The 287,194-nt window shown below is 52.1% G+C and overlaps 2 protein-coding genes across 4 annotated transcripts; both read right to left on the bottom strand.

Moving 5' to 3' along the window:
- Positions 1-28,052: 28,052 nt before the first annotated feature.
- ZFPM1 (zinc finger protein, FOG family member 1) lies at positions 28,053-144,241 on the bottom strand. The gene is made up of 10 exons (XM_054049083.1): positions 143,887-144,241; positions 102,629-102,760; positions 95,552-95,647; positions 49,675-49,808; positions 36,994-37,096; positions 35,216-35,425; positions 34,426-34,650; positions 33,467-33,562; positions 32,860-33,009; positions 28,053-31,974 (listed from the first exon to the last, which is right to left on the bottom strand). The coding sequence occupies exons 2-10, from the start codon at positions 102,744-102,746 to the stop codon at positions 29,552-29,554; spliced, it is 3,555 nt and encodes a 1,184-aa protein (XP_053905058.1). The 5' UTR covers positions 102,747-102,760; positions 143,887-144,241; the 3' UTR covers positions 28,053-29,551.
- Positions 144,242-175,291: 31,050 nt separating this feature from the next.
- Positions 175,292-280,140, bottom strand: ZNF469 (zinc finger protein 469). Of its 3 annotated transcripts, XM_054049439.1 has the most exons (3): positions 280,058-280,123; positions 204,288-204,358; positions 175,292-190,167 (listed from the first exon to the last, which is right to left on the bottom strand). In XM_054049439.1, the coding sequence occupies exon 3, from the start codon at positions 189,953-189,955 to the stop codon at positions 176,813-176,815; it is 13,143 nt and encodes a 4,380-aa protein (XP_053905414.1). In that variant the 5' UTR covers positions 189,956-190,167; positions 204,288-204,358; positions 280,058-280,123; the 3' UTR covers positions 175,292-176,812. The 3 variants fall into 3 exon arrangements, with proteins under 3 accessions (XP_053905414.1, XP_053905416.1, XP_053905415.1); XM_054049441.1 differs by lacking the exon at positions 204,288-204,358 and having other exon boundaries at positions 280,058-280,140; XM_054049440.1 differs by lacking the exon at positions 280,058-280,123 and having other exon boundaries at positions 204,288-204,446.
- Positions 280,141-287,194: the final 7,054 nt, after the last annotated feature.

Below are 287,194 nucleotides of genomic sequence, written 5' to 3' on the forward strand. Positions count from 1 at the left end.
ACTCTCTAATAGCACTCAGCAGCTTTAACCTAGCTCTATGCCCTTGTAGTGCAAGTCTTCCTTGCACTAGGTGTGACAGGGGCCTCCCTGCTCTGAGGCGGTAGCTAAACCATGTCTAACTGGGTTGGCAATGGCAGAAGCCAGTTGTGGGTTGATTTCTCTCTAGTTGGGTGGCCTGCTGTGCCCCAGTGGGGTGGGTCACCTAGAGAACGAATGACTCCGGTGTTAGCACTAGAGGCTCAAACACTTAAGATGCCTCAGGTGCTCTTCTGCAGGGTGTTGCTACAGGGCTGAATTATGACTTGGGCTGAAGCCGCCATGAGGAATGTGGAGGTGACCAACAGAGCTCTGCCTCTAGTAGGACCCTGAACTTTGCCCTGTGCCCCCATGGGTGAGGGGCGCTTCTAGTGGGAGTGGATCTAGAGTGGCTTAAAATACTTCCTTCTGCTGCATTGCTGTACCAGGCAGCATCAAGGGGCAGTTGGCTGCTTCCAGAGCTTTAAGTCCCCAGAGGTTACCCTAACTCTGGCATAACTGTTCTACTCAACCTTAATTCCACTGGTTTATGGGCTGGGGAGAGCCTGGAAATTCCATAATGAACAAACACCAGGAGAACATTACCAGGGGTCACTTCTGATCTCTTGATTAGAGGAAGACTCCCCCTCTTCTTTGTCTCTCCTCCCCCACCTTTTCAACTCCCATCATGCCTTATGGCTGGAGTTGTGGGTGCCTCATCCTACTCAGGAAAGGCACAAAGCAGCCACAGCCTAGAGGTCTAGTAAACAGGCTTGCGGTGCTCTTCTGTTTTGCCAAATTGGGGTGGAAACGGACTCTGAACACACCTGCTTATTACTCATTGTATAAGCAAAGGCTGGTCTCTCTCCCTTCCCCCCCCCCCCCACAATCAGAATAGATTTGATGCAATGGGGGGCAGCTTTCAAAAATATTCCAGCTTGATAATCCTTTGCTATTGTCCTAGGTGAAAGTTTGTCAGAGAATGGTCCTCACCCATTGTTCTAGGGAAGCCATCTCTCCCCTCCGCTTCCCCCTACCCACAGAGGAGGTCACTGAGCACCAACGTGCCATGGACAAGGACAGGAAATACCCTTTCCAAAAAGTTTCCCACAGTGAGGCAGCAGCAGTCCTATTGCCAAGGGACTGGGGCAACCATTTTGGAAGAAAACTTTCAATGCACTATCTGAGCACACAGGATCCCCTTCCTCAGTGCTTGCAGCAGGGGAGAAATTAGTGGGCTAGGGGCTTCTCTGAAGAACAGGGGAGAGAGTGAGAACTGACCACTACTTCTAACATGGCAGATGGAGTCTACACAAGATTTCAGTGAGGTTTTAACCTGAAGTGAAGCTGGGTGCTGAGATCACTGGGGCACAATGTCTTGCAGCATCTTAAATCTCTTTAAAGGGTCCTTTTAACTTAAACCAATTAACAGATTTACCTACACAATCTCATTCTGGATGTTTTATGTTAGGGGAAGATATTCTGTATGGCTCATACAACACCCTGAATCCCTGCTTCACATGGGAAACTTAATAGTTAACAAAAGTAAGTCAGGAAAGGGACCCTACCAAAAGGCCAGCCTTGTGTCCTCCATTCATTCCCCTCTAGTATTGCCAGCCCACCCCGGCTTTCAAGCCAACTAGAGAATTATCCCATAGTCCAGGACAGGTGGGTTGGTAGCAGTAGCTGCCCCTTGAAGGTCTCTAGGGCATTCCTTTGGCCATGTGTGTGGCAGGAACCATGGAGTTTCAGGCTGGAAGATGTGGCTGAAAGCCTGCCCATGGGGGAGCAATCACAGGTGGAGCTGAGCAATCACCTAAGGGATAAACCAGTCCCTGAGAGCACTTGTAGTGGAAGTGCCCAGGGCCATGCTCATCCCCTCTAGGAGCAAAAGTACCATCCTAGTACTGAGCTGACCCCTCCCCAGCGAGCTAACACATCAGACAACTTGCAGCAGACTTCTCACAGTCAAGCTGGAGAAGAAAAACAACCCAGAGTACAGGATCTGTGAGGAAATCTGCTCATTAAGAGAGGTTTTTTTTAAAACCAGCTTTAAATTTGGCTGCTGCCCATTCTTCTGTCTGCTCTACTCATGAATCCTAATTATTCACTCCGTGCTATTCAACCCTGATGCCAAGTGTCTGGATTCCAGGCATAATTGGCAATTCTGTCACTGAGCCAGGCAGAATGGGGCCTTTCTAGCCCGGCTGTAGCTATGTTGGCAAGAGGAAGGGGAGCGAGAGGGGAATAAATTGGCAGGTTACTCAGAGCAGCAGCAAATAGTTAATTACCTGTGTGTCATGTTCATAACTCTGGTCCCAACCCCCCAAGGTGGTGCCCGGGGGCTAACGGGGGAGCCCTTTGCACATTTGGGCCTGTTGTTGCATTTTAAACTCCACAGGCCAGACTCTCCGCCATCTCCCTAGGGGCTAGCCCCACTGCTCCGGCCAACAGCCGAAGGCTGGCTGGTGCTGGCAGCCTGGCCCACAGTCTGTCTGACACCACTTTCCAAGTGTGTGAGAGAGAGAGACAGTAAATTGCTGCTCAATAGGAAAATACTTATGCACATGGGCCCCACCTTCTCCTCAGTCACATGCCTCCTGTTGAACTGTTTGCATGGGGTAGCACAGAGGGGACGCAATCAGGGCTCCATGATGCTAGGCGCTGTACAGCCTTAGTCCTCCCAGCGGCGAATTCCTTCTACTTACCAAAGATCAAGGGTGGGTTTTGCTGTTTAAACTCGTGCCATTCGTCTCCTGCAGCGTCTCTGTTTGACTGTAGACTTGGGCACAGGGGCTGAGGGGCCATGTGATTTGTCTAGCGCCAGGCACCTTAGTTTCACAAGCCAATGCAATGGCTCCTCCCCCACGACTGGCTTGGGGACATTACTCTACTCCTCACGTACAGTGCTGCACTGAGAGCGACAGGAACGGCTCCTTTTTAATGTCAGCCACTGCTGCCTGCGGAGAGGAAGAGATTTGTCCTACCTATGCTCTCCCCTCCCCAAGGGCCTCAGCCAGGCCTGGAACTGGCCTGCAGCAACCGGAGAGAAGGGGCATGGTGCTCTGGCACTAATGCCCAGAGCTCGGTTCTCTGCAGGTGGACGTGAACAGAGACAATGCTGTGACGCCCGGATGGACTGGCACAAGCCAGAGCCTGGGGCTTTTCCTCACACCCCCTGGGCACGACTCCCTGGGGCTGAGAGGGTGGTGCGCACAGCCAGACCCCTTGGGCCCTCTACAAATAGCTGGCCAAGAGGGGGCACTTGAGAGAGCACTATAGCCACCTCCTCCAGCGTGGAGCAGCCGGTCAGCTCTTTCTCTCCATCTGCCTAGAGCAATGCCTAGAGCAACATGATTGCTTCTGGCTGCCCATTGCAATAAAGTTCACGCAGTCACTTGTTGGCGCTTAGCGGGCTAGGGCTAGAAATGCCCATCAATCAAGTTTTATCTCATCCTCTCTGCCTGCACCTGGTTAGTAGCACCCTGGCTGCAGCATCGGGGAGAGGACTTTATAACTAGGCTGGTCAAGCCCCTGGGAATAAATAAATCACAGTTCCCAACCCAGGCTAATCAAGGCCCAAAGCAGCGACCTGGCCTTCTGCCGAGACAGCCCCGGCCAGGTGCTTGGGCTAGAATTAAAATGGAAATCAAACCCCGAGAGTTCAGGTGCCAAGCCGAGCCGAGGGGAGGAAGCCAGACACAGACCGTGCAAGCTGCCCCTCAAGCCGAATTGCAGGGGATGAAGCACCACTCCAGGACGAGCACAATCAGTTCTGGCAGCTCAGACAACAGGGACTGATTGCCCCCGTGCCCAACGTCTCTGGGGCAATGAGCCAAGTCGGCTTTGCACCTGAGGATCTTGTTTCCTGTGTACTGCACCTTTCAACTGCTAAAATCCCGGCTGGCTGCAGCCTACCGGCAGCTGCAGCACGTAACTATTACAGAGGGGGGGCAGCTACCTGGTGGGACTTCACTTTTGCTCTTAGCTGCTGGGTGTCGCTCAGACTGAAAGGACACGGCTGCTCCTTGCGAACACCACATCGCCCCTGCCAAGCTTCGGAAAAGCATGAGTCAGGCCCCAAAAGCTTCTTCTTTTTTTTTTTTTTTTAAAAAGCATTTTGGATTCTTTTCCTTTTCTTTCTGGCTTCTGAGCCTTCAGGGTGCCTGGGGGTTACATGTTTTGAAGCTTTTCTTAAATGAAAGCTGAGATTTTCAGATATAGTCACATGACTCCAGGAGCTGGGGTTTTAGGAAAAACACCAACGATCACAAAACACAGTTGGCACCACTATGTACCACCTATAGAATGCCAGGCGGGTACACCTTCTCCACTACACACACAGCAGTGTGGGTCCAGCCTCACACTTAGGATTGAAACAGTGGGCTGCTCAATAACTAAATAAATAACCCCCTGCATCCTTTCTATATTTACTGCAATCATTGGTAATACCTTAGTGAATAGAATCATAGAGACATCGGGCTGGAAGGGCCTTGAGAAGTTATCTAGTCCAGCCCCCTCGGCTGAGGCAGGACCAAGTAAACCTAGACCACCCTTGACAGCAGTTTGTTGAACCTGTTCTTAACTATCCCCAGGGACAGGGATTCCACTGCCTCCCTGGGAGGCTTATCCAGATCTTAACTCCCCTTAGCGGTAGCAAGTTTTCCCTAATATCCAACCTAAATCCCCCTTGCTGCAGACTAAGCCCATCACATCTTGCCCTACCTTCAGTGGACAGGGAGAACAACTGATCTCTGTCCTCAAACAGCTCTTAAGAGATTTGAAGACTTATCAGGTCCTTTCTTGGTCTTCTTTTGTCAAGACTAAACATACCCAGTTTTTCAACACCTTTTATTGTGTTTGTTCCGCTCCTCTGGAGTCTCTCCAATTGGTCCACATATTTCTTAAAGCGTGGCACCCAGAACCAGATACAGGACTTCAGCTGAGGCCTCACCAGTGCGGAGCAGAGCAGGACAATTCCGTCCTGTGTCTTACATACAACACGCCTGGTAATACATCCCAGAACATTAGCCTTTTTTGCAACCACATCACACTGATGACTCATATCTGATTTGTGATCCACGCTAACCCACAGATTCTTTTCAGCAATACTATCGCCTGGCCAGTCATTCCCCATCCTGTAGGGGTGGACTTGATTTTAACTTCCTTAGTGCCGTACTTTGCACTTACCTGGATGATAATAAATAGAATATCCCTGCCATAGCATTCTAAAGGCTGGTTTAAAAATTCAATATACAATTGAACATGCTGTAAATTCTACAGGATTTTTCTGATGGAAGTCACCCACAGCCTAAACAGGCCAGACCAGACACTCCTATCCTACCATGAAAAAAATCATCTGCGACCCAGGTTCCTCCCAGGACAGCTGAAAGGAGTTAGCCAGGAAGCATGGGATGAGAACAGCATAGCTGACGTAGTCAAAGCTCAGTGCAAACATTAACTAGTTAATCCTAATTAATCATCCCAGCAACGCGATGTGTTGCCCCAGTAAATCAATGAGCCACAATACAAGTGAATGGCGCTGGCTTAATCTCCTGCCACCTGGACAACGGCTGATGGTCACAGAGCTGGTGGCAGGCGGCGATAACGGCTGAGCAGGCTGTGGGCTTAGGGAAACCCTTGTTCTCGCTGGAGAAGAGGCGTATCTAGAAATGACAGGCCAGCAGCCGCGGGCACATGTGCAGTGCAAATCCTTCCCTGCGACAGACAGACAGGCCGGCCGTTCGGTGAGGATTTGGACAGCTGCTGTGATCCTGCTCCTGGTTGATGTTGTGTCACCTCCCCCCCCACCCCCCCAAGGGAGCAGCGTCCTTCTGCTGCTCTTTTTGCTGTGACGTGTGGGTTGGGGAGGCCACGTCGTGCTCGATAAAAGAGAGCTCAGTTATTGCTGTAGGCAACGGTCACAGCAACTGCAGGTTTTATGAAGCACCGAATTTCCTCCCCCCCTCTGGGACGGGAAGAGATGTGTGGATTTGAATGGTTTCCCAGCCCTGGTCAAGCGGAGTCCAACATGGGCAGGCTGCATTACTGCTCCCCATCTCTTTCTGCTAAGGACATGAGACCAGCCAGACTGGGTCAGACCAAAGGTCCAGCCAGCCCAGAATCCTGTCTTCTGACAGTGGCCAACGCCAGGTGCCTCAGAGGGAATGAACAGAACAGGGCAATTATCACGTTATCCATCCTCTGATGTCCGGTTCCAGCTTCTGACAGTCAGAGGTTTAGGGACACCCAGAGCATGGGGCTCTGCTCAATCATTTCCCCTCTTCCATGTGCCATGATCCTCATCCTTAGGGGGTTGGACGTTTCTCCTCCTGGCCATGCAATCTCCCAAGCTGTTGAGGAGCTAGACAGGGCTTTAGGTAAGACACACGTGCACGTAGACTGTGGTTTTAAAATACTTTCTCTCTAACGGCTTTATTCTTCTAGTAAAAACAAGTGACACTTTGCTTTAAAAGCAGACTGGCTGGCCATTGTATTCCCCACTGGTCCCAGACCTCCAAAGGGGAGAACCCAGGCAGGAGTCAAACCCAGTTGGAGCAGCTGGGGAAGGTTGATACACAGGGTGCTGTAGTCCAGGGCCCAGCCGATGAGTGGGAGAGTCACAGCATGTCCCCCCAGGCGGAGGGAAGACCTGAGCCCTGACACTCAAGGGACATCTATAAAAGGCCGGCGGCATGGGCTGCAGCTGGCCCAGGGCAGCCGAGCTGGGCTCGTGGGTTCAGGCTGCGCCCTGCGGAGCTAAAAGTAGCTGTTTGGGCCCAGCTTTGTTCTTGCTGTGTAGACGTACCCAGCAGGCACGGAGGTGCCCGGTAACCGTGACACCAGCTAGCTAGGAAGATAAAACAACTGGTCCTGGATTTCACAGGCCAGTTTAACAGCCTACCTCCAGTGACTACAGCGCTGTCTCCAGGCTCCTCCTCAACCCAGGAACTTCCAAGAGTCCAGGAACAGGGTTTGCCTCTCCCCAGCCTAGGACCCTGCTGCCCCTGACTGGCTGCTTTTCAGACGCTCTGCCAATTAACCTGCTGTGATAGGGCACCCGATCAGCAGGGAAGAGGCAGGCAAGCAAGTTAGTCTTCATTAAGGGGTGTGTGGGGGGGTGTCTGTTGCTGTATGGGCTATTTGGGAACAGGCCCTGACTGTCTCCAAATGATTATAGAAGGGTCCCTGTAATTTTTGCCACTTCTTTCTAATTGGCGTCAGAATCTAAAGAAGGTATTAAAGGAGCAATGGGAAAATAATGGAGGACTGCACAACCCTGTGGCGCAGCCCCTGCTGCGATCCACGGTGCATCGAGGAGAGAGACCGATATGTCTTTAGAAGTAATCCAGACAATGGGCCAGCCTAGCTATCTGGCGGTAAGCACACAGCCCTGCCGCAGTGTCATGCAGCCACACCCGGAATAGCGCGTTCAGCTCCATACAGCTCCTTGCCGGAAAGATACCGGGCTCGGCTCCCCATGTGTCAGTGACAGAAATGATCGGGCGCTGATCTGGAAGTTTGGCTACACAGAGCTTGGCAGAGGCGCGGTCTATCCTGGGGAAATGCATCGTGTCAGCAATGGGTTGGTTAGCTTGTTAGCCATCACTTAGCACCCAATGTAGACAAAGTCCCCGTGGGTTAACCAGGACCAGCTAGCAGGTTTTTAAACAGGAGTTGAGCTGTCAACAGTAGGTACAAAGTCCCAGTGCAAGGCACAGTCGTATTGGTTAAAACGTGTTGGCTAACAAGCTTTAAAACTCCAGCCGATTTTCCGAGGCTAGACATGGCCCAGGAGTGACAGCTGAGCAGCACATCAAGAATTAGAACCTGAAGAATAGGACTTGGGGCAGATGTACACGACAGAATGACTTTGGTAGAACTCCGTCGCTCAGGGGTGTGAAAAACCCACATCCCCGAGTGACAGCTGTACCGACCCAACCCCGTCTGCAGACACAGCTTCTCCTGCCGCCACACCTACCGCCTCTGGCGGGGGTGGAGGAACTATCCCAACAGCAGCGCTCTCCTGTCGGCATCGAGCATCTTCGCTGACGCGCTACAGCAGTGCAGCCCACGTCTGTAAAGATCCACGTCCGCATTGCATCCAGCCCCCTCTCTAGGAAGAGTCATCCCAAAGGGATTCCCCCTCCCATGAGAAGTGAGAATAAAAGCATGCCAACTTCGGCTGGGACAGACGGGGATCGCCTTGGTCAGCGTGGGGTCTGGAATCCATCACGCTGACGAGCGTCTGCAGCGGCTACTTTAGGAGCTAACTGAAGCCAGTATGCTGCCGGGGCTGTAAGAGAACAGCTTTGCTGCTTCACAACTTTCACTATCTCTTTTTATTTTATTGATGCTTCCCGTGAGTATTTGGGGGGGAGGGGGAGAGAGGGGATGGGGGTGTACGCAGGGCCGGCGCTTCCACTAGGTGACCCTAGGCGGTCGCTTAGGGCAGCAGGATTTGGAGGGCGGCATTTTACCGTCCTCGGTGGCAATTCGGTGGCGGGGGTCCTTCCGCTCTGCGTCTTCGGGGCGCTTTGGCGGCGGGTCCTTCACTCGCTCTGGGACCCGCCGCCGAAGCGCCCTGAAGACGCGGAGCAGAAGGACCCCCCGCCGCCGAATGCTCTGAGGAGGAGCGCTGCCGCCTAGGGCGGCAAAAACCCTGGCACCGCCCCTGGGTGTACGGCAAGTGAAGGGTTTCTTCTGGGAAGACAGGGCTTGGTTGCAGTAAGCTGGGGTGTAAGCCTACCCCTCACCAGTCCGCCGCACGCTAGTGGTCCGTGTGGACCCTGCTGTCATGCACTAAAAGTTCCCTACTGCACCTTGAGCTACCCCGCTTTGAAACAGGAATCGCAACATCCTGGAATGTCATCAACAGGTGTCTTGGCATCTCAACCCCTCTTCTGTATGGCTAACTGGGAGGAGGATCCCAGTGAGTCCCCAGCCAAATGGGCCCAGTATGGAGAAGGCTGAGAACTACTGCTCCAGTGGGATGAGGTGGCACCCGGAGATGCCCCTTGCAAAAGCATGACGCAGATGACGCACTACAGCTCAAATGGTGGCAAACTCCACTAACTTCCTTAAATGCAGGTTCTTATTTCTTCGGGAGCGACTATCAGCCTGGTGCAATCGGAGCCCAGAGAACTCTCAGGCAAAGAAACTGACATTTCCCTCACTTGCGGCAAAGAGACCAAACCGAATGAAAGCCCTGGAGAGCTGGCACTGTCAGAAGCAATAGCTCCTCTGCTAAGGTTAATAACGGTGCCAACCTAGCCAAACAAATCAAGCAGAATTGCATTTGCTTTCAACGGGTCTCTGATTAAATGTGCACATGGCCTGGTACAAAAAGTCGTTTGAAAACGCCGTCAGCCTTCACCTTCCTCGTTGGCAGGTTTAAAAACACAGCCGCAGTCGCGCATGACACGGACCTCTCCAGTGAAGACAAAAGCAAGCTACGTTTCTGTTCTGCCAAGGCCATCCAGCGGCACTGTGGAGGGGGAGGGAGAAGTGGGTAAGTGAGCGCTGAACTTTCTGGAGGTTTAGCTGACAAAGCAATCACGCTCTCAAGATGAGTTTCTCTCAAATTCTCCGGCACCTGGAAACTGACAAGAGCGATTTCCATAGCAGAACCTAGTGACGATTCCATCATCAAACCCATCTGCCATCCCCCTGCAGGCGCCTTGATTCATCCCAGCCATGGGATGGGGAACATTCACAGGCCGGGCTTTCCTCTTTGCAACTACAGCACATCCAGCCTCGTGTGAAGTGGATTCGAAAGGCCTGGGACTGCTGTAAGCAGCTGGTCTTGTATGGATCAGGCGAGCTTGTTTGGTGATAGCTGTTGGCTAGAGTTTGTTTCTTGAACCTTAATGACACTTTAAAGCCCCTGCAGTTTGGAGACTGTGCTGCTTCTACATTTGCCATTGTCCTGCCTTTCCCCAGGGAGCAAAGATCATTTGCTAAACCAGGATCTTTATTTGGTACAATAAACTCAGGTGAAGCAGCAAGAGCAGATGAACTTTTTTTTTAAAAAACCATGGGCTCTATTTTTGCACACGTCTGTGTAAACAGGCACACACACGCTTTTCTGCACCAACCACCATTTGCCCCCAAACCCACAGAACTGGCCCATGTAGCCAGATTTTGATAACGCTTTGCAGCTAAATACCTGCATACTTAACTGACATGTGCAATCACAGTACTTGCGCACCCAAACAACCAGTAACACATCTCATTGGCTAGTGGCCTATGCAAAAGAAGCATGCAAACACACTTGAATGTTTGCAGGCACAAATTTGCACCCAGCTATAAAAATCAAGATTACTCGCTTTATTTGCCAACCTCATGAAAATACCATTTGAGTGTCATGAGCTGGGCGTGCTCAGAACTGCACACGTCTATGGATAGGCGTGCAATTGCAATGTAGAATAGGAGACTGGGTTGGGAGCCTTTGTTAATGTGCCCTGACAGACTGAAGACCCTGTTATGCATTTATCCCGAATAAGAAGAAGAACCCGAATGAAAGCAGGGAAACAAAATGAGTGAACATGACAGTGAGACTGAATTGTCTCTAAGTAGAATGCTTTTTAAGCTTTCCCACGAGGCATCAGTGGGTGTCGAAGATTTTGCATTTGGAGGCTGCACAGCAGAAACCATCAGTAAATGAAAAATGGAGCTAGTCGCTACGGCGTGAAGCTTCCCCACCGATCTGAATACCCGGGGCGCGGATGTGTGGGAGGAAGGCTTGCAAAGTGGAGAACAAGGAGAGAGAGAGAGAGAGAGAGAGACAGGGCACGGCTGGGTTGGGAATCAAATGGATAAAAAACGATTCCAGATATAGACACAGAAGAAGGGGCACACGGAGGGGTTGGGGGGGGGGAGGGTTGCATTTCTTGATGCTTGCAGTGCTACAGACAAGTAATTATAATCAAGTTTGGGAGTTGTGAAATAATCCCCTCTTCCCCTTCGTTACACCCCCTTTTATAAGGGAAAGGTAACAAACCCTCCATATACGTCTCCATCTATCTTCAATGTCCCAAACCAAAGCATTGATCCTCATTCTCCGTCCCACTCTTTCTCCAGGGGCTTGGCTTCCACGGGCTGCCTTAGTGGGAGCTAGCTGTGGTGGAGAGAGGGGAAAGTTGCCAGAAGAGAGGCTGCCTTTGCTGGTCATGGCTTCAGCAAACACATGCTTCTTGCAGCCTGATCTACAGGAAGGAAATGGATTGAATATATTTAGATTTCATAGAGTTTAGGGCGAGAAGGGACCAACTGGTGTGACCTGCTCTATAGAGCAGGCCATCCCATCTCACCCAGTTACCGCTTTATTGAGTCCAATGACTTCAGCTAGGCTAAAGCATTTCCGTCCTCAGCAGACAAAACTGTTCTGTGCCACAGGCAAAGAACAGGAGGGACCTCTGGAAACCCCTGCCATTGATTGATTGGGTGAGACATGCCTACATGATCCCAGCAGCCAATCCACACTCCATGCTGCTGAGAAACGTGAACCCCCCCACCCACATGATCCCTGCTAACCTAACCTGGGGGAAAATTCCTTCCTGACCCCCACTCTGATGATCAGCTAGCATGCCAGCAAGACATATCACTAGCTTTTTAGAAAGAAGATTTTCTGTTCCACCCCAAGACTGGTTCACCCCATTCAGTGTCCTGTCTACAGCTGTGTAGAATCTCAGATGCATCAGAGGAAGGTGAAAAAAAAAAAAGCGTCCTAGAATACATCAGGCCAATTGGACACCGGGGGTGGGGAGGAACCTACCTGACCCCCAGCAAGCTACAGGCTGAAGCCCTGAAGCATGAGATTTGATTACAGTCATTGTCTTAATGCAGAGTGTTACGAAGCATACTGAGAGCATTGCAGGCAATCCTGTTCTCCCCATGGCTCAGGAAGGAAAATCCATTTGATCTCCTGTAGCAGATGGATGCTCTAAGGAAGCTGTTGCCATACAAACAGAAATTCTCAATTAAAAGACGTTTTTGCTCAGCCTCTGGCCCTGCAAAATAAGAGCCAGGCCGCAGTTCAGAGAAACGGAGTGGCTCAAACTTTGCTCTAAATTGAGAATTTGGGGGTACAGAGCTCTCCGTGAGGATGGTCCCTCAGCTTTAGAATTCACTCCCCGTGGACTTAATTGGCCCAGACATATTGGCTTTCAGGGCATGCTGCAAAAATCCATCTCTTGGAGCAGCCTCCGGGAGCCAGGGGGATTTTGACTGGCTTGGTCTTGATTTGCTGCTTGGTGGCTGCACACGCTGGAGGTGCAGAGGGGACGGTGCTGTTCTTTTAGCTTTGTAACGGTTTTTATGTGATGGCAAAGGTGCCCGGGCCCTGGGATCTTTTGTGGTTGTTTCTCTAAATCTAACGGATACAAATGCATGCAGAAATGAAGCCCAGTGAAATTACATGCAGTCCCTCCCTCTCCTACCGCTGGGCGCCGGCCCTTCGGCACGGACGTTAGGACGGGATGATGCTCAGAGCAGGACTTATGTGTTCAACGAGCTTCTTAGCAGCCGGGCCTTGAGCACAAAGACACAGGACCCTCTGCGTGCCCCACTCCACCTGCTCATCACCCCGGCGGAGCCCTGGGGTCTGACAGTCGCACCAAGTGAGGACTTCACCAGAGCGGCTGCCTCTCCTGCCTTAGGCTCAGCATCACCACGTCAGGAGTCGCTCATGTCAAGCACACAAGGCTATCCCGACCCACCCCTGCACCTGCGCATTTTTAGGTGAAGTACAGCAATCAAGAGAGGGAGTGGATAATAAGGCACAGCGTGGACCAGCTCTGCTAATGCATCTGAATTGGCCTGCAGCACCCCCTTTGCTATGACAAGCCTGCGGTTCTTCCTACAGTGCCTCCAATGCCTCTCAGTCCTCACTGGCTGGTTCCCCTGCCACACACTGCCGCTCAGGTGGGTTTAGACGTGTTCCCAACGTGCCGCAGCTCCCGCCTTAACTAGCTGCCGAGCGACAGACCTTGGCCTGGGCCAGATTCAGATTGCAAATCTCACCTCCCCCTGTCTTCACGGTGTCTGGATACAGGGTTTGGGGTTGAGCCCATCTCTAGTGTCAGTATGCTTTCAAGCTCTTGGGGTATCCAGGAGGGGTGGGCCGGTCTAGTGGCGAGGGCAGGGGACAAGGGTCAGGAGAGCTGGGTTCTGTAGTTCCAAGTCTATCACTGAGTGAGTCACTCAGCCTCTCTGGGCCTCAGTTTCCCTATCCATATGTCAGGCACTCAGTCTCAGCTGGAAGATGTTGTGAGACCTCAGATTATTTGTGGTGGAGGGGAGGGGGGCGAGGATGATTTAAAGGAAGCTTAGGCTCCAGCAGCAGGAGTTCAAAATGCCTTCCAGACATTCTCATCAGCAGCCCTATAAGTTAGGTATTTAGGCAGGTCAGCATTAATATGACTGTTTTACAGATGGGGAAACTGAGGCACAGAGAGGCTACACCCACACAAGGAGACAGTGGCAGAGGCAGGTCTAGCACCCAGGTCTCCCACCTCCCATTAGGCCATGCTGCTGCCTCCCATAATGAGGGCAGGGCAGGTGCTTAACAGGTCAAGCCCTTTCCTCTCAAGGGTTTTATCACACTGTGGTGTCAAGCCCCTTTACTCTCATCCGGTACAAAGCAGCAGCGGTGAGCTTGCTTCCTGCAGTGTTCAGACCAGACAAAGCCAGGCAAACGGCCATGGGGCTGGGGTGGGATGGGAGGACCACCGCATGATTTCTATAAGCCTGCCCAGCCCATCTTACAGACCAGGGAAGGGGAGAAGCACCCCGCGAACATCACTCGGACATAATCCCTCTCTCCTCCTCCATTTTGGGTAGAGGGGCTTGAAATGGTAACAGCTGAGCTCCCCCCAGCTTCTGATCTTTGGAAGAGGCTCCCCGGGACAGACCCCACATCACCCTGGACACCACTTCAGAGATGAACCAGAAACCTCCCCCGTCCACCTGGGCGGCACAGAGTAACTGACTTACCTCTCCTGGCCACTCCCACGGAGCTCCTCTCCCTCTGGCTTTGGCACAGCGACTCCCAGGCCAGCATGTCCCTTGAGTGGAGCTCCAGCATCGGGAAGAGGCAAACACTGCTTACCCCTAAGAGCCAGACAGGCTGGTGCATTTGTCCCTTCAGCTTCCAGAGCCAGGGCGTGCAATGACAGGCAGCGACTTTTTTGTTCCCTGGGATTAAACGCTTTGTTCCCAGGCTCCCTAGGGGCCAGGAGAAGAGACATTTCAGAAGCCCAAGGAGAATTCAGCCCGGTTGGCAGGCTTGTCGGGGCTAACTGATTGCATGTGTGTAGCAGGGCAGCAATCAGGGGAACCAAGCCCCGGGGACAAGCCAGATTTGCTTAGATGCTGGCCAGCTGAGGGTATGTTGCTTTCCTTGTTTCATAGCTGCCTGTTAAATAAACTCTGCCCTTAGGGGGCGCTGTGAATCGTGGTCCCTGGACACCGTTACTCACAAGCCCCAGGGCGGCTACTCCAAACAGCACGCTGTCAAGAGCGCGTCTGCTGGAACGACACCTGCCCCCCTGGGGCCCTAGAGACATGGGGAACAGCCGCTCAGCACCACGCAGGATGGAGCGTATTTCTGGGACGGGCCCTTGTGGCAGGCCAGGCAACCAGGAGCGTTTTAATAGCGGCTATTCCAGGTGAGGCCGAACCAGCCGGAGCTGCGCCAAGTGATCGCAGCCGCTGCTTGACCCTTGCTCCAGTGCACTTCTGCTGCCATTCCCTGCCTCCCCCGGAGCTGTCGTGAGTCACAACGGGCTGCGTGCTTCTCCGGCTCAATGCACATGGCAGGGAAGAAGGGAAGAGAAAAGCCGCCCTGGGCACTAGAAAGGTGTCGCCCTGGGAGGCCAGCCCAGGGCTAGCTGGGGGTGCAGCCTCCTCTCGGGACTAAGATCTGGAGGGGCCCACACACACTCTGTCAGCCAGACCTGAGCAGCGATTCCCTGGTTCGGGGGCAGCCTAGAACCACTTTGCTCGCACTGGGGAGCAGCTGCTCACTCACTCAGCCCTGCTAGCGTCACGGGCCAGGAACTGCTCCCCATCCGGCACTCAGCACGCTGCACCTTCCGTCGGCCAGCCTGGGGGGCCGTGCGGCACGTAGCCGGCAGGGGCACACTGCAGCGGAAAGGGAGCGAAGGCCTCGCAACCCAGTCACCGAGTGCCCTCCCCCCACGGAAGGGGCAAGGAGCTGTAGGGCAGCCATATCTGGGCAGGTGCCTCTCATGGCAAGGTCTGGATTCAGGGCAGAGCCTCTCCAACGTGCGGTTGCAGAGGGGGGGGAAGCCTTGGAGCTGGGGGGCCGAGCTTTGGCCCCGGTATTGAGCAGATGCAGGGCTGTGGGCATGGGATCAGACGGGGCCTGGCTTTGCCCTAGACACAAGGCTCAGGGAAGCAGGTGGAAGGGTTCATGGAGTGTTAAGTCTCAGGGCGGCTCCTGCACCCAGCTCCTCGGCTCACACCGCTCAAGGGGGCTACAGGGCAGGGGGCAGTGTCAGTGGCCTGTCCGCCCCTTTATAGCCAGCTCCCTAGCTAGGGGCCCTTCCTCTTTGCAGCTCAGGCCCCGTCTGCAGAAGAAGCAGGTTCTTTGGCCGTCTCCCAGAGAAGGGTTTGAGCCCCGTCCTTGTTCTGCTGCTGTACCCCTGCCTGCTCTGCGAGGCCGGGGAAGGGGAATGTGCAATTGGATTTGCCAGGCTAAATCAGAGCCCAGCTGTAAAACCACTCGGGGAGCGGCAGCCCGGGGCCTGGCTACCGGCCAGCGGCACTCAGCGCAGCTCTCCCTGAAACGAGTGTCATTCCGGAGCTGTTCATTAGCCAGGCAATTAATGTGCAATCAGAGCATCCCGGAGACGGCTGGCGCGTCCCCAACAATGTCACTGAAAATAATTGAGGTCAGCAGGGCTCCCGCTGCCTCCCATTGTTCACTGGAAAGGAAGGGCCTGGCGGGCTTCTCACCACCCAGGGGGCTGTTGCAGCCCGGGGAGCGGCTGTGCGTGGACGCCCGCCTGGGAACAGGGCGACCGGCTAAGGCCGGCTCGAGGAGGCATGCTTGCCTGCAGCCGAACGGCTGGGGGTCGCTCTGGGTAGTGCTTGCTCCAAGAGGCTCTGTGCACATGAACAAATAAAATAACAAACAGTGGACGTGCTGCTGTTTGTAAAAGGAACCAGCCTGTCAGATTCCAGAGTGAGAAGGAGAACTGGCTGAGGGGTTTTTAGTTAAACAGCTTCCGGAAATGACTCGAAAACTAGACCCCCCATTATAGTTCTACAGGGTGGTCCAACCCCACTGGAAGGATCCTCTTACTGCAAGGAGGGTCACCCTCTTTTCAGCTCACGCCCCGCACCGTGGGCAAAACGTCCTCCTTCAGCCGACCCCTTCCCACAAGCCTTGGTGGGTGCAAAGGACAGTGGGATTTGGGTCACAGGACCAGGTTTCAGCCATTCTGTGGATTGTGAATCAAAACAGATCAGGCGGGGTGAGGGGCTGGTGCAGTTTGCTTGGGAGGGGAGACTTGTGCTGCCGTGGTGTGGGGGGCTGGAGAGTGCTTTGAAAACTGGGGAGAATGGAGATCATTCTCAATTGAGGTCAGTAGGTTTCAGAGTAATCGCTATAGCCCCCTGCTGGGCTCATCGTTCTTGAATTCAAAAGGCCTTTTCCAAAAGGGCGAGGAGCTTTGTGAGTCTCCCATGGATCCCCGTAGGCAAAACTTTGCCTTGAAGGAAGCTAGAGCAGGACAGACTCTGACGGGTGTGTCCAATCCCACAGTGGCTGTCCCTGAACTTTGACCCGGCTGCATTTCCCTTGTCCTGGTCCAATTCAGAAGGAACCCCCAGCTCGGGAACAAGGCCAGCTCTGATTAGCTGACTGGCCCACCCCAGGGGGAGGTAGCAGGGGAAGTGAAAAGCAAGATGAAATATATCCGGTCATCTTTGGAGTACTTGTCCAGAGCCAGTGAAATATTAGCTTAGAGACCAGAGAGCATTTAAGGGGTTACTTTCATCGCCTGCGGGGCTCGCTGTCTCTGCTGAGCCTTTTAAAAATACCCTCTTGTTCCTGCAGCCGGTGGATAACAGTTAGGGAAGAGAAGAGGCTAATGGGAGAGAGGGGTGAGGAGGGGGCCAAGTCCCTCATTTGGTTTGCCAGGTGGACACTTGTTATAACCGAAGGGCCGGATCTTCACCCAGACCCTGCTTGGTCTCTACGGTTTGCGCCCTCTTTTGCACCCACAGCCGACTGCACCCAAGAAGGGGACATTTGACTCGTACCATGGAGCCCGCTGCGTGATGTATGTGCTTAGCCGGCTCTGTGGGCCTGTGACAGGCGGGTGGGGGGCAGTCAGTGCCATGTGCTAGGGTAGTTGCACAAAGGGGGGGGTTGGTAAGTTAGCCACAGCTCCTCATTCTGGGCACTGTTACTGGTTCCTACCCACGGTGCCTGCACAGAGCTTCCATTCATGCCGTGGGGAGCCGGACTGGGGAAGGGGCACAAGCCTCCATTACTGGGCCCAGCTATATTTGTGCTTCCTTGGTCCTGGGTTCCCAGCCCAGACTTAGCTTCAGCCTCCAGCACCCCACTGTGCAGTACCAGCCAGCCAGCCTGCTACGTTGCTCCATAAACAGAGAGCAGCCCCAGAGCCCCACTCCGCCAGATTTGTAGCTTAAAGACAGCTTTAAGAAAGAACAAAGGTCAAGTCCCCATGAGAGCGCACGGTGTGGCTCTCCCCTCTGTTGCAGGCCGAGAACTCAATGGCTGTGACCTCTGCCCACAGGCAGCAGCAGAGGCTCATGTTTTCCGCTCCGGCCGGCCCAGATTCAATCCCCAGTGGTGGCCAAGAGGGCGGCCATCACGTGGCGAGGAGCACGTGTTCCTGGGATCTGCTCTTTCCTCAGTGGCTCCCCTGGCTGAGTTGCTCACGAAGGGACGGCCTGGCACCCCGGCAGAGGGGGGCCTGGCGTCGATGCGGCAGGCGCACTACGGGCTGAGCCGTGCGAAGTGTCTGGCGTGCGAGGCTGTTCCCGTGAGCTGCCTGGGCCCGGCTGACAGAGAAGCTGTGGAGCTGATGGTATTTTGCCGGCCTGCCAAAGTTCTCTCCTCTCGTTTAGCTGCTGCCAGCTGGTGGGTGGCTCACCAGTCGCGCGTGCGAGCGGATTTAGCACAAACCCGGCTCCCAGCCCATCTGCTGCCCGCACCGCGGCTATTTTGAAACCGTAGGTTACGGATGAGTCTTGCGCACCTTCCCCCGCGTCTGACGGGGAGGCCGAGATGGGCAAGACGCACGTACACGTGCGAGAGCTTTCCCGCCTCTCTTCTCTTCCGGTGCTTATACTGTGCCCATCCCCGCGGTATCTGAGCCCCTTACAGGCGCTGTCCGGGCCAGAGCAAACCCCTCGGGATAACCTGTCTGCGGCCCAGTGCTGCAGGTTAAGTGGCGGATTAGGCAGTGCCACGAATGAGCGGAGCGTCTGTAGTGACACCGGCTGGGATCAGCTGACCCGGGCGACCCGCCGCTCCTCCAGCTGCAGGGCCTGGGCAGCTCAACACCCAAGTGACTTAGGAGCTGGAGTCCCACTGAAAGTGGGCTCTGAAGTGCCTCGCTCCCTTTTGAAATGGTTCCCCCCAGTGCCCGGGTCAGAGCTCTTAGGGACCAGCAGGAGGGATGGGTGGAGCAATCCAAGCCCCACAGAGCTCTGCCGTGGTTTCTCGTTATGCCACCCACTGCCCTGTCTGCTCCGCCAGTGAAGCCAGCCTTGATGTCCTGTTCTCTGCTTCCCACGCAACCGTCTCTGCACCTTTTTCCACTTGAAGACTCATGGAAGTGAGGGGCACACAGCCTTCCCAGGAGCCCAGCTCGGGGGTCTGTGCCCGCGGACCACCAGGCAGCTCTGCCCAAGCATCCCAGCACCCACCGATACTCCCGGCCTGCCCCTCTCGGTGCTTCTGCCCCCCATCTCTGCCAATGCACCTCTGCACCATTGGCTGTCTGAGCCCTAGGCCAACCCGTTCCCTGCTCCCCGCCCCTGCCCCCTTCCATGCTCCCAGGGTTTGCTGGCTCTTGGTGGGAGCTGTGACTGCCAAGCAAAGAGGGGCTAGTCGGGGGAGGAAAGGGGATGCCCGGATCTCCGGGAAGTCCCGACTCATCGCATCTGGATTACGAGAATCAAACAATAGCAATCAGCCAAAGCCCAGACCCGGCCGCGTTGGCGGGAGGGGACCCAGAGCAGGGCAAAGGGAAAGCCGCTGTGCCCAGGCTGGCAGCCCGCGTGCAGCGAAGGCGGGGAAGTGGCAATTGCAGGCTCAGATCACTACTTGCGCTTGGGGGAATTCACGTGGGATAGTTCCCTGCCGAGGCACTGAGCTGCGGGGGAGGAATGTGGGAGGAGGGAGAACGAAGCGGGCAGGGAGCACCGAGGGCAGCAGTGGGGCTGAAAGATGTTGGATTTATTTGGTTATTGATTTGTTTACGGGAGCCCAAGTAACCGTGTCGGCCAACGACACGGAGCCCCACTGTGGCTCACCTGCCTCTGCTCCACCAGAGCTTTCCTCCACCTCCAAGCAGCCTTCTTCCCCCGGCCAGCCCTCCTGAGCACCCACCTTTCCCATCACAGCGCGGCTTCTCCACCTGGCTGGGCTCCACCCCGGCCCTCGGCCCCCCCGGGCCTCCCCCAGTCCTGCTCTGCCTTCACAATGACGTCCTGCACCGCCTTCTCCACCTGGCTGCACAGCGCCGCGGCCAGCTCGACCCGCTCAGCCACCGCCATCTCCTGTGCAGCCTTTGCTAGGATACCCCGCAGAGCCACTTCCACCTGGGCATGCACGGCCCTCGTCAGCTGGCTTAGTACGGGGAGCCTCTGTGCCCGCTTAGCCCTCTCCAGATCCTGCATGGCCAGCATGAGGATATCGTGCACAGCCGCAGCCACTTGCTCATACACCTGCTTCAGGACGGGCTCGGCCACCGCCTGGGCTTGGGCCGGCTCGTGTACGGGGTTCTTTCCCTGGGCCTGCAAAGCCTTCAGCTGGGCTTCTGCAGTGCTGGCTTGGAGCTGCGCAAACTGGGCCTGGAGCCGGGCCATGTGCACGAGGATCTGCGGAAGATGGAAGAGGGTCTGCGTGGTGTTCGCTGGGGCCTGCGGAAACCTGGCGGGGGCCCACACCGCGGCCGTCACCTGGGTGTCAGTCAGCACCTCTTCCCACGCTGCCTGCACCTCGTCCCAGTCAGCCCTCACCTCTTCCCAACCAGCCTTCAGCTCGGCTTGTCGCTGCACCTCGGCCTGAATATGGTCCAGGCGATCGCCGAGGCTCTGGTCCCTGGGGGCTCTGATCTGGCCTAAGGGAACCTTTCTCCACCCCTAGCAAAGAATAGAATGAAAATGGAGGGGTGAGGCTCCTTAACTCCGTCCCTCTCCTCAAGCACCCTTTCCTTCCTCTGGCTTAGCAGCATCTGTTCGAGTCTGGGGGCACCCCCCCCGCGCCCTCTCCGGGAGAAGACGGAGAATGGCCCACCCAGGGTTTTATTGCCCGTGCCTGGGAATTACGCAGAGGGGGTTGGTCTGCATTGGGCAGGTCACTGTGTTATGCACCCGCGGAGGGGCGCACAGTGCAGACAAGAGCAAGTGGGGGGTCAGTGCTGCTGGCAGGAGGGTGGACATGCCGACAATGCTGAACGCTAGGCCTTGTCCATGCTCACAGGTGAGCCTCTGCCAGCAAACGTGGCCCAACACTCCCTTGGAACACAAGAGAGACTCACGTGGCAGCAAGCCCGGAAGGGGAAGGGGGGTCCGTCCGTCCCAGGTCTGAGAGCCAGGCAGAGAGGAAACTCCAGGGCTCTTCAAAAATTCCAGACTCAGCGCATCTGGTTTTAAAAAGCAACTAAACTGGCATTAAAAAAAGAGCCTCGGCTCAGCCCTGGCCCCTGGCGGTAGCCATGGTGGCGAGAGGTGCCCCAGAGTGGGGCAAGGGGAAAGCTGCTGCGCCCAGGACGGCAGCCCCCCCCCGCCTCTCCCCCAGCAAAGTTAGGGCCAGGAGACACTGCAGGGCAGCGAGAGCCGGGTTTTTACAAAACAGGGCTTGTGAAGCTTGAAATGAGAGTTGCTCCTTGAGCTCAGCGAGTGCAGTGCTGAGAGGAGGAGAAAGGAGGCGAGAGTCGATTAACAAGCACTAGACTAGTCAGTCGGTGGCGATGCCTGTCTGAACAGCTTGTTTATTTGTAAGGAGTCCAAGCGGCAGGTCATATCTCCCGGTCGCTGCTAGCCCTTCCCGTGCACCTGGCTGCGCCTTGTCTAATAGCGTCTAGCATTACAACGCTCCCACCGCCCCTTCTTTTCCTTCCTGGGCAGCCAGCCCAGCTTTCTGGTCTTCCAGCCAATCTTCTTGGTCCTCTGGGCCCAGGGAGGCTTTGCCTCCCGACCAGCCATCCCCCGAACCTCCAGCTGCTCCTGTGGGGCCTGCAGCTGGTCCCACAGAGGGTCTTCCACAGGCGTGGCCTGGTCGTGCTACGGCTCGCCTGCGTCGTAGTGCACGGGCCTCACCCCATTGCCCCGGAGCTTGTGTGTGGATTTGGCCACTTGGCTGGGCCCAAGGCCACCCTGGTTTTGCTTCTCCCTCGCCATATCCCACGCGGCCTTCACTCCCGGGTCCTGTGCGGGACTCACCTCGCTCAGGACAGCCACCAGCTCGGCCTGCGCGGCTGCCAACTCAACCTGAGCCTGCTCGTGGCTGGCTTTCAGCCTGGCCCTGGCCTTGTGGATCTGGCCCTGAACGCAGCCCAGCCTCGCCGCGATGCTCTGCTCCATGGGGGCGCGGATCCACCCCTAGGAAACAGAACAGAGACTGTGGGGGGAGGCCCCTGGATCATCCACTCTGCCCCACTGGTACATGGCCCATCTCCCCTTGCCTGCCCCTGAACGCTGAGGGATAGGTCAAACCCACCAGCTCTCTAAAGGGGGGAGGGATAGCTCAGTGGTTTGAGCATTGGCCTGCTAAACCCAGGGTTGTGAGTTCAATCCTTGAGGGGGCCACTTGGGAACCTGGGGCAAAATCAGTACTTGGTCCTGCTAGTGAAGGCAGGGAGCTGGACTCGATGACCTTTCAAGGTCCCTTCCAGTTCTAGGAGATGGGATATCTCCATTATTCTAAAGGCCTAGGAGCCCTGGGGTAAGCGTTCATAGGCTGATGAGATGGAGCTGCCTTCAGGCCTACAGGAAAACCTTTCCCTGGCTGTCGGGTTGGAATCTAGACAGGCAGGTCCCCGCTGGGAAGGAGCAGACGCTGGCAGCAGGAGATTCCCTGCCCAGGCAGGGTGGGGACAGGGAAGCCCAGTGCTGGCGGCAGGGCGTTCCAAGTCCCTACGCACCATCGTGGGCAAAGGTTAGCACCTGGTGGGAGTGCGTGCGGGGACTGCTGCGAGCGAGGGTTTGGGGAGGGTGGTGTGGCCAGCCTGCAAGAAGCTGGTGGGTTGGGGGTCAGAGGACCTGCTGTACACAAGCCTTCCTCCTCCACAGAAGGGTCCCAGTAGGACCAGGAGGCACCCCAGTTGCTTTGCAGCTGTTCCTGGTTTCGGGTGCAGGCGAAGACAGTGCATTTGCCCCTCGGTGACTGGATGATGCGTTTTATGTGGGTTCTGGGGCAGACGCTCCCTGGGCAGGAAGACTGGCACCTGGTTGCATTTCACCAGCCGCTGCCCTTCGAGCCAGCTGGGCTTTGGGCTCCTGTGTCGGCATCTCCCTGGGGCAGCGCGGACGGGACTGAGCAGCCCCTAAACCGGCCGCCCCCAATACTAACCAGGCGCGACTAGCCAGAGCCACGCCTCCCTCGGGGGTCCTGCTCCCCGCTGCTTCGCTCCCCTCCCCCATCCAGGCTGGAGGGGAGTTTGTGGCTTTGGCGTCTGTCTGGGGAAATGGCAGCAGCTGGGTCTTACCAGCACATGTCCCCCGTCCTGGGGGCAGCGACGGCAGCTAGTTGTGGGGCAATCCAGTCCCTATAACATCCGTCCTTCCCCAGTCTCTGGGAGCAGCTTCCTTCCCCTCCCAGTCCAGCCAGTGGCTCCCAACTGCCCACTCTTCTAGAACCAGGTCCCTGTGACATCAGCGCCAGGCTGCCTAGGGGCCTCGTAACCCCGGCCAACAGGGGTGAAGGGTCCCACGGGCACAGCGCTGGGCTGCGTCCGCCCAGCGCTCTCCTAGTGGTTAGAGTGGGGGACCGGCTCAGGACACCTGGGTTCTACTCCAGCTCCATCACTGACCCGCGTGGGCATATTCCCCTCTCTGCCCTCAGCTCATCCGCCTGCTAAATGGAGCCCACGAAGCACCCTAACAGGATGCGGGGGGCAGCCCATGTTTGGCGTTGGGAAAGTGGTGGTATTCAGGTATTGCCCGTAAGGCTGCAGTGGATGCAATTACCCTGCGCTTCCCTGCGGTGCACTGGCACAGACCGCGGGTGCCACCTGGGCCGCTGAGCCCTCAGCGTGCACGTAGGTTGATTCCGCAGCGACGCTGCCTCCAATTCACTGCTGCCGCGGCTCAGTAATCCAATAAGTCAGGGCCCTTCGGCAAACTCCCCTTTCTCTGCCCAGGGCTAATCAGCAGTTTGCTCCAGCCCTCGCTCTCCAGCTCAGCTTCTCTCCGCCTAACCTCGCCCCCTTCCCTTCCCTGTCCCCGCGCCCTTCCCTTTCCTCGCCATTTCGCCAGCCTCTCCCCCCAAACCCCCCCCCCCAAACTCATGGCACTACTGCCCATCGCATGGTTCACGTTGCTGGTGTGAGATCCCCCTTGCCCCCCCTGGGGGCTGGATCGGCCTCTCGTGAAGGCAGGGGCTGTCTAATGCACGGCACAAACAGGGTCTCACACGGCGGGGTGCTTGCATGGCTGTAGGCATAACATTTTCTTCAATCAACGCAACTAGATGGCCGGGGCGCTCACCAGCTCTTGTCCACTTACCTTGGCTGCCACGCTGGCCCCGTCCCTGTTCCGCCCTCGGCTGCGCTGCCTGCGATCAGGTGCTGTCTGGGTGGGCGAGTCGCAGCGCGGGGGGTTTTGCTGGTTGTGTTTGTCTCACCTGCCTGAGTGGGCATCGCGCTGCTAGCCCAGGCTGCTAGCCCTGCTCCGAGTGCCGTGGGCCCAGCTCACAAGCAGATCGTGCTCAGTCTCCAACCCACTGGGACGCCTGCCCCTCCTCCCTGCCCTGGGGGTACAATGGCAGCAGGTGGGGGCAGGGCGCTCTTGAAAGCCGGGTGAGGGCCACCCCCGCCCCTGCCCCGTTGTGTGACCCTGGTGTGGCGCTGGCAGCTCCGCTGGGATGGGAGCTGCCCGCACAGCCCTGCTAGCATACCCGAGCCCTCGCCCCAGGCAGCCTGGCCGGCCCTGCTGCCCTGGGCCCGAACTGGGCTCCTGGCCCACCTAGCCACAGACAGGAGGTGTCGCCACTTCCTGCCCGGGTCTGGCGATGGCCTTTCTGGTTGAGAGTGCGATTAAGTCAAATTACTTGTTTCCCCTCTGTCAAAGGCCCAAGCGTACCCCCCTTCCCCCCCCCGGGGGTTATCACAGTGTAAGGGAGAGGGCTTTAGCACCATGCCCGTCACTCGGCTGTGGTACCCACACCACGGAGCGGAACAATATGGCGGCAGGTTTAGCTTTTGGCCCTGTACCGGGAGGGGTGTGTGTCCTGGTCTGGTTTTGGGCCCATCTGCTGCCTCAGTTCCCCCCCAGTCAATTCACTGGCTCCCCTCCCACCGTGGCCCTCCAGATCTCAGCATTGTTAGGGCACAGAGCCTTTCGGCAAAGGTCTTGGCACTAGTACTGAGTAGGGTGACCAATGTCCCAATTTTATAGGGACAGTCCTGATTTTTGGGTCTTTTTCTTAAATAGGCCCAAATCCCGCCTCCCCCGTCCCCATTTTTCACATTTGCTGTCTGGTCACCGTAGTACTGAGTCCGAAAGGCCGGTCTTCTCCCTGGCTCTCACTGGGCACAGCCCTCCCCCCGATGGCTGTCCTCATTTAATGGCCTCTTCACCCCTTCTCCTGGGCTTGGCTTTCAGCCCTTCTAGGCCTCAACCAGGCCCTTCCCCAGTGACGGGGTAGCTGTCCCACTTCACAAGGGCGCAGCTGTGGGGGAACCTGCACCCATCTTCTCCTACCTGTGTCTAGCCCTGGGACCGGCTGGCCCGTGACCCAACCAGCTCCGGTTTTCCTTCCTAGGGGCCTGGCCATGCTGCTGGCTGGTTCCTGGCTGGTTCCCCACTCTTTAACAGAGCCCCCATGCCCACATCTAGTCACCCTCCCCGTGGCTGCCAACAGGCCTGGCTCCTGATCTCCTGTGCCCTCAGCCATGACCCTGGTACTCAGTCCCTCCACCTGGGGCTGTGGCTAACCCTGGTACAGGTGAGGCTAAGCCCCCCACCCCCTTAAAGGGGCAGCGCGCCCTGTGAGAGCCCCTAACCAGCAGCACCTCCTGGGAGCAGGTGCCGTTCACGCAGCACACCTGGGGCAGGCTGCGGCGGTGGGCAGAAGCAAGTCCATGCAGAGTGGGCTGCCCCAGAGCAGGGAAGGACAGACACGGGATCATGCCGTGGAACTTTGCACCTCCGTGTGGGGCTGAGCCCCTCTTATCTCCCCTGCCTCTGACCCGCTCCTTGATTAGTGCTCCATTACCATCCAAATGCAAACCCCTCTCTGGAGGCCCCGGGGGCGGATGGGCACAAACCCAGAGCCCCTGCACAAGTTGCCCCGCAGGGGAGCAGAATTCCTCTCCCTCACCTGCCGCCTTTGCCACGCAGCCCTCCCTCCCTTTGCCTGTGTGCTGTGAAGGGAGGTGCATGGCGGTGCCCTGCTCTTTACCACAAGAGCCTATTCAGAGAGCGAGTGAGCGAGCGCTGGCTAATCAGCCCATGGTGATTCACCGTGTGTCACAGCTGCTCTCCAGAGGCCTGTTGCAATGGCCCTCGTGAGCAGGCCCACACAGTGGGCTGAGGACGCGGCTGGATCCCTTGGGTTAGATGGTCAAGAGCGCACAACTCCCACTTCAGCACCTGCCAGGCGGAGGTCAGCTGGAAAACCGGCCCTGAGTTGTATGCCGAGATCCCAGCCCACGCCTCCCTCTAGCGGTCCCAGGTCTGCAGCACCCTGAGGCTAATCCAGTGGTTCAACTTTTTGTAATGGCAACCCCTTTCACACCGCCAGGCCCTGAGCGCGACCTCCCATGTAACACCGTGACCCCTGAGGGGGGCAATCCCCCCTTTGAGGGCCCCTCTCATCCCTCAGCCCTCACTACAGCTGCAGGGCAAGCGTCACCTCTTCACAGCCCTGGCAGAGGGCTGCACTGATGCAGTAGCCCCAGCTGGATTCAAACCTGCGCCCCCGGGGTTCCGAGACCACTGCTCTAACCCCTGAGCTATGGCACCAAATCCCCTCAGCACAGGGAGCAGGTTGGTTAAGGCTGAGGGGCCAGGATCGTCCTCCCTGCTTTGGAGCTGAGCGGATGTGCTAGGTTTGCACGACCCCAGTCTCCATCCATCGGCTCCGTTCAGCTCCCTTGCACCGGCCCATTCCCCGTCCCTCCCCAGCATCCCCGTCCCCGCAGCCTCACCAGCTAGAAGAGCCGCCCGTTTCTCTCTCAGCCACCTCAGCTCCACGCTGGAGACAGCCCAGGGTCTCCAGGGCCGACCCCACCTCCTGGCAGGGGACAGCATCTCAAGAGGCAATGGGCTGTGGGGGTGGCCAGCTGTCCCTTCCCTGGGCTGCTTATGGTGCCCTCCCATAGTGGGCCTGAGCCCTGCCAGAGGCACCATCCTGCAGGGCCTGCCTGGGTGGGATAAGAAAACGCGCCCCAGCTACAAACACGCCAGCATGCCCCAAGCCCCCCATTGGCATGACTTCACCGCCACCCCGTGGCCAGAAGCATGAACTGCTACTGGGCACGATGGCTTGAGCGGGCACATCCCAGGCCACGGTAAGAGCAGAGACCGCTGGTGGAAGGGGCATTCTAGCCAGGGCGGCTTCTGGCCCAGTCCTGGCAGGCTGTGCAGGGACGTGAGCTGGTTTGGAAGGGGTGACGTCCAGCCCAGCAATCCCTCGCCCAATCAAACCCGCCCTGAGGGCGGAGAGAGCTGCAAAAGGGATCCCAGGCCCCAAAAAGCTGTAGCTGCAAAAATGAAAACCGTGCGTTCTCGCTGGCGATGCTGCTAACCCCTAGAGTCGGCTGGAGGAGGAGGGGAGATCCCAGCTGGACTCAGACGGTGCTTTGCCCGCCCGGCTTTGGGGCTCTGCCGGCACATTTGGAGGATTCTAAGGTCCTCCCCATTTAGCACCTGGCCCAGCCACGCTACCCTGGTCAGTTTCATCCTGCCTGTTTCCGGTCAGTATCACTGTCTGGTTCCCCCAGCCCTTCCTCATCCAGGGCCTTTGGAGTTCCAGCACTAGAGGGCAGTGCCTACAATTGCCCCTGCCAGCAGCTCTACTGTTACTGCTAAACCGGCAGAAGGATCCCAGCAGCTGTGATCAAATGCCTTTCGAAGGGATCTAAACCATCTGGCCTCCTCCTTTAACTGTGGGAAGGCTGGGGTTGGGGGTGCTTTCTGCCCTTGCAGCCCCTTCCCTCCCCAGCTGCAGCCACTCACTGGGGCTTTGAAGCTCCCCCCTCCTCCATCCTGGCAGAGTCTTGGGCCAAGTGCTGTGGGTAACCAGCACCTCTTACCCTAAGGTCACATGGCTGAAGAGTTAGTGGCACGTGACCAACGCTCCACACCTATAGCCATGCAAAGAGCTGGCATGTTAGACAGCCCCCGTCTGGGTTTGAGGGCAGCCTTGCTCCAGGTATGGAGACCACCCGGGGCACTTCTACAGGCCTGTGTGACAGCTGCCCACTTGGCCAACACACCGGGGGCTACCCCAGCTAAAAACATAAGAGCCAGGCCCTGCCCAGACCTCTGTCGCTGTGGATCAGGCACCAAAGGATTCCGGCAACGCACACGACCCAGGAGCATGCTGTGCGAGCCGCTCTGGACACACACAGGGACACAGGTTCATTAGACATATTTATTTATGTACACGCTTATACACACATGTGTAGGCTTCATTCTCATCTTCAGTGCTGTCTTGTTTCTTGTTCCAGTCCCCGTCGGCTCAGGCTCAATGGGGGATGAGAGAGGGGCACACACGACGCAGGGAGCTCTGGAGAAAAGACCCAGAGGGTGGCTCCAAAGAAGAATGGGGCCTGGGCCTCGGGGTCTGTGAGCCGCCAGCCTTGGATGCCCTTGCCCGGCCCCCAGAAAGGAGAATCCAGGCCCCACTGCTTTGGCCATGCTGTGCAGGGGGCCCCTTACAGAAGGGAGGGAGTCTGCAGACAGATGGGGAGGGGCCAAGGGGATATTTGCCCAGACTCCTGTTCTCTCCTGCTAGCTCTGAGAAACCAACCTAGCGCTCTCCCCAGCCTGCCCTCGCCCCACCAAGAGCCATCAATACCTCCAGCCCCAGCCTAGAGCTCCGTGCTGCCCGGGCACAGCTTCCACCAACTCCACGGGGGCCCCATGGGCAGCAGGATTCCACCGTGAAAGGGGGCGTGCCCTAGAACTGCCCCCGCGCCCAGGGGCACAGCCCGGGTACCGAGGCTGTACATGGACTGGGTGAGCATTCAGGTGGCTGTGGAAGAAGTTGGCACCCGGGGATGCCCAGTGATGTGCTAAAGGTGCCAGCGCAAAGCTCTCAGCCAGCAGCCAAGGGATTGGCAAAGGGGAGAATGAGGCTGGTGCTCCCCTAAAGGATTTCTGGGCCCAAGGGACATAAGCTGGCGTAGGGTTTTCTGCTCAAACCCCCTCGGCCTGTGCTGCCAACACCCCCCTGCTATTCCAACAGGCTGTTTACGAGCCGGCCTGGCCCAGCGGGTCTCAGTGCAGGGCTGGGAGTCAGGGGAGCTGGGCTGTCTACCAACTTCCTGCATGACCTGGGGAGAGAATCTGTGCCTCAGTTTCCCCATCTCCAAACCAAAGTGCCAAACCGCCTGTTGGATGCGGATTGTGAGAGGCTGGAGCGAGGCCTGGGAGCGGGAAGGAGAGAACTGAATTTCTGCAAAATTGCCCCCAATCCTAGAAAATCGCATCGACCAGCGCTGGGGAGCAGGGAGGCAGCCCACGCTGCAGACCCAGCACCGGGTCAGAACGAGACCCCTGCTGTGGGCGGGTGTGTCGGGGAGAAGGTGGGCGAGGGGGGGCTGCCTTTAGACATATACAACCCGGAGCTCAAAAATACTGTCCCAGGAAACACTCCCTCCCCTCCAGCTTGTGTAACATACGGGGGCTGCGTGTAGCCGCGGGCATGGGTCCAGCGCAGGCTGGGTGTGTCCCTCTCTCGGCCTCAGTGGACACTTTCAGAAGAGCCGCCCCCCCTCCCCGCCTCCCCATTCCAGCCTCCTGCAGGGCCCTGGCTCTGGGCGAGTCCTGCTTTAGAATCCATCGCCGGGCCGGAGCCAGCGGCCGCGGGGCATGAGCGGTGGGTGAGGGCCGCCGAGCTGGGTGGGGGCCGGGCTCACTTGATGTGCTCGGCGGCATGGGAGGAGCAGTAATACTTCTTGTGGGCGATGAAGGTGGACAGGCTGCTGAACTTGATGTTGCAGAGGCGACAGTATCTGTGGTTGCCGTTGGGGACGGGGCTGGGCAGGGCCTTGCTGGGCGCGGTCTGCACGCTCTTGTCCGTGTAGCCAGGCGGGGTGGCGGGCATGAGGCCAGGCTCTCTCAGAGCCTCGGGCACCGGTGATATGTTCAAAGGGGCGGCGGGCGAGACGGGCAGGCTGGGCCGGGGGGAGCCTGCAGGCAGGGGGCTGCCGTTGGAGGCCGAGGGAGCGGCGGGCTCCTTGCCGTTTAAGCTGTCCTTGCGGAGCCTGGCGAGGGGCTGGGGTGGGGAGGCCACGGGCAGGGGCGGCAGGCTGCTCTCCGGAGTCCTGGCGGCAGCTTGGAGCACGGCCTCTGGCAGTCCGGGGCCTGCCCCCGGCTTGGCTCCCAAGAGCCCGTGGGCGTTACGGAAGTGCTCAATCAGGTCTCCCTTGACGGCCCCATTGAGTGGGCAGTAGGGGCAGACGGCCAGCGGGACCTTGGCCCCCGGGAGGTGGAGGGCTTTAGCGCTGGCGTAGCGCTGCAGGGAGTCCACGCCGGAGGCACAGGGGTATGTGGCTGGCAGGGCCAGGGGTTTGGCCACCAGGGCCCCAGGGCTCACCGACAGCACCGCCTTCTCCACCTTGACCCGCACGCCATCGGGCTCCTCGCCCGGCGCATCCGGGTTCTCAGGGGCACCACTGCCCCGGGCTTTCGAGGGGGGTGGCACGGGCCCCTTGATCTTGTGCAGCTGCTCCAGGGTGCCAGCCTGGAGGGGCACGGCGGGGCAGTAGTACTTCTTGTGGGCCAGGTAGCTGTCTAGGCTGTTGAAGCTGACGCGGCAGGCTGTGCACTCGTGGTAGTCCGCCAGGGGCAGCAGTGATGCGGGCAGCACCTCGCCCTGCAGCCGGGGCTTCTTGCTCAAGTCAATGGGGCCGTCGGCATCGGGGCTGGAGCTGGGGGAGGGGGCAGCGCCGTGGACCTTGGCCACAGAAATGAGAGCGGACAGCATGGGAGGGACCTCGGGCCGGGTGCCCCCTGGCAGTGGGTCCATGGCGCTGGCCAGGCCCCCTGCCAGCTGCTCTGCCAGGTGGTGGGCCGGTCCCAGGGCAGGGCTGGCGGTGGTGTGGATTTCGTAGAGCTTGCGGCGCTTGCGGGTGCGGACGGGCTGGTGCAGGAAGGGCACCTTGGGGGCGTTGGGCCGGCGCAGGGGCGGGTCGTGGCGCGAGGCGCAGTAGAAGCGCTTGTGCACCATGTAGGTCTCGTGGCGGCTGAAGCGGATGTTGCACGCCTCGCACACCGTCTTGCTGGGGTCGTCGTCCGTGTCGTCCACCGAACTGCTGGGGCTCTGGCTGTCCTCGCTGGCCCGGCTGGCCCCATCCGCCTCGGGGGAGCCTGCCTTGGCGCTACCATCCTCCACCTTGATCTCCGGCTTGGCCTCCGCGGCAGGGGCAGGCGGGCTGGCGTCCCTCTCAGCCTCCCCTTCCTGCGAGGGCGGCCCCTGGCCTTCGACGGCAGCGGGTGGCTGGGGTGACAGCAGAGCCCCGGGCGTGGCTGGGCCCTTGAGGGGGGCGGGCGGGGCTTTGGCCTTGCGGGCGCCGGGCGGGCTGTCCTCGGCCAGGTGGCGGCTGGAGCAGTACAGGCGCTTGTGCACGTAGTAGTTGTTGATGTTATTGAAGGTGATCTCGCACTCAAAGCAGGTGGCGCCCTTGGGCACCGGGGTGCTGGGGTAGAGGGCCGGGGGCACCGTGCCGTGGCCTTGCTTGAGCCGGCTGTGCACCAGTTCGGACATCTTGGCCAGGATCTCGGAGGCCTGGGGTACGACCGTGGCCTCGTGGCCGAACATGTACTGGGGGAGGAAGATGGTGCCGCCGGCTGTGCCCACCCCCGGCTCGCTGGGCACCGGGCTAGACCCCGGCGTGGGGCTGACGATCTCCGACTTCACCTTCACCGAGTGCAGGCTGCGTGGGGACGAGGCCCTAGAGGAGGCTTCCGGCTCCGACGTGGGACTGGCAGCCGGCTCTGCCGGGGAGATGCCTTTGGCCGCCTCAGCCTCCCCTCCGGGGCTGTCCTTGGGCTCCTCCTTGATCCTGAGGGGTGGTGCCGCCTCACCCGAGGAAGATGAGGCTGAGGGGCAGCCTTCTGGGTGCGGGGGCCTGGCCTCACCATTCTCCATCTCGTCCGCTGGGGTGCTGGCAGGGGACTCCGGCTGTGCTAGGGCCGGTGTGGGCTCTGCCCCTCCAAGGACAGCAGGCAGTGGGCCATGCAGTACCACGTGCTGCCGGAGGCTGGCCAGGCTGTCGGCCACGGAGCCGCAGAGGCTGCACTTCAGGATGGGGGTCCCACTCGGCTGGCTCGGACCTGTCAGCGGGGAGGGAATGGGAGGGATCAGTGTGTGACCCCAGCCCCCACAGGTCCCAGGGCCTGGCCAGGCAGAACAGGCCCCGTGCCCCACCCAAGCCCCCTCAGCGGGCAGGAACCACAGGTCCAGCCCACGCGGCAGCGTTTCTTACAGCCGGGAGATTCTCCTCCCTTCCACCCTGCTGGATCCCATCTGGAGCGAGAGCAGAGCCGGGGGCCTGGAGCGGACAGCTCTGCCTGGCAAGGGGCACAAGCAGGGGGCCTACAGGACGCGCCTCTCTGGATGGCAAACGTCTGCCCTGCCCCAAGGCCAACTCTGCCCCAGGGCGCCAGAGTTCCCATGGACGTGGGGGCGGGGTAGGGGCAAATGCCCCCTGTGCCAGCAGTAGGTTACTGGAGCCCTGCGAGCCCGGCAGCAGAGACCCCAGGCCCAGCTCTCTTGTGCCCTGGAAGCCTCTGTAGAGAATCACTAAGGAAGGGTAGGGGCCATTTCTCAGGGCCCCTGGTGCGGATCATTGGCTTCGCTCGTCATTGTCAATTTCAGAGGGGTTCTACACAAACAACCCCCACCATCTGGGGTGATCACAGATCATTTTGATCCCTTTGTTCCCACTGGCACAGGGCAAACGAGGCAATTTCAGCCTGGGAACCCCTACCACAGCCAGAAGCTCCAGTGGCTCTGGGTACAGGTGACACAGGCAGACGAGTCAGGGCAGGGCTGGGGAACAGACTGGCTATGGGCCAGGCAGTTTAATATCGGCAACGACGCTCGTCAACGCCTCTGGGCTCCCCATCCCTGGCGGACTAAGGCCAGCTCTGCCTCCCTTGGGCACGCCATGCCAGGCGCCCGGCACAAGAGGGGCGACACAGCTGGAGGGGACTCACCTGGTGTCAGCGGCTTGGCAGCTGGCAGCCCGGGCCCAGGGGAGTACACCTCGCCCTTGGAGCCTGGCTGGCAGATCATGTGGTTGGTTACCAAGTGGCTGTACAGGATGTCCCGAGTGGTGGAGATGAAGCCGCAGCTGTGGCAGACGCCTGCAGTCACAGGAACGACGATAGTGAGAGGAGGAGCTGTGAAGGGATCGCGCGGGGGTCTGCCCGTGCTGCAGCTAGGGGGCGTGATGGCGGTGCGCCTGCTAGCTTGGGGTGAGCTAGCTCGGGTCCCAGTAGCAGTGAAGGCACAGCCGTCTAAGCCAGCCGCGTCAGCACATACCCAGGCTCCCAGCCGTGGCTCCGACATCCCCCTAACACTCAGCACGGCGAGAGGTCCGGGGCAGGGGAATTGCACTGTTCGTATTTCCAGCTGGGGAGAATCCTGGTCTAACCGGGAGACACCCTGATCCCACTAAGCTGGGCTCCCCCACCTCCTTCTCCCTCCCCAGCCCATTGTTAAGCAGAGCCTCTGCGTGCAGCTCCCTGCTGCATGGCGAGGGGGCCGTGGCGAGCCAGCCACAGGGGACACAGTGACCCAGAGCCCAGCCGAGGGACCCACCGTTCAGAGTGTCCGTGTGCACCTTCAGGTGACGCTCACAGTTGGCTTTCGTGGTGAAGGCGGAGAGGCAGATCAGGCACACGAACGGCCTCTCTCCTGAAAGGCAGAGGGACGGGCGTGAGAACAGGTGCTGCTCCCTGTCCCCATCAGAGCCTGCGCGCTCAGGCCCCCGGGATGCCCGGCAGCGAGAATCCAGTGCAGTGCAGCCCCCCTCGGCCAGAGAGAGCATGGGAGCGGGGGTCCTGTGGGCACGCGGGTCTCCAGGCTTTGAGGGGGATGACTGGAAGGTCCCAGTCTTAAAGATGGACACACGGCAGTGCAGTGGTGGGGCACCTCCAGAGAGATGATTGACAGCTCCCCAGGGGGCAGCCCCACCCTGCCCCTGGCGGATGTGATGGGCTTGCTGCTCGTTTGGCTCCATGTGCCAAGGGAAGCTGTGCCTGGGGGCGCGGAGGGGTCACGGGCCGGCTGGCCTCACCCCGACCAGAGGCTGCAGTCACAATGCCAGGGGGAGGAGGACAATTCTGGCTTGCAGAGAATTTCCAAATCTCAGCATAATCCTCTGTGACTGGGGATGACCGGTCTCCGCCCAGCTCCACGAGGCTCTGGGACGCTTGGCATGCAACACCAGAATGGCACCTCTTCCCCTCACCCCTCACGCCCGGCCAGGGCTGGGAACGGCTAGAGCCACCGCCAGCCACAGGCCTGGGAGGATGTGTGACAGCACAGGCTGTGATGGGTTGACATGAGTCTCTCTCTCTCCCTGCTAGGGAACAAAGCAGGAGGCAGCACAGGAGGATTCATGGCCCGCAGACCTGCGCTTTGATCCTGCCCACAACGATCTGGAGGCTAAAGTCTTTCCCTAGCATCACAGCCCCCCGCCCTCGAGCCAGCCAGTCCCCCAGCCTGGACTGAAGCTCCACACCCTCGAGCCCTGTGCCACCCAGGGGCGCCCTTACCGCTGTGACTGCGCATGTGAATCTCCAGGGAGCTGGCGCTGGGGCAGCTCTTCTTGCACTGCGGGAAGGGGCAGACGCGCTCATTGGGGTAAGTCTCCTTGGGCTTCTCGTCCACCGAGGGCGAGCTGGAGTTCTGGCGGCTGGCGCAGTAGTACATGAGGTGGGCCTGCAGGTTCCGCTCGCTCCGGTACCAGATGCCGCAGTCCTTGCAGGGGAAGACATCCTCTGCCAGGGGAAACCGTGTTAGACAAACAAGGGGAGCAGGACGGGGTGATCACAAGTTCCCTCCCTCAAGCCCAGGGCAGATCCTGGCCAGGGTGGGCCCAGCAGGGTCATGGAGCATCCTGTCTAGGGAACGGCCAAGCGTCTCCCCGGGACACGCTCCTTCTGATGGGAGTTAGTGGAAAGGGTTAAATAAATGTTACTTCACACGAGCAACACTTCTCTATCCTCCCTCCGCCTCAGAGCCCTGCCCAGACCCTATTCAACCCCTGACCCGGGAGCTAGGTGCCACCCAGTTTTAGAGATTGGGAAACTGAGGCCCAGTTAGGGGAAGCGTCGCCCGGGGCAGAGCTAGGAACAGCACCCAGAGCAGCCCCTGATCATGGCATGAAGCTGGGAGATAATCCGTTGCCCTGGATTGCTGGAGGGCAGGGTCCAGCCTGATCCCTCCACAGCCCCTCTCCAGCGGTGGTGAATTCTGTGATGCAGGCGGGTGTCTGCCGGGAGCCAGGCGGAGGACGGCCGGATCGTTTCCTGCAGGGTTGCCCGGTGGCCGCTGCTGACTTACTGTTAACGACAGCTGTGGCCAGAATGGCGGCCATGCCCGCCTGCTGGGGCAGAAGCTGTATGTCCGCATGCAGCATGGCTGGGTAGGTGGAGTCCCCGGGCTCTGATTTCACAGTGTGGTTCGGGATGCCCTGCGGCTCGGCCATCACGAAGGCACTCAGCAGCTCCTTTTCCACAATGGCCTGGGTGGTTTTGCACCAGATCAATTCACCTAGAAGGCAAAGCTTCGGTTACAGGAGCCCTGAGCATCATCTCCCCGCCCCAGTGCCCTCTGCCTCAGTGCCGGGAGGGGACGGGCAAAGAGAAAACCTCTCCATCTAGGGACAGATCAATGGTGCAATGACCTTGAAAGCCTGGCCAATGTAGCACACAATGGATGCCCCAGAGGAAAGGGTAAATCCAGCACATGTAGCACCTCACCGTGCAGCACTATGCAAGGGAAGGACACTTCTTCCTGACCCCAACTGATGATCTACTTATGCCCTGAAGCATGAGGATGGATGCCCCCAACAAGCTTCTTTTAGCAAGTGTGCCTGCAGGGGCTGCCTGAGTCCAACAGAGTGGGGACCCCTCAAAGCTGCTCCGGCTCTGTGCGCTCAGAGCTGCAATGCCAGCGAGCCCATGAAGCAGGAACTGGGGGCTGCAAAGCCTTCTGGATAATGACATGCAAATGAAAAATGCCAGATTGTTTTAAAGGTGCAAAACAGCTGCCTCCCCAGCATATAGCACAGACTCTGGAAAAACAGTTCTACGCTCTCATCCCGTCCGCCCAAGACAAATTGCCGAGCATTGAGAGGTGAGCTTACAGACGCCAAGGGTTTCGGCTGCCTTTGTACAGTAGCTCGTAATACCCACAATTGCCTGGAGGTGGCAGTGTCAGCACGTGTGGAGGCTATGCTGATTTTAGTGGCCTATTCACACTTTAGACTGGACCTCTCCCTGCCCAGCCTCTAATGGACTGATGGCCCGGGCTAGAGCCTGCAAACCAGGGGTGGCATTAACGCCAGGGAGCCACCAGGCGGGGCTCTCTCCAGGGGAACAGTTGCTTGCCGCCAGGAGGCCGGGGAACAGTTGCCCCAGGACTTCTAGCTGTGGAGTGGAGAATACAGAGGGTGCGGGAGACTGAGGTAGGGCAGAGGGGAGAGATGGGACGGTGACTAGATGGGAGCTAATAGCTCTGTCCCCTCCCATCCCAGCAGCCTTCCCTCCCAGCCGTGCTCAGCCCACTTTTCACCGAGCTCCCTGGCTCTATAAGAGGACAGCGGCCATGTGGCTGGCACGACACACCCACGTCCTAGGCAGAAGTGAGCCGTGCTCTCTGCCCACGCTGGATGCCGCATTGGGGCCGCTCACAGCCCAGGCTGGGCCTTTGGGGACACAGCCTAGTGAGCCGGGCTGCGTTAGCACGGATCAATAGTTCCGATCACAGCCCGCTTTCTGCCCCTGATGCTCTCCTGCAGCGAGCCGGAACCTGCAGGCACAGAGCGTGGACTGGAGCAGGGAACCAGCCAGTGAAACTGACCAGAACCAGAGCGTGAAACTGACGGGGGCTCATTTGCCTGCCTGAGCCAAGCGACGGGCAGGACGTGATGAGCCATAGCCGCAATTACTTTCTGCTTGGCTTAAGAGCCTGGCCGGAAGGAGTGTGTTTGTGGGGGGAATAAATCTGATTTTCAGGGTGACGCTGGCCCTTTAAACGTGAAAGGTCCCCAGCGGACAGGATGTGGTAGGTGTGAGAAGAGGCCAGGTGGCTTTCTACACAGCGAGTATAATACCAACCCTTCCTGTAGATCACCGAGTTGGCGTCGGCTTCTCCGGACACCAGCGGCAGCCTGGACAGCCAGCAGCGCTCGTCCCCCAGCATCAGCATCACAGGCGGACTCTGCCAACAGTGGAAACACAGATGAGAAGACATGAATGAATGCAGGGCTGTCGCTGACCCATCCCAGCATGGGACAAAAAAAGCCCTGAGCCAGCTACCTCTGTGGGGTACCCACTCGCCTGTGTCCCAGTGGTAAGAGCCCAGCCGTGGAGGTCCTGGGGGTGGGGGACACACGGAAGGAGGGGGGGGTCCTAGGAGTTGAGCTCCTCCTGGACATAGGTCTCACGTTGAGATTGGCAGGATCTGGGGACTGCAGGGCTGTATAAGTCCCACCCCCATTCTGTACGTGGACGCTGCTGTCACACATCCTCCTGGGGTGCCGAGGCGTGCGAAGAGGCCCTCATGGGCTCTACGGGGATTGATGTGGGGGAGAAAGAGCTGCTGGCCAGGCCAGCATAGGGAGCTGGAGAGCTCTGCGGGCATTACTGGAACACCCCGCCAGGGATGCAGAGCAGCAGGACAAGGCCACGCCTTGGGGGTGGGTGAAGAGGAGACAGGCTGGGGGAAGAGACGGTCGGGAGGGGGCACTGACTTGCCTAGCCGACCCACTCAAAATTGGACTCGTTTGCATCAAACATTTCAACGTCTCCGTGGGTATTTACGGTAGGGTATGTGCATGCTTGGATACATGCACACACAAGACACCCCTGCGTCCCTTGCTGCAGAACTCGGCCCTAGGATGAGCTGTCACATGCACGCTACCCCCCCCCGAGCTCATCTTGTCTGGCGGCCGAATCGCACTGACTCCCGAGAGTCACTCCTGACCCAGACCCCTCTGTTCCCAGACCTTCGGGACCCCCTCCCCGCCCTGCCCCGAGTAGCTGGGTGCGAAGCCATTCTGGGTACGGAAGATGCAGCCAGGCACCAGCCCAGGTCACCACTCAGCAACAGTGCAGCATTTGCATCGGCCGTCGCTGCAGCATCAAACAGGGACAGATGTGCGGGGTCTGAGAGCCCACGGGGTCCTCTCCTGTCACACCAGTCTCAGGGCACTGGATCAGGACAGCCCCAGCACCGAAGGGTGGAGCCCCCACCCCGACTCCCCCACCTGCACCCTCGTTCCGCTCAGAGGGAGGTGGGCTCCTCTCGGCCCCCCCCTCTCCGCAGTCCTGGAACAGCTCCCAGCAGCGCCCTCCCCACAGAGCGGCTGGGGAACCCCTCCCCTTTGAGCGACCTCGGCGCCGTTCCCCAGAGCCAGCCCTGCTGACTGTCCCGCGAGGTGAGCCCGGGGCATCGAAACGCTTCACCTATGTCTGTGCATGACCAAGCTGCTGCACATGGATCCAGCTCAGCCCCTCCCCCGGGCCCATTGCCATTACAGGCATCAGCAATACTGCAGCGTGCGTCCAGGCCGCTGGCTAGCCGCCCCTCCGGCACCACGCGCTGCTGGCATGCTCTGCACTCGTGCTGACAAGATGTTATTTCCTCTCCTGCTTAACTCGGGGTCTAACAATCCCGCGTGCCCCCTGCGCAGGAAACACTCGTATCACCCCTGGCCTCGGCGGAGCGCCAGTGACGGGGGCAGGGAGGAAGAGAAGGGGGGGGCGGAGAAGGGAGGGACTGTCTTTGCTTGTCCTGGTGTTAGCAGGATGCCAGAAGGCATCTGCCAGCAGGGTGGGCAGCACAGAGCACTCCACATGCCTGCGGAGACAGCGCCGGGCCCCGGGTTCACATGCCACGCACTGCTGCGGCCTCGGGAATCCCACGGGGGCAAGAAAACGTTTGCACAGGCCACGTGGTGGCAATAGCAGACCATGAAGCACCGGGGCCCGATGCTGCCCCCCACTGCCGTGACAGGGGGCAGCCGTCTGCCTTGTAGAACCCGCCCCCTGCCATCACGGGCATGGGGGAGACGTGGTTGGGTCACGCTGACCCTTCGCTGACTAAACACGCCCAAGACACCGCCTCTGTGCACAGGAAAATGCCCAACAGGACACGCGGGACCCCCCAACCCACCAGAGCCCCACCATGCCCTTCTGAAAGGCGGAGAGACGGGCCTCGCCTCCACTGGGCCCTGCCGGCCGATAACCAATGGTTCTGCTGGGGGGTCGGGGAGAGGAGTCCTGAGTGAGGGGCCTGGCTGATCACATCTGCCATGGCCAGACCGCGAGGAGAGATAGTGCCTCTCCAAGGGCTGGCGCCCACGCCATGGAGGGTTTGCACAAGGGGAGCCTGCGTTTTCCAGCTGCCCCTATGGGCCCCGCCAGACAATCTGAAGAGCGCAGAGGGAGGCTGGCCTCAAAGCCAACCCCCCAAAACAGCTCAGCTAAGACTCTAGCTCTTGGGGAAATGGCCAAGCTGGGAGACCACTGAGCACCGTCCTCACGCGCCCCTTCATCACAGCCCCATGAGCTGCTGTCACTGGGGACAGGCCGTGTGCCCTTGGGGGGAGCAGCAGAGCCAGGCCAGCACTTCACAGGGTGCCGGGTGCCTGCAGAACACATGTCTCCATCTGTGTAGCTTAACAAAGAGACGGTGAAAGGGTGACTTGATCACGGGACCTACACGGGGAACAAATATTTAACCTAGCCGAGAAAGGGCTAACGCGATCCAGTGGCTGGGAGTTGAAGCCAGACCAATTCAGACTGGAAATGTACGTTTTTAGTAGTGAGAGTAATTTACCAAGGGTTGCAGTGGATTCTCCATCACTGGCAGTTTTTCAATTGAGATGGGATGTTTCCCTAAAAGCTCTGCTCTGGGAATTATTTGGGGGCTGTTCTCTGGCCTGGGCTATACAGGAGATCAGAGATGAGCACAATGGTTCCTTCTGGCTTTGGAATCTAGGAGTTTATGGACTGACTGAAGGCAGCAGGCTCCAGCCCACAGCGTCGTGCTGCTATAGGTGATGCTTTCGGAGCAGGGACTGTGTTTGTACAGCGCCCGGCACACTGGGGGTCTGCTCCAGGATTGGGGCTCCCAGCCGTTACAATAATACAAAAATGAACAACTATCCCGGCAGTTTTCCGAGGAGCCCCCTCCCACCCATGACGGTGGGGTTAAAGCAGGGTCAAGCATGGACAGAGGGACACAGGGAAGTCCCATCTCCCGTGATCCAAAAGTTTCCAGTCCAGTTTTATTCACCCCACCAGTTACACACCAGCTTCTCCCAGGGGACCGGTTCGTGGCATCGGCCCGGACCAGCTTGGCTGGCTCCCAAGCTGTGCCACCGGCGGCGTGAGCACCCAGACAATGCACAAGGGGGAAAGCACCAAAACACACCACAGGAGTCGTGTCCTTTGGGGAAGGGTGTGGGGCTTACAAAGAGAAGGGGAGCTCGTCTGGAAGGGCCTCGGGGAAAGGAAGAGGCCCCAGCAGCCGGGATGCACCCCTCTGGCAAAGCGTCAGGGCTACGGCAGCATCTGCCTCCCACTCCCCGCTCGTGTCTGGCTTCAGACCAGCTCTGCCTTCGTGCGTCTCTAATGAATATTAATGAGCAGAGGAGGGAAAAAAAATAAATCTGCCTGATCCTTCGATGGCTGCTGCGGTAACGATATGAAATCTAATTATTCGTCCCAATATTTCTAAACCCTCACACTCCGACTGACAGGCTTGGGCGGTTTAGGCCTTATCGCCGCACGGAGCAGAGTGCTCCTAGCGTGATAAACACACACACACACACACACACACACACACACACCGACCCGTACACACAGTTTTTGCTGATGGTGCAGAAAGGATCCTAATTTTTTGTATATATTTAATAATAATAAAAAAAAAAGATGTCATGCCCGGCGCAATCCAAGGTCAGAGGCGGGGGTGGGGCTGTGGAAATGAGGGGGGTTCACCCCTCCCCCCCCGGTATTGGGCAATGGAATATGCTCATCTGTCCCAGACCAGCGATCCCAGTTAGCTGCAAATACTCCCACTGGTTTTTCCTGCCCCCTCCCCCAAACTAGAGGCAATCCCCATCATTGGTGCCCAGGAGGAAGCGAGTCCGGCCTGCCCCTGGGGGAGCCACCTGCCTGTCCCCGTGCTGGGCAGGTGTTTGGAAGGGTTAAATATTCGCCCCAGATACAGGAGTTCTGGCTGCATCTGCGGGGGAGGAGGAATTGTCTCCTGGGCAGAAAAAGATTGGCGTTGTGCCTAGCAGAGTCGCTCTGGGAGGAGGAGGAGCGCGTGCGCTGGTGTCCCATGAGCTGCAGTCTGCGATTGTCCCGGGCGGGTGGGGGGTTGTTGACAGCCCCCGAGTGCCCCAACCCGCCACTGCTGGGACGTAGGGTCCTTGGAGTTACTGCTCTGTATGGAGCCTCCCAGCATCCAACCTGCTCCTGCCTCACAAGCCTCCCTCCATTGCCCAGCGCCTGTGAGCTCCGCCATGGCCCAGGCCACCCGAGCAAACCCCTCTACTGCCACACCAGCCCAATGACCGTCCGACCCCAAACAGGTCCTCACGGCCCGGCCCAGAGACCCTCTGATCCCAACCGGCCCCTGCGACTCGGCCCAGAGACCCCAAACCAGCCCCCATCACCCAGCCCAGAGACCCTCTATCCCAACCGGCCCCTGCGACTCGGCCCAGAGACCCCAAACCAGCCCCCATCACCCAGCCCAGAGACCCTCTGATCCGGGCCGGCCCAGTGACCCCAAACCAGCCTCCCAAACCTGGCCCACAGACCCCAAACCAGCCCCTGCAGCCCGGCCCAGAGACCCCAAACCAGCCCTCATGGCTCAGTCCAATGATCCTCCGACCCCACACCGGCTCCCGCAGCCCAACCCAGCGACTCTCTGATCTCAAACGGGCCCCCGCGACCCAGCCCAGTGACCCTCTGACCTCACATTGGCCCCCACAGCCTGGCTCAGCAACCCTCCAATCCCAAACCGGCCCCCATGGCCCAGCCCAGGAACCCTCTGATCCAAACCAGCGACCATCCAACCCCAAACCGGCCCCCGTGGCCCAGCTCTGCGACCCTTCAACCGCAAACTGACCCCTGAAGCCCAGCCCAGCAACCCCAGACTGGCCTCCATGACCCAGCCCAGCCCAGCCCCCCTCCTACCGCAAATCGGCCTCCATGGCCTGGGCCACCCTCCTACCCCAAATTGGCTCTGTGACCCTCTGACCCAAACCGTCCCCCGTGGCCCAGCCTAGCGACCCCAAACTGACCCCCGTGGCCCAGCCCAGCGACCCCGAACCATCCCCCACGGCCCGGCCCAGTGACCCTCCCACCCCGGCTCCCAAGTAACCCTACAACAACACACCGTTCCCCACGGTCCCACATAAAGTGACCCCCCCCCCGCCCAGTGCTGCCGAGGGAGCAAGCAACAGCCATGCGCATACACAACGGAGGGGAACCGGCTAGTTCAAGGAGCAGCCCCTGCCTGTGAGAAATCCCCCCGCCCCCACATTTACACGGGTTTGGTCTAAATGGCTCGTCCCTCTCCTGCACCCCCATCTCCCCAAATTCAGCAGGGCTCAGCCCAGGCCCAGTCTCCCTTTGTGTCCTGGCACAATGCTGGGGAAGGATCGGGGAGGAGCGAAGCCGCCCGTCCCCTCTGCCTGATGAGCGCTGGCCGCCTGGCATGGCTCCCCCTTCACATGCCCCGCGTCTAGGCTGACTAGGTAGCAAGGGTGAATAATCAGGACGGGGGTGGGGGGTAATAGGAGCCCATATAAGAAAAAAGCCCCAAATATCGGGACTATCCCTATAAAATCGGGACAACTGGTCACCCTACCCCCATCACAGGGCCATGCTGTGCCTCGGTCCCCCCCCAGCTGCCCGGTGGCTCTCACAACCCTCCTTGTTTTTCTCTTAACAATGAGGTCAGTGTCTCGATTCTGAACCGGCCCCGATAACCATCAGAAACCCTATCTGCGCAGCATCCGCTCGCTCGCAGAGCTTTATCTGGGGCAGCGCCGACCCCTCGCTCCGCCACTCAGACACCAGCAGGCACGCCGGGGGGGCAGGGAGAGGAGTTAGCCATTAACTTTGGGCCGGGGCTGTGCAGGGCTTTGGGGCAGGGAGACACCTGGGTGGGGGAAGGAGAGGAGAAGAAGGATGCAGGCAAGGCAAGCCCAGGCCCTGTTACAGCAAGCAGCCTGGTAAGCCCCTGGAGCTGGGCCGGGCAGCTCTGTGGTTCACAGACACCGGTCCAGGCTGGCTCTGACAGCACTGCAGAGAATGGGCAACGAATAGACAACACCCTTATGCGCACCCCTTAGCACAATAGGGCCAGCAACATTGCCTGGGCGGGGAGCAGAGCCCAGGCTTGGGTCCAACCCCCTGCCAGACTCAGACGGCTGGATGGCATCTTGCCTGAATGGCGGTGGCCCATGAGCCGGCCCTGCAGGGCTCATAAGCAGAGTGGGACTCCTGGATTCCTTGTGTCCCAGGCAGAGGAGTAACTCCAGCAGTGGAGACATGCCAGGGCTTTTATCTATGGGGGTAGTGGGCCACCCCTCCCTAGCCAGGTTCCTCTCCAGGGGGGCTGCGGGCCAGGCTGGTTACATGGCAATGACAAGGTGCAGGACTTTGCTTTGTCCTGCTAAGGGAGAGGGGAGCCCTGCCCAGTTAGCGCCTGAGGGGAGGCAGTGTCGCCTAGTGGCTCTAGCACTGGCCTGGGACTCCGGAGAACTGGGTTCTAATCCCAGCACTGCCACCGTCCGATTCTGGACAAGTCACTGCCCCATTCTGTGCCTCAGTTTCCCCCATTTTACAGCTGACGCCGGCCTCCTTTTTACGGCGGCTGGAGATCGACAGACAAGAAGCGCTGTGTCCGCAGCACAGCTCACGGTTAGTATTATTAGGTGGAAAGTTGGGCTGGCCCAGGCTGCACTTCGCATGGCTTGAGCGGACGGCCATGGCCAGCGACAGTGACAGTGGAGATGGCTTGTGGTGCATCTACAACAGCAAGGTGACGGGAGCAGGGAGTCCCTCTGAAGAGCACTTGCTGTTTGGATGTCACTGTAAACATTGGGGGCACCCATGTTTACCCCAGCAGCCAGTGCAGCCTGCCCCAGAAACTTGGCTGGCCCGGAGTTCCCAAAGCAGCTCGGAACTATGCTCCAGCCAAGCGTGACGTCCCCCCAGCAGCCTCCCCGCAGGTCGGGCCCAACAATCAGAGCGAGACAGACAAGCCAGGCCCGGAGCATGCGCCCCGCGGCTTGTCCCCGGGCAGGATGGCAGCCTGTAACCAGACGCTCCGGGGAGGCCGTGCCTTGTTCTTCCTCCCCCCTCCTCAAAAACAACAAAGGAAAATCGACTGAAGGGCGATAGTCACTATCAGGGATGGAGCTGCGATTCCTTCCTCAGTTCTCTGGGCAGAGATAGGAAGGGAGGCGAGCGGCAGAGAAAAGCAGGGCTGGAAATCATCAACGCGGCTCGATAAGGGAGCTGCTGAAATGGGAGCAAAAATATTTAGACAATAAATGAAGTATCCGAAAAGCCGCGCGTATCTTTAAGGAATCAATCATCCTGTACCGGGTGTCTGGACATACGGCGCCAAAGGAGAGATAGCTGCTGAAATGGAGAGATAAGGGTTAATCAAGGATTTAATTCGGCAAAGATAAACAGGGCCGGAGCTAAAAAAAAAAGAGAGAGAGAGAGAAAGACACAGCCAAGACTCTTTGTCCCAATATTTCTTGCAAGAACCTTAAAGTTCTGGACGATCCCACCGCCCCCTCCCAGCTTCTGAAGATACGGTGGGGCCTGGCCAAGCCCCCGCAGCGTCGGGCCAAGGCTGGGAGGGAAATCCATGGAGGGCACAGCTGTCGCCTCAGCCCGTCCTGCTGGAGAGGGTGCTGTCTCTGTAAGCTGGGAATCCGCCTCCCCGCGGAGGAGTCGCTGAGCTCCCAGCGAGCCAGCCTGGGCCGTGAGACACAGACGGCACTGCCAGGGCGAGTCAAGCGTCGGGACGGCTTACTGGGCAGGTTTCACCCGGGCTCCCAATCCCGCAGCAAGGACATCTGTTTCCAGCAGCATGTCTGGGTCAGAGGAGGCTGGGGTGGGGGAAAGCCAAGCCATTCCTGCTAGCTTATCCACCGCTCTGCACCCCACTTCCAAGCTGGCTTTTCCCCGGTCCTCCCAGTCCATGGAGAAAGGCAGATACTTCTTAGGCTGGCAGCCCCCAGAGCCCGTAAGCTCCTGGCAGACGGCGGGCACCATGCAGATAAAATAATGAGTGGGCTGAATGCAGCCCACTTGGGACAGGGGCCTGGAGGCACTGGCTTTATGCCAGGTCTGCCAGTCTGCTCCCACTTTGTACCACCGCCCTTCCCCGGCCTAATGGCCAGAGCTGCAGATGCATCTTCCAGAGAGGAGAGTGGAACACGGTCCCCTTGGAGTCACCAGGGCTGCCCCCTGACTGGTTGATGCAGCCATCTGTGACTCCCTGGGATGTTCCTATCCACCCCCCAGCGGCAGTTCTGTGCTGCTCCTCACCCCACGCCCAGTGCAGCGCTCGGCTCTTCCTGGGTTCCCAGCATCACCCCCCCACCACAGCAGAAAGGCACCTTGGGTACCACGCGAGCCGGGCAGGTGGCGGGCAGAGTCTGGCCAGGCACACGAGGACCCACTGGGACCACGACAGCCACAGGCCCCCAACTCACACTGGTAACTCACAGCCAGGGAGCCTGGCTTGGTTCATTAAAGCAGGTGACTGCTACAAACAGTCTCTAGCCCTCCCCCGCGTCTCACCCCCGTGTGTGTTTATGATACCGTACAGCACTCATTGCACTGTCCATCCACGAAGCGCCGTGATTTCCAAACACTCTACATAAAGCCTCGGACATCGCACTCCGATGTGGGCAGGTCAAGGGCGTCATCTCAATATTAGTCCTGGGGAAACTGAGGTAGAGAAGTGACATAACCGAGGTCACCCTCTGAGTCAGTGGCAGGGTCAGGATTAGAATTTGCAACCCACAGGCACAAAGCTGTTCTGCATCCCTGCACCCTCTCAGGTAGGACACCAAGCCTGAGCCAAAAGGTCCGCGTCCCTTCAGCCCCCTGGGAACTGAGACCCCACGACTGCCCTCCTGGAAGGCATCACTGTTGTGCGTCTGGCTCTTTTATTTTCCAGTGGCAACTGGGTTCCAAACTCTGTGTTCGTGCTAGTTCTGTGCAGAAACCCGGCTTGCAGTTTAGATCGATCTTTGTATAGCGCCCGTGATCTTTGTTAGGCCATCCCTCTCTCCAGGAACCTTTCGACACCGGCTCCTTCGGTTCCCTCAGACCAGAGGAGAAGCCCTGCATGGTCAGAGACATGCCCCATGACAACGGACACACAACAACAGTAGGTGGATGTGCAACTTCAGCTGGCAGTTACGCACGCATTCGCTTGAAAATATGGACCATGACGTTCCATAGACGAGACAAGAAGAGTACGTTACCAAAGCATCGCAAGTTCTACAGTCATACATGCGCCTCCTACCCTCCCCCGGGCCAGAACAGGGCGAACTATTAGCAGTGAACAATCTCTTTGTTGACTTTGGCCGTTGATTTTGTGTGTGAATTGCCTGGCTCAGCTCCCAGGAGTTTGGGTGCACTGGCAGCTACTGGACAAATGTCCAATGGAAAAACCACATTGTCCACAAACTTCACTGCGAGGATCCAGCAGTCGCTGTTTGAACCGGGAACAGTTCGGCCTGGCCACAGGTCACACGGCACTGGTTCAGTTCCCAGATTGGATGCACGTAACTCCGAGTACCTGGCAATTGTGTATTTGCAGGGCTGGGGCGGCCGAGGCTCCCAAGTGTGCAGAGAGACCTGACGCGGTGAACGGGACGTGTGCCGCTGAGAGTCCAGCTGCGGGGACGCACTGTGGCACCCTCACTGGGAGCTGGGTGGCGATCACCGAGCCCTTTGGGAATTCCGGGTGGCTTGCCCTGTACTGCAGCCCTGCCTGGGGCATTTTAATAGAGCAGGAGGGGAAAACCTCCCACGGGAAGCTCCCACCCACCGGTCCCCTGGCTCCCTTTTGGGACACACCAATGCCGGGTACGTTCCTTGGTGTGTCTCTCTGGCTGGTCCCTGCGTCTGTGGCAGTCCGGTGCAAGGACTCAGCGCACATCCTGCCAGCCACCCCCCCCCGGCTGCTCTCGGAGAGCGAGAACACAAGCGGCTGAGACAGCCACAGCACGGCCCTTGAAAAGGTGAATGAGCATTGGGGAGCCATTTCTGCACCATTCCCCCGGGTCTAGTCCGCTGTAGGTTCCTGGGGCCAGGGATCTGTAGGTTTGCCAGTCTACGAAGCGCCAAGGGAGCCTGTAGAATCTGGACCCGTGCTGAAGAACGGGAGGCAACAATGGACTGTGCTTGTCGGCAGGAGCCGGCGAATCCCAGGCGTGCTGCTCTGATCCTGGGGCCATTCCTTCCTCGATGTCCCCGAGATCGTACAGGAAGCCCGTGGCATATTCTGCAAGTGCGGACAGAGCTTCCAAGCAGACTAATAAAAGCTTGTGCAGTGCCTGGAAGATCTATCATCCTATGGAACTGGCCAGGCTGAGCACAACGTCACGCGTCTGATCAAGAGTACTACAGAGCAAAGGGCAGAGAGAAGAAATTCTAGTGGGGAGGGGGACATGCTCCCCCCCAGTACATCTGTGCTGAGGGTTAGTGAACTGGGGAGTGGGGGCGCACAGCGAGAGACAACAGGGCGGAACAAGCTTGGCTTGGGTCTCTGCACCACGGACAGCGGTGGATTCAGAAATTAAGCCCAGCAGGTAGGAAGCTCCAGCTAGGATTTCAAAAGAGATCACAGGTCTGTTCATCAGCGCACTTCTAAAGCCTGGTGCTGCGGTGACATAGCCCTGCCAGGGTCTGCGTTAATGAGATGAACGGAACAGGAGAGATGGCAGCTCGTGTCCCGCGCGTGAACGGCCACATTCCGGCACCAAGGAACTGGGCTTTGTGTTATAATTACACCAAGGTGTTTGGAAGGGACTGGGGGAAAAGGGAGTCAGGCATGCACAAGCCTGGGAGACAGCCAGTGCGGTGGGAAAAGCAAACCTTAAGCCTTGTGCCAAACTGCAGCTTGGGGACAGAACCAGGATGACTTTGTCGTAACGGTTTATCAGCAAGAATAAATGCAGCCCATCCATCATCTTGACCAGACCTGTGCAGTGGGCCCGGCCTTTTCTCAAGGGGGGCTGTGTGCGTGAGAAGTTAACTCACGGAGGGACAGAGCAATTCTCAAGAGCCTGCCAAAGTGAGCGACGAGTAATCTCATCGCCACGGCCAGCCACAGCTCGCACCAAACCTCGCAAGAAAGGCTTCCAAAGAGGTGACCGATGCCTCGCAAGAAGACATTTTCCAGGCACCAGCTGTGACCACAGAAGACTAAAGCGTATGTCAGCCGCGGTGCTTCTCCAGGGGACGGGTGCGCGCGTGTGAGGGAGGGAGATACCAGTTGAGACAGTCACTGAGGAACAGCGCATCCACAGTGCACAGATTGTGGTAGGGAGAGAAATTCCTGCCAGAGTCTAGATCTGGAGCCAACTAACTCTTCCCTTCCGACCCCCCCCCCCTTTGGAAGAGATTTACATCCCATTTCCACCACCATTTTAAACAAGCAAACAGGAGAGAATTCGCTGGCACCCTTTAACTGACAGTGTATGGAGAGTTAAAATGGCCTCTCCCTAGAGAGGGTCTAGCGGACTACATGCTGAATGGGGAGCTCTTGGACAGAGCTGGCTTTTCCTAGATTTCTTGGCGGGGAAAAGGGTTTGATTAAAAAAAATAAATCAAAACAATGATTGATAGTTCCCATTGGCTGAAACCCGGGGTTACAGCACGTGAGATTGACGATAGCCATGCAGAAACTGTCCATGGCAAAGACAATGGTTCATGGGATTTTTTGTTTGGGGAAGGGGGGAAAAAGCCCTTTTTTAAATGAAAAGAAGGTTGGTTTGAAAACTTGGGGTCAGTGCTGCCCCCTGCAGGCCAAGCCCAACTCTGGCGGCTCTTGGTGCCCCAGCTGCCCCACTCTTGGGGTTGTGAGGAGCCCTCCAGGGGTCTCTGTGGACAGGCAGAGGGATCCCACACCCTGACCAGCCAGTCTCCGCTGGGGCCTGTTTGTAGCTGCTCTCCGCACTGTTCTTGCCTAGGAGCTTCAACCTCCTGAACGAGACATTCCAGGCTGCATCTCTATGGCTAGGACCATTCCAGGAGCCACCACTGTTACCTGGACAGAACCCCTGGAGATACCAGAGCCAGCCAGGAGCACGACAATGCCTGCGTTCCTCCAGCTCGTTCCATGGTGCAGCCTTGTCAGTCTTAAGTGCTGGTAACCAGGGCATTTGCTGATATGTAAATAAGGCAACATACTTGCAAATATGTAAATCAGGGCCACAAGTCATTTGCATAAAATCTCTGCACCGTCAGCCTTAACACGGACGGACATCTCGCATGCATTTTATGAAGGAATAAAAAACGGACAGCGACAGCACTGGACAAAGTACCATCATCCCTGAGCTGGTCTGGAGACGCCACACCAAGGAAACCCCAGAGTGCTGCTGTAGGGCCGCGAGGGGTGGTTCTCCCATGGAGGGGACAGACCTAGTCCTTCTTGGTGGGGACAGAGGCACTGGCAGACCTCGCCCAGACCAGCTGCATGGGGCCCAAACAATGGGAGCACAGAGTGGTTCTTACCGTCTCGCTCTGCCCTGGAGAAGCCGGCTCGCTGTGGATATTCCCTGGGTACGGCCCCCAGGACAACCCCTCCGGCAGGCTCCGCCTAGCACGCACTCTGCTCTCCCCCTCCAGTGCGACCAGCTCCAGCTCATCTGGGGAGAGAGAGGACAAGAGGAGGGTGAGAGAGGGGCCTGGATTCACCCTGCTGCCCCACAGCATTCAAAGGGCATGGCAGTAACCCGTCAAAGCCAAGCCCAACCGAAGAGCACTGCTCGCCTTCCAGACTACAAATGGTCCCCGTTAAACAGGAACAAAGTCAGAGCTTTGCTCGGCGATTTAAATACACGTAAGTAACCGACTTCTCATGGGACCTGCAGCCCATCGGGAAGCAGGTGAGCATTGGAGCCTGTTTGCAGGAGATTTCCAGGTAGTTTGGTGGAGTCGAGAGATTCTCAGTGAAGAGAAGGATCAACTTCTGGGTGCTTTGCTGCATGGAATCAGCAGCCCTTCCTGTTGATCAGGCACTGCGTTCTCTTTCAATCTGAGCGACATGTCAATTCCCTCTGGAAATGTCTAGGGACTAACTAGGTGTGGCTGAGGGAGGGAATGTGTGTAACATGGATACGCAGCTGCCTAAAAGAGAAATGCACAAAACCCAACAGTGCTTGCGTTCTGCATAGCTGGGGCAGATGGGGACAGAAATATCTTCTGGGTCCAAGGCAAGCCACCCTTTGCAATTCAGAAGCTGGAGTGGAGGAGACTGGGTTGGTCACAGGGGAGAAGAGGGAGAGCTCGCACACGCATGGGGAGGGTGGAGCCAATAAGCTGGAGAACCGGGCTGAAATCAAGGGAATCAAGCGATGGCTGAATGCACACAGGAAGGCACAACGAGATGGGTGGGGTGGGCAGCACTGTAGGATAGGAGCTGGGGGCGTCGTGGTGGGCAACATCTGAAGGTGAGTCGATGCAGAGGTCAAGACTCTTAAGAAGTAGTTTCGGGTGCTGCTGCCGGGGCACAAAGCATCAGTCCAGGTCAAGTCCAAAAGGCCTCGTCTACAGTGCGACTTTTGAGCAAGTTGGCTCTAGCCAGGTGCAGACGGGAGATTGGCATTTCTAACCACTGTGGTGTGCAAACGTGAGCAGGACGTTACCTGGTGGTAAGGACACCTGAGGCCAGTCTACGGCAGTGCCCCCGTCTTTGCTGGCACAATAACGGCAGAGCTGCAATAATTCTCAGTCTAGTACCAGCCCCAGGCAAACAGTGCGATCTAGCAAGGCCTCTTCCCCGGTGCTGGAGCAGGGAGGGTCCTGCCACTTCCCCTGTTCCCATGTAAAGCCATCCTGAAACACAGAAACCTAAACACACCACTGCTCCAGCCAATGATCGGCAGGAACCATCTTTCCACTCAAGGCAACAGCAGGGAATTGCTTCAAATTCAGGAGGCAGCCCAGGCTCTAGGAAGGGATTGTGTGTGTAAATGCAGGGACTCACGCTCACGTGCGGGGGATCAGACTGATCAGTACATATTTGGGGTTGGGGTCCTGCAGGGGTCAGTCCTGGGTCCGGTACTATTCAGTATTGTCATTCATGACTTCGATAACAGAGTGGAGAGTATGCTTATAAAATCTTCAGCTAACACCAAGCTGGGAGGGGTTGCTAGCACTTTGGAGGACAGGATTAGAATCAAAATGACCTGGACAAATAAGAGAATTGGTCTGAAATCAACCAGCTGAAAGGCAATATAGAAAAGTGCAAAGTACTTCACTTAGGAAGGAAAAAATCAAACACACCAACAAAATGGGGGCTAACTGGCCAGGCGGGAGTACTGCTGGAAAGGATCTGGGGGTCACAGCGAATCACAAATTGAATACAAGTTGTGACGAAGCGGTTCTGGTGGGACCCAACTGAGAGTGCCAACTCAGGACAAATTGCTTAAACAGGGCAGTTACAGCCCAAGGCTGGGGTTTTTCCACCTCTAAGGCAAACCAAACCAGCCAGACTAAGAGGACTTTGGTCTCACCCCACTGGCTAACCACAAGTCTCACAAGCAATTTCCTTAGACACTCCAGTTTCCCAGTATCACCACCAGTGCCACTCGTTATGGGGACAAATGGTATGAAACCAATACCCCAATAAAAGAAAAATAGGTTCTCCTGATCCCAAAGGACCAAGCCCCAGACCCAGGTCAATATACAAATCAGATCTTACCCACAAATCACGCTGTTGCCAATCCCTTAGAATCTAAAATCTAAAGGTTTATTGATAAAAGAAAAAAGATAGAGAAGAGAGTTAGAATTGGTTAAATGGAATCAATTACATCCAGCAATGGCAAAGTTCTTGGTTCAGGCTTGTAGCAGCGATAGAATAAACTGCAGGTTCAAATCAAGTCTCTGGAACATCCCCAGCTGGGGTGGGTCATCAGTCCTTTGTTCAGAGCTTCAGCTTGTAGCAAACTTCCTCCAGAGGTATGAAGCAGGATTGAAGACAAAATGGAGATGAGGCATCAGCCTTATATAGTCTTTTCCAGGTGTAAGAACACCTCTTTGTTCTTACTGTGGAAAATTACAGCAAAATGGAGTCTGGAGTCACATGGGCCAGTCCCTGCATACTTTGCTGAGTCTGAAGGCATATTTGCCTTCTCTCAATGGGTCCATTGTATAGCTGATGGTCCTTAATGGGCCATCAAGCAGGCTAGGCAGAGCTAATCCCAGCTTGTTTGGGATGTCACCCAGAAGCATAGCATAAGTTTGCCATACAGACAGTATAGAGCCAATATTCATAACTTCAACTACAAAACTGATACACACATATAGACAGCATAATCATAACCAGCCAACCATAACCTTGTCTTAGACACCCCATCTGACCCCCTTTATACAAGGTTTGGGTGCCACTACAGGACCTTGGTTGCAACAATGATCTATATGGTCCCAGTTTATGTCAATAACGTCACACAGGTCAACAAGGTGATGCTGTTGCGAAAAAAGGCTACTATCATTCTGGGGTGTATTAACAGTAGGGTTACCATATTTCAGCGAGCAAAAAAGAGGACGGGAGAAGCCCCGCCCTAGCCCCGCCCCTGCCCCTCCCACTTCCCGCCCCCCCTGACCTCCCAACCCTCCCCCCGTTCCTTGTCCCCTGACTACCCCCTCCTGGGACCCCTGCCCCTAACTGCCCCCCAGGACTATCTAAGCCTCCCTGCCTCTTGTCCCCTGACTGCCCCAACCTTTATCCACACCCCCACCCCCAGACAGACCCCTGGGACTCCCACGCCCCATCCAACCACTCCCCACCCCCTGACAGCCCCCCCCCCCAGAACTCCCAACCCATCTAAACCCCTCTGCTCCCTGTCCCGACTGCTCCGATCCCTCTCCCCACTCCTGCCCCCTGACAGCTCCCCCCCAGAACTCCCAACCCATCTAAACCCCTCTGCTCCCTGTCCCCTGACTGCTCCGATCCCTCTCCCCACTCCTGCCCCCTGACAGCTCCCCCCCAGAACTCCCAGCCCCCTACCCCCCCGCTCCTTGTCCCCTGACTGCCCCCTCCTGGGACCCCTGCTCCTAACTGCCCTCCAGAACCCCACCCCCTACCTAAGACTCCCTGTTCCTTGTCCCCTAACTGCCCCCTCCTAAGACCCCCCCCCCCCAACTGCCCACCAGGACCCTACCCCCTACCTGTACCCTGACTGCCCAAAACTTTCTCCACTCCCCCCAAAAAGCCCCCCCCCGTTTCTTGACTGCCCCCTCCAGAACCTCCCTGCCCCTTCTCCTGCCCCCCTTACCCTGCTGCTCAGAACAGGGTGTTGGGCTCTGTGCGAGCCGGACACGTGGCTGAGCTCCCCAGCACAACAAAACCCGGTCCCTGGCCCTGCACAACAAAACCCGGTCCCTGGCCCGGACCGGGTTGCAGGAGAGAGCTGCCCTTGTATCAGCACAAAGTGCTCTCGCTCCCGTTTTGCTACGCTGCATGGCAGTAACCGCTCCCAGTTGCAAAAGGGGAGGGCTGCACTTTGTGCTGAGACACTTGCTCAGAATGCAGGGCGGAGCTCCTCTCCAGCTGCTCCGGAGTCCAGCCCGGGACTTCCCTGCAGCCCTCCCAGCCGCTCCGGGGGAGGGGGGAAATCCCGGACATTGTGAGTGCTTTACAAATTCCCCCCGGACGCTATTTTTAGCACAAAAAGGAGGACATGTCCGGGTAAATCCGGACGAATGGTAACCCTAATTAACAGGCATGTTGTATGTAAGACATGGGAGGTATGGTCCTGCTGTATTTGGCACTGGTGAGGCCTCAGCTGGAGTTCTGTGTCCAGTTCTGGGTGCCACACTTGAGCAAAGATGTGGACAAATTGGAGAGAGTCCAGAGGAGAGCAACAAAAATAATAAAAGGTTTAGAAACCCTGAGCACCTATGAGGAAAGGTTAAAAAAACTGGGCATGTTTAGTCTTGCGAAAAGAAGACTGAGTGGGGACCTGATAGTCTCCAAATACATTAAGAGCTGTTACGCAGTGGACAGGGATCAATTGTTCTCCGTGTCCACTGAAGGCAGGGCAAGAAGTCATGGGCTTAATTTGCAGCAAGGGAGATTTAGGTTACGGATCAGGAAAACCTTTCTAACTCTAAGGGTAGTTCAGCTCTGGACCAGGCTTTCAAGGGAGGGTGTGGAATCCCCATCGTTGCAAGTTTTTAAGAACCAGTTGGACAGACACCTGCCAGGGATGGTCTAAGTTTACTTGGTCCTGCCTCAACGCATGGGGCTGGATTTGATGACCTCTCTAGGCCCCTTCCAGCCCTGACATTTCTGTGATTCTATGAAATCATTTTCACCTGGTGCACGTTTCCAGACAGCTTGGATTTGCTTTGCTTTACGCCTTCCTCTGGACCTCTGAGCAGGGATCTCCGAGCTGGGATCTCCTGCTCGGGTCAGGAAAGTGTCCTACAGGTTCGCAGTGGGACTCAGTCTCTCCTATCGGCCTGTTTTTCCACGGCATCTTTCAAATCTAACTCCACATAGCACATTGATTTGCACTAGTTGATGCCTCTCACCATGAAAGAGGCTGTGCCCAGGTGCTCATGTCTGCATCCATGGCAGAGCATGGAGTGAAAAGCCTCGTCCATCATGCACCCTGGCATTCCATCACAAGGGAGGCAGTAGGAGCTATTTCACTTCCGAGAACCCTAAGTCGAGGCAGCTTCAGGGCTTAATGGCCTTGATGATCTGATAAGCTTCTAGGTTTAATGGGTTAGATAACATGTAAATACACTATGAAGGCTGCTCTAAAATGTTTTAACTGCGCCTTTGTCTTTCCAAGTGCAGATAAGATGGCAGCGAACCAACACTCAAATGTGTGCTAAATGGAGGCCCCATCACCCCACTCAGCAGGGTTAAAGTGAAGACGACAGCTATTGAGTCCCCAGAAAACCTGCACCAAGAGAGAGAGAGAGATTCATAGAGTCCAAGGCCAGAAGGGACCATTGTGATCATCTAGTCTGAATTCCTGCATAGCGCAGGCCACAGAACCTCCCCCAAATAATTCCCAGAGCCGAGCTTTTTGAGAAACAGCCCATCTGGTTTTAAAAAATGGCCAGTGATGGAGAATCCACCACAACCCTCGGTAAGTTGTTCCAATGACTAGTTACTTTCACTGTTAAACATTTACACCTTATTTCCAGTCTGAATTGGTCTGGCTTCTACTTCCAACAGTTGGATCCTGTTAGACCTTTCTCTGCTAGATTGAAGAGCCCGTTATCAAGTATGTGTTCCCTGCGTAGGTACTTATAGACTATCAAGTCACCCCTTCACCTTCTCTTTGTTCAGCTAACTCCTGTAATCATTCTCGGGGCTCTTCTCTGAACCCCTCTTCAATTTAGCAACGTCCTTCTTGAATTGTGACCACCAGAACTGGACACAGTGTTCCAGCAGCAGTTGCACCACTGCCCAATAGAGCGGTGAAATAATCTCTCTGCTCCTACTCCAGATTCCCCTGTTTATACATTCAAGGATCGCATTAGCTCTTTTGGCCACAGCGTCACACATTCAGCAGATTATTCACTATGATTTCCAACTCTTTTTTGGAGTCACTGTTTCCCAGGATAAAGTCCCCCATCCCATAAGCATGGCCGACATCCTTTGTTCCTAGAGGTAGACATTGACATTTAGCCGTATTAAAATGCCTATTGTTTGCCTGAGCCCAGCTTAGCAAGCAATCCAAATCGCTCTTCATCAGTGGCCTGTCCTCTTCGTTATTTACCACGCCAATTTTTGCATCATCTGCAAACTTTATCAGTGACGATTTTTTGTTTCTTCCAGGTCATTGATAAAAATGTTAAGTAGCCAAGCACTGATCCCTGCAGGACTCCACTCGCAACACACCCGTTCAAGATATTTCCTTGTTTAGAATGACACATTGAGACCTATCAGTTAGCCAGTTTTTAATCCATTTAATCTATGCCATGTTCGTTTCAGATCGTTCCAGTTTTTTAAATCAAAATGTCGTGGGTACCAAGTCAAACGCCTTACAGAACTGTAAGTATATTACGTCACCACTATTATCTTTATCAATCATACTTGTAATCTCTTAAAAAAAAGATATCCAGTTGGACAGGATCGATTTTCCCAAAACCCATGTTGATTGGCATTAATTCCTTTAATTCTTTATGAATTGAGTCCCAGATCAGCTGCTCCATTATCTTGCCTGGATCAATGTCAGGCTAACAGGCCTATAATTACCCAGGTCATCCAGTTTACTCTTAAAATATTGGCACAACTTTTGTTTTCTTCAGAAACGTCCCCGGTGTCCCAAGGCTTATTGAAAAGCCTGCTGTACATGTAGGCTGCCCTCTTGTGAAGCTGACCTGGCTGTGGCCTGGCCTGGCCTGTCCATGATATGGGCTGGTGACTGTCAATGAAATCAAATCGCTCATTTCGCTCGGAAGACCCATGCAGATTATCCAGGAGGTGGTGGAGGAAAGGCAGAGATTCCAGTCTCTGAGCACTTACTGTGTCAGGAGAGGTACAGAACAGTTCTGCTGTATCGTCCATGGGATCAGGACAGCCTGGATAAGATACCCAACATTGAGCTCCCACCAAAGAGGATAGAACAATAAGGTCATCTTCATGGGAGGGTAGCATCACAGCGTGCACAATGCAGAGACACTCGTATTCCTTGCTGCTCCCAGGAATCTTCCCACAATTCATAATTTATTTAGACTGATCCTGGCCCCCTCTTCATGGCTGGGCCCTCAGCTGGGTTTGAAACCTCTGATCTTCAGAGATGAAAATCTAAGCCTTTATTGTTTGAGCTAAGGGAGCAACTCTATTCACTGCTAGCGGCAATATATTCTTAACCTCTTAAAATGAGCCAGCCTCAGAGGCAGGCAAAGGCCCACGCTTTCCTAAAATTCGCTTTACACTCACTAAAGAGGTACTTTCCAATTGCAATAAACCGGAGGAAAAAAATAAATAAACAGAGACTCCATAGACCACGTTGGCCAGATTTTCCTGGTTAGGGGTACGCAATTATACCCACATTTATGCACACCTAATTTGCATATGCACATAGAGCACTAACACACACACACTCAGAGCCACTTACAACCCCACATCAGGTGTTTGTATGCCCAGCTCCCACAACCTGGCCCTGGATCGGTCTAATGCAGAGTTGAATGTTGAAACATTCTGGACCGAGATTTGTCCGTGCTCCCTCTCAGCTATTAAAAGACACTCAATGTTGGCAAGGTCTCCCCTACCTGCCAGCTCCTTTTCCTGCCTGGCTCTGCCTCTCCAGTCTATCATGTCTTTCGATGGCATCATTCGCCCCACTGGAAATTCAGCCCAGCCGTGGGATCCGGCAGGCCAAGGGGAGGAGGCGGTGCTTGCCTGAAGGCAAGTTGCTTTAGAATTAGAAACACCGTGAGGCACAAATATTGTGCCGGCTGGAGAGCTCCGAGCCTGATGAGGGGTTTATTACCCAGCGGGTCTCTCTGCACTCAGGGTGTTGGCAGCTCAATGTCTGTATCCTCAGTGCTAGGGTTATTTCAGGAGAATTACGGCACCACGGGGCATCATCCACGAGAGAATGCCTGGCTAGGAGGGGCTGATTAATCTGAGCTGGTCCTCGGTCCACCCCAGACTCAGCTGCCTCCTTCTAGATCTTATCTCCATGATCTACGAACCTTGCAGAAGAGCAGAGGTGCTGCTTCCGCCTGGGGACTGCCCAAGCTCTAACCGTTGTGATGTCCGAGAGCCTCGCACACAGCGCCGCTGGGAGGGCGGAATCACCGTCCCCGCTGTATGGGAAGGTGTTTCAGCACCTCCCCCGGTGCAGTGTTTTTGGGATCACGCTCCTCCAGGCCTCATGGGCAGCAGCAGCCACCAGGCAGCTCCAAGGCCAACACAGATGTGTGTCCTTTCAACACGGTTGCTTGGTGAGGTCCCCGGCGCCTGGTGCCTAAGCCGGCCCTTTGGCTTGTGGGCTGGGGCTCCCATGGATCGTATCAGTCCAAAGCTGCCTTCCCGGCCGGCCACTGGAGCCTGTGATGAGAAAACCGCCCCCAGTTCTATTTCGGAGCCCCCGTCCACATGGGGCTACCTCCCCCAATCACCCCACCCCTGCTCCCCTCCGCTCTGACCGCTGACGAGGAGTGAGCTTTAGCAGAGGGAAGCCCCTCTTCAGACCTGTTATAGCTGGGTGTGGCTTTGCTTTCTGGGGGTGGGGTTAAATATAGCCTCCAGCACGGGGGTGACTGGCTGATTGGCTGGGGGATCAGAAGCATCTTTCTGGTAGCTGTCAGAGAACCTTCCAGGTCTGCTCTCTCCACTTTTCTCCCCGAGGGTGGCTCTGATCCGAGAGGTGTCTCTCCCTCCGAAGCGTGGGATCAGCCCAGAAGGTGCGAGCCGAACCCCCTCTACCCGCAAGCTGTTGGCAGAAGAGGTGACGTCCGGAGAAGCCAGCCCCTCTCGTTTCCGCCATAGTTCAGTGCAGGATGGTCCACTGCTCAAGCTCACACAGCGCGGGGGGCAGTGGCGGCTATAGGACCCAGGAGTCCTGACTCTGTTCTGTGCATGACTAGCTAATGCTTCTCTCAGACATTATCCTCCTAGAGGCCAAAGGGACTCAGGCTACATTTGTATCTTAGGGTTTATCCTGATTTAGGAAATTAACACGGTGATGGTGCTGGCCGTCCAACATCCCATCAGCATGTCCCTGCTCACTGGGCCTCCTTAGGTACCATTACAAACCAGCTTCGCTCTGGGACGAGAGGATTAGGGGAGACAGAATAAAGCCACATCTCTCTGGCAAGAAGAGGCAGAAGGACAAGGGGAGAGAGCAGAGGAAACAGATCCCCTGGCCTCTCCTCTCCTGGGAGCTACCCGCCACACGGGATCCCTTGCTGTTAACGAGCCTTTGAAGAGCTCAATTGGATTTGCTGCTTTGACACAAACCCTGCTTTATTTCCCGGCTCTTGAAGGTGAGAGGGGCAGAGGCGGCAGCCACCCGCCCATCTAATCCCTGGCTCCCAGAGGAGCGTGAAGGACTCTGAAGGGCAGGTGCTGTGTACAGCGGGGCTACTCCCCACCCCATACCCCTCTCCCCCGGGGGATACTAGAAAAGGGAACAAAACCCAGCAGGAACAAGGAGGGAAAAGCAGCCGAATCCACGGTCCCTTCCAATCAGAGATGGGCCAAGGAGGGAAGGACTCCGAATCCATTCGGATCAGGCTCAGGTTCCAGCCAGAATCAGAGCTAGGAGTTGACAGGGCTGAAATCCCTGCGCTGGACCCCAAACGGTGGAAATCTTGTGGGGTGAGGGGAATCTGATGGTCTCACAAGACTTCTGCCATCTGGAAACACAGCGAACCCGGTCTGACAGAGCCAGGACACTTCCCTTTGCTGATCCAACCCTGGCCAGAAACCAGGGGACGGACTCACATCCAGAGCCACAAATGTGAACATGCCCCCCCTTGAAGAAAAGATCGGGGGGGGGGGCAGAATGGGGCTCCAGTCACACAGCACTGGCTCAGGCCCATCAGGGCAGATCTACAAGTTTACCAGCTCTAGAGTGACCAGACAGCAAATGTAAAAAATCGAGACAGGGGGCGTGGGGGGGGGGGGGTAAATAGGAGCCTATATAAGAAAAAGACCCAAAAATTGGGACTGTCCCCATAAAATCAGGACATCTGGTCACCCTATCACCAGCAAAGGAAAATACACAGGGTGAAGGCGGCAGTATCCCTGCCTACGACGCGGTCCTCAAGGCAGAGCTCCTGCTCCTCACGCCGTATCCTCGATTCACTTGGGATGAACCACCAGCCGCGCTCTGGGCACACCAGGAAGAGCCCCTCTTACATCAATGGACCGAGCCTGGGTGCCAAGGTCCGACCAGTGAAGAGATTCTGTCCCTGTCAAACCCGCACAGGGGTCTGCAGCATAGACACCCCCCAGGCCTGGCGATGGAAGAGCACCGCCCACAGCCTGGCAGTTAGGGCATTTGCAAGGGATGTGGGAGAGACCCAGGCTCAAATCGCTGCTCTGCCTGATTCAGCGGCACGATCCGTTTCAAGCTGTTCTGCTTTGTATCAATAATTCAACTTTCACTGGGCCAGAGAGCACAAGACTACTGGGTGGTTCTGGGGTCTCTCTCGTCTGGACCGGGACCTGAGAAACCTTCCCACCAGAAGTTTGGTCTCAGCAGAGACCTTCCCGGGAAACGTTTCAGTTTTGATGGCTCAGTATTTTCAGCCCCGTGGGTGGCCGGGGAAGGGTTGTCGACAAATTCCTGACCAGTTTGACTTCTGGCTACCACTGTAGAGAGGGCAAAATGCAGCCAGAACTGGAGGGGAGAAGGGGTCATGCTGAGATAACTGAAAAGCCAAGGGTGAGGAATAAAGGGATGATGGGGCTGGGAGGGGGTTAGACACCCTATCAGCTCCCAAATGAAACCTACTGCAAGGACACTGCCTAGAGAAACGGGCAGAACAGGGTCTGTTTGGGGATTACTCTATGGCCATCTTCCCTAGGGTCTCTTTGGCCTGGATCTCCTCCATTAAACCTTATGGACTCTGATCAGAAAACAGCAGCCAAGCACGTGTCTCCTTCCTCCAATCAGTCCCATCCCCTTTCTCCCCCACCCCCTCTCTGAGAGCGTCCAAGCCCACCCTGCCGGCCTCCCTGCCCCAGCCCCACACATCCACACTTCCCTTTGGTGGCAAGATCTGCATTTCTCAGCGGCACCTGGGCACAGCGCGATGCTGGAGCAGCTTCTGTTACTGCGCATTGGAGCCACAGAGCCGGGCTCAGAGTTCCCATTTCCTAGCGTACAACGTGAAACACCCCTCGCGCACGCAGGGCACTTGCCCACGACACCGGGAATTCTCTGAGCCAGCTTCAAGCCTTGGGAGAAGAGATCATTGCAGAGACATGCACCATTTGAGCTCCGGGGCAGGGTGCTGAACAGAGGCCCCAGCCCAAGAGGGGCCCAGGCCCTGCTGCTGGGCTCCAGAAGCGCTGGCTGTGCTGCAGAGAGCTTAGCTCTGGGAAAGGGACAGCTTCCCGGGGCAACAAGAGCGCAACCTTGCCTGGCTCTGGAGGGGCAGAGGCCCAGCCCTCCTGGGCCAGTGAGAAGGGGGAGCTCTGCCGCTCAGAGAGCAAGTGGGCAACCTGGAGGTCCCTCCAAACTAGGCACCGCCCGAGACGGGAGCTGGAAAGCACGGCACTGAGGCGACGGGGAACATACACCAAGCCGCCCGGCAGATTTAGCTCATCTCTTCCACTGAAGGCATCACCAAGGGCTGAGCCCAGCGGCGGGAATCTGGACTTTCCGCCTCCTTCAGCCCTTGGACTTTGTTACCCAAACAACAACTCACATTTGTATGGCATCTTCCCCCTGAAATGATCCCCAACGTGCCACAGAAGCTAGCCCCCCGCAGTACAGCCAGCTCTGGGGTGGGCAGCAGCACCCAGCGGGTACACAGCACCCGGCACTGCCGTGAATCTCTACTTGTACAGAAAGGGCTGGCGTGCCCGCTGAGCCCTGCCTTTCCCAGGCTTGTAGGAACTTGTCTGAAAGACAGAGTACACTGGGCCTTGAAGGGTTAATAGCCTAAATCCAAACCCCTGGGCCGGGCCTGAAGCTGTTAAAAATCCCAGCAAGTGGAGCTGCTGTATACAGGGTCAGGACGTCCAGTATCTCCCTTTGCTACTGACAGGACCGTGAGCCCATCACCGCCCCAGGGCCCAGCCAGAAAGTGGCAGCCCTGCTCATTAAAGATACCCCCAGGCTTAAACTCGGGAGTCTTTAACTCAGGCCATGCTCCTGTCCCCGAGCTCCAGAGAGAGTCGTTGGGCTCCCAGCAGGAGCGACGGAACAACACGCTGTGGAGGGAGGCTGGAGAGGGGCCCCCGCTGAGGAGCTCTGGGGCACAGGGATCTGGCTCCCGGTACGGCCCCGATGGCTTGGCCCAAGGAGCAGACAGGAATCCCTGCAGCGATAAGGTGGCGCTGTATTTTTCAGGCCGGGGTGTGGGGAGCTGGTTCCTTGTGTACGTTTCTCATTCGAGCAGCTTCCTCCTGTAGGAAACCTCAGGGGAAATCGGTGACACCCTAGACAGCTTAGACGGGCCCGGGGGTTACGCAGCGTCCCTGGCCAGTTTGGAAAAGGAGCGGATTTGGTGCCCAACGGCCACCTCCCCTCCTTGGTCCCCACCCCACCAGCCTCTCTGCTCCTTTCCCCCCACCCTGTCCCCACGTCTCGCGGGCTAATCAGTTGCGTTTGGGTCAGGAGACCATGTCTCCGAGATAAGAGCGCCGGTCTGACACTTTCCATGTCAGAGCACTCCATCTTCTGTGTATCAATCCCCAGCAGAGAAAACACACAGCCACTGATAAAAGGCAACCGTTCCAGACACAAGGGACAAAAATAGTGCAGGCTGCACCAGCCGGCCGCGCGCCTTCTGCCCGTGCCAATGGCAACTGGGGATGCAGGGGGGCGAGCGGATGACCCTGCACTCAGCCCGCCAATTAGCAGGCAAGTGGGCAGGTCAGAGCTGCTGATGGCCGCAGCCATGTGGTATGGGATGAGCGCAGCAATGCTGGAGTTCCTGCCACAGCCAGGTCAATATTTCCTTCTACCAGGGACCATTATCCCCAACTGCCCACGGCCTGTGGGTCCCACATGTCCTGCTCTTTCCCTGCAGGGTGGTGGTCGAGTGTCACAGAGCGATTGCCGTGCGGGCGTATGGACGAGACCAGCGAAGTGCTCTAGGCCACTGACCGCCAACGCAGAGCTGCGCATTAAGAGCCACGTTTTGGCGCTCTTTGCCTGCACTTCCGTTTGCACCGGCAAGGCGCATTCCCAGCCTGGGCAGCGGGGGGTGTAACTCCGCCGCTAACTCATGCGCCGGGTTCACGCGTCCAGGACAAAGGGTGGCTGAAATTCACAGCAAGCCCCAGCAGCAAAACCGAAATGACGACGACGACGCTGAGGAATGAAAACTCTGCACCTGCATTGCCACCCAAGTGTCTCCAAGGGCTTCTCTTCACTGCACTTCTAGCTTGAGCAATAACTCAAGGGCTGCCCCTCGCCTAGCTCAGGTCAAGCCGTGCTTTAAGCTTGCCCACAGCGAGCCGAGGTGGAGTGAAATCCAGGCCTCCTTGCTCCCTGCTGACGGAGCCGAAAGGGCAGGGCGCAATGGGCCGGCATCGGAAGGGCAAGAGCAAGGCACAGCGGTCCAGACCCTGCAGCAGCTCACCGGAGCGTCTCGATCACTTTAGGGGGGGGGGGGGTGGAAATGCAGGAGGCGTGAGAAGGGTGGGGGGCAGCATGAAGAGACTATGACAGATTTGGGAGCAGCTTTAAACAAAGTTTGCCCGCCCTCTCCCAGGAGTCCGAGGCCAACCAGCTCCCAGCCTCTATCTACAAGCCATGTGTCAAGTAGGCCTGCTTAACGGCACCTGCAAAGATGCTCAGCTCCCGCGCTCCCACGCGACGCGCAGAGGCCTGCAGAAGACCTGCTCAGGAAGGTTAATTACAGATTAAAGTCACCTGTAAGATTTTTAGCTGGAGGTAGCTACAGAGAAGAACCATATAAGTCAGAGATGGAACGAGCCGCTAGAGTCTCCACACTATGCCCCCGCCAGGCCAGGCCTGCTTCCTACTACGCGTGCCCTGAGTGGTTTGTCTTCTCTGTTTATTTGTATTATGGTAGTGCCCCAAGAGAAAGCGGGGCCCCGGCACGCTGGGTCCTATGGACATGGTAAGAGACAGTCCCTGCCCCAAAGAGCTTCCAATCCAAACAGACAGGAGGTGGGAAGAGAAACAGAGGCAAAATGATTTGCCCAAGGTCACTGCCGGAGCCAGGATGAGAACCCAACTCTCCAGACCCACAGCTCAGCTCCTGCTCCACTCGGTCGCAGAGTCTAGTTTACGAGTGGTCTAAGGAATGGGGCTTCCATCGCCTCCCTTGTGGAAAATCTTAGCAGAGACAAGCACCTGCAGTTTTCACAGTGAGGAAGGACTGGAAAAGTGGTGACTTGGAAAACCCGTCCTCAAGTCTTTGCTCTCCCGCGTGACTCTAGGGCAGGGTCACTTCATCCCTCAGTTTCCCATCTGTCCAAGGGGGATAACAGCACTGCCTCCCCTTGGCTGCGGTGAGAATAAATCCATGAAATGTTGTGAGGCTCAGATACCACGGTGATGGGCGCCGGATGAGTACAAAAGATAGCAGCCAGGCCTTTTCTTGGCAGTGAAGACAAAGCCCCAGACACATCCCAGAGCCCCTAGCCTCACCCCAATCCGCCACTCAATAATTCCTCCCCACCCTGCTAATATTTGAAGAATGGTCTTGGCCTCTCCCCCATCTTAGCCATCTTGGAGCCAAGCTATACAGATTGCACTTAAGTCCCTCCCTCCAGCTACAAGATCATTTTTATCGCACTTCTCTGAGCTCTGGCCAGTCTGTCAGAATCCTCGTGGTAGCGCAGCAGCTGGAAACAAATGAAATATTCCAGGTGCGGTCACGCCGGAGCAGCACACGAGGGATTAGTGCCTGCAAAGTTGTTAGCAGCTCTGATCGCTTTGTTCTAGTCCCTAGTTATTGCAAATTCAGGGTTGGATCAACTGGAGGAATCTCAGGGTGTAGCCACAGAGTTCTGGGGATTTGAAGCAGAACTGTGCCACAACGTGTCCCTCGCCAACAAAAGCCCTGGCAGTGCCAGGAACCCAGCGCAACAGTGCCCAGCCTGCCCCCGCTTCTTCCACTGTGACCTGCTGGTATGAGTCATAAGACATAAGAACAGCCAGACTGGGTCAGACCAAAGGTCCATCCAGCCCAGTATCCCATCTTCCGACAGTGGCCAGTGCCAGGTGTCCTAGAGGGAGTGAACCTAACAGGTAATCATCAAGTGATCTCTCTCCTGCTGTCCATCACCACCCTCTGACAGAGGCTAGGGACACCATTCCTTACCCCTCCTGGTTAATAGCCATTAATGGACTTAACCTCCATGAATTCATCCAGTTCAGCCATCACCGGGAGGGATCCATTCTAGGTGTGAGTATAGGAAGGAGTGTGTGTGTCTATAGGACGATTCTAGGGTGTTTGCCCGGCGTTGAGCCGGATTCAGGTGCATTTCGCTTTGTCTTCAGGCAGTTGGGTGCGTGGGTTTGAGAAGCGACGCGGCGGGTAACTGCTCTGCAGTCACTTAGCAACCTGGGCTTGTTTTAGTGACAAAGGTTTTTGGCCGATAATGTTGCATTTTCCAAACACGAGCTCACGTCTCCTCACAGCCTCCTGTACCAACCCCCAGGTCAGAGATGGGGAAACTGAGGCACGGAAAGATCACACAGTCAAGGGCAGGGAACTCCCCAGGCCTGCACTCAGACCACACCCTCCTCTAGTGTTTCGGAATGGCTGGGATCCCCACTCCTTCTGGGCTACGTCAGATGCACATGCACATGTCTGGCCCCTGCAACGAGCCATTTCCCCACGGCTCTTGTTCACACCACACAGCTTTCGCAGCTGCCTGCTATGCAAACAGCACCAGAGGAAGTATCCCTAGAACGCAGGCAAACAATGCTGTATTACGTTATTTCCAGAACAGGCTGCAACTGGGATTCCAGTTCTTCCCCTCCAGCACGGCAGGGGAACACACAAGACCTTTCAGATTCTGCGTATTTATATTCTTAGGCCTTAAAAAGCAATCTGCTAATGAATTCCCTCCTGCAATCCGGAGACAGAGGGAACTTGACACTGCATCCCTTCTGGGGCTGGGGCACGCGTCTCCTCTCAGGGAAGCTGCTCCCCTAATCCAACCCCAGAGCCAATGAACTAGCAGAAGTGAAACCAAGAGGGGCACGATGCCACTTGTTCTTTAGTGACAGGCACCAGTCAAGGCTGGGAAATGGAAAATTAGGTCCCTCATGAAGGGGACATCTCAGTTGCTGGCCTGGTAAGGCACGAGGGGATGGAAATGAACGAGAGTTCTGCTCAGCTCCGTCACGTCACAATACTACAAGCTGCACTTGAAGTGGCATTGGAAAGCCAGATTCTGCCCAGAGGAGGGGAAGACGGGTGGATGGGGCTGCCGTCAGCCTAACACTAGAGAGCCTTCAAAAAAAGAGGGAAGTGGGTTTGTAGCTAACTACACTTCAGGTGTGTAAAACAAAGAAACCACGATCAAGGTGTAACCCACCCGCCCACCCTCCCCTCTGCGTTCAGAGGGCATCATGGCCGCTTTGGCGTAATCGCCAAATAACCAGGCATGCAGTTCTGGGGGTGCAAAGTCCATTAGCCGATCTGAGTGCCGGCCGTGCAGCAAAGGCCCTGTGGGAAGCTTGCCCTGCACTGTATGCACAACTCAGCAAACCCAGGCTGCTTGGGGTCGAGCTGGCGAAGAGCTGATCAGGCGTTAGGAATTCCTGAGTGCTAAACCCCAGCTCTGGCATCAGCTTGCCCAAGTTTCTTGACCTACCTGCTCATCTGTGAAATGGGACAACAGCCTACTGCAGAGGCGCTGGGAGAACTAACTAGCCTGGCTGTAGAAAGGTCTAGGTGCTATTCCAGTGATGGGTGCAGCATGTGTCCACACACACGCACAGCCTGGGTAGCCGAATGTGGCTTTGATCCTACCAGATCAGAATACAGGTCCCATGGCTCTGACATCCAGCCCTCAGGTTTCAGTGCAGTATCCTCTCATCTCACCTACCTTGAGTGTTCACAGGGACTACTCATGTGAGCAACCACTCACCAGCGTGGGCAAGGGATGCACAACCTGGCCGCGTGCGTGCGGCCTTAGAGCTCTCCTGCACAGAATCTCCCCGCCCCCCGCAGTGACACATGGGGAGTGCACGTTGCCTTATGATTAGCGCTGCGAGTCTGTCACGGAAGTCATGGATTCCGTGACTTTCCATGACCGCCGTGACATTCCGCAGCTGCAGCAGGTGGCCCCAGGGGCAGCTGCATCATCAGCCCTGGGCCTGAGCAGCTGTCCTGGGGGCGGCCTGGGGCGGCCGGCTCCTGGGACCGCCTGAGCAGCAGCCGGTAGGGCTGGCCCCAGGGACCCCCCAGAGCAGCGGCACCCCAGGGCAGCTAAGATTTAGTCAGGGGTTTTATAGTAAAAGTCATGGACCGGTCACGGGCTGTGAATTTTTGTTTATTGCCTGTGACCTGTCCTTGCCTTTTACTAACAATACCCGCGACTAAACCTTAGCCTTACTTATGATCATTTATGCAATATCCTGACTCCCTGGGACTATAGGGGGTGGTTGCATGTGTTCTCTACTGGGGGGCTGCTAACAGGTGTCAGGGGGTCCCAGATAGATCCCGGGTAGATGGGAGGGAGACCGTCACCATGGAAGGCTTTACTGCTCAGAGACACCTGCAGCATCGCCTGCCAGAGAACAAAGCCAGGAGAGGTTTCAGGAAATGTGCGAAGTGCAGAGAACAGAGAGTGGAAGGGATTCCACGGTCACATGGCGAGCGCCATGCCATCCCTCAGGTTAATACAGGCTCTGGCACATCTGTGCCCCCACCGAACACACACGCACCCCGGCAGCTGAAAACAAATCAAGTCAGGGACAATCGTGCATATCATTAAGAGCCGGGCCTTGCTTGCTAATAGCCAAAACAATCTCTCCGATTATCGCAAGGGACAAAGTCCATTCTGTCTCCCTGTGTGTGTGTGTGTCTCTCTCTCTCTGCCCGTAATCTCAGGATCTGTGGCGCTGGCTCTCAGTTTCACCACCCTGCAGGTTAATACAATTCCCACTTATCTTATCTCCCCATCAGTTTCCTGGCAAAGCCGGTATCCGATTGGCTCCCGCCAGCCAGCTGGTCTGGAAGTTATCGGAATAATTCCTATCTCCGGGATCATTAACCAAATCGGGCTGTTTGCGTTGGATAAAAAATAAAATACAAAAGGCTGGTTGGTGGGAGGGAGGGGGGGAGAAAGAAAAAAAAATGGACGTAGTCAGCAAGGTTTGGCCTCGTTGGATTTCACCTGCCGAAGCAGTCCCCAGGAGGAGTGGGAGGGGGAGCAGGGAGAGCTGGAAATCCCATGTGCCCTCACTTCTTCGACAAAACAGTCTCTCTGTGGCTCACAACCCTTCTGGGAGGCCAGGGAGTCCCCTGGAGGAAAAGGGACATTGTAATAGGCCAGTTACAGGTGGGGACCCTGAAAGGGCAATTGACTAAGGCGGGTATGAGCTCAGCCGGGCACGTGTCACGCAAGGCCAGGGGAAGATAGCTCAGAGACAGCCCCGCGGCACGCCCGGCAGCAGTGCTGCCCGGGTTGTTCCAGGCTCTCCTGGGGGGGGGGGGGGGATTGGGTCTGCATCACTGGGAAGCAGTGTTATCGCAACGCGCCCTGGCTCACTCACCATGAACCGAAAGGGAAACGGGACCCTGGCTTAGGCAATGCACAGGGGCATGAAACCGGCGAAGCATCTCCCTTCGCTGTTATCTCACTGGAGATCATCCCATTCCTCCCAAGGGACATCACATCCTCTCCCTCCCTCCCTCGGAAGGGTCAGCTATTAGCAGCTGCTGAGGTACAATGCCAGGCTTCAGAAGGTGACCTGGGCCAGCGCAGCCAGTGTATGACAGGGGACACGTCCCCTGCTTCTGTAACGTAGCCGGCTCCCCATTGGGATGCTGCAGCCACAGCAACCCCACAGCGCCTTTCCTTCCAGCGCGCTCCGCCCCGAGGACAGGCCGGATTAGCAGACTGACTCCGCGCCGGCACCACTGCCGCGTGCCCATGACCCCCCGGGCTCTCTATGCGTCCGGCTCGCTCCAACTAGACAACCGACCACGCCGGCTCCAGCCACAGCCCACCTCGGATGAGATAACGGAGCCGAGAGTCGCTGTGCACTCAGCCGGGGGAGGTGATTACGGCCTTTGGCACTCAGTGCTGCCTGCGTTTCCTTTAGCGCCAGGCAGGAAGCGAGGATGTGCCATTTCACAGCCACTCACACATTCAGCTCCGGCTATAAACATCTGGCAGGGGCTTCCCGGCTCTTCCAGCCGGCATACCAAACAGCTCACGCAGACCTCAGCCCGCCAGCGACCGGGGCGTTAAACATTAACCTGGCAAAGGGGCAGCAGCACAAACAGGAAACTCGTTCTGCTGACTGGCACCAGCAAGGACACCAGAGAGCTCTGGCCCTCAGGGAACCATGCCCAGGACACGGACGGAGGGAACAGGCCTCTTGCTAAAAAGCCTTTTGCGGTAGCAATGGGGTTCTTTGTTAGCCCAGACCCCTACCTGCCGCAGCGGGAACGCGAGAGGCAGCACAGATGCAGCGGACGCAGAGCGGTCACCGCATGGAGTATTGAAACGCATGCTGCAGCACTGCCCCAGGGCACCACCACAAGTGCGCACACTTGAGATTGTGGGTCTGACCCCAGGCTGGATAAACTGTTAACGCTGAGGCGCATGTAGCTCTCAACTCTGCTGTAATACGGCCCAGTGAACACGGGATCACAACGCCTAGGGACCTCCTCTACTGGGATGGCCTCGGGGCCCCTGCCACTGCCTCTCCCCAAAGGCTAGGGCTTGGGAGATTGTTCCTTAGCATCTGGGGCTAGCGGGAGTCCCTCCCATCTCTGATCCCGCCAGGGCAGCAACAGAAAAAGGCTTCTGAAAAGCAGGCCCTGTGGCCAGTCCCTCCCTCCTTTGCCTTTGCCCTCGCTGCAGATACCTATGACTCAGGAAGGGCTCTCGCCCCTCCCAGCCTGCCTGCTGCAGCAGGGGAAGTCTGTCACCCTGCCCTCTGACATAACAGCCCATCGCCTTCCAGCAGCGGAGATGGGTGGGGAGGATCAGAACCCCATCACGGTCTCCGCCACCTCACCCCCGGAGCCATGCTGCTGCCCAGGGGACCATCGCTGTGGGCGAACAGTGGGAAAGGGGAAATATCGGCAAGCAGCAAGGAGGAGGGTTGGCATATCCAGCATCCTTTCATCGGTTGCGCCTTCCCTGCTTAGACGAGGCAGCAGCGCGAGTTCCCGCGGGAAGGGGGTGGGAGTGGGGATCTGTGGAGTCAAACTAAGCTTAAAATCAACATTTTCAAGGCTCCAAACGCCTCATCCAACACCCCCCCCCTACAGAGCACAGGGCAGCCCATTGGAGCAGTCCCTTGCAACTCCTGCCACTGCAGGCCTTGCTGCCCTGTTCACCCCCTAAACCAGGCCGCAGGGTGCAGGAGAATGGGCAGGCCCTGACTCGGGGACAGCAGAAAGCAAAATGCCGAACAGGGAGCAGACACTGGGGCGTTGGGATTGCAGGGGAGTTCTGGTATCTCCAGGGCTTTTACTGTAACTTGCTAGCCAAGCTAGTAAACAGCCTCTACGGGGACTATATGGTGCATCAGCCAGGACAGAGACCAATACCCCTTCCGCGAAAATTCAGTGTGATGGCTCTCCTGAGTCTTGTGCAGCGAGAAGCCACCTGCTAATGCCACAGTGGAGCCCTGCTTTATTACCGTCTCGAAGGGCAGAGCTCCCCCTACAGTCTCAACACCGCCACTCCTTGTAGCACCCAGGCTTTTATCCGGGGGGGTCTCCCATGACAGCCCGGCTTTTCACAGCTTGTGAGATCGCCCCACGCCATAGCCCACAGCGGCACGGCTGCAGTCAGAGAGTATAGGGGACGAACCGAGGTTTCCTCTGGCCGGGCGTGTTGCCTGGATGGTGTGTATTTGGGTGGGCGGGGGTTGGGAGGGAATTCAATTCAAAAGTGACCTGAATAAAACCAAACCCTGAGAATTCGGCTCTCGGAAAAACCCAGCACGTGTCAGTGACGGACACACACACTAGTTCAGGGGCAATCCTCCCAGGGTTTTTAGCATTGATTAATCGGCAGCTTGAAAATCTTTATCGCTTTTCTCCGTTGTATACCGCGGGGGTGCTTCTCCCCCATATTACTTTAACAGGGGTAATGATGGGGCCATTCAGGCTCCTGGCTGACAGTCAGAGACAGGGAGGTTTTTTTTAAAATGTAACCATGTCCCTGGTTGGACTTTTCTTTTTTATTCTTAGGGGACGCAAACCTCTTGTCTCACCCCAAGCAGGCTGCAACGTTAAAGTCTCAGAGCGTTTGGGGCTGGAGGTGGACAAAGGAGTGGGGATTCCAGCACACGACAAGCCACTGAGACACATGGCATCTAACGGCAACTCTGCCAATGACACCGCGGTACAATCAGTTCCACAGCTCCCTGCCTCAGTTTCCCCACCGGGAGCACTATATTTACCCACCTATGTGACGTGCTTTGCACTGATCTTTTCAGCCAAAGATTTCAAAGGATTAGCCCTCCTGCGTGGAAGATGGAGAGCAAAAATGAATCCCATCATCACGACGCTGTAATTTTTCGGCGGATAAATTCATTTTAAAGAATGCAATTGCCACCCAAAGCCATCTCTTCTAGACATACTCATAAAACCAGTGCCCTAGTGGAATTGAGCCAGGATCGGCTAAGGAAAGATACAAACACAAGAAACTGTGTAAACCCCCACGTAGGAATTCAGTTCATTGCCAGACTGCTCACCTGCAAGCGTTCAGAACTCCAACACTGTCCCAGACACAACCACTGTTAATTACAAACACAATTACGGCTTAAAGAAGCAAGATTTCACCTGCCTTCAAATAACTAGACCCCAATCTTCCGGCCTGCAAATATCAATAATACATTGTTTATGTAGGGCCTAGACAAATGTTGCTCTGTTTTACACGTAGGTAGCTCCTTTCATCAGAAGATTTCAACAATCTTTTCAACCATTCATCCATTAAGCCGCGCTATTCCCCTGTGAACAGGGGAAGGATAGAACGTCTTCGATACCAAAGTGACGCAATTGCCGAGTCTGGAATTTAACCAGAGCTCTGCCTCCTAGTCAAATCCAGGGCTCTCACGCTTAAAACGTACACCTTGCAGTACTCTAGCGCTGCTTCTGGTATGTCCAATACCAAAAAAACATTATCCCAGTGCTATCCACGATGCTGTGCACAAAGAAGCGAATCAAAGGGGCTGGGTAGGTTTAAACTCCATAAGGAACACAGGGGCTGGGCTGTGGGGAATACCAACAGTTATCCAAATGGAAAACTTACCAGGGGAAAGGGCCTTTTCAGTTTCCAGCATTCGAAAAAGGATCTTACAACCAAGGGGAGAGGGAAAAACTAAAACCAAGTGTAAATCTTGGTTGATGTGCCAAGCACGTGCAATTAATAGTCTCCAGTGTGGGAATCCGTAGGGCTGTAAAACGCAGGAAGCAGAAGTGAGAACGTTTGATTATTATTTATCATTTGTATTGTGGTTGCACATAGGAATGCCCTCGGGGACCTACTGTCCCAGGTGTTGTACGAACCCAGAACGAAGACCGTGTTTGCCCCAAACAGCTGAAGTTAGGTTTTGCAAGATTGGATTTGCACAAAAAGTACGAATGAAAATACTTTCATGGCTTAAAAAAACCCAAAACACAATCAAGGTAACCTGCTAACGTTCCCCTGCAGCGTGAGAGTGCGCTGGGAGGAGGCAGAAACATGAGAAAGTGAAACTGACCAAACAAAAAAGCGTTAACTGTCCAGCCTAGATTTACAGGGCCAAGCACCAATGGGGAAACACGAATGAGATTTGAAAATTCTTTCCAGTTCAAGTGTTAGCAACACGGGAGAGGGGGGTGGATAGCTGACATATCAGCGTGGATCACGGCAGCATTGCCGGAGCTGGAGTCAGTCTGTTTATTTCCCATTCCGAATAGCACTGTGGATAGAGGAGCATTTCTGGACGTTCACACACAGTCAAATCCCAAAGGCAGGGGAAGGGCAGGGGGGAGGGTCCACTCCAGACCCAAAAGGCTGCGGGGAGGCGACAGACTATAACCCCCATGTAGCAGATCGCTGCTTTTAGCACTAGCGGGACCCCTTCATGTGCAGTTTTCCCCTTCCCCAACCTTTCAATGCCCCATCTGTGCAAAATCCAAATGCTGGGAAATCCCACCTTGCTGGGGGGCGGAAGAGGAGAGAGATTTTTCCTCCACACGACCCCCACTTTACCCCAACACCCTTTTCTCGACACCTTAATAAAACATGGAATAATGAAAAAAATCTGCCCGTCCGCAGTAGGTTTTATTTGAAGACTTTAGAGTGTTTGGAGCTTCTCGGCGAGCATCTGGATAAATGCTGCTATCAGGGGCACCTCAGCCTCTGTGCTTCCTGCCCTAATCCACTGAGGTTGGCAGGGTGAGGCAGTTACATGCTTCTAAGTCACTTTGAGGATTTAATGCAGTATACACACGCTTATTACCAACAACCCTCCGCTGTTCAAAAGACCGAGTTCTCCTTTTGGCAGGAAATGCCAACATTTCAAAATTATTTTTGGGGGGGGAAGGGAGAGGGGGGGCAATATCGGAATGAAAAGTCAAACTCTGAAAAGCTTCCCGGGGATGGCCACTTATTTTGAAAGTTCTGAACGGACATTTCAGCATTAAACGTTCCATTCCGAGTCTCCCGCCGAGACGATTCCACACCGTCCGCGGAAGTGACGGTTTCACGAGGAAAAGTTCAAACGGTGACAATTTGCTGATGGGGACGTTTTTGGGGTCAGAAAATGTCAGCCTGCTCTACCTAGAGCCTGGGAGCTGGGCACAGGGTTTGGTGCCTTGCCCCATGGTTACAAATGGAGCTGCTAGCATGGCCAGAAAGAGTGCCCAGGGCTTCTGCCCCCTGGCCCCATGCTTAACCATTAGGCCATACTCTCCTACCCAGTGTATGGGAAGTTCTTTCCTTCTCTGTGTGAGTCCAGCGAGGAGAGACTCTTGCATTTGCAGTGTGCGCACCTTGCCCACTCACCAAGCTAATCCTCACCACACCCAGAGTTCCAAAGGTACCACAACCGGGACTTGGTTTTCCAGACAATTCCGCTCCCCTGTAGGTACCTAGGCCCTTTTGAAATCCTCGCCCCACACGACTTAGGAGCACATGTCCCAGTGGCTTTCAATGGGACTTGTGCCCCATAGATCTCAGTGGGAGCTGCGGGGCTCTTGGGAAAATCTAGGGCCCGGGGTCTCCAAGCGGTGGGTGCTTTTGTCACGAACGACGTCACACTGGGACAGGCCGATAACAGGAAAACACAAGCCAATCGCAGCCAGCTGGTCCCTTAGTCCATTCCCAGCGGCAACTGATGAGCCGTTTGAACCCTGGCAACCCGGCACGTTCCCGCTCTTCGAGAGGCGGCATCCGCACGCACCAGGGAATCGCTACAATTCTCGCAGCTCCGTACGCCACCGCAGCCCCGGCTCAGCCTGGGGAACTCTCCTGTTCCCCACCGCTACCCCCATGCCCCTCGTTTCCAGCCTGGAGCTCCCCACTCCGTACCCCCCTGCACGTAGCTGCACCGCTGATGGCAGCGGTCAGGAGGACCCCAGTTCTCAAGGCCTAGCTCCCCCAGCCTTCTGGCAGGCCTCCGGGCGAGACCCACGCCAGAGCCCGGGACTTCGAGCAGCCGCTCCCGGGAGACGGAAGGAGTAAATCCCGACAACTCTACTAGCGAGGCGATGGCGCTGGGCCGATAAGATGGAGGGGAGCGATTGGGAGAGTCTTAAGCTACATACAAGCAGCATCTTCGCTCTTCACCTTCACTCACAAAAGGAAATCACTCCAAAGGGGCTAAGGAGATTATCCCAGCTTTGCCGTCCTGGGTGCTCAAGTAATCAGGGCGGCCTTGGGAACACAAAGGAGTGAGCAGGGCTTCAATTAGAGCGGGCGACAGGGGCGGGGGGTGTTCGAGGCAGGGGCAGGCTGCTGTTCTACCACATTTCCAGGGGACCCCAAATCCCTCTGCTGTCCCCCCTCCCCTCTATGGCCCATTGTTGTGCTGGATGGGGGTGCCTGGGGGAGCATGAAGAGGAGGAGTCCGTAGGGAACTGGCAGCAGAAGGGGGGGTGGGACGGTGGCAAAGACCCTTGGGCACGTCTCAGATCCACAGGCCTATGACAGCATTGCCTGCTGCGCTGCTGGCTTTGCCCATCACCTGAAACCCTTTGGAATGCACCCCCCAGCATCCACCCCCCTCCACCGTGGAAGGAGGGCTGCGGGGTGCCGGAGAGGGGGGCGAACAACCACGCTCCCAAAAGCCGCCAGCAGAGGGCCCTGAAGCCTCCCAGTTTGCTCCCCGTGGGCTCTCCAAGCCCACTCCCGCAGGTGGCCCCCCAGCCATGCCAGCTGGTTAGATTGGGGCTGGGGCAGATCCGGGTTCAGGAAGGCACAGGGACACAGAGGACAGAGCACAGCGAAGGGGAGCTAGGAGGCTGGGCCATTGCACTGAGAAGGGAGCGCGAATGGAGAGAATGAGGGCGGGGGGCTGACCCTGGCTGACCCGTGAAAGATGCCCCCAAGACCCTCTCTCAGCCCCCAGGCCATGTTGGAGCACAGCGTTCCACCACCGGATAGTGGGCAGGGCCAGACTGGCACCTCCCACCCATGGGTCTTGACACACCACTGTGGGGGTCTGTCTCTGAGCTCCGTGACCCCCCCAGCACTGCTCCCCTCTTCAGGCTCTGCGCCTCTCTGCCCCCCCTCGCAGACCATATTGCCTGGCAGGAAAATATCCCTTTAATGCTGGATATGGGCACTGCTGTATCCTCTACAGGGGAAGAGAAAACCTTACGGGAGAAAGCATCCCATCCCCTCCCCGCCACCCACTCCCATCTCTAGGGGCTTCCCAGCCCCCCTTTTCAAGATAAGCCCCCCTCTCCTCCTCCAGCCAGGAGCCAATATAGCCACAGCCCCTCCCCCCGCGAGCCGGGTTTGGGGGATTTCTCCTCGCTATCACTTCCCAGCATCACTTGGGAGTTATTGATTTTTTGACACAGTACAACAGCAAATCTTTATCTCGCCGAACCCTGACCCCGCTTAATGGAGGAGCTCTTACCTACCCTGAATAGCAAAATGGGCCAATCTGCCCGGCCTGGCTCCCAGCCCCTCGCCGGTGTCGATCCTGCGCAGAGCCTGCCCCTCACATCGCACCGGCTCTACCAGCAGGGAAGCAAGGAGGGAAGAGAGGCAGCGGGTGTGATTTTACGCAGGTGTAGTCTGCATATCCCCGCTACCAGATCAGAGGGCCTGTCAGTTACTCCACGGCTACCGACCTGGGCTGAGCGCCTCCTACCCCCCATGCAGCATGGGGGGAAGTCCACACTAGGCAAGCTGGGGACCCCCGGTATTTTATAGCATGGGCAGGGTAACATTTCAGTGCCCAGGGTCATAGGCTCCAGCTCTGCAGAGGAGATCAATAGCTCCAACCAGACCGGTAGCCTGCCTGTGTCCCACCACAGATATTCCCAAGTACTGCACGGCATTGGTACAGCTCCAGCCCCGAAGCACCAGGGCTTGGTCATTTTATCTCTGGTTTTGTCACCCCCAAGGATGCAGCCACTGATGTGGAGCCTTCTTGGTGCTAGGAAAAACTGTCCTCACAGGGGGAACGTGTGGCAGCTCGGAACCAGGCGAGGCTGCCCTAGACATCAAGCGTGGCTTAGAAAAGTTTCCCTGTCTATGCAATGGGCATGCCCAGGGCTAGGACCAGCGTAACCAACCCACGCACACAAGGGCCTCGCGGGGGCCACTGAAGATGCTGCTCCTATCCAGAGTCCAAGCCCATCCTCTAGGCTTTACAAAGCTATGGGCTTACATGCCTGGCCTGTGGAACTCCCCACCACAGCGTGTTCTGTGTCAGCAGAGATCCCCAACACAGAGTGTGGCAGAGCGGATCCAGTTTCTCTTCCCTTTGTTCATGAAAGGGTTTGACTCCACCTCGGCCTCCCGCCTCAGGCACCCCAGCAGGTGTGTGGGCATGAATCAGGCGCAGAGCGCCCAGCTGTGCCAGGGGCTCCCGGAGCAGGCGTGGGGAGCTCAGCCCAACACCTGCTCCAGGGACCCAGCACGGTGATTGCCCTGTCAACACAGGACACCGACAGCTGGCAGACGCCGGAAGATCCCGGAGAACCAGCGGCGGCTCAAAGGAGAGAAACGGCCCTGATGGCTGCCTTCATCTCCCGTTGGGGTTTGCAAGGCTCTACGCCCGTCCCAGAGAGTCGGGGTGAGTATTCAGCCCTGCGCTCGGCTGCCTTTGCATGGGGGCGGGAGGAGGGGAAGGAATCGACTCCAAGATCCAGCAGGATTTCTCCATCTCTGCTCCCACTAGCTCCCGTGCAAGCTGCCCCTCACCCCCATCCTGTAGCACATGACCTTGGCTGGCTCCACCCAGTCTTGGCACCCATTGCCCTGGCTGGCACTCAGCTGACAGGTGTGCTCCTTAGCACCCATGCCAGGTCTTCCCTGCCCAAGCAGGATGTGCACCGATAAGCACCCAGCCGACTCCTCCTCCGAGGGAGATTTGCACAGAAGGTGTCTCTGCTGTTGCGGCAGCGGCTGCTGCTGGCTGTCGGGGAAGTGTCCACCGCGCACACTGGCACCTCAGTTTCTTAGGCTGGGTCTACACGGCAAAGTTCGGTCGGCGTAACTCCGCCGCTCAGGGCTGTGACAAACGCCCCGCCCCGGGTGATGTCGTTAAGCCAGCCGCAGCCCCGGTGTAGACAGAACTAGGTCGCTGGAAGAATTCCTCTCGGCGAGGTGGATTTCCACAGCGGCAGAAGAACCCCTCCTGTCGCTGCCGTGAGCGTCCCCGCTCTCGCGTGCCGCTGCAGCGTTCCTAGTGTAGACGGACCCCAAGAGCTGGAGCTGCCATCACCTAGACCCGGCTCTCCCCTCCGGTCCCACAGCCCTCCCCGTCCCCGGGGGGAAATGAACGCTGGCGGAAAGCGCGGGGCTCGCGTCGGAGAAGATAAAACGGTAGCTCCAAAGAGAAGAAAAGAGCCCACCCTTTTATTGCAGACAATAACCATAACCCTGGCGGGAGATACCATCGCAGTTCATTTCAGGCCTGAATGTATGCCCTTCCAGCCAGGATATGATCAGACCCTTCCCTTTGTCCCACCTCTCGCGCTGCGATGGTATCGGGGGTGGCTGGCCAGGGCCAGCTGAATGGGAAATGCTTTAAGAAAAAAAAAATTAGAAATAAATTAGAAAAATCCTTCCGAGGAAAGAAGGAAACTTTAAGGCTCCCAGAATCTGCCGGCCTCCCCCAGACCCCATTGCACGGCTGGCTGCACCAGAGAGACAGAACCGTGGAGGGAGCAGAAGATCTAGCCATGGGAAGGGGTCTCTCTCAGCCGTTCTGGGGAGTGGGTGGGGGGAGGGTGACACCCCCCCACACTCTGGGGCTGGGACACCCCCCCCCAGCCCCTCCCCAACTTCTGATCAGAGCCAGCCCAACTCCATCAGAAGCCTTGAACGGCAGCGTGACGGCTCCCAGGCGCCCTGCTGAAGCACCTGCCCCTCTCCTCCCCCCACGCCTCCGTATTTGGGTTGAAGTAAAAGAACATTCGACCCACTCCATTCTAGGCAGAGCTGGGATGATGGGGGAGAAATATGGAATATGCAGCGAGGCTGGGGGTCAGGGCAGGAATATGCAGTGAGGCTGGGGGTCAGGGCTGACGGGGGGCATCTCCCTGCTGCAGCCCAGCAGCCAGTGCTCCAGAGACAAGGAAGGATTCCAGGCCTGGGAGAGCCTGCTGCCACCATGAATCCGTGGGCCCCACTGGCTATGGTGCCGGGCCCACTAGACCCTAAAGGCCAATGATGGGACACTAGCTGGGGAGGGCTCTGAGTTACTGCAGAGAATTCTTTCCCCGGGTGGGTCTCGCCCACATGCTTAGGGTCCAACTGATCACCATATCTGGGGTCAGATTGGCAGAGACCCTATGGGGTTTTCTCCTTCCTCTGCAGTATGGGGCACGGGTCACTTGCAGGTTTGAACTAGTGTCAATGGTGGATTCTCTGTCACTTGCAGTCTTGAAACCATGACTTGAAGCCTTCAGTGACTCAGCCAGAGGTCAGGGGGCTATTACAGGAGTGGGCAGGGGAGGTTCTGCAGCCTGCGAGGTGCAGGAGGTCATGGTCCCTGCTGGCCTTAGAGTCTCTGAGTCTGACTCCCTGGGCAGCGGAGTCCCCTCAGCCCCTGGGGCCCGGGTCCAGCGGAGGACAGACGAGGGGGGGTGAAGGCACCTGGGGGGTCAGGACACAAGGGACTGCGGCAGCGCGTGCTGTGGAGGAGACAGGGGCCTCCAGCTCAGACTCCCCGGGGCGCCCCATAACCCTCCCTCCCTGCCAGCTTCACCTGCACCCACTGCACAGCCCCAGGCCTTCGCTGCAGTCCCCTTGCCCCTACCCAGCTCCGGCGGCTCTGAGCAGGGTGGGGGCAGGTGCACGCAGCTCTCAGAGCTCAGGCCAGAGCGTCCTCTTCCTCCCCACTGGCACTAGCTGCCCCCTCCTCCCTCGTCTTGTAGTCTCAGCAGCAGCCCCAGAAGCACGTGGGCCACCAGATGCTGGCCGATCTCCCCTTGGCCACCAGGGCAGCTCCTGCCGGGCAGGGCTTGGGGCACGCGGGCAGGGAGGAGAGCTGGCGCCGCTCTCCAGGGGCTCGATGGAGCCCTGCAGCTGACCTCTCCCCTCCCCCCCAGCACAACACTCCAGAGAGCTGCCGTAATGCACCCATCACCAGCCCCTGCACATTGGCACCGAATCCCCCCAGCCCCTCGCACCCGCGTGCAATAGTGTCTCGGCATCGCAAGGACTGCAGAACCAGGAGAGGGGGGAAGCAACCCAATCAGGCCACGTTTGGGCCCAGCCGCTCCTCTGTCATGCCAGCCGGGAAAGGGGCTCTGCTGTTTCGCCACCCAGCTCCGGTCGGGGCCAAGGGGGGCTGCCTCCCCCCCCCCGACCGCTGCAGTTCAGATTTTCAAAAATGGGGCAGGGGGGGAAGGCAGGCCTCCCTGTTTAAAAAGTGTGTGTGCGGGGAGGGCAACAGCCCTTTGGCCTCCCCTGGTCTCCGGCACCTGGGATCTTGGCAGCAGCTGGGATGACATCCCCATTGGTACGTGGTGAAAACCTGGTCTGGGCACTCCCAGCTGGCCCCACAATGCCACTACAGACTTTCATGGGGGCAGGGAAGGTAATTCCAGCTGTTCTGCCCCCCCCCCCCCCCCCCCCCGACAGGGAGGGTGCTGGCAAGCTGCTGGGCTTAGATGGGGCAGTGACCCCATATGCAGGGTAATGGGAGATGAGAGCTTCCCTGTTTGGCATAGACAGGCAGGGAACTGGCCAGTGAAGGTCAGCAGTTGCCCTCCCCATCCCATGCTATTCCAGGGGAGGGGTAGCAGAAAGATATCCAGCATCAAGCGTTATCAAAGAGGCAGTGCAGTCCAGTAAGTAACACACCACAACTGGGAGTCAGGACACCTGGGTTCTATTCCTGGCTCTGCTATTGACCCAAACGTTGGGTGACGTTTGGCAAGCCAAATGATTGCTTTGTGCCTCAGTTTCCCCTCCAGCGATCTATCGGTCTCGTCTATTTAGACTGGAAGCACTCTGGGGCTGGGACTCCCTCTCCCACCATTTGTCTGTGCAGCGCCAGGCACCATGGGACCTTGACCTCAGTCTGCCACCAGAACAAACACCAGACACACAAGCAGCCAGGGGAATCTAAGGAGGGGAAGCCCCGAGCGAGTCCTCTCAGCACCCTGCCCTTATCTCACGTCTCTCCCCCAGGATCATCCTGCATTTTGCTACAGGAAGCGCTGTCCCTGGTTTTCACACGGGAATGCGAGGCGGAGGTCTATTGGTTCATCCCCCAGACCCATACAGTGACCCCTGCCCCAGTTCTAACCACTAAGAGCTCCCGCGTCATCTCGGTCATTCCCCTACAGCACCTCCAAAGTGCCCCACAAACCCAGACAGCAGGGAAGAACCATCTCACCCACCATTGCTTTGCAGCCACCTCTGGGCTGGAACGTGGCAGCTGCTTCACAGAGAACAGCCACACTTCACAACAGTTCAGGGCTGGACGCTGCCAAGGGGGAAGTTTAGCAGCTCTGGCTCAGATCATAGAAGGTGAATGTAACGACCAGGGCTGGGATTGAGTCAGGTTAATAGGGCTAAACACCGATGCACCTTGGGGGTCTTTCATGATCCCCCAGGGGCTGGGAACTCAGGTGAAGGAGCGCACCTCCAGCTGCACAGCGCCCCCTAGTGCTGGACTAGGATCAGACACATAAGTGCCCCCTACTGAGCACAGAGCCAGAGCAAGCCGAGTTATCAGCCGTGCGGGGGACACACCAGGGCGCCAGAGGCCGCGGGCGGAGGGCTGCATGTGGCCCATGTGCTTGTTGGATCCAGGCGAGTTCCAGATGATCAGGTGCTGCCTCCCCCCGCGCCCAAAGCCAGTTAATCTAAAACAAATAGAACGAGTTGGTGTTAAACTCAGCTCAAAGCGATAAAGGAAAATAGCTGGAATAATTTTTCCCACCCACACATACCAAAGGGAAGGGAAAACACACATACACACACACACACACACACACTCACACTCTAATCGGGAGGATCTCTCCCGGCCCTGTCCGTCAGCACAGGCCGTCCCGCCTCCCCGGGCCCTGCTTGGCCCGATAATAAACCTTGAGGTTTGCACACAGACTCCAGGCTGAGAGAGATTATACAGACAGGAGTCACAGTGCAGATAAACACAACTGAACAAGAGAGTGGAGAAAAAGGGGTGGGGGGGAAGAGTTTGCAGTTTTAATTAGTGACAAGTGACCCCACCCTCCACACACAGCGAGGGACCAGGGTGCTTATAGGAAACTGGGAAGCTTCATTGGGCGGGAGGGGTCAGAGCTTCCCACGTTTAGGGGTTCTATAAATGGGAACATGGCTATCCCCCCCCCCCTCCCCTCAAACCACACACAATTCCACTGCTCTGTGCTGACGGCAGTGGGGTTCAGTGGTTAGAGCAGGGGGCTGTCAGGCAGGACTCTTGGGTTCCATTCCTAGCAACGGTTCCCACCTGCTCCCTGATGCTGACCAAGTCACCACCTGTTGATTCATTTTATTTACCGGCCCTGCAATGGGAGGATATTATGCCCTGGTTGGTGGGGTGAGGCTCGGACGTGTCTGGCAAGGGCTTGGCGATGCTGTGATAAAGAGGTGACGTAGCAGGGCTGAGGGATTGGTATTGCGTGGGGCTGGGCTCAGGGCTGCAGGAATGAATCCAGTGAGGGGGTGGACGAGACTCAGTCCGCAGCGATAGGAAAGGGAAGGCAGCAGGAGAGGTCAGGACACTACAGGGGCAGGGGGCTTTACGGTTCAAGTGCTCCAGCAAGACTGCTCAGGATCACGGACTCTAGGCCGGTCACTGCCCACAGCAGCTACCCGCCAGCCAAGGGCTGCCCTTCGCAGAGCGAGCTGGGCGCCTCCCCTGCTTGTGCCCCTCCCTCAGCCCCATGGCGCTAGCCTTGTCCCAGCCTCAGATGGGATGTCGACACAGCACAAGCTGGGCCCAGGCTAGCCTCCCCGGGCTAGTAGCTGCCATTCAGACCTGTGGTTTGAGAGCCCCTAGGCTACACGGAGTCAAACCCCCTTCTTCTGGGAGCAGCCGGCATCCCCTGCCACTGGACCCCACCAGCTTTGGGGCTGCTTGGAGACGTCAGAATATCCTAGGCCAGGGGGGATTTCTAGTGCGCCCCCCCCCCCACGAGGAGGGGCAGATACCACCATGCTCCACGCCACCTGAGTCTGTGGGCAGATGGCAAGAGACGCGGGCTTCCGGCGGGCACAGAAATGGGATGGCTCTCAAGACTAGCTCCCCACCCAGCCAAGAAGCTGGCACTGCGAAGGACAGACCCTCCTCTAATCATCCGGATAGGATTGGCCTGGGTCACTGGGAGCCTTTCAAAGAGATGAAGGAAACTTCTCTGATTCAGTGAGGGTGGGGGGCAGCCCGCTCTGGTCCATGCTGATCTAAAGACCCGAGCTTGGCAAGCGGAGTACCGCAGCGTGGTAGGGGCTTGCTTCCACGTGAGATGTAAAACTAAGCCACAAATAACTACCTACCATTGTGACAGTTTTCACAGACCCTGCTTTCCCACCCCAACCCCACTCTGTCTGCTGGCGCGTCCAGTGTGATACGATCTTCTCCTTCACTTCCTGCCCTGCGCTGCTCCATGGCGTCGCTGTGCACTTTCAAATTGCTCCCGCATTCCACCCCAGAAGTGGCTACATTTCCAACCTTCTGCCTGAAGGTTCTCACACGGACCTGCTAATTCCAGGTCAACCAAATAAATTCTGGCACCCGGAAACGAGCTGCCCCGGCTGGCTCCCAGCTGATGGACTCTCAAGGCAGCTGCACTGGGGAATGTGCCACTCCAACTCTCTATAAACGAACAGTGAACAATCTTTACTGCGCACCCGGGGACAGAGGCAAATAAAACCAAATAAACAAACCAGCGTTAAAAGGCCCAAAGGCTGCAGATATACCTAAATCTCTGATGGGGACCAACCTGAAAGACAAGAGCCCATAAAGTGCAGAGTTACAGCTTGGCGGGGGAGGAGAGGTTGAGGTTTTCAATTACTTCTCCCTTTTTACAGGGCTGATTGGTATTTGTGGGGGCCAAGCGGCTGCCGTGATGAAGGGGCCAGAGACTGGGCGCATGTGAACGAGCAGGTAGCTTGATCTAGCTGCAAAGCGCGCCCATTATTCAGTGGAAGGATGGCATATCGATCAGCCCTGCATCGGAGACGTTCCCGTAATAGCCTCGAATGAATCGCTCCCGTGCCGGGCTCAGAGTCACCGCAGCAGCAGGCGGCCGCGAGGACATGCCAGGCAGTGCAGAGAAAGGGGGTGTGCCAGGGCTTTCATAGGAGAGACCTCAGGCTTATGGCAACTGGCTCCCCCTTCTTCTCCCACCCCCCTGCCTGCTCCACGTGGGCCCCGACCAGATGCCGATCTCCACCCTCATCCCACTCTCCAGCCACCTCTCAAGCCAGAAGATGCTCTGCTGGGGGCTGGACCAGGAAGATTCCCTCCTAGCTGCTGCCCAGCCCCTCTGCAGCTGAGAGGGCAGAAGGAGCCTGTCCCGGCCTCTCCTCCCAGCCATGCCTGGGGAAGGAGCAAAGGAGACAGGGAAGAGCGCACAAAACTCAGGAAGCCAGTGAAGATGGCAGAACATTAATCAATATGGTTCCACTTCCCAGAGGCCTCTCCCTCTGCTGTCCAGCTGTTGGAGAGACGTCAAACTAGAGTCTGGGCTAAGGGACGATCCCACTCAACACCTGGGAGACAGTGAGCTGGGACATTAGCACGCTTAGATGTCCCTCCCCTATTTCTCATCTGCACGGCTGGACAAACTTCCCCAGTGCCCTCCCCCCCCCCCCCCCACCAAGAGGGGCCAGATTGCCTTTCAGATTACTCACCACCCAGCTGAAAGAGCTTGCCATGGGGGACAGGGGGGCTAAGGAGCAAACAGAGGCCTGCCTTGGGAGGAACTAAATTCCCCCTCCCTTAAAGGAACACTACCAAACTATTTAAGACTCAGATTTAGAGCATTTAAAAAAAAAAAAGGGGGGGGGAGAAGGTTTGTAAACCCCGCCCCTAAATAAACAGTGCGTTTGAGATTTTAAAAGTGGAACTGAAAATAATGTGGGGCTAGTGGAGGGGAGAGGGTGTGGGGGGCAGGGAACGTCATCCCCATCACACTAGGGCACAAGCAGCGAGGAGCTTAGTTTCACTGTCCAAGCCGAGCGCCCTGCAAACATTTTGAAAAAGAAAACGTTTGCAAGCACAAGTTAAACGTGGAAGGATTTTGAGCGAGTAAGGGGCGGGGTTTCAAAAGTGAACGCATTTGCATGTGCAAATAGCAGCTCCCGGGACCGGGTAGACAGGGCGAGTACCCAAGGTGGGCAAAGAGCCCATTAGGTAGCTCTCTTGCCATTTGGACATGCAGTTACCCAGGCTGCATGTGCATCTCTGGGAACTCCACGCACACACTTCCATGGCACGGCTGTGTGCAATGCTTTGCCTGTGCAGTTTAATCAGTGTGGTCTAAAGCAATTTCAGTAACTCCAGCAGGAATCTGGGGTTTCCCAGTGTGACTTATGGCAACAGCATCCTTTTAGCCAAGCGCCAGTGCAGTGAGGGATCGTACGCGGCCATCTCTCCGCTCTGCCGGCTAATTCTAGAGCCCTTGCAATCACCGAGACACTCACCGTCCCTAAATCACTATTATGGCTTGGCAGTCTTTAGTTCAGTCGATACCGACCAGACCTGAATGGGCCATTGCAGAGCCATTGCTACCGTAAATCTACCATCCTCCAACACTGAGCTAGCCTGGCTTACAGAAGATTGCCAATGAAGAGCTTAGCCTGGTGATGCATGAGGGGAAGAACTGATTAGTTCTCCCCAACCTTGATGCCTGAAGCAGATGCTCGGATTGTTTTCCCCCAGATGCACCAGCAATTCCCAGACAAGTTACTTAGCTAAGAACTCCCATGCTGCGGCTGTGCAGAAGCACGCCGGCTACAGAAAGAGGCTATCGGAACGGTTTGGAGAGACCAGAATCCCAGCCAAACGTCGGAGAACCAAATCGACAGCCAAATAAATTCATAGCTACAGTTCCATAAACAACCTTAACTCTCACCCACTTCCCCCGCGAAAGGTACCTGGAGGTTTGGTTCTAGAAGCAACCTCACAGTGGAGTTTCTGAATCCTTGCAGGAAGGGAATTGGGTAATTCGTCTCTTGTGGTACCCAGTCTACATCAAAAGGCGAAGGGGAAGGTCATCTGGGGCTATTACAACTGCTGTACACAGGGTGGAGGAGGCAGAGGGCGTTACAGAGTCAGAGTAAGGCTGTTTGTGGCAACTTAAAAACCACAAATGCCTTGCAATTACTAGCAATTTGCCAGGGAGGCTTTTCGTTGCAATCAAGGATGTGAATTTACACCTATCTTGAAGGGTTTGGTCTAGGAATTGCCTTCGTTTTTTAGACTAAAGTAACTGATATCATTGGTTACCCGCGCTCTGTGGCAGAACAATGCTATTTCTGACAAGGATCTAATTCAGATTAGATTACAACCCAGCTTAACCAGATGTTAGGGGGAGGGGACGAGACTCAGTGAAAAAACTCCCCCACAGTAAGTGGCAGCTCCAGCCCCAAAGAGAGAAGAGATTGGAAGACAAAAGATGACAGGTGGCGATGAAAAGACTAGACGCCGGGAGAGGACTGGGTAACAAAAGCTGGGTGTGTTAGCGATGAGTACCTGTGTGCACTATTCTTAGCCAACCACAAACAGTCAAAGATTTAAGGAAGCTGGATGCAGTGAGAATGGAGGTCTAAAACCAGCTACACCGCTGATGATGGAGTCACCAATGGTGCTCCATAATATTATAGTACGTGCTCACGGACCCAGAAAAGGGATGAAATGCTCACAGTCTGGCCTATCCTGGGGTCTGATCATTAGTGCACCGGATCTAGGTTAGATAAATGTCTATCAGGGATGGTCTAGAGTATTTGGTCCTGCCATGAGGGCAGGGGATGGACTCGATGACCTCTGGAGGTCCCTTCCAGTCCTAGAGTCTATGAATCTATGCATCGCCCAGAACTAGAAGGGTTTCACGTTCCGGCCAACTGGATGCAGTGCCTGGATTAGCATCTAGCTACAGCTATGGATGCATGAGGACTGCATCTCCATCCCTGAACCGCTGGCCGAGCCCCCGTGGAACCCCAACCTCTGCGTTCATGGTGAAATATACATGCACAACTCAGATAAAGCCGAAGAGAGGGGGGTTGTGTCTCCAGCACCTCAAATCTCTGAATGGTGCCTCCTTCTGGGATATTAAGGAATTAAAAAAACAGCCTCTGCAAGGGGGCAGTCTTGGGCATGGTGCCTCAGAGGACCAGGGTAGGAAGGAAGGGAAAGGAAAGGCGAGAGCATCTGATCCTTTGGAAGGGGGCTACTGAATCTGAAATCAGCATAAAACAGACCCATGCACCTTATTCTCTCCCGGGATTGGCTAGAAGCTATTTTTAACAAGGAGCGAAGTCAGACTAGAGACTAAGTCTTAGCGATCAAAGGCAGCAATTTGTGAAGGCACTTGCCCATCCTGGGTAGGAGCGACTTTCCTGCCCCCCTCCTCTTAACAGAATCCTCCCACCATGAAGGAGGAGGGTCTCTTTTTGAAATGGGCAACAAACTGGCTGGCCAGTCAGGACTTGAGTAGGTAGCACTGGGGTCAGCACAAGAGCCAGCCTACAAAACAGAAGGAAAATTAAACGGCACAGTACCTCTGTAAACGCTCCCAAGTCGAGGATTATAGATTATAGCTATCAGCTATTTGCATATCAGAATTTTAAGCAGCCAGCCACCTCCAGCGAACAAGGTCATTTCAAAGATAAAAATATTCCTTCTCCCCTGCCTTTCACATTCAGTCGGCACGTCACACAGCCCGTGCGAGAGATTATCACGGAGACATGTGAAGGGGTCCCCCCAACGCACAGGGAACTCTACAGACCAGCGCTGGGCGCTCCATCAGCCCAGGGGAAGTGGATGGATGGGAGGGGGGGTATCCAACTTGCTACTGGGTTAGAGAAATTAAACAGCGGGGGGCACACCAGAAAGGAGACTGGAGGCGCAGAATGGGAGAAATCCAAAAGGGGACACGGGAGAGGGGCACTGCCTAGACACAGAGGAATGAAGAACAAGGGAAGATCTAGGCTCATGGATGAGCCCCAAGTCCCTAGAGCCATAAGAAACTGACCATATGGAGCATGCCCATCTGAGTCCAAGGTATGGGCCCTGCATCAGCCTTCCAGCAAGAAGGAAAAAATCTCCACCCCTGCCAGCCACCGCTGAGTGTGTGTGTGTGTGTGTGTGTGTTGTGGGAGGGAAGGGGGCCTTTCCTCCCCAGCAGAAGGGAGGCCACCAAGAAACGAACCTGTCGGGTCACGTGCGGAAGGGGATAGATGGGCCTGATCCTGTGAGGTCTCAATGGGGAACTTCTATAGACTTCAGAGGCAGCTCCACCAGGTCAGGTCCCAGGCTTCCCCTCAGCTGCTCCGCTTCATAGACAAACAAAAATGGAGCCAGATGAGCAGGTGACAGAGGGGGAAGGGGAGACGCTAAAGGGACACTAGCGAGCTTAACCCCTGCAGGGCTGGAAACAGTTGTGCTAGTGCACTAGAACCAGGAAGTGAAACTGACCAGTCTGGCTTCAGGTGTGGAGCAAAGAGATAAACACCAGCAGGGGGTAGCATGCTGGGTGTTTGAAACGCTTTCAAACTAAGTGATCCAATGCATTGGAATCTCCGGGACCCTTGAACGGCTATGGGGCAAAATCCACCCTTCTGAGGCTTGGAGCACAGAGTTGCCCACTCTCGCGATTCTATCGCTATATCTTGTGATATTTAGGGTTTTACTTCTCTCCGGGAGCCAGGGCTTGAAATCCATCCCTCATGTGGGAAACGTGTACTAATCCGGCCAGCCACGTTCAGGAAAGGGGAACACAACTGGAGCAGGTGCAGAGAAGGGCTGCTAGGGTGACCAGGGGAATGGAGAGCTGATCTGATGGGAGGAGACTTTGGGTACGTCTACACTGCAAAAACACCCTGCAGCAGCGAGTCTCAGAGCCCAGGTCTACAGACTTGGGCTTGCGGGGCTCGTGCTATGGCGCTAAAAATAGCTGGATAGATGTTCCCGCTTGGGCTCTGAGATCCACCCCTCTCATCGGGTTTCAGAGCCGAAGCAGGAATACTGACCCAGCTATTTTTCATGCTCTAGTGCAGTGGTTCTCAAACTAGGGTTGCCGCTCGTTCAGGGAAAGCCCCTGGCGGGCCAGGCCTGTTTGTTTACCTGCCGCGTCTGCAGGTTCGGCCGACCACGGCTACCATCTGGCCGTGGTTCGCCGCTGCAGGCCAATGGGGGCTGTGGGAAGCAACGTGGGCCTAGGGAGGTGCTGGCCGCCCTTCCCGCAGCCCCCATTGGCCTGGAGCAGTGAACCACGACCAGTGGGAGCCGCAATTGGCCGGACCTGCGGATGCGGCAGGTAAACAAACCGGCCCAGCTCGCCAGGGGCTTTTCCTGAACGAGCAGCGGCCCTAGTTTGGGAACCACTGCACTAGTGCAAGCCTGAGTCTGTAGACCTGGGCTTGGAGACTCATTTGCTGCAGGTGTTTTTTTGTGGCCTAGACGTACGCTAAGAGAGCTTAGCTTATTTAGCCCAGCGAGACACAAAGGGGATCAGATTGTGCTCTATATATACAGCAGGGGATAAACACTAGGGAGGGGGACAACCCCGGAAGCTAAAGGACAATGTTGGCACAAGAACAAATGGGGATAAACTGGCCATGAATAAATTTAGTCAGGGGATTAGAAGGCTTCTAACCATCAGAGGAGTGAGGTTCTGGAACAGCCTCCCAAACAACCCCCCTGGCTTGATGATGGAGTTTGGTAAGTTTATGAACAGGATCGTCTGAGATAGCAGGGACTGGACTTCATGGCCCAGGAGGTCCCTTCCACTCCTATGTCTCTGGCAAGCCCAGCTTTCATTTAAAAGACAGGGCAAGTTTCCAGGTCTCATGGTTTCATAGAGAAGCTTGAAAATGTCCCTCAAGAGCACCCCAAAAGGACCAAAAATCAGAAGGGAGATCAAAGGAATCCCCCTTTTAAAAACTAAATCTTGATTTTAAAGCCCATCTCATGATTTTATGGGGATCTCTTTTAAATGCTAGGGGATGGGGATACTGATTATGTCTTCAGGAGTCTGCATATTGCCTTGGCAGTTGTAAATTCCTAATGAGGGGCAAACTTTACACAGAAATGGAGGGAGGGGGAGAGAGGGCATGCAGGTAAGTGTTCAACCTAAAGATCTGATCTGCCCTGCATGCTGGGAGTTCAGATCCCAACTCTGAAGCCAAAGTTACACACACACACACACGAGTTGAGCAGGACCATGCCCCCCTTTGGCATGTGCCAGTCAAGTAAGTGGGGGTCCAAACCTTTGCATCTCTAGCAAGACTGGCCCCCGCAGAATGGGGGTGTGGCCAGGTTGACAGGTGCCATTAGCTGCCCATGCAGATGGCGGGGCCAGCTACAAATAGGCCCTTTCCATGTAGGCTTGCAGCCCGTCTTTGCTCAAGAAGTCCTTGTTGCATGTTAGAGGGGAGAGGATGGGGCTGTCACCTGGTGGCCATGTGTGCAGGAGGCCCCGGTCTGCTAAGCCAACAGGAGTGGAAGGAAAAACACTCTCAGGCAGATGGGGCGTTCTGCCCATGCATGGAGGCAGCAAGGTCTAGCCAGCCTAAGGGGTGGAGTTGAGACACTCCCAACAAGGTCGCAGCAGGGCCAAGCCATCTCTTCTCCACATCAGTGGCCAATAACCAGGCAGTCTGCGGCACAGCACAAGCCCTTTTCCTCACTCAGGGGCCCATCTCAGCAGGATTCCATGATCCTACACAAGGGGGCCACCGCTTAAAACGTGGACGCCTCGTTAGCCAGCTGCTTGTGCCCAAAGCAAAGTGGAAGCCACTTCTGTAGGCCCTACAAAAACGTGTTGCTTTCCATCCCCCCAAGTTACACAAGCCATGAACTGGTATGTTTAAAACAATCCTGGAAATAGATCGGTTCTTCGGGGGCTTCCCAAGCAAAGCTCGGTCGCATTCAGCAATGTGGAGTCACCCAACAGCATCTCCTTTAAAGGAGTCATTCCGTTACACAGCCTCCTTCAGAATAAATTCATACGCTGGCCGCCCCCAGGACTTAGCATCGCAGGCAGTGACAGAGGAGACGCTGAGAGGCGGCTGAAAGATCAGCAAGTGGGGCATGACGGCGAGCTACCTAGCTTCTTTGCCTCCCTCCTTCAAGAGGATCCCAGAGGGGAAGTGATGCTGCTACAGCAAGTGCCCCGGTGCAGCTCACCCTGGCGAAAGAGGCAACACAGAGAGACACCTATCCCCTCTTCTGCCAAGCCCCACAATCCCCAAAGGAAGTTCCCGCGGAGCAGATTAGACGCGAGATCCAGAGAGGCACAAAGAAAGGCGTCTGGGAGCAGAGCTGCTCCCGCCCCCCCGCCACACTGCATCTTCACAGCTGCCATTGCTGACATATGGCGGATCCTGCCAGATAAAAAGAAAATTCAGGCTGCTCAAAGTTTCCCTTTTTGCCAGTTCTATTCCTGATAAGTGCAGTGCCTGCACGGAGGCTGATAGACGGCCTATCGCGGCGGTTAGCGCGAAAGGAACACCCTATCGCTCCAGCATCGCCGGACTGCCATCAACTCCCAGCCACACAGAAATTAATATCACTCCAATTACCAGAATAGAGATGGGCTGGGAGAAGGTGATAATAAAATCTCTTTTACATAAAGAATGCAAATAACTCACTCTGACGAGGGCGGGGGAGGGAGACGAAAAAGCGGCGCAACTTTCCCCGCACACCTTCAGCCGACTGAAAGCCGACACGCAGAGCCTGTTCTATTTCACTGCTGCTTCGGCCTCTCAGGCAGCTGGAGAGTGACAGAGGCAGGGATGCCGGGGCCAAGCGTGGAACGCTCAGTTTGTACGCAGCGTAATTAGGGACGCAGAACTAGACGGGATTTCCTGGGTCGTTCAGTCCAGGCAGCCCCATCACACTGTGGATCGTTCCCCTCCCAGCATACAAGTAACGAGCGCTCTAGCCGCTAACCGCAAGGGTGCGCGTGCACGCACAGCTCTGAGCCCCCAATTCTGCCAACAAGCCAGGGCACTCTGCTCAGGACTCATAAGCAACCCTACAAAAACAAACCCAAGGTGAGCGGCTCAGCACCAGCCAGCAACCTCGTCGCAAAACAGCATTCCCAGGCTGGCACTCGCGGGTAACCCTACCAGCTTGCCCGTGGCATGTTGTGGAGGAAACTTACCCAGGAGATTTGACCTCCCCGCTTCCTAAGGGGTGCGGAGCAGTGAGACGAAGTGACTTAAGGTATTATGGAAAATACTATGACAATAACCCAATTAAATGAAGTATCCAACCCCTTAAATTATCTCCCCGGCACTGCTGGGATGTGGGGGGAGCAGGAATATCTCGCTTTTTATTCCCAGGCTTGGAGGGGTCCTGATCATGCTGCTTCACCCCCCAACCTCTTGACCTGCCCCCCAGTTCATTCCACCGGGCGAGCAGCGAGCCAGAGGAGAGCTCTGACTATGGGGCTAGGAAGCGGGGAACCTGCCTGGCTGGAAAGCAGTGCTGTAAAAGGAAGAGGCAGAACTGCCTGGGCTGAAGCTGCTTATTAGCAATTAGGCTAATGAGGATGAGAGGTCGGAGAGAAAGAACACATCACGTCACCTCCCCTCCGCCTCCCTCCATGGTCACTAGGGCAAAGGGCCGGGGTGGGCGGGAGCAGATAAAGAGGAGATTGGCGAGGTGGAAGCCGCACAGATACTTCCTGCCAACGCATCCAGGAAGGGCCCGGGATATCAACTGGAGCACATTTCCCTTCCTTGATGAGTGTAAACGGGGGAAGGGGGGAGGGAGGGGACCACTGACAGTATCAGCAGCAAACAGCAGAGAGATTCATGCTGGGGAAGAGGCTGGTTAACTCTCCTGCCCCAGCCAAGGGACGGGCCCAGCGCTCTGCCAGGCCCTTCCCATCCCCAGTGGGCACAGCCCCAGAGGGAAGGCGGCAGGACTGATCCCCACTCTTGCCACAGCCCCTCCACACCCCACTCACACTCCTGGTCAGCGATTGCCCCCTGGGAGGGGATGGGCAGGGCTAGCCCTGGCATGGGGCCTGCTCAGTGTCATGGGGCCTGTCGCCAGTGGGTATTTCACCAGATGAGGCAAAGCCGCTGGCGACGGGGTCATGGGAGCTGCACATGTGCCTTGGCACTCGGCGTTTCCCATGCTGCTTCGATAGCAGAGCCGGGACAATCTCCAATCTCTCCGACAGGCCCCCACCTTAGCCAGGCAGCCCTGAGCCAGGGCCGGAGGCCATTCCTTCAGCAGCTGGTCTTTGCCATGGGTGGCACTTAGGGAAGGGAGGAAGGGCCCAATTAATGAGGCACCCGCGGGCAGAGCCACAGAGCCAAGGGATTCACGGGCCCTTCTCCCCAGAGGGCCAGGGATCCAAAGTCAAACCAATAGCAATCAAGCCTCAAGGTCACGCCTTCCCAGCATGCAACGAGGGCTGGAGCCGAGAGGGGAGGGAAACCCAGTTCTCCTTGTTTAAAAACCCAACGCTAACGTCTCTCTTTCTGCAGCGTTCCCCCCCCCCCCACACCCCACCCAGCTCCGCTAGAGAGGAGTGTGATACCACTGCCGGTGGTGCCCAGACGCATGGGGAGTACAAGGGAGACCTAAACTGACCTACAAAGAGGACAGCTCAATGGTAGGATATGAACTCACAACATGGAAACACACGGACCATCTCCTTCAATGGATGAACACCACCCCCACCCACTTTCACCTTGGTCTTTCCCCCGGCCTTGGTCCATGCAAAGACACACCTCTCGGTTGCAAGGAGGATATCCACACATACTGCACGTCTGTTAACGTTTCATGTCTATAGCGATCCTTGCCCAGATTGGGGGGGGGGGGGGGAGGGGAACCTTCCACCTAGGCACCATGGCCAAATATTACCAAGACAAGACTATAAGCTCCTTGGGAAAAGACTGTCTTCCTTTTGGTTTCTAGATACCACAGCGATAGGTCCACCAAGGGCCCAGATAGCGTGCACAGCACTGTACTGTCTGGCAGCCTTCACGCAAAGACATTCAGACTCAAAACACAGAGATGACAAGACAGGAAGACGGCGATATACGGCTCTAGACACTTCTTGGGGTTTTGATAACATCACTAACCACTCTAGCTCTCTTCTTGTGGTTGCCATGATGCTATCAAAGCCCCACTGTGACTGTGTAGGAACATAGACCAATGGCCAGAGCTGGTATTGCAAATGCAATCACGTAGCGGTCAGCGCCGGATGGTTTTTTCCAGAGGAAGGGAAAAACGTTATCCCTGGATCACCTTACCACGCGTTCAACGCTGTATATCGATAACTCCTCCTTCCTGACACCACATGCTACCTAGCTCTCCCCCGAAGAATGGAGATCCAAGCATCTTCAGCGTGATATTAGCATGCAGTTATAACCCAGGCACTACGTTAATACAAATAATAAACAATTAAAAGTTATTCAAGCCCTTTTAAAAGAAATCCAGCTGCAGTACTGGTCCCTGCTCTCCTGCAACAGTATCTGACTCTGCTCTCCTGCATCAGTGAGTTCCACAGGTTGGCTGCAGTTTACATCTAGTCCTATTAGTGGTAAATATACTGTCCTTCACCATGTCATCGAATGACCCCATATTCTTCTGTTAAGGGCCAGGGCCAGGACCTGTGTCTCCTCCAGCGCCTTCCTTTCTCCTGGCTAACTCCTGAGGTTTGTAATATTCAATCACACACAAGTCCTACCAGCCCCCGATCTCCTTTGTTACCCTGCTCTGGGCCTCTTTTAGGAGCAAGGGCACCGGTTTTGAGGCTGGAGGCAACAAAGCCTGCAAGCCACACCACAGAGGAGTTGAAGGTACAGAACAGGGGAGCGAATGCAGCTCCTGTTTCAATCCCAGGCTTCGGCCACCGTCTGCGCTTCCTTTGTTCTCTGGCCTGCGTTCTGCAGAAGAGCGGACTACATGATCACAGTGGTCCCTTCTGGCCTGGGAATTTAGGAATATGGGGGGGACAAATGTGGCATTCGGATCTGGGATTCAGAGTCCAACCCTCTCCCCTCCTTCAGATGCAGGAAGTTTGGTGGTGCTCGGATCCTGAGTCTCTGCTGCCTACAATGGCAAATACACCATTGACGCTGTATTTCTCTCAATGCCTACATTTCTTGGGCCACACGTTCAAGTAGTTTGTAACTTGCCCCACTCACTATTAAATCTGTTTGTGTCGGGGGGGTGGGAGGTGGGGTTTCCTCCCCGTGTAACATTATTCAGGTCTCTATTGACTTCAGGAGACTGCTCACCTGCTTCCCCACCCCCTCCAGCTATCACCCCAGTGTCACTGTGTGAACAGACCCCCTGAGACATTGGCGCCCATTCTTCTCAGAAGGTCACTGGCTGGCCAAGCTACTCCCAGCCGCCTCCACGGAGCCCTTTGAAAGGCAAATGGCCCGGGAAGACACTGACATTCAAGACATTCATACCTGCCTGGTCATACATGACCGGCCAACCAAGGACGAGCCCAGAGACAATGAGCAGCAAGAGAGAAAAGTCAAAGCCATCAAACCCGGAAGCCAGGATGGACGCTGCCTCCATGCCAGGTCCAGCCATGGCATTTTTCAGCTGGAAGACAGCGTAAGCCATGCTTCTCAGCGGGGACAGCACGGAAACGAAACCGTGGAGACCCACGCTGCTGAGCCCTCCCTCCTGCAGGGTGCAGGGTGTCCCAGCAGGGTTCAGGATGGGGCAGAGGACACGTTCTGGGGACGGGGAGGATTTACCTGGCCCATTCCATGGGTCCGGCTCCTGCGGGTTTTCTCCAGGCTCCTGCTTTTTGGACTCCTTCGGACTTTCCAAGGCTTCTTTGGACTCTGCTTCTGGAATGGAAGAAACGGCCTGTTACCGCGTCGCACAAGCTCAAGGGGAACGTCAGACAACGTCCCACCGTCCTTAGCCAGCCCAAAAACCCACCGGAAAAGGGCCACCACAAATGGGACACAACAGCAAGCAACGCCCTAGGATGTTCTTCACGGAGTAGAGCTCCACGGCCTGTTTGCAAGTCTTTCCCCACCCTACTCATCTCTCGTTCACTTCCCCATCAGCCCACGACACCAGCCTCCATTGCCCAGTGGCTACCTTCTCAAACAAGCCCCTCCGTTCTTTCTCCCAGGCTGCTCTCCGTGCTTGGGGAGAGCTTCCTGTAAACACTTGCAAAGCCACCTCACCCTCTCCCTTCAAATCCCTCCGCAAGCCTCGGCTCTCTGCAGCGAAGCCTACAAAAAGCTTGACAACTAACCAAGGCAGCTGGTGTGCTGAGACCACAGCCTGTCATTCTGGCCTCCTCGTGCTCCCCCATTGGTCCGTCTCCATCAGTTGCCCCTTGCCTTGTACTTCGATTGGCAGCTGCTTGGTCAGGGACTGTCTTTTTCTTCTGTGTTTGTAAGGCACCTAAGCCATGGGGCTCCCCTAGACATTAAGATACCGCCAATACTAATAAAATGCCAAGCCAGGAACCCCAATCCTTCCTGCCTACCCTGCAGGCATTCCCAGTGCAAGCGAGCAGGAGGGAGCCTTTCCATCCAGGACTCCTGGGTTCCTACCTGTGAACAAATGAACAGCAGCCACCTTGACACCCTTCTCAAGCAGGTATTAGTCCATACACAACCCCACTGTTGTGCAAGTTGATGGGGCTGGTAGTTCTTGCTGCGGGCACAGCCAACCACCTAAACAGCGGACGTGCCCCAGGTCAAGACTCAGGTGTACCGGGAGAGTCCTGCAAGGGCAGCATCCACTGACGTAGCAGCATGCGTGTGTATGGGGCAAGCGAAATGGGGCCTTACGACTAGAACACAACGGAGACCTGGACCCAGGTCAGAGGAGTACTGGCAAAGCGGTGTGGTGAGCGGGGGCCTGGGAGATAGGATTAGAGTAACAAGGGGGGTTGGGCAACTGAGGTGCACTGGCTGATCGAACGGGAAAGGACCTGGAATGGACTCGTATTATCCACGCAGGCAAGGGAACTTCACCATAGATCCAGAGAAGAGCATTGCCCACATGGGAGAAAGCGAGAAGGGCTGCGCGTGGCGATGGGGGTGAGAGCAGCAGGGTGGGAAGAGTTGGCATTTGTAGATTTAAGAGCAACTCGGGGCCGATTTTTAGAATTGTATCAGCAAAACATGCTCCGGGAATGGTGATCAGCTGCACACATGCAACCAGCAAGATACTGCCCACTAACGCAACTGTGCAATGGCACGGGGCCAACACCTGACCCTTGGTCTCCAGTCATCTGCCCCAAGCAGAGGGATATCGCACAGCATTAACCGGGTGGGAACAAGGCCTTCAGCTAATGGAGAGTGTAGCGGGGCAGTTACCCCGCTCCTGAGAGGAAAGGGAAGCAGCCACAGCTGGGGCCACGCCCCAATCAGGTGTACCTGGCCCTGTTATAAGGGCTCATGGAGGAGCTGGGTCAGACTCTCTCTCTAGCTGTGGAGAGAGGAGGACCTGGCGGCCTGGGAGCAGGGTACCGGAAACAGAGCAGTGCTGGGGAAAGTCAGGAGGAGCTGGGGAGCCTTGGATAAGGCCCAAAGCAGGTACTGGGGCTGCAGAAGTGTAGCCTGGGGATAGGCAGAGCTGGTCCAGTGATGAGTGATCATTATGGACTGCAGTCTGCCCCAGAGAACGGGGGCTAGATGACGATTGGCAGTAGCCACTGAGGCAAGGTGGGGACAGAGGGTTGGGGGTTCCCCGGGGTGGGGAAACCCAGAGTGGGGGTACTGCGGAGGGCAGAACCCTGAGGTAGAGGGGCCCGGGAGGGACACGGAGCCCTAATGCAGGCGAAACACCGGTCTGCAGAGGACACTCCGGGCCGGACAAGAGCTAATTCCCAAGATGACCAGCAGGAGGCGCTGTGCCGGTGAGTCTTCACTCTGCTACAGAGGGGGATTGGCCGATGTGCTGGTTTTTATAAATTTCAAGTCACGCCAGAGGAGCATTCGAGCACGTGACACACGCAAAGAGAGCAGAGACTGAGAGCAAACCAAGCACTGGAGCGTCTGGAGACACAAACCCCTTTCTCCTTCTCTATGGACTTGGAAGTTCTCATTAATGTTCAGAAGCCTGAGGGAACCTGTGGAAAGGAACCTCCTTGCCTTTCCATCCCACCAAGGGCCCCATGTCAGGGAGCCTGTTGAAATACAGCTCCCGGCATGGCTCTATTTGTGGCGTCTACATAGCAACTTGATAACAATTATTTTCTCCATTAACTGCTGTTAAAGATGGTGCCGATAAGCCTATCTGCATATGACAGTGCGACAGATTAGCGCCCAAAGTGCATGTTTGTCTTCACGTCCAGGGCGGATAACCACTGCAAAGCCCAAATCGATAGGCGCCATAAAGAACGCCCCTGGGTGACGTCACCGGCATTGGCGATATTAATACAGGTGATAAGCGGGATGATTAACATCAAATAAATCAATCACCGGGTATAAAAGTCCTATTATTTTTGGCTATAAATCAAAGTGCCTGGCATATTGATTTTTATCCATCTCGCTGAAAGCTTTCGCGGCCGTTATTGCTGCTCGGCGTTATCTGCACTATCACCTTTTTATCAAAGCAGCCAAATGCCAGGTGCAGCTCTCCGGCTGAGTTTCCAGCTCCCTAACCCCCCAACCTCGGGACTGCATTGAGCTCCCCAATCAGATAAAGAGCCACTCGCTTCCTCTGTCAGCCCAGCCCAGCGGGGAGCAAAGTCTGCCAGCAACAAACCACTTCTCCTCAAAAGGAGCCTCCTTCAACGCCGCCCCCCACCCCCGGACCACCTCAACAACCATCGCGCTTGGCGGATGACCCATGGCCACAGTCAGTGGGGACAGGGCGGGGCGGGAGATACAGAGGGTCATGGACAAGACTCTGGCTTGGAGGAGCTCATGTGCTCCTGCCATGCTAGCTGCCCCTTATCGGGGAAGATTATCAGGAGATTAACATTCTGCTCCCTTTGCTCAAGGCCTCCTCCCTCTGGGAGTTTTCCTTCCCTTTATCTAGGGGGCAAGTGCTCCAGTTTATTGACTGCCAAGTCAGAGGCCAGAATCTTCCAGTGGCATCGATCTCCGGAAACCTTTGCTATCGTGGCAGGTCTCGGACTTTGACGGAGGGTGGGTTCCTGCAAGGAAAGAACACCGGCACAGAGAGATTGCGGAATCTGACTGCCAGAGCCACCTGGTGGGGTCCGGCACAGGAAGGGGGGGGGTCTACGATCCACTCCGCGCACGGGAGGAGAGGGTGTTTCAGCTCCGGGCACGGGAAAGAAACTAACCCTCTCCAAAATGTGCATCAGATCTAAGACTCAGGTACCCCTCACACCGGGGCACGACTGGATTGATTATCATCACCTGGCCCTGCCCTGGCACCATTGATCTCACAGGGCACTGCAAACATTAACTGATTACACTTCGCACCCCCTCCCCAGAGCTAGGATCGCTTCGTGCCGGCACTGAAATGCAGTCGCCTCCCAGGCTGGGGTGCAGTGTGGCCGCGGATTATTGCTGCGTGCCAGCCAGGGATGCTGCATGATTGTTCGGACAGGAATTAAAAGACAAGGTAGCAAGCATCACGCCACTGGATCCATGCCTAACCGGGGCAACTTCCTCCAGTGACATCACCATGACAGCCGTGCAACGTCATGTGCACATTTCCACTGGGGAGAGAGCCAGCTATCCACGACCCTGTCCCACAATCCTTAGCGGCTGCAGGCTGGTTCCACTTTAGGGGTCATTTTGTACTTGGTAGCCAATGTCACCAGATTGCACTGGTGCATTTAATGCAATGGAGCCCTGTACCTACTAGCCAGATCCCCCACTCCTGCATCCCCCCCGCCTCCTTGGAGACGTACCCCTACGCTGGGCTCATGCGCTCTAGGGGAGGCTGTCCTCACATCACTGCACAGGGACAGTTAGAAGAGCTGAAATGCAGCCAGGAGACCAATTAGCAGTCAGCCCCATGTCAGTATCACACCTCAAGTTTCCATGCGCCTGATTCCGGCTCCCAATACCCTCCCCCATACAAGCTCAGTTTGCCTCCACCAGACTGCCAAGCAAAGGGGCCACTCAGAGCGAGACGGGTCAAGAAACAGCCCTACAGTGACCACAGGAAGAGCCCATCTCCTTCTTCCACTGGCTGCACTAGTGCAAGTTGGGGCAAAGGGGCACCGGCTGGACCAAAGCCAGAATTACTGTGCCAGGGCCCCTTCTGACGGGAGGGTGAGGTTAGGAAGCATTTCAAGGTGGAGTAGGGTTACCATTCGTCCGGATTTACCCGGACATGTCCTCCTTTTTGTGCTAAAAATAGCGTCCGGGGGGAATTTGTAAAGCACTCACAATGTCCGGGATTTCCCCCTCCCCCGGCACAGCAGAGTGAGCGGCTGGGAGGGCTGCAGGAAAGTCCCGGGCTGGACTCCGGAGCAGCTGGAGAGGAGCTCCGCCCTGCATTCTGAGCAAGTGTCTCAGCACAAAGTGCAGCCCTCCCCTTTTGCAACTGGGAGCGGTTTCTGCCATGCAGGGTAGCAAAACGGGAGCGAGAGCACTTTGTGCTGATACAAGGGCAGCTCTCCCCTGCAACCCGGTCCGGATCTCGGACCGGGTTTTGTTGTGCAGGGCCAGGGACCGGGTTTTGTTGTGCTGGGGAGCTCAGCCACGTGTCCGGCTCGCATAGAGCCCAACACCCTGTTCTGAGCAGCAGGGTAAGGGGGGCAGGAGAAGGGGCAGGGAGGTTCTGGAGGGGGCAGTCAAGAAACGGGGGGGGGCTTTTGGGGGGGAGTGGAGAAAGTTTTGGGCAGTCAGGGTACAGGTAGGGGGTAGGGTCCTGGTGGGCAGTTGGGGGGGGTCTTAGGAGGGGGCAGTTAGGGGACAAGGAACAGGGAGTCTTAGGTAGGGGGTGGGGTTCTGGAGGGCAGTTAGGAGCAGGGGTCCCAGGAGGGGGCAGTCAGGGGACAAGGAGCGGGGGGGGGGGGTAGGGGGCTGGGAGTTCTGGGGGGGAGCTGTCAGGGGGCAGGAGTGGGGAGAGGGATCGGAGCAGTCAGGGGACAGGGAGCAGAGGGGTTTAGATGGGTTGGGAGTTCTGGGGGGGGCTGTCAGGGGGCAGGAGTGCGGAGAGGGATCGGAGCAGTCAGGGGACAGGGAGCAGAGGGGTTTAGATGGGTTGGGAGTTCTGGGGGGGGGCTGTCAGGGGGCAGGAGTGCGGAGAGGGATCGGAGCAGTCAGGGGACAGGGAGCAGAGGGGTTTAGATGGGTTGGGAGTTCTGGGGGGGGGCTGTCAGGGGGCAGGAGTGGGGAGAGGGATCGGAGCAGTCAGGGGACAGGGAGCAGAGGGGTTTAGATGGGTTGGGAGTTCTGGGGGGGGCTGTCAGGGGGCAGGAGTGCGGAGAGGGATCGGAGCAGTCAGGGGACAGGGAGCAGAGGGGTTTAGATGGGTTGGGAGTTCTGGGGGGGGGCTGTCAGGGGGTGGGGAGTGGTTGGATGGGGCGTGGGAGTCCCAGGGGTCTGTCTGGGGGTGGGGGTGTGGATAAAGGTTGGGGCAGTCAGGGGACAAGAGGCAGGGAGGCTTAGATAGTCCTGGGGGGCAGTTAGGGGCAGGGGTCCCAGGAGGGGGTAGTCAGGGGACAAGGAACGGGGGGAGGGTTGGGAGGTCAGGGGGGGCGGGAAGTGGGAGGGGCAGGGGCGGGGCTCCTCCCGTCCTCTTTTTTGCTCGCTGAAATATGGTAACCCTAAGGTGGAGGCCTGGGTGCCTTTTGCCAGATCTCAGGCCCCACGGAAGTTGCTCCTCCCAGGCCAATCGCCAAACAGGGAACCGAACACACGCCACATTTGTGTGGAGTTGTGAACCCTCCAGGGACAGAGGCCCGGAGGGAGATGGTGGTCACTGAGCCCCGGGCCTAGCCAGCAGCTCCCCCGACACCAGGGAGACGTCTCCTTCTGCAGAGCTGGAGGGGAGCAGGTCAGGGATGGGCCGAGCACGGTGCTCGCATGGATTCGGATCTGCAGGTGACAGTTGTGATGGCATCATTCTGCCAGTCTTGTAACAACAGAGTGGTGCTACCCACGCCCGATGGCTGCTCCCCACCTGGGGCAGGGGGCCTTGGGGAGGACCGAGCATGGAAAAGCCCCCACGAGCAACTAAGCCAAACGTTAACCTGCTCTTTGATGCACCACAACCTCTTGCACTCCCCTGGAGCAGAGCCCACCCCAGACCCCGATAGACGGGGGAGGCGGGATCTCAGATACAGTCCCAGCGAGGGGCCAGACTGGCCGCTCTTCAGCCACAGCGGGTCCAGGAGCAGCCCACGCCGAGACCACAATGCTCCTCTTTCCCACATCATGTCTGTGGCACGTTAAAGGCCAGGGGAGCCAGCCCTCCAACAAAGGCAGCGATCCAACCACTGGAGAGCCAAGAGGAACCCAACTCCTCAAATACAGAGCTGCCAGGACCCCTGTGAGTGCCTCCACCTGGTTCACCTAACACCCCGCCCTGGTAAGCCCCCGCTCAGGGGCCCTCTGGATAATCCCAATCAACACTCACTAGCGTCTTCGAAGGGGGCCTTAGAGGCCAAGCAGTGGACAGGCCTTGGAGAAGAAGCAATCCGGGTATCGTCTCCGGAGCAGAGTTGAGGCACGCGGGCCAGGAGGCGACCTGGTGGGCTTGCACTTCTGCTGCTTGCCTTATCGCCCCCTGCTCCCCCATTAAGTAGAAGGCTACTGACGCCCTTGGGCAGGAGCTTCTCTCACCATATGCGGCTTTACACAAGAGCCCAAGCAAACAGAGCAGTAACTCCACAGCCACAAGCCACCAGCCACCAGAGCAGGACTTACCTTCACTGCCAGGAGGGCTTGAGGCATCACACTCTGCAGATCCGTTTTGGGCTGATGCTGCACCCTCTCTCTCAGCCTGGCTAGTCTCCTCTGCCAGGGCGTCGTCGCCTTCCTCCATCTCCCCAAAGGAACCTTCAAAACACAAGAGGAGTCGGACAGGTAAGTGAGGAGAAGGCAGCACCCTCGGGCCACACGTCCAGGCAGGCGCCCGGCACAAAGGCCTGGTTAGCAGTTTCCATCAGGCAGAGTCTCACCCTTTCTTCACTAGGGAGGGAAGATGGGAAGCCACCTGTTGCAAACCCTGAAGCATCCATAGTCCACAGGGGGGCATTTCACAGCACAAGGCTGATAGAGTGCCTTGTTCTCGTCAGGGCTTGGAGAGCCACCCCCCCAAGAAGTGTTTCCTCCCCAAGGTTTCCCACCTCTTCCACTTCCAGGGAAAGCAGCAGACAGACAGATACATACTAATTTCTAAGAGATATGTTCCTTTGTCCTCTCCTTCCTGCTAGGAGCAGAAGGAAGATGCTCCAGAGACACAAAGCACTCCAGATGTTAGATACTCTCTCTCTCTCTCTCACACACACACACTCACTCCTGGGCAGATGGAATGGGTCCTTCCAAAAACCTCACCTGCAAGAACACTGATTTCAAAGCCACACACTCCAATCGCAAAGAACATTGAGGGCGTCCTGATAGACTAGCAGCAGTTCCTCCCCATGAACCGGTCCATTACTATGGCGGGGGGGAAAGACACTGAGTGCTAGGGTGGATTTTTTCTGGGGGAGGAGGAGCAGGGTTTATACCAGCTCTGATTCACTCAGCTCTATGTGCAAGAGGAATTCAACAGCTGAGAAGCGCTTCCCAGGGCGGACTCCAGTGTTTCCCCCAGCACTGATCAGAGCACTGGCACGTAGGCAGAGTCTGCAAGCAGCCCCCCAGAAAGGGATCAATATGCAATGAACAATGCCCAGGGGAGGGTCGCCAGGGCACTCGCATCGTAGCACCCAGGGTGAAGGCCATTTCCTTCACTGACATAACAAAGGGACCCGGGTATGGCTCAGCCCCAGCCCCTCCAGAGCTCTTCTCCCCCCGGCCTGGCTAGCAGGCTCATCCTGTGCCAGCCCACACAAAGCCAGGCCAGTTTTATTGTCACTTCTATAAGCTCTGCCAGCCGCCGCAGACATACGTTGTTGAAGGAAATACATTAAGGCTACAAATGTCTCTGCGCCTTGTAAACGATGCTCTCCAAACATGCGACCTGCTCAGCAGAGAGCGATCTGGACAGCTCAGAGCTGGGCGGGGAGACGGGGGGTGGGGAAGAGGGGTGTCTGAAAGAAACCAGTAAGGCAGGACAAGAAGAGGGGCTGAGGCCATGACTAGATAGGAGCTGTTTTTAGTTCCTTCTAGCTTCTACTCCTAATCAAACGGCTTGTTTGAACCTATTTGCTCCTGGAGGCAGGGAGCTCAGTTATCTCGGGCAGGGGGGTGTTCTAGTTTGTACCTGGTGGGACAGAAAGGAGAGGGGTCCCTTCCCCCCCCGCCCCTCCAGAGTTAGAAGTCCCAGGGGCACCGTGGCTTCACCTGGGTGGTTTGCCCACCCATCCGGCAAGTGCTTTGGTCTCACACTGCTAACACGGGGCCCAGTGGCGAGGATGTCTCTTGCCATGTTAAGGCGTGCAGGGAACTGGGCCAAAGCCCTCTCCACTTGTTTCACAGAGATCCCAAGGAGCCACCCATGAGACGGCACGAACTCCCACAGCTGGGCACCAGCGGACCGTGACAACAGAACAGGCTTCTCTCGGCACTCACAAAGCCCTTGTTTCACAATGTCCGCAGGGATAGGAGCAACCAGACTGATTCACACGCTGGCGTCTGGGGCTCATGGGGAGAGGGACGGGGGGCAGAGGAGAGAAAGGATTATTTTGACATGCCCCTTGGGAAGTGGTGGGGGGGCAGGGGTTAAAGGAAGCTTTCCCCATCACTTTACTCTGGAGCGAGGCTGCCTTCATCTCACTGGCAAGGACACAGGCTGCATGGGGCGATACTGAAATGTTTGCAAACACATAAGAACAGCCATACTGGGTCAGACCAAAGGTCCATCTAGCCCAGTATCCTGTCTTCTGACAGTGACCAATGTCAGGTGCCCCAGAGGGAATGAACAGAACAGGTAACCATCGAGTGATCCATCCCCTGCTTCTGGAAGCTGCTACTACACATTGGGTTTTTCCATAGCATCTTCCGGAGGACCTTAAAGCCCTTTACAGACATCAGTGAATTCAGGTTTGAAACATTCCTCTGGATTATCATCATCCCATTTGACGGACAGCTAAGCCACGGCATGGCAAATCAAGGGAGAACAATGCTCAAGGTGCGAAGGACATCCTCTGCCCTCATTTTCTGTGCAATCATAAACGAAGACAGGCTGAATTCCTTGGAGCAGAGTCTAACACGGCTGGGCCATGTGTCTATGCAATGATGCCATCTTGGCAGACACAATGGGGCTTGAAGCAGAGGCCTCCAGCGCTAGGAGGGTGAGCTGCTATAGCTGGAAGCGACAAGCCAAGCTTTCTAGCTAGGGTGGTAAACTCCCATCCTCTGCTGATTGGGCACCAAGAGGGGACGCGGAACGCACACACCTCAGTGGGTCCCACGAACGCCGAGCTCACCCCAGAGCTGGAGAAGGCTTTGCCCTTGCAGCCTCCGGATCGGAGCGTGGGTTGCATCGCGTTTCTAACTTCAGTTCCACTGTGCAGCCACGTGGCTGTGCCACACAGACTAGCTCCAGCAGGACCAACCCCTCAGGGATTAGTCGGCCTCCTCTCGAAAACCACCTGGTTCGCAGCAGACACGGCCATGTCGAGCGGTTGCAACAGGCACGTCTAACTCAGGGCAAGTCAAATGCTGCTAGCGCTGGAGACAGGAATTCCAGAATAGGACTGCTGGCCAACTCATTTGCATACTGTTACCCAGAATGCTGTCTCTTCCAGCTCACGGCAGAGCTGGCCCGAGAGCCCGGGGACCACATGGAGAGGTTTGGATGTGCTAGTGCAGTGGTATTCAGCCTGGGGTCCGCAGACAAGGTTTAACATTTCCAAAGGGGTCTACACCCCTTTCCCTTTCCCTCTGGAGCACCTGGCATTGGCTACTGTCGGAAGACAGGATACTGGGCTAGATGGACCTTTGGTCTGACCCAGTCTGGCCGTTCTATGTTCTGCACCTCCATTTGGAAATTTTTAAGGGGGTTCACGAATGAAAAAAAGGTTGAAAGCCACTGCGCGATTGAAACCCCCCCACACACACCATGCAGCCGAGAGGGGGACTTCCATCATACCCAGGAGGCACTGCCTGGCAGGTCATCCATCCATTAGACCACTTGCCGACTGCAGATTTGACCAGCCAGTTACCCCACACGTCAATCAGTGCGCCGAGGCCACAGCAGTCTGTGCAGTGACCGAACCGGCCAGGTTCAAAAATAAAACTGTAGTCACTTAAAGAAGAGAAGACTGCTTCTAATGACGGAGCCGCGTAAGGGAACGCTGCTGTGGTAATGAGCTCTCCAGCGCAGAGAGAGAGATCAAACACCAAAACACAATCAAACCGATTCCCCGGGAACAGACCATCGCATCCTCCAAGCCTAACCAGGCCTGGAACCTCCGGCCTCCAAATATGGCAAGCGGCTCCCGCCAAAAAGGGGAAGGGGGATAAAACCGCACAGCGCATTTCTCCAGACCTCAGCCACTCTCTGACTCCAGGCATGTCTATTTACACCGGGAGAACAAAGGGCCCATAATCTATACAAAGCAGACAACAATAAGCGTGAATAAAGAGGCTGCCGGAGAAGGGAAGGCAATTTATTCTAATTCTGCTAATTTCAGTTCCAGCACAATTAAAAAGACTCTGATAATATTCAGAAACAATTGCCGGCTAACAAATCGTTTCTCTCGCAGTAAATGAAACATTGTTAGGCTAATTTTTTCTTTCACGGCTCTTGGGCGTCTGATAAAGTTAACCCGATTCTCTCCTCCTTCCCCTCTCCGTGGGCAGGAAAGGCCAGTCCTCGCCAGAGGAGAGCAGATGGGGGGGACGGGACACAAGCGACGTACACGCTACAAGCTAGGGGTGTGGTTCCCCTGCTCATGGACGCATCCTCCTGCTAGCTCTCTTCGAGCTACCCCGAGTACCAATAGCAGCATAGCCACCGTAACACGGGTAGGGGTAGCAGAAACACGGCTGAACTGGTCTCCAGTGGGTGCACACTCTGCATGGCTCAGCCATGCCCCCTCTGCCACTGTCCGTGCTCCCGTGCTGTTTCTACCCATTGAGCTAGTACGAGCATGCAGACACAAGCAGGGAAATCACACAGACGTAGGCTCACGCACACTTGGCCTCTATCTGTTCAGTTGTCACGGTCGTGCCAAGCGTACTCAGCATTGACCACCCAGCCACGCCCTCAGACGTCACCCAGCAGCAATTCTGGGCCCCAGCGAAGGGCAGGAATCCTGTTTAGAGAATCCTCACCCTCCTAGCTGGACTGTCACTCGGGGTTTTGACAGCTCCCATTGCAACGCGGCCCCGATCTCGACCTGGTACTCTGGGTGTTACCATAATACAAAATAATATTAATCCAGCCTGACAGAACAGGAATCTATTCAGACGGGGGCTTCCCTGAACCCCTCTTGCCAGATGGATTATTCTGGGGCCTTCCACTCCTTATTCTGAATCAGGCTCATTAATCCTGACGAGAGGCAAAAGCTGGATGACTCATTAGATTGAAAAAAGGGACCGGGCCCCTTCCACCACCAGGCCCCAGATCAGGATTAGGCATCCAGCTGCGTCACCAGGAGATGGACACCAGCATCGTAAGGGGCATCATCATCCCCACAGCTAGGCCCCTGGTTAAAGAGAGACCCCAAAGACTGACTGAGCCATGGAACATCCCCATCCAACTCCAGCGTGGCCATCTCTAGGGCCCATCTGTGGGGCAGTGTGGAGGAGGGTTGTAGTGTCGCTGCCTGTACTGTGTTTGTTCTGAGAACAAATGGATCCTGGGCTCCAGGGATGTCAATTTGGCACCTATCAGCACCAAATTCACTCTCACAAAGGAAGGGAGGGGTGGAGGGCCCCCCACCCATGTGTTGGTCTTGTTGAACTTTAGGTCCATCTCTCTCCTTCATGAGATCCTCTTCCGTGGAAAAGGTGCTTCTCACCAAGGCACCAAGCCTTTTTGGATTGATGCCAAGCATTAAATAGTTCAGATCTGGCACAACGGGACCCTGGATGACAGCAGCGGTTTTGGGAAACCCTGCACTTTAACAATGGAAGCCCCTGCTGTGTACAGCATCACGGAATGCAATGGGTGTCTCAGCAGCGCGTCCCTGTGCCGGGCCAAGACATGGCCGCATTTCAGGGAGAGTAAAGTCATTCACTCAGTAGCCAGTGCTCAGGATCCCGGGGTTCAATCCAGGGGCCTGTGCAGCCAGATAATGCATGTGCAGGCGTTCAAGGAAAACTGACTCCCAACCTCTGCTGTGCCCAGGAGAAAGTGCAGGTCCGGGCAGGGGCTGGAGCTAAAATATTTTTGTATGTCCATCAATGATGCTTTACGGTGCCTCCACCACAGCCCCACATTCTTGGCACACAAGGTCAAGCTATCGTGCCCCATCTGGCTTGCAGATACGCTGGCCAACATCCTCTCGCACCCCCACACTTGCAACTTTGCACCCCTTACTCTGGCTGCAATGTGCCAGGAGCAACAATGTTCCCAGCTGTGTGGGTTAAATGAGCTACTGGATATTTCAAAAAAAAAAAAGAGAGAGAGAGAGAGAGACGAAGCAGTGAGTGGAGCGTCATTTCTCTGGGATTGCTGGAAGCCTTGCACAGTTATCACCTCACGCAGACTCCCTCAGCTTGCCTGATCTGTCTATTCTTCATTAAGCAAATACGCTGAAATGGAAATGAAAACATAATAGCTATTTGATTTTCGGCGAGATATTTTGCATATTGGTTCAGTGCTGATAGTGGAATTTCATCAACTCCCTTTTTTCATGCTTTAAAACTGAATTACTGAGGCTGGCTTTACAGAGAGGTGATGAGCCAAAAAATGCTCCGTTCCAAGATACTCCGCTTAGACGATTAACTATTCTCCACAACCCCCCCCCCTTCTCTCTCTCTCTTTTTTTTTTTTTTTTGATAACAAGGATTTCTTTTTTAAATTACAGCGATTGTAAAAACTTGCATTAATCTGAGATGATGTGACAAAGTTAACCATGTGAAGGCCGGCCCCGGATGAGATCAGGGCCATTAATATATGGCTTGGCTGGTGGCAGAAAGAAGGGGTAGAAAATTTTTGTTTGGCAGGATGGGAAGGGGTAGTTGAAAGTTCCAGAAAACTGAATATCCTACAGAACAAGCCCATCATATCTCAGGGTGTAAGGGACAGCATACTAGGACTGGTCAGAGACAAGACTTGGGAAAAACCTATTAGCCCAATCACCTGTGTCCTCCACCCCCAAGCTATACCCCCCTCCTGTAATTTAAAGGAAATGTAACAATTGCGTGTTGTACACTGTAGCCATCTACCATCAACCTGAAACTCAATAGATCGTAGGCAGTGTAGTTTAGTACATCTCCTCTGCTGTTGTTTTACCTTCTTTCCATTCCTGGCTTTGCCTCACTATTTCACACCTTTCTTTCCTATCGCTAATCAGGGTGTATTTTTTCCCCTCCATGACAGAGAGAGAGAGAGTGTGTGTGTGTCTCTCTCTCTCTCTCTCACACACACACACACACACACACACACACACACACACACTTTCCATTGCTTTAACTTATCCCAACATTGTTCCCCTACCTGCTGCCCCCTCCTCCCATAGGGTCTGAAACTACCAGAAACCTCATAGCCACAATATTAAACTAAGACAAGAGGCTCCCCTATCCAGGGGCAATGGCCAAGTGAGAAGCCACCTGCCTCCACATAGTTATTGGAGAAGCGGGAGGGCAAAAGGGTGCCGGGATACCCATCAGGTACCTCGACCCTGCTTGGGGACGCCACCTTTGTTCCTCCATCAGTTTCTTAGCTGCTGCTGGGGTGCAGAGGTCTCACCTGCTTCACTCTCTTTTGGGTCCCCGTCCCCCTGAGGGCAGCTCTGGATCACCATTGTTCTCAGCTCTTTCCAAGGCTGCAAGTGTGAAACTGACCTGGCTTGTCAATTTCCCATGGATGGGCTCCCTAGGTAGCAGCAATGAAAACTGTGTAGTCAGGTTTTGTTCTTCAGCAGCTTAGATCTCGGATCAGCATTGGAGTGCAGTGGTGCACTCAGTTCAGGTCTGGAAGACTTGCATCAAAGCACAAGGATTAGAAACCAATACTTTTAACAAAAGCTGAGGGCTTGTCTACACGGGGAAGTTATACTGGTATAAGCCAATGTGTGAATTTATACTGGTATAATTATGAGTTCAACTCCTCATGTGGACACTTTGGTATAAAAGGCACATTTGTGTGTGTGTGTGTGGGGGGGGTAGTTTATGTATATTTGGAAAGGGCTGTATCAGTATAATTAAATCAATTTACTGGTATAATTGGCAAGAGACTTTCCCAGGTAAACAAGCCCCTAGATCCTGCAGAGCTGAACAGCCTTCTCTCACCTCAGCTTCCTACCCGCTCCCACCAAACTGTTTCTTCAAGCCCTTGTAACAGGTTTCATCCACCCCTCGTGTATGTGACTCCAAGATGTACGAAGTTGCCACCAATTCTCACCTTGCAGCGAAAGCTACTCGCACGTCAAGAGAGGCATTGGCAGGAGAATTTGATTATTCTTGAGGGCAACATTTCTCCACCCCCAGCAACCCTCCAACAAATGCTTATTTCCCCACTCACCCAAAGCAACCCCCCAAACTTTGGGAAGTACTTAGCACCTCTTCTCTTCTCAGGCACCGTCTCCCTTGCCTTCGGGAGTTGATAATTAAGATGTGCTACCCCACTCTCCACCCTTCTACAGAGAAGGGCTTTTGAGCTGATGTTCCCAAGAGTGCTGGGGTTTGAAGCCCCAGCTCATTTCCCCACTGAATTCCAGGTGCTCCACTCTCCCATCGGATTAGGAGGCGTGGGGCCATCACAATCTCTGGCTCAGATGCAGGCTCTCACTGTTGTCCTACAGATGGGACACGTGGGAAAGCTGTTAAGCCACGGCTCTTTCTTCCCCAGCCTCGACCACAGAAAGTTTGTATCTGCCACACGTGGGTCAGCACCCACCAACTCCAACCTCTACTGCTGCACCTGTGGCCTCAGTCAAGTCTCTTCTCTTTGAGCCTCGGGTTCCCAGTCTGAGAGATTGGGACAATAACCCTTGCTTCCCCGGGAGCGTGTGAGGGGCTAACTGCCAAGCCCTCTGGAGAGGAGGAGCAACGAGGGTTAGAATTCGAGTTCAGACACAAGACTCTTACGTGTCAGGGGATTGGGGCGAACCACCGTGTTACCCAGACCAGGGATTCATGGATACATTTACAAACCCAGCAACTCCGGAAGTGACTGGTGATTTGGGGTGTCACTTATCGGGGGGAGGGGCTGTCCCAATCTGACACACACTAAAGGAGCCGGTTTTCCAGAAAGCCGTACCACCCACCTTCCGAAAAAAAATATCAGTCCCCTTTTAGGTGTCACGTTGGGGCACCCCAAAAATGGAGGTGCCCAAAGTCACCGGCGGCTTCTGAAAATCTTGGCTTGTGTGTCAACACTCCTGCTACAAGCCAGTCACGGGTCTCTGCATGGGCTTTTGCAGGGAGAGTTCCATCTCTACTCCCCATTTCTTAGATACCCACCCCGCGCCCACACCCCCATTGGCTCAGCAAGGCTCCTGCCAGCAGCTGGAATGCCATGAACCGAGACTGGTGCCAGGCTCTAGCCTTCTCCCTTCTCCAGCAACAACCGCGGCGGGCTGGAGCAGCCGGATTTTGGGTTTACTTTATTTTATTTGGAGACACTGCGAGAGAGAGAGAGAAAGTGTGAGTGACAAACTAAGCTGTGTGGGCTGTCAATCATCCCTTTCAGGATCAGGACAGCCGAGATAATCTCCTGACGAGTCCTTGAAATGCCCACTTTGAGGAGGACGACAGGTTCATATTTAGCACATCAGTCTCCCCACAGAGCCTAATTACTACCTACGAAGGCCACTCGTTCATTACCAGAGGATTAGAGCAGGGGGTGGATAGGGATAGTTAGCAGCTACCAGCGCAGGAACAGAAACAGCCAGGCTCAGCTTTGAAAGGGAAAATGGCACATCCAGTGTTAGCACCAGGCATCAGCTCGCCAGCAGGGTCAAGATGCTGCCTCCTGCCTTCCCATGAATACAAAGAAGCAGGACCACTTCTACCCCCCTTACCCCGCCCAGCCCTCCTGCGTTTCAGGCTCAGTTCAAAACTGCCCTCCCGGTTTCTTAACCCTTCTGCAGACTGGCCCCACAGCTTTGTTTGCCAAATGCCAAGAGGATGCTCAAAAGAACACTTTGCAGAGCCGTGGCAAGAAGCACAAGGGAGGACGATGGCCGGTTAAAGACTCTACCAGCTGGGCTGTGGCATCCCTCCAGTCTGTGGGATTCACACCTCAGCTGTACTCCAGGTTCTGATGCTTCCATTAAAAACAAAATCAATATTTCTAGCCACCACCCCCAATCACAAAGAAATAAATCTTTAAACACATAAACCAAGCGCAATATACGTAGCAACGTCTGCCTGAGTCTGCAGACAGCAGAGCCGCTTGGAAAACGTGAACGACAACAAGAAGTTATTTGCAAACAGGTTTTTATTTTCCAGCCCTAGCAAGCGGGCTGAACAATTAAATATATGGGGAGGAAGGGTGGTCTAAGAGCAAAGGTCCTGGATTGAAGAGACCCAGGTTCAATCCCTGGTCCAGTGACAGACTTCCTGTGCTGATTGGAGGCAAGTTGCTTCATTTCATCTATAGAGTAGGGATATTTAGCACATCCATCTCCCCACAAGTCTAATTACTACCTAGGAAGGCCACTTGTTCATTACCAGAAGATTAGTGCAGGGGGTGCTTCTCCACACCTCACATGGCCATGGAAGGTAAATCCATTTAGCAAGTGTAATGTTGTGTAGCCACCCCTCCTCCCCCCCTTGCCATACTAAATCCCTAGATACCAGACTGTAGTTTGTATACACAGTACTAGACAAAATGAAGCGCTTTCCTGTGATCAGTGCTAACACCAAGAGACTGACGCAATATTCACAGTCAGGAAGCAAAGAGGGTGCGGGTCAGAAAAATTGTCATTACACAGGTAATTATTTGATCATTTCACTCCATTAAACTTCTTTCAGCATCTGAACAATAAACCTTTTCTTGATCCCTCTCATTTATCCAGCAAATTTTGAAAAAAAAGTTTGTTTCCAGGCTGCCAAGAGAGAGACCCTGGACTATCCGAAAGCAGGCATGCAGACAAGAGCGAAGCGATAAGAGGCCTTGATAACAGATAGAAAATAGCAACAGATTCAGACTTTCCCACCGGCTTGGAAATCAGGGGAGGAGGCGATTCCACGGGGCAAATGACAATCTGTTCTCCGTCCATCGCCCTCCCAGTGTGGGGGGGTGGGGGGAAGGGGAGACAACGACAAGACAAACAGGCTCATATCTTCAGCTAAAATACGTTTGATCCTCCAGGACAGTTCTGCACTGCCACAGGGTAGGGGCCCCAGTGTTGCCAAACCCTGAGCCTTTAAAAATAACAAAAATCCACACATTTATTCTTCTCCCTGCAAAAGCAGTTCGATTTTTATGAAACCAATCATGGGATTTTCAGTTTGGGGGTCTCCTTACCTGTCTTGGGACCTATATTTCCAAGCTCCTCTCTGGAGCCGCGAGGGCTAGACACACGCTGCTTTTTTTTTTTTTTTTTAAATGAAAGGACAGGTTCTCACGCAGTCAAAGGACTCCAGGGGCAGAGGCACTGAGAAAAAAAACTAACTCTCCAGGCTGGGGAGAGCTGGCGACGCCATCCCCATAGAGAGGTTTCGCTGGTTTACAAAGGGTCTGATCAGCTTAAATGTTCCCCACCAGATGCTGAATGCAAACTCGTCGGGCGTGCGCATGTGTGAGTCAGACAGTCCGCCAGGCCTGCCATGGACTTAAGGGTGATCCAGAGGTGGCTCTAAGTTAGTAGAGAAATGGGGCTGAATCCTTCCTTCCATACCACCAGTTTGCTGTGTGACCTTAGGCAAGTTATTGTCCCCCAACCTCCCTCTTTTGCCTGTTGCGGCTATTCAGACAATAAGCTCTTTGGGTTAGAGACTGTCCCTCTCCTTCTCTGTACAGCTCCTAGCACAATAGGGCCCTGATCGCATCGGGGGCCCCCAGATGCTACCAGAAGACAAATACAAATTAAGCAGTGTATTGAGTTCTGCCCGTCAGCTCGGTCCAGGACCTTAACAGCCACCTCTGCCCCCAGCCGCACACCTCCCAGCCCTTGATCCACTGGAGCTCACAGCTGGCGTTGGGTGAGCTTGCTGCTTCCTCTCCCACCTAACAGGAGGAGCAGGAGGGGATGGGATTCATGGGACGGAGGCTGGATAACGTAGCTGGCGCCTTTCCCTGTCCTCCCACCCTTGGCAATCCCTGTTTGTGTAAGGAACATGGGGGACACAGATAGCAGGAGGAGAGCGGCACCCCCGGAAGAGCTAGATAAACCCGTCTCCGGGGAGAACTCCTGCTCCTCTGAAGGCAGCCGAGGTCGTTCCCACCACAGATCTCGCACCTTGGCAAACCAGATGCTTGGGGCTCCCCAGCAAGCCCAGGGCACTCGCAGCCCTGTAGAATGCATGGGAGGGAACAGAACCAGCGGCTGGGCATAGCCCAGGCCGTCCAACAAGCCCTGGTTTTAGCGGGCTCCTAAGGACGCCAGAGGAGTTCGAGGGTCCCCTGACTGTGCACCCTAAAAGCATGCATTTGCTTTAAGGTAGTGAGGTGCCCTAGCCCAGCATCTGGGTCCCCGGTACCATGGCTGAGGAGGCAGGATGTGGAGAACAGAACGGGTCTGGTCAGACATTTGTTACTTCAATGACACCACATCGGGCTGGAATCCCGACCCCACTCAGGCAGGAATAAACTCCCTGTGAAATCAATACAGGCATTCTGCCCCTGGGGCTATGTCGACACAGCAAAACGTGTGCCCGGGCTAGCCTACCTGCGTGAGACCAAATCCAGTGACCGCAAGGGAACAATAGCCACGAAGACATCCCAGGGTCTGTGCCATCGGCACTGCGCTGCCTTCACTGCCACTGTTCCCCACACTAGCTGGATCCAAGCTCGCTCAGGTAGGCCAGCCCATGCACAGCGTTTGCTGTGTAGACAAACCCTTCGAGAACTTCTGGACCGACACCCCAACACAGTGCCGGTTTTAATAAATCCTCCCCACCCACAACAGCTACATTTGGGGACTAACCGAAGTTAACAACACCCCTCCCCCAAACTCAGGTCTCTGCCAGCTACTCCCAACAGGATGCATCGTCCCCCGGCCAGCAGTACAGCGGTGAATAGGATGCATCTCTCCAGACGGGGACCCCTAACAGCAGGAGCATTGCAAGGCTGATCCGCAGCCCCTGAAAAGCACACATAGGGAACACAAACCAAGCTGGGAAAGGCAAAGCACTGCGGCAGATTAAAAAAAAAAATTAGAGGGGGAAGATGCTAAAAAGCAGGAGCAAGGGTTGGTTTCCAAGCCTTGTAAGAACCATCAACACCTGCCACCGTCATCTCCCAAAGCCCTCACAAATCAGGGGCTCTGCCACCCCCCTACACACACACACGGCCCCCTCCCTACGTAGATCAGGCGTCCATTCCACCTGGCTGGAATTTGGAGGGATCTTTTGGGGCCAGCTCTGCACTTTCAGCAAAGGGAATATTTGAGCTGGTCCCTGTTCGTTCACCTCACCACCCCCTGGGGGACTTCCAAAGCTGCCACACAGCACGTGAGTGGAGGCGCTGAAAGCAGTTGGACAATTCAATAATGCTTGGGGGGGGGGGCGGGAACAGAATAGGTACACGGCAGGATGCGCAATTCTTCCTGGTTATTTCTTCTCCCGCGGCCTTTACCTTCCCTCTGCAGGGGACAGCACAACGTCTGGGGAGACCCTCGGCAAGCCCACCCTTAGCAAAGCTTTCCCCCAGCAGGAGAGAGGAGATGCTCCAAGCTAGCCAAGTGGCTAGGTCCTAGGTGCAAGTGCCAGGAGCGTGCACACAGAGAAGGGCTCTGCTGGGAGCCAGCCCAGATTCCTCGAGCTGGCCGTTCCTGGAAAGCGTTAACATGCAAGCAGGGCCCGGCTCGGAGGGACCTTGACCCTGAGAAGAGCAGGAGGAGTGACCGCGCTGGAATGAGAGGGCCACGCACAAGGAGCTGGGGGTGACTCCAGGTTCCCCTGCAAAGTCAGCGAGCTTGATAGAAAGCAGATAATGGCTCTTTGTCTCTGCAGCGTCCTTCAGGCTCTTATCCAGTCGCTGACCCTGAATTCATCTTCAAATTAAAGAGAAATATATAGAACGGAGACTGGAGTCGGCAGACGGATGCTTCCCACCAGGCCCGGGGAGCTTAAAGAGACTCTCCCAGATTGTAAAACATGGGCATGATGTCCACCAGCCACTTGGCAATTAGGAAGCAAGGAGACCAGTTATTATCTGGGCTTGAAAACACTCCCAACTCCCCTGTCGACTCAGCCCCAAGAGTCTCGGCCCCAATGCAGGCGAAGGTCTCACTCTAGCTACCACACTTCCCTCTACCAGTGTCTTCCTGCAGCCAAGGACAGAGTCTTCCGCACTCTCCCCAGGGCTTTCCTGCTCTGGGCCAAGCTGACCAGAGATTCAGCTAAGGGAGTGGGGACAAGCGACTAACGTTGCTCAGTAAGCTAAGCAGGGAGCTGCCTTCCCTGAATGCGGGACAGCCTTTTGCCTCCTCACCATTTGTCTCTGACCACCATACCCGGAGGGCAGGGACCAGGCGCACCTGAAATGAGAGCTTCCCCACCTGCACATGACCAACAAGTCACTGGGTGTATAACAGGTCTGGCCAATCATCCAGGCTCCTCCATTTTCCCCATCTCCTCACCGCAAGGTTCATTAGGGTCTCTCCTTTAGGAGCTGCGTGCACACACGGCAGGGGAAGGATGGCCCAGTGGCTAGGGCTCTAGCTTTGGACACCTGAGTTCAATTCCCTGCTCCGCCCCGGACTTCCTTGTGACCATGGGCGAGTCACTTAGCTTCTCTGGGCCTCAGTTCCCCCATCTGTACAATGGGGCTAATAGCACTGCCCTAGCACACAGGAACTTCAGGGTGGTTCCTGTTGTGGTGATCTGCCATCACCAGAGCCACTGACCGGACAATCACGCTCGCCATAGCCAGCATCAGATGACTTTTTACACCAGGGAGTGCCGCAGAGAGGAAGCTGTTGTTGGGAGCAAGCGAGTGGAAAGCCACAGCGCCGCAGACGGGGCAACCATTGCTCTCCACCGCTACAGGCATCTTGAAGAAGGACTTTAGCTCCCTCTCTTTGTCCTCGTTTTTACTTCCCTCCCACACCATTTTCTTAGGCCTCGTCTACACTTAAAACTGAGGTGGACATAGCTAGGGGGTTCAGGGATATCCCTGGTCAGGGCCGGCTCCAGCAAAAAAGACGATAAAGCCGCAATCGGCAGCAGCTCTACCGCGCTGCTTCATTCTTCGGCAGCGGGTCCTTCGCTGGTGCCTGTCCCTGGTGGAGGCATAGAGAGGTCCAGGGAAGAATGTTTCCACCAACCTAGCTCCCGACAGAAAAACAACCCCCTTCCGGTCCCGTAGGTTGCCACAGTCCCAGTAGTGTAGACTCAGGGCCTTAGTGAAAGCGGCGTAGAAGTTGTACAGCCATCGGGGAACGCCGCTCTTTATATTCACAAGAACAAAAAACCCCAAAGCAACTTCACCCACACCTCCGAACATTCAGGGGGAGGAATTAGGGCTACAGGAGCCAGGAGAGTCCAGAAGTGAGGGAATTTAACAAACAGCTGCACTCACCGAGCATTTGTCACAAGTGTTCTCTTTGTTAGTCTGAAGCTCGCTGTATTATCACCTGTGGGTACGTGTAATGCCCACGCCTCGTCACCGCAGTCTCTGGGCACCTCAGTCTCAAACATATTTACCCTCACACACCCCTGGGAGGCAGGGTGGTGCTATTACCCCATTGCACTGAAGGGAAACTGAGGCACGGGCAGATTAAAATGACTGCCCACAGTGACACAGAGTCTGTGGCAGAGCAGTGACTTGAACATGGGTCTCAGAAGTATCAGGCAAGGGCCCTGACCACACGGCTATTTTCCCTTTCTTATCCGATAGGGTATTAAATAGCTATCCCAACCCTCGCTCCCGACACACACACAGTTCTGGCCAAGCCAACACTGGGTCAGAAGCCTTAACTTTGGAAAAGCCGGGCCTGTGAAGCACAGATATGTCTCAGCAGTCAGACACCCCCGAAGGCCTTTCACAGCTTTGGCGGCTGCCATTCCCCAGTTTAAAGCTCCGAGTGGGGCACAAGCAAAAGCCGCCACCGTTATCAGCACCTCTTTGATCTGAGCCCCCAAATCTGCTCTTTGGAAAGGCATAGAGCCCAGTGGGATATGCCTAGCGTTCGCCAGCCACCCTGTCTGCCTCCCACCGCCTGGTTCAGCCAGACAAGAAGCCAACTCCTTAGGCAGACCTCACCCCACGAACATCCTCAGACCAAAGCCATCAAAGGGTGGGGGAGAGAGTTCGCTCACCCGCCTCAGTCGAGGCACAGGATTGCGGCCATAGTCACAAACGAGCGCGCGATGCATCGGCCGTTTTCAGACGCCTCTCTCCTCTAGAAAGGCTGGGTGACCGTGCTGATAATTGCGGATACCACAGAAGAGGATGCTGGGGAGATAATCTGCTATTATAAAAGAGGAGGGCAGCTCTTGGCCAGATGCACAGCGCAGAGAAGGGGCCCCAGAGATCGCTCCATTCCACTGCAGATCAGAAACCCTTTGACATCAGTTCCTCCTGCCCAGGATCTTGGGGGGGGGGGGGGGAGTGGAGTCAGCGAAGCTGAAAAAGGAGCATCTCCTTCCCAACACCGAGAGGCCCTTGTAACTTACTTCCCTGAGTTGTGGTTTAAGATTGATGGAATGCGAGTCTCTTCCCAGCAGTGGCTCCTAGGGGTGATGGCTGGATGTCTCTGCCAGCGCATCCCTCTCCAGCGCTAACGCCCCCGAGGAACAGAGCACAGAGCCGGACCCACACTTCAGGGGCATCCTGCCCCAGGGGCTGGCTTGGGAAGCGCTCACCAAGTCAAACGGCAGCCTGCTGGCCTTCTGACCTTTGACCGCGCCAACACCGACAGCAGCTTGAAAAGAGACAAGCCAGCCACCGAGGGGGATGCATCTGAAGGGGCCGACTGGGTCTTTTCCTACGTGGGAAACCCTGCAAAGAGGGAGCAGGCAGCCCCCCTCAGCCCAGCGTCAGGTTTAAAGAGCATCTCAGGGGCTGGGCTCCCCCCTCTTCCCAGATACGTTTTAATATCAGTCCGGTGCGAGTAGCTGATAATGTTCGGGCCCAGCCCAGCCCTGCGCTACAGTGGTACCTATCACTAATTAGGAGCCCTTCTCTATCACACTGAGATAAACTCGGCCTGACCTTTCCTGGTGGTCTCCATGGCAACACGGGTGCCCTCTCCACATTATCCGCCCCCTCCCCCAACGATTAAACCCATTAAGTCGTGGGGGTGGGGGGGAGATAATGGGGAGGGGAACAAGAGAGGAGATGCTGAGTGGAGATAAGTCAGGCAGCTCCGGCAGGCGGAGGATTGGAATCGAGTGTGATGCACAAAGCCGGCCCTGCAGGCACTTGCTAGCAGAGTCCCGCTAGTGTGCTGAGCGGCCCGTTTAGCCGACGTAGCTACGCAGCCCCCTCCTCGTCTGCTGGTTTCCTCCCTCCCGCCTCAGAGCGCCTTCTAACACACCCGCACGCCTTGCGCAGCCCAGCGGTCCTTCCACCACCTGCCTTTGCCTAAAAGCACTGCACCCACTCAGCCTTGCACCCAGCTTCATTGGCGGCACTGGGCCAGGGGTTAGGGACTTTCTGTGCCAGGGCACAGCTGTGCGTGGGGTAGGGGCCCGACCGGGTTACAAAGGGGGCGTGCTGGGGCCGTGACGGGATGCTGGTGCTCGTCTAGCAGCTCTGGGCGGCGCTCAGGAAGTGCTCCATTTCGGCAAGAGAGCAGCGACAGCCAGGCAGCTACTGGCGAGGCGTCCCCCCACCCGGGGTCTGGCCAGCAAGTCACAACCCTGAGCTAAGGGCAGGGGACGGAAAAGGGAACTGAGTCAGAGTCTCTCTGGTGAGCCTGGTTTGTACCACGTGAACACCTGCTGGATGGGAGCTTCCCATCACTACAGGCCTGGCTTTGAGCTGGCAGCCTAGAGGAGACAGGCCCCATAAATCACAGACTATCCCCAGGGCCCCCCCTCCGCAGGACGTCTCCCAGCCTGGCCAAGGAGGGCCAGCACCACGCAAAGACCCTCAGAGCCAAAGTCCCCCACCCCCGTGCGAACAGCTAGCCTCAGCAAGGTGCCAGCTCCAGCTCCGGTCTCACCTCGCCCTGGGACAGAAAATCCCCTGGGCAGGACACACTTCGGGTGGGGGAAGTGGGCCAGGCTGGCAGCAGAGGGCACAGGAGGTGTCGTGCCTCCCCATCAGCCACACTCGGAGCAGCACATGGGGGAAAGAGAGGGAACAAACCCTGCCCTCCCATTGTGAACAGCTGCTCCTCCCTGCTCGTTTTACTAGAGAGCTGGGCGCCCCGCAGAAAGTCTTCTCCCCAGAACAGAAATGGGCCCCCCCCTCACCCTCAAAAGCTTTGGGGGAGGCTGGATTTGAACTTTGCAGCCCAGGCCCCAGAAAAGAGGGGGGAGGGAAAGAGAGAAAGAGAGAGACAAGGAGAGCCAGAGCCTGAGAAAAAACAGCCCTGCTGATATCGGAGAGATTGGTTTCAGACGGAGCTGCTCCCTCTGCCAAGTCCATATCCTATCTAACCGGGGTGTAGTTACTTAACATTCATCACTGGCTGAACTCTGTAACTTTATCAGCTCCCAAGCATGGCGCCATCTGAGGGCCCGGCCATTCTCAGCTCTCAGATAGGCCAGATAAACCACTGATAGATTACAGGAGATTGTTTCACTTCAGGGGACGCGATTACTAATAGGAATAGTAAGAGAGCCCGCATCATATCAAACAGCCAACAAGGGGGAGGTGCTGGGGGTGGAGGGAGAGGAAAATAATGAGAAAGAAAATACAGGAACAATGGCAATGAAGTGACTTTACGTTTCAGATAGGGCCGATAAAGCACTGATAGATTTTAAGGGAGGAAAGATTCTAATAGAGCCATCCCCAGCCCTCAGACACATCAGATGGATAGAAACAGATTGCTTCACAAAAGGGGATGCGACTTTTAATGCAATCCTGGCTTTTCATCTGATAGAGGAGGAAGAAGAAGGAAGGAGGGAGGGGGAGAGAAACTGTAAACGGAAGGGGAAAAGTGTTTAAAATTACACCCACACTAGGCCAGACATAAAGAGGCTTTGGCTTGAGTCTGGGCTTTTATAGCACCTTCCATCCAGAGGCTCGTACAGTAACGTGGATGCCACTTTTCAGCTGGGGAAACCGAGGCAAAGGGGAAGCAATCAGCCGTGGCTAGAAATAAAACCCCATGCTCTCTATTCCATACTAATGTAAGTGTAATGTAAACCCAGCTGCTTTCACCCCTTCCTGGTTTTTAGTCACCCCAAAAGCATGAGCTCATTAAGGGCCGGTCGCAACAGCCCATCCCTACCTACCAAAGCACAGAAATACATGCTCAAAATTCAGCACGTACTTACGTTCTGCTGAAGTAACGGGCCAGAACCAGGTACTTCAAGTCAAGCACATGGTTAAGTGCTTTGCTGAAGAAGGATGAACGCAAGTATGCGCTCAGAGGCTCTGCTGAACGGGAGACAAATAGCACAAGTCTAACCCAGTGGTAAGTTTTCCCTTTTAAATCAAAGGAGATTTCAGTTCTTACAGCTCTCTTCACTCTGAAGAATCCCAGATCAAGCAAGCGATGTCCAGTATGGGGGTGTATATTTTGCAGAATCTCTTCAGCCAGCTCTGAGTCACAGTTCTTTAGCAGCGCACGCCGCCACTCGTTTAGGACAGGAAGTGAAAAACCACCACCTCCAACTGACACGTGTTAGGCAGAACGCACAGTAGTTATCCCCAGCGGGATTGACCAGGATATTGGTTCAATGGCAAAAAAGGATCTGGAACGAGCAAGAGCTCCCAGGGCCTCTGTTAGCAGCTGCGGGCAAAGATGAAGTTGGGGTATGCGTGCTGGGCCGGCATGCTGACGGACGACTGTGCCCACAGAGGGAATCATGCTTCAAATGGTTTCACATGCCCAGGGGAGTCAGATGCTCCACGTCATCTCCACAGATGGAACTTTCAAACACCCAGTGTGGCTAGCAGTGGAGAGAAGGGAGGAGACAGTCTCTGAGCCAAGCCCCACGCAACTCAAGGCCCACTTCTGTTCCCCCTGAACTGGCTCCTTTATCCATTAGCCAAGTTCCACTCCCGCTGCCTTCCCATCCGGATCTCAGAGCTGCCCCACCCATTGGCTCGCTGGGAGTTATGGAGAGCAGAGCAGTTGGGAGGACCCGTTCCCTTCCTGCCCCCAAAGTCCACAGTTTTATAGATACCTGAGCAGATTCAGATCCAAGTCTCTGCTAGGAGATTGGTGCAGCTGCTGTGCCGGCCCATTGACCATCAGCGGCTGCTTCTGCAGCCTAGGGGGAGGGAGGCAAATAACCACAATGAAGGTTCATGCAATTGCACACAGCTACATGGAGCAGAGAATGAGGCCCGGAGCGTACAGGTCTCCGGAAGGGTTCCCGTGGCATTCTAGACTTCTCCATCATTAGAACGATGCTGACTCCCCCAATCAAGCACGCCATGATGGCGAGGAAGTCTAGACAGCTGGAGACCGGAGGGGGAAAACAAAGCAACAAATGGCTCAGGCGGCATCCAGTAAGACCTGGCGCTTAGACCTTTGGACTCTAGAAAAGTTACTTTGTTGGCATCTCGGACACACCAGCTGCTGAGTGATGCTGACAAAGGCAAAGGAGGATTCTGGGACCAGCAGGGAGATGTGTGCCTGCAGACTGGGGAATCTGCCAACTTGGTCCTATTCATGGCTTAATGGGGAGCCACGCGATTTCGAGGCTTGGAGCAAAAGGTAAGGGAGTCAGGACACCTGGGTCCTACTCCCACCTCGGTGTCCCACTGGAGCAAGTCATTTAATACACCCGGTGCCTCCACTTCTCTATCAGAGAGGACGCTCGTTCGGTCCTCAACCTTGCAAGATGGGCGGTTTTCTCAGCGAGCATAAAGCACTTTGAGATGCTTGGACACAAGGTGCAGTATTCCTGTCCTACGGCTCTATCCAGCCCCAGCGGTGAGGCAGCTTCGCCCTTAGCCAGTAACATCGGACTATTACCCCCATGCACTAAACTAGGAGAAAGTGCTTCAGGGATGTACACCCTCATGCTTCAGGGCACGAGTCAGCTACTCACTGCCAGAAGCCGGGAAGAAGTTTCCCCTCTGGGAAAGTCAGTGCACAATTGTCCGTTACAGGGGATTTACACTTCCTTCTGAAGCCGGTGTAATTGCATCCTGGCTGAGAAGGGATAACAGACAAGATGGAGCATTGGCCGGCTGCGTATGGGGATTCCGACATTCCTATTGCCAGAGAGATTTTACTTTTTTCTTCCAAGCCAGAATAAGCTGGCAAATATTTGCTCACCAGATGCAGCCCTCAGGAATGCCCCCTGAGGGCTTCCGGCAGGGCAGGAAGGACCCGAGGGAGAGATCTGCTATGGGCAGGCTTGAGGAACGCTTCAGGACTTCCTTGGCAGTGCGCAGGACTGCGTTTAGCACAGGATTCTCCTGGGGGGACGGGCAGGGGGACTCGCTCTGTTAGTGGAGTGTTGGTGGGGGTGCCTGCAGGGTGGACCCAGAACGGAGTGGGGGGTAAAGGTGGAAGGGGATCTGGACAGGTCTTTATCCCCTTCCCCGTCCCCACTGGATTCAGCCTCTCCATGATCTTTCCCCCCAGTCAGGACAGGTTTGTCTGAGGCAACAGCTGCTGCGAGAGTGTAAAGAAGCCACTTTCGTTCACTTGCGGGCAAGAAAATCTGCCTGGGCGAGCAGATGCCTCTCCTCCAGTGCTACTACACCCAGGCTGCAGGAGCCCGTAGTAGGCTCCATCCTCCGCTTCCCCATCCTCAGTGGGAAAAAGCAAGCACTGCACTGGCAAAGACCAGCCCGGCCCAGCGTCTAGCAGCCTGCCTGTCTCCCAGGGTCTTCCCTACCCAATGCAGCCTAGCCGCAGGTGTGCTGGAGATGGCACAGCGTCTCCGCTCCCACTAACAGCAGCCTCCAAGCCAGGCGTCTTTGCACGGGAGGGAGGGGAGTTTCATTCCCACATGGCAGGGGAGCAGAAAGAGGGAAATGGAGACAGAGAGAGATTCTGCTCTGGATTCACACTCCATGTCTCTGGCCTTTGATGGAGTTACTCTTGATTTACATGGGGGCGGGGAGGAGGTTGGAAGGTAGGAACAAGGCCAGATGACTGTGCCCCTCCACCCCCCAGCTCAGAAAGGCTCCCATACATTCAGTGGGAGTTTCTTCCCCCCTGGGGCTGCCTGCTCCATTTGTGTGGCGGGCACCATGGCTCCTGCCCGCAGTCTCCAGCGGAGAGGAAAGGGTCTGGTTCCTTGGAAGACGGCTTCTGTGGTTTCCTCAGGTGGCAGCTCAGACCAGATGCAGGCATTTCCCCCGACACATGATGTCAGCGGCACCAGAGAGATTGTAAACACTTCCCTGCCATTACAGCAGCTGGGAAGAATTCCCCACAAAAGCAGCTGGCTGCTCATTAAAGAAGGTGATTGGGATTTTGGTTTTGATCACTGCGTTTTAGTCCCAGGGATGCCCGGCCAGTCTCTCTGCTCCCTGCCTGCAGGCTTGGCTCAAGGAGACACACAGAACTTCTAGGCGTCTGCCTGGAAGGGAGGGGAAGGGTCTGTCCCTGCAGGCTCGACAGGATCTGTTCAATCATTCCTTCCAGCCTCGCTGCCCTGCGAAGAGCTGCAGGGGTCACCAGGGGACTTCAGGTAGCTTCCCCAAGGAGGGGCAGAGAGGCTGGGGAAGTCACTTTTAAAAGATGGTCACAACTTTCAAGGTGGGGGTGGGAGGAGAAGAAAGCTCAGTACAACAGTAGCCACAAGACCTCGGACACTCTCCTTTCATCCTCCACCAGCATCTCTGCACGTTCTCCTCTGCAGCTCCTCCGGCCCTGCCGGGGCTAGCTATCTGCTTGCAAAGCTTGCTGGGAACATGCCTTGGTTCTCCCTCCCCCTAACTTCTGCAAGTTCCCCACCCCCCCACACCCGGGTGGGACCTCAGACACCGCAGCAGAGGGAGACACCACGCAGGACTGTTCTTGCTATGGCTCAGAGAAGCAGACAGGTGTTTCTTTATGATTATACAGCAGATACATACCGGTCCCGGAGTGGGGAAGGAAGCTATTTTGAAAAGGGACTTTCACACAAGGGGAGAAATTCCAGAAAAGATTTATTGCACACACACGCACACACACGCTCTAAATCTGCCCGTTGCCAGCACAAAGGGACTCCCCAGAACCCATAAGTCTAAGTTGCTAACATCACAGCTGTTCCTGCAGCAAGGTGACATCACTGCAGGATTAAGCAGTCAGGAGACACCATGCTACAAGGGGTGGGAGATCTCATTCGAAAACCCTGAAGCTCCTGCACGGAGAGCCAGGATGAGTGCCGACCGGCGATCTGCTGACACACCCAGGGGCGGCTCCAGGCACCAGCGCAGCGAGCGCGTGCCTGGGGAGGCAAGCCGCGGGGGGCGGCCTGGCGGTTGCTGTGAGGACGCTGAAGGCGCGGCACCAGCGGACCTCCCACAGGCATGCCGCCGAATCCTGAAAGCCGCTTGACTGCCGTGCTTGGGGCAGCAAAAACCATAGAGCCGCCTCTGCACACATCCTCCCTCGGAATCGGAGTGAGGGCCACTTGGTTGAGCTTATTCTGGAATTTGAGCTGTTGCTTTTCAAGAGGGGAAGCTACTTCTGCTCGCCTCTCGCTGTCTCGGACTCTGGCCAGCCCTACACATTCCCCGCCATTGCTACTAGGCTAAGGCCCAACTAATGGCCCCTTCAGCCCAAGGCTCATACCCAAGCTTTGGCAAGTCCCCACCAGGGGACACCTGTTCCAAAAACGCTTTTGCAAAGCCGCACCAGGCCGGAGGGCCGCCTTTCAGTTTGGAGCAAAGACGTCAAGGAGAAAGGCCTTGGCCAAGGAGCTCCTGCCCAACTGCCCATGACGTGCACCGCTCACGGAGGAGGAGACAGAATCCACCACCTGCTCTTGCATATGAGATAGACACCGGCCCTGCCTGGGAAGCAAGGAGAGCCACCTAGGTAACTGGTTAGTCAGTTCGAGTCCTTTACCTGGACGCAGGTCATGCATCCTTCTGGTCAAACTTTGGGGGACCAGACACTGGATGCTGATGAGTGAGGCGCATCCGAGGTGCGCTGCTAATTGTGCCTGTCACTTTCCCTTCAAAGGCAGTGGGGATTTGCTCATACAGAAGGAAAGGGGCAGGCTAGGGTGGGGTTGGAGGGGAGGACCCAGCTACACCGGCTCCTGGGGAATAAATCAAAGATTTTAAATAATGGGAAAAAAAAAAAATCAGGCCTAGAAAGAAAAGTTCTTCCCAGAGTTTCCTTAGGTACCTCTATGGGCACCTCATTGCTAGAGAGAAATACAAGCCAGTCTATAAAAATATTAGATTCTTGCGCCAGCCTGTTACCCATATGGAGATCATCAATACCAGGGGATATTGAGGTCGCAGGTTAAACTGGAGGACCGTCTGGCTAATCTAGGGACAAATTACTGTTCCAGAGATAGTTGCAGTGTTGTGGTAGCTGCATTGGACCCAGGATATTAGAGAGGCAAGGTGGGTGAGGTGATCCCTTTTATTGGGCCAACTTCAGCTGGTGAGAGAGAGAAGCTTTTAAGCTTACAGAGCTGTTCTTCAGGTCTGTGTTACAGAAATCTAAAGCTCAAGGCCTTCCAATATCTGGAGACGCTACGAGGGGTCTTTCCAGTCAGAATGGCCAAGCGATGCCCAGTGGGTTCCAGCTTCTCAGAGTCTCCCAGGATACCCAAAACCTCGGGCCAAAGAGGGGCTGGGTTCTAGACGAACGCTGGACAGCCTGAACCAGTTCCAAGCGAAGTAAGGCAGGATCCTGCAATGTACAGCAGGTACCCAAATACAGCGTTCCACATTCATCTATTGACCATGGTGGGCAACAGCCTCACTTTGAAGGCACCGATGGAGCAACACACACGGCCACGGGGTGAAGTAGTGGGAATGCAAAATGCTTCCCACCCCCCCCCAGCCACTGGGCTGTGCAGGAACCCATATCTCCATCACCTTCTCTTCCACCGTGAGTCACTGGGGAAGGGCCAGGGCCGGTGCTACCATTAAGGTGAACTAGGCGGTTGCCTAGGATGCCAAGATTTGGGGGCACCAAAAAGCGGTGCCCCCAATTTTTTTTTATTTATTTTTATTTTATTTATTTATTTTTTTTTTACAGAGTTCCTCCCCGAGTGCGCGGTCGCCGCTCCACTTCTCCTGCTTCCCAGGCCGCAAGCCTGGGAGGAGAATTAGAGCGCGGGCGGCGTGCTCGGGGAGGAGGCGGAGCAGAGGTGAGCTAGGGTGGGGAGGTGCCGCACGGCTCCCCGGACGGGGGGGTGGGAGCTGCTGCGGGGGTGCCTCAGGGCCGGGTGGGGGTGTGCTGCCGCAGAGCTCCCCACTCCAGCTCACCTCTGCTACGTCCCCTCCCCGAGCAAGCTGTCGCTGCTCCACTTCTCCCCCCTCCCAGGCTTGCAGCGCCAATCAGTTGTTTGGCACCACAAGCCTGGGAGGGGAAGAACATTAGAGCGGGGGTGGAGGAGGCGGAGGAGAGATGAGCTGGGGTGGGGAGCTGCCGCATGGCTCCTGGGCAGGGGGAGCTGCCGCCGGGGGGCGCCTCAGGGCAGGGGGGGTTGCTGCTGCGGCGGGGGGGTGCGCCTCGGGGGGGGGGGGCAGGAAGCTGCCGCAGGGCTGGGGGGGGCGCGCACGGTGGAAGTTTTGCCTAGGGCGCGAAACTTCCTTGCACCGGCCCTGGGAAGGGAGGCATTTAACCACAAGGCCTGGTCGACACACCCACTGGCACCAGTTTAACCTGATCTAGTGTAGGTTTGTGTATAGACACTTGGCTTTAGGACTGGCTCATTCAGTATTAGTTGGCTTTGGTAAATACACAGGCACAAACTAGACATGTGTGTGTCCACATAGTGGCTAGCACCTGTTTCCGTTCAGTCGGTTTATAAACAGGTTTTAGATAAGTCGGGGCAGCTGTTGCATTTTGACGAAGCCTTGGCACAGAGCATGCTAAGTAAGGCCTGGTCTATACTAACCTCCCAATTCAAACTAAGGTACGCAACTTCAGCTACGTGAATAACGTAGCTGAAGTCGACGTACCTTAGTTCGAACTTACTGCGGTCCAGACGCGGCAGGCAGGCTCCCCCGTCGACTCCGCGTACTCCTCGCGCCGAGCAGGATTACCGGAGTCGACAGCGAGCACTTCCGGGTTCGATTTATCGCGTCCAGACAAGACGTGATAAATCGAACCCAGAAGTTAGATTGCTTGCTGCCGAACCAGCACATAAGTATAGACAAGCCCTTAGAGACACACACATTGCAATGGCGTTGTCAGCTGGGACTCCAGGGTCACGACCAGCGTTTCAGGGCAATCTGTCGCTCAGTACGAGTTCCGTGGTAGCAGTTGGATAGCATTGCCTTGCTTCAGGTGAAGCTGCACACACACTGTTGCATGGACTCTCTGACCAGGTTACGTGCTTCCCGGGAGACAGTTGGCATTTTGGATCCCAGCTGATATGGCTCGAAGGGGTGGGAGGGAAGCAGGAGTTCACTGCCTGTGGATGCCAACACACTAATGGACAGGGGATACCAGGCAAAGCTTTGCTTTCAGACGTGCCCACCAGCTTGCAGGAGTCATTCTGCATTTTGCACACACCCAGGTCTCACCCGGGTGCGCTGCAGGCCCCAGTCGCTCATGTGAGGAATGTGGGACACTGGAGCTGAGTTCGGACATGGGATGCGAATAGGAAAAACGTTGCTTGTAACCCATCATTCAGGGCAACAGTGTCCAACTTGAGAACGCTGAACGTTAGGTGCCTAATTGGTCCGGTATTTGGCCACTGGTATTTGGCCTCTTTCCAGCCAACATGGCAAATCTGAGCTGGAACTGACAGTCTCAAGGTATTTCCACATTCCGGGGAAGAATGAGCTTGGGGTTACGGCAGGAGACTGGGATGTGGGGATCGGGGTTCAACTCCTGGCTCTGGCACAGACTCCCTCGGCAAGTCCCCTCCCCTGGCTGCACCTCAGTTCCCCATCTGTAAAAGGGAGATGAAACTGCCTCTCACCCTTAATCTTCTCCACTCGGATTGTTTAGCTTTTCAGGGCACAGACTGCTCATGTGATTGTACCGCACCTAGCGCCACGAGGCCTTCAACTCAGAGAGGGACCTCTAGGGGCTACTGGAAAACAAATAAAATAACCACCCAGGAATCCAACACAGACCAAACATCTTGTCTGGTTTCCACTCCATGCATCACACTCCAAAGCCAGACACACACACACACACACACCCCCCGCGGGAGTCTGGGTGCCTCTCCCACCCTGGACTAGGAGTGGGAAGCTAAGAAACAGGCCCTGGATCAGTCAGCCAGTCACTTCCAGAAAGAGCAGGGGAGCAGATGCAGCAGGAGAAGTCAACTGGGCCAAGTCAAAGTTTGGGACACCCAGGATTCCCCAGCAACTTCTTTTTTTAAAGAATTTAAAGCAACCCGGTCCCACTGAAAAACAGGAAACCAATCCTGAGCAGGGAAGCAAGAGCCCCCCCCGTTCTTTCCCTCCGGCTCAGCTAGGATGACCAGACAGCAGGTGTGAAAAATCGGGACGGGGGTGGGGGGTAAGAGGCGCCTATATAAGAAAAAGGCCCGAATATCAGGCCTGTCCCTATAAAATCGGGACACCTGGTCACCCTAGGTTCAGCCCCAAGACTGCTGGTGGCACATGCCAGGAGCAAAGCAAGAAAGGGAGATAAACAGAGGAAACAGTTTTCTGGGGAGGTGGCATTGTGATGTCACAGGTAACTCGGCCAATCAGCATGCAGCTGACAAGTTCATTTACATAGTGCTCTCTTCTCACTTACAATGTTGCAGAAACGCTCAGGGGGAAATCCCTAGACTCTTTCAAAAGGTGTTATTTCCAGCTAAGGTATCCCAGGCGTTAGCATAACAATAAAACGCTAGGCCCTGCTAGGCCAAAGGACCTCAAAGCATTTTAAAAATGTCAGGAGAGCCTTAAAAGCGCTGTGACAGAGCTATGAACAACACAAATAATTTCTGAAATGCAGCCACCTCTGGGTTGGCATGTGGCAGCTGTGGATGCTGAAGTAAACACACCTTATCTCGTAGAAAGTGCCATGGGGTAGCTGAAAGTCATGGCCTCTGCTTTAATGCTCACCCTAAGGATTGCACCTCCAGCAACACAGACCACGCTGTAAGCCCACACCGGGACAGTGCTGACCCAAAGGGAAGGTGCCCCCTAATGAGTCACTGCCACCAATTCCTACAACACCAGGGCAGGCCCACAACATTTTGCCACCTGAGGCGGGGAGCTCAAATGACACCCCCATACCCCCTCGCTTGGGCCAAAACTTTGAAAGGTCTCAATTCTGCCTTCTTCCTGTTCTACTCCTCTCATGGTACTGCTCTGCTACCCACCCCAAGAAAGGAGAACTAACAAAATGCTTTGTTCAAAAATTTTAACTAACACTTAACTTTCAAACGCCTGAACAGCAAATGTAACTTTTCTTGTCTGCATAGTAAACACTGGCATTTTTATCTGTTTGAATAGTCAAAGTGGTGCTTTCCGTGCCTTCTTGGTTGCAAAGATTTGAACTGCTTCCTGAAGGTCCACAGTCTGGGCCAGCTCATGCTCTCTGCCAGGGGTCGGCAACGTTCGGCACGCGGCTCGCCAGGGTAAGCACCCTAGCGGGCCGGGCCAATTTATTTACCTGCTGACGCGCAGGTTCGGCCGATCACGGCCCCCACTGGCCGCGGTTCGCCGTCCCGGGCCAATGGGGTGGCGGGAAGCTGCGGTCAGCACATCCCTCGCCCGCGCCGCTTCCCGCCGCCCCCATTGGCCCGGGACAGCGAACCGCGGCGAGTGGGGGACACGATCGGCCGAACCTGCTGCGTCAGCAGGTAAATAAATTGGCCCGGCCCACTAGGGTGCTTACCCTGGCGAGCCGCGTGCCGAACGTTGCCGACCCCTGCTCTATTGAGATAGTTGCAAGGCCGACCAGCCTCTCCTGTGTCATTGTGGAGTGTAGATGTGTTTTTATTAACTTCAGCTTGGAGAAGCTGCGTTCTCCACTGGCAACTCTTACAGGAAGTGTTAGAAGTATGCGCAGAACAACAAAAGCATTAGGAAAGAGGGTGGTCATCTTATTTATGCACATATATTCAGGGCTGGCTCTGGCTTTTTTCCCGCCCCAGGCAAAAAAGCCTCCCGCCGCCCCCGCCCCCCCCCCCCAGCGCGGCAGGGGAGGGTGTCGAGCCCGGCCGCGGGCCGCTCTCCCCAACCGGCCGGAATGCCAGAGGGAGGGCGGCGAGCCCGCCGCGGCTCTGCTGGCGGCCGGAGTGCCGGGAGGAGGGCGGAGGGCCTGCCGCAGCTCCGCTCTCCCTGGCGGCCAGAGCGCCAGGGGGAGGGCGGAGAGCCCAGCCGGGGCTCCGCTCTCCCCAGCAGCCAGAGCGCGGGGGGAGAGCGGCGAACCCGGCCGGGGCTCCGCGGGGAGGGCGGCGAGCCCAGTCGCGGCCCCGCTCTCGGGCCGCAGCGCCGCGCTGCCCCCCTCCAGGTGCCGCCCCAAGCACATGCTTGGTGGGCTGGTGCCTGGAGCCGGCCCTGCATATATTCCAGAACAGCCTTTGGAGTTGATCCTGCTGAAATGTATCTTGAAACGGCTTTCAGTTCATCATCTAAATCACTCACATCAATATCGCGCATGTCATCATGTGTCAACACTGTCTCTAGTGCCCTGCATTGCTGGTGTAGGTCTTCTTCAGGTATAGTGAGGAGTTTTGGAATATCATACAACATCCCAAATATACTGCTGTGTTCCTTGAGCTGCATGAAACATTCTTCAACTGACTGTATTGCACAATCTAGCACCTGGTTAAAGAATTCAACTTTGAATTGTTGTTTGGGGTCTCTTATGGGATTATCCCATGCCTCGTAATCAAAATGCTTCTTCTTCGGTGACTCTTGTATTCTTGAATGGGTGGGGAAAATAGCTTCAGTGTGAAGTTCCTCTGCCAACTTCCGTGCACTCTTCAGAACATTTTGAAATCCCTCATCTGACCGGCAAGACTGTAGGTATGACTTTGCTTTGTCCAGTTGTTCCATTGCTTCAGATATATCAAGGTCAACACCTTGGAGTCTCTTGCTTACAACATTTCTTTCAAACAGTATGTCATGCCACAACACTAAGCCACACAGAAATTTGAAGTTATGTTTGTTTCTGGTGATTCCATTTCCCTCTCCCACTGTTCTCCCATGAACAGTTCCTGTCATAGCATTATCCTCCATAATGGCATCATCTATCTTCCCAATTCGGTGTTTGATAGGCTTTATCACCTCCACTCGATTTCCCATCGTGTGGCACTCAGCGGTTTCAGTGTCAGGGAGGATGTTCCCAGATGTTGCTTCAAAATTTGCCATCAATGAGTTGATGCAGAGAAAAAATACAAAGATGCTTTGAATTACATTAAAAAATTCAGCAGCCTCACTAGAAGCTGGTGCTGCATCACTGACCACCAAGTTCAATGAATGAGAACTGGATGGGACAAAAAAAGCTCGAGGGTTTAACTCTCGGATCCGTGTCTGCACTCCCCTGTTCTTTCCTCTCGTGTTGGCACCATTATCATAGCCCTGAGCTCTCATGCAGGACCTCGCAATTCCTGTATCTTCCAGCTTTTTAAGAAGCCCATTTGTCATACCAGCTCCTGTAGTATCATCAACGTCAATACATTCTAGAAAATGCTCTCTGACAGTCACCATTGCAGGGACATTTTCACTAGGTTCTGTTGTTGTTACAAAACGCACCATTAAAGTAATTTGTGCCATATGACTGATGTCAGTTGTGCAGTCCAGAACAACAAAGAACTATCTTGCTGACTTCACATCTGCCACAATCTTCTGTTTGACTTTTGTTGCCAGTAACTGTATGATCTCATTTGGAATTGTTTTTCCAAGGTAGTGGTGTATGTACATTTCTTGGGTGGTGACTCTTCTTAGATGCTCCTGGAGTACAGTATCAAACTCAGCCATCAGCTCCACAATTTTAAGGAAGTTTCCATTGTTTGGCACATACAGCTGATCTACAGTGCTAGGTTTTGGGTAGCAAGCATTCTCACAATGGCAATGGGCATTTTCAGAACATTTTGCCACTGAAGAGACTCTAATGCAATCTTCTCTTGATGCTGATCATCTATGGTGGCCTTTAACCTTAGTCTCATCTCAAGCTCTTTCCACCTGTGGAATGCTCGCTGGTGATTTGCTGTCTTCTCATGGCATGCCAGATTTCTAGCCAGATTTTTCCAGTCCTTTGTTCCTGTAGAACCCAATGTGGCTGGAACATCAGACTGGAAGAGTTTGCAACAAAAAAACAGTTTGCAGCATTCTGGGTTTTTGAGTTCATAAGCCATGGCCTCTCCATTTTTGTCACCATTTGGGATTTCACACCAGTAATATGTTGGATGGAAACTTCTATTTCCATTGTCTTTGGGGAACATGAAGTTTTTCACTTGCTGTGGTCCATGCAGGACAAGGAAGTCCCTCAGGCTACTGCTCAAGTGGGTCCACAGTCCTGGATCATCTAGACTTAAGGAACTAAACTCAGCAGCAGCTGTTTCTTGCACCTCCACCACACTCTTCTCTGATCTACACTGTTCTTCAGGAATGTGCATGATTACATCCATTTGAGCAGGAGATACGGATGTTGCAGTAGCTGCCAGGTCACCTGCACTCAGGCATCTCCTCACCACTCTCATCCTCACTGAGGCCGGAAGGCTCAGCGTGAACATTTGTGTCTGTGTAACTCAGGAGAGCTCCTTCCTGCTTAGATAGAAAAGCTTCCTTTGCTTTCTTTCTTTTTCTGAATGCTGCCCCAGAGGGGCGTTTTCTTCTTTCACTCAGGACTGCTGTTCTGTGCCAGCTACAGTGGCTCTCAACACTCAATGGAAGGGGACAAATAAGCAGGCTGGTAGCAGGGCCTGAGTGAGGGAAGATATCAGCATCTTAAGGGCCTAACTGGCTCCTACTACTTCAGTTGACTGCCTGTTCTCAAGTGGGTTCAGGGAAGCAGCAGGAACCAGGAAGCTCCCTGAGAAGTTGGTGTGAATCAGTCCAGGCTCCTGGGGGTGCTAGAGAGGTACCCAAGAGGCTCCTCCTCCTCTCTCTCCCCACAGCTCCTGCTGCTTTCTGTTACTCCCTCTCACCTTTTCGCCTGCCTGCCTGTTATGTCTCTTGTGCCCTCCTTCCTCCAGCACAGCACTCCACCATCTCTGTGCATGTAGAGCAGAGTGAATACATATGTACCAGCAGCAGACACAATTTTCTACGCTCTGGGTCCTAGTGGCCCCCGCACAGCCTGGCACATGAGGCGGCCGCCTCAGTTCGCCTCATGGTAAGGCCAGTCCTGTAACACAACACCACCCAGGAGTTCTGGCCCAGTCTTGCTTTGCTCATGAGCTACGGAGCGCAGCACTCCTGGCTGCAGGAGTTTTGTGCACAAGCACAAAATGATTTTGCCGTTTAAGTGGCAGCAGCTTTCACCTTCCGCCTAAGCCCGTTAGCACAGCCAGAGGTAGCAATCACTGTTCAACCCCTGGGCAAACAGAGCGAAGCACATAAGAAGGCCTCTCTCTCTAGCCACTCACATCAGCCCCGATTTTATTACGTGAGGAAAGAAGGGGAGAATGACAAAAGGGGTGAGCTCTGGGGAGTACAGCACCATTGCCTGGCTGCATTTTGACTTCGTTTGCAAAATGAAAATAAAACCTACCATTAAATTAAAATTGTAACATTTTATCACCAGGTCCATGAATTATCAAGGCACTGGAGTTTGTGTGTGCAGGCTTTTTTTTTTTGTTCTTGGCATTTTGGTGGAGCGAGATAAGAGTAAAAAACAACAGAGCTGCTCAGAGAGTGAAAAAGGGAGATAGATAACGCAGATACCAGCTCCTACACAAAACAGTTCTGGTTTTATCGCTGCTTTTTATCACAGTTCCTTTAAAAAAAAAAAAGGAAGAAAAAAAGAAAACAGCCCAACCGGAATGGGGCAGCACATTAAAAATGAACTTTATACTGTTTGCTCTTTAGTTTTATATTTAGATGAAGCAAACTTAGATTTTCAGTCGATACCTTCCCAGCGCAAGAAGCTGAAAGTTTGGAAGCCAGAGGCTCCCCCTCCTCATTTGCGCCAAAAAGCAGGGGACCTAAATATAGATTAAAGAACCTAAGAGTGACTTGATTTTCAAACGGTACCGAGCATGCGCAGTGCCCTATTGGCTTTTTGAGGATTTGTACATTCTGCACGGGGGGCGCATGGGGGGGGAGACACACAATTCTATGTGCCCAATTATGGGTTTAAGAGCTTAACTTTAGGCAACCAAGTTCAAGAAAGTTTGGGTCTTTATTTTTATTATCTGTTGGCCAGGGATGACAGCGTGCCTCATCACTACTCTAAAAATGTGGCATTGTAAGTGATGAGCCGCTCCAGTCCTGCGGACTGAAACAGCACTTGCTACCATGAAGTCAACAGAACTACTTGCAGTAGCTACCATGAAATTCAACTAACAAGCTACCAGGAAGTCCAGGTAACAAGCCTTACAGTCTGTAGTAATTGCGGGCAGGGTGGGATCCCCGGAAACTTCAGGGGAAGCCGAGTGGAATATGAGTCAGATAAAATAGGACCCAGATCCAAGCCATGTGTTTTTATGCACAACAGAATTTAGCAGACTGTGTTCTGCAGAACCCAGCATCCCTTCAAGCTCACTCACCTACCTCACGCTGACTCCGTGCCCCACTTGCTGCCTTAACTCGCGCCAGAGTTGATGAGACTCAGTTACAGGCCAAAGGAAGCAGCAGCTCTAGGACATTTTGGCAGCGTGAAGAAAGGATGATCCACAAGCCTAGGACTTGGGAGGCCCAGTTTCAATTCCCTGCTCTGCTACAGACTTCTCATGGGACCTTGGGCAAGTCACTTAGTCTCTCTGTGGGGTCAGTTCCCACATACATACAATGGAGATCATAGCATTGCCCAGCCTCCTAGGGGTGCAGTGAAGATAAATACAGTAAAGATTGTAAGCCGCTCAGACCCTACAGCGATTGGTGCCAAGTAAGTACCCAAGCTGGAAGGGGAGCGTGGTTCCTGACAGTGCAGTGAATGCAGCCAACCGTGGCGGTACAAATTAAAAAGCAGGATTACCGCTCAGAAGTGTGGAAGGAACATTAGCGAGGAAAATGAAAGGTTACAATTGACAGATATCCAGACCCATTTTTGGCTCAAAATAGAGTCCAGACTTTCACCTGGGTTACCATGGGCTCTTGGCACTCAGTGTTCCAAGCACCCTGTTTGTGACCGCCGTGTGAAAGCTGGAAACAGATTGCGTGGTTAGGCATTGCAGGGCTGCTAGCTTCAGGCAGGTTGCATACAACCGTGCGTTAGTGAAGGGTAGCTCATCAGCAGCGAGCTACTGGGACTTCACTGTGAAAGTGAAGATGGAACAGGTTTGATCAGAGAGATTTTACAGACAGACATGCGCAGAAAGGGGACCTGCCACATCCATATATCCGTAAGCAGTGCTCCCTGCTGGGAAGTGAATAACCAGGGCCCTACCAAATTCACGGTCATGAAAAAAGCATCACGGAGCATGAAATCTGGTCTCCCTGCAAAATCTGGCTATTGTAGGGGGGTCGTGGGAGTGCCACACTTACTTCTCCACTGCTGCCTTCAGAGCAGCAGCCCAGACAGGAGACTGGCGTGGTATGGTATTGCCACCTTTATGGCTGCGCTGCCACCACCAACAGCTTCCTGCAGCTGGGGGAGGTTCCTGGAGATGGGAGCATGGAGCTCGGTGTACAGTAGGAGCCCTTGGCTGGGGTGCTCCCAGCCCTGCCCTCTCCGGCTCCAAGCCCAGTACTCGGGGGCTGTGTGTGTAGGGGGTGACCACGGTGCTCCCCGTGACTACGGCATCCTGGCTGATTGCTCACCTGTAAGGCTGGCCCTGCCCCCCTACCCCAAAAGTGACAACCCACCCCATCCCATGCCACCCTCACTTCTGCGCTGTTGCTGGTTGCAGAACTGCCTTCAGAGCTGGGCTCCCAGCCAGCAGTCGCTGCTCTCCGGCCGCCCAGCTCTGAAGGCAGCGCTGCCGCCAGCAGCAGTGCAAAAGTAAGGGTGGCAATCCCACAACCCGCCCATACAATAGCTTTGCAATCCCCCCTCCCCCAACTCCCATTTGGGTCAGCACCCTCGTGGTTCCAGTATCTTGAAACTTCAGATTTCAATATCTGAAACTGTGACATTTACAATTTTTAAAATCCTATAGCCGTGAAATTGACCAAAATGGACTGTGAATTTGGTATGGCCCTATTCTTAACATATACACTGCCGTGGCAGATGCCACAGTACGGTGGAGCGATGCAAACAATGCAAACCCTGACTGCATTAACAAATCAGTCAAGCTCATAAGACACTTGTTGCAGTGGCTTTTGTTGGGATCCGACTGCATCATCCTCAAGGATTGAAAGGAAAAGCTTTCCTTCAATGGGACATAGAGCACTTGAAAGGCGGGACTGCATGGTCCTGTGCTTGGACTGGAATGGGACTCAGGAAAAATGCTTTCTAATCCCACCTCTGCCCTAGATCTGCCATGTGATCCCGGGCAAATCACTTCATCTCGCTGTACCTGTTCCATCTCCTACACTTTGTCTGTTCAGATTACGGCCTGGTCAATACTACATAGTTCGGTTAAAACAAGGTAGCTTACGTGGACCTACCTATGAAAAAGCATCTACACTTAAATGTCGCTTCCACCAACGTAACTGTCCCGCTATACGGACTGAATAACTCCACCTCCACGAGTGGCGTAGAGTCACAGTCAAGGCAGTTAGGTCGATGCAGAGTCAGTAGAGATGCTGCATTGCTTACGTCGACTGTTACTGGCCATGATGCCCTACGCTAACGGTACAATCGATACAAGCGCTCCTGGTGAGGACGCACACTGCTGACACGAGGAGCGAAGTGTAGACACGCACAAGCAAAGTAACCGCTGCAGAGGCTGTGTGCGGACGTAAGTTAGCTCGACTCAATTTTGTAGTGTAGACATGGCCTAAGCCCTTTAAGGTAGGGAGGGTCTCTCACTAGGCGTCTCTCACCCAGCAAACGGGGCCCTGATCTCAGTCAGGGTCTCTAGCACTACTCTAGACAAATAAACAGGAGAGCCAGTCACTTCATAACAAAGTGGTAACAGAGGAATTGAGATCATATTAATACTTGGCATCTGTAAACCGACTTTCATATGAAAGTGTCAGAGCCTTCAGCGGCCACTAACAGACTAAGCCTCAACCCTTCCAGGAGGCCGGTATTAATTGTTAGCCGCATTGTACAAACCAGGAAACTCAGGCATCACACAGGGCGTCAGCGTCAAAAGCAGTGCTAGGATCAAGACCTCCTGACCCTGTCTCTTGGCTCTAACCACTAGACCATTCTGTGACTTGGGAATAGGCAGTGAGTTAAAAAGCCATCATTACAGGAATGGGGGTTTTTTAACCTAACTTTGCCTACTCCAGTTCAGTTCTCCACCAAGCACCTTTGCATCAGTGTTATGACCTGCAGCCACAGAACCATGAGCTGTGATTCCAACAGACCTAAGCAGAGTTGGCTTGATGCAGACCTACATGGGAGACCCGGAAGGAAAGCCCCAGCAGGAAGTACTGATGGAGATTCAGAATGGGTCACTATCTCCAGAGTCTGTGTTTTTTATACCCACGTAATGCTTCATCCGCAGACTGCAATGTGCTTTGCAAGAGGTCTGTATGGCTTATCCCCAGGGCGGCCCAGAGGGGAGGCAAGTGGGGCAATTTGCCCCAGGCCCCTACGAGAGTTTTCAGGGGCCCCCCCATGAGAGTTTTCAGCGGGTCTTCGGCGGCAGGACCTTCAGTGCCGCCGAACACACCCGGAGCGAGTGAAGGACCCACTGCCGAAGACCTGGAGTTTCTTCCGCTCCGGGTCTTCGGCGGCAATGGCTTCCGCTCTGGGTCTTCGGCGGCAGGTCCTTCACTTGCTCTGGGACCCGCCGCTGAAGTGCCCCAAAGACCTGGAGCAGAAGGACCCCCACCGCTGAAGACCCCAGGCCCCCTGAATACTCTGGGCGGCCCTGCTTATCCCTATTCACAGACGTACACTAAGCGGTTAAGGGATTTTAAGTGAAATAACAAGGTCATAGTGAAATAACAGCTTCCACTCAGGTGTCCTGTCCCTGGGTCACCAACGCCCCACCACGTGCAGTCCCCTTCTGCATCTACCGGTGGCTCTAGTTTCGGAGGACACCTAAAACACAGGCTTTCCAACTAGTTATCACTGGCGATCCCATGACAATTCCTAACCATCCCGTAGTGGTAGCCCCAATGTTCTAGACTAGTTCCAGTTCGGATATTTCACTTGGATACTGTGTTTTCCACTTCCTGTCCAGCAGCACTGCTGGGCGCATCTGAAACACGGCACATAGAGGAAGATCCTGCTGGGAAGCCCCAGAGCCAGCCATAGACAAAGACTCTCTGTGAATCCTACGCCCATTCCCTGCGGGCAAGTTCCCGCCCGCCCTTGGAAGGAGAAGGGGATGGCACAGTTTAGCAGCAAGCCGGGGGGAAGCCACAGCTCCTGACATCAGATCCCAGGATGAAAGCTAGATGGCTACAGAAGTAGGTTTGATTGCCACTGGGTAAAAGGGCAGGGATTCAGCTGGCAAATCAACGTATTCTTCTCATGAGCTTCTCCCTGCTTGACAGCTCCTCTTTCCACCCCACCCCCTGCGCAAAAAAGAAAATCTCTTTACAAAGGCAACCCCCCCCTTGATGGGGAATCTTGATGGGTCAGAGACTACATTGAAATTGGGGCGGAGGAGAGAATCAGAAAGCTTTGAAATCTTCAAAGCTCTGGCTTGACAAATCCCTGCTGGAAATGGCCTAGATTCATCAGAGTCATGCACACCCAGCAGGGGCTGGGGAATATCTCTATGACACACCCATTGCATAGGCACTATTCACGCAGTGTTGCTTACACAAGCAGGCCACCAGGGTCAGGTTACTGACCAACGGACAATGCCCTACAGTATAAAAATACAGCAGCGATGGCCTGAAACATTACCGCTGACAATGGGGCTAGCGCTGCGGTTTGGATCTTGCCGGTAGGATGTTTTGATAAGGGATAAGCCAGGCACCTCTTCCTGCACCCACGTTTATCCTAGCATGGGTCACTCCTGGGGAGGCTTTGGAACGGGGGTTGTGGTGTCAGGGCAGAGGGAATTATTTGTGCTGTCGACTGGCGTTTAGTGTGTTGCTTGGTTTTAAGCAGGTGCCATAGCTAAGGCATATTCAAGTTACAATTCGATATACAGAGTGTGTCCTGCCTGGGCTGCATGGCAAATAGTGCCTGGGATATGAATGGTTCCCCTGTTCAGTTTGAGAATGATCGGCCCCTGGCTTCCCATCTCACCCACGCGAAACTGGCACCTAGAGCTCGCCTTTCCCCTCAATCAAAGGTGCCAACTAGTATCCGCTTTACCCTCCGTTCACAGCACCAGTGTTTCAATGGCAGCGGAATCAAAACACATGCAAATCTTTGATGGGCGGGATGCATTCTAGCAGGAAAAACCCCTATTCCGGAAGGGCTGGAGCTTGCCACAGCAGAAAACGTGGGGCACAGCGAGAGAGAGAAAAAATAAAAATGGACTGAACGGTTTCCCCCCCTCCCCTCGCACTCCCTTCCCTACCTTCTTTTTGAAAAACATAATTTATCTGTGTATTATCAAGAAATCCAGACACTTTAATCAGTGAGCTATGAAGTCAGTATTTCCATTCTTATCTAGTGGAGGAGTGGAAATGGAGAGCAGATAGGCAGCTCCCAGCCGATCCGTGGTGGGGAATGTTAATGGGAGAAGAGGGAGAACTATTGGCTACCGAGCATCGGCTATCTCCACCATTATCAAGCCGTTATCAATTCAACCATCGCAGCGCAGTAATGGGGCCAGTTCAACTTTCTGCATTATCATAGGAGCTGAAACCTGCATGAGAGGCCTCAGCTGGGAGACAGAAAAGTGAGTAAGCGGCTGAACTGCACATTTTAAAAGCAAAGTGGGGGGGGAGGGGGGGGAGGGAAGAAAAAGCCAGATGAATCAATTCAAAAGCAGGAGAATTAAAGAGGAGCAGGTTGAAAGGCTACAGGCAGAACAGACCATGTCAACTGGGCAAGGAAGCCAAGCCCGGGTGAGCAAGACAGGATTGTGTGTGTTTGGTTTCTGGAAGGAGAGATCTGAAAGACTCCATCTAAAGTCCACCCTGGTCAGACAGTGAATAACTCGTGCAAGCCGGTTTGTGCGGAGGTGCCTACCCAAGTGGCAGGCCCTCGGCACGTGGCAGCGTCACACAGGCAGGAGAGCAACGGGAAGTTTCTTTCCAATGGGGCTACAGTTAGACAGCCCTCCCAGGCCCTGCCCGACATCAGAGCCCAAGATCTGCTGACCAGCCCTAGACTGTGGGGCAGGAACCCTTCGGTGTTGTGTGTTTGCACGGCATCCAACGCGATGGAGCAGGATCTGAGTTACAACCTGAAGAGTAGAAGAGAATTAGGGCGACGAGACAGCAAGTGTGAAAAATCGGGGTGGGAGTGGGGGAGTAATAGGAGCCTATATAAGAAAAAGACCCAAAAATCGGGACTGTCCCTATAAAATCAGGACATCTGGTCACCCTAAAGGGAATTGCAGCTGAAAGAGAAAGGAATAAGGCACGGAAGGATGGGAGAGGCCACCAAATGAGAGTGGCGGTTCTCACTGGCCCTTGCAGGGAGGGAAGTGGTCAGGTTGGGAACCTGGGACAGAGAGAAGTGAGACGAGGTTAAAAGAAGGACAGGACAGGTGTAATTGCAGGCGGGCCTGACTTCCTCAGAGGTTCCTATGAAAACTGACTTCTGCAAACATTTGTAAAGGGGTGGGACAGAAAGATATAGAGAGAGAGAAGTGTGAATTCATTCGAGGTGCACATGTCACCAGAGGCCTTCTTGGCTCAACGGGCGACTCAAATCGCACCCGCCACAGGAAACGCACATCCACGCCACGAGCTAGAGATTTCGCTGGGAATCCGTGCAAGCCATTTGTGACTGTACACTGATCGAAACCGCACACACAAGTGACAACACTGCATGTGCGTGCCGGGCCACCTCTCCACCCGGATTCTCGCACTGGCCCGTCAGCACCTCTCCTCCCAAGTGAAAATTTAAGGTCTCTGTGTCAGTGAAAGATGCCAGATTTACAACCCTTCTCCGTTTACCCATTAGACAAGTACAGCATGGGCAGGAGCTTCCTTCCTCCAGGCCCCAATGGCGTGTCTCAACTTTGACCTCCTCTGGGATAAGGGGTGAGTTCAACCCCTGAGACCTAGCCAATCCTAAATCCCCCGGTTGATGTTGAACTGGGTCCCCCGTTAGCAGCTTCAGCTGCGGTTGGCAGAATTACGAGAGGAACACGCTCACTGGGAACCGAACCAAGACCAAATCCACCGCACACAGGCCCACTGGCCGGCCATCAGAACCGAACATGCACGGCAAGACGCTGGCTGAAGAGAGATTTGAAGATCCAAAACCATGCAGAAAAGCCGCCTTTATGTCATTCATTAAGAACCCCCACCCCCGTCTACTGAGTGGGTTTAAGTCACACACATCACGTCCTATCCCGACTCGTTCTAGGTGGGGCCAGGCAGGAGCAAACCCGAATCACACCAATCACAGACTGGCATTTTGAGCCAAACTGCAAACCGACAAGAACCAGGAAAATAGTGACTGGATGGGGAGAGACGTAGCAGACAGGAGGGCTTGGAAGGGGAGCATGGGGAGTTTGATTAAATAGGTAGATGAGGACAGAAGAGTATCAAAGTCTGTGCAAGCCACATTCAGCAGGGTTAGCCAGCAGCGTCCTTTCTGCTGCTAGTTAAGGGCTTCCTTCAGCGAGCTGCAGGGCCCAATGCTACCACAGCCAGCAGCAGAGCTAAGGCCCTCGCACCATAAGGACTTCCGCCCGAGAACTGGGCTGTAGGGAGCGTGTCTGCCACCAGCTTCAGCTTTCGAGCTTACCACCGAAAGCAGCACCACGGCACAGGCCACACCCTTCAGCACGCTGAGTTGCACGCCGCAGCGCGTCTACGGGGGAGGGAGAGACACGCACGGAGAACCCGGTGCTACATCCCAGAGAGGCGGCCCTCTCGCTCCGCTCAACAGGACAACGGCCTGCAAACAAAATGCAGGCCTGGGTCCACAGAGAGAACGTGAGCCTGAGGGAAGGGATGCTGGAGATGCAATTTAGGAAGTGCCACATCCCAGAATAGTTTGCAGCCTCCACAAGTGTGCTGGCGCTCTCTCTCTCTCTCTCTCTCACATACACACACAAATTCTCTGTAACCGATATCTCTCAGAAGGGCAATAACCAACTACAGCCAAAGTCTCCCCCCACCCCCCACTGTCCTATGCATCTGCCTACCTTTGAGCCACACAGATCAGAGCACATTTAGGTCACTTTTCATGGGGCTGGAAGCCAGAGTAGCTAGGATATTAGGTTTTAAATCTTGGGGAGCCCTCTTATTCCACTCCCAGCGATCAGGAGTCGCTGCTGGCATGGTAGCGTACCTGCCACAAGGCGTCAAGATGATCCAGGAAGCAGCCTGCTGACAGGGGTTCTCTACAGCCACGTTCCCCGCAACTTGCAGTCTCAGCAAATCCATGGTGATAATAAACGAATAATAAATAATAATAATGTTAAATATATCTTGATGGCTGTTGCTACCCTCAACCACATCACCACTGTGGGGACAGATCTCTGAATTTCTTGCTCCAATAGCACATTCCCCTGCCACACGAGGTGAAGGAAAATCTCTATTCGCAGTACGGGGTCTAGGACCCAGCTCTTATTCCAGCCAGTCATGGGCAGTGCTACATGTACGCATTAGCCAGTTTGTTACAGCAATTTTGATTCATAACTTAACGCAATTCTCACTTTGGAGGAGGGGGCGAAGAGGGGCCTCATTTCTTTTTAATGAAAAAAAATAATTGATGGGCTGGCCATGCGAGATTAAAAAAATAATATATCAGATTAACAAATTAGAGAAACACATTTCCTTTCTACACTGTTGAATGGGAGATGTCACAGAAATATGTTGATGTGAGAGCGAGGAGATAACGAATTATTTTGGAGGAAAAAAAAGCAGTGGAAGGCTGTTATCTGAAGTGACTCACATATACACTCCTTAACCCTATTCCAGCCCAAGGTCAACAGTTACATTCCTTTCAGCATTTCATCCCTTCCAAAAAAACATGTTGCTACAGGAACAGTGAGGAGTCTTTACTGCTGCAGTGAGCCAAAGGCGGAACTTCATTACCACGGAAACACTTGAACTCAAGAGAAATATAAATCAGGAGGTCTGTCTTGTCGGTCTCCAGTGTTCAAAAATCACGAGTCAAGTACATTTGTTTTTAACATAGTGATAAACATGGGGGTCTTTTTTAATTGCCTTTTGGTGTTGGAGTCTTCGGGTAAGATCCAGGGCACATTTTCAAGCTTTCCTCCACCACCATAAGGGTGAGAAACTTTTAAGTGAAAGCTATGAGGCTTGTATGATCACAGGATTCCAGGAGCTGGGGCTTCAAGATGACACAGCAAATATCACGAGAATTGGCAACACTGGTTCTGGAGTCAAGGTCTCCCACGCAGCCCGGTTAACTAAAACACCTCAACACAGAGGAAAGCCCTGGGAAAACAGCTCCAGGAACCACAACGAATTTTACAGGCTTTTTTTTAAAAAAGGCGGCCGGGGAGGGATGGGGGGGGAGACGACAGTTTGATTTGGTTTTAAATCAAGTCAGTGAAAAAAACCCACAAAGTTTCCCTACTAATGTTGTTTCCCCATTAAATTGCTGTTCTTCACTATCTATACTGTTTGCTTCCTTTTTCAGTTCTCACCTCAGACAATTCAGACAGACTAGTCGGTTTCTAGTCAATTTCAGTTTCAAAGTCTGAGGTACTAGCCCCCGGGGATGTAATATTTGGCTCTCATACATGGTAGGAAACCTTTAAACAAACAAAGCTTCCCAAGGGCCAAGATTTTCAGAAGCAACGAGTCACTTGATGTACCCAATTTGTGATGCCTTACAGGGGCCTACATTTTCAACAGGTGGATAATCTTTATATTTCATTTTGTAGCTTAAAAAAAACCCAACACACCTACATTTTAAGCCAAATTTGTCCCAACAGTGCCTCATTCAACACATAGAAAAAGGAGCAGTCTGCTTCTTCCTGTCCGGTTTGTTAACCAATTTAGTCTCACGTTTGAGGTCCGGGAAGTTTTATCCTTCCGGACTACCTACAAGCCCCTCCCACTCCAGAAGGTTCATTTTAATCAAAAAACAAAGTTGTGATTAAATGGAGTTCTTGTTTGCAATCGGGAATCACACACACAAGCTGCTGGGGCTCTGTGAAACAGCGGCAGTCTGCCACCTGCACGGACGCAGTCTGAATCGGATCAGATTTCCTTTGTCTCTTGCTCATTTTAGTGCTTCGATTTTTGTCGAGCCCAGGTTCTGTGCACTCGGCCATCAGGCTGGGGAGCTCTGGTCCGTTCCCAGCTCCGCCAGTAACTGCCTTCATGGAATGGGGCAAGTCACTCCCTTGCTCTGCAAAATGGGGATTATAATTCCTGACCTCACCGGGGTGCTAGGAGAATTAATCCATTCATGCCTTCTCTGCAGAGAGCAGGGATAGCCTGTATCATCAAGTTACCTTCGCTGCATAGGGTGACCAGATGGCAAATGTGAAAAATCGGGACAGGGGGTGGGGGCTAATCGGTGCCTATATAAGAAATAACGGGACTGTCCCAATAAAATCAGGACATCTGGTCACCCTATCTCTGCATAATCAGGACTGCAACCTCCTGGGGGGAAATAGCACTTTTTTCCACCTCCTGGCTGATCAGCTGGCAACTTGGCTGAAGGGGGATTCTTCCACTGTGAGGGAGAGAAACCACGGCCTCGTCCAGCAATGCCAATGGGCTTTGGATCCGGGGCAACAGAACCTTGAATTTTGGCCCTCAGTGGCCCTCCAGTTCATCCAGAGGGCAGCCTGCCACGACTAAAGGGTTCTAACAACCCAGTGCGCAAGTGACTCTTGCTCCTTGCCAGTGGCTGGTGAGCACAATGACAAGGGATTTCTCTTCATCTCTCAAGGGAGAAACAATGACAAGCCACTATGACGTCTGTGGGCATTTGGTTTAAGAGGGAAAGCACCACAGGGTGTGTTTGTAGGTGCAAGGCCATAGCAGCGCTCTGTCTCCCAGCAAGCTGCTATCACTTTCGCACCACTAGGCCCCCTGCTTTAGATGCAAGACAGGTAAGTGAGAAATTCTTTTTGGGACGTGAAAGACATAGGGGGCCAGGTGAGAGAATACGAGAGGCCTCCTTCCTCCAGCCCTGGCGGTGGAAGGCTGCACAGTGAAATAGGGCAGAGAGCTAAAGTATAGTCTGAGAACCTCTCTGGTGATCATCAGGGAGATCGGACGTCAGACAAAAAAATAACGCGAGTGTGTCCTCCCCATGGGCCCTGGAAGCCATCAAATGCTAGATCCGGTGCTTTAACTCGCCACCTTTCCTGTATCATCCCTGCAGAGCTCCTGCCACGGAACCAAAAAAGGACATGTGCTTTGGTATTCCATAAGAGAGGTTCTGCCACTGGCACCGCACAGCCAAAACCCTGTCTGAAGAAATAGTCTATGCCCAACTGCACTCAGTTTCCTCCACTTTCAGTGTAACTAAGTAAACATGGGTGGGCATAATAGAGGCACATCACTGATAGAACTGTGAAGTTAAGACAGGAGGAGAGTCCAACAGCTGGTCTGCAATACTCCCCAGTCACTCTAGTGGCTTCTTAGGAAGAACTAAGCAGTTGCCAATTTTATTAATTTGTTCAAGCGGAGGAGAATATTTCCTCTTCAGACAGAGACATCCCGGACAGGCCGTACTGAGCACCACCAGTGTGGCAGCGACTGGTGCCAAGGGGAAAAAATTAGGGCTGTCGATTAATCGCAGTTAACTCATGTGATTAACGCAAAAAAATTAATCATGACTAATCGCAGTTTCAATCGCACTGTTAAACAAAAGAATACCAATTGAAATGTATTCCATATTTTTGGATGTTTTTCTACATTTTCAAATATATTGATTTCAATTAAAACACAGATGACAAAGTTTACACTGCTCACTTAATATTTTTTATTACAAATATTTGCATTGTAAAAATGATAAACAAAAGAAACAGTATTTTTCGATTCACTTCATACAAGTACTCTAGTGCCATGAAAGTGTAACTTACAAATGTAGATTTTGTGTTACATAACTGCACTAAAAAACAAAACAATGCAAAACAAGTCCACTCAGTCCTACTTCTTGTTCAGCCAATCGCTAAGACAAACTAGTTTGTTTACATTTACGGGAGATAATGCTGCCCGCTTCTCACTTTCTGGTGACATTGTAAATAAGAACAAGCATTTGCATGGGACTTTTGTAGCCAACATTGCAAGGTATTTACCTGCCAGATATGCTAAACATTCGTATGCCCCTTCATGCTTTGGCCACCATTCCAGAGGACATGCTTCCATGCTGATGACGCTCGTTAAAAATTAATGAGTCAATTAACTGAACTCCTTGGGGGAGAATTGTATGTCCCCTGCTCTGTTTTACTCACATTCTGCCAGACTTTTCATGTTATAGCAGTCTTGGATGATGACTCAGCACGTCGTTCATTTTAAGAACACTTTTGCTGCAGATTTGAAAAACACACAAAGAAGGTACCAATGTGATATTTCTAAAGATAGCTACAGCACTCGACCCAAGGTTTAAGAATCTGAAGTGCCTTCCAAAATCTGAGAGGGACAAGGTGTGGAGCATGCTTTCAGAAGTCTTAAAAGAGCAACACTCCAATGCAGAAACTACAGAACCTGAACCACCAAAAAAATCAACCTTCTGCTGGTGGCATTTAACTCCAATGATGAAAAAGAACATGCGTCGATCCGCACTGCTTTGGATCGTTATCGAGCAGAACCCATCATCAGCATGGACATGTCCTCTGGAATGGTGGTTGAAGGGCCATATGAATCTTTAGCCCATCTGGCATGTAAATATCTTGTGACGTAAACTACAACAGTTCCATGAGAATGCCTGTTCTCACTTTCAGGTGACCTTGTGAACAAGAAGCGGGCAGCATTATCTCCTGCAAATTTAAACAAACTTGTTTGTCTGAGCAATAGGCTGAACAAGAAGTAGGACTGAGTGGACTTGTGGGCTCTCAAGGTTTACATGGTTTTATTTTTGAATGCAGTTATGTAACACTAAATCTACATTTGTAAGTTACACTTTCAAGATAAAGAGATGGCACTAGAGTACTTATATGAGGTGAATTGAAAAATACTGATTCTTTTGTTTATCATTTTTACAGTGCAAATATTTGTAATAAAAATAATCTGAAGGGAGCAGTGTACACTTTGTATTTTGTGTTGTAACAAATCAATATATTTGAAGATGTGGAAAAATCCAAAAATATTTAAATAAATGCTATTCTATTATTGTTTAACAGTGCGATTAATCGTGACTAATTTTTTTAATTGCTTGACAGCCCTAGAAAAAAATCCATTCACAAAACGTGGCAGTGGAGCAACCCAGCGAGGACACTAGGGGGACATGTTCTGATGGATCAGCGTGATCTGCAGCACACGAGCTGTCGGAGATGGAAAGATACCACCTAGCTAAAGGAGTTGATAATCGAGGCAGATGAACACAAGACACTCCAAGAAACTCGGAGGGAAGTGCTTCCTGTCATCGGTGGGTTTGTTTTACAGCACCTAGAGGGTTCAAAGAGAAATCAAAGCCCTCTGGATGGTGGATACTATGCAATCTAAGGCTGGATTAGCGCCCCTCTTTTATAGATGGAGAGGGATGTGCAGGGAGACTAAAGATTTGCTCAATGTCACACAAGGAATCTGTGGCAGAACAGGGAATTTTTAATCAGACCCCACAAGTCCCAGTCCAGTAGCTTAACCACAAGGCCACCCTCCCTCGTGCCTTTTCATATCACAAACGGGCAACAGCAGCTTACCAGGGTGGCAAGTGCCTGCGGAAGAAACGAAGAGGGGATTTGAGAGAAGAGCATGCAGGGTTCTTGGTACTCTAGGATGGAGTGGGGATGCAGGCAGAGGGGACAGCATGGAGACAGGGTGAGAAAAGCATGAGGTGGAACAGTTTCATTGGCAGGAAATAGCCACCGATGGATTTCACAAGGACTATTCTTTTCTGGGGCAGATGGGTTGTAGCATTCAGGGTTCTGACAGGTGCCATCAACGGTACTGGGACCGTCTTGCTGCCATAGAAACGGCAGGGGAGTTGTGGAGTCAAGGACATGACAATCCGGTTCAGGCCTTCCTCCCCTTTAAACAGAGGTGAAAGTAAGCCAGTACGGTATGGCGTACCAGGAAGGGCTGGTACACCGTGCCAGACCCAACCGGCTTCCCCAGGCTGGCGATTTAAAGGGCCCGGGGCTCCCCGCAGCAGCTGGAGCCCAGGGCCTTTTAAATCGCCTCCCAAGTCCTGCTGCCGGAGCCCTGGGGTAGCGGCGGCCAGGCCCGGCTCCAGGCACCAGCTTAACAAGCAGGTGCTTGGGGCGGCCAAGAGAGAGGGGCGGCACCTGCGGCAATTCGGGGGCGGCAGGTCCCTCACTCCCTCTAGGAGCGAAGGACCTGCCGCCGCCGATCGCGCTTTTTTTTCTCCCCCCCCCCCCCCCCCCAATTGTCGCTGTCAATCGCGATTGTGGCTTTTCTTCTTCTTTTTTTTTTTGCTTGGGGCGGCAGAAATGCTGGAGCCGGCCCTGGCGGCGGCAGGGCTCCGGTGGTGATTTAAAGGGCCCGGGTCTCCGCTGTAGTAGCCAGAGCCCCGGGCCCTTTAAATCGCCCCTGAGCGTCGGGGCTCCCAGACGCCTCTGCAGCTGGTAGCTCCAGGGGTGATTTAAAGGACCCGGGGCCTTTAAATCTTGTTTTAAGGGCCCCACCTCTTCCAGTTGGGGCCACGCCCCTCCCGAGGACTCCGGCATACCGGTAAGTCCTTTAACTTACTTTCACCCCTGCCTTTAAACCTCTTTTTACCACCCTATCCCCAGGAGGCAACAAGGCCCAGGGGGAGATGCTGAAGGGATGATCTGCACTGAGATGCGCCAAGTTGCATGTGGAGAGAAGAGTGATTAGATGGGCGATTTTATAGTGCCCACGAGGGTGCTACAGGCCACCTTACAGAGGCAGTCTCTGCTCTGTACACGAACAGTCCAAGTTTCAGGCACAGGGGGATGAATGGTGGGCAGGAGGAACAGCAAGAGGAGCTATGGAATTCCCCGTTCAGACGCAGGCAAGACAAAGAGGTTCTGCCAAGTGCGTTGTCTTTACTAGAAGCTGGCAGGGGTGGGATTTTCCAGGTGTGCGCATCGCCTAGTGCTGCTCCCACTGGAGCCAGCAAGGGTTTTACCCCACTAGGAGCCAAGCGAGGCCAGCCCCGAGCGCTTTTGGAAAATCCCTCCCCACGTGCTATTGGCTCACTTCCTGCAGGGGCACAAAAGGGGTGGGGCCGGCCTGTAAGGAGGCGGAGACCCACCTGTGGGAGCAGTCCATGAGGCCGGCATCACTGGGAAGCAGCGGCAGCTCAGAGCAATGCAACAACAGAGGGGTTCAGATGGGTCCGAAGGGGAGGGCGAAGAGTGAAATTGAATGCTGCAGAGAAAGGGAGGCGGTGATTGCGGGGCTGACAGGCTTAGGAGAACGTTTTCATGGCTGCATTTTGGACAGACTGGAGGGGACGGGGGCGCAATCTCAAGGGAAGGCATGGATTACAGGCACAGCGTGGCAGTCTAGGGGCAACAGCAGGGCGCCTGGGTTGCATTAGCAATGGTGCCTCTAACTCGCGGTGTTCCAGGTCACACATCACACCACGGCCTACTCACCTCCCCCGGCAGCCATGAAGCACGTGGCACAAACAGAGCCTCCAGGTCCCGGGAGAAGAGGAGTTACAGGAGAGGGCAGAGTATCGCTGTTTCACAAGACCAGGGGCGTAGCACCTCCTGCACATGCCTCAGCTGGTACAGATCAGCTCCGCTCCACTGACTTCAGTGGTGCGATACCAATTCACACCAACTGAGGTCCTGGCCCAGAGTTATTTGATGGGGAGACAAAGAAAATAAGATGGGGGGGGAGGGGCTTCCGTTACGTAACGGTAATCAAAGAATTCACTGAGGACAGTTCTCATTTATGCCAGTGGCCATTTGCGTCATGTTTAGCATTTACGCTCAGTTACACATTATAAACTAAGTAACGCTACTTACATAATACCCAGCAGAGGGTCCCAGAATGCTCTGCAAGCATTCAGTAAGCGTCACAACAGCCTCCAGGGCGATTAGGTTTTATTTGCCCCGTTTGGAAAAAGGGGAAAACGAGGCACAGAGGAGAAGCAATTTACCCAAGATCATAGAGCGAACCAGCGGCAGAGTTGGGGAAAGAACCCAGATGTCCTCTGCAGTAGGACTTGCTACAAGGCTATAATGCCTTGCTAATTGGGGGCACCGGAATGGCTTCGAAGTGTAGAAGCGTCAGAGAAGCACAAGAACTGGAGGCATTAGCCACTTGCACATTACTGAACAGACAGAAAACAAACAGACAGAGTAAGAGAGGCAGGCGGGACGGATCAAAAGCCATGGGGTTAAAGCTGTGGAACTAAAAATAGACTCCAGTCTGGCTACTGTAACCATTACAAGCAGTTCGCTTCCATTTTCCAGAACTAGCTATAGTACATGTGAATGTGTTTATCGGGGAAGGCCCAATCATATAGGAGTAATCCTTACTAGTTTATGAGAAATCTTTCCTCGTGCAAGTGAAGGACTCCTGTCAGGGCTATTGAGTGTAAGAGCCCACTCCTGCTAGCTCCCAGTAATCACACGCACTTCAGCAGGGTAACTTGTCTGGGGCCACAGGGACCCTTATGAGTAAAGGCAGCCCTTATTCTCCATACGCCAATGCTCCCCCATCAAATAAAAAAAAAAAAAAAAAAAAAAACCCACCAGATCACCCCACTTTCCCCCACTAATAGAGTTCTGACCCCCGGGGCCCAATTCCACAAGCTTTACTCACTGGTCTAACTCTTATTTGTATCCCACTGAAGCCACTGGAGCTACTTGCACCGTTCCTTACTTGCGTAAGGGTCTGCAGAATCAGGCTCGTGAATTATAAAGATATCTAGGCCAAACAAATGAAACACACACACAAAACACTCAGCCCTGAACAACCTCAGTCTAAACAATGTAGAGCACACTTGCTATCTGGCACCATCTATTAGCAATTAAAGAATATCCACAAATCTATATATGATTGTGCTATATTTTTTCCTTTTAACATTTTTGCTACACGTAGCGTAGCAGCCTGGGAGATAGCGATCAAAAAAGAAAAAGTAAGTCAGCCTTCTTCAAACTCATGCAACATCTGTAACTGATAAAAGACACCAAGGAGAAATCTTCTAAATTCAACTTATTTTTTTCCACACAAGCACTCCATAAAATAAGTGTAAATGCAGGCCACCCCCATCAGATAATTAAAAAGCCAGCCTTAATCATATTTGCAATGGAACAAATTGTTGGAGCCCTTTTGCCTCCTCTTTTCAGTGTTTGTTATTGTAGCAAATCCTGCTCCAGTCTGGTTGGTAGAGATAAGAAGCCCTTATCTCACTTGGCAATCTTTATCAGTATGGAGATCAGGCCCCAGAGCTTATCAGGAATTCAGATCTACTTAGCCGAGAGCAAACCAGAAAGGGAAAAAACAGGCAGGCCCATGCAATGACTGTGAGAATTTTCACTTCAAGTTAATGTAAAAAAATATATAATAATAATAAAAAAAAAAGACACACACAGCCACATCAGCAACATGAGATCAATCTCTTTGTTTATCAGTTTCCCTCATCTAAAAAGCCAGAACTGTAACTACATGAACACGCAGCTGCCAAAAGGTTCACTCATTTTCTATATGTGCCCACACTCCCATGTTTGAAGTTAATAAATGTAACAGGCTATCTAGGTTTGAGATCAGCTCCCTGCCTCTTATCAGCCATTCACATCTAACAGCAGAACAAAAGACACACAGAAAAGAAAGAGCAAGCAGCTGCATCTGAGCTTGCCGTATTTTCCTAGGCTTTGATAAATACTGATGGCGGGGGAGGGAGAGAAATACAGCCTTCATCACTAATGGAATCTGATTAATTACCTGATCTGTTGCCACCCACCCCAAAATCTACCCGTCACGGGCACAGCAACTCACGCAGCACTCAGCAAAAGGATTCTCTATACAATTAAATATCTAATGCACAGGGCATTGTCATCAAGTATCTGAACTAGCATCAGTTCCTAGTTACAATCAACTTTTGTAATGCCTTAACTCCACATGTTATCGAAGCATAAGCCAGGCCAAGACTACCATGGGGATAACGAAAGCAGACATTGCTAGCACCTTATAGAGCAATTCTAACTAATGCTTCACAGGATGCCTGCCACTAGCCCACTTCTCCCAAAATGTTATGCTGCAAGCCAAGAAGCCGTAGGATTTTGGCCCTTCCTGTCAACTCCGGACTGGCAGGCCAAGGACGCAGTTGTTCGCATTGTAGGATTTAAGGAGCTTGTTAACTTAAAAAGCATTCAGCATTAAAAAGAAAAAGAAAACCAAACCAACAGTTGGTTAAATATAATCCAGCATCTGATCTTTGTCTTATCACTTTTGGCAATCACATGCGCTCCCCGAGATCTCCCTTCTGAGCTATCTGCATTTCACATCAAGCTGAAAAAAGCAGAACAGAGAAGCACAGAGGAAAAATAAAATAAGCAGATAAGAATCTGGGGGAGGTTTTAATGCTTCAGCTGAGCCGATGTAAGTATAGACTTGATGGAAACGGGTCTCGTTTGTACATTCTAGGAGTCTAGTTACCAGACCCCTGATTCATGCATACTTCTCCCTCCTCAGGAGAGTGCAGTACAGGCAGCAGAAAGCCATTCTCGCAGCACTAGACATCTCTAATGACTGTTTTCATGTTGACACATACAGGAAGGGTTCCAAGCTTTCAGCTTTTAATCAGTTTTGGCCATCACCATCAGCCTGAGATCAGCCTCCCACTTTATCATTTCTTCATATCTCTGAAGAAAGCAGAAGAGGAAGGAGATAGAACAGCCTTCAGTACAGCTAATGCATTCAGAACGCTGCCCATCCTGGCAAACATCACAATCCATCTTAAGATCACCTTTTACTCCTTTATTAAGCAGAGTACGTCTTGCAGAGGTGACAAGAAAGGAGCTGAGAACAAATGCACAACAGTGGTTCACCGAGACCTAACAACTCACGCAGACAAACTGGATGGAAAGTTTAAAATAAAGTCTGGCAACCGATCTATGCTGGAGGACACATTTGCATGCTATTAATATGTACCCTCCTCAGTGGAGTCTTGGCAGACCTGAAGGGCACTCACTTCCTGTCACAAACGAGTGCAGATCCCACATACTGAAATACTTATCAAGAAAAAGATCAGCATTGTTATTTCAGCAGCTGAGTGTTCAATGCAGAGATGCTGCTACTAGCTTCTATAGTCACTTCAGCTAATTAAAATGGGATGGTTACATAGGAGTCCAGCCATTTGCTTAATGCCACCAAGAAGGTGATACTTCTTGACCAGCAGCAAGGTTTGCAAAAAGAAAGCAACAGAAGTTGGATGAAACTTTTTTTAAAGTCAGACAGAAGTTGAAAGTAACTATTTTTAACTTCCATAGCTGTAAAAGTCTGGTTCAGCCTTATCAGCAGAATCACCCCAGGCAGGCAAACAGGTAGATGCAACGCAGTATTGCAATTGTTTCAAGAGAAAGATAAAGCAATATTATCACATGATGGCCAATTTTATCCCCAACATCTCTGCCTGATCACCAGTTTAGATCAGGAGAAAAGAAAAAAGTCGCTAAACCTGTCAGTGGAAAAGTTCCAGCAGTTTATAGCATTTTCCAAGAATATGCAACAATAATCTCTTTCATCTTTGCCAGATCTGAAATCAGATTCTCCTTGGTTGATCAATTTGGATCTCGGAAAGAATGATATTCCAGAGGCATTATCATCAGCCAGGGGAAACTTGGACAGAGCCAGAAATACAAAGCAATCCAATGGCAACTTTTAATCAGAACACTTTATCAGTTCTCCCAAATCTTATCGTGGCTGCAGAATGAGGTGGGATGGACAGGGGCTCCCCACAGTAAAAGGGACGGAAGGTCGGGGGGAATAACCAAGGCACATTTTGGTTACAAGGTTTGCAAAGGCATTTTTAAAAAGCAATATGCACAGCACAGTGAGCAGATCTGCGATAAGATGATCCCAGTTAAAGATCTCCCAATACTTCGCATCACATTTTTCAAAAGTCCCCCTCGATGAGGCTTTTTTAGTGCAATGGATGTGAGTCAAACACAGATAAGATCACAATTTCAGACCGTCCCGACAGAGCGATCTTATCAAGATGGGACTTGCTGAATGGAATATTTTAAAGCTTTATCTCAGCTCTGATCAGTGGCGGCTGTATCAGGCTGAAACATCTCGGTGGAAGGAGAGAGAGGGGCAGGGGAAGGAGAAAGGTGTGTGGGGGGGAGGGGAAAGGGCACTGAAAGAAAATAAATAGGTAACCCGGACACAAACTTCTGTAACCACATGCAGAAATCCTGACCAGCCTAACTGGACCACGCAGTGCCAGCAGTGTGTACACACACACACACACTGCAACTCTGCCCTGTGTGGATATTAGATTACCGGTCCCTGTGCAAACAGCCAGCCCTGCAGCACACCACCAGCACCCACGGAGGGGAGGCAAGAGGTGATGTGGGGAATGCAGGACGCCCAGAGGAGCACACGAAAATGCACCGGAGGGAAGGGGCGGGGAGGGGAGGAAAGTGACAAAGACTAGACCCGAGCGGGGTCTAGACCTGCCAGGTTCACTAGGGATCAGTCCCACCGGAGCCGCCTCTCCTAAATTCGCCTCCTGATTGTCAGGGCTGTCGCCGCTCCGCTTGTTAGAGGCTTGGGAATCTCGTGGTTTAACGACCCCCGACACAGCCCCCAGCAGCTCTGTGTGGGGCAGTCGGAGGACAGGCTCCCTTCGCCCAGGGAAGTGAATCGGGGCACGGTCCGTGTAGGAGAGTCTGGGAAACAGACCAGCGGTGGGAAGAGAGATCCACGGGCACCCGCAGCTGGTGCTGGGGGGGAGTTTGGAAACCCTTTGCAAGGGATTGGGAAGGGGGAAGGACCCAGGTGTATTGACAGCTGGTGACTGGGGGGAGGGGCGACCCAGGGTCACTAACAGCTGGTGGCTGGGCGGGAGGGGAAGGGGCGACCCAGGGGCACAAACGGGGGGGGGGGGGAAGACTCAGGCTCCCTCTCTCGGGGGGGGGGGGGCAAAGTTTGGCACTCACGTTTGATCTGCCTGGGGTTGCTCTGTTTCCTCCTGGACATTGCTCGGCGGTCAGCGTGCCCGGTCCCTCCTCCGGCTGCTCGGACGGCGGCAGGTCGATGGCCACTCGGGAGGGTGGCAGGCACCCGGCTCTCATGCCCGCCAGGCGCTCCCAGGGCTGGGGAAGGAGGGTGCGGAGCCCCGGCGCGGGGAGACGGGCCCCGGGCTCCCAGCTTGTGTCTCGGCACCGTCCCGCTGGCGGGGAGGGGGGAACCCGGGCTCCCACCGGCGGCCGCTAGGGTCCGACTCGGGTTTTTCTCAATGGAACCTGAAATGTATCAAACCCGCTGAACGTTCCATTCGGGGCGGGGCTTTCCCCGGCCGCTCGGAACGGCGGCCGCCCATAGGCCGCCGCCCTCCCGCTGGGCACGCCCACCGGATGGGGTGGACACGCTGTGGCGGGGTGGGCGGGCTCTGGGGCGAGGCGGAGGGGGAGCCCTGCAGCCGGAGCGGAGGGGATGCTCCAGTGGAGCAGAGCCGGGAGAAACGGGCGGTGGGGGGCCGAGGAGGGCGCGGGCGATCCGCTGGGCAGTCTGAACCGTGGGAGAAGAAAGCGGGCTGGGTGCCTAGGCTAGGAAGCCGCAGGTGCCCCAGGGGATGTTGGGGGGGGGCTGGGCTGGGAGTCTGGGGAGTTCCGGGGTGTTCCCCCCACATCAGTGACAGTGGAGCTTAACAGCAAGGGCGAAATAATCTGTGATGCCTGAAGTAATTGGCACCACCATCCACCAAAGAATAAATGCCCCCTTCCCCCACCCCCCGCATCTTGTTATAACCCTTGTCCTCTCTCCCTGTCCCCTTCCCTTGCTCATCATCCTCCCTCATCTAAGATGTGGATTGTCAACTCTTTGCAGTAAGTCCCATGGCCCAGATTCCATTGAAATCAATGGGCGATAGGTGGGTTCCGGGCCTATGTCTGGCGTTAGCTCCACAGCCTGGCACATCCAACCAATGCTGGTACATCGTTTTTGTCTCAGATCAGTTGTTTATCTGCCATTGTTCAGAATTCAGTTATACCATCCAAGCCTTAAGGGCTGTGAACTACTGTAGGCTTGTCTGTGCCTCTCCCACGGATTTATACTTACAGTAGCCATAGGAGGTAAGGAAGCACTATTGCTTTCATTTTACACATGGGAAACTGAGGCACAGCAAGGCAACAGGACTTGTTCAAAGTCACACACTGAGTCAGTGACAGAGGTGGGAACAGAATGCAAGAATTCTGACTCCCAGGCCTGATCAAACCACTCGAGCAAGTGAGGTTTTAGCCCGGCAAATAGGAAACCCTGTTTTATATAACTTGCTTTAGCTTTAGAAAAGGAAAGGTTAAAAAAACTTGGGTATGTTTAGTCTTGAGAAAAGAAGACTGAGGGCGGACCCTCATAAGAGATTTCAAATATATTTTACGGGCTGTGATCAATTGTTCACATGTCCACTAAGGGCAGGACAAGAAGTAATGAGCTTAATTGCAGCAAGAGAAATTTAGGTTAGATTTAGGACAAACTTTCTAACTATAAAGATAGTTACGCTCTGGAATAGGCTTCCAAGGGAAGTTGTGGAATCCCCTCATTGGAGGATTTTAAGAACAGGGGGGACAAACACTCGTTTACTTGGTCCTGCCTCAGCGCCAGGTTCTGGACTTGATGACTTCTCGAGGTCCCTTCCAGCCCGACATTTCTGTGATTCTATGAAACGATCCTCCCCAAAGCCCTAAGCATACGTACAATACAATTCAAAACCACATTTAAAAAAAATTCAGTCCAGCCACTGCCTACATCCCCTAGCCTTTTCTGATTATTCCCATATCCAGCTATTACCCTTTTCAGCTTACTGTGTCTCCCTGCAAACAACTCTAAATACACCAAGAGGTTGACAAATAAAATTCTGTTGTACAGGGAAAAAACGTCATGGTCTGCTCATTGTGTGAGCCTTGTGTTGCAACAGGATGCACAAGGGGAAAGTGACCGATTACCTCCTAAAACACACAGCAAAGTAACTGCAGGCTGAGCCCAGATGTTCATTTGTTCCCAGAGCTCAGATGCCAGTGCTGTCCGGAAATAGCTGTGAGCTGGGTTAGAGAGCATTCTGGGTAACAGGCATGCAAATGAGCACCCAGTGCATCCCATTTTCCTTTGAAATTCCTGTCCCTGGCATTGCTGCTTGCAAGCAGCCTTTGAACTGGAGTCAAATTCAGCATATTCAACAGACATGCTTCGAGGGCCTTTTGGGAGTCCTCACTTCCATCATCAGTGAGGTTGGCTCCTGGCTTTTGGGGTATATATGGGACAGCTATGCACACAATGGTAATCTTGCAAGCAGATGACAGGGTATGTGGATTCCTGGCTTTATCGGAGAAGAACTGAAAAACTGTAGTCACTGCTATCTCCAGTCCAGCATGCAAATGCTCAGCACGGCAAGACTTGCTGACATTGATCAACGCTCTTCTTTTTTTTTTTAAGGGTTTTTAATTAACATCCTGTTTCAATAATGAGTTTTAAGCACCACATGATTCCAGGAAGGAGGTCAAGCTCGCCGTGACGATGTCAGAATAAATTAAGTTAGGAATTAGGAAGAGGTCCAAGGGGCGGAGGGAGATCTTGCTGTGGAGAATGGTTCACGGCCACTGCAGTTGTCAATTCTGCTACCAAATTGGTAGGGGCCAGTCACCCTAAGCAGCCTGGGCAGCACATAGTCAGTGTTTGTCTATATTATTCTGCACAGTTCAGTTCAGTTTCTTGTCTTGCTGGTTGTAGGTTCCCATTAAACTGCAGGGTTGATAGCTCTCCTTCCAGTTCAGGCAGGTTCTGTGGTCTCGATCCCGCCACAACTTACACACAGCAGTGGGGCTACTCACGTGTGTCGAGTTGAGCACATGTGTAAATCTTTGCAAGATTGGGGCCCATGTGAGCTTCTCACACGTGGGGCTCGATTGTCCTCTGCACCAGCTCATTATCAATCAGGCGTAACGCCACCAAAGGTGGGGGCATGAGGTATAATGGCGAAAGGGAGAGGAGAATCAGGCCATCCTCTTTAGAAAATTCTATTTAGCATCTTTACTTTGTATCAGAAGGGGCTAGAATTTCTCTACAGCCGCGGTGTCAGACCTTTGGAGCACCATGGTGAAGGTAAGGAGCATACTGGAAGGACGGAAGCCCAATTGGCAGTGGCCAATTTCCATATACATTTAGATAATTTCAGAAATAAATGCACAAAGGTAATATTATTTACTGAGCACCTCGCTTGGTTGCTTACGCTTGTGTCTTCCCTGACAGACGATGAGAGAAATTGCTTGGTTGAGTACAACAGAAACAAAAACCACGCAGCTGCTGAGGTTTGTGTTCATACAGCAGTATGTGAGAGACAGAGAAAGAAAGGGGAGGTACCTTTATCAATTGGGGAAAAGTCTGGGTTCCCACAGACAATACAGCAAATGCATATAGACCATGGACCAAATTCAGTACACACTCTGGTCTAAATACAGTGTAACTCCACTTACACCAGTGCAAAGTGAACGCAGAAAGTGTGTCGCTTATCTATATTTTCCTTTTCACATAGACACGAAACTCTTCCACTTTCGGAACTGTTTTGGTTCAGTCACAACAACCTGAGAAAACACGAGCGACCTTAACCAAGGATGAGGACAAGGCTGAGGCTAATCAGATACAAAGTGCTGGCTCTGGGGCAGAACTGCAGGGATAAATGGCTTCAAGGAATCTGTGCTGTTTGGACTGTCACAGCATGGGCCTACTTCTACCAGCCGTGAGCGAAGGGAGGACCAGCTGAGGGTCGAAGGTGAGTGTTAGACTGGGTTTCCATTATACCTTCTACTGTTATTTTGGCCCGGATCCTGCAAAGACTTGTGCACATGTTTAACTTTACTACTTGGAGCAGGCCCATTGATTTCACTGTGCTCACTCATGGTAGTAAAGTTAAGCATGACTTTGCAGGATTGGGGGCTTGCTGCCTTCTCGCCCATGAGCGTATATTAATTGGAGGTTGATAGGCTAAACATTTGCCCTACTGGTCATTCTGAACCTGTTTTCAAAATCCATGCATTGTGGCTTTTCTTTCCAAAAATAACCACTTCCTTGTTACTGTTGGGGGCTTGTTCTTTGTTTTAAATCAATGGCAACCATATCGATGAGCAACCCTATAATAACAAAACAGCCACAGAGCTCTGCCGTCAGAAGCATCCCTACAAAAACAAAACACAATGTGGAGCCCAGCATGCGTGAACAATGCTGTAATTGTGAATCAATGTGCACTGCCCCGTGCTTGTGGGCGACCCTACAATAACAAACCAGTCCTAAAATCCTCAACCAATGTGAATCCATCCCAGTACTCACAAGCAACCCAACAATGACAAACCAGAGCATGTCACCTGGTACTCCCGAGAGCAACCCTGCAATACCAAACCAGTGAGCGTGCACCATGGAGGAAAACTCCCTGACATAATGAAACAGGTTTTATTCCTTAGAATTGTGCATTCCTTGCCAGGGGCCTTTTAATTGGCCCAGCTCACTTTTGGCATCACACCAAGGCCTATCAGCTCCCCAAGGCCTATGAATCTGCAGCTGTTTTGGACAAGTGCCTCTTACCAGAGCCAAAGTCCAAATCCTGGGGGTTCTGCATGACTGTGATAGACCCCCTCCAACCCCTCGTGTTCCCAAACCCTTCTGACTCCCGGCACCTAATGGGGCTCAGGCAGGGTAATCTCCGTGCCAGTCTCCGCAGCGGGCAGCCCAGTCCTGCCAATGGGCCATAGCAGCTAACGGGTTCCAATTATGTTTATCAAGGCGCAGCTGATCTTGCAGACTTTGAGGCTGAGCATTCACTAGGGACAGTAACCACAGATAATGGTTCTGACAGCAAGGCTAGCTGCACTGTGTGTGTGTGTGTGCGCGTGCGTTTTTCCCTGCTCAAGTCATGTTTGCAGAGAGATTGTTATAATGTAACAGAATAAATAGAATGTTTTCCAGAGGAGTGAATTACATGCCTGCCGTGCAGAGATAATATGCAACCAGCCCTGGTTCCCATTGTGCGGGAGGTGACATCTTTTTATGGAGCTGTGTACATTTGTATTAGTGCCAATTAATCTGTAGTGATATTATTAGCGACACAGAGCGAGCGAGCGAGAATATGTTGGTGGAGGAATGTAACTGGAAAGGCCAGCGAAGGCTGTGCCTCAGGCATGTTCAACGGGGTGCGGGGGGCGGCCAGGCGGAGAGCCCCGGGTATATTTTGGAACGCCGAACCGCACTGATTTGGATTGGACATTTAAGAGAGGCACCCAATGGGGCCATAATAACATGGTGGCACCTGGCAGGCCTCACCCATGCAGAACATGCTGAATATGCAGTGAGGTCACTGTAACAGTCTCCCCTCCCCAGCATTCTTCCAATGAGCCCCAAAGCTGCAGATCGTGTATTTTAAACCTTGCTTGCTGCACACAGGGTCATTCTCTCTCTCTCTCTCTCTCTCTCACACACACACACACACACACACACACACACACACACGTTCAATTCAGAATCGCCAAAAAACTCCACGGCCAAAGAGTGATGTAGAAAGTGCTGCCACCTTCTGGCCAGGCTATCTTCGACTCGTGTGTGAGATTCATCCAACAGCCCTGGTTTGTTCCTAAAGGCCGGACAATTCCCTGCCAAACAATTAATTGTAGTTCAGGGGCTTTTAAAATGGTTTAATCCGAATTTGCAGTGACTGCCTCAAACACCTTTTATCACCTGTGCACAAATCGGTTCCATTTACGCCTCTCCTAGGTCAAACGCAGCCCGAAGAAAGGCACGGCTGTGCGCCAGTGCCGATGCCAATGGGACGCTCTGTAGAGACAAGAGATGGTAAGTTCCTTGGACCAGAGCCGTGTCATCTTATATGTTTATAAAGTGCCCAGCATAATGGGGGCCCAATCCAGATTGGTGGCTCTGCCGTCTGCCACAACATCTTTATTTATAATAAGCGAATTCTTCCTAGGGGAAAAAACCCCCAATCCCTCTCTGGCCTTTTAACATATCCCACTTACAAACATCCACTGGGTGCTATGGGTTCTTAGACGCTGATCTATGATCATAAAAAAACAGAAAGGTTTCCGGTAAAACCAAAAAACAACGAACATGACTCTGGCCTGTATTAAAAGAGCGGTTGCAGCATCTGCATTGGTTAATGTACCGACACAAGCTAAACCAGTGACACAACGTTGTACCAGTGTAACTGCGTCCGCTCTGGAGGGTAATGCTGTTTCAACTAAGTCAGTACAAAAATGGTGCTTCGCCAAGCCCTCCGTAATACCAGCCTGCCAGCCCTAGGATTCTTCCCATGAGCCCCAAAGCTGCAGACCACGTATATCTGGAATAAACGACACTGACATCTAGGTTGGCAGCCTGTTACCCCACTGGAATTTGACCAGGAAACGGGGGTAACAGCTCAAACTTTGGGGGGAAAGTCCCAGGGGTTTCTTTAATGTTCACATTCAAAGTTCTCAGGTTATTGCCATCTGCAAAAGCTGGCGAGCCCACCAGTGCAGCGTCTCCTGACGATCTTCGGGGGCAGGAGTTCACTACTGGCTTAGAGGCCAAAGTGACACCACTTCCCGCAACACAGAGGTTTCCTTTGTCGTCTCCAGTCCAGCTACTGACCTGACCAGACCTGATGCGCGACCGGCTGAGATCACAGCCAGAGGTGGTATGGCTGAGGGGCTACAACCAACATCCACGGGGAGTGCCACAGCTTTCACGCTTTCCTCTTTATCTTACTATTTCTTCCCGAGATGCTCTGTAGCACCAATGTGCAGCAATGGGGTTCCCTGGGAGCTGCCTTCCGCTAATTGATTCCCGGAGGGATCTGCAGGCATTTCTGCCCTACAGCAGATTGTCCCTTCACTTCTAAATGCTGTGATCACCAAAGGCAACTCGCGCTCACTCTCATATTCTGCCCATCAACTTCCCTCCTTCTCTTGCAATCCTTGCAAACAACCTCCTCCTCTCCTGGTGCAACCTCAGTGACATCTCCCTGTACGTTAAATGAAGATGCATTAGCAACAATGAGGTGAGACGTGTTCCCCTAAGAGTACGAGCGTAATTAATCACTGGAACAATTTACCAAGGGTCGTGGTGGATTCTCCAGCACTGACAGTTTTTAAATCAAGATGGGATGTTTTTCTAAAAGATCTGCTCCGGGAATTTGGAGCAGTTCCATGGCCCGAGCTATACAAGCGGGGGAGGGGGAGCAGTCTCGATGATCACAGTGGTGCCTTCTGGCCTTAGAATCTATATGTGGGTATGTGATTGTGTGTGTGCACGCGCGTGTGTAGTTTGCTGTTACTAACGTTTAGCTCCACAGCCTAAGCCATACAGAATGGGCGGCTGCATGCCTTTTGTCTTGGAGGTGATTTATGACTATGATCATAGAGTCAGACTGTAGATGCTAGAGATGGAAGAGACAGGCTCATTCCGAGAGGCAGATGATGCTATTCAAGTCCAGGCACTACGTCTCTCTTGGCAGGATAGTCAGAGGTGCGGAGGGTTGATGATTTGCACTGACGCTAATGAGAGTTACGGGTGCTCACTCACATCGCTTAGGCCAGCTGTAAATGACCAGCGATGGCCAGCTCCGATTTTCTTTGTGTGTGTAGGGGGAATGGGAGATAGATTAACCATGACTAATTTGGAATGACGGCCCATTTTTAACTCTAGAATATATTTAGTCTCCTAAAAAAAACCCCAACCCCTTAGCCTTTGATGGCAGCTTCATGCCCATGGTACCTCTGGTCATACCCAACGCATCATGGAGAAGCTTAAAGCCCTAAAGCTAGAAGAGTTAGGCATGTGGCTTAGAAGCCAGGCCAGCTGAATTGTGTGTGCACTGTTGGAGCAAACAGCTGCTGTGGGAAGTACTGGATTTGCAAGGGAGCACATACAGCAAAAAATAAAACAAAATACCCTGACGGAGATTCTCACAGTTAAATCCTAGCCAGCCTGCTTGGGTGCTACTCATAGGACTTTTTATTCAAGTGTTTGCAAACATTTGGCTGTGCTGAGCAAGGTGTTATGCATGAGAACGGCCGTGGAAAGGAAACGCAGCATGAACATTTTGCACCCAAAACGTTCAGGCGGCCATTTTGACATCTCTTTGGCTCTGCGCAGTCGCTCTGTCGCCCATTCTGAACGTTCACCGATGACGTGTGAACAGGAGAAGGGCCCTCCCTGTTTGTTTTCATCCCCTGAGCTTAGGTCAAATGAATCAAACAACAGATATGCAACGTCGCCTGCCATGGGTGACCAATCGCACAGTGCGAATGAACATCGACCAGTTCACAACTGAACCAGAAGCCAGCGTTCACTTGTGTGAAATATTTGGCACAACGGTTGTGAACAGCAACAACCCCCTGTAAAGATCACAATCAGGTTGTGGACAGAAAAGCGGGCTGCATTGGTCGATTCAATTAATTGCGGTGCATAATTTGCTCAGGCATAAAACTTTTCCAGCTGCTTTCCTGAGTTCTCTGTGCAATGAACATAACATCCGACAGCATTCGTTTCCCTTTGTCTTCTAAAAAGGAAAAGAAGAGAGGGGTTCATATGCCCTGCAAGAGAGATGGATCTCAGCCCAGGGGCACTGAGAATGCTGGCTACATGCCATCCTCTGCCTCTGCGTGTACCCTCCAGTGATTAGCCCTGCACAGGGCTTGGGGCTCAGACGTTATCTACAGCCGTGAGTCCTCACCAGTGCCAGGGGAAATCCCAACTCAACTTAGCGCTGACTGGGGCAGCATCCCCACCCCTCCGCACTGCAATTCCCCCCTGAGGAGGGTTTCAGTAGCACTGGTATTTAGGGAAGATTATGGCTGCCTGGCTCCCTCGGGACTAGAGGGGCCAGGGAGGGGTTGTGGCAATGTGGAGGTACAGGGCTTCTCCAGACAGACCTGGGCTTTGCTCAGGCTTAGGAGAATCAGCCTGAATCCCTGGCCTTGTAGGGCCCGGAGAGGGTGGCACCCCCACCGACCTCCCCAGACAGGAGGATGGCAAGGGAAGGCTTCACGTGCAAATTCATAAAGTTTCCAAAGTGGGAATAACCCACAAAGAGAACAATGCAGCACAGCCCCTTCCCCCATAGTACTGGCGCGCACGGTTGCCAGCGTTCACATGGTAAATAAGCCCCCCCCGACTTTCACAATAAGCCAAAAATCAAGCTAATCCCATTTCAAAACAAGGCCAAAACAAGCCAATCCCTAAGAACCCCAACACTCTATGTGACTAGATCCCCCCGGCGTGCAGTCTGGGACTGGGGTGGGCCCGCTGTGCACCCCTGGCTCTCTCCCCCCCTTGCCCCTGCTTGCCGGGAGCTGATAAAAAAAAAAAAAGAAGGAACAAGCTACAACAAGCCACAAGCCAAAAACTAGCCAACAAGCAACTCACAAGCTAATTAAGCCAAAAACAAGCCCAATTTCTGCATTTTTCCCCGCAGGTTTGGCATGTCTGCTGGCGCGTTGTCTCACCTGGCTTTTGATTGAACCCAACTTCCAAAACAATACAGCATGCAAAATCCTGGGCTGGATGCTCCACTGGTGTAAATCAGGAGAGCACCAGTGGAGTTGGGGGGCAGACCCCCAGCGGGTCTGAATCGGCGCAGCTCCGGTTGTAGTCAATGGGCCAGATCCCCAGCAGTGTAAGAGTCAATGGAGCTCCATCAATTGACACCAGCTGAGGATCAATGAAACTCCCCTGATTGACACTAGCTGAAGATCTGCCCCTCTGCCCCTAGTTACAGATACTGTCCAGTCAGTGTCTCCTATGTCTGCTCAGATCTGAACCTCATCTGACCTCCCAATTACACCTATAGTGTCTCTTCCCACACACAGCCTCTTCCCCTGCCTTCCCCGACTCAAGTCTCTCTTCTCCCCGGGTAGCCGCTGCGCAGCGAGAGTTAATCTTTCGCTGCAAAAAGCAAACCAGCTTTTCCTTTCTCATTGGAATTACGTTGGTGGAGGCCTGCAGTCTTCCAAGTGTCAAACGCGCCAGAGCTGCTCGGTGATAATGCAGGTCTCAGCAAACTCAAGGGCTTCAGGAAGCTGAGTCTGACTGATGGACGGGGGGGTTGCTTTTTCCCAGGCGAGAGCGCTGAGCTCGGAGGCTCCCCCGCTCCCGCAGGGGTCCTGCCGCACTTCTTATTATGCACAAGCCATTTTCTGAGCTGAAATGTGAGGGGCGCTCAGGTTGCACGGCTCAGAGGAGACAAAAATGACACATTTTGCCTGCAAAAGGGAAAGTCGGAAATCAGGTATCTCCCCATCTGTGAATACTTCCTTGTCTCTTGCCCAAAAGCCAAGTCACAGAACCAAAACCTACCTGAGCATAAGCGGTTTGCTGTCCCCGGGCACGGCAGGGGTCAGAGCTATGGAAGGGAGGAGGCAGATAGATCAGGTTCCCACGCTGCTAATGCTGTCCTGAATGGCAGTTACTAGTGGTCCGGATCCAGACTCGGTGGGCACAGTTTTGCTCTTAGCTACACTTTGCAATGAAATCCTGTGCTGCAGATGACAGGTACAATTAGTACCAGATCAGTCACACACCAACACTGAGCGGACAGGACTAGAACGCCGGGCCTTTAGCTCCAAAACCCACAGGCACCTGCTACTGGCACTAAAGGAGCGCCCTGTTCCTGGGCCGTGCTGCCAGGGTCCAGGTTTTTAAAGAGTTTAAACGTTGCGGCGGTCAGCGATGCAACGCCCAACTGATTTAGGAGCCTAAATCATTTTCAGAAGCCATTTGATCCCATCCACTGTCAATGAGACGTTGGCTCCTAAGCACCTCAAACCCTTTCGAAACTGAGGGTTAGGCTCCTAAATCACTTAGGCGTTGCAACGCTGACTGCAGCAACACCTCAATGCCTTTGAAAATCGGGGCCTAGGTCACTCACCCTTGCTGTGGGGCAGTCACTGGAGGGCCATGTGACATGCCCCGTCCCTCCCCGCCCAGAGGCAGACGCCAATCTTATAGCATAGACAGCTCTTCTGCCCAGGTAGGACGGGGGCCAGTGCCGCTACATTAAGACACATGCAGTTCCACTGAAATAAGTTAAGGTCAGGTTGGCCTTAACTGACTTCTTAGAGGCCCTTTTAATTATTTTGTCCTGGGAGGTGGGTTCCCCTGTAGCAAACGCTACAAGCCAAAGGGTGTTTCTAAACCAGAACAAGAGCTGGCCGGGCTGCACACCAGCCCCTTTTCTGCAGCTCCCGGCCTGCGGCGTCTTTCCACGGCACTGATGGGCTTTTGAGAGCGCTAGGGAGGGTGGGCCCATGCGGGCGAGACTGTTGTTGACTTGCCGCTGAGCTGTCTAATGTGCCGAATCATTCCCACTCTGCTAGGGAAGAGATGCTTTGTTTAAGGCCAGAATGAGTGAGGACAGATGGCACCAAGCCAGCCGCCTCATCCCCTTGAGCGGAGCCAGTGTCACGGGGAGCTAGTGGCCAGTCTTGGTCTCGTTAAAAAGAAAAAGTGACTTGTGGGCATTTAGGAGGCCTTGACTCATCCTGTCCTTTTCCCGTCTGGTCGTAGATAGACGTCCTGCCCAGCACAATACCTACATCATCATCGGGGGCAGAGCCAACCGGGGCAGCAGCTGTCTGAAGACGACGGCTCAGGGATGGATGATATTTTTGCTCCGAAGACCCCCAGGCCTAAGAGATCTGGGAAGGAAGAACTCCTGCCTTCTGACCCCCAGTAAAAGATTTGAGGTGGGGCAGACTATGGAAGGAAGGACAAGGGTAACAGTAACAACGGCCCATGGTTATTTAGGCCAGTTACATGCAGAACCAGACTCTGCAGTCCTTAGTGAGGCTGGGTACCGCCTCACTCTGCACATTGCTCCCCAGAGAGTAAGGTACCATCTAGTAAGTCAGGGTGGCTTTAGGGAGGCTGAACAAAACGTCCCCTTGGAGACAATCAGAACGACATAGAATCATAGAATCATAGAATCTCAGGGTTGGAAGGGACCTCAAGAGGTCATCTAGTCCCACCCCCCTGCTCAAAGCAGGACCAATTCCCGACTGACCAACAGCATCAAACCCTGACGCCTCCGTGCCCTGCAGCTAAACCTGTTGCTTTCCGCCGAGCTGTTTTTGAGGCAGTCATAAAGCATCTGGAGGAGGAAGAAAAATGCAAGAGCAAACAGGAATGAAATATTCCTCTCTCCGGTGGGTTTGTAGCCCTGGTGAAATATAGTCGAGACAAAGCATAAAAGTCCCATTTCCAACTCTATAATATTTCCTGCCAAAACCAACTAAAACGTGCTGCTCTAAATTTTCTGCAAAATTCTTCTGAGGTTATTTTTCCCTTAAATTAAGCCATACTAATTATTTTCAGCCGGCTTTATCTCCACTCTGCAACACACCAGGAGGGTGCAGGCGGCAAGCATTTTAAGCCTCCATAAACAAAAGAGTAGTTTGGAAAATAATTCTATCAATTAATCAAATTAATCCTGCAGTTTTAGTTACAAGCCCCAAGTGGCAGGGATTCTAGCCTGCGGTTATGAGCTATCTCTCATTGACAGCGTTTAAATGTTATGATTGCAACAGTAATTAAAGAATATAATATGCTCACGCTTTGTGCCAGCCTCCTACCTTCAGACCTCACCGCTGTGCAGGCAGAGGTCACCTTGAGGACAAACTGATACTGACCAAGTTGTGCCAGATGCGTCCCCCTCCCTCACGGACAAGACACCAGCATCGTTTCACTTCATTACCTTCCAAGCTCTGAAATGCAGTAGCATCTTGTTGATCTGCATATCGCTAAACCTCATAAACTATGCAAAAACATTGGGGGGCTTTTTGCAAACGGTTCAGAGATTTTAAAGCCAAATCAGCTCGTGGGATTATCTAGTCTGATCTCCTGTATATCAGAAGCCAGAGAATTTTATGCCATTACCCCTGCATTGAACCCAGTAACTTGAGTTTGCCTGAAGTGTATCTTCCAGAAAGGCTCCAGTCTAGATTTTAAGCCATCCAGAATTGGAGAATCTCCCACCTCCCAGCAGACAGTGCAGTGAGTTCTCCTGTGACTCAGGTTTCATTACATTTCCACAATAGACCACGATGACATCATCAGACATTCAAACTAAAGTGCACTTGACCAAATGATATGAACAAAGGGGTTCTAAGGTGCATGGCCCTGGCTCTTTGTGTTGTTTTTGTTGACCTGCTTGTTAATTTGCCAAATTCATTCATTTGTAGTCAGTGTCTGAGTCATCAGCGAGAGCGTGCTGCACAAGCAGGGAAATACTGCCAAACTCCCCTGCGATGTCCTACTGATGAAGTTTAAAGGCCACATCTGGCCAGCTCTGCACAAGAGTACAGGTCAGGATTCCCCAGCTTGGTGTTAGTAGAAGGACCAGCCATCCCAAACCTGAGACTCAGATATGGGCCAGTTCTCCGGAACCTGGTGGTAGTATGGCCCAGCGGTCCAAAACCTAACGTTAAGTACCATAGAGAATATATCTCTAACTGCCATCTAAGTAACATTGTTATATATTGGACTGGTATGAATCATACATGATTATGTATGATCTCATGTATGATCATTCCATACATATATATGTAACTTACATACCTGATAAGCTAGCACACATGAGGCACGTTGGCCCTTTCCTATGGATTGAGCCCCCCAAGCTTGGTGGTGTTCACATGCGGGCTTTGATTTGGCCCTGACAGAGATCTGAAGCCCAGAGTCAGAGATCTGGTTTTGTTCCACATCTATTCGTTTCTGCATTTGCGGCAGTAGGTTCTCTCAACCCCCTTTCTCCTCCCAACCCCCCGTTGTGCAAACTGGCCTGGCAGCAGCTGGTTGCTCTAAGTGTCTCTGGGGAGATGTGATCATTCGCTGATCTGATCATGCACCAGTACACCTGTGACTGTTCACTGCATTATCAGTTTCAATGGGATCTGCGCATCTAAATCCAGGAGGCAGCTTTGAAAACTTCAGACTTCATGCATCATAAGCCCTATTCTTTGGGCTCTGGGGAACACACCTATATGAACAGTGTGTAAAGCCATCAACCAGACACTGTCCCACTCTTCTCAGGAACCAATGTTGCTATGAGGCTCCCTTCCCATTTTAGAAAAAATGCTGGCAACTCCCATTCGTGTTAGGGATTGGGCTGATGGGCTGAACGTTAACTGATGTGAACTACCTGTCTGGCAGCTAACATATCTCATGTTACTTGGACAGCTCCCAGTGATACCCCCAAATGGGGGAAACATCAACATGATGGCATGTCCTTGAATTCCACTCGCAGCCTGTTCCCTGGAGTTGTGGGGGTCACAGTGCTCAACACATGGGGCTCATGGCTCTGCAATATCAGGAGAGGCATGGTACAATGTCAGAGCAAGACAGCTACAAGTCAGGAGACCTGGGTAACGCTCCTTGCGCTTCCATTGACTTGCTGCGTGATCTGGGACTAGTCACTTACTTAATCCTTCTGACCTTCAGTGACCGCTGCTATTTCAGTCCAACCATGACTTGTAACCTCCTCTCCCCTCTACTGTTCACTATTGCAGTCACCCACCCAGCACTGCCAGTTCATCTCCTTCCCGACCAACAGTCCCCTCTGCCACTCCGGAACTGGCCCCCTCCTTTCTCAGCTCTGCAGGTGCCCCTCAATCTTGGCCTGCAGCCCCTTTCTGTTCCAGCCCTGGGATCAGCTACATAGCTGATTCATCTCCATACTGTCTAGGGGAGGATTTTCTAGAGAATTCATTACCAGACAAATTAAGGCTGCTCCATGAGGTCCCTACTGGACTTAAGGAATCTTCTGCTCTTTTCCTCTTCCCGGTAGAGAGGCACTGTCTGGGACAGACATGGCTCTGTCTTGTCTTTCCCTCTCCTTTATTCATTTGGCTGGGGTGGAAATGCTCAACCCATAGGCAGACTCTGCTCACCCACCAATGATTTGTCTCGCACCCCTAGCCTGAGCTTGGGGAGCTGAACGGCTCCAGAACAGGTTTGTTCTACAGGCTCATGGCTGGAGAGGTGATCCCTGCGGTGGCTGTGTCCTGACCCGCTCCAGACTTTGAAGATGAGGACAGACGGGCTGTGGCAGTGGGCTGGGTGCCGGCGGCAGCATCGGCGCGCAGGGGTGATGGGCTCACAGCATCCTGCCCCAATAAGGAGGCTGGCAGCGACATTCTGTGCAAGCGGTAACCTCTGCTTTGCTGCACCCCGCCAGCCCCAGATACAGCGAGTTACACTAACCTGGTCCAGAGGTGATGAGTTCCTGGATCATTGTGGCCATATCCCCATCCCGGAGGAAGGGCAGACATTCCCTAGCCAGCGGGAGGTGGAAGGATATTTGACCATTTAAGCTAAGTGCTGACCGAAGCAGGCCACTGGGGCTTTGCACCACTTAGACAAAGGGGTAGCAGGCATCCTCGAGGGAAGGCGAGGACAATGACCTGGCCAATTATTCCAAATTTCCCATTACACAAAGTTTCCCATGATTTTGGTCTTGCCTGGGTTGCCTTTAAACCAGCTGCTTTTTATCCAGGTAGCTTTCTCCTTTGGGCATTGTGACTTCCTTGTAATGGTGTTGGTTGCATCCATGGCAGAAGAGACACTCAGCTGGGTGAAACAGGTGCACTGCTGGAAGAAGAGTCCATGGAGAGTAGCAAGATGCCCAGTGATCTTATGTGGCTATGGAAGCAACTGGAGGCAACCATATCGCTCCATTGCATGCTGCAGATAAAGGACGTCAAGGGTGAAAAGCAGTTGCCCATCACCACATTTTGGGTCATGACAGAATGACTCAAGCCAGTGTAGTACTTCAGCTAAATCACGTCAGCCAGGCAGCAGTACACCGTGGCCGAAAGTCAAGTAGGATGAGCATTGAGTTGTGGCCTCCATCCATGGCCATGAGGAGGCTGTCTTGGAACTACGAAAGCTGACCTGGGCTGAAGCTCGATTGGGAGGCATCCAGGATGCTGGTAGCGGTCACACATTGTTGTCACACCTTTCTCAATGACTTTGCCTAGGAATGGGAGGTCTGACACTGGGCAATAGTGGGAGAGCTTTTCTGCACCTAGCATTGGCTTTAGAGGATCAGGTGTGTTTCTCAAACAGGGCCACTTCTCAGCAGGTGGGGCTGATCCTGTCTGTTAGGAGGAGAGTGGGTCTCTGCTAGCTGTCATGGCTCTGCTGCAGCTCCATTACCTCTCAGGGCTTCTAGCACTTCATTCTGGGTGACCAGGCTGAGATACGGCTGGAGGGGGGGCCAGTGCAATGATACCCGCTAGGATATAATGACTAGCGAGGGGTGAACCTCAGAAGGGTCATTTTAGTTTGAGAGAAGCACGCAGACATTTAGATGCTGCTTAGTCTAACTTACTGGGTCTGCAAAATTGGCCGGGGATGATCACGTGGTTTCACAAGATTCCAAGCGCCTACTTCCGCCAGTGCAGCTGGGTGACCTGTGGGAAAGTATTCTTGTCTTGCTGCAGGTCAGATTCTTGATCCTACTAAAAGTGCAGTGGAGTGTGAAAGTGAAAAAATAATGAGACAAAAGCTAACTGTCCTCACTTATCTGATCTAAACCGGTTTGGCCACCTGCGAAAATGACCAGGGCAGTCAAAATCCTCATGTTTCAAGGCATAAGCTATGGGTCAGGCAGAAATTCTCTTGTGCCCCTTCTGGTATTTCAGACACAGGTGCATTATGGGGGATTTTTCCTGAAGCATCTGCCATTGCTAGAAATAAGATATCAAGCTAGATGACCCATTGGTGTTCTGGTGTAGCAGTTCCTATGGACACTACATCACAGTTCTAGTTACTGAACTCAGGGATACCATGGTCATGAATGGGGGGCACATAAACCTACCTAGATACATGGGGCCACGTCACACTGTGATTTCGTGCATGTAAACGGTGGCTGTAGAGTCAGGTACAGTGAAGGTGAAGGAAGCAGAAAAAAGACTCAGGAGCATTAAAAACATAGGACAAAATAGACTTTCTTTTAATTTTAGGTCCCATAAAAACGGCAATAATGTAGGTAATCAGTTGACGATAATATAATTGCCAGCTAAAGCAAAACCCCCAGCACTAGAATAAGCCTTTATCCAATGAAAGGAAATCTTCTCAGGCTGGTAGTGGGCTCTGCCTAGAACTGAGCTTTCCCAGCAAACCTTTGCCCATGTTAACGTCCCAGGTTACACTAAATCACTGGAGCAGGCTTTTGCCTAAGGCGAGCTTCCCAACTGACCTCCATCTTTGAAATCTACAGCCACCTCTCTCGGAGCTAGGCTTCTTGCCCGGAGTGCATCACACAGGCCTCTGGTCAAGTCAAGCTCCCACGCTACACTGACTCTTTTAAAGTTGGGGCAAATTTTATAGCTCTTTAACCCAATCCCAACTAATCTCCAGCCAATCAGTAATCACCCTCAGTGACGGTCCTCTCCTCACAAGCCAGAAAGGCCTCTGTGGGTCGGCCACCTTCACAGTCTCACTGCTCGCTTCCCAGTACATCTTATCAAACCTCATCTTGAATCCTGGCAGTGATAGTGCCGTTATGGACCAGGCAGCACGGCCCAGTGGACATGCACTAAGCTGCCTGGCTCCTAGTCCCAGCTCTGGCACTGACCTATAGGATAAGACCTTGGATAAGTCTTGGCCCCTTTGTTTCCCTATATGCAGCAGGAGGAGAACTGAACTTACCATTTCTGGGTAAAGTGCTTTGAGAGGTCTGGATGACAAGCACAATAGGTGAGATAAGTGTTATTTATTTAAAAACTCCCATCCAGCAACTAGAGGAATGATGGCCTAGTAGGTAGGGGCTTGGAGCCTGAGAGATGCAGGTTCAATTCCGTGCTCCACCCTACAATGCCTTGTGTTCTTGGACAAGTCACTCATCTCTCTATGCCTTAGTTTCACCATCTTTTAAAGGGGGATAATGGCACTACCTTACCACAAAGGGGTGCTGTGAGGACAGATACTGTGGTAATGGGCCCACCTTAATAATAATAATTAATGGAGATATCCCATCTCCTAGAACTGGAAGGGACCTTGAAAGGTCATTGAGTCCAGCCCTCTGCCTTCACTAGCAGGACCAAGTACTTATTTTGCCCCAGATCCCCAAGTGGTCTCCTCAAGGATTGAGCTCACAACCCTGGGTTTAGCAGGCCAATGCTCAAACCACTGAGCTATCCCTCCCCCCTTAGATGGATAGAAGTCATCTAACCTAGCAAGTTATTATTTATTATTATTTGAGTGGTTATAAGACCACACCAGATCCTATTGTGCGTGTACCTGTACGTGCACATGTGCGCACACATACACACAGTAATAAACAGTCTCTGGCTGCAAACTCCCAGCAAAATTGGGGCGTGGGTGTGTGTATGCAGTGCGGGAAAGAAGAAGAAAGAAAAACATCTGACAAATTCCATGGAGTCTGGGAGTTTCTGTGAAAATATTGGAATATATTTGAAAAGATTAATTAGGTATGATTTTACAGTACCACCCCATATTTTCATCTCATACTTTATTTAACAATATTAAAGAGGCACTTTAATAGCACACATACGACATAATAAAAAGGCATTTCTTGCTCTCTTTTTCCTCTCTGACAAAATATCAAAATAAAAACTTTTGACATAACACATTGCACCCAAGGTAAATTATACCTACAATAGTTTTTTATACAATACAAAGGACAGTAAAGATACATATTAACAGGATAAAGCCTCTTTTTTCCCTTTTAAAACTAAAAAAAAAAATTTTTTTTGCAGGACAGACGCAAAGTACTCTATTTGTTCATATCACATCAGTGCATTACTTCACCTCCTTGACTTGGGAGTATTTCAATAGTATTTAAGTATCTTCCATGTCCTCATTTGCACCTGAGATTTCTTTCTGGTTCAAAGTTCAGTTGTATACCTGCTCGATAACATGACATAACCTTTTTAACACTATGGAGTACCAGCATACAGGATGTTATAAAAAGTTTTATTTTCCTGCTTTGATTTCTTTTACAGGTCACTGCTACTTCCTATCTGTTCCCTTTTCTTTTTAAATCAAGGAAGTCTGTATTCACATTACAAAATAAAAATAGCACCAGTAACTGCATAGTAAAAAGCTGATACCTATTTAGCTACTAAGTCAATACAGTAAGATAGTTTAGAAGTTATACCGTTATGGTCACTTGGACAGTACTATTCTGGTCTGGTAATTTGGCACAGTTTTATCCGTGAAACAAAAAAAGTTTGTCACAAATGTCAAGGTGCAGTTCGCTAGCGTTATTCTCATTTTTCATGCATTTACATAATCTACAGTGGTCAAATAATGGCATCAATGTTTGAAACACTATAATAGGCCCACGCAGCAAGCAAGCTAGTTCATTATTTTCTTGGCAACATAGAAACAAATTCTTAGGAATGGCTGTCAAAATAGGTGGCACTTGATTCTTAATTTAATTTTTTTTAATTGATCATGTCGTAGGCCAGTTCCCAATTTAATGAATTGTACAGGATTATTTGTGCAAAATCTTTAAAAAAAATTGCTTTCTACAGTGTACTGCACCTTCTGAATAAGACGTCTATGGAATGAAGTTCATCTCTTCAAGTACTTTGTACAAAGATAACACAGAAGCAGTCTCAAAAGGGTCTGAGATTTGCAAGTATCCTTATAACCTCAGCACTTCTGCAATAAAGCAATTGCTCTTGACGATTCAGTCTGCCCAAAGCGATTACAATTTCAGTTCATGAAAATCATCAGCAACATCAAAGTTCTAGCATTTGCATGATAAATCAGGTGAATTAAAGTAGATTAGTAGACACAAAGCAAACTATTTCACAGAGACTGCAGTGCAAGTTCATTTAAACTAGACAGAAAAATCACGCTACACAAACGAATTTAATGCTTTGATAATTTTTCCCTTGCAAACCCCATGAAAGCAGCTGAGGATCACCATAAGTCACTTTCATAAATTACTCTGAAGTATCTCTTCTTAAAGGAATTTTAAAGCTCGTTAATTTCTGTCCAAACAGTTGGCTTAGGAGATTGTTCTGGGATTCGGCTGTCCTGTAATTGTGAGAGTCAGCAGGTTTAGCACCTTGGACAGCTCTGTGCCTGTTTAAAGAGCTGTGTAGGGACGTGGCGGGGCCTTTGGCTAGGAGATGGTGAAAGGTTTTCCCCAGGATGTCCTTCTTATGTTTCAGGTCTCCATTGGAATGACGGTTAGTCACCTTCTTCTGATTGTAGGTGTCCAGCGCCATCTTTTTCAGCTGGTTGCCAACTCCTGACATTCTGGGCTTGGGGATCAGTTTGTTGCAGTGCATTTCCCTCTTCCCGGGGGAAAGGGCAGAAGCCTCGTTGTTAGTCCATTCGGCTCTTTTGAGCTCTCCAGCCCCGTCGCTCCTCCCAGGGCCCGGTGTTCGGGCTTTCTTCTTCTTCCCATCTCCATCAATGTTCTCCCTAGACGCTGAGCTGCCTTTGTGACTCGAAGACTTGTGCTCTTTTCGCTTCTTTGGGTGCAGCTTGCCCGGCCCGTTCAGAGCCGGCTTGTCCAAGGATTTTCCTGGATCCGAGTGGCCGTGTTTCACAGGGTTGGCCACTCCCTCAGCTTTGAGTTGACTTGAGAGTTTGTTTTGATTGCATCCTATTTCTCTGTCGCTGGCACTGGCATTGCCATCTTTGGCACAGACACCTGTCTCAGGCATGGCTTTTTCTTTTAGTGAGCAGGGTTTCTGAATCTCCTCTGTGCTGCCCAGATTACCAGTTGCAGCGGAGGCAGCTTCGCCACTCACTTGACTGCCTGCGGTTTTCTTCTGAGGGGCTGAATCTTTGGCAGCCCTGTTTAGAACAGGTGATACTGTTTTGTCCTTCAGAGGCAGAGAGGGGTAGGCGGACTCTGAATAATTGGACTTGGATGCAATTTCCCTAGGAGCATCATCTACATTTGGGCTGCTCCACAATGTTTTATGAGCGTCCTTGGCCAGTGGAGCTTCTACTTTTGGTGCAGAAATTTCTGGGATTTTCTTAGCTAGTTTGAGGCAAGGGATCTCGTCGACGGGCTCTTCTCGTGAACTGGGATTGTCCAATATCCCCACCACGTGTTCTCTTTGATTGCCCGTGGTTGGTTTTTCTTGGCCATCTGCATGCCCATGTTTCTCAGTGAGATGAGGTGGAGATAGCTTTCCATCCGTGGCCTGGTTATGAGCTAAATTAGAAAGGTCCATACGAAATTCAGAAGAGTCCAGGAAAGGAAGAGACTTCCCATCAAAGGCTCCTTTGTCTAGTTCTTCAATGGAAAGCATCGTGGTGTAACTGAGCTCTGGATCACTCACGACAGCCTGGGGCAGAGAAGGAGACAGGCAAGGGGGCGGCGGGAGGGTATTGAACTGAGATTTTTCCATTTCAGCCAGGAGGTCTTTGAAGTCACCCACGAGGTCTTCTGTTTTCACAGAGGTTTGGGGCAAACTTGCTCCAGGGTCATCACCTGTTTCAGGGCAGGACTCACTGGGAGATGGTAAAGGCACATCAGCTAGCTGTAGATCATTACTATGGTCAAGGTGCATCGGTGGGTTGTGTGGATCCAAGCTGCCATGGTGTGTGAGCTTCCTTTTCTTGCGTGGTGGCATGTCCTCCCTTGGATAATTTTCCTCTTTGATTTTCTCATTGCCATCCTTGGAGGAGATGCCAGGCCTCATGACCCCTCTGAATTTGAAAGTCTTGTTGCTTCCCGCCAGGTGCTTCTCCATGTGCCTGTCGTACTGTTCTTTCTTAGAGAAGGTGTAGTTGCACATGCTGCATATGAACGACTTTTTGATGACATGCATGACGTCCGCGCAAAGCTCACACGCATACAGCGTGGTGTGCTTGATCTCCGGCTCCTCTGCTATCCCATGCTCTTGACTCAGGTGGCTTCGAAGCTCTTTGGTTTCCGGATAGAACATTGGGCACTTGTGGCACAAGTAAATCTTCTGTAAGCTGTGCACCACTAAGTGGCGCTGGAGCTTGAAGGGCTTGGGAAATTGTTTTCCACAGTGATGGCAATCTCTGGAAGGATCCTTGCAGTCCGGATGCATGGGGACAGCTTTTTGAGTGCTTTCACCTTTTGGCATATTGTCTGGAGATGGACTGGCAGACCCTTTGGAAGAGCTGGAGGCGAAGGAAGCTGGTTTAATTCTGACACTACTTTCCAAGGCGTCTTTAGTTACCTTTGCCTCTTGGTTGGGGGGTGGCTCTTTTAGGCTCTTGTTCTCTTTGTTGGCAAGGTGTTTGCTGGCGGAATCCACCAGCTTGGATGACTTGCTTGGTTTCCGATACATGATGGTGTTCAGGAAGTGGGTGACCGCAGCGTTGTCCTCGCTGAAGCAGGTGGGCAGACCCATCGTTGATTTCTGAGCCTGACCTTTCCGAGCGAACTGCGTGGCGTGCTCTCTGAGATGCTCGTTGTACATCCAGACATCGGAAATCTCCTTCAGGCACATTCCGCAGGCCCACAGGCCAGCTTTGTTTTTTGCATGCTTCTCTTTTAAATGGTCCCTCAATTGCTCCCTTGAGCTGAATTTGCGCTGGACACACATATAGCAGGTAGGTGGAGGGGAAGGGTTATGGGTGAGTTTGTGAAAGTCCAGTTCCCCTAAGGTGAGAAACCACTGGAAACACACTTTGCATTTGTATTGTTTATCCTTAGACTTGATGTTCATATCGTTGCGATTTTTGCCTGGCTTCCCATCTTCTAGCTTATTTTTGCTGTGTTTGTTATGCTGGCTTGGCTTCTGCTTGAAACACACCAGGCTTTCATCCAAATGGCCAGGATTTTCTTTGCAAGGGCTGAAAAAGCACATGTCCTGCATCTTGAACTTTGCACTCAACATCTCAATGTCAATCGTATGAAACTCAGGTGAGCCTTGGTCCTCACTGATCTTGCTGTTGAAGGGTTCCTCTTCCAGCTCTGGGGGTTGTGGGCTAGTTTCTGCTATTGAATGTTCATTTTCAAGCTCCGTAGGGGACTTGAACAGTATTTCATCAGCAGGAAGATTTTCTGCCTCCTTTTCAAGACTTCCCCAAATGTTCAAGTTCGGAATGTTTTCCATCTGGTTGTTTTGGCAGAGGAAGGTTAACATGTTATCATCCTCCAGGTCAATGACCTCCTTCCTTTGGCTGTTTTTCTCATAATCTGGCTGCAGTGCAATATTTGTGGAAGCGTTGGAGCTGGCATCACACCCCTTTGGCTTACTGCTGTGACACATGTTTAGCATCAAGGCATCGTCAATGGAGATGGTTTCATATTCACAAGGATCGTCCCTGGTGACACAGAAAGAGCTGGTTTCACTGAGGTCTGAAGCCAGCCGGATGGGAAAGAAGTCTATGGCACGCACTGGCCCGACATTTGCATCAGTGACAGGTTTGGGTTTCTTGGTTCGTTTCCCATACACACGCGTGCACTTCCTCCGGGTGAACTGGTTGTCCCTTGGAAACAGCTGTGCAAATGTGACGTCATCATCAAATAAACCCTGCAGGTCTGGCTCAGTTGCATCACCAGTGCAGGACTCCTTTCTCTGTAGCAACTCTCCCTTTCGCCAGGGCTTTGACTCTGCCAAACAAGGGCTGTCATCAGAAGCACTTTCCAACATGCCTTTAGTGGGATCCTTGTTGGCCGTTTCAGATTCACACGTTTCTAACGACAGATCTGGTCTGGAAGGACTCAAGGGATGCCCGAAGGCACTACTATGATTCCCATGATTGCTCTCTCCCAAGGAATTCTCACGTTCTTTCACATTTGTGCCAACACCATCATCATGCTGTTCTTTGCATACCTTGCTCAACCCCTTCTCCACTTGCTTCATGAACCCACTTGCCCATTTCTCTTTGGCCTGTGCCTTTTCTCCTTGACTTGGATCTTCCATCTGCTTTTGACAGCTCACGGGGACCTTTAGTGACTCCTGTCTGTTTGTCTCCATGGAAGAGACGACCCAATCACCCACTTCATCTGCATGCTTAACTATGCAAGGTGACCGTTTTGCTGTGTGAGACTGCTGGGGCGAGCATGGCCTGTCTTGTTCCTCTGCTGAGATGCAGCTACCTGGCTCAGCCAAGTCTTCAATCACATTTGACAGACTGGAGTTGATTCTACTGGAAACAACATTGGAAGGACCATCATCAGCATTCTTCTCCAGGTCGGACAATCCATTGACTTCACTTTCATTGGGAAACATCTTTACTTTCCTTCTTGCTTTTCTACTTAGTTTCTTCTCTAAATTTCTATTTAACCCCCCAGGATCTTTGCTTTGGCTTCTTCTGCCTTTTCCCCGTTTATTTGGTTGCTTTCTAGGACCGGGTTTTTCTGTTACTGATTCATCCAATCCCCCTGTATCTGAGCTATGAGATTTTGTCTTTGTTTCTTTACTCAGAATATCTGTGTGATGACGTTCATGGCACACTTCAAGCGATATGACACTGAGGTCACTGAGCACTCTACTAACTACTTCTTGCATTTGTGCATTGGGCTCCTTCTCTTGACCTGCACATGTTTTCTTGGAGACATGTCCAACAGCGCTGGTTGGCATTTGTGTGTTATTCATTCTCTCTTTGGCAGTGGCCTTTATGCTTTTCCTAGAGACTTTCTTGGACATTTTAGATGTTTTCTCCAGCAGATTCAAACTGAACTTTGAAGTTTTGCTTGGCAGCAGTGTGCCGTCATTTTTCGTCCGATGCTTTACAGCTTTGTGTCTGGTCAATCCTGGTTTGGATCTAAAAGATGCTGAACAAATATCACAAGTGACTTGGAGGCCATTTTCTTTCTTTTCTTTCAGATGCCCATTTCTGGATGCATTTGGGATATTTTTAAACATGCCACTCTCCTCTTCTTGCTCCATGTTATTTAACATACAACTGCTGTCTTCTCCAGTACTCTCAGCTCCATGGCTTTCCGAGTCATCTCCTTTTGAATTATTTTCTCTATTATCCACATTTTTGGAGGGGTCACTAGGTCTCATCTCTGGCACCTCTGTAAACTGGTGGACCTCTTGATCAACAGGGCCAGAATCTGCTGTCCTTTCAAAGGCAGTACTTACAACAGTTGGGATCTGTTGAATGACAAAGCTATTGCACGCGGCCTCTGGCTCATTTTGATGTTTATTTCCATTATAATGGCACTTTTTAAGCTCCTTTTCTTGATTTAAGTTTACCTCTCCGTCTCTTTCTCCAACTGGCGCAAGATTAGTGGGCTGCGTTGAGTAATCTTTGGTTTCTGGTGTGGGCTGACAAGCATGGATGCCCTGCAGAGGCATTGACTGAGAATTAATAATCATGTCTGTGACGGTGCATGTCTTGCTTCCTTTATAAAGAGGGCATAACAGCTCAGCACAAGTGCTTTCTGGCAGCCCATCATGAATGTCATTTTGATCCAAAGGTGGCATGCAGGGAAGAATACAGTCATTCATTTGCAATTTCTGGGGGCTTTCGATCTCCAAACCAGAAACTGCCAGCTCACCGGGGCATTGTGGAACATGAGGTTCTGCTGGTCCTTCTTTTTCAGACTGCCCAAAATTATTTAGAACGTCTTTGGCAAGACAATGACGAATGTTTCCAATAGCATCCAAAGGTGCGGGAGCAGTGGTGTTGCATTGCGGAAGAGTGGGTTGAAAGACACGTGTGTCTTTCCATTTTCCTTGCTCTAAAGGGTTTTGCGTGGAACCGCAAACTAGATTTTTCTCTGAGTCAGAGTTGAACCTTTTTACAATAAATGAACTTGACTGAGTCTCTGTGTCAAGCACAGGGGCCGTGTATCTATCCTCTTCCGAGAGCTGCACACTGAAGTCCGAGAACTCTACCTTTTCATTATTACTGTTCTGCAAATATTGGTGGTGAGAAAAGCTAGTTTGCAAAGGCAAACTGGCCAGAGAGTCCTCTTTGGAGTGACAAGTGTCAAGGGCCTGCTTTTTCTTTCCACTGCCATCTTCAGGAAGCTGAGCATTTACGGAATAGATGTTAGTTTCATGCAATAAATTATATTCCTGGTGAAGATCTTCAGAAGGATTCAAAGAGCTAACAGGACCCAAAGACGCACTGCAAGGAAGCTGTGTCTCATGTCCCGCCTGATTATTGGCTGACCCTATGCATTTGGTTTTTATGGTGCATGACAACTGCATTTGATGACTAGCTCCCTCAGACCAAGCATTACATTCAGCAGTGCTTACTTTTAGTGTCTCTGTCAGTGCATTGCCTAATGTTTCTTTCTCAAACAAACTATGGCTTAAATAGGATTGTCTGTGGTTTTTAAATGCCAAGGTTGCTTTGTTTTTATCTTGCTCCTGCTCCGCCACAATCTGATCAGCTTTCTTTACCTGCCCTAGCAATGGGGTTACCGTTGCGCTGCTGCATGGTGAGAGGTTATTATGCTCTTGTGATACGCCATCTGCACAGATATTAATGTCACTCGGCTCGGAACATTCATCCGCTAAGTGCTGCAGCTCCGTTACATCATTGTGCGGTTTGTGGTTTGCAAATGTGGATTGCTCTGCAGTGTAGGTGTCTGTTTCGTTGCACGATTCCAGCTGTTCACCTGCCTCTGGAAAAACTCCAGCTGCTTCTGATGTGGGAGCCGTGCTCTCTGCTTCTCCTCCCGTGGGCTCGTTCCCCTCTACACATGCTTGAACACATGCTGAATTCTCGCCTTCCTCTTCCTGCTCAGACTGGATATTGGCATTTGAAGGTTGGTGGTTGGCAGAGAGCAGTATTGGGAAGCATGGCATCATCAGCTCTTCTTCATTATTCTTGACTGTCCGGGCAACAAACAGTTGGAGCTGCTGTAATGGGTTCGCTGTAGTTTCTTGGGAGGCTAGCACCTTTTCTGTACCACAATCAGTCTCTTTGGACACACTCAGTATATCGAATAATAATGCTTTCCGGTTGCTAGCCTTGTCAAAGGGCCCTGGGGTTTGGTAGACTGCAGGATCCTTACTTTCTTCAGCCTCTTCCAATAAAACAGGTCCATTGTCATCACCTTCAAAGTGCACTGAGCTTTTTAGCACTTTGGGTGACTCGGCTTTGTCTAAAGGTCTTTCTTCTGAGTCCAGGTCATTTGTGGCATGAGAAGACAAAGCGAGATCCAAGGTGGGGACCCGATCTTCCTGAAACCCAAATTCAGATTTCAGATTTGGAACGTGGCTGCTGAAAGATTCCAGCTCTGGAGGCTCATCAAAGGTTTTATCCATTTTCCCTGGCTCGGAAAACCCGTCAGCTCCGTGTTTACTTGGCAGGGATGGAAAAATATCGTGTTTCTTTAGTTCAGCTGCCTCTAGAGTTTTAGGGAACAAGGTATCAGTAACCATGGCAGGGCTTTTTATCATATGGCCTGTGTAGATTGGAGCCTCTAATTTGTCTGGCATGCATGAATCAGGGATAACCTGGGAAGGTTCATTCTCCATCTCTCTGGAGTCACTTTCCTTGGAAGTTTCTGCATCCTTCAGAGCTTCCGGGAACTTATCGCAGGCCTCTTTGGAACAGAAATGATCTACAGAGATTGAATCTTCAGCAGCTGGTGTACACATGCTTGATTCTAAAGAATTAAACGCTGCTGGGCAGGGCCAAGAATCCTGGTGGTTCTTATAGTTGCCATCTATGTTGGGAACTGTAGGCTTCTCATTCACTAAACTTTGGCCCACACAGACTTTTGTGGAAAGAAGGTTTGTATTCCCCAGGGCATCTGTAAAGAACAAACCCTTTTCATTCCCTGTCTCTTGATCCATGTGTATAGGTGAAAACTGGTCAGTTGCTTTTCTCAGCTGTGTGCCGATGTGTTGCTCAGATTTCTGATGGACGTCGGATGCCTCATTATTTAATTTGCTGGTTTGCAGCTGACTTTCCAGTTCCGTAACTAATCGCTTGATCTCCAGTTCATCATCTGATATATTGTTCATAAAAGCTACATTATAATCTCCAATCCTGTCTGACAAAGGTAAAGACATTTGATTGTGCGTTATGGCTCCTGCATCTGGGAATTTCTTAGCTAATGGCTTTTCCATCGAAAGGGTATGAAACTGACCAATGTCTTCCGACAAAATTGGAGACACTTCCTCCATTAGACCCCAGTCCTTCTCTTGAAGAAACGGAGGATACTGCTGCTCAAACGGCATCGTTTTGCTGGGTGGATTGCATCCAAATGGGACATAATTGTCCTTACTTGTGACGACGCTGTCGTATAATGGAGTATCAAACTCAGCTACGGGAAGTTCTCCGAATATTGAAGAGGAGTCAAAGCCAAGAGGGGAAGACACTTTGGTCTGCTGATTTTCTGAGGCAAAGGGGGTGAAATCGGAGTGCTTCTGCTCAAATGAACTGGTGCTAATGTCATCCTGGCATAAGTACATATCGTCAATGTGTGAGGCCCTCACGGCTGGAGGCTTTGAGAAAAGGTTAGGATCATAGCGACTGGATAGGTCTTTGCGGTCATAAAGTGGGTCATCAGTGCTCACAAAGGTATCGGGTCCTTTGATGGCTAGCATCATTCCAACAGGATCCCCATTGTAACAGCCGACTGGAGCAGCATAATCTTTATGGTCCTCACAAAGTCCATGTTCCTTTAAGTACTTGATTCCAGCAGGCGAATAGGTAGCGCTCACCTGTCCAGGGCTGGCATCAGTACCAATGTGAGAGGGAGGAATTAACTCTTCTGTATGGTAAGGGAGGGTGTCCTCATTATAAGCAGCAAACGGATGCCTCTGACTGGTCATTGTCAAATCAGTGGAATCTTGAGCACCTGGCTTAGGTCTCGCTATCTCACCTGCATGGCTAGTGGCTCCTTTCTGCTCCTCTGCATCCTCCTCACAGTAAAGGCTGACGGGACTCTTGTTGAAGGCGTCTCTGCTGTGACGTTGTTTTTCTTTGCTTTCTGGTGAGCTTTCCTCGTTCCTATAACCTGCCGGAGAACTGTGTGACCTATCGCTGTGACGTGTCGTGGAGCCAGTCAGCAAAAATTTGGCTGAGCCAAACCTCCTTGTCCCTCTGGAAAAGCCTGCTTTGGTTTTATTGCTCGTCTTTAGAGTCTCTTTATCAAGAAGGTTCAGCGGGTTCCTTGGAAGTGGTGTGAGGTGCTCAGAACTATCTGGGTATCTTCTGTCCTGGACGCTTTCCTTCTCATTGTCAGAGTCGGCCCTTTCAGTGCTTGGGGGGCTAGCGCCGGTTTCACTGGACAGGCTAGTGCTACGATTGCTGCCGGTGGACGATCGGCTGCTTCGCCTTCGGATTCTGGCTGCAACGCCATCTTTCTTTATTGCTTCATTGCTTGGGGCCCGCCTGTGCTCCTGACCCTCTCTCTTTGGGCTATAGGTCCAGGTTGGCTCTTTCTCTTTGGCCGTCTCACCTCTCCCTGAGCGCCTCTTGCTAAAGCTGCGCTTGGTCCGCCCGTTCAACGCGGACCCCAGCTTCTTTCTGCCGTGCAGCTTGGCATACGCCACCCCTTCGTCATCTGAATCCGACATGTACTCGTACTCGCCGAATTTACTGTCCTGGGCTGCCGGCAGCAGCCTCTCGGTGGCTCTGGAGACCGGCGTGTTCTTCTCGCTCTTCGCATGCAGCTTGTGCAGCTTGTTTTTCTGCTGCACGATTTTATGAATGAGCTCCTTGCTCCACGTGCCGCTCCTCGGCTTCCGCTTTTTCACGTCCTTCATTGAGAACTGCAGCAGCTTGGGGTTCTTATTGACAGGCCCTGGGGTGGTACCACTTGGCCTGATTTCACTCTTCAGATAAGCATCCTCACTAAGGCTTCTGGGCTGGTTTTTATCAGAGTCAGGTTTGGTCATAGTCACTGGAGCAACAGAGCCGCCATCACCCTTCCTCCCCGTCTTCAGCTTGGTATTCTTGTCAGGCTGTGCTTTATCAGTCGTCACCCGATTTGCAGCCTTGCTCTGAGCCAGCTCCTTGACACTGGATTTCTCCAGCCTTTTGTTCCCTCGGTCTGTGAACTTGCCTGCCAGTCTCCTCTTAGGAACATGCTGTGTCCCCGATGCTCTGCTCTGAGCCTGCTCTCCGCTGGGATGATCCTCTTCATAGTAACAGAGGGCTTTCGACTGACTCGCTGGCTTCTCGTCCTTCCCCGCGTGCTTCAGTTTGTTCTCCGAGGCTGGGCCATCCTTCACCTTGTGCGGCACCCCGCTGCCTGGGCCCTTCACCGACGTGAGTTCCTCATCAGCAAACACATCTATGAAGCTACTGTCAATCTCGGGGTTATCGGACTGATACTCCAGCCCATTCAGTGCTTCCGTGATCAGACTATCCAGCTTGGCATCATCGATTTCTAAGTCGGAAGCAGTAAGTGGCAAGGAATTTGTGGTTAGCCCATGAAATATATGGCCTTTCAGCAGGTCCTCCTTTGCCTCCCCTCTGCCTTCCCCGTCTAAGAGGAAATTGACAGGCTTGTTTAACGCGAGCAGGTGCGAATGAGTGTCAGGAGAAAGCGATGGCCCTGGCCTGGCTTGGGAGTGTTTCGTGGACTCTGGGGGGAGCTGCTTCCTGGCCTCGGCCCCCCTGGGAGTGTCTCTCATCTCACCCTGGAAAGCCGCATGCGAGCCGCAGAACTGGCGGTGTTCCAGGAAGGAGGAGAGGTTGCTGTAGTTCTGGTCACACTGTTTGCAGGTCAGCAGCACGTCCAGCTGGTCCAGGCTTGCACTGCTCAGCGAGTTCGCCAGCAGGTGATGGGAGGAGTAAGGCGGGGGAGGTGGCTCCCCCTCGAAGGCATCCAGGCAGCCCTTGGCCATGTCGACATCTGGCTTGTGGAACTGGGTCTCCGGGAGGCATTTGAGAAGGTGCTCGTCCTTTGGGGCATCCAGGGGGAAGTGGAAGGGCTTGATGGAGTCTGGCGGGTGGTAGTGGAGTGAGCTGGAGTTCAGGATGTCTGAGGGGTGGCAGGGATGGTGAAAGAAGGGTGCCGGGGTAAGTGTTGCAGACAGCTGGCTGTCTTCGAAGCTGTGGTTGACCGGGCTACTGGACATAGGCGAGAGAGAAGAACACGTGCTGCTGCAGGTGGGGTTGGGGACAGGTGACGGGAGCGGAGACTCGCACGGTGAAGCAGCCACCAAGGCTGACGGCGGCAGAGACAACGTCGGATTGGGAGAGCTCCTGGAGGTGGCCGGTGGCACCGTTTGGTTCATGCCGAAGAAGAGGGCTTTGCTCCTGGAGTCACATGTGGGAGACCCAGTGTCCTTCCCACCTTCAAAGGAGAAAGCGTTCGCTGAGCCGCAGCTCTGCCGGGTGGGGTCCCTCCTTTGCACCACGAGACCCTCCCCTGCCAGGAGCTTCTGGCTGTGATACCTGGAGGTGCCTTTCTGCAGACTGCTGCCCCCTGGCCATTGCGAGGTGCCCAGGGGGAATGGGAATTTCTGGCTGGTGAGCTGTCTGGATAGTTCTATCCTGTTCTGGCTGGGCACTGCGGAGGTGAGATGTATTTGCTGCCAAGGCATCCTGGAGTTTTTCTGCACGTGCTGCTTCTGCTCAGGACTGGACTGGCACTCGAATGAGAACTGACTTCCAACAGGGTTTGAATAAGGTGCTGAATTCGGGTCTACGGGAGAGAACGCCTTACTGGCTCCATCCCAGGCTTGCAAGAGCCGGGGGTGGGCTTGAGGTGTACTGGGCATGCTTTTCTCAAAAGGCACCGATCCTGTGCTTATGCCGCTCGCCGGGGAATCGCAATAAACTTTGTTCTGAAAGTGCACTTGGGGGAGAGAGTTCTGTGGCATATTCCTTCGAAGAGAGCTACCTTGGGTCAGTATCCTTTGACTAGGTCCATTGTCTTTCAGTGAAGGCTGCCCCTTACTCACTGGCTTTGGCATACTAGTCGCATGTAAACTAGGTGGGAAAACGGATTGGTTTTCTTGGAAAGTGCTTGGAGTTTGGTCGATAGCACCAGAAGAAGAGAGAGCACCATTGAGCTCACTGGAATGCTGGTTCCTTCCTTTGTAGCAAGGCAGAGGGGACTGCTGCTGGACCCCTGGGGCCGAGGAATGTAGGAACTGAGCTGGCTGAGAAGACAGGCCATATGTCCTGCCGTCTGGGGCTACGGTTTCGTAGGAGCCGTTGCTCAGAGCCTCCTCTTGCCAGTCCCTGGAGGAAGAATGAAAGCCGAAAGCACCATGAATCACCTGGTTAGTTGCCAGTGAAACATCCATATAACCTTGGCTGGTAGTGTCATTATGGAAAGGATCCTTTGCTACATCATGTAGCGGCTGGAAAGGGTATTGAAATGGCAAGGAGCCCAAACAGTGCGTGCTGGCTTTGCCACTCTCGGGGAAGGGGCATGGTTTCGGAGCAGAGATACCATAGCTAGCACCCGGGAAGTTTTTGTCCGGTGAAGGCCAAGACTTATTCCCATTTGCCTGGAACTCTAAATAGTGTACCTGCCCATTAGTGCTAGGGCTTTTGTGGGGGAGGCCAGCCGACGGCTGTCCTTTCCCGCTGTGGTTCTGGCGTGCGGCGGCTGGCGTGTGTGAGGTATAGTTGCCGGAGGTAAGGCTGGAGGAGACCTCCGGGAAGCACTGGGTGAAGCTCAGGTCCTCTTGCTCGAGCTCCGCCTCCCTCTCGGGGATGCTGGGCACGTGGAATCGGTAGCTTCCCGAGCTGGGTCCCCGGCTGACTTCTGGCTTCTTGGGCGGGGTGACCTTCTGCTGGGGGTAGGCGATGCCAATGGTGGGGTTGGACCGAGAGTTGCTAATGCTGAGCCTGTACAGCTGGTGGTGACTGCGCTCCCCTTTCCCAGACCGCCTGTTCTTATCCCTCACTCGGCTCTTCCCCGGGGGAGACGGCGGGCTCCCCTTGATGCTGCCCCACGGGACATCGCTGCAAAACTTGGGCTTGTTGTGGAGGGACTTGAAGTCGATCTTGCCCGCTTGCTGCGGCCTGATCACAGCTTCCCGTTGGCTGTGGGGCTCTTTGTCCTTGACGTTGGGAAAGTGGGACCCGCTCTCGGTCCCTTTGGGCAAGCACAGCTCCGAGGTGTCCAGGGAGCTACCATTAAACTCCCCGCCACCTTTCCCACTGAAACGTTCAAAGGCAAAATCTTTGTCTTGATCTTTGGAGCTGGACTCAGTATCGCTGACGGCATAAACATGCTGGGTCTCTCCTGTCATGATACCAAGGGGTAGGGCTAGAAGGCACTCGTTTCCCTTACATCTGTGGGATTAGATCCTTCCTTCACGAGCATGGTCTCTTGGTGGTAGGTGGCTAGGATGAGGCTTGGTTAAATAGGCAGGGGTACGCCACTCCCACATCTATCCTGGTTACTGGGCAGGTCTTGCTGGTAAAGAGCACCTGGGATTCGCCTCATGCTTCCAGATGGGACCTACAATAGAGAAAAACCCCAATGAGTCTAAGGAGGACAACGGACATGGGCATGTCTAATAGCACGGAGCAAGGGGAAGCCAGAGCTCAGATGGGGGCTGGATTCTCCCATCCTGCGCCCTGTGGAGTCAGCCACGCCTGGGCACAGAGTGAGTGTTGAATGCTACTATCCTGATTTGTCAGTGTTTGACCCCCGCCCCCTGCACAGATGTGAATGATGGCACAAGGAGCCAGGCGGGATGGATCAGGCCCCTCGGGGAGTGTATTTCACCCGTATCTTTCCAGGGAAGTTTTTGGGCAGCCGGACTTCTAGCTAACCAGAAATGGATGACATTTCTACGGCAGAAGAAAGCAGTTTGGCTCCTATACCTGTGGGCACCTGGGAGCAGAGTGATCAGAACATCGGCTTGGGGAAGAACCTCATACAGGATTTCAGAGAAATTCCTCTGACAGGCTTCTCTCCCCGATTGCAAACGCCCCCCAAACATCCAGCTTTGCAGAGGCCGTTCTCAGCCTTTTTGGCAACGCACGCTAAGGGAGGCATCTTTTCTTCCCTTGGAAGCTATTTCTCTGGGCTTATTAGCAACGTAAGTGGAAAAAGATGACAGAAGGGCTCCACCTATGGATTACTGGCCTTGACGGGCAGGGGCAGGCTCTGCACTTTGGCATTCCTTTGACGATGTCCTGGAAACAGAGAGCCCACCTTTCCCTATGCCCGTCCCACCCCCTGCTCTCCAGCTCCCCCTTTGACATTCTCTCTTTGACTCCCCTCCGCTTCCCACAACTGCAGCTCCTGCGCTACCCCAGCCTTTGAGACAGGAGCTTTGGGTTTCCCCAAGGGCGGTGATCATATCGCTGGGGGAGCCACCTCTCCTTCATTTGGGGAGGCTGGGTGTGCCTGGACTGTGGCCCCACCCCGAGGCCTGTCCTCGCCCGGCCCCCTCCCCCGAGGTCCCCCCGCCCGCTTCTCATGCCTCTTCCTCCGAGGCCCCCCCGGCCGCCACTCACGCGTCTTCACCTCCTCTTCAAGGCCCCCGACCTGCCTAGCCATGTACATCTCTTCACCCCATGCGGGCGGAGCAGGGATGGGAAGAGGCGGACTGAGGGCAGGGCCTCGGGGCGGAGTGCGAATGAGGCCATGGCCCGGGTGCCCTTTTGGCAGGCTGACTGTTTGGGAAGGCTTAGCCTCCCCTGGCCTCTGATACCCACTGCCCACACTGCTCCCCTGTCTCAGCTCTTTAGTTCAGCTGTCCAAGCACAGTGACACATACCATAACGGAGCTTGGAGGGACCATTTAAAAAAAAATTAACCTAAGAACCCCACTGAATGACCATGTTTTCTGGCTTCTGCTAAGGTGAGAACCATTTACTGATAACAGGATGCACTACACTACAGGGCCATTTCTTCTAAAGCATCCTCTTGACAACACTTTACCAATTGTATGTTGTGCTTTATACCAAAATCATTTCACCCACCATGGACTAAATCAGTGTAATGAAAAGTTCCTGCCCCAAAGAGCTTACACTCTAAAATCCACTGGATCAGCCCTCTGTGCCACGGTTCTCAACAACCGGTCCGTGAACTGGTGCCGGTCCCTGACACAGTTTAGGAAGGCAGCAAGCCAGTCAAAAAGGTCGAGAAATGCTAGACTAGCGGATCATGAGGGTCCCTTCTGGACTTAAAGTCAATCAGTCTATGAAATGCAGCCACTTGTGGGGTAGAACACAATAGGTCAACAGCACATAGCAACACTTAACAGCATCGGCCATGAAGGACAGAATGCTGTAACCCATTGAAGCTGCAGGCAGAAATGAGACAGTTGAAATTTGGCCAGCCTTGATCACCCCTGCTCTTGCAAAAAGCACCCCGGGATTTTTAATTAACGGCTTGTAGGACAAATGATCCCGCCAGCAGCGCAGTGTCCCCTAGCAGCATGCTGGGAACTCAGACTCAGAGCGAAACGCACTCGAAGCTTTACCACGGCGCTCTCCCATGCAGGCCCTGGCCAGCTCTGACCTTGCTTAGCTTAGGAGAGCTAGGGAGGCTGGTACGCAATGTTACAAGGGAGAAAAAATCTCTTATCGCTGGTCAAGTCAAAATAAACATCTAGGATGAAACGTTCTGTGTCACCATGACCAACATGCCCAGGGCTCTGCTCCAGCAGGTGAGCTGGAGAAATCTCTAGGAAAGCAAGAGAGGTTAGCAAGGCTCTGGGGGTGTCGATTACCGTCGCAGGCAAATTATGGTCTCGATAATTCCTTCCTGAGTCCAAAGGCTGCTTTCAGTGACTCACTGGGTGGCAGATTTCTGGAGTGCTTTATGTCAGGGCTTTATTCACTCTTCTGATAACACACTGATGCTGCAGTAATGCCTAGTGACCACAGCCAGACAGGACCCCTTTGGGCTGGACACCGTATAAACGTGTAATGAAAAGTTCCTGCCCCAAAGAGCTTACACTCTAAGGCCAGGTCTACACTAACCCCCTAATTCGAACTAAGGTACGCAACTTCAGCTACGTGAATAACGTAGCTGAAGTTCGAAGTACTTTAGTTCGAACTTACCTCGGTCCACACGTGGCAGGCAGGCTCCCCCGTCGACTCCGCGGTACTCCTCTCGTCTAGCTGGAGTACCGCAGTCGACAGCGAGCACTTCCGGGTTCGACTTATCGCGTCCAGACAAGACGCGATAAGTCGAACCCAGAAGTTCGATCGCTCGCCGCCGAACTACCGGGTAAGTGTAGACAAAGCCTAAGGCTAGGTCCACACTACCCGCCTGATTTGGCGGGTAGAGATCCATCTTCTGGGGTCGATTTATCGCGTCTCATCTGGACGATCCCAGAAGCGCTCCCCCGTCGACTGCGGAACTCCTGCTCGCCGAGAGGAGGAAGCGCTGTCGACAGGGGAGCTTGCCTGCGCCGCGTGGACCCGCAGTAAGTAAACTTAGTTCGATCTAGGAAACATCGACTTCAGCTACGCTATTCTCGTAGCTGAAGTTGCGTTTCCTAGATCGATCCCCCGCCCCAGTGTGGACCAAGCCTAAAATCCTCTGGATCAGCCCTCTGTGCCCGATGTAGCTGGGGACGGGGGATGGGGCACAAATGCCCCTCATGACTTGCAGGCGCAGGCCCAGTCCTAAAGCTCTACTTAAGGCATGTCTGCACTGGAGCTTGTAATTTCCAGCTCCCGGAGACATACCCGTGCTAGCTCTGGCTGAACTAGTGTGCTAAAAATAGCAGGATAGCCATGGTGGCACGAGCGGTGGGAGGGGCTAGCTGCCCCAAATACGCCTGTAGACCTAGGCTTTGAGATTCACTGCCGTGGGTCTCTGCTCGCTATCGAGATGTAGCCGTAAACAGTCATCCCAACCGTTGGGAATCCCCGCACATTCAGTGCAGAAGGAATTCAGTTGCTGCAGTGGCTCCCCCCACCCACGAGCGCTTCGATTAGGGAAGGAGGTTCTGAATCAGCAAGATTGAACCTCTGAAACTGACTGAATAATACAAGCCATGTAGCCTGAGTTAGCCCCATGTAAATCCAGAGCAACTCCCCTGCTTCACACCTTGTGTCTTTGGTTACACCGGTCAGGAGTGGGTGTGGCACGGTGAGCGGAGGATTGTGATTGGTGGCCTGTTCCACGCTCTGTGCTTGGATGCACAAAGTCCAAGGTGGGAGGGAATCAAGCCTGAAATTCTGCATTTACACTGCTGCGACTGGCTGAATCACTTGCTCCATGGGTAAAAAAGGTGCATTTCCAATCAATTTAGCTCAGTGCAATTAGCATAACATGGTTTAAAAAGCCAACACTTGGGCAGTGTCCACCCACACCTTTACAAAGGTGTTTACCACCTCAAGTGAACTGGTAATTCACTTGAGATAAAGAGCTTTAAGCTTCACTCAACTCAGTTGTCAAACACACCTTTTTACCCCATAGGCAGGATCCTGGGAATCTTGGCCTAAGTCTTCTAAAGAGGGTGCATGTGGGTTTGAAAATTTGGGCAATACCCGGACAGACAAATACAGGATATATATTTATGAGAACGAGGTAGCTAAATAAAGTTATGTCCTCCAGGCCTAGGAAACCACAACACGACGCTACTGTCTGTCACAGGCACAGCCAGCATGAGTATCACCAAAAGATGTGGTCAGAGATATTTGGATAATGTGGCAGATAAAAAACAATCCCACAACCAGGAAACATGTGTCTGGGGCCACCGCAGATGGCACGGAGGACATCTCACCATGCTCCGGGGACAAAGGCCATGAAGTTATGATATGTGCTGAGCAAAGATACAACATCTTCAGTCTGATGGAGATGGCTGAAGCAGGATAGCCCTTTGCTCTCCTAGCAAGGACCAGGTCTGAGATTGTTGCAAAGGGACAAGCACCTGATTACAGCCAGATCCATTTTGGAATAGAGGATTTGCCAAGCCAGATCAGAGCTTTGGACCAGCAAGGCCAGTATCCTGTCCCTAGCAGTCGCCAATTCCTGATGCCAGAGGAAGGCAAAAAACCCAAAACAAAGCAAAACACCCACTGAACTGAAAAACCAGCACCAAGACTCTTTTAAGGCCAGGTCTACACTACAGACTTGTCACTTGGGGGCATGAAGAGCCTCAGGCTATGTCTATACTAGGAGTGCTTTACCTGCATACTATACTTACAGTCCCATGACATTCTCTTTATTTTTTATATTTTTCCACTGAGGGATGGGGGAATTTGTGTTACTTCATTTTATCCTGCCCCTGGGGGTGAGCCCACCCTGCACTCACTCCACAGCAGTAGCTCCTGTCCCATGCCCCTGGGACCAACTCCCCATGCTGGGTGTTGAGACATGGGCACAGGGTCACCCCTCTCTCAGGACACATCTGAGTGAGCGGCGCTGTGACTCTGTGCACCAGGTCGCAAAACCAGAATAGAGAGATGGGCCCAGCCCCGTAGGACAGGAGCAGCACCAGATGCCACGGTGGGGTGAGTGTCTCATTTTATGTTATTTTGAGTTTTATTTTGAGTTATTTTGGATTTGCAAAAAACACAGGGCTCTCATTATACTGGCAAAGCACCTCTCGTGAGGACACCGCTAGATCGGTGGGACCTGGATTGTAAAGCCACCCGCCATGAACCCACTGCATCTGCACAAGGGGAGTCTGCCGGCACAGCTACGTCACTCCGGACGACACCTCATCACACCCCTGGCTGACAAGCTATGTTAGCTGAAGCTCGTAGCGTAGATCTGGCCTTGGTCAGGCAGCGAGTGAAGCACAAGGCAGTGAGCGTTTGTGATATGGGCCAGGGGCAGTCTTCACTCCTTTCTCCTGCAGACTGCACACTCAGTGCAGCAGGGACTGCATCTTTAGATGCGCCTAGAAAGAGCCTAGTACTGTCTAAATAATATATAATAAAAAAGATCACTGATCGCTTCTGAGTGGCAAGGCCCGTTATATTTGCCAGGGAGAACAGCTAAATAGGCTACTTTGGATTCCCAAAGGCGTTGAACTGAGGGTTGCAGTTTTACCCCTTTTATATTTTTTGAAGGGTTTCCATTTGTTTCCTTTAGCCTGCGATCAATGATCCCGCCTCCCTCGCCCTCACAGATTTGATTCACCTGGCCTCCCAAACAGTCTCTTGGAAAGGGAGCCCAGAATGAATCCAACTACATTTCAAGTGTTTGTATGCAGTGGAAGGGGCATGACATGGGACTAAAACTTTTTCTCAGAAACATCAGCCAATCAACCAACCAACTAGCCAACTGGCAACATGTAAAGGTTCACATCAGCATCTTTCATGTCTACGTGCAATTACACCAACTCGCCAGAAGAGGGCTTCTGGCTCTATGGCAGCCTTGTGATGGTTCTAGGAATGTCTTCTGATTTGAGTTTAACTTGGTAAACATTTCATTATGAGTTACTCTGGGTTTCCAGGTTTTCTTGACTCGTATAGGCCCTTTTATTCTGCTGCCTATCCTTCAGACTTGGGGACAGCATGACTGCATGTAAGACAGGTATCTGGCAAGGCTACATGCTTATATGTCATAGCTTGCTCCTTGCCCAGGTATCTAAAACCAGGATTTGACTTTGGTAGCAATCTCTCTCCTCTGTCATCTTTTTTCACCGTCATGAAGGGCCAATTTCCCAGTAGAGTTTTTAAGGTTTTAGGGCCACCTCCTACCCTTTAGCTGAGTAAATGAGATCCGCAAAAATGAGTAAAGAGTTCACCGGATGACACACAATCAGAATTTCAAGCCACTAAACATGAAACAAGAATCAAACACGATTTTTTAAAAAGGAAACTGTCAGCTCAATTGGGCCCCAAATTGAAGTGTTATAAAAACAAACGTGCACAGTCATTTCAACACATTTCTTTCCAATTCTTTCTTTTTAAATCCCACTGAAAGCAATGTTTTTAAAAATAAACATTCCTCTGCAGTCTTTCCGAACATTGCAGCATTGGAATAGTGCATGGAATTGCCAAAGGGAAACTGACGAGAAACTGGCTGAGGGTGGGAGGAGGGTGGTAGTGGAATTGATCCGTTTACAGTCATGGCCAAGGGAACAAAAAGAAACCAAAAATTACTGAAAAGTAAAGTAGCTGATTAACGTTCTTTCATGTTTAATAACCCAAGATATTAATTGTAACATTGGTGAGGAGATCAGATGTTTAAAATCTTTTGATTTGACTTGACAGGATTCCTATACGCCACTGAATCATGTAGCTTTCCCCTATATGGCACTAACTAGACAATCCTGTATGGAAGAGATCTGAATAGAAAATGGGAACTTCTGCAGCACCTTTAGACCATAGTAGTTAGTTTAATGGAAACAACCTGAAGATAAGGGTGCACATTTTAATAGTGAGGGTAATTAACCCTCGGAACAGTTACACCCACTCCATCACGTGAAGATTTTAAATGGAGATTGGATGTCTTTCTATAGGATATACTCCAAACTCAACCACAAATTATGGGCTAGGTACAAGAATCGCTGGGTGAAGTTCTAGGGCCTATGTTCTGCATGAGGTCAGCCTAGTTGATCAGAGTGGTCCCTTCCGCTCTTAAAATCTATGAATGATAAATAATCCTAGGACAGAATTCTAGTTGTTTTGTGGGTCAGAACAACCTCCTGGAGGGAATTTCAATGTTGATCGGGTTTTGGAGTCATTTCTATAAAACTCTATTGGTTTTATCCCTATTCGGTTCGACAGGGACTCTTCCACAAAGGAAGAGGAAGCGGTTTTGCACACACAGCTGCTAGCACGGACCAGCAGCGCTATAAGCAATGGAACAGGCTGGCAGCAGAGGCTCGGGTGGGTTTGTACGGGCACTGCTAGCCTGTGCTGCTGTGGCTTCACTGCTATTTGTAGTGAGCTGCCTCAGTCAAAGCGAGTTCGGGTACGTCCACACAGGCTGCAGGCACCCCTGTGATTGCAGGCTAGGCACCCCTGTGTTTGCAGGCTAGGCACCCCTGTGATTGCAGGCTAGGCACCCCTGTGTTTGCAGGCTAGGCACCCCTGTGATGGCAGGCTAGGCACCCCTGTGATGGCAGGCTAGGCACCCCTCTCACAGGGGTTGGTCCTGCTTTGAGCAGGGGGTGGGACTAGCTGACCTCCTGAGGTCCCTTCCAACCTTAATCTTCTATGATCGCCAACGCCCAACACCTTTCAGCACCCACCGGGTCTGTCCCTCAGTCAGGGGCGGCTCTATGTATTTTGCTGCCCCAGGCATGGCAGGCAGCAGCTTTTGGTGACGCGCCTGCGGGAGGTCCGCTGGTAACACGGATTCGGCAGCATGCCTGCGGGAGGTCCTCCGGTCCTGCGGCTTCGGTGTACCTGCTGCCGAATTACCGCCGAAGCTGCGGGACCAGCGGACCTCCCGCAGGCATGCCGCCGAAGGCTTCCTGACTGCCGCCCCGCCAGCGACCAGCAGGTCGCCCCCCGCGGCTTGCCGTCCCAGGCACACGCTTGGTGCGCTGGTGCCTGGAGCTGCCTCTGCCCTCAGTAGTCTTGCCGTCCTGTGACCAAATCCTGCCCTGAATACATCTGGGCTGCCCCTAAGATGAGCAGAGCTTGTCCTCTAGAATTCAAGCCCCCTGTTGCCAAGATCCCACACGTGGCTCAGAATCCAAGTGTAAGAGCAGTTGAGGCCAGGAGTCTTCCCAGGATATTTACCACCTGGGGATGTATGTGAATCTGCAGCAGCACTTTTACCTCCCCAAATGCATTTGAGGACAAAAATCTGCAAGCCCAATCCCCGCTCAGCCTAGCCCTGCCGCCTGCAGGTGTGCATAGGACTCGTGGGGAGGGGGAAACACCCCACAACATCTCCAGCTCGTCGCATTAGAGAACAATCCTGCTAAGAGGAAGAAACCTAAGATCATGCCCAGTCTTCCCTGGGAATGGTGGAGGGCCTCAGCAGCCTTGTTCGGGGCTGATGCCAAGGAGACAGGGTTGTAGGGCCAGATCCTTTTTGACCCCCATTGAGAGCTGTGCCTGCTGACAGAGCGCCCGGGGTACACCCGTGGTCACACATGCAATTCTTTTCAGAGGCACTTTGAGCAACTAGGACAGAAGGTGCCATAGGGGTGCAAAGCAGCAGCCCTATTGAGACTGCTTCCAAGGGCAGCCGAGCGATCAGACACGAGACAGTGACTTGCTTCGCCAAGGACGAGAGAATCAGTCAACCACGCGGCTGGGGGAGGCTCCACCGAGGCCTGCAGCGGTGGGTTGCTCCTCACTCTCGATTGCGTGGCTCTATGATCCATCTGTTTATCTACCTGCCTATCAATCCAGACGCTGCCAATCGACACTGCCATTCTACAATTCCTCTGTGGTTTCACACTCCGCTAAGCAAAATGAATCCCAGACTGATACGGCCAGAGCCCTATCTCTCCTGCCCCTGCCGAACTAGCCAAAGTTAACACACAGCCCTTCGGCATGCATGGATTCCACGTTCACAACAATGCGCCACTTATGCTGACTGAAGCCCCGGCCGTAAAGCCTGTTTACTGCTGTTTAAATTTGCACAGGCTCCTTGCCAAGAGAAAAGAACCAGGGCCAGAGCTAGTTACATTATCACAGTCGTGCTCAGTGAGCCACATAAAGGAGCCATTTTTGAAGGAAAGGCTCATTTGTGTATCCTAAAAACTGCAACATTTGCATCGCAGGGGCCTGAATTAACTGTTGCATTATTGCTGGGAGCCAGTATAAATAACTGCCAAATGTCCTGCCCGGGCAGCCTGGCTCAAAGGTCCAGCAGTTTAAAAATAAACAAAGCCAGTGGCATGTGGAACTGTCCTATTAATAAAGGAAAAAACCCACAAAAACGATGTGCTCAAGGCTACCATGGAAACAGTGTGCTTGCAAGGGACCTGAGAGGAGATGCTGCCCCCTCGCAGGAGGAGGATAGACTTGTGGGTAAGGGGCTGGAGTTGGACCCAAGAAAGCTGGATTTAATTTCTAGCTCAATCTTCCTGTGTGACCTTGGGCAAGTCACTTAGGTCTTTCTGTGCCTCAGTTTCCCATCTGTACAATAGAAGAAGAAGAATACATCCTTTGCCTGTCTTGTCTAGTTAGGTCTAGGGGTACACAGAGGTCTTCCAGGGGGCACGTCAACTCATCTAGATCAATGTTTGTCAACCTGGGGGTTGTGAATCCCCAGGGGGTCCTGGGACAGGTTTGGGGGGGTCACAAGTGCAGGGCCAGAATTAGGGATGGCAAGCAGGGCAATTGCCGGGGGCCTGGCGAAGCTAAGTTACATGCTTCAGCCCCAGCTGGCGGGGCTCAGGCTTCAGGGGTACAATAGCTTAGAAAGGCTGAGAACCACTGATTTAGATGGTAAGCTCTTAAGGGAAGTGACCGTATCTTCCTATGTGTCTGTACAGCACCCAGCACACTGGGTCCTGGATCTCACTGGAACCTCTAGACACTACCATGATATTAACAAGCATTAGCATGCTCTAGCCAGTCCTGCAATCACTTTGGATTTTATTTTAAATGCTAATCTAGATGCTAGAGATTGGAGCCTCCAGAGGCTGAAGTCACGTATGCCCAGGAAGCCCCCAGCACATAAGACATGCAGTCTGCTCCCTGGGGGGGGCACTTGCTGGGGGGGCCATTTTGGACGAAAATGGCCAGTTTATGCAACTAGCTCTCCTTGCACATGCAGTTGGTGGATTTGTTTGCATGGTGGCAACAGACAGATGAGCACAGCAGGACACGGTTTAGGAATAGGTCAGTCCAACATTTTACTGATTGGCCATTTGAAAAAGTTGTGTGTTTTGTTTTAAAGGGACACTCTCTAAGCAACTGTTCGCACTCAGTACTGTAGTGTCTGGTGATACGAGACAAAAACCAGCTTGAAAAAAAATTACCTCCTGTGTTACTGAAAACAGAGAATGAAATGGAAATGGGAAGATTTTCTAAGAATATGCTTATAACCACCTATGCTGGCTGTTTGCTCTTTTACATTTCGCTCAGCTGGGACTGGGCTGGTCTGTTTCACTTCTTGTTTACAGTCAATTTCATTTCTTGCTTCTCAGGTGACTACCACAAGTGGGTTGTTTCTAAGACCTGGTCTACACCTAAAACTTAGGGCAACCTAGCTATATAGCTCAGGGTTGTGATAAATTTCATGCCCTGTGTGACCTAGGTTGATCTAACCCCAATGTAAACTCTGCTAGGTTGATGGAAGAATTCTCATCTTTCACTGCCTCTCTCCTCCTTTGCCTGCACCTCAGAAACGCTCCTCTCCCTTTGCTACCCGGGTTTTGCTTTAACACCGGCTCTCTCCCTAGGACGTGGCTTGTGGGCTGCCGCTTGGCTGAAGGGAGCTACACCCAGTGAAACTGTATTGGACCATATTGCCCAGCCTGACGTTTCTGGAGCTCAGCTTGCTCCCACTACACCCTGCTGGCCCATCCTGCCATCAGGGTATTTACGCTGTGCATCTCACCAGAGTGTCCCAGCATCTGCACCAGGCCTCTCTCCCCTTGGAAGTGTGCAGGCCCCACACTGGTGAGCATTTCCTTGTGTGCCTTGCATGGCCTGGCTCGGAGGAGTGCTTGGAAACGCAAGGGCCGTGTTATCAGCCCCTTGGCGAACACAAGACGACCACCACTGGGGACCTCTGGAGCTAAGTGCGTGCGCTGCTACAGCTTGAACTAAAGAGCCGTCACTCTCACTCCCACCTGTTCATGCTCTCTGTATGTGTGTGTATATACATCTCCTCAATATATGTTCCACTCTGTATGCATCCGAAGAAGTGGGCTGTAGTCCACCAAAGCTTATGCTCTAATAAATGTGTTAGTCTCTAAGGTGCCACAAGTACTCCTGTTCTTCTTTTTGCGGATACAGACTAACACGGCTGCTACTCTGAAAACTCTCTGTGTAGGCGCTTTAACAACTCATATCTTCTGTGGGTCAGTCCCGCAGGGGACCCGCAGCTCACACTCCCCAGGGGGTTCCATTCAATACTCCACACACGCATGGAGACAGGTCTGGCCCCACTTCCTGGGTGGTTTGTGCCCTTGGTCTGGGTGTTAGAGGCAGGGAAGTAGGATCCCTTTGTTTCCTGGAGATGCTCGCAGCTTTGTCTCACTTCTGAGATGAAAGCCCCTTTTCGGGGAGCTCTGTTACACGGGGTGACTTTAAGGAGCTTCTGCCAATTTCTAATGGCAAACACTGATGCGTTTGGCCAAGTTCGGAGTGGAGTCTCAAGGAGTCTGACCCCTTCTTCCAGCCCACATGTAATACCAGCACAGACCGCACAGACTCACTGGGACTCACACCCCCTTACCAACGTGCAACTTACAAACTGGGCCTGCCGCGTCTGAGCTCATGTCGCTCGCAAACCCAGGGGCCTACGGAGAGCAATGCAGCAAGAAAAGCAATGCCGGCAGGGGAGGAGGGGCAAGGCAGGGCCATCCCCTACTTTCACTTACACCTCCAGGCAGCTCTTCAGCGTGGAAGTTCAAACTCCTGCGCATGTTGAGCGCCCAGCTGGAAGCAGGGCTAAGCTAGTATAAGGGCACGTCTACACTGCAATCAAACACCTCTGGCTGGCCTGGGTCAGCTGGCCCAGGCTGTGAGGCTAAAACGAGCAAAGTAGACGTTTGGGGGCTGCACCCTGGGCTCTGGGACCCTCCTCCCGTGTCGGGTCTCATTTGGGCTTCGGCTCCAGCCCAAGCTCAAATGTCTACACTGCAATTTTATAGGCCTTCAGCGTGAATCAGCTGAGCTGGGCCAGCTGCGGGTGTTTTATTGCAGTGCAGACATGCCCTGAGAGTCCAACAAACCGGCCTACACATCGCCTCAGAATTTGGCTCATTCTGATTTTGGAAACCATTCTGATGGGTTTTCATACATTTTTCTCTCTCTCTCTCCCTCATTCTTTATTCCCACGTGCATGAAAGCAGGCTCTCCACTGCTAGGTCACAAGATCCTACTACCTAGGGATAGACAAAGACCAATCAGGCCATTCCTGCTTCTGCCAATGCACCCAGGTGATCAGGTGTTAAAATGCAGCTATATTCAGTCCCAGGCGAGAATTCTGCCGGCTCCTCATTCGCTGCCCAGAATCAGGCTCTTCCAGGTGCACCACAGCTGGTTGTGGTGGAAATGATTGTGATGTCACAAACGGTTGTGCAAACATATTCAGACAGCTTCTGAAGCGAAGGTGGAGGGGCTCGGGGGAGGAGACATATTTTTCCCGAAAAAGAAGCATGTTGTGGTTTTTCTTTTGCAATTTTGGACAGTTTCCCACCTTGTTCCCATCATACTGCCCCGGCCAGTTGTGCCATATTATACGTACGTGTAGAGGAAAAAATTCCTCCCTTTCTGCCGAAGTGAACTTAAGCCTGACGAATGGTATTGTGGTTAAGTGACTGGGCTGGGAGACCTAGATTCAATTTTTGGCTTAGTCACAGACTCCCTTGACTCTGTGCAATGCCCTCATTCGAATCGCTCTGTGACTCGGTTCTCCAGCTGTAAAACGGGGATAATAATATTTCCTTTCGCCTGTCTTTTGTTTGTTTTGTTTATTTAGCCCATAAGTTCTTCAAGGCAGGAGCTGTTATCACTATATATACATATAACTCCCAACACCATGGGGGACTTGATTTTGGTTGGAGTCTATGCAGCTCCCTGCACAATGGGGCTCTGATCTCACTTGGGGTCTGGACAGTGCCCGATGCACTGGGGCCCTGATCAGGGTCAGGGCCTCTAGATGCTACCTAATACACACAATCATCCTGAGTTCGATTACCCTTATCCGAGAGTGTAGAACTGCCCAAGCCACCGGGGATGACCTGATAATTGTCGGTAACTCCAGCCACAAAACACGCGATTGCTCAAGGTGAAGAATATATAGAGGGAGTGGATGAAAAAAAAAGGTCCCGTGGGTTTTTTCAGGGAAATCCCATTTACTGATGAGGGCAAGAGAAATGCCGAAAAGCCGTATGGTTTGTCAGCAGGCCCCAGAGCGCTTGTCTCTGCATGCGGGGAAGCGGCACCCACCACTAGTACCCCTCCGGAGATGGGAGAGGGGTATAAACGAGAGCCCAGCCCTGTAGTGCAGGAAGAATTGGGCTACAGTTAGAAAAGCAGCCTCCGGACTCACCCCACTCCGTCCCCCCCCCCCCCAGCCTTGTTTATTAGTTTTAAACGAGCTCCGTGAGAAAGAGGGGTGGTGATGAAAACACTTCTATTTTGTCTACCGTGAATATACAGAAGGCTCTTTAACCAGCGGCTTAAAGATTTAAATGATACTCCGGCAGGTTAAATAGAAGTCTCTGAAGCCAAGTCTTTGGCTGGGGCTGTGAAAAATCACTTCCTCTTGTCAACTGGCCCTTTCTCAAAACCAGGACTGTGCAAAGTTTCTGTCTCTTCTTGCTAGGCTGCAGCTTAGTGTGAAACTCCTGAGCCCGCGCGACTCCACTTAAAGTGGCAACAAAGATCAACTGCAGGGGAGGGCAGGCAGTGTGCTGGGGGGGGGTCTGTTTGCTGGGGCATCATGGAACCAGCACACGGAGGGAGCAGGGAGGAGAGGCATCACTGCCTCCTGTCGGAGGATAAAGAGCAGAATGTCTGGATTGCAGAGCTAGCCCTAAATCCCCCCTTGTCAGCTGGCCATACCTTGGAAACTTGCCGTCACTCAGCTACTGCCGGGGCTCAGTTTAACCTCCCATGAAATGTGAATTTCTTGGCTGAAAAGAAAGTGAAAAATATGTCAAGAATGTGTGTTTGGCTTGGCGGCCGGCATGGTGGATCACAGCCTCCAGGCGTCTGAGCCGGGCTTTGACGTGCAGGGAGTACTCTCCGTCCGCGGCGAGGTACGCCGTGCTGCTGGACGTGCGGAGAGCGGGGCTCCCACGGGACTAATGTACAGACAGCCTGCACCACCGCCTTTGAATGACTCAAGTGAGCCGGTTTCAAGTGCAAGCTCCGGGTAGTGGGCCAGAGACACTGGACTTTCCCAGGAGCTGCCAGCAAGTCACCAGCTGCAAAAACTTAAAAGCCCTTCCACTCGGCTTGTCAGTTTTGTGGCTTTAGCTGGACCTTTGCCAAACAACAACAGTACTCAGCACTGACAAAGCATATTCTCAAAGCACTGGGCAAGTGTTAACTAATTCATCCCTGCAACACTCTCAGAGGCACCACAGGCATGGAGCATGATCCCCGTTCCACAGGTGGGGAAACTGAGGCACAGGTAAGCAAAGGGGCTTGCTCCACATCTCAGTGGTAGAAGCAGGAATAGGACCCAGGAGTCCTGTCTCGCATTCTCTGCTCCCATGCTGTTGATGGCAGTGTTGCAGAAATCCCACAGGCCAGATTCTGATCTCAGCTGCATTGGCGTAAATCTGGAGTAACTCTGTTGAGCTGCTCCAGGTTTACACTCCTGGTACTGAGATCAAAATACAGCTTCTCTTTCTTTATGAGACTAATGTGATCGTCTAAGGGCCCGAGGGATAAAAAACCAGTGCATCGCTGCCAAGAGGTTGGAAATAGATGAGCCAGAGGGAGACTCAGTAGGAAAAAGTGAGGTTCAAGATGGAATAAAGGCTTAAAAATTAGATGAGAGGAGAGCAGCCCAAACCGTATCTTTCCCATGGCAGCAGCCAATCTGCTGTAGGTGTGCTAAGGAGCCCTGGGCCCCTGAAGGAAACTTCTTACAGACCCGGTTGCTGTAACACATGGATGTAGGGCAGGCTGACCTGTGGGCTCCGGGGTTCCCTTTCCAGGATCCAAGATCTTACAGTGTGCAACGAATGGGTCCCGACTTCAGAGGTCCCATAAAAGCTAAGAAACTCTCCAGAATCATCTCCTTCCTGGGGTTAGGAAGAGCCCCAAAAGAGCCCCCCCAGCCCAGTACCTTGCCCTGGGTTATTCTGCCTTCTCCGCAACCTGGGTTAACCAAAGCCAGCCACATTCCAGCTCCAGCTCAGAGCTGGCTGCAGCCTCAGTTTTCCTTTCCCCCTCTTGTAGGCCCCATGTTAGTTTCGCCTCGGAGACAAGGAGGACAGGATGTGTGACTCCCTCCTGAGTCCATTGACGCCACTCCAGAGAGGGTCAGGAGAAGCCCCATCTCAGGGCGCTAAATTTGCTGCCTTCCCAGAACTCCCTGCTGCTGCTGGATTGGGGAGAAAGAAGCTTAGTTTGCGTCCCAGACTAGAATCCATCCAGCATCGTCCCGCCAGCCATGCACCCACCCTGTGTGCCAGCTGAAGTCCACTAAACTCACTTCTTCAGCTGAGTTTCCCCTCGGAAACTTCTGCAAACAACCAACACCCCACCCCCAGTCACACGAGCAAAAAACCAAACCTGTGAAAATCAATCAAGCAGTTTCTCCTACAGGCGGGGAAGGAAAAAAGTGATAGAGATTGTTACTGTTATTTTGGTAGGTGGCGCTTGATAGACGGACAGAGGGGTGGTGTATACGGGGATGAAAAGGTAGACAGACAGAAGAGTGGTGTGTATGGGGATAGATGGAGGTACAGAGGGGTGTGTATGGGGATAGACAGCTATAGGGGTGCCTACGGGGATGGAAAGAGAAAAAGAGAGATACAAAGACAATGCAGTGCGATGGGGAGAACTTTAACTCCAAAAGCTGCATGTTGACTTTGATCAACACAAGGGAGAAGGTTTCCCTTCTTGTGTTTTGCTATTTTTTTCAAATAAAACACCAACTACATCTTGTTTCTAGCCTCGTCCCCTCCCCCTCGCCATGGGTGATCCATATTCCTGATCGATTCCTGCAATATGCTGATTTCAAAGAGGATTTTCAACCCATCAGTTTTCAATCCAGCTCTGACCAGGCCCATGTCTCCAGCGGCTGGAGCTCAAGCATTTCTCTGAGCCAGGCCAGCTCTCCATTAGCTGGTGAGTTTAGTGTGCCACAGGGCGGGTGGTTCAGCTCTTGGTGGACATGTGCCACTGGAGCTGACACAAACACACACGCGTACTTCGTGGGGAGATCAGAGCCTAGCTGTGCAGACACTCTTCACATCTACTATATGGCATTAGCAAGATCCTTTTTGAGCCCCACATCTCAAGCATTTCTCCTTCTCTCCCAGGTGTGTTTTCCTTCATGGGGCCCTTTACTGCAGTGACATTCTAGCTACCACCGCTGCCGTGGGGGCTGGACAACAGGGCTGATCATGGAATTCAAATCTCCCACAGGGCAATGAAGAACTTGAGTCCTCAGAACAACCCCTCAGGCCTTTATTTCTAAACTCTTTATACTGAAAACAGTGGGAACTCCAACAACAGGGGAGTGGCCCATCTGTACGGTCAGTACTGAGTTCCACTGTTAACTGTGGACAGAAATTAGATTACAACCACCACTTGAAGGCTGTGTAGACCCCTGAATTACAAGACCTCCACCAGCTGGGCTCCTGTCATTCAGAAACCCATAGAAAAAATTGGGTTGGAAGAGGCCTCTTCTGAATCATCCAGTCCCATCCTCCTTGCATGGTGTAGGGATCTGTTGTCATCTTGCAGCCAGACTCTCTCATGCTGTGATCTTACCAGACCTCAGAAGCTAAGCAGGTCTGGCCAGTATTTGGATGGAAGACTTGACCATAAAGAAGAACCTAGGCTGCTGAAGGAAGTTAGTGATTCAACAGGTAGCAGTCTACTTCCAAAGACAGTACAAAGTCAATGCCTGGTTCAGTGCCAACAGGCACTGCACTGCTACAGATGCTGCCTTTAGATGAGACGGGAAACCACGATCCCCAGTAAATATCCAATGGTATGTTTCAAAAGAGTGGAGGTGTTAACTGTGGTGTCCTGGCTAAATCCCCATTTGGGTAATTCCAGTTTAGCTACTGACATTCCTTCTTAATTTCAATTCAGTACAGGCTTATTCTTCATTTCTTGTCTTGCATGGGAAGGTAGTATTGTTGCGTGCTGTTAAACAGCCACCACATACCACCCCAGAACTGGCTGCATTTCAGTGGTGGATGAAGCAATTCCAGTGTACACTAGCTTGCAAAGCCCCTTGGAATTAGATGGGAAGAAAGCCGCCATTGAAAAGGCAAGGTGGTTTTATAAAATTATCATCATTCCCGAGAGACCGAGGAACTTCTCTAGCTCTAAATTTCTCCTGCAAAGAGTTAACAGGCATTTGTTTTCCCCAGAAGTTTAATAATCGCATGGTCAAACCAGAAACATTTCTTAATCCCTTTCTGACATTAACCCATTTCCTGCTCAAATAAATAAAAAGCAGAATGGGAGCATCTGGCCTCTGCATCACCCTTTGGAAAGTGGAGTTCAGAGAAAGCCCCGTCTGGGACCAACAGAAACAAGCACAGCGTTTAACAGTTAGAGCTTTGATAATTCCTTTCTCTTGCCTCCATGCAGAGAAGCAAAGGGCTTCTCCTGGGTAGTATATTTCAAAACTACCCTCTCCCACTACCGCTGCCTTCCTGTGCAATGGACGGGGGAGAAACACTTCAGAGCCCCAGGTAGATATAGACTGTGACTATCACAGTTTCCAAATTACCACCGGTGGGGGCGGGACATGCGCCCCAGTCTGGTAATGTACCCAAAACGGATTGCGTTGAGAAAGCAAGACAGGTTCTCTAAGCCAGGCAGTGCTGAGTTCTGGCTGGGAACTAGTAAGCAATTGTACATTGTGGGAATCATCTGGGAAGGAGAAAATAAATGATAAAGGCCTTATAATTGGACCCCGTCTCTCGCTGGGAAGGGATAGAAATAACATGGCTGCTTTGGACCGGCACTAGGGATAGGTGGCTCACTGGCTGTACACAACACCAATGGAGCCGAGCCTCACTCCTAAAGCATGAACAGAACCATCTGAGGAGGTCTGAAAAAGGCATTTCGTGGTTTGTTTGGTTTTTTGCTTGGGCTGCTTCCGACCACTCCTGGGAGCAGAAGGGCTGTTCCCAGGGGATTCTTGCTAGTGACGGTTGGTCACTTCTTGCTAGTGATGGTCCTGACTTATAACATGTTTGGAATCCAAATTTGCCCTTTTGGGTGATCAGTCCTATTTGGATAATCATCCAAACATTCTGAGCTTTGCTCCTCGGTCCAGCTCGTGCGATCTTCGTGAGAGAGGCACCTGCCTGGTAGAATGAGCCCAGATTGTGGCTTTAGCTGTACTTCCTAGGACAAGCCATGATTTTCACGGAATGAGAGGGAGGTTGTCGGTAATGTTGGACACGGGAGGAAGATATGGAATGTGGCTCCCACCAACTCTAAAAGTTACCCATCCAGATGTCCACTTTAAAATGATTGCACTGCTCAAGGTGACTTGGGAAGGCAAATCCTATAATTCCCATAATTTACTTTTGGGACAGCTCAGAGTCAAATAGCCCATCTGGCTGATAAGTAAGACGAGGGAGGTTTTTAGATTCTTTCTTGCCCGTGGTAGCAATCAGAAATACATCTGAAATCTGCTGAGTGGGCATATGCCGGGCCAGGAACCATTGGGATGGACTGGCACAAAACAAATGAGAACTAACTTTAACTGGCCAAGGTGGAAGAGGTCAACTTCATACCAATTCCCTTGACGTCAATGGCAGTCACACTGGGGATGGACGACTCGGTCCATGGCTTGGAGTATGGAGTTCTGCACGTGGCCATCAATTGCATCTCCTCGTTCCAGAGGCACTATATTTTGTTTAGTCCTCAGTACACATTCATGTGGACGAATATCACATTTAGAAGAGATGTGGTGCTCATGAAAGGAGGCAGACTGGACTGCACAGAATAGGAACAACGCAGTAATGGAGGGAAGACAATTTTGGGGGAGGGTCTCACTTGCTAGTGGAACACAAGCCAATATCACAACAACCATCATCACGACCAGTGCTCTTTGCTGCAGATCCTGGGAATGAAACCCAACTCCACACCCAGGCTTTCCTGCGGGCAGTGCCCTGACGGGTGTTCTTGCATATTTGCCCCAATAAAAAAACAAAATGAAAGGACCAAGCCTGCTTCTTGTCAGCAGGGAAGGGAGAGAGGAATAGTGCTGTTGGTTTTTACTCACGGGAGGTGCTCAGATATTTTAGTGATGGGGCCACAAAGGACCTAGATGAATGGATGGAATGAGCCATGGAAACTGACTGACCAGGAGCTAATATCCATCAGCAGGAGAGCATGCGGGAAACTTGTGCTGCTTCTTCCCGTCTCCGGTGGATCAGAGATGGGACATGCTGCAGAATTTAGACCCATCCCAGAGCTGGGGAAGTGACATATCCAGGGATGTCCCATTATAAAGAGAGGGGCTGGATTTGATTCTGAATTCAGATTTCAAACACTCCTGAAGTTTGGGGTTGTTCAGGTCCAGGATCTCGTTGCGGTCCATTTCATAGTGCATAAACAGAAGACTTCACTTTCAGGGCTGTCGATCTGGCACCTTTTCAACTGCATTAAATAATTAAAATTGTACAAAAATGGCATCTAACCCTCCCCCCCCCAGCCTGCAGTGGTTTTAATCTCCTACGTGAATCAGAGGGCCTGGGATTGACAGCAGCATCTTTGTGGGATTGTAATAAAGAATGACTTATTTTGACACTTATTTAAGAAATATTAATCTTTCATTTTGCTTCTAAATGCTCCTGTTTGCTAAGGAACTATCTGTTACCTGAGTGTTCCGATAAATCTTCTAAGGTAAAATTATATGTTAGATGCTGCCAGAAGGGTACATTTAAGAATGCTTCCCAAATTATCAACTGCATTAATCTTAATTACTTTGGTAAAAGTAGAGTCTGGCATTAGGGCGAACGAAATTGAACGGGTGTTTGTTTGTCTTTATCATATCGCATATTTGAGATCATTTAACAGAACGGAGATAAAAGGAACACGGGGCAAGAAGGCAGTGAGCAGGCTTCCTAATGAAAACGATGGTTTACAAAGGACAAAGAACAGGCAGAGAGGGACAGAGGAACCCCTGGGGTTTGCAAAGCAGCAGACTTGCCACTGAGTCAGCGCCGTTCGCAAGAGCGATATACAAGCAGCTCAGTATAGAACCGGGATGTACGTTTTCCACTGCAGCACTGTAAAAAAAAAAAATTAACTCCTTAATTACAATCTCCAATGATTATAGGATTAAAGAGGAAGCTTCATCTCCTGGCTTCCTGATGGCAAGTCTGCTTTGGTGACAACTATGAGGATGGTCTGACCCCATTTCTTGTGAGGGTCTCAAAGTGCTCTACACACGATAATGACATAGGCTTCCTAACCTTCCCACCTGTCTGGGATGCATCAATATCCCCATCGATACGTGGGTGAAGCAGTGTACAGAGACGTGCCATGACTTGCCCACAATCCCCAGATCCCAGGTGTCCTGACTCCTAGTCCCCTTGTGTTAACTAACAGACTGCCCTCCTCCCCAGAGCTGAGGCTAAAACCCAGGAGTCCTGGCGCCCAGTCTCCTGCTCTAACTACTCGACTCCACTCCCTCAGCCACGCTGGCTAGGTTTCCCTGACTGAAAGACAAAGATTGGGTCATTATGTGGAGCCATGAGTATTACAGATAATGTCTCATATTTCCGTACCCGAAGCCAGTTTTAGGGCCCTGCCGTTTAAAGCCATACATGCCTGCAGGCAGCTCTGAGGCAATTCGATTAGCAATGAAACACTCCAGCTTTTGAGGTAGATCGTGTGTGCCCCTCACAGCCCGCCTGACCTGCTTCTACTGGCTGTGGGTGCAGCGAGCTCACCAGCAGCAGCTGTCGTGACCTGCAATTAGAAAGCGGTGTGGAACCAGATCTTCACTCAGGCTAATTAGCCACGTTTGCTGCTGAACAACCCTCAGTGTCAACAGTAGAGGATAATAAGCAGCGTCCTCTGTTTCCAGGAGCCACCATTTTAAACTCTCCCTCTCACTCACACTCCAGCAAGTGAAGTATTTTCCCAAGTGCCGAAGGCAAACCAAGAACTGCCTACTTCATATTATAGGGCAAAGCCAGGAATTCTAACCCCCTCCACCCTGCTAGAGTTTTCACCTGGTTGCTGCATCACACAAGGGTGCTATTGTTTGGCAGGAACAAAGGGATTTTATGTAGTTCTATGAATGTCTTAAAAATAACCCCCAGAATTTATACTTGGAAGCAGGTTCCATGCCTGATACTTGCAGAACACGATTCTTCCGCTGACCCGCCGGTAAACATCTCTGCTTAAGTCCCATTGACTACTTGCTTTTTTGGTTCATGGCTTTATGAGTCCCACAACTTCAATGAGACTTAAGCATTTTGCTGACGAGAGATGGACGTAAGCACATGCTAAAATGCTTTGGGGAACTGGGGCTTTGGAGAGGCATTAAATATTGCTGATGCTGTGAGGTCTCCTAATCTATCCAGGTCTGTGTCATCGGAGAAGTTTTTTTTTTTTATCATAATGGAGTTAAATGGAGCAGGCCAAAGTTTCTAAAGTGGCTTCTAGTTTCTTTGCACTTGCAAAACTCTGGACATGGAAGCAAATACATGCAAATAACTCTCTGGTTATTCTAACCCTATGGTTCTATGAGTCTATGAAATCATATGGTTGGATTTGGCTGGGTTTGGGGAGGTGGGTCATGCCACCTGTCTACAGATGTTTGAAGGGACCATGACACCATGAGGGTGAGCAATTATTTGGTATGGCACAAGGAGGAGAGAAAATTAGGAGGCGTGGTATGAAATTAAGAAAGGGAATATTTATGAGGAACATCAGGAACTCATTCCTGATAGGGTGATGTAGGAATGTGTGGAAAAGTCTCCCAAATGAGGGAATGGATGCCCCGCTGCTTGGGATTTTTATTTATAGACCGGGTGTGACAGTGGTAGAAGTGAAAGTGTAACCCACATACCTCCTGGGTGTGGTGCTCTGACCCATCTAGTGGCACTGAGACCACTTAGAGAGAGATTAATGAGTCTGCTCTACAGTTAAGTGCTTTTAGCTCATGTGTAGAGGCTCATGCATTTAGCTCCAGAGGTCCCAGGTTCAATCCTGCCCGCCGACAACCAGGGTCTGTCACTGTCCCAGGTGCACTGGGAAACAATGGTGCCCCAGCAGGGAGCTAGACTGGATAGCCACATGGGTCTTTCCCATCTCTCACTCCTATGATTCTATGAAGACAGTGACTGTGTATGTATGTACGTCTCTGTAGATCATTACTATGGTGTTGCTTCTTCTTAACATTATGTGACCTCTGGGCCTGATCCAACCCCACTGAAATAAGTGGGAAAGAATCCCATTACCTTCAATGGGGTTTGAGTTAGGCTCCGTGGGCAAAAAACAACAATTTAACAACAGTTAGGCAACTGGCGTGCTGAGACCACTGCTTGTCACACTGACCAAAACTGTCTCATTGTTTCATAAATTCCCAGGCCAGAAGGGACCACCATGATCATCTAGTCTGACCTCCTGTATAACACAGGCCACAGAACGGCCCCAAAATAATACCTGGAGCCGAGCTTTTAGAAAAACATCCCATCTTGATTAAATTGCCAGCGATGGAGAATCCACCACAACCTTTGGTAAATTCTTCCCATGCTTAATTACTTTCATTGTTAAAAATTTACACCTTATTTCCAGTCTGAATTTGTCTACCTTCAACTTCCAGCCACCGGATCATGTTAGCCCAGGGGTCGGCAACGTTTGCCACGCAGCTCGCCAGGGTAAGCACCCTAGCGGGCCGGGCCAGTTTATTTACCTGCTGACGCGGCAGGTTCGGCCGATCGCGGCCCCCACTGGCCGCGGTTCGCCGTCTCGGGCCAATGGGGGTGGCGGGAAGCTGCGGCCAGCACATCCCTCACCCGCGCTGCTTCCCGCCGCCCCCATTGGCCTGGGACGGCGAACTGTGGCCAGTGGGGGGCCGCAATCGGCTGAACCTGCCGCATCAGCAGGTAAATAAACTGGCCCGGCCTGCCATGGTGCTTATCCTGGCGAGCCGCGTGCCGAACGTTGCCGACCCCTGTGTTAGACCTTCCTCTGCTAGACTAAAGAGCCCGTTATTCAATATTATCCCCCATGTACAGACTTATACACTGGAATCAAGTCACCCCTTCACCTTCTCTCTGTTAAACTAAATAGATCGAGCTCCTTGAGTCTATCATGATAAGGCAGGTTTTCCAATCCTTTTATTATCCTCATGACTTTTCTCGGAACCCTCTCCAATGTATCAACATCCTTCATGAATTGTAGGAAATGGATGCAGTGTTCCAGCAGCGGTCGCACCAGTGCCCAATAGAGAGGTAAAATAACCTCTCTGCTACTCGCCAGTCCCCCGTTCATGCATCCCAAGATCACATTAGCAATTCTAGTGGTTTCCTCTGCTGTGTCTAGCTGTATTCATTTTGTTGTCTCTCTTCCTCTACTTAGCCTGTAAGCGATGCAGGGCAGAGACTGTGTTTGTCCAGCACCTGGCACAACAGGGTCCGGGTTCACAACCAGGGCTCACAGGCACTATGCTAATACAAATAATAATTAATAATGATCCAAGCCTGAAGGGCAGATTGTGGTAACATACCCCCTAAGTATCATCGCAAGGACAACCCGGGTGAATGGATGAGACTTCGGGGCAGGATGGAACCGTTGATCCTTTAACGTAAGGGCTGGAGCTGCACTCAGCCCTTTGATTTTATAGGCAGCTTCCCTTTCCCTTTAATATCATGGTGGGAAAACAACACACGCTAGCTGACCTAAATACAGCTCTCAAGTGAGTCACTGCAGAGTCAGGGGTCAGCAGCAAACTCCTCACTCACCCAGGCTGTTACATTTTCTGATGTAGAGGCGACGGAGGAGATGCAGCCACAGTTTGATAGCGATGCCAAGTGAAGTCATTTGTTTGTGTTGCCGTATTATTAATGACAGCAAACCCAGCTCCGCTCTACGGGGGGGCGGGGGAAGGGGGCCGTAGCTGAAATAGCCAAGGGGCTCAATACAGCACTGGGTTATTTCGTTGTTGTTGTTGTTGCCGCCATATCAGCTGCTGTCCCGCTTTCCCGAGACACGGTCTCGTTTTGACACACGCGCCCCTCCGATTATCTCCTGGCCTAAAAAAAGCCAGTGGAATGTTTCCCAGACCAGTATCACATTTCCTTCCTTCTGTCTGCCTGAGTCTGGGTCCGTCCCAGGCTGCCTCCCTCCTTCTCTGGTCCTAGTTTAAGTTCTGGTCATGTAGGGACATGGATGTACAGGGAGCTTGCAACGAGCAAGCACATTTCTCAAGCTTCCCTTAACAAACTGGACCCCCCCTTGCCTTCGGGAGTAGGGAACACCTTTGCAGATTAACCCGGCTGATTTCTGTTGGATGGTGCATCGTTCTAGACAGGGGCGGCTCTATGTATTTTGCCGCCCCAAGCACAGCAGTGAGGCAGCCTTCGGCGGCATGCCTGCAGGCGGTCCACTGGTAACGCGGATTCGGTGGCATGCCTGCGGGAGGTCTGCTGGTAACGCGGATTCGGTGGCATGCCTGCAGGAGGTCTGCCGGTCCTGCGCCTTCGGCGTACCCACCACTGAATTGCCGCCGAAGCCGCGCGACTGGCGGACCTCCCGCAGGCATGCTGCCGAAGGCAGCCTGACTGCCGCCCTCACGGCGACCGGCAGGGGGCCCCCCTGTAGCTTGGCGCCCCAGGCACGCGCTTGGTGCCTGGAGCCGCCCCTGGTTCTAGAGGTAGGAGGCAGTGAATGCGGACCCCCCAAGTGAAAGCTCCATTGCACCGTCACATTTAAAATGGGGTACCCAAGCCTCAGTTAACACAACCCATTGTCAAATGTGGGGTACTTCAAAATGGAGGGAGGCACGTTCACCCCTAGGTACCTCTAATATCTGCAGAGCCTCTTGGGGGGCGGCCTGCTGAGACCACAGCCTGTCATGCCAGATCATCATTTCCTTGTACTCTGCCATCGGGCCGTGTCCAGTGGTTGTCTTTGTCTTGGATTGTGAGCTCTGTCCCACGCAGGGACTGTCTTTGCTCTCTGTGTTTGTACAGCACCAAGCACAATGGGGTTATGGTCCATGACTGGGTCTCCTAGCATCATGGCTGGGTCATGGGCAGCAAGACCTAGCAGTCGGAGCCAGAGCCCACGGTCATGAGGCAGGAGTCAGAATAGCAGGAGGTCAGAGGCAGGAAACACACTGGTGGCCCAGAACCACAAGGCAGATGCCTGGAGCAGGAGGCACACAGCTCAGAGCAGGCTAGGGCCCAGTTGTTCAGTCAGCTTTCTGCGCCTGCTGCTGGCGTAAGCAGGACCAGACGGCCTATCAGCTGCTCTGGGGCTCTGCCAATCAGACTTCAGGGGTGGAGCCTCACGCTGGGAGTGGCCTTCATTGGTCCCAGGTGGTGGGTTGGAGTGTGGCTGGTCCCATACACCCTGCAGACCTGGGTTTGAGACCCATGGGTCATGACACTACAGCAATATAAATAAATAATGATAAGAAGAAGAGATTAAAACATTGCTCTTTCTGGACATTTCTCAGAGCTCTTGAATCCTTTTTTCAGACCTCTCTCTAGTCATGCTATTAAGCATTGCAAACCTGAAACATCATGCAGGTTCGCAGCCTACAGAAGAGCTCTATGGAAAATACCGCTTGGAGTTACTGGGCTTGCAAGAGAGAACTGGTTTGGTTTTGGCCAGGAAGGCTACTGGACCTTGATTCTGCCCTCCAGTGCTGCCTTCCTGGCTAACTAGCCCATCTCCTCACCGCTTTGCAACTGCAGGCCTTACCAGTCCCATGCCCTCACTAAGTCTATGTTCCTTACCCCACTTCCCAGGCTCCCCCTGCAATGTCAGACGCCTTGGCAGAAGGGCTTAAATTCTCACTATTTCCCGGAGTCCTTGGGGCTCGGGACTTCAGCCTCGTGGGTAGTGCTAGGGATGGACGGACTCCCGCGGATTTGAAAATATTTACCAGAGCTCTGCTCCAGACAGCTCCAGCTGAATTTAAGCCCTGTTTGGCAGCCATGCCCAGCTCCCTGCTTTTACTAGCCAGGAGATGAGAGAGAAGCAGGCTACACCGTCCTAAGGGATGGCCGTGGGTGCATCTCCAGCGTACAATGGGCATCTTTAGAAGGCATTTTGCCCATGACCCTGCTGGGGCAGTGAAGCCCTACATTACCCCAGAACAGGCCAGCACAGAAATATCATTTTGCCTTTAGGAAGTAAAGAAAATGGAGAATTGGTTCGTGACACTGAGCAGGGCCGGCTCCAGGCACCAGCCCACCAAGCTTGTGCTTGGGGCGGCACCTGGAGGGGGGCGGTGCGGTGCTCCGGCTCCGGCCGCCGGGGAGAGCGGAGCTGCAGTGGGCTCACCGCCCTCCCCCCGGCGCTCTGGCTGCTGGGGAGAGCGGAGTCGCAGCGGGCTTCCCGCCGGGGAGAGCGGAGCCCCGGCCGGCTCGCCGCCCTCCTCCCGGCGCTCTGGACGCCTGGGAGAGCGGAGCCCCAGCCGGGCTCTCCGCCCTCCTCCCGGGGCTCCAGCCGCCAGCAGAGCCGCGGCGGGCTCGCTGCCCTCCCCGCGGCGCTCCGGCTGGTCGGGGACAGCGGGCCCACTGCCGGGCTCGGCGCCCTCCCCTGCCACACTGGGGGGTGGGGGTGGCGCGGACGCGGCAGGAGGCTTTTTTGCCTGGGGCGGGAAAAAAGCCAGAGCCGGCCCTGACACTGAGGGCAGCTTAGCCAGTTACTACAGACCCTATTCTGGGCTGGGCTGGGCTGTGCTGGGAGCACACAATGGTTTAGTGCTCACATTTGCCCTCCCCCGATTCTGCTGCTGCTTTGTGCAGAGCCAGTCCTCCCAGCACGGAGGCCTGAAACTGAGACAAGGATCCGCCTGCCATATGGACTCCCAGCCATGGCTCCTTTCCCAGCTACACCAGAAGCAGGGGTGGGGAGAGTGGCATGAAAGTCTTGTGGCTGGCTCTGTGCCTCTGTAAGATTGCCCTTATGCTGCCTGACCGGCTAAGCCAGCCTTGAGGCTGGCCGAGCTGGCTTTGGAGGAGTTTGGAGAGCAGCTGTGCTGCTAGGGACAATAACCGAACCTTGTTGGGAGATTATCACGCTGATCGCAAACCTGGATCGGTAACTTTCTCCAACAATCACAATGACAGACAGCAGCACCAGGAGCCTCACTGCTTAGCAATGAAAACCAACACAGAGCTGCTTCTATTCTTTGTGCTTTGCTCGGCACTGGATTTCAGCGGGTAGGATCACGCCATTTTTGCCCCTGGCTCTCCCTTCCTTTGCCCGTCACCCGCAGACAGCATTTCCTCCTCTCCCTGTTGATGAAACCGTTTGGCTCTAGCACACTTCCCATGGCACGTCCCCCCCCTCCTGGCTCAACCTGAAGCTGCCCTGACAATGTCACCACTGTGCATGTTTGTCTACTTTCAGGCTCACTAATGCCCTGGCCTCATTTCCACAGTAATAAATCCCACATCACCACCACGCAGAAAGGAGATAAAACCCAGATGCCCCCAGCAGAGAAACCTAATGCAGGTCACCTGCGCAGCCACAAAGACAAAGCGCTTCTTTGCTATCAGACGGAGAAGCAGGAGATCACTACTGGGCTATGAAGAGCAGGGTCCTACTGACCAGGGAAAGATGCTAAATCAGAGCAAAGGAAAATGGCAGTAAAATGATTTGTCCATGTGTTTCACTCATGTCCATCCTAGTAGTTGATATCTGGGGGACACATTGCAGTGTACATTTGGGTTAAAACACCACACTATAGGAAACGAAAATGAAGACCCAGGAGCAAACACTGTTCTCACTTCGACTATGGTGCAGTAAACCCAAAGCAACTCTATTGAAATCAGTTGAGTTATTCTTGATTTACACCAGCGTAATAGGCAGCATGGTTTAGCCCACAGTGTGCCAACCACACACAAATGCCAAGGGACAAATTCTTCTCTCACTCCCCTCCACCTCCCCGCCAAATGTAAACCCAGAGTAAGTCCATTGAAATCAAAAGCTGGAGTAACAAAGATCAGACTCTTTCCATAGTAATTTGGTCAAATTGTGCCCTTGGATAGATACGCCCGTATCTCCCACTGAAGTTAATTGGCTCATTGCGATTCAGACAGTCCAAAGCTTTGAATGGAGTTTCATTTCAATGGAGGCTGGAGACATGTTAGAAAAGATGCAAACGTGGGTCTCCCTGACTGTGGCCCTTCTGCACCAGGGGGCAGTTTGCTCATCCCAGCCTCCTTAGGTCACAATAAACCTGATGTAAGAGAAATCAGTCTGTGCTTCGAATGCTCAGTCCAGATGGTCCCTGCAGCTCAGTTAAAAAGCGTGTCATCCTCCACTGACAGCCCCTTCTACCCGGAAACCTCTACCAACAACAACAAAAGAGAAGCAATTAATGCAATGACAAAGCAGAAGCAAAAACCCCACCCCGAAGCAGCGTTTTGACCCCAGACAGGGAGAAGTGTCAGAGATCCATGAAGTCCACTAGACATTTTGCTACTGAAATTGATTTTAAGTGGAAGGTGCCCAGGTACTACAATGATGGCTGGCTGGATTGGTAGGGGAGGGATAGCTCAGTGGTTTGAGCATTGGCCTACTAAACCCAAGGTTGTGAGTTCAATCCTTGAGGGGGACACTTGGGGATCTGGGGCAAAACCAGTACTTGGTCCTGCTAGTGAAGTCAGGGGGCTGGACTCAATGACTTTCCAGCTCTATGAGACAGGTATATCTCCATCTTAGTCTAGGTAGGTAGATAGATCAGACTGCTGTGATGACAGCAAAATTGTTGATTTCCAGTTCCAATACTGTTGTTGTTTAAACGGCAAAATGTCCATTAAATCAAACCAGCCTGTGATATTCTGATGCTGGGGGATGGCTGGACCAGCATGAAAGCAGAGATGACTGATGACTGACACAGGAGCCGGATCAGCTTGGGAAGCAATCACCAGGCAATGGACTAGTGCAGAGCAAAGCCCCTTTCCCAAGCCACATGCAAAGAGCTGTCCTGGTTGCTCCAGTGACCCATGTAACGGACGTGCTACCGACAGATGCCCCGAAAAAGGGAAGCAGCTGATTTTCTGCAGATTGCCTGATGGGGCTGTCTAGAGCAACATATGGGCCCAGAGGACGAATGGACATGGGTTGGGTGGAAATACCAGTGCTTTGCAATGCAGCAGTGGGTCTCAATGAGTACTTATAACTCCCATCGGGCCTTAGGTCAGCAGGGATCTTTAATTAACACTGTAAGATTCTGTTTCCTGGTACAGAACTAGCAGCAACAGGGGGTGCACCCAACTGGGCTGGAAGTCTGCAACATGCTGCGAGCACGCACCTATAATGCCCTTCCCCAGCATGCCCAGGCAGGGCTCCTGATCTGGGGGGACAGTTGTTTCTCCTTGGCTTGTTCCAAAGTCCCGCTCCAAAGGTGAGCTGTCCTAGGCCCTCACAGACCCCAGTGATGAGCCACCCAGGAATAAACAACCCTGAGATCCCCGTCTTGTTCCAGATTCAGTTGCACAGTTTATGCCAAAGACTCCTTGCATCTTCTCCCTCTCTGATCATAAGATTTCCACCACCAGCGACAAAGACACTTGTTTTAGCGTGAACTAGTTTAAGTCAGGATCTGATAGGAGAAGACTTTTGCCAGATTTGGGGCACGGTGGGGGGTTCAGCTGTCAACTTTCCTCTAATTATTAGCAATGTTTTAAATCAGCTCTCTGCTGAAATTTGCTTCTGAAAGGCAAGATTAATGAGCATTTCCTTTGGGGATTTATTGCACTGTTAATTAATCTCCCAGAAATTTGGTTCAGAATATTATCAGGGTTTTTTTCAATTAAAAGTGATTATAATTTGGTTCTATGTAAAAGAAAAGTAGATTTAAAAAAAAATAAAAATCCTTCCTGATTAAGTATAATAGTAGAACGACTGAGATAAAACTAACCAGTGGCCCTGCAGAACATACCATTCAGATTTCAACTATGCAAACATACACTTGACGTTCCCCTCACAACCGCTCCCTTCTACTCATTAAGTTCCAACACCAAATCCAGATGGTGGTACAAATAAATGCACAGATGGAGTGTGATGCTGTTTATTCAGACTTCCTGAAGAGGGAGCCAAAGCTGTCTAAATATGGAGTCCTCTCTTTAGACTTAATGTTATAAAGGGATGAAATGCAAGGAGGAGATTGTACGGGAGCCACTAGGCGCTTCCTAAGGGAGAGGGCCAATGACCTGCGTAAATACCCTTGCAAACGGGATCTTGTGCCTTTCCTTCTCTCAGGAGGTAGCCTCTTCCTTAATTTCTAGCCGTTCAGATCAAATGGGCTCTCAGTTCTGTCAATCTAAAGGGAATTGCTATCCCAGGCACTGACAGCAAGAGCTATTTTGGGGGAAATCATTTCCCCCTTCTGATCTCCTACTCCCGTAACACAGAATACAAAGTAGGAAGATATCTACGGTGCTCGGAAGATTAGAAGTGCAAAAGTCTTTCAGAGTATGTGCTAAGCTGAGCTGAAGGGCTCATGATAATGAAGGGTCCAGTAGGGTTTCCATTACAAAAAGACTTTCCCTTCAGGGTTTGTACCAGTTGTAACAGTTCTCTCTAGGCTGGAGAAAGCTGCTCAGATTCAGTCTTAAAAATGCCCATTTTAAAGCTCAAGGAGTGAAAGTCCCTGGGGTTCCACTTTCCCAGCACCTTCTGTCAGATGATCTCCATGTGTGGCACAAATGCTCATTAGGAACCGTGCCTCTTCCCCGTGAGATAGATCCTATTACCCCACGTTACCCAGGAGTAACAGGGGCTTGCACCAAATTACACAGCGAGCTAGTGGAAGAGCCAGGAATTGAATCCAAAGGTACGTCTACACTGCGAAGAAAAGCCCGCGGTACCAAGTCTCAGAGCCTGGGTCAACTGACTCATGCTCATGGGTCTTGGGCTGCAGTGTAGACATAGACCCTTGCCAGGTTTCAGAGCCCAGGCTCCAGTCCAAGAGGGAACGTCTACACTGCTAGTTTTCCAATGGATCTGGGCTCTGAGGCTTTTCTTTGCAGTGTAGATGTACCCCGAGAGTCCTGACCCCCTCATCCACAGCTTTAATCTCTAGATTACACTGGGCCTTTTTAAAGAGCTACCGTTTTGCTGCCTGTTACTGTACAACACAGACTACGATGGGAAGAAGGGGGGAACTGGAAGAACGCCGCCAGGGGTGTGGAGTAGGGGACAAAGGTCACATTGGAGGACAGTTTTTAATTACTCAGGGGCACCACTTCTTATTGGAACAAGCAGCTTTGTCTGGCCTCTGGCTGATACGTGGCTAGATGTACCTCACCGCACCTTCTCTGTGAGTGACTGCAGCGTGACCCAGAGAGGCCCTAGACTGGACCTCAGGAGAGCTGTGTTCTAATCCCAGCTCTGCCACTGGCCTGCTGAGTGATCCTAGGCAAGTCCCTTCAGCCGCTCAGTGCCTCAGTTTCCCCACCAGTAAACCCGGGATAATGATATTGACCTCCTTTGTAAAGTGCTTCGCGCTCTATGGATGAACAGCATGACATAAGAGCTAGCTATTGTTATGCCTATCGGCATGTAGGGCCTGCGAGATTATGGGATGCTGTGGGCTGTGCATACAAGCTTCAGATTGCTCCCAACACTCCTGATCCAAGCCACTTCCCAATAAACAATTAAAACTTCCTGAGGAGCCTGGGAGAGCACCTTGTACACACTGCCTTGTGCACCTTGTACACACGACCACTTGGGTCGGTACAATTTATGTGGCTTAGGGGTGTGACTAAGTCACTCCCCTGAGTGCCGTTACACTCACCTAAACGCCGGTGTGGACAGCTTCTCCTGCCACCAGCTCCCGCCGCTCGCGGGGTTGGAGTAATTAAGTTGACAGGAGAACTGTCTCCTGTCAGCTTAGAGTATCTGCACTAGCAACGCGACAGCATCAATGCTGCACTGCTGTAGCGCTTCTAGAGTAGACTAGTCCTTGTATGTCCAGACAGCAGCAATGCAGAGCTCCGTACCATGTCAGTGGCCCATGAATGGAGGAGGAAGCACATGGTAATCCATAGCAGCTGGCTGTCGGGTCTGCAGTCTGCATTTTAAAAGGGTTCCTTGGTCCCTACTGACTGCATTATACCAAGGACTCATTCATTCAGGTTTCGCTGGGTATCCTCTGAATCGATGTCAAGACCCAAAGAGGGGTCAGGCCTGATGGAGACTGGTAGATCTCAACCCTTCCATTCAAGAGCCACCGTGATTCCAACTGCATAGCTCAAACTGGCCTAAAAGGGGAAAGAAAGTAAGTGACTTTGGCAGCCGAGTAGATTCAAGTGTCACTGTATTCATGTATCTGTTTAACTGCTAGTGCCCAGATACTTTGGGGAAGGCTGCCTTCGCGAGAGGGCAGATTAAAGTAGATTAGACAGCGCGGGGAGGCGGTTTGGTCTAGTGCAGTGCTTCTCAACGACTGGTCCTTGGAAATCTCCCCGCTGCAGTTTAAGAAGGCAGCAACCTGGTCCCTGTTATCAAAAAGGTCGAGAAACACTGGAGTGGAGGGCAGGCTGGACTTTAATGAAAGACACGGCTCCTGTTCCAGGCTTTGCTACTAATATCCTATGTGCCCCCGGGGCAAGACACTTACCCTCCGTTTTCTACGCGCCCCTCCCCTCGCCCCCGCATCTGTCCTGTCTGCTTAGACTGTAAACAATTTGCGGTAGGGACTGTCTCTTACTATGTATTTGTACAACTCGCGGCACAATGGAGCCTTGATCTGTGATAGATACCAATAAGCCTGTGTGTGTTCAATATATATTATGGGGTACAACTCTTCTCTTACAAACATACACCAGCGTAACTCCACCACCTTCAACGACTGTATCTATGTGTGACAGCTCCTATCTCGGCCAACACACCCAGGAACCGGCAGAGCTGCAAGCATGCGTCTCTGCAGCTTGAGCGAAAGAACCAGGCTGTGTGACTGGGAGCTTTGAGAGTCTCACATCTTCTGTGGATTGGGACATGGACACACACACACGGACACAGACACACACACACACACACACACGGACACCCCGTATTCTAGGACTGGGACACACTCAAATACACTGTACATATTCCTACACTGTTCCCGTGCAAAGTCCTAGATGTTTCTAGTGCAAGGATAACACTGGAGAAGAAACTATCATTGCTCACATTGTAATTTGAGAAAATGGCACAAAAGTATTTATCAGAGTTTATGGGGGGAAAAAAGCAGCTTTTTGCTCCTGGAGTCGGGCAGAGAGTAACAGGCGAAGCAGGTATTAGTCTCTTTTCTAGCCCACTGTATTTAGATAAAAATGATGAAATCTCTTTCCCCTGCTGTAGGAGCCAGGACGACTCCAGCAGATGGCTGGAGGAGAGGAGATAGAAAAGAGAGAGACCCACTGCTCTCCCAGACGGCCTAGACTCTCAGTGACCTGTAACTGGAACACAGACATTCTGATAAAAAAAACCCACACTCACAACCTTCCTCCTCCCCCAAAAAACAACAACCCACACACGTCATTGCTGGAAAACGGGGACTCTTGCCAACTTTCACAGCTTACAGAGAGAGGTTTTTAAAGCTGCTTCTGTCTGGACACTTAATTTACTGTGTATTGACGCCTTCTTTAAAATGATGCTCTCTATTAGTTTTTTTTAAAAATAGGACCCCATTCCCTATTTCCCCAGTTTATATAGGTATTGAAATGTTTCCCTATTGTTCTGTCAATGCCGCTTGTCAACAGCAAGGCCTCCCATTTCCTACAACGCCATCTCCAACTCCAAAGGGAATGAGATGCAGCCAGTTGCGTGGTCTTGAACTTTGGGGTAACTAGCTGCAAGAATGGCATGGCAGGTTTGCAGAATTCCTAGGCGTACTGGAGACCAGGGAGAGCTAGTGATCATTTTGGACAATATTCGGTTGGGATATTGTGTGTGGGAGGCACGGGTCAAAAGGGAAGAATGTATCTGCAGCAACCTCATCATCCGAAGAGGCGAACGTGCCCTGGACCAAAGGGAATTCTGTCTGATGCAGTGCAGTAGGCAGTACCTCCTCCTTATGGCCCACGGCTTCTCACTGGCAACTCAAAGAACAACCAGGTTTGGCTGTCTGCAGTCCGGCTAAGAATTGGCCCCTTTGTTTGAAGAAAAATTTCCCTTGGTAAATAACACAGACAGCATCCTCTCCAGCACGTTAAATAATATTCCCTGCTGGATTCACAGCATTTTATAGGCGGGAGAGTTAAGAAATGACCCTTAGCAGCAAGGGCCGGCTCCATAACATCTGGCTCGTTAAGGCACAGACTTTTATCATCCCGGCTTGTTTCTGTTCAGATAGAGCTGGATCCTTGGGCCGTGCCACCAATTGGCTCTCTGCCGGGGGCGTCAACACACTGATTTGTCGTGTCGCAAAGTGGTGCCTAGGTAATGGCTGCTGTGTATGGACTACTCATGTTTCTCCCATTCCCTCTGTCATGACCCCATCCCCTCCTCCTGCAAAGTTAAACCTCCCACAAATAGCCTGAATTTAACATGGATCCAAACCTAACCCCGCGTGCGCGTCATGATGCAATGGAAACACGCCGTCCGGAAAACTTGCCACTGAAGTGCTGTGGTCAGAAATGGAAGAACTCAGTGTGCTAAGCCATCAGCCACAGCCTCACTAAAGGTTCTAGTGCAGACCTCAGGCCTCGCATTTGTTAAATTTCAGCTCCCTGCTCTGATCCGTTAGGCAGGGCTCCCTGCAGCTCTGAGACAGGGTTTGTCCTGCCCTCAGGTTTCTCTGCTAAACTGGAGATTTGGCAGCTTTTCGGTCTGTGTCCTGGCGCTCTGCATCCACTAACCATCCCCAGAGCCTGCTTGTATAGCCCTGTGTCCTCCCAGAAGCCTTTGCAGGTCTCTCTTCTTTCTAACTCAAAGGCTATATATTTTAGTTCAGGGTGAAGCCTCTCTTAAAAAGCTGCTCTGAGGCCCACTCCATACAGCTGTGGGGATATAAACACTGGCCAGTGGCTTCCAGTCCTCACTTTGGTGCACTCTGGGCTTCCCTATGGAGATTCGGCTTCAGCAGGAAAGCTTCCCTGGTCTCTGGGGATCTTCTTGAATGGGACTGGACAGTGTCAGGGCAGAGAACCTCTTACCCAGAAATACAGAGGAGAGAAAGGGTAGGAAAGACTCATTCTCACGCCCACGGGTATATGGCAGAGGAAGGGGTTTACTATTAGGTGGGATAAAGCACTAGAGAAAATGTCCTGTTGCAAACAATCCTGTCATGGCTGCGGATGGACCAGCTGCTTAACCAAAATCCTTACCCATCGCTAACTCCCAGGATGGGAATCTCTGCAGCTCAGACTTTCCTGATGGTACCAGCCCCACCACTTGAGTATCTGAAACCAGACTAAACACTAAGCAATATGCAGTAGGGAACAATCTTGCACTGGCCTGGGCACCTCAAGATGACCCCATAGGCCTCCTATATCACCATCGATCCTGATTCCAAGTATCTGTCTAGCAAATCAGGCCCTGTGAACACTCAGCAATGGTAGTTTGCCTTGCACCTGTCATCTGTGCCCTTGTTTTTAAGCTCTACTTGCTCATTTAGGCTGAGGAAACTCCCTCGTGGTGCAGACTTGGGACTGACCTTGACTGACGCCAACTGGGCAACCGTTCCATTTCACTCTAGCACAAAGCAGTTCCTCCCTGGTGTTTCCTGCCAATGCTGCAAGACAAGAGCGGACTGTGGTGGGATGGGAAGGCAACTCTTCAAACCGCCCATTGCTCTGTCCAAGTGTAGCATATAATGATGGGATTTCCTCCATGCTTTGGAATTCTGGACCATCTCCCTGAGCGTAAGAACCTCTGCTAGGCCAACCTCGTATGTAGCAGCAGGTCCTTCACCTCCTCCCAGCCCTAAGAAAGCTGTGAAACGTGAAGCTCTCCATCTGTTTGACATGGAAATGCATCACGTGGTTAAAATCTTGGCACTGGAGGAGGTTAGGCGTCCCAGGGAAATTCAATGGAAGTTGGGTTTCTAACTCACCTCGGCTTTTTTAAACTCCCCTCTGTGCTTCATGGGCTTGCTGAGGTTTACCCAGTCCCTCCCGGCCGATGTAGGATTGTTTCCTTATCATGCCCTCACTGGCGTTTTATCCACATTAGTTTTAAACATGCCATCTAATGGTGCTTCCCTACCATGGTCCCAGTGAAACGACTAGATCTCGCCGCCAGGAAGGGTTTCAACCAACATCTCTCTCTTTCCTGCTTTTGTCCACGCTCTGCCAATCAGTCAGTCAATCTCTCTGTGGTAATGGGATTCCCAGGCAGGAACAGAGCAGTGCAGGAACTTCAGAGCCATATACAAGGGAAGCAACACCTCCCTGAGTGAAGCACACGGCTCGGCTCAGCACCGAGAACTATTTATTTAAATTTGTTTAAAGGCACTAATCGTGGATTATGCACATGCATAAAACTTCAAACAGCGACTAAGCGAAAGCATGTACTAATTGGCTTTATGCCAGGACAGAACTGTTCGCAGCCATCACCTCTGACCCCTGAGTCAGCACATTCCCCCCCTCCCCCCCCCCCCCCCCCCCCCCCCCCCGTCTGTCTGGGAAGGGCTGCAAATCCAGGGTGTGGCAGAATGTGTGGTGGAGTCAGTCGCAGAGAGGAGGGTGGCACTCTGAGAACACCCTGCCGGCAGCGTTATGGCATGTAAACAAGAAGACTTCTGCTGATAACAGCTGCTGTGGCATCATGCCAGGAGGCAGAACCTAAAAAAAACGTCCCAGATGGCGGGTTCTCACTAGCAGGGCCCTTGTTTCTCCTGAGTATCTCAAGAAACACTTCTTTTCCGCAGGAGATAAATAGGCTGAGTTACCAAATTACCAAAGTTTGACTCCATTATAACACATCTGAGGCTATCTAGGACTTCGTGATTGTCAATGGACTGCCGGGCACGGTCACTCAGAACTTCACGGTGACACTGAGGCTAAAACCCACCCCAAAAGCCTGGACCTTAATTCCCTGACTAAAGAATGAGCTATTAACAGTACAAGGCCTAGGAGACACTGGCGGGCAGTTCTGATTCTATCCCGGGTGGGCTAGCTGAGCCTCAACACCTGATCCACTTCATTACAACAGATCAAATGAAAAAGCATCGAGACAGCACCATGCACCGTGCAGGTTAGAAACAAGGAACGAGGGAACCCGCTTGGAAGCATATAAGGACAGCCCCAAACTTTCCCCCGTTTGCCAGACCCCAACACAAACCTCGTTACAGGTTCAGAACGACCCTGTTTCATTTTCACAGGCAGCTCCTGCAGCTTCTTGTCCCACCTTCAACAGTCGGTGCCTAAATCTCTCAGGGAAGGTGGATCTCAGGGCACTTCTGGCCTAACCAGGAGCAGGTATGGCGGTTCCAGAAATCCCATGAGACAAACTGTTCTGGGAGGGGCGGGGAGGGCCTGCCAGCCCCCTCTTGCTTTTCTCAGCAGAACTTTTTGCCCATCTCTAGTTAGAGCGATGCCTGCTGCAAATGACGGTTACTATTGTACTGTGTACTTCCACTACTAATGGTATGGTGTTATCTAGAGCCCCTGACTGAGCTAAGCCTGTACATGCTCATAGTAAGAGACAATCCCTCCCCAGCAGACAAGACAGGAATAAACAAGTCACAGAGAGAGGAAGGGACCAGGCCAAGATCACCCAGCAGGACAGTGGCAAAGGCAGGTGTCTGAGTGCCCGTCCCATGCTCTATCCACTAGACAACACTGCCTCCGAACAGAAAACGTCGTTCCAGGAAGCCTACAATTTACCCGGCACATCACAGTCACGAGACCCCAAGACAGAAATCGTGCCGTGGAAAGTCTCCACCCTGGTGAATTGTTCCCTGTTCCCACGGACATTCTGGACACTCTTCGATTTTACGGTGGGTGCTGTTCGGGCTCAAAAGCTTTAGTTTGCGCAAAGGGGTGGGGCGCCCTTCCTCCCCCCGGAGAAACAGTGGGGTAAACACACTATGGAGGGGAAAACTGCTCTCTCCATCGTCAAGTTCGAGACCGGAACATGGTGCGGCTAACGCCGAGGTGGCTGGCAGCAAGCCAGTGTATTTAAGGTATATGCATAACATAACGCTGGCTGCATTAGTAAGTGATAGCCCAGCACTTTCAAAGAGGTGAACGAAAACAAACCTCACCTAGTAACGGCTGCTGGACATTTACAGTCTCTTCCCCTCCACCCCCACCCCGTCCTTTGTCTGCAGATATATGGAGATGAATTAAGTCAGTGGGAGTGGGAGGAAGTATCTTTTGTACTTGCTGATGGCAAATTAACCCTGAAAATGCCCAACTGCCATGACTTTGGCCCATCACGATACAGTGGGATGGAGCTGTAATAAGCCACAGGGGAGCAGGGAACGCACATGAAGAGCGCTCCAGGGCTCCCACCTGCCCCTTAGCTGATTCCCAGCGCACGAATCCCAGTCGTTACCAGAGGGCAGCCAATGCCTCCACCAGCAAACGCAACAGGCAGTGATGAGGCCGGCCTCCTAAACTCTTTGGGGGAAGGATTCCGCTCACCTTTTTTGCCTCATTCTTCAGTGACAGAAAGCAGGTACGGCAGATGTGTCTAGGAAAACATCTCTCGCAGCAATGGCAACCGCAGAAAGAACACACACTTCATAAACTGTGAGGGCTGCCAGCTCCCAGCCAGGCCAAGCATAGACCAGGCCTTTCATAAGATCACTGTCTCCCAACAATGGCAGGTTACAAGACAACTCGGCCCCACGAACCCTGGGTGAAGGAAACTCAGTGGATGCCTGTATTTTTTTTTCTTTAAACTGGCCCCATCCGTGAGTAAATGTGATTGAATAATGCCAATATTCATCCACGAGACAAGCCCAGCCTCTGTCTAGTTAGGAGGTCATTTCTCCAGAGAAATGCCACGGGATAAAAACCCCCTTCCCACTCCTATGTATCTTTCTGTCATCGGTTCCAAAAAATTAAAATGGGATATTTCAGGGGGCTGAAGAAAGGCATCATGAAAATATTTTCCTTTTGCCGCTGCTGTGCGACGGGGGAAAAGTATTTCGGATGCAGTGATGTCCCTCTGCTCCGGCACTGCTCAGGACAATGAACCCCAGCTGGGATGTAGGTGCCGGGTTAAAGATCACTGTCCCTGGTCAAGTAGAACATTACTCATCTTAAAATATTCCCAGAAGATATCCTCTAGCCAAGAGAGGACTGGGAAGTTCTTATTCTTCAGGCAGGGACAGGAGCTTCTAAAGAAATCGATTGAGTAAGATCAGTTCCGAGCTAAGGATACTGCTGTAATGCCTGTAACGGCTGCCGACATTCAATCACCCTCATTTACTTCCAACTGGAGACTGCCATCTGCCTGCGTGGTTATGGAAACTCTCTGGTCTTGGAAGTCTCCTTCTCTTTGGAACAAAAGATTTGCCCCGGGGGTGGTGTGTGTGTCTGTACCAAAGAACTGTCTTTTAGTGATGAATTGGTCCCCTTTGGAAGGGCATCCCCTGGACAGTAGCACAGCGGGCGGAGTGCCGGCTGTTTCAGCATGGACCGTGTCTTGCCCTCACATGTTGGCTTCGTGGCAATGCCTCAGGCCTGTGTGATGGGCAAAAGCTGGCATTGGCAGGGGCTTCTCGATCCCCGTGAAGGGAGTGCCGTGCCAATCAGCTGGCCAGGTTCAGCGTCTGGCAGCATCAAGAAGGGAAACAACGCCAGCCTCCCACCAACAAAAGGGATCTGGAAGCCAACCCGCTCTCCTCAAGAACAGCCACCACACTGTGTGCAATGTGACAGCCTTGAGGTTGGCCAGCACTGGGAATTGAGCCTGGTAACTCCAGCAGTGAAAGCAGCAGTCTCTATACAGCTTCAGCTCTTCCGGTGTTGGACGGATGTCCCTGGAGACTGACCTCCTCTATCCTTAGCGCAGACACAATGCTGGGCAGCAGCACAAGATTCCCCAGGCCCCATACAAATATATTCCAGCCCCTTTCTGGAGGGCACTCATCTAGGCATGAGACAGCCTCCACAAGCAATTCAAGTCTCTGCTAAGACCGACAGCAAGGAGGCCAATTAGCGCCAGAGGCATGGTAAGATGGACATTTGTCCACAGAGACCTACAACCCAGCCTACTTAACAACCCCTCACCCCCAGTCATTCTTGATGCTTATGGAGGCTGACTATGAACCAGTGACTCAGGTGAAACGCTCTGTAATGCATCACCGGCCCCCTGTGCCAGCCTCCAGCCCTTACAATGCCTCCCTAGTCAGGACATAGCTACCGCACATTCACAATAAATGTAACTGCTTTGCCTAGTCCAGAAAGGCCGTAAGGACGCAAGAGAACAGAACGAGGTTTTCTGCAGCACCTTCCATACTCAGTATCCCAGAAGGCAGTTGGTCCTTGTGCAGATGTCACCCTAAGAACACTGATGCTTGGGGGAGTACTAACTTCTCACAGGCTTGCCAAGATTTCCACTCCACCGAAGAAGCACATGCAACCAATTATTAGAATCTCAGATGACGAGACGACCCGAGATGACCTGAAAAGGAATCGGGGGTTGGTGGTCTCTGACAAGTTCCAAGAGGACATTTGTCCTTGCCACACAAATCACTGCTAGAGCTGATGCCAAAATTGCAAAGACTTCAGGCTGCTAATTTTAATTCCACAGGTTTCAAACAAGGATCAAGTTTAGGTTTATTCACAAAGTTTTTATGGAAAGTTTTCAAAATGTTTGTCCTTCAGGGCCTTTTCCTCTCCTTTTCTCCCCCATTTCCCTTTTACCGCTGAAAAGGAGGAGATAGCGGAAGATAGGAAAAAAAACCCAAAACCTCTGGAAAAGTTCTTTTTTGTGTGATTTCAGGTTTTGTCAGAAAAACAAAGAATTTCCAAAATGTGAAATTTTCTCATCAAGATTTCTGTTTTTTGGGGGAAAAGGCTGTTTTTCAATGAAGAACATTCATTCAGAGGTTTCATCCAGTTCTAATCACAGCATGAGCAGTGATCTCTGGTTAGGAGAGACCCAACCATTACACAGCAGAGGCGCTGCAAATCGTTATTCAGTAGCATTGGCAGAGCTGTGAAAAAGGAAAGCATCTACTTGCAATGGGCATGAACACAGATGCTGGATTGTTTTCCCTCCCAGAAGAAAGCATCTCAGACAATCCCAAATCTGATGGACACCAGAAACTGTTTATATTGGCCAGCTGTTTAGCACTGTTGAATCAGCATGAATTTAGGATCACATTAAATCCTGCATAGTCTGACAATGAATTCACAGAACAATGTGGTTGTTAACTCACCTGGAAATCCAATGCTGTTTAAACTTGGCACAACCATCTATGAGAGGCAAGTGACCCAGTAGAGCCAGTCACTGCAAGTATTAGCCGTGAGGACATGTCTACTTGCTGAGACACCAACAGTTACATGATACACAAAGTTTACCCCTGGGCATATCTCTGACTCCAGTGGATGGACTTACTCAGAAATGTCACAATACCTCAGACTGCTGGGAGATGGGAAGTAACAAGGGCTGGGATTTAGATTATTTCCCATTAAAAGCAAAATGTGTTGTTACATTTTCCAGCCCTACAACAGGCTAAATGTCCTGAACTCCCGTTGTCTTGGGTTGTTCCAAAGGGTGCTATTGAGAACCAAGTTTTCAGCCTGGCCTCACCTACCCTCTAGTATCTGGGGGATACAAGATTAGGAGCAAAATATATATGGGTGCCTTTTTGCACCCACAAATTAGGACACTTAGATGTTTAAATCCATGATTTGCTGGTTGGTGCCTGATCCCATGTTCACTGGAGTCACTGGGAGTCTTATGGACTCAGTGCGCACTGGATTAGGCCCATAGATATATAGGTGAGTATACGCTGGTGTATGGGGGCACAAAACTGCAGCGTCAGTTACTTGCACCTGCAGAAATGGAGCATAGTGTTTGAAAATCAGGTCCTGAATGTATAGTAAGAAATTATTAGGGGCCTGGGTAGTTCGGAGGATTGACAGTGGGGTCTCTCATTAGATCATGGTTTCATACCATTAGTAGCTGTTCCAGAGCACTAGTTCTGTGTGCACCTCTGCGATTAGTGATTCTCACTGGGAACAAAGCTGGAAGTGTCAAAACATCACGAAGTTTCAGTGGAAGCTAAAGAAGAGCATAAAGGGGCAAATTTGGCTCCCAGTGACACTGGGGCAAACCTGGAGCAACTCTTGTGAAGAGTGTGCAGTGACTCTGGGTTTGCACTGCGAACAGGATTTGGCCCATTAGACTTCCTGCACTTTCCGCCGAAATGTCACAACTGATCATTTTCACACATGTTGCCTGCACACAAGAGCTGCTGCAAAGTGGATGTTTATCTCATTAACAATCGCCTGCAGCTATCAGATTTAGGAAAGGGGGTGTCGGAGAAGGATCCCTGTGCTTTGTGGGGTATCACTTTACCCCAGAACTTCCTGCCAGGTGAGCCCACACAAACCAGCCTGGGTTATGGAAAACATTCTGCATCCTAGACACGTTTCCACTCAAACACAGGTTGCGATTCAGCTTCCCCTCCGAGCCTTCCAAGACGTCCTCCTTTTAGTATAAAAAGTAGCATTTATCTCAAGATTCCTTAAACCCACATTATATATATTGCTCCAGCGACGTCTGCTCCCGTGCTTTCAACATCCTTGTAATCAATATCTCAGGGGGTGAAAGCGTGGCAGCTGCCCAATAACATCTGCTGGACAAAGTGAACAAATCGCCTTTCTGAACACCTGTATCGGCGCAAAACTGGTGCTTTTCAGAGATCTCTGTGCTTTGAAAGGCTTTTTCTGCCACATCCTCAGCCGGGGGAAATCAGCAATGGACCTATGGCCATTTACACCCTCACCTTCCAGGCTGAGCTGTGGCTTAAATATTTTTCAGCTCAGCACTGATTCGCCGAGGTTTTGGGATCTGAATGGGAGTTTGGTATCTGGAGTACTTCCAGGCTAAAGGGGTTTGGTTAAAAAAAACACCTTTATGTAGTGAGAGAGAATTTAATAGCTTAGAAGTTCTGCAGGGCATCTTTCTATGTATTTATACAACACCTCGATCCTGGCCGCTACTGCAATATAAAGAAAGAATAATAACAAGGTTGTCATGGATTTATCTCTGGAGTATGGGGGTGAATTTTCTGAGCCCCTCCAGATGCCGTTGGGTAAGAAGACAGTTCATTTCCAAGGATCCAAGGGATTTCGCTAAACAGCAGTAAGCAAAGAAGTCATTTAGAAAACCCGCTTTTGAGTCCCTTTAAATAGAGGCTGGATGGCATTAGACTCCAGAGTGATTTCTTCCCTCTGTGTTCATAGGATTTATTGCACTTGGTGACAGACTCGCTAGCTGCGAGCAGAGAAGCCACACCGTACCAATGATCTTACACCATTCAGTGGTGTTATGGTACCTCATGCCACAGCAGAACGGCACTAGCCCCTTGTGCTCCATAAACAGACACACCTCCTTCCCCATCACGGCGTTCACTGTGGATGTCAGCTTCTTCCGCTGCCAGGAGATTCCCAGGCAGTGTAATTCTTCTAACAGACTTAGTGACTGATCACGCTTCCAAGTCAATGGCAAAACTCCTGCTGATTTCAACAGGAGCAGGATTTAAGCCCTGGTTTATCCTTTGAGCATGTATTTGTCTGCACAGGTCTCAGCGGACCTGAATCCTCGCCCATACCCTCAAAATCCAGTAGATGGTGCATCCGACAGCTTTTTCTTCCAGTCTCCGTCCCGCAGATCTAGTCTATGCTCCAAGGACACAGATTGCAAAGACTGAGATTTTTCTTCCACTCACATTTTACTTCTTTGCTAAATACAGAGCTTGAGAAATCGACTTGCCCACTCACCTGCAGAGAGGAAGCAGCTTTATGCCAGACTTACCCATCAGCTCCTGCAGATTCTAAGCTTTCATTTAGAGTTTTCACTTCGCTTCCATCTCTTATGTTGCAAGGGAAACCTACCGGCCGTGAATTTAACGGGACCGCAGCTGGGTCTTCTTGTTCCTGAATCTGGAGGCAGACAGCCCCTGAAACAGCCCAGATACATGCTGAACCTCAGGCCTAATCCTGGCCCCGCACACACCAACACCCAGGCTGAATTCTGCCACTCCGATGCAGTGGAGCTGCTCCGGGTTGCTACGACAGGGCCGAGCAGCCTGTGCATTGCACCCCAGCTTTGTGGGGGAACAGCCTGCGGATTTGCAAAGCGATGGCTCCACCTACATACCTGCTGATTAGTGGTAGGGAAGGAGCCGTTCAGAGGTGGATTCTGCATCATGCAGGTAGTGCTCATGCCTGACATGGTCCTCACAAACCCTGCCATGCTCCCTGCCGAGCAGACCTGCAATGGCACAGCTCACCAGTGGTTACATTTCTCACAATGAGGGGGAGGGGGAGAATCATTTGGAATTCCCTCAGTGCCACACCTCCGAACAGCCGTGTGCCCAAACCCTGAGGACGCTGGATGAAATTTGCCTCCTGGGGGCTCAGCGCTGCCTAGACCTAGTGCTGGTGTAACCCACACACCTCCTGGGTGTGGTGTTCTGTCCCATCTAGTGGCACCCAGATCAGAGAGAGAGAGAGAGAGAGAGAGAGAGAGCGAGAGAGAGATTAATGATCTGCTCTACAGCCTTAGCTAACAGCCAGTTGGCTTGTAGTTCATGCAGTAGACTGGAGGCTCATGCCCTAAGCTCCAAAGGTCCCTGGTTCGATCCCACCCACCGACGACTGGGGTCTGTCACCATTACACTGGCTCCTCCGTGTGGGGGCAGATGTCACTCACTTTGAGCCGGGTAAATCAGGAGACTAGTGACCAACTGGGTGGATCAGTCGGTGCTAAAAGGCAGGCCCGGTTTATCCTCTTTCCCTGTACATAGACAACTTTCTATTTCTAGCTGGCTCACTCCCTAAATATACCATGTTCCTTGGGGAACTCCTCTAAAGTGATTTCATCAACTCAATAGATGGCCAAACCCACAGCACACAACCGGCACGGCTAGGTGGAGTCCACAGGAACCGCTGCTTGACAAGCCAGCAGGCCAAGCATTAACGACAGATGTACATACTAGGAGTCAGAGCTGGCTCTCAGTGAAGTCAATGGACGTCACCAGGCCAGGATTGGACCGCAAGTCTCTAATGAGGAACTCAACAGAGAACCCCTATAGCCCATCTGCTAGGACACTGCCTGGCCTGCTGGTCTCGCTAGTCCCCGAACCCAGCCATGAGTAACTCTGCTTTTTCTGTTCTCGTTCGCCGCGTACATTTTTACGCTGCATCTTTTCCCCCTTCCTAAACGAAATGCTTCCAATGCTCTTCTGTGTAAACAAACAAACAGCAGGAGGGGCACGCATGACCAACCCTACAATAAGAAATTCAATGGGCTTCTCGCTCTCCTGCCTCGCTCCCGCAAAACAGCTGTGCAATAACAAAGAAGCTTGTACGGCCAGCCCTCTGCGGGCAGTGCTACCATAACAAACAAGTGTGCACAGCCCCTCACCAGCGACCCTGAATAGCCAGCTAGCGCAAGCGGTCAGGAGCACTTCAAAGACCTAACTCAATTAACCTTTTCAACTCCCAAGAGAAGAAAGTATTATCGGGGAGAACTGGGGCAGACAGAGATTAGGCGACTCACTCACACAGTGTGTCAGTGGCAGGGTCAGAAATAGAACTCAAGCGTCCTGACACCCAATCTCTCGCTCTAACCTCTACATCCACCACCCTTTAATCTTCCTCTCCACATGTTTCTAAATCCAGAATTACAGAGATCAACCAAAGCAGATGCATTTTTAAACAGATTTCGAAAGGCAGCAAACTTTTCTCCCTGCCTCTAGCTCGAGGTTAGAGAGATCATCGTTTCACTTCTAAAGCTTAATGACTTTCCAGCTAATAGTTAACGAATTAACAAACAACCCCTCCCCCCAAAACATATATATCCACATTTCAGTCACAGTCAGACTAGAACACAAACAGCCAAAATCAGAGAAGGTCAAATCTGATGTATTTGGTGTGGACGAGGAGGGGGAAAGACAGACAGGGAGTCAGTGTCATTCTCCATTAGGGGCTGGCCCCACAGAGGATAAAGGACATATTATTAGTACCCCTTACGGGACAGCACCTTTAGCTCAAGAGGTAGGGTCCTTCTTTCTTGGGTTAAACTACCACAGTGCCAGGCCCAGACAGTGTGCATGTCATTTGTTACACTGCATTCAGGAGGTGTAATTGCAGCACGTGTAGACATCCCTGAGCTAGCTTTCATCCCGCTCGCTCGCGTACCAATACCACAGCACCCATGGCAGCAAAGGCTTCGGCACGGACTAGCGGCCCGAGTTATTGCCAGGGTCCCAGGTGGGCTTTGGAAGCCCTGTACTGCCACAGCTTTACCGATGGCGGTACCCAAGCTAGCTAGCTCAGAGCCGGCTCAGATACGTCTCACCCACACCAACTGCAGCACAGCATTCCCTAACTGGCCACTCGCACACACAACTGTGGTAACTGCACAGCCCCTGGGCTTCTTGGTCTTGTAAAAATCAAGGCCTTCCACTACCAGTGCTTCGCTTTTCTCCAGCTGTCAAAGGAGGATAATGCTGATCAAGCTCCCAGGGCTCGTGGACTATTGCTAACAAAGCGCTCCCTCTGCAGAAGGGTGGAGTATTAATTACAGCTGGGGGGAGATGTGCACTTAAACACCTTTTGCAAACGTATTAGAGGGTACGTCTCCAGTGTGAGCTGGGGTGTGCTTCCTGAGCTCGTGCACACGGACTCGCACTAGCTGGGTGAGAGTGAGCACGAGCACGAATAGCTGCGGTAGAACAGGTAGCGGCAGCACGGCTGAGCCCTGCCGAGTACAAACCCGCCTGAAATTGATGGGTACATACTTGGCATGGCTGAGCCTCGTCTCTGCTGCTCCCTGCGCTACACTGCTAGACTCACTCTAGCTCACTGAGAGCGACCGTGCGTACGGGTTCGTGAAGCCAGCGAATCACATCCCTAGCTCATAGTGTAGACGTAACCTGTGGATTAGGCTTGGTAGCTGAAGAAAACCCTCTTGGAAAATAGTACGTGGAGTTCTATAATTGTGCTTTCTTGCACAAGACACACGCACACTCTGAAGTGTGCACAATACCCACCTCAGGTACTTATAGGGCCCCTTTTTCTGTAGTATCTGAGCACTTCACAATCTTTAATGAATTTATCCTCACACGCCTCTGAGGCAGGCAAGGCTCTTATCCCCATTGTACAGATGGGCAACTGAGGCCCAAAGGGCTCGTTTGCACAAACAGTGAGACCGCAGCAAACTGGGGCGTGAACCCAGGCCTCACTAGCCTGCCATGGTCTAACTGTCCATGGGCGCCCAGCTGTAGCACATTGAAGTTCATCAGAGCGCTTTGATCCTGTTTCAAAGAGGACTAGATCAAAGCTGGGTGCACATGGACAGTTAGACCGCAGCAGGCTAGCGTGGGCTACGTTCACACCCCAGCTTGCTGTGATCTATATGTTTGCGTAGACAAGCCCTAAGTGACTTGCCGCAGGTCCCACAAGGAGCCGGTGGTGGTTGCAGAGCAGCGACTTGAAGCCAGATCTCCCAAGTCCAAGGCTAGTGCCTCACACATGCCAAGTCATGCAGTCACATGTACACACACGCCACGGCATGTACTCACATGCATACACACATGCCACCGCATGTACTCACACGCATACACACACCAAGGCATGCAGTCACATGTACACACATGCCACGGCATGTACTCGCATGCATACACACACCAAGGCATGCAGTCACATGTACACACACGCCATGGCATGTACTCGCACACGGCATGTACTCGCACACATACACACGCCAAGGCATGAAGTCACATGTACACATGCCACGGCATGTACTCACACGCATACACATGCCAAGGCATGCAGTCACACATGTACACACACACCAAGGCCTGTTCTCTCTCACACGCATACACACATGCCATGGCATGCACTCACTTGCATACACACATGCCCCAGCATACAATCACATATGTATACACATGCCAAGGCATGCAGTCACACACGTACACACATGCCAAGGCCTGTCCTCTCTCACACATACACACACGCCAAGGCATGCACTCACACACGTACGCCCACGCCAAGGCATGCCGTCTCTCACACAAGTGCATTTTAAATATTTCCCCCCCAATTTTGAAGATAAATCCTCTCCCCTCTCAAGACGCCTCAAGCATCTCAGGCTCGGCACACTGCACTCCCACCTACGCACGCTGCGGCGAGTTGTGCTCACACAGAATGCACTCAGGAAGCACGCTGGAGATTCACAGCTCAAGACACAGAGGAGGATTCTGCCCTTAGAGTTTTACAATGGCCAAGCCAATGAATCGTTTTTTCTTTTATTGGATGCCAAGTTTCCGCAGGATTTAGACAGTCAAGTCAAAAATTCCTGAAAGACAGGGTTTAGCGCAGAGGGAACACAGATGCTGTCTTAACCCTGGTGCTGTAATTACACCACCAAACTTAGAAAGCAGAGGAAGTGCGTTATGTAGCACTACAATTAGGAGGAAGTTTAATTGCAGCCTGATTGCTTATTGTTTTCCTCACCACCACTCCAGTTGCCAACAACCAGTTTATCAACAGGCGAGTTCCTGCCAAACCCGTCCGCGCTGGCTCTCGGAGACATGGAATCACACTCGCTGGGCGCACACAACCCCATGCGTGCAATGCACATGTAATAATGCACCTAGGCAGGCTGTTGGGAGGGATGGACCCCGGACCCTTCAGCGCTGAGGGTATAAGCCACTGCAATTTGAGCTAAAGAACCAGAGCCACGTTCAAAGGCAATAGGCATACGCACACCAGTATGCACCCTCCGCCCCCACATGCATGCGGTATCCCCTTTTCCAAACATACGGGAGCCAAACTGGCAGCCAGGGAAGGGCGGCAGGGGGAGGAAGCAGCCATCTAAATATTTACCTAATTGACGAAAGATACTTTTCTACAGAATTCTTCCCCTTGCTCAAGGATTCCCCCGCCTCTGCCCAAGGCACCCTAGCTGTCCACCGCATCACCGCAGAAGGATTTCTCCCTGTCAGACTGGAGATTAGAATGGCTAGATGTGTGGGAATCAGCCGCTAGAATGGAAATGACATAAGAGAGCTGCTGATTTCTATCGTGCTGCCCATGAAAACGGCAAACGTAAATCTGCTGCTTTTCATGGAAAAGCATGAGTCAAAGTAGCACTTAGAAACTTTGCTTTATCTCCTCTCCAGTGTGACTCATCCTCGTCAGCTCCGGCGTCTCGGTAAACGGGGACTGTGATACATAATAATAACGATCCCTCGTACTGCTCATCCACAGAGCTCAACGCATTTTGCAAAAAGCCCCCAATTCCCATTTGATGGGCAAGGAAACTGAGAGACAGCGATAACACAACCCGCTTCCTAGTGCACAGTCAGGGGCAGACTTGGTAAGAGACCTCAGGTGTCCCGACTCATGGTCTCCTGTTCTAACCACTAGATTTTGTTGCGTCCCTTCTGGTTTTTGTTGGGAGTAGAAACCCCACTGTTGACCCGTGATGATGTTCAGATAACTTAGAGTGGAGAGAGATCACACGACCCTATGTTCATTAGAAATTTTCCTCACCTGGGTGGACAGATAATATAACAACAACAAGATATGGAGATATACCTAACTCCTAGAACTGGAAGGGACCCTGAAAGGTCATTGAGTCCAGCCCCCTGCCTTCACTAGCAGGACCAAGTACTGATTTTTGCCCCAGATCCTTAAGTGGCCCCCTCAAGGATTGAACTCACAGCCCTGGGTTTAGCAGGCCAATGCTCAAACCACTGAGCTATCCCTCCCCCCATCCTACTTCCCTTGACAGCCCTATAATAAATTCAGTGACCTGTGGGCAAAGTTGACAAGATTAGGGCTGGACTGTGATGCTAGCCCCAGCCCTGAGCAAGGTATGATGTGTGAACTGCTCCACTGAAGTAGCAGTCCCAGGAGGTGCTAGGGCTCAGGCCTGGTCTACACTATGGAGTTAGGTCTAACTCTGTAAGCGTCTACACTAAAATGTGGCTCCCACTGATGTGACTTGCCCACTACACCGACTTAACTCCCCCTCTGGGAGAGGCATAGCACTTTGGTCAATGTCGTTAGGCTGACGCAGGGCCAGCATAGACGCTGCATTGCTGACATCAACTGTTGCTGCCTTTCAGAAACCATCCCACAGTGCCCACACGGTCAGTAAAATCAGTGCAAGCGCTCCTGGGGAGGACGCTCGCTGCCGACACAAGGAGCGTAGCGTGGCCAGTGTGTAAAACGTCTGCTTCCATGTATTATTACTGTAACACCTAGGAGCCTCGGTTACGGAGCAGGGATCCCATTGTGCCAGGCACTGTACAAACACACAACAAAAAATACTATCTAAGTATAGGAGACGAGACACTGGAAGGAGACAGACCGATGGGGGAGTACAAGGAAACAATGAGACAATCTTGGGCACCTTGATAAGCAGTCGTCTCAGCACACCAGTCTAATACATGCCAAGCGTACCGGTTCATTTCACAGGGCTGTCGCTCGGGGAATATAAGAACATAAGAACGGCCGTACCGGGTCAGACCAAAGGTCATCTAGCCCAGTATCCTGTCTACCGACAGTGGCCAAAGCCAGGTGCCCCAGAGGGAGTGAACCTAACAGGCAATGATCAAGTGATCTCTCTCCTGCCATCCATCTCCATCCTCTGACAAACAGAGGCTAGGGACACCATTCCTTACCCATCCTGGCTAATAGCCATTAACGGACTTAACCACCATGAATTTATCCAGTTCCCTTTTAAATGCTGTTATAGTCCTAGCCTTCACAACCTCCTCAGGTAAGGAGTTCCACAAGTTGACTGTGCGCTGCGTGAAGAAGAACTGCATGCCAGTCCATTTCTCCTGATGTAACAGAGCTTAGAGGCAGAACACGGGTCTCTTTACTGCAGCCAAAAGGGACTTTCCTTGCTAGAGTCTGTTCTTTTCTACTGGCACATCAGGACATTTGACTCACTGAGGAGGTGTTTGCATAACATGCATTATGTAGGAAGGCAATTCCTGTTATTTTCACAGCTGATGGCGGTTCTGGATATGGTGTAATGTAGATACATGGAAGAGGAAATGCATTCGAGGGTCAAACTACAGCTGTCTGCAGTAGTTCTCTGCACCTGCAATTGTTTGTAAAGAGGGAGCGTTCCTGGTGGGTGTCTTGGCTCATGCTGGCAGTGATAGATTGAATCGGTATGGGGTGGTTATGCCATATCAGCACTTCTCTGCTGGCTCCTCACTTTCTACAGCATTTTGAGCTTTCATGTTGGAAAAATAAAGTCTGTCTTGTGCTGATGGTTGCAAAGGAAATGTTCCTAATAAGAACTGATGCACTGTCAGAGGATAGTAAAAGGTGTGTTCATAACTGGGGTGAAGTCACTTGGGGTAAAACAGCAGTGAAGACAGGGCAATTTGGCTTTTCACTTGGGTTAGCAGCATGAGAGCGAAAGCCAAAAGGGCAGCCTGGTTATCCTTGTACTGCTAACCTGAGTTGCTATGTCTTTACTGCTAGTTTAACCAGGATTAGCTAATCTGAGTTAAGGACACACCTTTTTTTTGGCAGTGTAGACATACTCAAAGCTCTGCTCTCTCTTGAGTTGGCAGGCACACACTCTAAAATATTAGTGCTGGGAAAGGTACAAGCTACCCTGATCATCTCTAAAGGGGTTTCAGCTCTGAAGACTCATAGAATCACAGAATATCAGGGTTAGAAGGGACCTCAGGAGGTCATCTAGTCCAACCCCCTCCTCAAAGCAGGACCAATCCCCAGACAGATTTTTGCCCCAGATCCCTAAATGGCCCCCTCAAGGATTGAACTCACAACCCTAGGTTTAGGAGGCCAATGCTCAAACCACTGAGCTATCCTTCCCCCCATCATAATGGCAGCATAACTATTTCCCATAATTTTAGTGAAACACTGAGCTGTTTTGCAGCTGTGGGTGGAGCTTAGGACTGTGGGTGGAGCTTGGGACTGCAGGTGGAACTAAAGTAAAAGTCCACCCTCCCTCCATCTTCTGCGTCCCAGGGCACCCTTCGCACAGGTCTGAGAGATGGAAGCTACAGGTAACGCATTTGCAAGGGAATGGGTAGGAAGGATCTACTGGGAAATCTTTGTAATCTACAGATAAAATCATTATCAAAATCCGTGGAATTTGCTTTGGAAAAGTTAACTAAAACCTGGTCCATGAGCGCCCTGTCACCCCTTCCCCTGTGACCCATGGACACTCTAAATACCCCACTGCTAACACCTAGCACTGCCTGCTCTGTTGCAGTATGCTTCCATGGAAGTAAGCAGCGCTTCCCATGTTTACTAGCTCCCCAGTGATACACTGCAAGAGAGAATGCCAATGGCTTACAACACACGGGAAGATGGCCACATTACTGCAGAACTCTCAGCCTAAGATGTATGCCCCAGAAATGCACCGAAAGAGAAGCCATGGGAGGACAGAAACCCTGGAACAGTCAGAATAGAGGAAGGAGCAGAGAGAATGGCTCGGCCTGTGACCCTGTCTTAGCCAAGGGAGAAAAATGGACAGTCCCTCAGATACCACGGCATAAGAACCCAAATTGGGTCGATACAAGACTGTCCCAGCTGAAGCAAGAGGACTGTAGCGTGCAGTGCGCTCCTCACATACCATTGAATTGCAGCTCCTGGTTTAGCTGGGAAGGCGAGAGAGGCAACGTCCTATGCACTCCAGGCGTCTTCCTTCAATGTTCTGATCTCTCTTCACAATAAAGTTACGGGAAAGAAACGCACGGAGAGCTTTTACGGATGTCCTTCCGTTACCTCCCCATTGTGAAACGGCTCCCAGAAGGATACAGATAGCTGGCCAGCGCCAGCCTACGCCTGTCCCGAGCAGCAAGTGTCACAACACAACTTGTCCTCCTCTTCAAAAACTAAACACAAATAAAGAGCACTTTTCTTCCTTGTCTGTTGACACAGCTGGGAAGACAGCAAGCCAACAGGCTCCACATACTGGCTTTGTATCTCAGGCAGAACTGGAATAAGCAAACCTCCGTCTAGCTCGCATGAGCTTCCTGGGAAAAAGACCCTCAGATGTCCCTTTCCTCCATCAAGGGGATTGGTTGAACTTCCCAGCTCATTAGGAGCAATTTAGGTCAATAGGAACAACATGTCTCCCCAATCGACTCCCCGGTCGGTCCTGTCCGATTACACAAGCCCCAGAAGGGAGCACTTCTGGTAAGTCAACATATGGCCCTGGAACGTAGAATGACAGTGCCACGTCTCTGTTAGCACAGCCTCTTGGAGGTTTCTGGCCACGTTCACACCTGTGCAGGGACCTCCCCTGCCCAGCCAGCTAGGGAATTCTCTCCTGTATCTCATCTTCCCAACAGCAAGACCGTGCAATAATTTTTAGTATCTGCCCTGTGAGGCACTGTCAACATCATCACATCCTGCCGACATTGTCCCAGTATAACGGTGTCACCATATTATGGTTAGTTATTTTCACCCCGTGAGCCTACTTCGCCACTGTGCACCGTTGCAGCATGGCCCGGCTGTGGCGCTTCAAGGCTACTGATGAGTGAAGTATAAATGCTTAGAGCTGGCAGATGTATTAAGCCAAGGGCATGACGAACAATACATCTGCCCATCTCCCTAGTGGAGCAGGTCACCATAAATGCCCTACACCTTTGCCCCCATCTGCTTCTGGGTGCACTTCTAGGCACTGGGTAAAGACCAATATGGTTTGATACCTGGCTATTTCCCAGTACACCATCACAACAGATGTATTTTATTTTTCTGACAGACCCTAGAAATACATTTGAGGCATCCGGGTACATTCTGTAGGCAGGTGCAGGTGCTGATGACCACTTGGAGACTGGAGGTGAAATTCTGGCCCTACTGAAAATAATGGGAGTTTTGCCATTAGTTTCAATGGGGGCCAAGATTTCGCACTGGGGGTTCTTGGTGGAGGGCCCCAAACCGGAATTTGTTCTCTCTGGTGGGCTGGACTTCGTTGGCTTTCAGAGCACATGTGGAAGGCCCAGTGTTTTGGCCAATCCTTTATCAACTTGGGTAAACCTTAAGGCATAGCCTCTTCTCTATTTCTTTTCCGATTCCTGTTTTAGAATTTCTCACACTGGTTAGATGTTTAAAGCAGATATTTTATTGTAATTTATTCTCAGTGCATCTACAGGCACATTAAAGACATGTGGAGGAGATCAATTAATAAACCACAGGGGCTCGTTACACATTTCTCAGTCAGTAAGCCACCGTTTTCACGGCATGCGTGTTCACAGATGCGAAGAGACATCGTTGCGATTCTCTGTGATTTTAGTTGGGATGACGTGGTGTTTCTTCTGGCAGACAGATTCTACCCTGCAGGAAAAAATGTAGGGCCTGATCCTGCAAACACGTAAGAATATGTGTAACTTTGTTCGTGTGAGCAGCTCTATCAAGTTAAAGGGGACTTGCTCTGTGAGCAACGTCGCTCACGTGCTTAAATGTTTGCAGTATTGGGTTCTTGGCTTTCGTGCATTTGCCCCAGGTAAATTCCCACCGATGGAAGCTGCCTTTTTGGTTTTGGAAAACATCAAAACCAGTTCTGGCTTTCAAACCTGTGAGCTCATAGGCCAGATCCTAGCTGGTGTAAATCAGCTTCATTGACTTCCATGGAGCAGTGCTGATTTCCACCAGCTGAGGATCTGGCCCCATGTGTTTGCAGGGAAGAGGGAAGCAGGCGGCCTTCTGTCAGTTTGCCACCCAGTGTCAGTTACACAGAAACCCACAAACACATTCCCTCTTTAACAATCCTGCCTCCCTATTTTCCCCTCTGCTAGCCTAGACTTTGGTCTTGGACCCGGCAGCCAGATTATTTGCATACATGCGCCTGTCCTACAAAACAAGGAGCAAACTGGAAGCAGACCCTTGCTCAGGGGACTGGACCCAGGTTTCCCTGCCACAGTGCGTGAGCAAGGTTTTCCAAGGGATGGGACAAAGAGAGATTCATTCAGCCCCCTGTGGAGCAGAGCAACTAGAGGGTCCCTGGATAATACCCCAAAGGCTTCAGATTGATCTCTCATGCAAGTCAGCGGAAATTTTGCCATTGACTTTCATGAAGCCAGGCTCAGGATCTTGGATGAGCTTGGATGTCCCAGTTGTGTGATTGGTGGGTTTGTTCCTCTTTGCCTCGGGGCGCCGAGACAAGGAACAAATGCAAAGCATGCCTTTATCTCCCTGCCTCTATGGAATGACAGAGGCAAAGCAACCAAATGCATCTTTGAGAGAGCTATAAATTTCATTTCCTTTTAAACCATTTGCTTCCACTTATAACTCAATGGAAATCCTGCATTGCTGGCAAGGCTGTGACTTCATTTGCCCTCTGATCAATGTATATACCCAAAAGCTGAGCTTTCTGGATGAGCTTAAAAGTTCATGGGACAGAAATGGCGGGGGGTGGGGGGGAGAGGGAGGGGAGGAGAGACAACTGTGGAAAATTCTTAGGGAATTAAGGGCCTATTTTCCATCTTCCTTGCGACCTATCAAGCGAGGGGTACCATCCACTCCATGGTGGCCTCAGCTGCACAATCAAAAGCTGCTTTTGTTCGCGGTGCAAAAGTTCGTCTCTGGAAGCTCCTGGGATGTGGAAGCTGAGAAAGCCATTCTTGATGAATGCTGACTTATTGCATGAGGATGGCTCAGGTACTGCGTGGTCCAGCAGGGTTGAGGAAATGGATAATCTCCGTTTTACCAGGGGGTTGATTATAAGGCCTGCCAGGAGAAACAGCTGGCCGAGAGTAGCTCAGCACATCGGTCCACTTAAAGAGACACAACTGCTGTCTGTGGGCCGTGAGTCTCAGCTACAGTGATGAGCTTGGACTATAAAAAGTAGGAGGATACCTGGCTGCTGGACGAGCTGCATGCCACCCCCTGTGCTGTCAGACGGACCAGGTGTATATTGCAGGCCTGCATCTCCCAGGGTGCAAAATGTACCAGGTACCTCTGACAAGGGTGCATCTCCTTTGCTGCAGAAGGTAAGAAGTATATCTGGCAAGTGGGCACTCACAGCGTTGGTGAATGTGCCAGGTACATCACCCCCCTGTAATACTGAACAAACCAGATACATTCATCAGGTGCCCTCGACTACAGTGCTGCCACATGCCCCTCCTGTGCTTGTGAACACACCTGGTAGCATCCGGACACGGGACTGATTCGGAGTGATCGTTTATTATGTGTATTGCAGTAGCAGGGATCCGATCAGGGCCCCACTGAGCTACAGAATGACACACCCAGAGAACAAAAAGCAATCCCTGCCCCAAGGAGCATGCAATCGAACGCCAGCACGGGATACATGGGCCCAGCAGCCCCTAGGCTAGCTGAAGGGTAATGTTCCAGCTCCGGAATAGGTAGGAAATGGCACGTGGGTGTTTATTTTTTAATCCTCTCAAGCAGACTCTTCTTTCAGCAGGATGTAAATCAAAGCAGGGCGCAGGGCTAACGCTGCTCCTACTCAACCCCCTGTGTTCATATCAAAAGCTCCTGAATGAAAAGCCTCGGCCGAAATAAGCCAGGCACTTGCTGCCCACGCAGCAGTTTGACAGCCTCGGTGCAAGAGACCAGTGAGAGACGCACAGGCAAGGAGGTGGCCCTGAGAGCCTGGGGAATCTCATCACTCACTCACAGGCAGGTAGCGCATGCCATCCCCTCTGCTCTGCTGAGTCGCTGTGTTGTATTACATCCCCTAAACATCAGCTGAGATGGTGAACCGGTTCATCCTTCTCCACTTCGGCACCATCCCTTGTGTCTCTCAGCTGCAATGGGGATTTAACCCGATTTCCTTCCTCTGAACGCCTCTACAACCCCTCCACCCTCCGAGCCCTCTGTCCACAAAGAAAAGGTTCTTAAATGAACTCCCAGATAACTAGCGGCTGGCCTGGGGAAACGCCCACAAAACTAGGGACTGAAAGACGACTGCACGTACCCCCTTGTTATAGCTTAGACCCGGATGTCCCACGTTCACCGCTTAAGAGCATGTGATTTAACAGCATAACCTACATGCCGCACAGGAATCATGCTGCCCCAGGCTGGCTCTCTGCTGGTTCTCTAAGTGTTACTGCTCTCTAGTGGCTGGTGCCCGGAAAGGACAAGGGAGCTGCTATTCCTAAGAGAAATCTTTCTTGGCTCAAGTGGCAGAGGCTGAAGCTAACGGGCCAAGCACTACTAGATATGAAATAACAGCCAGAGAAAGCACTGCAGGTTGTTGGACTCCAGGGAAGGCGGATCTGAGAGAAGAGGGAGTCACCAGGCAAAGAACGGACTCAAATTCTACCATTGAGGGAGAAATCTTGCAAGGAGAAGTGGGAAATAGTTTTTCAACCACTGGCAGAAGAGCCAGGACAAGTGCACCAGAGCAGTAGCTCTACCTGCAGCCGACTCTCGCGCCTGTCGTCCCTGGCTTTCCAGAGGAGGAAGAGGACAGAAAGCAGCCAAAGGCACAGTGGGGAAGGAGGGACAGTGAATACACAGTACTTAGCACTTAGACGCCCAAGCAACATGCAGATGGTAGTTAATTAATCCTCAGAGGGAGAGCAGTAGCATCATGGCCGTATGGAGAAACCGAGAGATGACCAGACTGGGCCACGGCCTCACAGTGATCCCAGGGCAGAGTTGGGAATAAAACCCAGGAGGTTGTGGCTTTGCCCTGCTTGTGAGGCCAAATGGCCTATTTCCACTGAGAAAGAGACCAGCCGAATTACCAGGGTCATGTGGCGGACGCTTCCTTTCAACGCACGCTGGGGGGAGGCTGGGAGTGAGTGAAGCTTTAAATAGTGTCAGGTCAGAGTCATGAGGACCAGATAGCGGCAGGTGTCCCGGTAACACCACTATTTAAAATAAAAGGGGACCATAAAACACACCAGGCAATGACAGATCAAATGAGGGGGGAGAGGGGCGGCCCACCTAGGAGAAAGCAGAAACCAGTGCAAATCTCTTTCCCGGGTCTGAAACTGCCCCATCCACGCCTCCCCAAAACAAAACAGACTAAAGCTTTATGAAGCCCCCACCAGAGATTAGATGATGAGGCCAGTGATTGAAAATGTAGACAAGTCTAAGGCAGGAGGCAAGTGAAACAACAGAAACCACCTAATTAACGGAGCAGTCATGCAGGTCATGAACTAGAAAGGATTTAGAGCTTGCTTCAGAAAAATTACTGATAGCCCCAATCAAGTTAAAAATAAAGGCCCCCCAGGTTCCCCAGTGCCAGGATCACTCAGTGCAGCGCATGCAATGTTATTACCTACTGGGAGAAAGGCTGGGCTGTTGCATGCGTACAATTCGGGACGTGTAAAAGAAGGAGAAAATGGCTGAGAACTTAAGAACTGGACAGTAACAGACGGTGAAACCCAATGGTGATTGAAGCTGGTGATATTCTGAACCAAAATACCTCTCAACCATGCTTGTAGCTGTTCCCATTGCTTTACACTGACTCAACAGACAGTCTAGGCTTCAGAGTGACACACAGACAAGTGACAATCCTAGAACCTAATGATAGAGATTATAGGTACTGCAGTGTCCCTGGGCTCAGCCACGGACCAGAGCCCTTTTCTGCTAGGCACTGTCTAGGCACAGAACAAAAAGATGGTCCTTGTCCCAAAACGCTGGCAATCTAACCGTGTGCGCATCAGGGAGAAATTTACAGCTCTGATTCTCAACAGCCCCAGCCCACCAGTATAACTCAGAGCAGCCCAGGTGGTGTTCTAACTTATACCAACTAGCTACGGTCGCTACAGGTATGTCTGCACAGTGCCTGGGAGGGAGCTTCCCAGCCCGGGCTGGCAGAGTTGGGCTTGCAGGGCTCACGCGCTACAAATAACAGCCCGTTGGAGTTGTGGCTTGGACTGGAGCTGTGACGCTCCAGCCCACCCTGCCAATTCACAGCGCTGTCTGCAGAACTATCTAGTGTGAGCCCTGCTGGCCCACGCTGGGGGAGCCGGGCAGAGAGACTCTCTCCTGCAGGCTGTGTAGACATACCCTGTGGGACCGTATATCGGTGTGAATTAGTGGCACATACCCCCGCCCCACCCACTCCTGTCCTCAATATACCCCCTAAGCCTGTGGGTGGGCAGTTGGCCTAAGAACCACCCACACCACTTTATTCCAGCCTTATATGGGCGGAATGCCCCGCTGGCCAGCTGGGGTCAGATTCCGTCACTTTGCGCCATCTGGTGTCACAAAGTCTCAGGGACAGAGGAGAATCTTCGACAAAGGAGCTAATATGGGGAGATGCATCAGAAGAAAGAGCAGGGCTGCAGCTACTGTGCAAGGCCTCCAATCTGCTTCATCTAGAGCAGTGGTTCTCAGCCTTCCAGGCTCTGATTTGTCTTGCGTACCCCCAAGTTCCACCTCACTTAAAGACTTACAAAATCAGACATAACAATTCAAAAGTGTCACAGTGCACAATTACTGAAAAATTGCTGACTTTCTCTTTCCCCCCATATCATTATAAATCAATTGTAATATATATATTGTACTTACATATCAGTGTACAGTACACAGAGCAATGTAAACGAGCCATTGTCTGTATGACATTTTAGTTTGTACGGACTTCGTAGTGCTTTTTAGGTAGCCTGTTGTAAAACTAGACAAATATCTAGATGAGTTGATGTACCCCCTGGAAGACCTCTGCATACCCCTGGTTGAGAACCATTCATCTAGAATACAGGGTATTTCCCCATCCCATAGTGATTGCCCTGGAGAAAGTGCACTCTCAGCGTGACCTGGGGTGATCCCAGATTGGAGAAAGCTCATGACAAGCAGTGGGGCTAAACCTCATGGGAACAGAACCAGACATGCAGGTGAACTAGGAGAAGTCGTGGTGGGAATTCCTCAAGTGGAAAGAAATACAAGGTTCTCCCCGGCGAGAGGCTCAGAATCCAGCGGGCCATGCTAGCAAGAGACAACGCTGGCACTCAGGCAACACTGTTCCCCAAGATAACGTAGAAGGGCAAATTCAGCCCCAGCATAAAGAGGTACAACTCCCAGCAACTTCGGGAGGAGCTGCAGCTACCTATCCCAGGGCTGCGTTTGCTCCAGAGAGATTGCACAGCCATGCTCACGACCAGCTCCTGGAATTAGCAGGGTGCTGGCTACATATCAGTGATCCCTCCAACGGGACCGCCGGGAATATCCACACAGAGCACATTGCACATCTCTCCCCTGGGACTGCAGCCACGCACCTTCCTGTCCGTATCTTTGGTGCTACGTTCAATGCCCGTGCAAGGAGCCCGACTGACAGCCCAAAGGTTTCTCTCTGACCTCAGAAGAGAAACAGCTATAGGGAGCGGCAGCATATTCCCCACTAAATCCCCCCAATATGCCTCAACCTTGGCCTAGAGCCCCTCCTAGAGAGAAGAGAGAGGTTCACTTTCCATAGCCCTTTCAGTCCTTGGATAACACAGGGGTAGGGAGCAGTTCGTGCCAGTTGGGTTATTAATTCCATGAGCCACTGAGACAGAGAAAGACGCTTATCCTGAGGCAGGATTCCATGGGAAAGTGTTTCTTCACTCTCGTCTCATCCAGCTGGGGCTGTAGGTGGAAGCTCAGAAACACCTTACGGAGGGCGGTTCTGGTGAGTTTCCAATTCCCTTTTACACACGCCTGAGGTTTGGTCAGGAGTATCGGAATGTCTGGATATTTATCCAGGGCTGACCCAGACCTGGAGCCTTTGCAGGGTCACCCACTCTGAGGAACCACACACCAAAAATCACACTGGGGCAAGGTTTGTTCCCCCCCAGCCAATGCACTGCTTGACGGCTGTCTGCCATCCCTTCCAATCCCAGCAATGTGTGCAGGCCCACTCTGCCAGGCAGGCAGGGGGACAGGCATTGTGTAATCAGATGCAGCGCATATCACTGCAGCCACAATCAGATGAGAGGTCTTTCTAATAAAATGCCAGCAATGCCAGCTAGAGGAATCTCCGGCTGCCAACATGAAGCCCGCGGCTTGTTCCAAATGTAGCTCCTAGCTTAAGCAGTCAGGGAGGCAGTTCACACAGAGGGGATTAGGCCACTTGTACGTTACCTTTGATTTTTCCCCCCTTGGGTCTGCCATTATTTTCATTGCTTACTCATTAAGTAGCATTGATTTCAGCCTCCAGTTGCCCATCTCACAGCAATTTGTTAGGCTGCTTCAATGGACTTCTATTTCCCTATTAGTCAGTCCAGCTGAAAATAGTTTCTTCTCCTAGCACCAGTGCAAACAAGACCCCCAGCACTTACACAGAAGGGAGGGCAGCCAGGCTCAGAGCCACTGTTCTGAAACCAATTTGTGGCTATGGTTACACAAAAGGGACCTTTAGATAAAAAACATGCCCCTGAAAAACATTTCTTATGTATCTTACATAGCACCACAGACGATTAGAGTGGAAAGACTATTAAGCACCTGATTTATGTGTCATCCTTTAGTAGGCTGCTAGTGTGCACAAGCCACTGTCTATCATGCTGACCAATCCTGTCTCACTGTTTCCTTGTACTCTCCTGTTGGTCTATATGTTGTCTCTTGTCTTATAATTACAGTGTAAGCTCCTTGGGGCAGAGACTGTCTTTTTTGGTCTGTTTGTACAGCACCTAATACAGAGGGGTCCTGGTTCATGACTGGCCTCCTAGGGAGTACAGTAATCAGGGCCGGCTCCAGTGATCGCGATCGGCGGCGGCAATTGGGGAAAAAAAAGCCGCGATCGGCGGCGGCAGATCAGCAGCAGGTTCTTCACTCCTCGAGGGAGTGAGGGACCTGCCACCCCCGAATTGCCGCAGGTGCCGCCCCTCTCCCTTGGCCGCCCCAAGCACCTGCTTGTTAAGCTGATGCCTGGAGCCAGCCCTGACAGTAATACAGATCAATAGTAATAACACGACACTGGTCATTAAAGCTGGATGGAAGTTCCGTTTGGCAAAGGATTTCTAAATCTGGCTTTGTTCTGAATCGGAGCAAAAACTGAAAATATCGACTCCCCCCACCATTTCCGGTCATTTGAAACATTTTTGTTTTGATCAAATTGAAATGTTTCAACCTCCTTAAAATGTGCCGTTACCGGATAATGTACTAGATAATACAAAATAGACGAACTGAAACAAGAAGTCGTGAAACATTGAAATGCTTCACAAAATTGGGTCTATTTCATTGGAATTGAGTTGCGGAAAAAAACCAGTGCCTGGAAGAAATCGCAGCAAGCCAGAGAGAAGACAAGAGTTAGCAATACACGTCCATGCACGACTGTGGACAGGACACACCATGTCCTCCAGAGAGCCCCGGCTTTTTCACTAACTAAAGCTCAAAGAATTGTATGGACCAACTCGAACATTTCATCTGCTTTAAGCAGGCTGGCTGAATCATTAATTATTAATACTATTTGTTAGTTACTTAGCCTCTTTTCCGGTCCACGATTCATTTGTAAGCTGAGCCCAATTCTCTTTATCCAGGCGAATACAATTTTAGGCCGTGGGTTATTCACAAACTGTCCCCATCAGCAATTCGCTATTTGCATGGGGACAGTTAGGTCTCATGCTATTGCTTCTGCGCCCTGATTGGATGAGTGATTCTTTTTGAAACAGGAAAACAAGGAAGAGAGAAAGATGCACTTTCCGGTGCAAATTTTCAGACAAGTGATCACTTATACTAAAATTTGTGAAACTTTCAGGATTCAGGATTGGTTTCAAACAAGCAACCCCATCAATCACAATAAAATGAACTAGATGCTTTTCTTCACAAACTATTCACGCAGCTCTAGCTGCGAGGAGGGAGAGCTCTGATTTTCAAAGGGGGTTCTGTTAAAGATACTTAGGTGCCCAAATCCCTTTGGCTTGGTTACAATCCACATCTGTCATCTCTGAAGATGAAAATCACTATGAACAGATTAAGTAGAACTAATATATGTGAAAGGAGGAAATCTTTCATCACACCCTTTCCCCCCTCCATAAACTATAAAACTGGCATCAAACCAGCTGAGTGTGTCCCTTTAAAATCACGGTTTATGCATCTAAATTAGGGGCAATCTGTACAAAATGTTCACGGCACGGAGGGTATAAAGCCCCCGGAAGTTTAAAGCACAACATGAAGCCCATCATAGCTCACTTCAAAGGGCTGCAGCTTCCTACTTGATAACATCAGGAGGCCAAATCAAAGGCCGCATCCCAGGAAGTCCAGAGAGGGAAGAGACAAAATAAAATCACTTCCTTGAAAGCATTTCTAGCTGCTGAAATCAAGCTGTTGGTTTATGAAAATTAAACCATGATATTAAAATGATAGATGGCGTCAAAGCATGACTCTAATGGCTTCGCGGGGTGGAGGGAAGAATTTGGAATAGCTTTCATTGGCCTATATTACTATTTGCTCGACTGGGAGAGCTCAGGGATAGCAGAAGATTTCAGGTGCTATTTTAAATCTCACCTTGCACATAGAGCAGCAGCATCTTGTCCTGGTCAAGCTCTGTTCAGTGCCGGACCAGCGGAAGGCAGAGCACAAATGGATTTGCTCTAAGTCCCAGTTGTCCTTCCAACACTCTAAAGGGCAGTTCCATCAGCTGGGTGAGAAAAGAGGGATCCAGCCATGATCTCTGTACAAAGGGCAGGGAGGGGTGTGCTGCTGAGCCGCTACGCTGGCTCTACGCCACCTGGTGCTAATAAGTTTCACCGCCCTGCTTACACGCAGAATGCATCACCAGTGAAATGAAAGCACGCAGCACAAACATGATGGAGAGGAAGGGCAAGGAGGCCAAATGGAACAGAAAGAAGAGCAGGGAGACAGCAGAGAACTTGAGAGTGGAGGGGAGGCAGATACTGGCTGGGACGTGCAGGGCGCTTCATAACTGACTGTAATTTACTCCTTCTGGAGGGATATTTTCCCTCGATCTTTATCCAACTGCAGTGCTCTTGTGTAATGGTGTGACTATCTTGGGGGATTACAGGGGAAGACAGTGGATCAGCGTATGTGTACGTTCAGGCTCTAAGCTATACCCCTGATTTGAAGAGAGAGAGACTAGGCAGTTCCCAAAGAAAAACAGAATTGGAATGAAAATCTCAGGGTGGACCCCGCCTCAGATTTCACAGCGGGGCCAAGAGCACGCAGCACTCCCACGCACCTTGCCCTGCATACCTACCATCGCCTGGAAAAAAAACCCATTCCTCTTTATAAGGCAATTTTCCACCTGCCACACCGTTTTTGGTTGCAAACACAGCTGGTGCGAGTGGGGGGTGTTTGCAATCCTCTCCACTTTGGGGCATTATCAGCTGGCAGGGATCCCACTGGGGCCATGACATCAGCACCATGGTATGTCGGCTTGTATATATCCATTCCAGCCAGAAGAGATCGGAAGGAATCGGTGCTGAATATGCAAGGGAGTCTGAGTCTGATTGCAAAATGCACAGTGGGCGGAATCACGCCTGGGGGCGAGAGAGATTCTGAGAGCTCCCCCAGGGCAAAGGAATCATCTGTTTGGAGACACCTAACGAAGGGGACAGCTCTGCAGGCCTGGGGATGTCCCAAGAGCCACAAGGAGGATATCCACACACCGCAGGGCTGGGGTGGCTGCTGTAGCATTCATGCTAAGGGCAACGAACTGCCTGGGTCTCCTTGGAACAGCTGTTCCAGATGTAGCCAGACGGTCATTGCCCCCCACCTTCTCTTGACCTCTACCCTCTCAGCAAGGAGCCTGAGCTTGCATAGACTCCCCCTCCACCCAATGCCATGTGCATTTCCTGCCCAGCCACCCTTCCTAAACTACGGGGGCCCAGCTGCACTGAGGTGACACGGAGGTGATGCTGAGCGAGCAGGGGATGATGCCAACTTCTCCTCCTCCGGCAGCATTTGGCCATCTTCATGGGTTTTCTGATGTTCTTTTCCCCTCCACCACAATAACGGGAGGGGGTGATCTGTCCCTTAGCCAGCTAGGGCTTTCTTCTTCTCCCTGACATACAGAGCACCGAGCAGCACAGTGAAATGTACAGTCACAACTCTGAAAGGAAAAGGCACCAACGTGATGAATGAAAAGAATCCTAGGAGCTAAAAACACGTTCCCCTTCCCCACGTCCTCTGAACCTGACCCATGCAGCACGTATAACAAGGGTTTCCAACCACCGGCGGCACATGAGTCTTCCGTTTGGGGAGGCTACTCCCAGGAGTGGCAGAAATGGGAGAGCCACTGGCATGTAGACCGTAGGCCTGCCCCCACTCCAGCCCCTCCCCCTCATGGCCCCGCCTGCGCTCCTCCCCCCATTCCACCTCTTCCTCCAAGGCCCTGCCCTGACTCCGCCTCTTCTCGCCCCTGCTCCGCCTCTTCCCCTGAGGCCCCACCTGCTGCTCACTCCTCTCCGTGCCCTCCCCCCATCACTTGCCCTTAAGGGGAGGGGAGGGATGGAGCAGGGGAGGGACAGTCCAGGCACCGGTGGCCCCACACACTTCTAGGGAGCTCACAGGGCACAAAGGCGGTGGGCCGGCACGCCTCCAAAGGAAGGTGACCCGCATGCAGCATTTGCCCCCTGCATGGCCAGCCTTTTTTATTTTGGGGAGGTTTAGCCTCCCCAAGCCTCTTATAGGTGCCACCCAGGTTTCCAACTAAGCAAGGCCAACAGTGGTTTGCAGATCCATCCCATTAGCCACATTCTACATTTAATCTGGGATCATCATCATGACGAAGATAACAAATGACCTTTAATAATGAATGGGTAACCTGCACAAATCCAGTACCCTCTGTGCATACTGAGCCAATCTTCTCATGAAATACCACCTGACTGGGAGCCCAGCATTGCAGCAGTTCAGGGCACTCAGGCTGTGTCTACACTGCGGTGTGTGTAATCAGAGGTGCGACTGCAGTAGGCATAGACACACGTGAGCTAGCTACAATAACAATAGCAGCACAGGCTGTGTCAAGGGCCAGCTGTCCGAGTACGTACCCAGGGTCCCGAGTGGACTTGTGCTCAGGAAGCTAGCCTGTGCTGTGGGCACACCTCCGATTGCAATGTAGACATACCCTAAGACTGTAAGCTGCTTGGGGCAGGGACCATCTTTTTGTTCTGTGTTTGTACAGCGTCTAGCACGCTGGGGTCCTGGTCCATGACTGGAGCTATTAAGCGCTATCACAACAGAAATAATAAGGAATAATAATCATGTGGTCAAGCAAGAGGGCTGTTTCCTATAAGTAGGCACAATGGACCCTAACTTACTGGCCATGCTGTGCTGTGATGGGGGCACATAATTGTCTTTTCTTTCCAGTTTCGTAAGCAGCATAATACAGATTAAAAGTAAAGATTGAAACGTGGCCTCTGATTTCATACCTGGAGATAACCCTCCTTCCCACAGCAGCAAAAAAGACAAAGATCAGGCAAGGCCCAATGTCTCATGCATGGAACATGCGAAAAGATCACACTTGGGCTTTGCTAAGGAGATTCTTGCACATTTCATGCATGATTTTTGTTACAAGTGTGTGGGTCTTTGCACTTTGGCCAGTATGGTACAGACTCACTTGTGTAGGCACAACTAACTGCACGGGTGTTTTTAAACACGTTGACATATAAGTAGGGTGACCAGAGAGCAAATGTGAAAAACCTGGACCGGGGGTGGGGGTGGCAATAGGCACCTATATAAGAAAAAGCCCCAAATATCGGGACTGTCCCTATAAAATCAGGACATCTGGTCACCCTACATATAAGATAGTGCCCACAAATCTGATAGTCAGATGCCTACGTGCTGTAAAACTATGCATGCAATTATTTCTGAAAGCAGAACTGGAGGCCCAGTTGAAAAAAATTCAGGGCCCTGGTATGTTACTACGTTGGGATCAATTTGTCAATCGCTAGCTCTTTTCCTAACGCACACCCAGAGTTTCCTGAATCGTAATTTTCCAGCAACTCACCTCCTTTTAAATTTCCTGCTTCTATCCTTCCCACCTTGCTCACGCCTTGTCTGCTTACGTCGAGTCATATTGCCTTACACTTCCAATGGGCTGACGCGAGGTTGCTAGAGTGCCAAAATCCAAGACAGGGCTGGAAGTACGCTCCCGGTCTCAGAGACCCCTTCCTTCAAGCAAGGATATGCACTTTGCTAGAAACCATGGAAACTTTGCCATGTGGCCCGCCTCCCATTTTGTAATTTATTTATTTTGCTCCGATGCCTCAAAGCGCAGGGAGGCAGCTGTTGCCTTTTCGTCTCCATCTTTTTCAATTATAGGTGCCTTACAGTCATACTGAACTTTCCTTTTTCCCCTAGTCAACTCCCAGATGAATAGCTTTGGGCAGCAGAAAGAGCAGACAGCATCTCCTGTATTACACGTATCATATGAAAAACAGATGCCACGAATATTGTTACAAATCAAAGCTGACAGGGGGACAAGAGGTTTACTTAGGGCTTGCGGAAAGGCATAGGCTCCTTCAAATGGGGCTACTGTTTGGGATCCCTTGGTACACAAATATGTAATTGTACGAGCGCTCCATGTAGCCAGGCACTGAGAAATATTTGACATGGAGCCTGAAAAATGCCAATAGTCTGACACTTGTGCATTATTCATCTTTTCCATTAGTTTTTTATAGAAATGATAACTGGATAAGAAGTCGTTACCTGGGGAGTCCTTTATTTTTGTTAGTTTTAACTTATCACTGGCTGCATTTATACAGATGTTTCAGATTGTGCAAAGCTACTGAGCGGTTTCCACAGCTGCTTTTGCAAGGCTTCTAAGAAAAGGCTTTCTCAGACAGCGAGCTGGTGGCAAGATCCTTACTGGTAAAATGCTTTAATGAACTGTCAGCTAACGGAGGGAAGGCTGATGAAAAAGCCATTCTAATGTTTAGTGACAGCTGTAATTTACTAATCTATCAGAAAAATAAATAGGAGCAGAGTGTAATAAAAGTGGAGTTTAATTCCAAACCTAGCTGGGGCATTAACAATGAAAGAAAGCGTCACGTTTTATAAATGACCTTTTCACGTAACTCTTGAGCCCTCAAAGGAAGCAGGAGTTGGCCTGCACAAAGAATCTCTTTGAAAACTGCAAAGTCAAGACTCTTGAGCTGGGAGGTTCTAAGTCTCTGATGCAGGGCGGAGGGGGTCTGTGACGAATGATACGTGGAGATGCTTTCATCCCTCTGACCTCCCGAATCAGATTGTTCAATAAAGAGCCAACAGTCCCGCCCCCAACATGAAATGGAAATGATCGTAAAAATCTCTGCTACCTATTTTCTGTGACACAAGATGACAAATTTGGCCCTAGTTCTCTTCCAGTTCACTTCTCCCAGGCTGCAAACCAAGCATGGGGCTTCCACGGCAACAGAGATGCGCCTGAACCCAAGCCCTAGATCCAAAACACGGATCTAAAGTTCTGAACTTAAACCTATAATGGAGATTTAGGAAAGGTTTGCATCTGACTCTGATTTCCAACCACCTGCCTGGCTGTATTTGGAGCCAGGGGTTTGGGTGGGTCCTTTGGAAAGATACAAGTCCTGACCCAGACCCAGGGTTAGAATCCAGGGTTTTAATCGGGGGGAGGGATAGCTCAGTGGTTTGAGCATTGGCCTGCTAAACCCAGGGTTGTGAGTTCAATCCTTGAGGGGGCCACTTGGGGATCTGGGGCAAAATCAGTACTTGGTCCTCCTAGTGAAGGTAGGGGGCTGGACTTGATGACCTTTCAAGGTCCCTTCCAGTTCTAGGAGATGGGATATCTCCATTAATTATTACTATAATTCTGGATCCTCTCTATAAAATGATTTGCATTGCTCTTGCCCCTGTCTTCTAAATGATAACATTCCTGATCTACACCATCAATCTAGATGCCTTTGAGATCTCGTAATCTAAGCAGGTTCCCAGTACTTAGATGGGAGGCTGCAAAAGAACCCCGCCCCAGATGCTATAGTACCACTGCACTTTTCTTCTGAAGTGTGTGCTGAAACCAATGGTTGTCATGCAATTGTAAAATCAGAGGAGATGTAAAACAGATCTTGATGGCATGTACTCTGTAACCGTTCCATCGGACTCACTGGGAACCCAAGGGTTATCCTGCCCACATTCCAACTTCGCTACCTATATTTTCTTTTCTTAAATACCCCTAGTAAGAATTTCTTTCAGTTGGAAAAGATACTTTTCACAACAATCTGCTCTAAATTACGGAGCAGCTTTTGTTGTTGCTTCACCCCAGAGCAGGCAGCGTTTGCTTCTGGTGGTTGAAACAATCCTGTACATAGTAGGCAGTTATGGCTGTTAGGTTTGTAAAAGTGCTTTGGGATTAATAGTGCAATATAAATTCAGATATTATTATTTCATGGATTTTGAGGCCACAAGGGATCTGTCTGACCCTCATCACCCTCTGATTCCTGCATCAAGCCCAGCAGATATTTTAGAAAGACATCCAACCTTGATTTAAAGACTCCAAGTGATGAAGAATTTACCACCTTCCAGGTAATCTGTTACAACGTTACTCACGCTTTCTGTTAAAAATGTCTCGTTTCCAATTTGAATTTCACTGACTTCAACTTGTAGCCACTTACTCTTATTATGCCTTTGTTTGCCAGATTAGAGAGCCCTCTAGTATCAGATAGTCTCTCCCTGAATGGGTATTTATAGATTGTAATCTAGTCACCACTTAACCTTCTCTTCAATAAGATAAATAGATTGAGCTCCTTTAGTCTCTCATTGCTAGGCGTATTTTTCCGACTATAAATCACTCTTCAACCTCTTATCTGAACTCTCTTAAATTTTTCAACATCATTCTTAAAGTGCTGATAGCAGAATGGGACATAGGATTCCATTTGGCACCGTCCATTCTGTGTGACCTCCTCCATAGCGTACATGCGAGGTCACGCCACATGGAGGACACCATTTTGTTTCTGTGCAGGTGCTGCACAATTACACATGCAGACCATCGTGGGTGCCAGGTTTGTATAATTTTTGGTGGTGCCCAGAATGGGTCCAAGGAGAGCCGTCCCATCCACAGGACAGGCCGGGGCAACCACCCCAGCCCTGTGTTTTGGGAGGCCCCATGCTTCAGGGGGATGCGGGGTCCAGGGAGGCCTGGGAGGTTAGTGGAGGGCCTGGCGCCAGCAGCAGTGTGCAACCCAGCCCCAACCTGCCCCCTCCCAGCGTCGCTCGGGGGAGGGGGCAGAAGCCGGAAAGAGGTGGGAAGGGGGCTTGGGATGTAGTGGGGGATGGGCAGGGGCGGAATGAGGATGGGGCAGGGGCGGGGCCCTGCGTACCCCTGAAGCACAGGGATCCCCAAAGCACGGGGCCCAGGGCGGTTGCCCCGGTCCGTCCTATGGACGAGACGGCTCTGAAAATATAAGCCCAAACATTGGTGGAGCCAGACCCACATTCCTGAATATTGGTGGAGCAGGGGCACCACGGCCCATATAACTTGCCGCCTATGCAGCCCATGTCACTGAAGAGGTTGGACCACTGTCAGGTTTCTTGCCCCTTTTTCTGATTCATCTGGTAGTGGCCACTTTTGGAGACAGGACTAGATGGACCAAGACTCTGATCCGGTAAAGCAATTCCTATGTCCCTGTGAACTGGCATTTGCCTGTATTAAAATGCATAGGCTTTGATTACTCCCAGCTTTCCAAGCAATCTAAATAGTTTTGTATCAGTGACTTGTCTCTGTTGTTATTTACCACCCTGCCAATCTTTGTGTCATCTGCAAACTTTATCGGTAATGATTTTATATTTTCTTCCAGATCACTGTTAAAAAATATTGAATAGCAGTGGGCTGAGAAATTCTCCATACACAACTACATTTTGTGTTCTATCAGTTAGCCAGCATTCAATTCATGTAATATAGACCACACGGATTTTATATAATTCTGCTTCTTAATCAGAGTATTGTGGCACTAAGTCAAACACTGTATAGAAGACCAAATATATTATATCAACTTAGTTACCTTTATCAATCAGACTTATAACCTGGTCTAAGAATGAGATCAAGATTCATTTGACAAGGCCCGTTTTTCATGAAACCATGCTGATTTTATGTAAAATCCAGATCCAATGAGGGAAAGTTGGAGCTAGACAAATTCAGACTGGATATGAGATACAAGTTTTTAACAGTGAAAGTAATTAACCATCAGAACAATTTAACAAGGGATGCGGTGGATTCTCCACCACTATATCATGTCCAGAAGCACCACTTCTGGAACAGGACCCTGGTGCTTCAACATAGAAGGAAGATACAAGTGAGAAATGACTCATAGACTCAGACTCATAGACTTTAAGGCCAGAAGGGACCGTCATGGTCAACTAGTCTGACCTCCTGCACCTTGCAGGCCACAGAACCTCACCCCCCACTCCTGTAATTGACCCCTAACCTCTGGCTGAGTTACTGAAATCCTCAAGTCATGATCTAAAGACTTCAAGTGACGGAGAATCCACCATTGACACTAGTTTAAACCTGCAAGTGACCCGTGCCCCTCACTGCAGAGGAAGACGAACCCGCCCCCAAGGATCTCTGCCAATCTAACCCAGGGGAAAATTCCTTCCTGACCCCAAATATGGCGATCAGTTAGACGCTGAACATGAGGGCAAGACCCACCAGCCAGACACCTATACTATGACATTGTTCCAGAAAATATTACCTTCAGGAAGTGGGACTTCAAGCAATGGCTTCAAGGCACAGCAGTTTGGGAAAGTTTGTTTTTTGCCTCTACCCGACATAAACAGGTGGTACGTAGCAGTCAAATAATTGCTTCCTTCTTGAGCAGTTTGGCAAGAGTAGTACGTTGGAACACATGCTTAGGGAACGGGGTCATTTTGAGATCTGGATTATAGCTCACCAGGTGCTTCACTCAGGACAGAAAAGCAATTTTAAAGACCCGAAAGGCCAACGTTTCATCTCAATAACCCAGCGTGCCATCTATACCACTACAATCTATACCATTCACATGGCTGGAAGGTGATTGCAAGGAGATTATCAAAGCGTGGTATAGACCAGGGGTCGGCAACCTTTCAGAAGTGGTGTGCCGAGTCTTCATTTATTAACTCTGATTTAAGGTTGCATGTGCCAGTAACACATGTTAACATTTTTAGAAGGTCTCTTTCTATAAGTCTATAATATAACTAAACTATTGTTGCATGTAAAGTAAATAAGGTTTTTAAAATGTTTAAGAAGCTTCATTTAAAATTAAATGAAAATGCAGAGCCCCTGAACCGGTGGCCAGGACCCGGGCAGTGCGAGTGCCACTGAAAATCAGCTCGCGTGCCGCCTTTGGCATGCGTGCCATAGGTTGCCTACCCCTGGTATAGACTGAAAGCAGGTGAAATACTAATTGAAAATACATTATTAAATGGATATGGCAGATGCAGGATGTCATGAAGATCACTATGAGACCTTGACTTATTGCTACCTATCCATATTCCAGATCCCTATTTGAAGAAGAGATGACACCATATTGAACAAGGGTCCCAATAAAAACTCCAGCAATAGATGAACTCTACAGGTTGCCCTGTCCTGATCAAAAGTGTGCTTAGCTCACTCTTACTGAATTCCTCAAAAATGCAGCTGAATCCTCTCAACTAGAACAGTGCAAGGAATGGTCTAGAATCCCAAATAAGTGAAGATGCCATTAAAAAAAAACATTCAGAAAGACTTTAAATGAAATAAAACACTGTACTCACTGCATTGCATCCTCACTTCTTCTCTCTTACTCTTTTCATAGTATTATTGTGACTGTTTCTGTATTAAGAGACCAGTTTAGAATGTCACACTTAGTTAAACACCAATTAACCCCTTGGCACTAGCTAAATACTCTTCCCCATTAAGTGGAACTTTACCTAATTCCGTCTTGATCAAGCGTTAGACATCACTCATTAGCATCTGGCTAACTGGTTCCCAGGGAGAGATCGCAATAATTTGCCTGTACTATTTAAGTGAGTGCTGATTAAGCAGCATATAATAATATCACTATATTAGCACTCTTACTATTGGCACACCTATGGGATTATAAACAGGATCTATCAATATTCCTTTCATCTCCACTAACCTATTGCATTGGTTCAAAACTTACTGAAATCCTATTGTGGTTGCTGGCGTTCAAGGGTGATATGGTAGTAAGAACATACAGTCCCAACAATGTGAGGCTATTGTGTTGAGAAATTTTACCAGGAATATGTGGGAATCATCCCCGACTGTGACACCCCATAACCCTCTCCCTACTACTGCTCTGAAAGCCTGCCAATAAAAACATCATTGTATTACGAGAGCCCGAGCAGCTAGTGCCAGAGCGGTCAAAACAGCCTCCCCATTGTGTTCCTGTTGCAGAATGTTTAGTTAGGGTTTAGGTCAATGTAAGTGTAAAACTTTTCACTTCACCTCTTCGTTAACGTAGAGTGGAAATAAGAAACGTTCCACGCCATGGCTGCTTTGCACAGAAAGCCGAAGTTCTGAAGAAAAGCAATCCAGTTGCTTCTACACCAGGGGTTCTCAAACTTCACTACACCGTGACCCCGTTCTGACAACAAAAACTACTACACGACCCCAGGATAGGGAACTAAAACCTGAGGCCACCCAAGTCCCGCTGCTCTGGGGGGGAGGAGGGGTAGAGGCAAAGCCCAAGCCCAGTGGGGCCAAAGCTGAAGCCCAAGGGCTTCAGCCCCAGGTGAGGGGTCTGTAACCTTCGGCCTTCAGCTTTGGCCCCGGGCAGTGGGCTCGGGCTTCGGCCCCAGACCTCAGCAAGTCTAACGCCAGTCCTGGCAACCAGGGCCGGCTCTGGCTTTTTGGCCGCCCCAAGCAAAAAAAAAAACAACAAAAACCTGCGGCGCAGCCAAAGCGCGGGTGCAGGGGGACCGGTCTGGGGGGGGGAAAGGGGGAGAGAGTGGGCGGGAGAGAGAGAAGGGGGCGGCCAGGGCTACAGCAGGGGCGCTGCCACGCGGCCCCTCCCGCTGCGCCGCCTCCTGCCGCCTGCCGCGAGGGCTCCGCTCCGGTCGGCGGGGAGGGAAGGAAGAGGACTGCCCTGCAGGGCGCTCTGGTTCTCCGCGCCACTGCCCCCTACAGGGTGGCCGGAGCGGAACAAGAACAAAAAACAAAAAAAAGAAAAGTGGCCGAGCCGCCCTAGGATTGGGCAGAACGCCGCCTCCAACAATCTGCCGCCCCAAGCACCAGCTTGCTCGGCTGGTGCCTGCAGCCGGCCCTGCTGGCAACCGCATTAAAATGGGGCCGCGACTCACTTTGGGCTCCGGATCCAGTTTGAGAACCGCTGTTCTACCCTATCCTTTAAGCAGCACAGCTTGTAACAGAGAACTCAATGCTGAGCAACAGGGGAGCTGAAAATGACAGCATCTTTAATGTCACTGATAATTACCCCTAGAAAATACCTATTAGACAGCGTATCCACTGGTCAGAGCAGGGGGCATGCAGAGTCTGGAATTACTGGGTTCAATCCCCAATTTGGCCACTTGATTCACTCTATGATCTTGTGCCCATCACTTCATCTCTAATTCATTAATGCTCATAGGGCCTGAACTAAACCTCCTGGAAGTCAATGGGAGTCTTTCCATGGGCTTTGAATCAGGCCTATAAAGAGCTACTGGGAGCATTGATTGGAAGGTGCTATGGTGGGGCCAGATCCTGAGAGGAGGTGAGCCCCGGTAACTCTCCAAGTAACTGAGCGCTGTGGGTGCTCAGAGGTTCTCAGAATCACTCCCATCAATAATTCATTGTACTCGTAACATGCCTTCCAGCTAAGGATCTCAAAGCACCTTCCAAATTTGCAGCGGTTGGGTCAGTATTATTCCCACTTCAGGTATATCAGAACGGAGGCACCGAGATATTAAGTGACTTGCTCAAGGAGCCCATCAGAGAGCCAGGAACAGAAGCCCAGATCTGCAAGCGCGCTCAGCACCCCGCAGCTCCCATCGAAAACCTGGCCTCCTTTGCAGGTGCCTGACTGAACGAGAGCTATCGGGAGCTGAGCTCGGAAGGCAGAACTTCTGACTGCCAGTCCAGTGCTGTCACTGTAAAAACATCCTTCCCCTTTATTAATACATTTGCTTAAGAACAGGCAGACCAGAACAGATGACTAACCCAACCCAGCTGGTATTGTGTCTTCAGCTGTGGCCCGTAAGGAATGTTTGAGAGGAAAGTGTAAAGTGACACCAAAAGCGCGTGTCGTAACTGCCGTACTATCCCATGGTGGGCAGGGCAAAAGGAAGTGTTATCGCTGACCTCTGCTCATGATCATCTGATACCCAAGGAAGCAAGAGGATTCTTTATCATTTATTTTTAATTGGTTAATTAGGAATTGTAACAGCCCTCTTTCCTGGAACAGCGGCCCCATGTGCCATGCAACCTCAAACAGCTTGTCAAGCCTTCCAGGGATGAGCTCCATCCTGGACATGGCCCACACATTTTCATTAGATGGTCTCAAAGTGCTTTACAAAGGGGGGGCCAGGGTCAGCATCATTATCCCCATTTTACAGATGGGGAAACTGAGGCACAGACAGGGGACGTGCCTGGCCCGAGGTCACCCAGCAGGTTAGTAGCAGAACTGGAAATAGAACCTAGGCCTTCTGAACCCCAGCCCGGTGCGCTGTCCATGAACAGGAGGCAGTGCAGAGCAGCGCTGGAGAGATGTGTGCTTCAGGCAGCGCACGGTCGCTCTGGGGGCTGCACAGTGTGCACCAGGGGGTGAAATTTATTCCACCAGAATGCAGCAGATTGTTTCCTGGGGTGCACAGGCCCTGCTCTCTGGTCCTTAGTGAGGGGGGTGGGCAGGAGCCAAGGCCCCACCTTGACCCTGCCCTCATTCAGCATCCTTCTTCCCAGCCACAGATATCATGAGCAGCACTTATACAGCCATCCAAATGGTGTGTGCCCCGTATGGTCACACAAGGGCTCTGTGTTTATCCTCCCTCACTGTATTAAGTCTAACTTAGGAGCAGAGACCTGGCATTTTTACATGCATGAGAAGCATCATGCTTGCCTCTGGCACTCTATAAATAACAAGCATCCTCCTCTGTGGTCCAAGAACTCCACTAGCCCTTGTTTTGTTTTCAGCAAACAATGTTGAAAACATCAACATTTTTAGGCACAAAGGAACAGCCTGATGGCCTGACCTGTCAACATCGAGAATGGAAAACATGCTCGTCAAGTAGCTGGGATGAGGTTCTAATTATTCCCCACATACCAGCCCGCATAAATACAGCGTAGACATCCAAGAAAAGCACGCTTCAAATATGGAGAGCTGTTCCCACAGTTAAATGCAGCCTGCTTCTCCCAGGAGCCAAGTTTCATCTACGGAAGATAGCAATTTGCTTCCACTGGTTTGCAGGGCTTCATGCAAACCATGTAAGATAATAAACTTCACTAGCGACCTGCCACTCCCTGAACATAATGTCTTGAAAACCTCTGCCTCCATGGAAGCTGAACAAGCCCCATTACAGAGCCAACGTGAAGAGCCAGTGGCTAAGCTGAAGGACCTGACTTTGTCAATGATACATTGGGCCATTTGAGCAATGCAGGAGTATAGTGGAGCGGTTGCCATCTGATTTTTTTAACAATGAAACAAACACCAGGCTGAAAGCACTAATTACGATGCAGAAACAATAAGACTTACTTTTAATTTCTTATCCTGCTCTACCTTTTTTATGGTACAACCACCACTTTCCTTTGACTAAATCAAAGCTCTGGAAATTCATTGTTCATTGCAAAGGTAACTACCACTTTCATCACTAACACAGTCCTAAAGGTGATTTGCCAGAGTGGTACCTTTATGATGTATAAAGAAGACTGAAAAGTTTCCTCCTGCACACTAACTTATTTTTTACTTTAGAAATATCTGGAAAGTCAAATCTGGAAAGTCAAGTCCTAGTTTTGCCTTCTGGAGGTCTCAGAGATGCGTCTTAGGAACTCTAACATCTTCATTGAAGCCACAGGGGGAAAGGTGGAATCTTTAACAACAGCTTTCTTTCTCCAAAATGTTTATTAGTTATCAAAGTTAAGTGGGCACTTACAAAAATAAACAAAACACCAAGAGTATTTCAGCAGCCTGACTCCTAGTCTCTAGCTCTAACTTGTATTTCTTAGATCAGAAAAGAAAACTATTTCTACAGAGTTAATACAACCTTCCAATGAAAATTCTTGCTTGCAGTCGGAAGCAGCAAACATATAGTTTAGAAGAAGTTGGCTATCTGATTTGCATGAATAATTCCTGTTTGCATGTCTGCAGCAGGATAACTGATGAGCAAGCAGGTTGCCGGGGGTCAGCTGCCCAATCAGTGCTTTCAAAGTTCAGAGGTCGCGGGTTCAACGAGCATGTGCACATTTGACCAGCACACAGATTGTGCCCCAAGCTGAGAATAGGGCACAGTACAGTTTGACCCCAGCCATCTAAAGCCTCTGACTTTGCTCTTTAAAATCTGCGCCAAATATGCTGCTGCATCTCTAATTTGGAAAAAGAGGCAGGCTCCTGTCAGAACCCTGGATTCAAACACCTCCCGACTTTTGAGGGGATTTGGATCAAATGTGGCCCCAACTCAGCAAAACATTGAAGCATGTGCATAATTCTCCTGGCTGTCAAAGGGGCTTAAGCAGGTGCCTAAGTGTTTGCCTAAATTGGGACCTAAATATCTGACCTCTACAGCCCAAACTCTACCCAGTGATATCAAAGCAGATATTAAAGTGCTGAGTCATAATTCTGTTTGAAATGTTTGCATTTACCTAAGTGAACCCCATAACTGAATGCAGTTAGTGAGAAAACCTTCTGTCTCTATTTTCAGTGTCTTTACTCTGGCCACTTGACAGCACTTTGTTAACATAGTCAGGGTCACTGTTTCCTTCCATAGTCAGCTACAAGGGATTCCCACAACTCGAAAAGGTTATTGATAAGTTGAAGAGGGTTCAGACAAGAGCCACGAGAATGATTAAAGGACTAGAAAACATACCTTACAGTGATAGACTCAAGGAGCTCCAACTGTGTAGCTTAAGAAAGAGAAGGGTAAGGGGTAATTTGATTACAGTCTGAAAGCATCTACATGGGGAACTAATATTTAATAACGAGCTCTTCAGTCTAGCAGAGAAAGGTCTAACATGATCTAATGGCTGGAAGTTGAAGCTAGACAAAGTCAGACTGCCGTGTATTTTTAACACTGAGAGTAATTAACCACTGGAACAATTTATCCAGGGTTGTGGTGGATTCTCCAGCACTGGCAATTTAATCAAGATGGGATGTTTTTCTAAAAGCTCGGCTCTGGGAATTATTTTGGGGCAGCTCTCTGGCCTGTGTTATACAGGAGGTCAGTCCTTCTGGCCTTGGGATCTACGAAACTATGAACTAACTCAAAAGACCCTTATCACCACAGACAAAGAAGCAGAAAAAACGTTATTATTTTTTAAAGGTAATTTTAAAGGCAACTGTCATGACATACTGTTTAATGGGAGTTGTGCTGGAAACAGGACTCTAGTTGAGGTTTGCATAGTGATTTAGGACTGGCACCACAGAGAGACAGGATGATCTAAAAAGGGGAACTAAACTAGGGGAAAGGAGACCTGGGTTCTATTTTGACTCAGTTCCCCCCAACTCTCCCAACCCTTTGTCATGTCCATTGAGATTACAAACTGTTCAGGCCAGAGGGTCTCTTATGATGTGTTTGTAGAGCTCTAAACACAATGGGGCCCTGATCTCTGTTTGGTGTTACTGTAATATAAATAATAATAAGACAATTTCAGAACATCTAAGTTGACAGTATCCCTTTAAGGCACTGCCGTTAGATGTCAATTACGTCCTTTGTTATTACATTCTCTCATCTCTCCTGTGGTTTTTCAATGCCTTCACTCACAGGGAAAAGCACATGGGAGCGAAATAATAGCCAAAGCCTATTGAGAAATACAGAGTGCTGCTGCAGTTCCCCTGGTGTGAATATTCAGAGTCTGAGAGTTCTTCTCCTGGAGAATCCTGGGCAGAGTCACAAAGCGCGGCTGAGCGCAAAGCAGCACTTGACATGCTGTTTGAGAGCCCCATGTGCAGGACCTGTTCTCTGCAATCTATTTAGCTTTTGGCATCACTCAGAAGGCTATTTTTAAAAGGTATGCAACTGTCCCAGAAACCCAACTTTGAAGTGTGGTTCAAGACTTTGTTGTTAAAAGAAAGGGGTTTTTACATTTGTAATTAAACACAAAAACAAGTGAATTATTGGTCCTGAGCCGGCCAAGCCAGGTCAGTTACACTCCACCAGCTGGAGCTGGAGTCTGGATGTTCTCCTTTTCCAGTTTAATAGCATGCCTGATAGACCCTTGGCTTCCTCTCATCCCTGTACAATGCTGTTCTTCACTATTTGTCAGTTACAAAAAAAAAAAAAAAAAAAAAAAAAAAAAAAAAAGTGCTTCTTCGACACTGACATACCAGGGGAGCCGAAGGGTTTGGTCCAATTCTCTATGGCCTAACAGTAGCAAATGTACCAGTTCCCCCTAACTGGGATTGAGCCTATTAAAGCGAGACACTGTCCTTTTAAACAGACAGTTCCATCCCAGAGTACAGGATGGGGAGTCCAGCTCGAATGGCCACTGGATCCAGCCATGGGTAAGGCAGGAGGGCAACTCACAGCGTCAGCAGCGTTTCTGACAAGCACCAGTGAATTACCACCCCCCATGTGAATGAGCAATAAGGATTGTTATCCCCATTATACAGATAGGGAATCAGTGGCAGAGGCTCCCCACTGGCTGTACAGTGATTTGATAGCAGAAGCCACGGCCTGAGACTGATACTTAGCCTACCACAACATACTGCATTGCAATCACATATGTCCTTTCTGCATCCCTATGTCTACCTCCTTTTAAAGTCCAGGATTTTCATGCCGTGCTTGGCTTGCTGCATCTCCAGGTAACTAGAGCAGGAGAATCGGAGCAGACGTAGGCCCCGATTTTGAAAGGTATTTAGGCATTGCTGCAGTCAGTGTTGCACCGCTTAATTGATTTAGGAGCCCACATCTCATTTTCCAAAGTAATTTAAGTACTTAGGAACCAAAATCCCATGGGCAGCCAATTTAGGCTCATGGGTGCCTAAATCCCTTTGGAAAATGAGACGTGAGTTCAGTATTGCAGCGCTGACCACAGCAATGCCTAGATACCTTTAAAACCGGGCCTTTGACTTTGGAAAGAAAATTAATAGTGGGGTTTTCCCCTCAAAGGACCCCTGTTACTCCAGTTGTGAGGTCAGTGGAGTGAGGCTGATGTAATACTGGAATAAACACAGCGGTGAATCAGGCCTTAGGTTACATTACTAGCTATTTATTGCTCCCGTTCTAGGACCAGGATCCGCCCCCTTCCATCCTGTAACCCAACAGAAATGGCGCTGAAATCCGTGCCGCTGTGCCGACATGTGACTGACAGCAGAGAGAGCAAATGGGTTTATTATCCAGAGATTTCCTTGGATTTCAACGACACGTTTCGGTTAAGAAGAAAAACAAACCTACTGAGCAAAGCACTTGGGTCCCATTAAACTCACTTCCCATGGACGTATTTTCTCTGAATGGGAAGCCCCGAGCCAGACCCCAAGAGCTACGTTCGGCACGTTATTGAAGCGCAGTTTTAAGCTGCAATTGAGTCAGAGGGTGCTAACTAAAGATGACAGTTGACAGGAGGGGAATTAAATGATTCTTGACACATGGCGTGGCGAGATATTCCCTCTTGCCATCAACGCACGGCGCTAAGACAGGTATCCTTAATTAAAAAGCAGCAGCTCCAAAAACAAAAGCAGAGAGGAACTTTTGGGTTTTTTTTTATTTTTCTTTTTTAAAGGGACACGAACAATCGCTCTGGGCCACATTTTTCAAGTCTTTATAAGCAGATCCCTAACTATCTATGGGAGGGACGCAGAAATTTGATTCCAGACGTGGTTTTGTAATTCGAATGCTCCGCTTTAAAATAAGTTTGACAGCCCTCCCACTCCCCAGGGAGAAGGGTAAGCCTCACATCGCTCCTTGCTACTCTTCTGGACGAGCTAGGAGGCATTTGCTGGCTCCAAAAGGAGTTCCACCCAACTCTGCTCATGGCCATGATATGGGGCTGAGAAGGTTGGGGGTGGGTGGGTTAATACATGACCCTGAAGCCCCTCCAGTGGGTGAAACCAGGAAAAAGAAAGCAATTCACTTCTGTATTAAGAGACATGTTGATACCAAGGTGCACCCTAGAAATTAGCTAGATAGGTGCTGGCGCTAACAGCCTTGGGGCCTCTCACTACCATGCCGTTGGGCACTCATACACAAGACTCACTCCTGAGCATTTACGCTCGCATTCTCCACCAGCTTCAGCAGCACTAGAAATTCGGGAGCCCCAGCAATTTCTATGGATGATCAACCATAAAAGAGAAATAGATCCTCGCCAAACAGCTCTCTCCAATGGCCACTTTATGATATGGTCACTTAAGAACATAAGAACGGCCAGACTGGGTCAGATCAAAGGTCCATCTAGCCCAGTATCCTGTCTTCCGACAGTGGCCAGTGCCAGGTGCCCCAGAGGGAATGAACAGAACAGGGGATCATCGAGTGATCCATCCCCTGTCGTCCATTCCCAGCTTCTGGCAAAGGTTAGGGACACCATCCCATTTCCAAAGCCGGAGTTATTGTGAGGGCAATTCATATACTGTGCTCTCGCCTGCCCAGGCACACAGAATGACTGGGAAATTCCATCCTGAAAGGCGTAAACCGAGTTGTGCGCTGATCAGACTGATTGCACATGACAATTAAAAATACAGTACAGACCCGTTTACGCGCGAATCCGCTTAACGCGCGGTAGTGCCGTGCCTCCCAGTGCTACTTATTTAACACGTGAGAGTCGTTAACACGTGGTACAGGAACTTGCTATGTAGCGCTACAGATTTGCTCCCTAACTCACTGACCTAGAAATCGACAGGAAGTGCGGAGCGGAAACGTGTTGTACGTCTTTACCGCCGACGGGGGGGAGATGGGGGGGCAGGGGGGAGAAGGGGCAGCAACGTTAAAGTGCTGCTGCGGCAAAGGACCCTGCAGCGCTTTAAGGTCCCTGCCCCTTTTGCCCCCCCCCCTTGGCCGCCAACAGGCGGGGGGGGGCAAAGGGAGCAGCTGCCCCATGCCGGCGATTTAAAAGGGCCCGGGGCTCCGGTCCGGAGCCCCGGACCCTTTAAATCGTCACAGGAACCCCGGGCGGCACGGATCAGGTGGCCTGGAAGGGCTGGCTGGGGGATGCTGACCCCTAGCCCCGCCCCTTCTTCCCGAGGCCCCGCCCCTTACGGAGGCCAGAGCCGCCCCTGCCCCGTACCGGTAAGTGTCCTGAGTTACTTTCACCCCTGTGTAGTAATAATAATGTTTTTATTAGATTACACATTTGAATTTATATTCTTGCAAAGCGCCGTTAACAGATAGGCCTGCAGTATTTGGGATGCTGTGAATACGTATGTAATCCTAGACAATTATACATGTATATATCGGTAGCTTAAGATATTTCAGCATGGCCCTCTTAACCCGCGGTCCGTTAACACGCGGTCGTGACGGCTTGACTCCCGACATCCGCGCGTAAACGGGTCTGTACTGTAATGCCTGTTAGTACGTTAGTGTAGGAAGAGAAACAGAGTTAAAATAAAAAAGCAAACCAAAATCCACTTAACAGAGAGCGCTACAGTCGTTACCCATCAGATTTTGCTCATGTATTCTGTAAACGGCTGGTGGGAAATGCAAGCATTGGGCGCTGCTGTTTACACATTGCCACTGGAAGTCTTTAGAAGATCATTTTTCTGGGATGGCTCAGTAGCTGCAGTGGGCAGGCACCTTCAGCGATATATTTAATAGCATCACAAAGCCAAACTAGACACGTCAAACATCCTGTTCACTTGCAGCACACAAATACTTCGATCAAGTGACTTTGCCAGTGGAAGGGGCTAAGCTGACAGTCCTGGAGACCCATCTAGTCCCCTGTCTGTCTCTGACAGTGCCAGATGCTTCAGATAGAGGTGAGAGAACCCCACAGTAAGAGATGTGAGATAGTCTGTCCCCCCCGCTTTAAGTCTCATTCTGGTCTCTTTTAGCTTGAGATTGGCTGATGCCCTGAAGCAGGAGGTTTAATATCCCTGCCAAAATGTTTATCATTATGATAAGAATTTTTGTTATCCATACAGATCTCCAATCCCTTCCTGTGGCACTGAGTTCCACTGTCTGATTGGACTGTCCACAGGACAGGTACAGCCTGGGCAACAGCAGGGCAACCTTCCCCTCACACACACCACTCTGCTGCTGTCACCCAACCCGGACCTAAACCTGGCCATTAGGCATGAGAGAGGAGGTCAAACACTGACTCTGGGTTAATGCCAGCCTTGGACTTTGTTCTGGAGCTAGCCAAAAGGATGCCAACCAGTGGCCTCCTGTGGTGATGGCACCTATCTTCTGGGAATAGGTCTGAGAATCGTGCACTCATTTCACATAGGCCACTGAACAGTCCAGCCAACAGACAGTTTCAACTGTCGGTTGCTAAGGTCCTGAACCTATCCCAGTGACGTCAAGGGGAGTCTTACCATTGACTTCAATGGGTATCAGATCAGCCCCACATGCCTTGGCTGGGTTCAAGCCAGTGACCTCCTGGTGAAAGGCTCCAGCGCCCATAACAGTCCCTTGAGGATTAGCAAACATCCGTCATTGGCATCAGTGGCCCCTCCATCACCATAGTATCCCATACCCCTGCTTCTTAATATTTTTGATGAGAGATTTCCAAGGTCCTCCTTTCAGGAACACAGAGGCCTCAGCCACCTGGAAATGGCAACTCCAGAGTTCATACAGTTCTATCACCTGTCCACAGAGGTGTGAGAATCTTTCAATTGCCCATGCAGGCATTTGTGTAATAGTGCATTTAAGTGTGCACGCAGGCAAAATTACACACTCCCCACAGCTTCATGGCTCACTTATAACCAGGATCCTAGTGTGTGACTCAAAAGCCACTAAACTATCCTGTAAGTGCTGTGCTTCCCCTGCATTTCTGCTCCTATAGTCTCTGATAAGCAAGAGATCAGAGAAGGAGACGCGTCCGACAATCCAGTGACGACATCCCCACTGAAACACTTGCGATGTCACAAAAGCTGGACTGTGGCATCACTAGATGGCTCAGAAAGCAGGACGAGGGAGGAAAAGGTAAGTTACAGCGCTCGGCGTGAAGGAGACGAGAGAAAAGGTGCTTGATTTTCAGATCAAGATGTTAAATATTGCAGCTGGCTGGGGTGTGGCAGCCAGGTTTTAAGGCTATTTAAGAAGAACCACCTCAGCAAGGCCTCGACTCATGTAGAAGCCTCTGATTTGTAGAAAGTTGAGCACAAACAAACAATGAACAAAAATGCAGTGTCTACAGAGTGAATACTCTGAGATTGAGCTTTGTACCCCACAGGAAGTTAGGGGAGCAGGGTTTTCACAGAACACTGTGCATCTCTTTTGTTTGGTTTGAGATAACAGCAGATGCGAGAGCTCTATCAGATTTCCCAGGAAGTCACTAGTAAGGGAGTGGGTGTAAAAACTACAAGGAACATCATTAGCAAAATCAAATGCATACTTGATGACTCATCTGCACTCTCCTGCTATTATGTGTCCTGCTGAGCTCCAGTCAAAGAGAGAGAGAGAGAATAAATAATTGTTTAGGACTTACACAGTGCCTGCCATCCGTCAAAGCGCTTTAGAAAGCTAATGCATCATTCCCTTTTTACAGAGGCGGAAACTGAGGCACACGGAAAGGCAATGACTTGCCCAATGACACACAGCAGCAAGTCAATAGCATAGGCAGGAACAGAACTCAAACATCCTGTCTCTTGAGTCTTGTGTCCTGTTCTCTGGACCATACCTACCTCCCCACATACATTTGGTTGTGATATAGCTCATGTCTTCTAGAGGAGAACTGGAACGAGGCTATGTATGATACCGAAAACACAGGACATTTGCTCTTGTAGGAAATTCCCATGCTGCTGAAGGAAGGATATGTTGCTGCAGCTGCATTACCAGAAATGTCTCCTAGATTAGCCCAGTTTTATGAACTCTATCCTTTAAATGATGTCCAAATCCAAGATGTGCGGGGCACAGATGAGAGTAGAGAGAGAACAATGCTGGCTCTCTAAGAGAATACTGTCAATGTTTTCAGATATTAAATTTATCTACCCACCCCTCCCGCTTATCTACTAGCAATCTCCATGAAATGTTAATGCCTTTTTCCTCTACCACAAGCACTTCTATGTGCTTTTAAAAGATACGAGTGCCAGTATCTCAGTTCTCATAAGCTACCCTACAATGACAAGGACGTGAATGTGAACACATGCGCATTAATAAAACGCCTGCATGCACGTCCAATACTCATAAGCAATCTATAGCAACAAACCAGCATGCATTACCCAGCACTCAGAAGCAACCCTACAATAACAAACCACCGGGATTGCTTTAGCAGGAAGTTATGGCAATAATGACCCAGATTTCAAGTTCCAACCTCCAAAAGAAAAAAATGAAAAAAAAGTAAGATACAGATTTTTTAAATGATAAAAGATATTCTGTTGGGTCTTTTACATCAGGTTTTTATGGCATGTGTTTTGAACTACTTTGCAAAACAAGAACATACTTTGTTCAAGTAGCTGCTCCGCCTCGGGAGCCATATTCTGATTTCACTTACACGGCTGTAAATCAGGAGTAATTCCCCTGGTTTATACTCTGTTTACATCCACATATATAACATTCAATCTGGGTTACAGAGTTATTAAAAAGAACCCAGCTAGATGCAAGTCTGAGAAGTCTTCTGCAGAATAAATACCCACCAGTGAAATTTAATATATACCTAGGGCCTGATTCTTGCTTACATTAAGTTCCCGTTACACCGCAATGTAAGGAACTTTAAATTATATGTAAGTTACATTTGCATCCTTTTAAAGGCCGCTTCACACTGTCAAAATGGTGCAAAGTAACGTTGGTGTAAATGTGAATCAAGCCGGCTCCAACTGGATGCGGTAATCTGTGCTGAAAACTTTGGGCCTAATTCTCATTTACTTGCAGTGTAAGAGGGCCTAAAGTAAATATAATTTGCACTCATATTAAGGATCCCTTAAACCAGGGGTCGGCAACGTTTGGCACGCGGCTCGCCAGGGTAAGCACCCTAGCGGGCCGGGCCAGTTTATTTACCTGCTGACACGGCAGATTCGGCCGATCGCGGCCCCCACTGGCTGCGGTTTGCTGTCCCGGGCCAATGGGGGCGGCGAGAAGCCGCGGCCAGCACATCCCTCACCCGCGCTGCTTCCCGCCGCCCCCATTGGCCTGGAACGGCGAACCGCGGTGAGTGGGAGCCACGATCAGCCAAACCTGCCATGTCAGCAGGTAAATAAACTGGCCCGGCCCGCTAGGGTGCTTACAGTGGCGAGCCGCGTGCCGAACGTTGCCGACCCCTGCCTTAAACTGTCAAAGTGTGTAATGGGGCTCTAGTGTAAATGAGAAATAGGCCTTTTGATTTTAGTGGCACCTTTTGGGTTGTTTAAAAATAAATCTCTTAACTTAATGATGCTGCTTCACCCACATGCAAACACGGTCTGCGCCCTGGGCTCTCATCAGCTCTCTCAAGGGGCATCAACATTATGCCTTGTCAGGACTTGCATGGAAGGACAAACCAGGCATTGCAGGAAGAAATATTGGTGATTCCGCAGAGTCAATACTAACCCAGCGTCCCAACCTGGTGGTGCCTTCTTTGGATGGGACACAGAACTGAAGTTCTGGCTACTTTAGATCATTAAAAACCCCAGGTCACTTTTCATACAAGTAGAGATGTTAACCTCAGTGTTCTGGCCAATTACACTTTAGAGAACTCTGTTCTGCCTACAAGCATTCCCCCTGCAACTGCAAGCAGTTAAGGTGTCCTCCTCCACTCCTTGTCCCAAACTGTGGTGCAGCTGTCATGTTCCACCCCAGATGTGACTTCGTTTTTAGGGTGGGAAAAGTGACCCCTGTCTACAGTGTTTGTAGACTGCTTTATGATCCTTTGTAGGAAAGGGACTACATTCATGTCATATATTATCATTGGGCAAAATACTTACACCCTTAGTGTTTACTCATTGAAGTGCATGGGAGTTTTTGCATGGGTCAGAATGTTAATATTTGACCCACTGATATTATTAACAACAGTGGTAGTGATAATCAAATTAAGTGATTATGATTGTTGTTATTATTGGTTTTGGAAAATTCACCCATGCCCTGTACCGTCCGGTGCCCATCTGTCATGTATTCAGGACCTGGACAGGTAAAGGCCAATGTGCTACTGACACCCACAACAGATGAGGTAAGAATTGTAGGCATATTCTTTTCAGTCGCCAACAGCCTCATGCCGGGCAGTGTTGGTGTTTGAATTCTACATGACTAGGTAATAGTTTCTGAAGCTGTTCAGCCTCTAAGGAGTTAAGTAGCATAGAGTGACTCAGATTCCTCAACCTAACACTCAGAAGTCGCTGTATAACCAGACTTGGCACTTTGAGACAGCTCCACAAATCCAGAGTCTAAAATGCGTTGTCTTCCGTTTGTCAAAAGAAGGCGAGTCCCAGTTAATTGAGGAAACAGAACCCTTCCCTCAACCCCCCTCAAGGATGTTGCTTATTTTTTCAGAGTGAACATTGTGCAAAGAAAGTGAAATTTAATTTGGTGATTCCTTCTTCCCCGCCCCCCCCCCCCAAGCTGGTGTCTGCTTTTAACTCCATCAGTTCACGAACCCTGGAATCACATCACAGCTGTTCAAGCAAACACAGCAGACTTGTGCCTGACACAAGATGCACAGAGCCCACCTTTCTCAAAAAATCCAGGTTTATTTCAGTGGTACGGCAGAGATCCGTGATCTGTCACCCCAACAGCCGAAGCTGGACGCCAATTCATAATAGGACGCACTGTACTGAGGAAATGCCTATCTGGTATTGTACATTATTTCTTACACAATTCATAATATGGAGACACCACACAGAGAAAAGGAGGGGGAGGACGTGGGGGTGAGAGGGAGCCAAAATAAAATGGTAACAGAAAAATAAAAAACCTCTCTACTTCTTCACTCCTCCAAATATAGGCGAGATTCCTCTCCCTCCCTCTCGGCTGTACCTTGCTGCAGAAGAAAAAGCTTCCAAAACGTACAGTAGTTGTTTTTTTTAAAAAACTCACTCTAACTACTGCATACGATTCAAAGGAAATATAGGAAACCACAATTCTCAGCTCTCCATGAGAGGCAAATGGAAAGTCACTTAAAGTGACTCCTGTCTTAAAGTGGCAGGATCCATTTTCTTTGTTATGGGAGAAAAAGGAAAACCAAACCAAACCAAACCATGCGAACGCCAGTAGAATGCAGTTCATCTGCCCAGCTGTGAAGGTGCAACTGGTTTGCGCAATGAGAGGTGCCATGCCATTGTGAGCCATTCTCTTGTACTATCCTAGCAAGTCCAGGTGTGTTCCACAAGTTGAGTAGCTAAGCCAGGAGACACTGACAGCGTCCCCAGAGGGTCGCATTCTGCAAAGGAAAAGCCAACTGGGGTTTTCACAGCATAGGTATTGGTGACACAATGCATGTGTGATTCCTACAACTTTGCAAGTGCACATTAAACAGTCCCTAGTAATAGCCAGCAGGGGAATGCAGTTTCGTAAGTGCACTCCAGAGATAGTAGGCAAGAGGAAAGGGGCTAAAAAAAAAAAGAAAAGAAACAACCAAGGAAGAACTCACATCAAAGGCAACTTCTCTGTACAGCAGATGAGCAGATCTATCTTCACATCCTTTTTTAAAAAAAATACCAGATGAACTCAGGGGGGAAATAACGGCATTAACTCCTTGTCTCTCAGAGACACAGGGACTATCACACACCAGGGGAAAGAAAAATCACAGCATTTCTTGGTGCAAGCAGTTTGAGTTTACAAAAGGCAGCAGAGCAACGACAGCAGAAGCCAAGCCGTGTTTATCTTAGGGGTTCCCGTGACGAATACCTAACCCGCGGAAACATGACCACATCGACAGCTAATAGAGAAAAAAAAAGGGGGGGTGGGGTGGGGGGAAGGAATTTTTAGCTGTAAAAATAAAAGGCCATTATTTAAAAAAAACTCTGGGATGACACAAATAGCTGAAATACCTCAGAGTAGAGAAGCATCATTTTTTAACTCTTGCAATTGTGACACTGAATGAAAAAAGGGAAGAGGAAAAAAAGTGAAGTTAAAGGTACTTTTCAGTGCAAATGCAGGACCCCCTAGCAAAGCAGATTACTAACGAAAACAAAACCCCTAGGGAATAACTGAAGCACACGCTGGGAGCCGAGGTATTAAAAAACCCAGAACACTGACATGTGGCAAACAGCACATTTTTTTCCCTCCCCGTCTACAGGCCAAACACAAATAATATTCCCATTACATCAGTGAACAACCCTAAATGACAAAAGGGTGTTTACTTACTGCATTTTAAATCTGCTGGATGGAAGGGCTGCGTTCTCCGGTGTGGAGTTTCAATGGAAAAGTAAGGGAATTAAGAGCTGCAGTCTAGCCCTGTGCAGCTCCCCAGTAATCTGTGGATAAAAAGAGAAGTCTTCATTACTGACCACAGGCACGGAGACTTGCAGCGCACGCCCCCTCGAAGCTGCACCAGCCAGTAGCACACAGAAGTTAGTCTACAGGAGCAAGAGACAAGCTGAGCAGAGACCATAGTGATTTATCTGCACCTCTGGTGGAAAGGGAAAAAAAAGAAAAAAACCCAGCTCAAAATATAGCAAAGGGGGAAAAGTAGGGCCATAGCATCGGTAGGATGACAGGCATGGGTGCATGCCAAATCTCGAAGGGAAAAAGCCCCACCACACGCCTTTAATCAAAACTTAGCCAAGACCTTAATTAAAAAAGCTCCTACAAAATATCAGATAATGGACTGCATTTTCAGGCCTTTTTGAAAAACAATCTCAGATGGAGACATTTCTAAACTCCTGCCAGAGAAGGGAAGGCTGCCAATTTTAGGTTACAGTATCAAAGACACATATCCTCTGCACCCCAAATCTCAGTTACACCAGTGTAAACCCAGAATCACTCTCTTGGCGTCAGTGGGGTTATTCCTGATTTACACCAGTGTAACAGAGTGGAATCAGGCCCGATCTCCAGTGACTTCAGTGCCGCTGCTCTGGATTTACACTGGTGTCATGAGAGCAGAATCAGGCTCTATTTGCATTGCCTTCACTGCAGCTGCTCCTGATTTCCACCAGTGTAACTAAAAGAAGAATGCTGTCCTTTTTCCCTAGGTCACACTCAGATGGGTATGCATCTTGTTTCAACGATCCTCTCCTCGTAATTTTTTAACGATTAAAAGGTAAAAAGGATTGTCCCCACATTCTCTGTTGAGAGAGGCAGTTACAGTATTTGAAATCCCATGCGAAGCCAATCTGGATTCCCACAGCATGAAGACCAAATTCCTTTTCAAATTATGCTTATTCTGTATGTAGCTCCATAAATGTAGAGAATTATTTGTCATCTAATCTTGACAATCAAGTGGAATTTCAATAAAAATCTTAGGCTGGACACCATCCAAACTGATTCTAATACAATAATATTTATAAGGGCATATGTTTATATTGTATATGGGAACAACTACAAAATGATTTTGAGAAGATGGCCTGGGGATTAACAGATTGGAGTACTGGGTCTAAAACTACTTTTGGCTTTGATGGTAATAAAATGCATGTGGTTTTGACATAAGCCTCAAAAGCAACCAAACATTTCTCAGTTGTATTGTCATTGCTATATACTACAGAGAATCTGTGTCATATTTTGTACTATTGTCTTATATAATATGGACAACCTGCATCGTGTGTGCCTTTACAGTTCCCTACACAAAGATAAACCTATAGATTCTCTCTCGTTCCAGCTCTATATACTATGGAGAAGCGGTATATAATAATACACACTAGTTTGCACGACTGTAGTGACTTTCCTTAAAAGGATCTCAAAGTGCAACACAAACCTATTCTGATGAGAAACAGAAAGTAAAGTTTCGAAAAATGTTGCAATCTCCCTCTTCTCACCCTTCCCCGTTTTCCAGCCAGATCTAATGAGCATTATTACGTTATGCCCACTTTACAGGTGGATCACCTGAAACATAGCAAGATGAAGTGGCATGCCAAGGTCACCCAGCAAATCAGAGTAGGAACAGTACCCAAGTGTCCTGCTTATACCTCAAGACAACTATCGCCTTTACACACCACAGCCTCGTGCTAGGAAACTTCTGCATGGGCTTAATTGTAAGTATGTGACTAGTCCCTGATAGTCAACCATGTACATAAGTCTCTGCAAGTTCAGGGATTATAGTTCAATAGTATATATGACAGGGAAACTGTATAATCCCCTCTCCTTTATAGACCTCTATACTACGGAGAACACATATGATGCATCACTTTGGTAGTATGTCATATATTCTCTAGAGAACATCACTAGCATGCTTGTCTTAACATCTGTTTTGCAAAATTTAGAAAAGACCCATGTTTTTAAAACACACACAAACACAATAGCATGCCCACATAGTGTGTATGCACAGTGCCCATGTGTTACACACACAAAGACACACACATACAGTGAGAAGTAAAATGAATGCAGGGTCACCTGCTTTCAGCAAAATTGGTATAAGTCCACAGTAAACTTCACTGAAGACAATGAATTTAGGCTGGTGTGAGATGAAACTTTTAGCCCACGTATTGTGCTTTGTTGGAAAAGCAGACAGATCATCAGTAAAATAATTAATATTATAATACCGGCTGTATTCATATAATTGTTTTGCATCCACTTACATGAAAACATTTCTGTCATTGTCACACAGAGAGATTCTAATTCCACACAATAAAAGGACATTTTCCTTTCAAAGTTCTCTGGTTTTGCCTTGGTCAAGACATTTCTCATGTGACATAAATCAAAGCCTGGTGCAACTCTTTGCATTAAATGTTTTGCTAATAAACACAGCTGAAAAATATATGGCTAATGATCACTTCACTTGCAGGTGGTATTGATTTCCATCTGGAACTAAACCTTTGTAAGGTATTAGATATTAACACTGAAGAACCCTGTTCTATCACACTTTGAATTTATTCTGTGACACCCAACACACATTTCCTTGTTTTTACTGGGCACTACAGACTGCAGGCTAACGTACTGGTCCACGGGCTACGATAGGTGACATTTTTCTCGCTGCACTCACGTTTACCCATATGCTTCTGGTGCCTGGCAATTGCGGAGGGAGCAGTCAAACGGAATGCTGCTCAAACAGCCGCTGTGCACAGAGATGTCCCATTCTGCACTCAGATGTTTGTGCCGGCTGATTGAATATTCATTTGTTCCTGATTTCCTTTCACTTCTGCCAGATGCTCACACAGAGGTGAAGTCTGGCAGGCTGGGTGCCTGTTGACTCAAAGACCTGATGTTATTTACTTGCCACTTGGAGGAGGGCAGCAGAGGTCATTCCTAGGAAACCAGCGGCCACTACTGAGATGGGGGAGAAAAAAGTGACAATGTGAGCTCCCTCACTGCATTGTCAGAAAGACTATGGCCCCATTTCTTTTACAGATTGTCCCAAATCGATGCCCCAGATCCAAAAACTCAGTCTTTGGGGACATTTCCCAGCTCTGCTTGTTGTAAATTTCCCCTATATTCAGAGTGAGCCAAACCAGACTCCCAGCTCCCATTCCAAACTGTGGGGTTGTCAAAACCCAACTCCAGCTCAGGACCCCACATTTTGCTCCTTGGGTCCATCTTTAGGGCTCAACGTCAGGATCAAACATTCAAAAACAGACTCTAAAATTGCACCTGTAAGTGTCGCAAACACAAATCCCACCTTTGTACCAGTGATGGGGCAGAACCAAACCTCAGCCCTGAACATCCCACGTTCGGGGAATGTTTGGATCCTGATCCAAACTCCTCAGCTGGGACCCATCTTTGATTTGGACGTGCCCGGGGGGCTAGAGCATGCAGGTTGGGTAAGCAGCTGTCTGCCCAGTGAGCGGGGCCAAAGGAAGGTTCTAGGAGGCCATTGTACAAATCTGTCTGAAACAGGGTGGCTAGCCCATTAAAGACGGGAGGGCCTGGGGCTAATCACCCCAGATTACTGAATGAGCCACACCTGAGAGAGATCAGCTGATTCCACTCTAACGAGCAGCTGGAAGCTGCAAGGAGAGGGGCGGTGTAGGAAACTGCAGAGTATAAGAAAGGTGCCTGCAGAGAAGACCCTGATACAAGGAGAGTTTGGAGGCCAGAGCCCAATGTGGGAAATCCAGCCTGTGTTTGGGCCTGGAGCTCAGAGCCAGAAGGCTGAGCTCCAGATAGGAAGACCTGGGAGGACTGGCTCTGAGAACAGACTGATGGAAGAAAGAGCTCTAGTTGTGAGAGAAGATGTCACAGTATGAACTTTTGTATTACGGTGATGGGCTTTATTTTGGGACCTGAGGACTGTTTTGAACCTTTTCTGTTATTAAACCTGCCTCAGGCAGGGGTGGTGTTAACCCAGGAAGAAGTCTGTGTGCAAGTTCTTAAGAGGACCTGAAGAGGGGGAAACAGAGTCAGGGTTCCACAGAGAGATCTCTGGCCACAAGGGGGTGCTCAAAAGGGGGCTGACCCTATTACAATATTCTCACAACTCAGTGTACCCAATGTTACCAGCGCTTGGCATTCAATTGTTCCTTGCTTCAGACACAATCCAAGTAACTACAACCTATAAATCAGAGACGAGGACAACAAACACTTCCAACCATTGGCCCTCTTTCCACCCATAAGTCCAGTATTTGCATATTTGCCCAGTGATGCAGGATAGTCTGTTACATAGTCATCTGAAATTCTGGCACACCCACACGGACTAACTCAACTGCTGTACAGCATCATACCTCTAGCTTGTGGGCGCTCATTTCAGTCAATCAACAATGAACGGGTTACTTGGGCCGCAGGTTGTCCCATTCGCCCAAAGAAAAGAGCAAACTGAATGGCAGAGGTTTCTTCCATGGCATTTCAAGTCAGACAGGAACTCGCAGATGGACATTTAAATTCGAATACATTTATTATTGAAAACACATTTATGTGGCACATAGCGAGAAGGCACTGACCGCCTCCTGATCAGCTTTTAGTCTATGGGAGACAAGACCAACACAAGAGACAGGGCAAGACGAGGAAAGGGTGAGTGTGGGGATTACTAATGAGGAGAAGGCTAGAGGGTCTGAAGGAGTGGAGAACTGTCAGTCGATATCTGAAGCAGCTAACAAATAACACGCCCTGTTAATGCCAGAAGGTGTTCCCTGTATCCCTGCCAGAGCCTTCACAACATCTCAGTTTCCCCATCGCCTTCATGGTCACCATGTTTCCAGCCCTCACCTTAGCACTTCCACTGTCACTCTTCAATCCTTGAGCTATGATTTTCCATGCACAATGAGCAGCCACGTATTTGCAGTCAAAGGAATATTTTAGATTAAGGCAAACAACAAAACGAGAAAGAACAAAAGTAACTTCTCCCTGAGATCGAGAGAGCACTGGGTGCATGTCTCTCCTCTGTAACATGCTGCATTTTGTCTCCCACACAAAGTAGCCGGCAGGCAGACTCCTGAGAAATTTTAAAGTGCAGTGCAGAGAAAAAAGGGACAATATGTTTGTGGACATTCTAGTTGAAAAATGTGAGCCTTTTTTGGACCAGCTCCATAAAATAAAATTAAAGAGCAGATAAAAGTGTCAACAAGTTGGTGGAAGAAAGAAAAGAAAAGGAAAACAAGACTGAACTGATATGCTGATTTCTTCTGGATGGCTGCAGTCGGGGATCAGCTAATGCTTCTCATTTCCTTGGTCTTTCTTCTCCAAGTAAACTGACTCATCATAACCCTCTCCTACCCCTGCCCAACGGGGGGTTTCTTACAAATTCATTTTCTGAATCCAGCCTAATCTAGCTCTGGGAAAGGCACGATGATCAGCCTGAATCCAAAAGAACAGCTACACCAAACTGAAATATAATTCCACCGAGACATACCAGCTTAACATTGCTCCGAAATCTGCAATAGGTTTTCTTCTATTCCATCGCCCTTTAATAAAGACTACAGCTTGTGTGCTAAAAATAGGAAGAAAAGCCCCACTCTGTGTTGTACATTCAGACAGACTGACACAAGTGTCTATTGTGAAGGCTTATCCCACAGGCACACATGCTTGTAGGTACAGGTATACTCAAAACACACCTACAGTCCCATACACACCTAATATAGTAATACACTCACGCACAAACTCAAATGCACACACACACGCTGTTGTCCTATATTGTATACAATCACATGCAGACAGACACACAAACATATAGGCCCAAAATGTTCCAAATGTTCACTAATTTAAGAGGCCTCAGTTTTGGGGGTGTCTGTCTTGAGGCACCTTGGACGTAATTTTCAGAAAGTGCCGAGCACCCACAACTCCGTTAGACGCCAATGGGCTCTGTGAGAGCTCAACATGGGCGGTGGATTGAGCGCTAGACTGGACTAAGGGGTTCCGCTCCTGGCTTTGCCACTAGGCTGCTCGGTGACCTTGGGCAAGTGCCATCTCTGTGCTTCAGTTTCCCCATCTGTAAAATGGGGATAATGATACTGACCTCCTTTATAAAGCCCTTGGAGATCTAGGGATGAAAAGCACGAGATATGAGCTAGGTCTGATTATTAACAGCTCTGAGAAACTCAGGGTCAAGGAAGGTGTCTAATAGTTGGGTTCCAGAAAGTGAAGCACCAAAATTAGAGACCAGTTTTGAAAATGTGGTTGACAATGTGCACAACACATCTCTACACACACACACACACCCACACACACCCCTGTACCCCTCCCTAGCACTTTCCAGCAGACATTTATCCGACACTTCAGTTGTGAACAACAAGCCCGTCAGAGCCCCTGTTACAAGGGAGGTCCCTTATTTTTTCATCTCTGTACAATAAGCTCAGGAGTTGCTGAGTGCTGCCAAAAGCAGCAAAAAATACCCCTGGCGAATGTAGGTGAGTACAGCGTATTAATTAGTAACCAAATCATAATAATATCAGGAGGAGAGGTGGGGCGGGGGCGCTAGGAAAACAGTCCCTTATTTTTGAAATACAATGTTGGCAACCTAATCAGAGGCCACATTGTCACTATAAATAACACATTCCAATTTCAATCTGTTTTATAGTCCTATTTCTTTAAAAAAAAAACCTGCCTGAGATTAGGATTTAGAATTTAGGATTCCAGTCCCTCCCCCCCCCAGACCCTATGGGAAACTGCAGGACAGTGACGGGGCAGCGATTTGTACAGTCCCTAGGCTAACAAGATGTAGCATCCCTTACCAGCCTCTCATAGACATTGAATATGGGAATCCTGTTAATGAAAGGAAAACAGAGCAAGGCTGAGAAGCGGAGGCCCAGGGTGTGGTAATTCAAGAAGGCAGGACTGGAGTCATGAATGAATCCTTTCACTGTGGTCCAGGGAAAGCCAGTGGCACAGAGGGTTGAGGAATTCAAGAGTTCCGTACACCAAAACAGGCAGCGGAATACATTAACAGGGATACGGAGACATAACTTTCCTTTAATTAGCAAT

The sequence above is a fragment of the Malaclemys terrapin genome, chromosome 14, assembly GCF_027887155.1.
Source record: "Malaclemys terrapin pileata isolate rMalTer1 chromosome 14, rMalTer1.hap1, whole genome shotgun sequence".
Taxonomy (NCBI): domain Eukaryota; kingdom Metazoa; phylum Chordata; order Testudines; family Emydidae; genus Malaclemys; species Malaclemys terrapin.

Coding starts and splice junctions, on each gene's coding strand:
- ZNF469 (XM_054049441.1), bottom strand. CDS start 189,955: ATGACAGGAGAGACCCAGCATGTTTATGCCGTCAGCGATACTGAGTCC.
- ZFPM1 (XM_054049083.1), bottom strand. CDS start 102,746: ATGGAGGAAGGCGACGACGCCCTGGCAGAGGAGACTAGCCAGGCTGAG. Junction 37,097..49,674: donor CTCCAGGGCAGAGCGAGACG/GTAAGAACCACT, acceptor CACTGTTGGCAG/AGTCCGCCTGTGATGCTGAT. Junction 33,563..34,425: donor TCACATGCGCAGTCACAGCG/GTAAGGGCGCCC, acceptor TCTGCCTTTCAG/GAGAGAGGCCGTTCGTGTGC.